The sequence below is a fragment of the Lepidochelys kempii genome, chromosome 5 (assembly GCF_965140265.1).
Source record: "Lepidochelys kempii isolate rLepKem1 chromosome 5, rLepKem1.hap2, whole genome shotgun sequence".
NCBI lineage: Eukaryota > Metazoa > Chordata > Testudines > Cheloniidae > Lepidochelys > Lepidochelys kempii.
The window spans coordinates 30,634,631-30,922,988 of NC_133260.1; the positions used below are offsets into that span (position 1 = coordinate 30,634,631).

Here is a 288,358-nt window from a genome sequence, read left to right on the forward strand (position 1 = left end):
AACTCAACAGGCTACAGCAGCCAGCTGTGGTGGGGGCCTGCAGGAGAACAGGGATAGGAAGAGGCAGAAGGGTGGACACTAAGACACAAGGGTGCCCCAAATTTTCAGGTGCCCTATGCAGCCGCATATGCCTAAGAATGGCCCTGGCTCCAATCTTGACAATTTCAAACAATTAAATTTTCTTTAGAAGTATCTTAACACATGGTTTCCCTCTCCTCAACTGCTTTTTTGTTTCCAGGTAGGAACATGAAGTAGCTTTTTCATAGTCAAACGAAATGTTATTCCAATAACTGGTGAATGCCTTAGCCTGGATAGTTAACAATATACTTAATTCAATTTAACTCAGTATATGAAGACACAGCTTTGGGCAAGGCAATGATCAGTGAACTGTCATAATTTATCACAGATTAATTTAAGGCACAATCAGTATTAAAGTTCTTTAAAGCAAAAACTGTACCAGAACCCATAAAAAATATCAATTGCATTTTAAAATAGAGTAGCAGTGTGATTTTTGTGGGGATGTCTGTCTTATTTTCTAATAAGGCCACTGGACAAGTAAAACAATTTATGTCCTATTTACATAGTTTTTTTGCATTTTTTTTAAAATAGTTGTAAAACTGAATATATATTTAAACAGAAGAGCAAGTTACCAAAATAGAGAAACAGCATATACCCCCCCAAAAACAGTTTATGTGGGGGGAAATAAATGGTTTTGCACTTTAAAAATACAACCAGGAATTTTAGCATTTATGACAACCTGTGATGATTCTTTGTACACTAAAGTAACTGTTAACCTTAGTGGTGAGTATCTCACATTTTAAATTAAGCTATTATTCTGCATTTGCTATACTATTTTCAGTGAATTTAAGACTGGTGCACTCTATACATTTATACTTACTCTTACTGTAAAGAGTGCAGTAAATTTCAAATACATTAATTAAGTCACCCACCACGTGTCTAATATTCTGGGACCAACAAGGCTACAACAACACTGCATTCAAATACATTAAGTTACTTATAGAGTGAAAGACTTTCAAATGAGTTAATGCAGTCAGAAAGGCCTTTGTCACCATGTGGCTGGACTACATCACTGCAATCTACCTGCACATAAAGCAGTCAGCCATCAAGAAACGAGGACAACTAGTACAGAATTGAAGGTGACATCCTGTCTTCTTAGCAGCCTGGCATACCACAAGCACATAACTGTCTTCTTCTCTCTACATTGGCTACCCATAGAATACAATGTCAGATTTAAGGGATTGATCCTTATCTTCAAAGCTTGCAATGGCCTGAGCCCAAGTTACCTAAAAAGTTGCCTAAAGCTTCAGATGAGAAGCATGATTGACAACTCTTTTCCTCAGCAAAAAGGATTTGTCTACCACAAGGGAAAAGCCTGTTTGTGCAGGAGACAGATCTTTCTTGGGAACTGGTCCAAGACTGTGACGCAAACTCCTGCTGGGTCTAAGAACAACTACAATCCCCATCACTTTGTCCAAGTGAAAGGAGTGCTTTTCTGACTTGACCTTTGCTAATACAAAGAGATAGTGATGTGTACATAGGACATATTTAAATTTTTAAAAATTCCTGGGGATAGGGAGACTAGAAAGAGCCACATGTGACAGATGATAGTTATGCTGCTTAATGCACTTTTGCAGCTGTGAAAACAAGTTCACCATTTTTGAAACATTTAAGATGTTCACAGTTTAACTAAAATGACACTGTTAAGTGATTTCTCTATCTAGCAGTTTAACACAGAAGAAGAGGTTACTCACCCCATGCAAGATGGTTCATTGAGATGCTTCCCCCTATGGGTGTTCCACTCTTGGTGAGCGTGCCTTGATTGGAGATTTTCATTAGCAGTGTCCATTCAGCCCATGCATTCACCATTGGTATCCTTTTGCCCTGCTCCAAGGCTGTATGGGAAACCATTCTCTTAGTTCCTTCTGCACTACTGAATCTCGGAGGAAACTCCAAAGAAGAGGGGAAAGAGGGGAGGTACTGGAGCACTTGTAGGAACAAACATACATCTAGAAGAACCACAGTTACTGAACAGGTGAATAACCTTCGAGTAGTGTCCCTGAGTGCGCCACTCTTGGTGACTCCAAAATAGTGTCTCCAGTAGGAGGGGGACTTCGGAATGGAGTCCATCACAGAAGAGAGAACTGCATTGCCAACTGCAGCATCATATCTGGAGGCACTGACCAGGGCAGTGTCTAGAGAAGGTACGTAGCGAAGACCATGTAGTGACTCTGCAGATTTCTGAAATGGGAACATGTCTAAGGGAAGCCATAGATATAGATCATGATCTAGTCGAGTGCACCAAAAAGCTGATGGGGATGAAACATCTACAACCTGGTAGCAAACTATAATACACTCAGAAATCCATTTATAGAGTAGCTGGGTAGAAATGGCAGAGCCTTTTGACCTACCTGCAATCGAAACAAACTGTCTATTGGATTTACAAAATGGTTTAGTTCTCTCCAGGTAGAAGGATAATGCCCTCCTCACATCTAGAGTGTGGAGAACAGTCTCCTGGTTAGAAGTATGCAGTTTTTGGAAGAAAACTGGCAGGTATATGGTCTGATTCAGGTGAAATTCGGAAGTTACTTCAGGGAGAAACCTGGGATGTGGCCATAAGGACACCCTATTCTTGTGGAATATGGTCAACACTTCTCGGTAAGATTGACCCTTGAGTAGCCTATCCTCGAGATAAGGGAATATCACAATAGCCTGACGACATAGATAGGGAGCCACTCCTGATAGAACCTTCAAGAACATTATCGGAGCTGAGCACAGGGAGCAATCAATACTGAAAATGATCCTGGTCTACTCTAATCAGAGGAATCAGTTGTGAGATGGATGCATTGCTATATGGAAGTACTTGTTCTGGGGGTCGAGAGCCAAATAACAATCCCCTGAATCTAGAGAAGGAATTATAGCCTTCAGGTTCAGGGTCACCATCCTGAACTTCTGGGATCTCATGAATTTGTTTAGACATCTAGAATTGGTCGCCACCCTCCATTCCTCTTTGGTATAAGGAAATAGTTTGAATAGAAAACCTTTCCCCTGTATTGAGCAGGTACCAGTTCTATTGTGCCTAACAGAAGATTTTATTTCCTGCCTTAGCAGGGGCTTGTGAAGAGGGTCCCTGAAGCGGGAAGGGGAATGAGAAGGGAGGAAGGAAGGAAAGTAATGTGGATGGTGTAGCCCGATGATATTACTTCCAGCACCCATTTGTCTGGGTGATACTGTCCCAGGCATGCTGGAAACGAGAGAGTCTATTTCCAAATGGGGGAAGATGAGCAAAACAATGAAGCTGGCAGGTTAATGAGGGAGGGAATTCGAACCTTCAACTGTCCCATCAAAACTAATGCTTTGATGATGATACCTGTTACAAAGCAATGTCAGATGGATTAGACTGTCTTTTCCTCTGGAACCTGCCTTTCTTCTGGGGGTTCTGCAGGTCTCTGGAATCCGGAGAATTGTACAGGGTGGGATCTTAGTACCTTTTGTGATCTGCTGAACTTACATTTGTTTGCAGGAGTATAGATGCCTAAGTGTAATGTGACCCTGGAAAGTATGTAACAACTCATCTGTGTTCTCTGAAAACAACTTCCATCCATCAAATGGGAGATCCTTGACTGGGAAGCCAGACAACTGTAGTCAGGAAGCCCTGCTCGTCACCACCACCATAGAAATAGAATGGGCTTTGGTGTCTGCAGTATTGAGTGCTGCCTGCAGCAACGTTCTTCCCAATAACTGTCCCTCAGCCATACTGGCCTCAAATTGTTCCCTTTGATCTAGAGGGAGATGTTCAATAAATGACCATATTTCATGTAGCTGGTGAAGCTGTACTTGGCCATCAATGCTTAGTAATTTGTAATGAGTAATTGCAGCATAGCCAATGAATGGGCCTTCCTTCACAGGAGGTCCAGGGGTTTTTGGTCTCTGTCAGATAGGATGGATTTATGATGGCATTGTTTGCCCCACTCGTTAACCACATCAATGAAAAGAGAATTGGGAGGTGGGTGGGAAAAGAGGAATTCAGAGTTCTTGGTGGGGATATAATATTTCTTGTGGGCCCTTTTAGAAGTGGGTGTTAGGTAGCCAGGGTTTGCCAGATAGCATGTTCCAGTAGTCTCATTAACAGAGAGGGCAACTGTGGAGGGTGTTGGAGTGTAGAATGTTCAACAGCTTGTGCTGGGGTTCTCCAACCTCCTCAAGGGGTATCTGCAGAGAGTCTGCCACCTGCTTAACAAGGTCCTGGATTGGCTATTGAAGGAGGAGGCGGCGGCATCAGGGCCTCATCTGGCAAAGAGGATGAGAAGGTGGTTTGAGGCATGGCTTCTTTGTCCACCCTGGCCTCCTGCTCCTCAAATATTTCCTCCTGTTGCTGTGGGGGAAGAAGCTTCGTTCTCCCTATCATCCCAAGGGGATAAGGTCAGGCCCTAGGAAACAGGTGATAATAGGGGTTCTAGCATGGCCATGCAGGGGAAGAGGTGGCATCCAGGGTTGCTCCCACCAGGAATGATGAGATCCCAGAGCATCTTCCCTGCCCCTTTGGGAGAAGGGGTTAGTGTAAGGGCATACTGGAGAACCCTGTACTGAAATGGAAGCAGCAGAAGGTAGGTCATCATCAACATCCTCTTTTTCTAATGGGGGAATTCCTACAGAAAAGGGGGTCAATGGTACCGGGGACACAAAAAAGATCCAGTGACCAAGAGGTTCTTGGTAGCAAAAGATATTCACTACCTTCTGGAGACTCTGGTTGAGCTGTCACTGCCAAGTCTTTCTAGTATCTGAAGTCCTGTGGTACTGAATGGTGCTGTTTATCCTTGTCCAATGGTACCAGAAGCTTAAGGGGCTTTGAAGCTGGCATTGAAGAGGTTAGAGGCTTACATGATATTGTGACACTTGGTAAGGGCATCGAGACACGAGTCAGAGTTGACAGCATAGATCTTCTATGTTCGGTGCTGTCCCCAGCCAAGGGTGCCAGGGTCTTCCTAGAGCGCTGTTTAGCCTTAGAGCTGTGTTTTCTAACATCCCCCCTCAGAGGGGCCTTTCCCCTATACAGTACCGAGCCTGAAGGAAGACCTTTTTGAGGCTATAGATCTGGCTGGAGACCGAGATCTTTTTGAGGGAGAATCCCTGGGAGGGGAACTAGATCTCCTCTTCTGAGAGGATTTGGGAGGAGGGCTCCAAGCATTTCTTCCTGCTAGGAAAATGCTGCACCAAGGTGGATGGGGCACTAGAAACTCTGGAGACTGATGTTCAGAGGGGTCCTGACCTGGTTCCAAAGGAGGGCAGAGGGCACACTTAATCATGAGGAGCTGAAGTTTGACCTCTTAGTTATTCCAAACCCTAAATTTCAGGGCTTGATGGAAGTTGCACTTCTGTGGCATATACGACTGGCCCAGGCAGTGAATGCCTGTTATCAACTGGGATGGCCTCTTTACACAAGAGGCAGTGTTTAAACTCCAGTGAACCAGGCACATGCCTCACAGGGAGAATTTCCCTGATGAGAACAGAACAAGTCTTCATAACCAAAAGGAAAGGGTTGTTTTATTTTGAACACTAAGCTAACTACAACTAACAAGCCAGTTAACTAAACTAAAGAGAAGCTCCATAAACGCCAAAGTAGGCGAGAAATAAACATGCTAGCTCCGTCTCGAGCTGAGGTGGTTGAGAAGGAACCGAGGGGGAGGTTTGCCCACACAGCCTGATATAACCTCAGTGCAGGGCAAAGGATACCAACAGCACATGCCCAGGCCAAGTGGACACTGCTAATGAAAATCTCCAATCAAGGATGCATTAGGCACATGTGCACCAAGAGTGGAGCACTCATAGGGATACTACTCGAAGAACCAAACTTTTTTATAGTACTAGTCTTAAGGAAAATTGGCAGAAATGTATCTGGTACAAAAATGCTGTGATTACAACCTGAAAATTTAATCATCTTTAAGAATCTTTAGTTCCTCTCCCCCATCAATTTGTGAGAGTTTCATTTTAGTTTTATCATAAGTCTTTAAATAAAAATAAGTTATACAGATAATATTGTACTATGAAGCAAGAACAGAAGAAACTTTCCCATATGGATTGTCTTCATGCATGGGTTTTAATTACTAAACATTTGGTAGCCTATATTTTTAAATAAACTTTAAATAAAATCCCTACCCTATTCGGAGAATAAAAGTTTTTGTTTTCTCCTCTTATTGTTTTAATAAAAAAAAAAAAAGAAGAAAAAGAAAGGATAACTATCCAGTTCCCGAAAAAGGACATTATTCAATTTGAAATTCCTGTGGTGTTGCATTCTGGGCAGCAATCCTGGGTGACGGGTGAACCCTGGGCTCGGTGAGGCTAGCCCCCAGCCACTCCTTCTGCCCGAGGCCCCACCCCCCCACTCCCATCCCCACCCCCGGCACATGGGGTGGAGTCCCTGGCTGCAGGCCAGCCACAGCGGAAGAGCCCCACGAACCAGGAGGGGGGGGCTTGGGCAGGGCCATGCAAGGCTGTTTGCAGAGGCTCAGCCTCCCCCTGCCTTTGATACCCGCCGCCCATTGCAGCATTTGTTGCATGTAAAAGGGAAAGATTCACATGCTGCGCAAAGCACCCCTAAAGAAGCTTCCTCTTTTCATGCCATACTGCTCCCTCAAATTTTCTTTCTAAGGAGGGTACTCACTTTAAGACCTTTAGGTTTCATGCTAAGCAGATTAACTGCATCAACACTCTTCCCATAAGCCTAATTACCATATGATACTCAAGTGGTGCTGAGTCTTCTGCTTCTGAGAGAAAAGACTGGTGGGAAGAAACTCTTTAGAATGGGGTGCAGTAGGCACAGCTGAATAGCACAGGTCTATGCAGCCCCCCATGAGTCAGTAATAGCAGAGGTAAAGTTAGAGAGCTCTAAAATGCACAAAATACAGAAGTTTTTCTTTTCTCTTTGTTCCTATTATTTTAAACAAATCCAACTCTACAGTTTCTCTTCCATAAAAACATCTCCGCAGGCTAGATCTTCAGGTGGTGTAAGTTGGTATAGCTCCACTGAAGTCACTAACTTACACCAGCCAAGAATCTGGATCCTTACTCCTATAAATAAATTGGAATTTGTTGTTTTAAGAGTTTTTAAGAAAGAGGTTGATGCAAATATTTCACAACTTACAATGATATCCACTAAAACCTAACACACACAGTTCTGTTTTGGGGATTTTCTGAGAGATTTCTACAGAATGAAAAAGGTTACTTTGAATAAGCTCATGGTTCACATTCCTGCCATTTTCATGAATTTGCCACACACAAAAAGTTGCGTTTTACCAGCATAAAATAATAACATTTCAGTATAATGAGGTGCTTTTGTTTTTAAGTAGAGGAACAATATATTTAGTAGAAGCTGCTGCAGCTAAAAAAGCTTCACAGTAACAGGTAATAGATACAGGAGTAAACTCTTAGTACAATAGCTATATTTCTGGAGACATTTCAATTTTCTTAGGATTTAACTGAAAATTCTTTAAAGCTCATACTTTCCTGCAGCAAATAAGCCTTTAACACAATTGTTTAAATATTAAATTAATATTTATTAGTATTAAATAATGCAAACCTTGGTTAGTCTCTAAAGTGCCACAAGTACTCCTTTTCTTTTTGCAAACCTTCTGTAATGTCACAGACACAGTACTCCTAAACTAATTGTTTTCTCTTTTCTAACCAAAAATCCCAGATAAGAGTTGTTTGGAAATTGAGTATCAGGCAACTATGCAAGAGCAGTACTTGGAATACATTTTACTAAATAGCAGGTTTCAGAGTAGCAGCCGTGGTAGTCTGTATCTGCAAAAAGAAAAGGAGTACTTGTGGCACCTTAGAGACTAACAAATTTATTTGAGCATAAGCTTTCGTGAGCTACAGCTCACTTCATCGGATGCATTCAGTGGAAAATACAGTGGGGAGATTTATATACACAGAGAACATGAAACAATGGGTATTACCATACACACTATAACGAGAGTGATCAGGTAAGGTGAGCTATTACCAGCAGGACGCTCACCTTACCTGATCACTCTCGTTATAGTGTGTATGGTAATACCCATTGTTTCATGTTCTCTGTGTATATAAATCTCCCCACTGTATTTTCCACTGAATGCATCCGATGAAGTGAGCTGTAGCTCACGAAAGCTTATGCTCAAATAAATTTGTTAGTCTCTAAGGTGCCACAAGTACTCCTTTTCTTTTTACTAAATAGCAGTCACTGTTCAAACTTAAGTGTTCCCAGACAATCAGTAGCACATCCTGAAAAAACAAACAGCACTATTTTTCCAGCCAGCTGAGTACAAGAAGTTAGACTCAACTGGGGTAAACTAACAAGTTACAAAAAACCGCTGTTAGATATTTCTCAGAAGTGATATACAGCACTGAATTCTTACTAATACTTAGCACTTTTGTAGTGCTTTACATCTTCAAAGTGCTGTGCAAATGTTAATTATAGAAAGAAAGTTGGTGCTCAAAGAGACAGCATATTTCCCAAAGTGGAGGGTGACCAGAGGAATGGCACTACTATAGCAGAGATAATGGCAGGAGGAGGAAATTTAAATATTTAGGAATGACTGAATTTTATATATTAATTAGCTATTACAGAACTGACATTGAACACTACAGATGAGGATGTCTGGAAATTACATCAACACCTTTCAGACAACAGATTTCTGTAGCCACAAATAATCAATTCTGGAATTATAAATGGCTCCGTGGCTTCAGATTGCCTAATTTAGAAATCATGAGGAATGCACAGGGATCAGCTTCTCTGTAATCTTTAAAACAAGTGACTTCCAAGGACTATTATCCTTAGACATCAATGCGAATTCCATGTTTTATAGACATTAGTTCTCCAGTACCTGTTAAATACATAACAAATGAACACAGATGAGGTAAAGATGCTGTGATTGCCACATAAAGCCAGTATGGCAAGGGAGCAGTTTTTCCAAATGGACAGATCCAAAGGCCATGACGAATTCCATCACGGACATGGTGAGAAGTCCAGGATATACACAACATCCAGGGAAGAAAGCACCATGAGTCCTTAAGCCTGAAAAGGTGCATAATAAATTTTAATGTCACAGCCACAACAGGAATCACAGTAGAACAATGAAGAAGTGGTCTTTGTGGAAGAGTCAGAGCAGCCTGTGGAAAGGAAAAAATACAGTTGGCAACCAGCACCATCATGACAAGGTAAAAATGCTTCTTGGATGTTTACAGATAAAATATCAAGTGAACAAAAACCATTTGTTTCCCACAGAAGTGCAAATAAAAGCTGTTTTTCCTATTATCTTTATTCATTTCTCCCTCTCAAGATTTGAGATAACTGTTCTTATCCGTGTTAGTCTGTATTCGCAAAAAGAAAAGGAGGACTTGTGGCACCTTAGAGACTAACCAATTTATTTGAGCATGAGCTTTCGTGAGCATAAGCTTTCGTGAGCTACAGCTATGCATGATGCATCCGATGAAGTGAGCTGTAGCTCACGAAAGCTTATGCTCAAATAAATTGGTTAGTCTCTAAGGTGCCACAAGTACTCCTTTTCTTTTTGTTCTTATCCAATATGCTGCTGTGGTGGAATTCAATATACAGCATATAAAACAAACAGGAAATACACAACTGTACAATATACTATTTAAAAAAACCACCCAAACACATCTTGCATTAAATTAAATTTACTGTGCTGAAATCTATTAATTTGTCAATATTAGATATACCTTATTTAATCATAGTAATAATTTCTAACAAAGCAAAATGAATAAAATCCAATTAAAAACACCCACCAGCTCATTTTGGCTGTCTTCTTGTCTCAGTATTCCTTGTTTATGGACAAAGAACATTTTCAAATGCTAAAAATTGTTTACATGTATTGTTAAGGTCAACATGAAATTTTTTAAGATCAATTGTTGGCTAATAACCATCACATTGAATTTGCTTAATATTAACTCAGTTCAGTAACAAGTGGATATTGGCTTCTGTTGAGGTATTTGTCAAGACAGAATAATAAAAGGGTGAGATTTTGCTTAAGGTGAGATCAAGTGGCCTGTTTGTCACAAGAGGATCAATAAATGTTCACCATGTATGTATGTACTGGGGAAGACATTGCAAATGTGCCTATTAGAAATACCTAAAACTTTCTCCGTTATGTGTGCAGCCACACATTTCTTTAGCATAGCAATTTTTTAATATTCTAATATTCTAAAAGGGAAAGAAAAATAGCTGTTCAAAAGAACTACTGATCTCTCATGCAATCCGGAAGCAAGGATTTGCATCTTCACTGACTGGCTGCAACATGAATTCAGGTAGAACTTATTAACAAGGCAGGATGTGTTCACTCTAATGGAATGCCTTGTGTATAACCCCTCCGAATTCCTGAAGAGGATTTTGGAACAACTAAAAAGAAACTACCCACAGAGAATCTTTCCCAAGTTTTACATAGAGCTCACAGTATGCTGGGATAGGAGTTTGGGAGTTAATCATTGCTTTCTGACTATCCATGTAGGTTAAAACATGATCAATAAAGCTAACACAGATGTACACTTCAATACAGAGTCTCCGTACTTTGATTTAAGGAGCTCTCAAAAATCTATTAATTTTTATAATTGCTTTTATAGAATGTAATTGCACACAAAAGTCCAAGACAGGCACTCAACAAATTTAAATAGAAAATAAAAATGATACTATTCAAGACTTCAGAGCAAGTTAAAAAAATAGAAACTTTGTCTTGCCATGTGACTGTCAGCCCTTCAGTAGCAAGACTATTCTTTTTTCTATATAACAAATGGTAGTGGCAAGGTTCCAAAGAACCTTTGTCCACATGCACACAGACCACTAGCAAAAGCTGATCAGTTATCCTAGAATCATAGAAGATTTGGGTTGGAAGAGACCTCAGGAGGTTATCTAGTCCAACACCCTGCTCAAAGCAGGACCAACACCAAATAAATCATCCCAGCCAGGGCCTTGTCAAGCCAGGTCTTAAAAACCTCTAAGGATGGAGATTCTCCTTCCTTAGAGGTTTTTAAGGTCAGGCTTGACAAAGCCCTGGCTGGGATGATTTAACTGGGAATTGGTCCTGCTTCGAGCAGGGGGTTGGACTAGATGACCTTTTGGGGTCCCTTCCAACCCTGATATTCTATGATTCTATGATTCCACCACCTCCCTAGGTAACCCATTCTAGTGCTTCACCACCTTCCTAGTGAAATAGTGTTTCCTAACATTCAACCTAGACCTCCCCCACTGCAACTTGAGACCATTGCTCCTTGTTCTGTCATCTGCCACCACTGAGAATGGCCGAGCTCCATCCTCTTTGGAACCCCCCTTCAGGTAGTTGAAAGCGGATATCAAATCCCCCCTCACTCCTCTCTTGTGCAGACTAAACAAGCCCAGTCTCCTCAGCCTCTCCTCGTAAATCATGTGACCCAGCCCCCTGATCATTTTCGTTGCCCTCCACTGGACTCTCTCCAATTTGTCTACATCCTTTCTGTAGTGGAGGGCTCAAAACTGGACGCAATACTCCAGATGTGGCCTCACCAGTGCCGAATGGAGGGGAATAATCACTTCCCTCGATCTGCTGGCAATGCTCCTATCAAGTTATTTAGTGTTTTGTGGTGATCAAGAAAGAGTAGGCTGCACTGTGTGATCTCATCAACATGACCAGTTTCCTACAGAAGAAGCTTGCATGTGAAGGCATCAGCAGAAGAGGATATAGGGTGGGAAGGGGTGATGAGGAAGGAAACAGCAGGGACCATTGTTGAACAAAGTACCCTTATTACTGCTGATTTTGTTCCCATAAAACCAGACAGAAGCACTAATGGGAACACTAGCAGACATCTTTAGGAAAGAGTGACACAGAGCTGGCAGCAAGCATATTGGGCCTTTCAGGGTGAGGGGGCTTATTTCTTGTTAAGCTAAAGATCCAGAGTAGGTTTGGTGGTTATGGAGAACAAAGCTGCAGGATCCGGATTCATACCGATTTAATCTATAAATGATTATACAATGGAATTAACAGAAAAAATTAGGGCTGTCGATTAATCACACTGTTAAACAATGGAATACCAATTGAAATGTATTAAATATGTTTCTATATTTTCAAAAATATTGGATTTAAATTATAACAGAATATAAAATGTACAGTGCTCAATTTATTATTTTTTGAATACAAATATTTGCACTGTAAAAATGATAAAGAAATAGTATTTTTCTGTTCACCTCATACAAGTACTGTAGTGCAATCTCTCTATCTTGAAAGTGCAACTTACAGATGTAGCGTTTTTTTTTGTTACGTTACTGCACTCAAAAACAAAACAATGCAAAACTTTAGCACCAATAAGTCTACTCAGTCCTAGTGACCGTCTGAACAAGAAGTAAGACAAACAAGTTTGTTTACATTTATGGGAGATAAGCTGCCTGGTTCTTATATACAATGTCACCTGAAAGTGAGAAGTCGTTTGCATGGCACTTCTGTAGCTGGCATTGCAAGGTATTTACGTGCCAGATATGCTAAACATTCGTATGCCCCTTCATGCTTCGGCCACCATTCCAGAGGACATGCTTCTATGCTGATAGGGGGAGAACCGTATGTCTCCTGCTCTGTTTTACATGCATTCTGCTATATATTTCACGTTATAATGGTCTCGGATGATGACCCAGCACATGTTGTTCGTTTTAAGAACACTTTCATTGCAGATTTGACAAAACACAAAGAAGGTACTAATGTGAGATTTCTTAAGATAGCTGCAGCACTCGACCCAAGGTTTAAGAATCTGAAGTGCTTTCCAAAATCTGAGAGAGATGAGGTGTGGAGCATGCTTTCAGAAGTCTTAAAAGAGCAACACTCTGATGTGGAAACTACAGAACCTGAAACACCAAAAAAATAAAATCAACCTTCTGCTGGTGGCATCTGACTCAGATGATGAAAATGAACATGTGTCGGTCCGCACTACTTTCATTATTGAGCAGAACCCATCATGAGCATGGATGCATGTCCTCTGGAATGGTGGTCAAAGCATGAAGGGACATATGAATCTTTAGTGCATCTGGCACGTAAATATATTGCAATGCCAGCTACAACACTGCCATTGAACGCCTGTTCTCACTTTCAGGTGACATTGTAAACAAGAAGCAGGCAGCACTATCTCCTGCAAATGTAAACAAACTTGTTTTTCTGAGCAATTGGCTGAAGAAGAAGTATGACTGAGTGGACATGTAGTTGCTAAAGTTTGACATTGTTTTACTTTAGAATGCAGGTTTTTTGTACATAATTCCACATTTGTAAGTCCAACTTTCATGATAAAGAGATTGCACTACAGTACTTGCAATAGGTGAATTGAAAAATAATATTTCTTTTGTTTAGTACAGTGCAAATATTTGTAATAAAAATAACTATAAAGTGAGTACTGTATTCTGTTTTGTGATTGAAATCAGTATATTTGAAAATGTAGAAAACATCTAAAATATTTAAATAACTGGTATTCTATTATTGTTTAATTGCGATTAATTTTTTTAATCGCTTTACAGCCCTAGAAGAAATAAAAGTTTATTTCATATATAATTGTTATAGGTTGGGCTAAGTCTTGTTGAAACTGATGGTGTAACAGCCACCTTTCATTCATAGATAAGTGTAAAGAACCACTGATCTCATTTATGAAACCAGATAGGTGAAACTACGGGAGCACCACCCAAAACACAGGCACATGGTAAAGTCTGTGTAGAAGCTGAACCGTGTGACCCAAGGGATTTCCCTGGGGACTGATACAGTGAATGCAGGAACTAGGGGATTGACTGGTGGAGCTGGGTGTGAGCATGACAGAAAAATACACAGAAAGACACAGAGAAGGAGCAGACAGCCAAGGAGACATCCAGAACAAGCACTGGGACCATAGCCCTTAGAAAAAGCCTACAGAGAAAACTTTTTGGATACAGTAGAGAACATGCTTTTAGAATACAGTGATGGCGGAAACTAGGCTTGGAACTGTAAGTAGAGAAACTCTTTTCTGATTCCTATTGTGTTCAGTGAAACAGGACTTGGTACATTCTTTGTAAATGAACAGAACTGCATCCAAGAAATATCTGATTCCATCAACAATTTCTCTTCCTAACAAAAATAACTTGAAAGATCCTGAATTTTGGAAACTGCTCTCAAGTCAAAAAGGGGATAACAATGCTACACAGAACTGATCCATTCCTAAATGAAAAAAATCATGTTTGTAATTTTTGTTGATTCAAATCTTTAGTGTAAAAGGATCTCATACCAGAGTGTGGGCTCATTCCAAGTGCTGACATCACAGTGCTAAAAGTAAAGGCTATTCCATTGTAAGAATTCCTGTCCTACATACGAAATGTTAAACTGAGTATCTGTCCATCAATAGGCAACCTGGACTGTCTCAACTATCCAAGGCACATTTTAATAGTAGTAAATGATAAACCTACTGAGCAAAATTCTCCATGACTAATCCATTTATCTACAGTTACTCTATTATTAATACTTAACTCATTACTCTGACTTATCTAGAGAATGAAATGTGCTACTTAAAAGTAAAATTTTGTAACAAGAATGAATAAAAGGATTTCTTAGATACTTTTAAGTACTTCAGGAATGCCCATTTCTAACAGAGAAGAAAATACATTATCATGCTACTGCTGAAGTTAATGGTAAAGTGACCACTGACTTCAAGTGTAGGATTAGGTCCTACAGATTTATGTTGAAGAAAGAAATGAACAATATGACATCTTACTGGTGTCAAAGGATGTTATTCTTTATTCCTTTCTTCATTAGTGCAGGTACTTTTCATTATTCAAATCTTGAGGTGAAAAGTCTTAATATAGTTCCTCTATACTGTAGCTAAAGAAACAATTGTTCTTGTCACAATCCTTTCATAAGCATACTGTTTTTCACTATCTATTGTAATACTGGGTGTTGAATTTTCATAATATATAATGACTGTCAGAGTTGGAATTTGAAAAAAAACATACTATTTTACTAGACTACAAACTAACAGCAAGAAAATTAATGTCCATGTTTAATACAAAATTTCAAACAATAAATGCATTTAAAAAAATAAAGTATAATCATTCACAAAAGTAGGTTCAAGCAGAGTACTGTAGTTGAAAACAGGAATGATAGTACAAGCTGGAGTACTGTACATGCAAATATTATCTTTTTTGCACTGACATACTATTGGTGAAATTTTGCCATCTACTGGAAATAGTTAAGAAAAGGCTTATTTTCAGAATATTCCTGTTGAGAAAAAAAAGCCTCAGGATAGCGAATAGATTTTAAAAAAAGAAAAAATACTAGATTTTAAAAATAATTAGTATTTAGTGACTCACATATACAAAGCAGTTTTTTAAAAATAAGTGGATGAACAGATGACAAGTATTCATTAAAATAAATTCTGGCTAAACTTTTTGGGACATGGACAACCTGAAAACTAGCCAGTTTCAAATAATGAGTTAAGTGCCCTCTGGCAATTTTGTGGTTTTAAAATATTTTTCTATTTAAAATTCAAAAGTGTTCTGCCTTTTCTGTTATATGAAAGTCCCACAGAAACAAAAGGGGAAACTGACTATCCAAAGAGTACAGTCAGATGCACAAAGTACACAAACTGAAAATACTGAGATTTCCCTCTCTAATCTTTCATTTATAGCAATTGTAGGTATATCTTGTAAGAATAAGAGGTACAACATTTTCAATCACAAGTATGATTTTAAAATCTCTGTTACGAATAATAGTGCCTTTTACACAAAAACTTCCTTACAAATTTAATTTAGAAAATTCAATTTTTCCCAAGTTGAAACATTTTTATATTGTTCTTTACTTTTTATTAGCTTTAACTTATGTGTTACACAGAACACTCAAATCTGGTTCTCTCCACGCTGTAGCTCACGAAAGCTTATGCTCAAATAAATTGGTTAGTCTCTAAGGTGCCACTAGTACTCCTTTTCTAACTGCTTCTTGAGTACCTCCTAATGGTAGTTGGCTATGAACATCAAATTGTTAGGAGTGAGATTTTTCAAATGCTGGTCTCCATTTTTCCTCCACAATTTGCAAGCACAAATAATTGCAACACACAAGTGACTTTATATAGCTACAAATAGCTGTGGTCCTAAAATTCGCTTGTAATTATTTACACCTCCCCCCCCCACTTCCTTCTGCAGGTGCAAAACAGAGCCCTAGCTAGGCTTAATTTTCAACCTGTCAATGCCTATTCTTATTTCACAGTCAATCTTATTTAAACTAAATAACAGTTGGACGTTCTGTCATCTGGCTGCTTTTACTACTTATTCTAAAAGAAAAAAAGGAACAATCTCATTTAAATAGACACAAAGTGTATGAAGCTACACACAAAAGTGTAACTTGGCTAATAAAGCGAGTGATATACAAATGTTAGGAGCTACATGTATAGAGTCTCCAGAACTTAAATATCTACATCTGATACTACACTTTTTTTAAAAAGGCAGAAAAAATGCCACATTGGGCCTTTAAACTTAAAAAAAATATGCAGTGAGATGTAAATGAATTTTAACATAAAATATAGCTTTTTATATATGTTTTAAAAACATTTTGTAACCAATTAAACACATCAAGACAATGAGACCTCTGACTTTAAAGTTTAGGCTCCAAGAGCTGACAGTGTTTAGAAGTAGGTGGAAATGCAAAAATAATTAAGAAAACAAAGTGAACTTTGATCTATCTTGCTTACCTGTAATGAAAGGGAGTGAGCAAGAAAAAAATGGTCCACATCAATGACAGAAGAGAGGAAACCAGCTAAAATGACTTCACTAAAGTCACTCTTCTTCCTGAGCCCAATCACTATCACCCAGGACCATACTCCCACCACGCCGTGCACTCCATTATCAGAGAGAGCTCGGAGCCAGTCGTGTTGCTGAATGAAAGGGAACTGCAGAAGTCGGTCTGCTATGAAGCAGAACATTCCCAGTCCTAAACTGGAAATAACTGAAGCTGTGCTGAAAGTTTGGAGAAGAGCATGAGCCTTTTCAGTCTCAGATGCCATAGCAAGTAACATGTCACTGTACACAAGATGCCATCAGGATACACGCAGCCCATTATCCTTTTAATCTTCAGTCATTCTGTAAATTATCAAAGAGAAAAGTCTTAATGAAGAAATGTGGCAACCAGCACTAAATACTTGTTAAACTCAACTATATCTGCAGCTGTAATAAAATCCAGCTGTAATATCCTAATAGCAAACTCATTGCTCAAAATCTAAGATTCTCCAGAAATACTAAGTACAATTAACTTAATTCATTGACCCAAACAGTATGGATCTGAATCAAAAATTGTGTGCTGTTTTAATGAGAACAAACACACACTTTAGTACACTCATGCATTGACTATCTTTTGACATTTCCAATTTCATAAAACAAAATCTGAGAATTATATCCAATCATATCCCAGACTTATTCCGAGATTTCCCCTTCCTTTCATATCAGGATTTTCACCACATTAATGCCTCTACTTTGTAGCCAAGTTGTTTTGATTCTGGGGTTGATTAGATCCTCAAAACCTCAGAGCTTTTTATGCTTTGAATTTCACATCACAACTTGCAGTCTTTCACTACTATGGGAAGTTTTTTATGCAGCCTCTTTCACCTCTAGAAATATTTTTATATAATGCACACACACCTGTTTCCCCCCTGCAATTTGTTAGCATACATACATAACAAAACTGCCTCTCAGAACACAGTCTTAGTTCTAAACATCTGATAGTTATGCTCCTGTATTATTTCAAAAATCTGTGGGAACACATTAGTTTCAAAGCATATTTTCTATTTAAAATGCACTCTTTACATGATGGTTGCTATCTCCTTATAATGCAGTAAAGCTTTGATAAGCACAAAGTCCTTTCTTCTACATTATTTTTTTGGTAAATAATTTTTTTTTAATTGAATAAGACAATTTATTTTCATACTCATGTTAAGTGGTGCCCTTAATTATTTTTGAAAGACATTGTTATGAAATTTTTCATGATTGCAAATAAGTTCTTTATTATAAACCGTACAAAAGTTGAAACTGAAATAAATTTTCTTAACAAATATTTCTTCCATCCTAAGCACATGCAAGTGTATTGTAAGATTGTCCAAAAGTGCTTCATATGCCAGACATTCATTTTAAAGAAAAAAGTTCATTGAAGCATTCATTTGAAAAAAGAATGAATAATACATGAACTTTGCATAGAGATGAGAAAAAGTAGGTCAAGTTTAGAGCCTGTTAACCATGACTGTACCCCTTCAGAGTAATCATGTAACATGAACTATTTTCTGCAGCATGTCTTTGTACTTTTTTAAAGATTCATAATTTAAAACATCACACTTTGAAGAATTAAATTCCATTTTTTTTTCCAGTTTAAGAAACAAGTGACCCCAGCATCTCCCAAACCTTTTCCTAGCCAACCAAGTAGCAGCACTTATTAAAGAAGTGGTTCGCACAGCGTGGAGGGTAGGGGAGAAAAGAGCTGGAAAACTGGAGAAATATAGTTAAAAAGACCACTTCTACTTGATTTCCATGTCAGACTGGATGTTGTCTCAGCTCACAATATACCATGCACAGGACTCCTGTTTAGGAAGAGTTCATTAAGAGACATTAAAAGCTCTTTGTACATACATACATATGCATGCATGCACAGTTGGAGTAAGTGGACATATCTCTAGTTACTTCATTGCAGTTGCGTCAACTTACTTCAATAGCAAATTTGGCTTACAGTCCACAGATTATAGCATTTGCACCTGCTTGCTGTACTCAAATCATTTTGGGATATTCACACTCCCTACTTCTGACTACAGAGGTAAGGAAATACATAAACAGTCAAATCCCAGTAAGCACAGACAGCTGGTCCTGTCTTTGCACAAATCAAACCAAGTAACAGTAAGCACTCACATAGCACAGAAGCTTTACAAATGTTTTACAAAATATATATGAGCACAGAACAGAAAATCAAAATATGGAAGAAACCCCAACATCCCCATTCACCAAACTTTTACCTGATAAGTTCCTAAACAAATATGATCACCAAATGAGAAATGACATAAACTAGACCACAGATGACCTATAAAAGACTCTGGATATCAACAAAACTTAACATTTTTTATAATTGATCGTTAGTTAAAGATAGAAGGCACTCAGGAAAACAGATAACTTGCTACAGAGGAAACCCTCCCATTTAAAACACAAGTGCCTATTTCACACTAATTTGACATTTCATGACATTATATTCAGAACATCCAGAACGGTAAGCTACATTACCTCAGCAGGTGAGAGCTCTGCTGGAGATTAGGCTGTGGGGTAGCCCCACACCAGCAAACTCCAAGATTCTGCTAGTTTAAACCTGGCCTTATAGGTGATAATCAATGAATACCAGTTCCTGAGAGATGTCTTTCTGCAGTGTCCAGGCCCGCTCACTGTGACACACAGAAAAATAATTAAATTCATTCACTCCAAAGAGACAGTGTGTTGGATCATATTAAAGAAGTTCTGTATTAAAATCACAAATGAGTTTGATTCCCCAGAGTTTAAATTCCAGGGTATTACTAATTAAGAGGTCTCTTGGTTTTTGGTACTGTTTCTCTCCCTCTATGTGTGAAACTTGCAAGCTGCTAACTGTGTTAGTACATTCTAAGACAGAGTCTGCTCTCAAAGCAATTCGCACAGAGAGAGACTCAAAGCAATACTCTAACAACAGAAACAGCACCCAGAGACTCCCCACCCTTTTGTTGTATTAACAATTGTGATTAAAATAGAGATAGAGGATGTATGTGGATGGATGCTTGGTGTGGATAATAACTGAATGATCAGGGAGGTGCCAGCCTAAGAATCCAGTGTCCATCGGCTGAAGAAGGCGTCAAGTGGAAATAACCAGAGGACCCCACCCGGAGGGCAGACTGGAATCCACCCAACAGCCTCAAGAATGGGAGAACCAAAGAACAAGATAACATCTTGGAGCCGTCAGGAATGTGCTATCTGCTGATTGATTCAGCAACAGCATGATGAAGCAATTCCCATAGACTGGCATAGGAAGAAATTCCTATAAAAATAGACTCTAAAAAGTGAGAACTTTGGGGTCTGATTCTGCAAACCAACTTCCAGGAGCATCAGATGAGCATCTGACAAGGCCCTGCTCCCTCCTCATGTCCAGGCCACCTGGCCAGTGACTTGGCATGAGCAACTCTAAGGCTGGTAACTATGATAACAACCTTGCAGAACCTGTGTGTGTGTGTGTGTATGTTTGTATGAATGAATGAATGTGAGAATAAATTTGAGATTGAATGGAATGTTATAGCTATAACTAACTAACTGCTTACTATGATTCTTTCTGTATTCACAATAAATGTGGTATTTTACCTTTTTCCCTTTAATAAGATCCTGCTGGTTTTTATTTTATTGGTACAACATTTTGGTGGAGAATTGCGAAAGGGGGAATATTGGTAAAAAACCTCAGTTATTGTAAATATTGGTGTGCACACCGCCAGCTCTAGTGAGCTAGGCATTTCTATTAGGTTAACCAGACCTGCTGGCCTCCGAGAAGGTAGCAGGGGACCTGCTGGCCTCCGAGAAGGTAGCAGGGGACCTGCTGGCCTCCGAGAAGGTAGCAGGAAAAACAGATTAAACCAGAACTGCTGGCCTCCGAGAAGGTAGCAGGGGACCTGCTGGCCTCCGAGAAGGTAGCAGGGGACCTGCTGGCCTCCGAGAAGGTAGCAGGGGACCTGCTGGCCTCCGAGAAGGTAGCAGGGGACCTGCTGGCCTCCGAGAAGGTAGCAGGGGACCTGCTGGCCTCCGAGAAGGTAGCAGGGGACCTGCTGGCCTCCGAGAAGGTAGCAGGGGACCTGCTGGCCTCCGAGAAGGTAGCAGGAAAAACAGATTAAACCAGACCTGCTGGCCTCTGAGAAGGTAGCAGGGGACCTGCTGGCCTCCGAGAAGGTAGTAGGGAAAACAGATTAAAGCAGACCTGCTGGCCTCCGAGAAGGTAGCAGGGAAAACAGATTAAACTAGACCTGCTGGCCTCCGGGAAGGTAGCAGGGGACCTGCTGACCTCCGAGAAGGTAGCAGGGAAGAACAGGTTAACCGGACCTGCTGGCCTCCGAGAAAGTAGCAGGGAGAAACAGGTTAACCAGACCTGCTGGCCTCCGAGAAGGTAGCAGGGAGAAATAGGTTAACTGGACCTGCTGGCCTCTGGGAAGGTAGCAGGGGACCTGCTGGCCTCCGGGAAGGTAGCAGGGGAAAAACGCATAGATTAAGCTATGATTTCAGAATCTAGGCTGTGTCACTTGCTAAGTAATACCAGCAGTGACAAAGAGATTGAAATATCCATGTTAAGATGTTTAAAAGAAAACAGGGTAAGCCAGTACCAGAGGGAGGAATGGAGTCAGAAGGAACTCCAACCTCACCTTTTGTTAAAGAAATTACACCTTTTAAACAAATCCTTCAAAAATTTGGGCACAGTCCTTGGACTAAACAAGCCCTAGCTGATGTCTGCACTATTTCGGACCTAGAGGATAGATTGGCTCAGTATATCCTCATATACAAACCTTCTAGTGCTGCCAAAAGAGATGCAGCAGCAATTTGGTTGTTGTGGGAGGCATGTAAGGATTCTTCCCTCCGCTTGTCTTCATGTAAAGAGGAAAAGGCACAAATGGAAAAGGGAGCAGACAATTGGAAGGTGCTGGCTACAAATACCCAAAGCCAGCTGAAAATAGTGAAAGAGGCACTCCAGGAATACAAAAAGAGTGAAAAAGTTAACTCTGCAGAGGCTGGAGGGAGGCAGGTAAAGGGGGAGAAGGTCCTATGTACGGCACCCCCAGGCATAATTACAAAGAGAAAAGAGAGTAAAAAAAAAAAAAAAAGAAAGTTAACTCTGCAGAGGCTGGAGGGAATTAAGCAGTTAAACTTTGTATTTCACCCAAACAACTTTTAACCGAAAATGTTAAAAAGGAAAAGTGTTAGAGCATTCTTGGTTTCTTTGCAGCCATTCTGAAAGAAAAATGGGCCCTTTTCCAAAGGAATGTCCGTAAATTAGCCAGGCAAAAATAAACTATCTGATTAAAATCATTTGACTGGACAATTTAGTCAAATTTGCTAAAAGAACATAAGAGGGTTCTATTGGAGCTTAACTGCCTCAAATGTATAAAGGGAATGTAAGATGTAAAAAACAGAGCAGTGTGGAAGGGATGTTAAGGAAAAGAAAATGTGTATGTATCTGTCTGTGTGTGTGTAAATATGTAAAGTTCTAAGGACCAGTTAGTTTTGTTTTTGTTAATGCCACTAAAAATCCATTTGACTCTTTAATTCAAAGTTGCAAAACTGACAGACCTTTTTGCTAGACACAGGTAATTAGTGTTGTTTGGCTTTGGGATTTGGCATTTAACCCTTAAAAGGTAACTCAATGCTTTACAAAATTTAAAATGTTTTTAAGTTGTGGCTGCAGCAGGGCAGTCAAAATCAGGAGAATAGAAAAAAAAATATTTTGGATTCTTTTTGTTTGTTTTTTGTTTGTTTGTTTTTGTAACAAAATAGCAGATGAGAGTTGTAGTAAAAAAAAAAAAATTAAAAAAGACAGTGCCTCTCTGAAGCAACAGCAGGGGTGAGGTGCACAAAACAAAAAGGAGCAATGTTAGAAACACTGAGTCTTAAAATGGCTCTGAGTAATCAGACTGTCACTTTGATAAAGGTACATGAAAACTCTGTAAGCAAAAAAAGAAATAGTGACACCTTATGTAAAAATGGATCTGGATAATGTTATAGAAGTTAAACTATGGAAGGAATGTGCATTTGCCCCAGAACATGTGCAGGGTATATTGTAGAAGGGGCAAAAGAAATGCAAACATACCATGCTACTTAATTAAAATGCTATTAGGGCTCCAAAGGGAGCCACAATAGGTTGGGTTTTCTTTTTCAGATTGCTGTGTGTTTTGGAAGCAGAAGTTAAAAGTAATCAAAACTCTGGTGAAAGTTGATTGTGTCCCTTTTAAGATAGAGTCTCTGAGCTGCTGATGGCTTTAAATCCAAAAGCAGGAAGTTTCTGTGAAAATGCAAATTACCTAAATGATAAAGGAAGGAAAGAACTAGCAGCACAAAGGAGCTGCAGATAAAGGACATACCTAGTCAGCAAACAAATTGTCTAAATAAAAGTCATGGGATAACAAGATAATTTTAATAAATTTAATGATAATAAGTATCCCTGTAACAACGTATAGTGTGTATGATTTTTGGAAAAATCCTTTAAGGTCGTATGGTAATGATGCTTCTCAGTTATTACCTGTAAATAAAACTTAAAGCTTAACACAGCAGAAAAAACATTATAAACTTGGTCTGCTGTATAAGAAGGAAAACTCAGGGATTTAATGACTAAACAGTGGGATAATTTCCCCATAACCCTTAAAAGATAAAAGCCTTTGAAACCTGGCCTGCCTATAGAACAAAAACAGGAAAATATGGGGGCAATTTCTCTGTTTTGCCTGCAATCAGCAAGGGTATTTGTAAAAGAAATATTTTAAGCAATAATCTGCCACCCCAAAAGGGGTAGAAACATGTTCTTTTTGTCTTTCAGAAAATCAGGAAAAGCTGCCAGCTGAAAAGCAACCCAATACCATGAATCTACTGTCACAATAGAAATTGTGTTCTGTGTTCTATGTTTTGTCTTGTGTTTTGTGTTGTTGCTAGCACTGTTGTGTGTTAAAAAAAAAATACTGAAGACCTGCAGGAACTTAAAAATAAATTAAGCTTTCTGTCCCAGCTACAGGACAGCCTGATACAAAAACAAGTACATGCCAATGTAGACTTGGTCCAAATTGGTCTGGGTAACCTAAAAGGCCAATGGAATCTTTAGTAATGGCTTAATACTACCACATGGCTTATCCATAAGAAAAAAAATATATTAGAAATAGGAAACTACACAGCCATAGCTATGGGATGCACTGAAATGCAGATACTTGCACTAGCTACTTTGAAACACAAAATGTTCTGGGTCATATTGGGAAATATTAAGGGTTTGGTGCATTTGTTAAAACAAAGAAAGAGATCATTGTTTGACACTTATCAATATGAATGGATGCAATATGTTTCCAGTATTGTAAACCAGACTTGTTAATGGGAGAAATTGTTGTCAAAATTGCACACTAACAGTTCCTGGAGGCAAAGGTATTGAAGGTTAACCCACTCCCCATATTACACATGGGATCCTTCTGGCTACCCTGGACCTTGAGCCAGTGGGCTGGGGAGGGAAGGAAGCTATTGGACACTAGAGGTTGTACCGAATGGACTCCTCAAAAGTGGGTGTGCCTCACCTTGCCTGTTGCCCCAGAACCTTGTAGTAAAGATACATCACTAGGATCATGTATGTGGCATGAATTGGAATCACAAACTCAAATTGCCTCACAGTACTTTCTCTTGAATAGGCTACATAGAAAGTGACACTGACGATTATAAATCTTAGTGTCAAAAGGGGGATTATGTTGGATCATATTAAAGAAGTTCTGTATTAAAATCACAAATGAGTTTGATTCCCCAGAGTTTAAATTCCAGGGTATTACTAATTAAGAGGTCTCTTGGTTTTTGGTACTGTTTCTCTCCCTCTATGTGTGAAACTTGCAAGCTGCTAACTGTGTTAGTACATTCTAAGACAGAGTCTGCTCTCAAAGCAATTCGCACAGAGAGAGACTCAAAGCAATACTCTAACAACAGAAACAGCACCCAGAGGCTCCCCACCCTTTTGTTGTATTAACAATTGTGATTAAAATAGAGATAGAGGATGTATGTGGATGGATGCTTGGTGTGGATAATAACTGAATGATCAGGGAGGTGCCAGCCTAAGAATCCAGTGTCCATCGGCTGAAGAAGGCGTCAAGTGGAAATAACCAGAGGACCCCACCCGGAGGGCAGACTGGAATCCACCCAACAGCCTCAAGAATGGGAGAACCAAAGAACAAGATAACATCTTGGAGCCGTCAGGAATGTGCTATCTGCTGATTGATTCAGCAACAGCATGATGAAGCAATTCCCATAGACTGGCATAGGAAGAAATTCCTATAAAAATAGACTCTAAAAAGTGAGAACTTTGGGGTCTGATTCTGCAAACCAACTTCCAGGAGCATCAGATGAGCATCTGACAAGGCCCTGCTCCCTCCTCATGTCCAGGTCACCTGGCCAGTGACTTGGCATGAGCAACTCTAAGGCTGGTAACTATGATAACAACCTTGCAGAACCTGTGTGTGTGTGTGTATGTTTGTATGAATGAATGAATGTGAGAATAAATTTGAGATTGAATGGAATGTTATAGCTATAACTAACTAACTGCTTACTATGATTCTTTCTGTATTCACAATAAATGTGGTATTTTACCTTTTTTCCTTTAATAAGATCCTGCTGGTTTTTATTTTATTGGTACAACAAGTGTACACAACAGCCTGTTAGGTTAGGTGAAGACTCACACCACACTTTAATACACAGCAATGAGACTGTTTTGTAATGAAACTAGAATAAATTTATTAATGAAGAACAGAATTTAAGTGATACTAACCAAGAACAAAAGAGACAGGTCTGGTTACAAACAAAACATGCTTTCTAGTATACAAAATTTAATAGATTATAATCCTGGTCTCAGGCAATTACTCACCGATAGTCAGTTCCCAGAGACTTCAGCCCACATGGTTGAAGGATCCACCTTTCACAGATTCCAAGAACTTCGGGCCTCTTTTGTCCCATAAGTGTTGTATAACTAGAACATCTTTTTGCTTCTTCTTATATTTTCCAGAGTCCATTATCTCTTTGCTTCTTCTTATATTTTCCAGAGTCCATTATCTCTGTCTCAAGAGCCAGGAAGACTTCCTGGGGGTGCAGACTCGGCCCCCGGTCTCAGTAAACTCCTTCTTCCATTTCTTGATAATTTGATTGCTTTGTTTACCTTGTATGTGTAATCCTTCTGCCAGGTGGAGCCAGCAGCAACAAGGGCTGCGTTCAATATCTAAGGGTTCCTCTTGAACAATACAACACAGAACCGGCTCAAGCCCATACCCAGTAACCTGGGAAAATTACACACCACCCCATGGCACCTCTGAGAGGCAATACTTCCGCACTCACAATCACAGAGTCTGAGTGTGGAAAAGAAACTTTTAATGAAAGGAAGGACATCACCTGACATTAATTAGGGAAAATGCCACAAGCAGAATTCATAATCATAAAACTGTGAGGAGGACACTCACCCCAGAGTGCGTAGGGCAGTGCCTTCTGTCTCATGTTCTTGAGTTCTACAACCAAAAGTTCCTTTTCTGTGCCCCTCTCTGATCCCTCACCACACTCCACTCACAGTTGTTGTCCTTGGTCAGCGAGGATCCAGGGTTCAGAGGTGCACCTGTGTGAGTTCACTTCCCACCTGGGAAGAAGGCACCTTGCTTGCTCTGCCATCCGAACACTTGCTCTGGCCAGCCACCTCGCCAGCCGCTCGTTCACCTACCGACTCGCCAGCCGCTCGTTCATTGGCTGATTGTCAGTTATCTTCTGTTACCTCCTGACTCTCTGCTGTGATCTCTGCATATCAGTTTCTTAGTGATTTTCAGCTCTTTGCAGACTGGACAGAAACACTGCCCCACCAAAAGTGATTTCAGTTCTCATTTGAGCACTTTGACGTAACAAAAGGCTCCTAATGAAGCCTAATTAGCTCTGTCTTTGAACAGTGGGAAAGAACAGACTGGAGGCCCATAGGAGAGGCCATACCTCCTGGCTGGGACACCTATCCCCACCCTTCTTACTCTCACAGGGGTCTGGCATTCGAGCCCCTGATTTACAAGTTCCGTTCAGCTGAGGATGACATCTCAACTGGGACAAGTTCAGCACAGTTCTGCTCCCCTTTAGTCATACAATGAAGTTAACATTGATAACATTTCTCTACCCCTGCATGCCATACTAACGTGATTTGTAACCCAACACCAGCCAAAGCTTGGAGCTACACCACTCCTATCTGCTAGATACCTACACAGAGTAGGTGTGTTTGTGTAAATACAGTTTGCTCCTGAAGTCTCTCCCCTTCCCGAATTAGCTGTCAGGGGAGAGCTCATTCAGCCCCTGCTTACATCTGTAATGTACTTTTATTGTCCTCTGCCTATAATTAAGACAGACAGGTGAATCCGTATTCTTTTGTCTAGGGCAGGATGGGTTAATGCATTGCCTCCCAAATGCATTTAAAGAACATATTTCCAGCACACATGCATAACTCTTTGTACTCAACGTGTACATACATCACACAATCATTTCTGGAACCAGCATGTCACCAGTTTACATATGATACCTCACGATACATTTTAGACACATAATATGATACTTATGTTGGGTGTAGTGAATGTGTCAAGCCTGATATGCATTGCAGTATAGTGGGCCTGTGGGCATTTAGGGGCTCTTTCATCTGCCATTTTGTTGCCTAGTCACCCAGTTCTGAGAGACCCTTTGGAGCTCTTCGCAGCCTGCCTGGGACCGCAAACGTGAAATTGCAGCACTACTAACTGTAGTCTGTAACCTGTCATTTAAATCAGCTTCTGTACCAAATGACTGGAGGATAGCTAATATAGCTGGACCGCTTAGTAACAGTGATCATAATATAATTAAATTTAACATCCCTGTGGCGGGGAAAACACTACAGCAGCCCAACACTGTAGCATTTAATTTCAGAAAGGGGGACTACACAAAAATGAAAGTTAGTTAAAAAGAAATTAAAAGGTACAGTGCAAAAAGTGAAATCCCTGCAAGCTGCATGGAAACTTTTTAAAGATCAACTTAAATGTATACCGCAAATTTAAAAAACATAGTAAGAGAACCAAAGAAGTGCCACTGTGGCTAAACAACAAAGTAAAAGAAGCAGTGAGAGGCAAAAAGGCGTCCTTTAAAAAGTGGAAGTTAAATCCTAGTGAGGAAAATAGAAAGGAGCATAAACTCTGGCAAAAGAAGTGTAAAAATATAATTAGGAAGGCCAAAAAAGAATTTCAAGAACAGCTAGCCAAAGACTCAAAAAGTAATAGCAAAAAAAATGTTTTAAGTAAATCAGAAGCAGGAAGCCTGCTAAACAAACAGTGGGGCTACTGGATGATCAAGATGCTAAGGAGCACTCAAGTATGATAAGGCCATTGAAGAGAAACTAAACAAATTCTTTGCATCGGTCTTCACAACTGAGGATATGAGGAAGACTGCCAAACCTGAGCCATTCTTTTTAGGTGACAAATCTGAGTAACTGGTCCAGATTGAGGTGTCATCAGATGTGGTTTTTGAACAAATTGATAAACTAAATAGTAATATGTCCCCAGGACCAGATGGTATTCACTCCAGAGTTCTGAAGGAACTCAAATGTGAAATTGCAGAACTACTAACTGTAGTCTGTAACCTATCATTTAAATCAGCTTGTGTACCAAATGACTGGAGGATAGCTAATATGACTCCAATTACAGGCCAGTAAGCCTGACTTCAGTACCAGGCAAACTTGTTGAAACTATAGTAAAGAACAAAATTATCAGACGAACATAATTTGTTGGGGAAGAGTCAACATGTTTTTTGTAAAGGGAAATCATGCCTCACCAGTCTACTAGAATTCTTTGAGGCGGTCAACAATCACATCGACAAGGGGGATCCAGTGGATATAGTGTACTTAGATTTTCAGAAAGCCTTTGGCAAGGTCCCTCACCAAAGGCTCTTGCACAAAGTAAGCTGCCACGCAATAAGAGGGAAGGTGGTCTCATGGATTGGTAACTGGTTAAAAGATAGGAAACAAAGGGTAGGAATAAATGGCCAGTTTTCAGAATGGAGAGAGGTAAATAGTGGTTTCCCCCAGGGGTCTGTACGGGGCCCAGTCCTTTTCAACGTATTCATAAATGATCTGGAGAAAGGGGTAAACAGTGAGGTGGCAAAATTTGCAGATGATACAAAACTACTCACGATAGTCAAGTCCCAGGCAGACTGCAAAGAGCTACAAAAGGATCTCTCAAAGCTGGGTGACTGGGCAACAAAATGGCAGATGAAATTCCATGTTGAAAAATGCAAAGTATTGCGCATTGGAAAACATAATCCCAACTATACATATAAAATGATGGGGTCTAAATTAGCTGTTACCACTCAAAGAGATCTTGGAGTCATTGTGGATAGTTCTCTGAAAACGTCCACTCAATGTGCAGTCGAAGTCAAAAAAGCAAACATAACGTTGGGAATTATAAAGAAAGGGATATATAATAAGACAGAGAATATCGTATTGCCGCTATATAAATCCATGGTACGCCCACATCTTGAATACTACGTATAGATGTAATCGCACTGTAACATTACACTCCATATTCTTATGAAAATATGATTGTGGTAGGAATATGACATAACTAAGATATGCTTTATGCAAGATAACTCTTGTAAGCTATCATTGGAAAGGTTATAATTTACTGAATATGATTATCCTATTTGTATGCTTGTATCATTTCTGTATCTGAAATTAGGACTATTGACTATGTATTTGTATTTCAACTATGCTACTCTGGGTAACACTCACTACTAACACTTCAGGTACAACAATGAAAAAGCCCAACAGTGCTGACGGTCCATCAGCAAGAGACAATGGACAGTAAGAGAGCGTAGCCTTCCTGTGATCCTGTGGGTCACCCTGTGAAGAATGGCCACATGGGCCCTATAGGTTTTAGGGTAGCAGCCGTGTTAGTCTGTATCCGCAAAAAGAAAAGGAGTACTTGTGGCACCTTAGAGACGAACAAATTTATTTGAGCATGACCTTTCGTGAGCTACAGCTCACTTCATGAAGTGAACTGTAGCTCACGAAAGGTCATGCTCAAATAAATTTGTTCGTCTCTAAGGTGCCACAAGTACTCCTTTTCTTTTTGCAGGTAAGGTGAGCTATTACCAGCAGGAGAGAAAAAAAAACCCTTTTGTAGTGATAATCAAGGTGCTGGAAATGGCCCAGTTGACAAGAATGTGTGAGGAACAGTAGAGGGGGAAAATAAACATGGGGAAATAGTTTTACTTTGTGTAATGACACATCCACTCCCAGTCTTTATTCAAGCCTAATTTAACGGAGTCCAGTTTGCAAATTAATTCCAATTTAGCAGTCTCTCGTTGGAGTCTGTTTTTGAAGTTTTTGTTGTTGTAATATTGCCACTTTTAGGTCTGTAATCGAGTGACCAGAGAGACTGAAGTGTTCTCCGACCAGTTTTTGAATGTTATAATTCTTGGCGTCTGATTTGTGTCCATTTATTCTTTTACGTAGAGACTGTCCAGTTTGGCCATTGTACATGGCAGAGGGGCATTGCTGGCACATGATGGCATATATCACATTATTAGATGTGCAGGTGAACGAGCCTCTGCTAGTGTGGCTGATGTGATTAGGCCCTATGACTGTGTCCCCTGACTAGATATGTGGACACAGTTGGCAACGGGCTTTGTTGCAAGGATAGGTTCCTGGGTTAGTGGTTTTGTTGTGTGGTTGCTGGTATTTGCTTCCAGTTGGGGGGCTGTCTGTAAGCAAGTACTGGCCTGTCTCCCAAGATCTGTGAGAGTGATGGGTTGTCCTTCAGGATAGGTTGTAGATCCTTGATGATCCTGCTGGTAATAGCTCACCTTACTTGATCACTCTCATTACAGTGTGTATGATAATACCTATTGTTTCATGTTCTCTGTGTATATAAAATCCCCCTCCTGTATTTTCCACTGCATGAATCCGATGAAGTGAGCTGTAGCTCATGAAAGCTTATGCTCAAATAAATTGGTTAGTCTCTAAGGTGCCACAAGTACTCTTTTTCTCTTTAGGGGTCCTACAGAGGCAGGTGATCATGTCACCCGATACTGGAACCCATCTTGAATTCTGTACTTTTCCACGACAAGCCGGGGTGTGTGTGTGTCAAACTAGGAAACAAAGGACTCCCACCTTATGCAAATCCTATTTAAGGGTAGGGAGTGACGTAATCCTGGTGGTCAGTTCTCCCCTGCTACCCCACCCAAGAGGACTGGAAACAACTAAGGCACCCTCTACACTGGCAAGTTTCTGCGCACTGAAGCAGCTTTGAGCGCTGTAACTCCCGAGATGTACAGACTGCCAAGCCACTTAGTGCGCAGAAACTGTGCAGTTGCAGCACTATAAAAAACCACCCTGATGAGAGGCGTAGCGCTTTCTGCGCCGGGGCTACAGCGCTGCGGTGCCAGTGTAGACACCATGGCGATTACAGCGCTGTGGCTGGCCTCCGGGAGGTGTCGCAAAATGCCTGTTCTCACCTCTCTGGTCACTGGTTTGAACTCTACTGCTCTGCCCCTAGGTGACCAACCATCAGCCCCACCCTGTACATTCCTTTGCAAATTTGAAAGTCCCCTTCCTCTTTGCTCGGTGATGCATGCGGTGGTCTCAGCACATCTTCCGAGGTGGCCATGCCTCCTCCACGCACTAGGCAATCCCCTGCTTGGAGCAATGCCGAGCTGCTGGACCTCATCAGCATTTGGGGAGAGGAAGCTGTGCAGTGCCAGCTGCGTTCCAGCAGTAGGAATTATGATACTTACGGAGAGATTTCACGATGCATGATAAAAAGGGGCCATGACTGAGACACATTGCAGTGTAGGGTAAAAGTGAAGGAGCTGTGGAACACCTACCACAGGGCACGGGAGACAAACTACCACTCTGGTGCTGCGCCCACAAGTGGCCAGTTCTACAAAGAGCTGGACAGGATACTTGGTGGCTACCCCACCTCCACTGCGAAGGCCTCTGTGGATACTTTGTTGGCTGACGTGCCAGTCGAGGAGGAAATCTTGGACGAAGAGGGGGACGGGGACACAGAGGATGACTCGGAAGCCAGAGATGCATGCAGTCAGGAGCTCTTTTCTACCCCGGAGGAGCCTAGCCAGTCACAGCAGTTGGAGCTTGGCAAAGTGCAAACAGGAGAGGAGGCCCCTGGTAAGCGGATCTGATTTTGGGAATTGCTGAAGGGAGTTGTTGGGGGCAGGAGGGTTGCAAGAAGCAGGCTTGTCTCCCACCGCATGCCTTGTCTGAGCAGCAGAACAGGCTGTTGATAGACTCCCTCACTTCATGGGAATCTTCCTCAGAGATCTCCAGGAAACTCTCGTGGAGATAGTGGGCAATCTGCTGCTGCTGCTGCAGGTTCCTCAGCAGAGCTGCTTTGTTTCTTGCCCCATTAACAGTAACTTTCTCATGCCACTTTGCCGTGACTGGAGGAGGGGTGGAACCATTGCTGCACACAGGCTAGCCGCATATGCGCCAGGGTGGAAGCCGCAGGTTTGGAGAAGACCCTCCCTTGATTCCCTGCTCACCCTCAGCAGCGAAATATTTTCCATAATGATTACCTCCTGTGGAAAGTGTGGGGACAGAAATTATTACCAGAACCACCCTAGAGTGCTGGCTGTCCCCAAGAGCCACGTGCCAAGCGTACAGCAGGGTCCGGAAAGAGTGATTTACCCTGCCCTTATGGCTACTCACTATTTTGGGGGTCTTGTGGCTCATGTGTGCTTGTTTGGGGTCAGCCAGTTAGTGACAGGTGTGAGAGTACTACCTGTGTTTTAAAGCACTGAATCGCTGTTGCAAACAATACTGCTTCTGTAAAATGTTGCATTTAAAACTTCACAGAGATGACCTTGGGAGGCCAGCCTCCCTTATCAGTGGCAGAACGGCTGCGGAGAAATAGAAAGCGTCCAAGAAGAACTAAGGAGGACTTTCTGCATGAGGTTATGATGCACTCAGCTGCCAAGAAACAGGAACTCAAGGAATGGCGGGACAGCGAGAAGAAGGACCGAAAGGAGAATGCGACACACCAGAAAGAAGCCACGGAGTAGCTCCTAACAGTTATGGAGTGCCAAGTGGACACACTCCAGGTGATACTAGCTCTTCAAACCAAGCAGCTCCGCCCCCGCCCTCTCCTGCAGCCGCTGTCGCAAAATTCTTTCCCATGTGCCCCACACACACTGCCAACACACTGTTATCAACCTCCTGGCTCCACTCTCTACCTGCAGAATTCCACTCCTCCCTCCTCACAGTCCAGCAGTGTGGACTCCCACTACCCACTGCACTCAACACCCATCCTTCAGCAGTTTGGCCCTGCTGAAGTACAGCACCGGGTGCATTGTACTCCAAAGGAGAAGGTTGGGTATGTTCCCCTGAACATACACAAATCTGTAGCTGTCCCGAGAATCCTCCTCCTCTTGAGAGCTTCCCTTCCGATGAATTTTTTAATTTGACTCTCTCCTCCGGTTGTTGTCTTTTAATAAAAGAATTGTGTTTGTTTGAAAGCAATCTTTATTCTATTAAGCGAAAGCAAAAACAGCACTGCAAACAACATAAAATAATGTTAAGGTCCCTTCTTGCATCATGTGCACAGTCACCTCCTAGCATTACAAACACTGCAATCCCGAGCACAGCAACAAATATTAGTGGCTTTCAGCTTCAAATTTCTGCCTCAAGGCATCCCTGATCCTTATGGCCCCGTGCTATGCCCCTCTAATAGCGCTGGTCTCTGGCTGTTCAAACTCAGCCTCCAGGTGCTAAGCCTCTGCGGTCCAGCCCTGAGTGAAGCTTTCACCCTTCCCTTCACAAATATTACGGTGCGTACAGCATGTGACTATAAGCATAGGAATATTGCCATTGGCCATGTCCAGCTTCCCATAGAGGCAGCGCTAGCAGGCTTTTAAATGGCCAAATGCACACTCCACAGTCATTCTGCACTCTCTCAGCCTGTTGTTGAACCGCTCCTTGCTGCTGTCAAGTTGCCCTGTTTATGGCTTCATGAGCCACGGCATTAAGGGTAGGCGAGGTCTCCCAGGATCACAATGGGCATTTCGACTTCCCCTACGGCGATCTTCTGGTCCAGGAAGAAAGTCCCTGCTTGCAGCTTCTTGAACAGGCCAGTGTTCCGAAAGATGCGTGTGTCATGCATCTTTCTGGACCAGCCTGCGTTAATGTCTGTGAAACGCCCACAAGCGCATGGAGAACCATTGAGAAATACCCCTTGCGATTAATGTACTCGGTGGCTAGGTGGTCTGGTGCCAGAATTGGAATGTGCATGCCATCTATTGCCCCTCCACAGTTAGGGAAGCCCATTTGTGCAAAGCCATCCACGTCACACACGTTGCCCAGAGTCACAGTCTGTCGGAGCAGGATGCGATTAACGGCCCTCCACACTTCCATCAACACGACTCCAACGGTCAACTTTCCCACTCCGAACTGGTTAGCGACTGATCAGTAGCAGTCTGGAGTAGCCAGCTTCCAAAGCGCAATCACCACACGCTTCTCCAGTGACAGGGCAGCTCTCATTCTTGTGTCCTTGCGCAGCAGGACTGGGGTGAGCTCATCACACAGTCCCATGAATGTGGCTTTCCTCATGTGAAAGTTCTGCAGCCACTGCTCATCATCCCAGAGGTGCATCATGATTCGATCCCACCACTCAGTGCTTGTCTCCCAAGCTCAAAAGTGGTGTTCCACTGTGGTCAGCACCTCGGTGAATGCCACAAGCAATCGCTACACTACTATGCGTGGTGAGATCAGTCTCGCACTCCTCTTGCCTTTGTAGTTTAAGGAATAACTCCACTGCCACTCGGGACATGTTGGTCAGAGCGACCAGCGTTCTGGTCAGCAGTTTGGGATCTGTTCCTGCAGCCTGAAAGAGGCAGAGCGTGCAGTACACAAACCGTTGAAAGATGGTGCCAAATGCAGACGGAAGCACAGGGATTGATAGGATGCAAAGCAATGCTTCACAGGGCATTGGGACCGGATCCAGAATGTCCCCCAGCCCCCTCCGCCTTCCCACAAGTCTTAGCAACAAAAGAAAAAGAGGTGCTCTCTGGGATAGCTGCCCAGAGTGCACTGCTCTGAATAGCGCTGCAAGTGTGAACACACTATCGCGCAGGCAGCTGTCAGTGTGAACACACAACAACAGTTTCCCTTCTGTGCTCTCTGAGCAGCGCTGTAACTACTGGCGCTGTAATTTTGCGAGTGTAGATGTGCCTTTAGACTAAACTGGAAGAAGAGAACTGAACCCAGGCTGGAAGGGCATCTGGCCTCTGAAGAAGATTATTAGAACCACATTTAGGATCAGAACTTGCATGTAACCAGTTTCTTTAGTGTATTAAGCTGTTTGAGTGCTCATTTTTATTTTCTTAGTAATCTGCCTTGTTCTGTCTGCTACCTCTTTAACTACTTAAAATACACCTGTTATAGTTGTTAAATTTACTTCTGATTTACAATATAACCTAGTTTATGTGATTTCTAAGCTGGGGGGGCCAGAAGCTGTGTATACCCTCCTCCACATTGAAGGAAGAGGCACATTTTATATAATTTTGGGTTTGTACTCCAAACGGGGGGGGTAGACATCTGGGTGCTGTGGCAAGCACCTTAAGCTGAGCCTTCCCAGAACGGATCTCTGTCTCTCTGTGAAGCTGGGCGTGTCCCTGTCTGTGTGCTTGGCTGGAAAAGGCTAGGGAGCCAAGCCCAGCAATACTAGATGAAAGGGTAGAATAGTCTGACTCAGTGGTGTCCCAGCACACCGGATGACACCTTGGGGGTCCAGACCATCACACGCCCCATCTCAAAAAGATATATTGGAATTGAAAAAGTTTCAGAAAAGGGCAACAAAAATCATTAGGGGTATAGAATGGCTGCCACATGAGGAGAGATTAATAAGACTGGGACTTTTCAGCTTGGAAAAGAGACTAAGGGGGGATATGATAGAGGTCTATAAAATCATGACTGGCGTGGAGAAAGTAAATAAGGAAGTGTTATTTACTTCTCATAACACAAGAACTAGGGATTACCAAATGAAGTTAATAGGCAGAAGATTTAAAACAAACAAAAGGAAGTATTTTTTTCACACAACACACAGTTAACCTGTGGAACTCCTTGCCAGAGGATGTTGAAGTCCAAGACTATAACAAGGTTCAAAAAAGAACTAGATAAGTTCATGGAGGATAAGTCCATCAATGGCTATTAGCCAGGATGGACAGGGATGGTGTCCCTAGCCTCTGTTTGGCAGAAGCTGGGAATGGGCAATGGGATGGATCACTTGAAGATTACCTGTTCTGTTCACTCCCTCTGGGGCACCTGGCATTGGGCACTGTCGGAAGACAGGATACTGGGCTAGATGGACTTTTGGTCTGACCCAGTGTGGCCATTCTTTGTTCACAGGAAGATGATACCAGACACTAGACTATAGGGTTCTTTAATTCAGCAAAGGCATAACAAAACCCAATGGCTGGAAGCTGAGGCTTGACAAATTGAAACTGGAAATAAGGTACACATTTTTAATAGCAATGATAATTAACAACAGGAATAGATTATAAAAGATTATAAAAGATGTGGTAAATTCTCCATCACTAACTTTTAAAATCAAGCCTGGATATTTTTCTAAACTATCTGCTCTAGCTCAATGACAAGCTATTGGGCTCAATGCAGGAAGTAATGGGTGAAAACTCCATTGTCCGTGTTATGCAAGAAGTCAGACTTGACTCGTCCCTTCTGGCCTTAAAATCTATTAAGTCTCAAGCCTAAAAAAACAAATTCTACAAGCTACCCCATTCACATACTATTAATATTCAAGACACTGGAGCAAACTCTCAAGAGATTACCTAGTGGGACAAGAGATCAAAACCCAAAACAATCTAATCTGCTATATTTTTCCACATAAACATTCATCATTAAAAGTGTACTTTGCAATCAGAAGTTACAGCAGTAGTCGACTTGGGGTGGGATGTATCAGAAATATGCAAAACATAGGTAGGATCTTAGGGGTGTGATCCACGAAGCAATTTAGGTGCCTAAATTCCCAGTTTGTGGCACCACTGCAATTCACGAAACTCTCCCTTAGCTGCTGCCTAACCCTGTAAGCACCTACACTCACTTAGAGCCTAATTTTCTGCAGTAAAAATTCTTTAGGCACTTCAGTGCCCTGGGACATGCAATCTGCTGTCTCCCTCTAGGCACCCTGGAGCCTATGTCCTGCCTAAGCCCCAGAACAATTCACGAATAGGGGAAGATACATGTTTGTCCACCTAAGTCACATGCAGGGCCTGATCTGGTAGGCAACCACTAAACATGCCTATCAGATCAAGTCCTATTGAAGATCTGGGAGGTGGAGCGGAAGGAGGTGCCTGTCACAGTTCATGGCAACTGCAACTGTATTCTCCCTCCATGGTCCAGCAAGAGTGTCCACTCTTGGGCTTCTGGCTCCCCAGTTGTCATCTCTCTTGGTCAGAGAAGCATGCATCTTTTTGTCTCCTAACCAGGGTATTTCCAGGCTGCACAATTTCCTGCCTATACTGTGAATTTCCCAGCAAAGTCAGACTGACTAAGCAGGCCTGCTCTGATTTTCTCCTCAGAGGCTACAAACAGTATAATTGCCACTGTTGTAAGTTACCACACAGCCCTCTCTAATCAAGTACATTTATTCCTACGGTAAAAGCATTACAGAGAAAATATATTAAAGACAACTAAAGATCCTACATGTGATGCATGCTAATAACCTTACCAGAGATCGCCTCAACTCCAGCAAAGGCTCTGACTGATGAACAGTTGTTCAAACCCCAACAAGGGGTTTTTCTGTGGTCACAAGTTCACAACAGCTGTTAGCTCAGAACAAACACACCCATGAATCTTAGAGTCACTCTTCTATCCAGTATAGCGCTCTGACCTCATCCTCATGCTACAGGTGATCAGCAAACAATGGGTTTCCTCTCAGGTTGCAACTTCAAATGGATGGATCCAGAGCTGGGTAACTTGCATTCCCCTCCTAAATATTTTCTAGGAAACCCACTGAACTGAAAGTTCAGTCTTATCTGGCCCACTGTTTTAAAAGAGTCCACTAGAGAACTCCTTGGCAAGGAGAAGTGGGAGGTGATGGTGTACATCTTGTAATTTTTAGCCCAATGGTTAGAGCACTCACCAGGGATGTGGGAGATCCAGGTCCAATTTACCCCTCTCTCTGTAGTCCAGTAATCTGGACATGCACCTGGGCGGTGAAAAGACCCTGGGTCCAGTCCTCCTGCTCCTATCACTCTTCCATTATTTATCCATATTGGAAGAGCTTCAACAGTAGTGACAGCAAGAACCCCACATTGGATTATCCAAAAGCACAGCGGTTAAAGCTCTCTCCTCAGAGGTGGGAGACCCCTGTTCAAATCCTCTCCACCCCTCTGTCTCCTACATACCAGATGAGTGCTCTAAGTCAAGGCCAAAAGTCAAAACGTGGGCATCACCACCTCCTCCAGCTGTTTTGTGAGGAGTGAGGCAGGTACCTAACTCATTCATGTAAGAAACAGCTTAGGTGCCTAATATGCCTAACTCTAAGCAGGTTTCAGAGTAGCAGCCGTGTTAGTCTGTATTCGGAAAAAGAAAAGGAGTACTTGTGGCACCTTAGAGATGAACCAATTTATTTGAGCGTAAGCTTTCATGAGCTACAGCTCACTTCATCGGATGCATTCAGTGGAAAATACAGTGAGGCGATTTATATACACACAGAACATGAAAAAATGGGTGTTATCATACACACTATAAGGAGACTGATCACTTAAGATGAGCTATTACCAGCAGGAGAGCGGGGGTGGGGTGGGGAGTAAACCTTCTGTAGTGATAATCAAGGTGGGCCATTTCCAGCAGTTAACAAGAACGTCTGAGGAAGGGGGGGGGGGGAAATAAACATGGGGAAATAGAGCTGTAGCTCAGGAAAGCTTATGCTCAAATAAATTGATTAGTCTCTAAGGTGCCACAAGTACTCCTTTTCCTTTTACTTTGTGTAATGACTCATCCACTCCCAGTCTCTATTCAAGCCTCAGTTAATTGTATCCAGTTTGCAAATTAATTCCAATTCACCAGTCTCTCGTTGGAGTCTGTTTTTGAAGACTTTTTGTTGTAATATTGCAACTTTTAGGTCAGAGATCGAGTGACCAGAGAGATTGAAGTGTTCTCTGACTGGTTTATGAATGTTATAATTCTTGACATCTGATTTGCGTCCATTTATTCTTTTACGTAGAGACTGTCCAGCAGCGACTGGTTCTTGTTTGTGGATTGCTAGCAAAGATAAGCACCTAAATCCAGGCTGCAGGGAGGCACCTATCTTGGAGGGAGAAGCAGGGTATAGGACACGCTCCTGTTGTTGGCATCTCTGATTGGCTAGTTTAGGCAAGTCCCCGTTTAGCACCCTAGCTTTTGTGGATCATATTGTTAGATGCTTCTCTAGTTCTCTCCCCCTGCCACCCCCCCTTGTTTCGGGAGCCTAGGTGCTTAACTCAGCTTTATAGATCACAGCGTTGTTCCTATGATTTTTTAGGCACCTAAAGTCAGGTAGCAGAACTATTGCAAGCAGGGGATGGCCAGGTTGGGCGTGCGGGGGAGGACTCCACATGGAAGAGTTTATCAGCCTGACAGAGGCAGTTCTGAAGAGCAGTCAGTAAATCTACTACTACCTGGCTGCACAGAGCAGAGCTAAAGCCCAGCTGTCCCGGGTGCCGCTAGTCTCTAGCGATGACGAAGCAGCAGCTCAGCACTTGCTCTGCCCCAGATCCCTGGACTAGGCGGTCTTGGCTCTCGGCTGCTCCGAGCAAAACCTGAGTAGGCTGTGACCCGCGGGGTCCCAGCTTTTGGTGCCAAGGGAAGGGGCGTGTGTGAACCCTCCCTCACCCTGCGGCAGGGCGCGTGACACTGGAGCCTAATTAAGGCAGCAGAGGAATCCGCGGCAGCGCTGAGTCTCTGAGGCCACGCAGCCAAGAGAGCGTCTGGGGGGGCGAAGCGCCAGCTCCCCCGGCTGCCCCAGCCGGGACCGACACCAGGGCTTCGGCCCAACCTAGGCTGGACCGACGCCAGGGCCCCTCCACTCCCCCCGCCTAACGCCGGGGTGGGCCGGGACGAGGCCCCGCCCGAACTGACCCCAGCCCCGCCCCGCTCACGCCGGGGCAGCAGCGCAGACCTTTCTCGTCCCCGCCGCTCCTGGTGCTGCCGCCTCTTTCCCCAGACGGCGGCTCCCGCTCCGCGCGGCGCCCAGCGTCAAGGGCCGGCTCGGCTCACAGGGAGGCGCTGCCGCCGGCGGGGCCCACGTATCCCTATAGCGACGCAGCGGGCGGCCCCTCCCCCCCGCGAAAAGGCACAGAGCACTCTGGGATAGCGGCTAGCGGACCGGCCTGCAGGAGCCGCCCCACCCGGCGCGGTGCCCGGCCTGCGGGTGGCCCCCCGGAAACCCGCTGGGCGTCGCCCCGGACCCCCGCCCCCAGGGGCCCTGGCCGCGCCTGCGGCTGCTCTCGCCGCAGCAGGGGAGGGGCGGCGCCTGTTGCCGCGGCGCGGGAAAACCTGTGGCCAGCTGCCAAGGTAGACAGGGCCCCCGGCCCTCTGGTGGCAGCGTCCGATGGCCCCAGGCCAGCCCAGATAGCGTTGGGGACACGCCTAGGTCAGGGACTGTAAACGCATCGCCAGCTGCACCCCCGGGCAGCCAACAGTTAAAAGCCCCAGAGATGCTTTTTTCTAGCTGAAAAGCAAGAGCAGCTTGTGACAGGGTTAGACAGGCCCCTAAGGCTCAGACAGTCTAACCCTGGCCCCTGCCAAGGTGGAGCCTGTGTTGTGTCTAAACCATCCAAGGGAGAGGGCTCACCCCAGCCTGCTCCTGAGACCCTCCAGGGAAGGAGATTCCCTAACTGCCCGGTGCAGTTTGTTCCATTGTCCTAGCCTACTTAAGAACAATTTAACTGAGATTTAATCTACATCTGCAAAAACAACAAAGAGGCCGGTGGCACCTTAAAGCCTAACATTTATTTGAGCATAAGCTTTCGTAGGTAAAAACCTCACTTCAGATGCATGGAGAGAAAGTTACCATGCAGACATAAATATACTGACACATGGAGAAGGGAGTTACCTCACAAGTGGACAGTTTGATCAGGGTGGATGTATTCCACTCCCAACAATAGATGAGGTGGTGTCAATTCCAGGAGAGGCAAAGTTGCTTCTGTAAGGAGCCAACCACTCCTAGTCCCTCTTCAAGCCCAAATTAATGGTGTTAAATTTGCAAATGAATTGTAGTTCTGCTGTTTCTCTTTGAAGTCTGTTTCTGAAGTTTTTTTTGTTAGAGTATATAGCTACTTTCAAATCTGTTTTAGAATGTCCAGGAAGATTGAAGTGTTCTCCCACTGGCTTTTGTGCGTTACCATGCCTGATGTCTGATGTGTCCATTTATTATTTTACGTAGGGACTGTCTGGTTTGGGCAACGTACCTGGCAGAGAGGCATTGCTGGCACATGATGGCATTTTTAACATTAGTAGACATGCAGGTGAATGAGCCTCTGATGGCGTGGCTGATGTGGCTGGGTCCTCGGATGGTGTCACTAGAATAGATATGGGGTCAGCGTAGGCAATGAGGTTTGCTACCGGGATGGGTTCCTGGGTTTATGTTTCTGTGGTATGTAGTTGCTGGGGAGTATTTGCTTCAGGTCGGGAGGCTGTCTGTAAGTGAGGACTGGCCTGTCTCCCACAGTCTGAGAGACTCAGGGATCATTTTCCAGGATAGGGTGTAGATCATTGATAATGTGCTGGAGAGGTTTTAGCTGGGGGTTCTACATGATGGCCAGTGGAGTTCTGTTATTTTCCTTATGGGGCCTGTCCTGTAGTAGATGATTTCTAGGTACCTGTCTCGCTCTGTCAGTCTGTTTCCTCACTTCCTCAGGTGGGTAGTGTAGTTTTAAGAAGGCTTGATAAAGATCTTGTAGGTGTTTGTCTCTGTCTGAGGGATTGGAGCAAATTTTGTTGTATCTTAGGGCTTGGCTGTAGACAATGGATCGTGTGATGTGTCCTGGATGGAAGCTGGAGGCATGTAGGTAAGTATAGCGGTAAGTAGGTTTCCGGTATAGGGTGGTGGTTATGTGACCATCTCTTATTTGCACTGTAGTGTCCAGGAAGTGGATCTCTTGTGTGGACTGGTCCAGGCTGAGGTTGATGGTGAGGTGGAAATGGTTGAAATCCAGGTGGAATTCTTCAAGGGCCTCCTTCACATGGGTCCACATGATGAAGATGTCATCAATGTAGCACAAGTAGAGGAGGGGCGCTAGGGAACGAGAGCTGAGGAAGCGTTGCTTTAAGTCAGCCATAAAGATGTTGGCATACTGTGGGGCCATGTGGGTACCCATAGCAATGCCACTGTCTTGAAGATATAAGTTGTCCCCAAATCTGAAATGGCTGTAGGTGAGGACAAAGTCACAAAGCTCAGCCACTAGGTGTGCCGTGGCCTCATCAGGGATAATGTTCTTGACAGCTTGTAGTCCATCCTCATGTGGAATATTGGTATAAAAGAGCTTCTACATCCATGGTGGCCAGGATGGTGTTTTCAGGAAGCTCACCAATGCATTGTACTTTCCTCAGAAAGTTGGTGGTGTCTCAAAGATAGCTAGGAGTGCTAGTAGCGTAGGGTCTGAGGAGAGTCCAAATAGCCAGATAATCCTGCTGTAGGAGTGCCGATGCCGAGATGATGGGGCATCCAGGGTTTCCAGGTTTATGGATCTTGGGTAGCGGATATAATACCCATGGTCGGGGCTCCGGGGTTGTGTCCGTGTAGATTTGTTCCTGTGCCGTAGCAGGGAGTTTCTTGAGCAGATGGTGTAGTTACTTTTGCTACTCCTCAGTGGGGTCAGAGGATAGTGGCCTGTAGAATGTGGTGTTGGAGAGTTGCCTGGCAGCCTCCTGTTCATAATCTGACCTGTTCATTATGACTACAGCACCTCCTTTGTCAGCCCCTTTGATTATAATGTCAGAGTTGTTTCTGAGCCTGTGGATGGCATTGCGTTCTGTACGGCTGAGGTTATGGGGCAAGTGATGCTGTTTGTTCACAATTTCAGCCTGTGCATGTCTGCGGAAGCACTCTATGTAGAAGTCCAGTCTGTCATTTTGACCGTTAGGAGGAGTCCACGCAGAAAATCTAAATCTGCTATGATGCAGTTTGAACCTATTGCCTCTGAGCCTGCATTCTGTAACAAGAGTGAACAATTTTTCTCCATCTTATTTATGGCAGCCTTTTAAGTATTTAAAGACTGATATCTTGTCCCCTCTTCATCTCCTTTTTTTCAAACTCAACATACCCAGTTCCTTCTGCCTTTAGTCATATGGCTTACATTCTCTCTCTTTGAGCTTTGTCACTCACCTCTGGATCTTTTCCAGTTTCTTTACATCATCTACAGATGAGCACTATTAGTTTAAAAAAAAAACAAACTTCAAGCACCAGGTTTAATATTTTGAAGTTAAGGGTTTTTTTTTTTCTTTCTTGAAATTAAACTAATACTAAAGTTGGTTGCAGGTTGATTCATAGGGCATGACAGGGACTCCCAAATGCCTTTTCAGGAAGATTATACACACCTCCACCATTTTGCTCCAAAGTATCAATGCTAAAAAAACAAACAATTTTCAGTATTAAGCAGGTTAAGAGTGTTTTATTAATTATTGGAGTGTTGTGGGTTTTGGAAATAATTGGTAGTACAAGCTTCTTTTCATTAGTAATTTAACACAAGACTAGTTAAAGCAGCGGAGAATATCCTGGAGGGAATAATCCTGTAAAGTATCATAGAATATCAGGGTTGGAAGGGACCTCAGGAGGTCATCTAGTCCAACCCCCTGCTCAAAGCAGGACCAATCCTCAATTAAATCATCCCAGCCAGGGCGTTGTCAAGCCTCACCTTAAAAACTTCTAAGGAAGGAGATTCTACCACCTCCCTAGGTAACGCATTCCAGTGTTTCACCATCCTCTTAGTGAAAAAGTTTTTCCTAATATCCAACCTAAACCTCCCTCACTGCAACCTGAGACCATTACTCCTTGTCCTGTCCTCTTCTACCACTGAGAATAGTCTAGAACCATCCTCTCTGGAACCACCTCTCAGGTAGTTGAAAGCAGCTATCAAATCCCCCCTCATTCTTCTCTTCTGCAGACTAAACAATCCCAGTTCCCTCAGCCTCTCCTCATAAGTCATGTGTTCCAGACCCCTAATCATTTTTGTTGCCCATCGCTGGACTCTTTCCAATTTATCCACATCCTTCTTGTAGTGCGGGGCCCAAAACTGGACACAGTACTCCAGATGAGGTCTCACCAATGTCGAATAGAGGGGGACGATCACGTCCCTCGATCTGCTCGCTATGCCCCTACTTATACATCCCAAAATGCCATTGGCCTTCTTGGCAACAAGGGCACACTGCTGACTCATATCCAGCTTCTCGTCCACTGTCACCCTAGGTCCTTTTCCGCAGAACTGCTGCCTAGCCATTCGGTCCCTAGTCTGTAGCGGTGCATTGGGTCCTTCCGTCCTAAGTGCATGACACTGCACTTATCCTTATTGAACCTTATCAGATTTCTTTTGGCCCAATCCTCCAATTTGTCTAGGTCCCTCTGTATGCCTGCCCTCCAGCGAATCTACCACTTCTCCTAGTTTAGTATCATCTGCAAATTTGCTGAGAGTGCAATCCACACCATCCTCCAGATCATTTATGAAGATATTGAACAAAACCGGCCCCAGGACCGACCCCTGGGGCACTCCACTTGACACCGGCTGCCAACTAGATATGGAGCCATTGATCACTACCCGTTGAGCCCGACAATCTAGCCAACTTTCTACCCACCTTATAGTGCATTCATCCAGCCCATACTTCTTTAACTTGCTGACAAGAATACTGTGGGAGACCGTGTCAAAAGCTTTGCTAAAGTCAAGAAACAATACATCCACTGCTTTCCCTTCATCCACAGAACCAGTAATCTCATCATAGAAGGCGATTAGATTAGTAGTATTGGCTGATAAGGTTAGGAACAGACAAGATGTTCTAGAAGACTTTTTCTTTATCTACAGTATGTATAAGTATGATAACTTAAAACTTATTTTCGTTTTAGGCAAGGCACTATAAGGAAGTATTCATTAAATAAAACACAAAACTGTTTATTTTCAGACGTTCTTAAAATAGTATTTTACAGTAAAAGTATAGAGCAGAAATAGTTCAGGGGCCATCTTAAATATTCCTTTGATCTCTTAAAAAAAAAGATTTTCAAATTTAAAAATTGCTTAACCAGATTACGATAGCCTAGTCAGTTATTTGACCAGTAACAACTGCTAAAAACAATTCTGTATGTATGTTGGAATTTACAAACATGCATTGTCATTTAATTTCTATTAAAGAAGGCACTTTTACTCAAGCCCTACCTGTAAGTAGAACCAGACTACATAAATATACCTTGTTTCTGTTCTATCCTTTGTATGGCATATTAGAATTCTGTTGTTACAGTAGGACAGAGTCAATTATTCAGAACAAAAACTACAGCTCTTAGGGCCTGACCTTTCACTCCTTGAACACCCAGAAATCCCACTTGATGCACAAGACTGCAGGATAGAGCCCATAAACATTTAAATAAAGCTGTCTTTCAAGTGCTTGCTCCAGTGTCACTTCCCAGAAGAAGCTAGGAGAGATTCAATATCTTGGATGACTTTTGAAGTTTTTTCCAAAGCCTCTGAGATGCTCTGTTCACCAATATCCTCAGGTAAACTGTTTTCTGGTTGTCTATCAGTAATATGAGATGGATTATTTTTCATAGACGAAGTCTTGTTTGGAACATTGCTGTTCTGCAGTAAGACTAGCAGTTGCGTTGTTAAGGAAATTTCTGTTTTGTCTTCCCTCTAATAATTAAAGAAATTTTAAATATTTTAACCATGGTTCTCAATTGCCAACGCATACTGCAACCAATAAATAAAACTATGAAATCAAATATGTGAAAGTTCTTTAATATGTCCGCATCTTATTTCAATCAAATATCTATATTAAATTAGTATTTTCCTGTATATATCAAAGCGTATTTAAAAGAAAAACCATCAAGGAAGATATCAGATTGTGCAGTCTAAAGGAATTAACAAGGCATGTTAAAAAGCTAAAGTAAATTTAGGGATAATTACATGATGTTTTGAGTATATGAAGTAACAGGTTTTTTTCAGCTGGCTTAACAATGGAGAAAAGTTGAGGCACTTGATAACTTTGTTATCTAGTCCAAGTCTATGCCCAAAAGGCATACACATCACTCCTCTTTACAATAAAAGGTTAATAAAAAGATACAATATAGAAGTTTGAACAACAGAACTATTCCCTTTTGAGGATTTCTGTGTGTTCTGCCAGTTTTTTGGCGTTTCCAGTGGTGTGACACGGGGGCAGGCCTAGGATAAATAACTGGGCAGAAACTTTAAAAACAATAAAATAGTAACCATTGAAAGCAGAGACCTATACAATAAAAGGAGTAAAGGGACACGGTCATTTAGCACTCAAAATATGCTAAAAGAAATTTTTGTTGAAAGGATACAGTTAAATCTATGTATTTTCTCAAGTTCAGCAACCACAGACCTGTTAAAATAAAATAAAAAACAAACAAACTTATTTTATATAGCAGGATAGATAATGAAAAATTTCTCATGTGTACTTTCGCCCTTATGATTTTATTTCCTTATGCAGTTTTATAGATGACCTGTGCAAGTAAAAGAATGATTTGCTTTTTCCTCCCCCCACTTCATATTTTTGAAGTCAATGGAACTGCTCACGTGAATAAAGTTAAATATGTGCAATTGTTTACAGGATGAGGGCTCTACTTTGAGACTATTCTCCCCCGCCAATTTTAATTCAATCAATCTAGAGCTTTTTAATGCCAAATTATATAGGTGTACCAGTATTCTTAAATGTCAGCACAGTGCTAGGGAATAGCTTACATATTAATCAAAAAGGACACAGCTAGAAGTCTAGTTAATTTAAAAAGTCAGTTGGAAGTACTACACCTGCCCCTAAAGCCCTCTGCCAGTTACTGTGGGGTTGTGATCACATTTCCCTATTTAAAAAAAAATAAAAATGTTTCCTCTATTGTTGTGTAAGACACACACACGGAAAACTGTACATAAACTGCTTATATAAAATCCTGTGACGTGCACAAAGCAAACAATAAAAGATTTTTTCCTTAACTATCTCTGAGGTAGTAATTTTAGATGTTACTTGTAACAGTTAATAAAAATAAAACTAATTCAGACATAAATATGATTAAATAGTCCCTTTCACTAATGTTGCAGATTCTGTAGAAGCACAAGATGTGTTCCTGTGGGGTCAGAATAGTGGTTATTCAAACAAACACTTTAGCAACAGGAAGAGTACAAAGCCAGTACCTATCCTTCAAAGTACATATTTATAATCTGTGTTCTTAGTGCCTATTACCATGCTATCTGAGCACTTCCCAAAATGATCGGAGTGTACACAGAATTTAAATATTCTTCTGATTATAAAATTTTTATAGTAAACTGTCACAAGGAAGCATACATTTTGGGACTAGAATTTTCTGGATTTCCTATGCTATTATGGACGTATTTTATTTTTTAATAAGGATGATTCTCTCATAGCCCAGTTTCTCTGTTTGATCTTGCAACAAAGTCAAAACACTGTTTAATATTTGTCTTCTGCTTTGGCAAGAGCTTCAGCATTATGGCTTCAATACAGAAACTGAAAATAGATATGAGGAAACAAGCCTCTGTTTAAACACAAGCTGCCTGTATAGTTTAAAATATTGTAAGAAAAATTATGTGGAGTCAAAATATAAATGGGTTTAAATTTTTCATCTTTAAAAAAATGCAGTATGTCATATTTAGGGTTTAAAACTTTGGTGGTTTCCTTCTATACTATGAATAGCAAGTTATATGTGATGAGTACCAGTTTCTCTCAGTTGCAGGAAGAGTCTCTCCCTCCTCATCATTCAAACTTCTGCACCATGCTACTACTGTTTCAATGTATCTGTATTCAGAAGACAATTCATAAAAAAGAAAAATAATAATTTAGATCAGACAAATACCCCTTAATTAAATTTGAACAGAAAACTGACAGCATTAAACAATAAATCTGGAGTAGGGAATGGAACAGAATAGAGCTAACCTCCAGGATATTCTTATGTGAATTTGATAAAAGAGGAAAACAAGAAACCTTCCAGAATCAGTAAGCGATTACCCAGTGAAGAAATTTTTCCTTTTATTAATCCTGTATATAAATGAAAAGAACCTTACCGTACAACTGAGTACATTTTATGATGTCTAAAAAAACCACAAGGAACATTACTTTGCATTTAATTTGTTGCTTGTGAAACACTCTTTAGAGTTTCAGGTGATAGAGAGAAGAGGAGATTAGATACTGAAGATAGAAAGAGACAGTTTAGTGGTCTAAAGCATCAGATTTGATATGCCCAAACTCACTGGAACCAAAAACCAGAGTTTTGAATGCTATATGGTCAACTCAGCCCTTAAACTTCATAATATAGGAGTTCCATGAATTAAGTTCCATTCAGTTTGATATGCATGTGATTTGAATGCAACTTTAAAACTGAGGTATTGTCTTCTCTGCATGGATATTAAAAAGTCCACAGGAATTTTTGTAAGAATACAGGTTGCCCTTGACCACAGTTTTCCCACTCCTATATTGCGAAGTGTGCCAGTTGTCCACTTGGTTGCATCTCAGTGATCAAGTAATTTCTGGTGTGCACGGTTTGTCAAGTTACTTGGATAATCTTTATGATGAGAAGAGCTACGTAAATGTAAGATATTACATAGCAGCATCTGAACACCCTAAGCAGCTGTCCAAGAAACAATGGATAAGGACATAGCATGTTGTTTTTCTAAAAGAAAAACTACATGCTGTTATACTGCATCATTAACACAACTGCCTGCCAATGAGCAAACTAAGGGGTTAAGTCCTGCTTCTCTCGTTTGCATATTCACAACAGCAGTCCCACTAACTTCAGTTAGACTATTTGTGTCATCATGGTGAGTAAAATTGGCCGTAACAAATTTATGGAAGTGATACAAGAAAATTAACATTAAAATAATTCAAGAATTGCTGTCTGATCAAATTTGTGTTAATATTTGTATAAAAATAATTCTTAGAGAATTTAAGTTAAGCAACCTTTTTGAACCCTTTAAGTAGCTGTGGATATCAGGTGTACCTCAGCAAAGAAAAAGTGCTCTCCCTAGCCCTTTTGCTTAGGATACATTATTTGAGCCCCCCCCCCAGCAATTAAAAGTAGCATCACAGTTAGACCCCATGGCAGTCCCTCTTGAGTGCATCCCTCAGGTGACAGGCTTTGCTTCCCTCACCTCCTAATAGCTATTATTCAGAATGATGGAAAAATGATTAAATTAATAAGTGAATATCCCATCAAATTAACTGTCTAAAGCCCTAAGCTGTGCAATCTGGATCTTTGCTAGTCAGTCAGGTACAACCTTTTCCACAGTCTGTTTTACAGAAACACATTCAACTATTTACATTTCTTGACACAAAAAACTTTTACTGAATTCCTGAATTTGTTAAATTTGTTCCATGCATCAGCTATACCTTTCATAGAGTCCAGGATGATTTATCTGGATTAGCTGCTGTGCCCCATCAGGACAGATTACTTTACACCATCCTGTGGTAGCACCTTGATTTATCTTGGAAAAAAGACAGACAAAAGAGCATAACTGTTCTGCAGTGGAATCAAAGAGGTATACCTACTTTAAATAACAGCAACAGCATATGCTAGTTCAAAGAGAAATATCTGCAAATGCTTCATTTAAACTTTTGTATCTGGCTATGGATGTAAGGTGTGGTCTGGTGGCATGATCACAGAAACACCACCAACTGGGAGTTCCTGGTTCCAAGAATTGCCCAAACACCGATTTCAATGTGCTGTCTGAGAATAATGGAAAATTCAACCCCTTCTCTTCCAGTCTGACCCCATGTGAAGAAATGTCCAGTCTTTCAGAATTTTTAATTCCTTCTACTCTCATCCGTAGAATGAGGTTATAGATTTGTCTTGATCCTCAAGTTGTTATTGTTAGAGTAGCAACTTCATACAAATGAAACATCATTTCTTAACAAATCTTACTCTGCATGTACTAGTCACATCTGCTAATGCTCCCCCCATCCCCAAGTATTTTTTACTTCAGTTAACATGCTAACGCAACAGAGCTACAGAAGAGTGAGTTGGATTCTTTCCCCAAGCTCAAGCATTATCTGTGGAACTGTTAAACATTCAATGGCAAGTCTTATTACCAGCGATGATGCATGAACTAGAAATCACATAGCAACTCTCAATCTCACCATCAACGCTGAGTTTGCAACTTGACACTCAGGAAAAAAAAAAAAGCAGTAGTATTTTTTACTTGAAAACTGAATTGATTTACAAAATAAATATGGAATCCCATTTCCACATGTCACTTATCACAGAGGAAGCATATATTGCATTATTATAATATTTGCTGATAAAGGACGTATTTAATGCCAAAAAATAATACAAAAAGGAGTGTCAAACTTTTTAGAAGAAATAAAATAAAAGTGTGCTTGGGAAATGTGTTTAATATTTGTTAATTTCTTAGAGGATGCAAAAGAAGGGCAAGAATGATGCTCTCAACTAGAACTAACCAGCTACAGCTCACATGCCTTTAGATACGATCAGTACTGGCCTAGTAAGCTTGCTTAAGTATGGCTTGCTAGAGGAAATTAATATGGTTTCCTTGTCCAGTGTAAACAGGACTTCATGTCAGTCTTGGTGATTTACTCATTTTTGTGAAGTTGGTAATATTACATAATTTGTAAATGTAAGTGAAGTTATACCCCATCCTTTTACTTTAACACTTTTTCTGAGAGGAGATGATCGTCTGAGATAAACTCCATTTCAAATTACAAAAAAAAAAATTGAGCACTCTTATACTATCAAGACTTAGTATATTTTTCAAGGATAAACAGTTCCAGCAAAATTCACATAATAGCAAACAAACTTATAAGTACCAGTGCCTCTCTCCTTAGTTATGGTTTGAGACAAGGGTTGCCATTACAGGCTAAAGGAGAAAAAGTTTCCCCCTTGTTAAAATATTGGCAATATATCAATAGTGGCAAATAAGGAAAGGTCAGATTTTTAACTAGATGAAATATCAATTTACCAGCTCGTGACAGTGAACCAGTGTATAACCAATGTGACTTACAAACTCAGGGCAGATGGAGGCTTCCCAACTGCACAATTTGCTTTTTATGCCTATCAGAACCAAATATAAAACTTTCCCTAGACTTCACATTTATTTACTAACACCACCTTCAGATAGAAAGATTTTAAAAACAGCTATTTTCCCTGTTCCTGAGAATTACCTGTGTTCTTCCACAACAAGAGCTGAAATCCCAAACCATATTCAGGGTCATCCCATCACAAAACAGAGCGTGGACTTTATTATCTGAATATGCAACAAGTCTTCCCACATTGGGAATAACTGTTTCATGCAACGGAACTGGCAGCATTTCTCTTCCATCTGTCCCTGGTATCTAATGTGAACCAAGTGTTAAAGAAAAAATAAAATTTACTATATTTAAAATTATGTTATTACTAATATTAAATTTGTACCAGATTCACAGTGCAGCTTTTTTATTGAGACACCAGTAACCTGCTTCCCTGCCTGGTTGTAGCGGTCAAATTAGTTGAAACAATAGTAAAGAAGAAAATTGTCAGACACACAGAAAAACCAAATTGTTGCGCCAAAGTCAACATGGCTTCTGTAAAGGGAGATCATGTCTTACTAATCTATTACAATTCTTTGAGGGGGTCAAAAACATGTGGACAATGGGGAATCCAGTGGACATAGTGTACTTAGATTTCCAGAAAGCCTTTGACAAGGTCCCTCACCAAAGGCTCTTACATAAAATAAGTAGTCATGGGATAAGAGAGAAAATCCTTTCATGGATTGAGAACTGGTTAAAAGACAGGGAACAAAGAGTAGGAATAAGTGGTAAATTTTCAGAACGTAGAGGGGTAACTAGTGGTGTTCCCCAAGGGTCAGTCCTAGGACCAGTCCTATTCAACTTATTCATAAATGAGAAGGGGAAAAGGGTAAACAATGAAGTGGCAAAGTTTGCAGACGATACTAAACTCCTCAAGATAGTTAAGACCAAAGCAGACTGTGAAGAACTTCAAAAAGATCTCACAAAACTAAGTGATTGGGCAATAAAATGGCAAATGAAATTTCATGTGGATAAATGTAAAGTAATGCACATTGGAAAAAAATAACCCCAACTATACATACAATATGATGGGGGCTAATTTAGCTACAACTAATCAGGAGAAAGATGTTGGAGTCATCAGAGAACTATCCATGAAGATGTCCACGTAGTGTGCAGCGGCAGTCAAAAAAGCAAACAGGATGTTTGTAATCATTAAAAAAGGGACAGAGAATAAGACAAAGAGGACCTTATTGCCCTTATATAAATCCATGGTATGCCCACATCTTGAATACGGCATACAGATGTGGTCCCCTCATCTCAAAAACGTTATACTGGCATTAGAAAAGGTTGAGAAAAGGGCAACTAAAATGATTTGGGGTTTGGAACGGGTCCCTGAAGAGGCTAAACTTTTCAGCTTGGAAAAGAGAAGACTAAGGGTATGTCTTCACTATCCGCTGGATCGGCGGACAGCAATTGTTCCGACGGGGATCGATTTTATCGTGTCTAGTCTAGACACGATAAAATCAATCCACGAGCGCTCTCCTGTCGACTCCTGTACTTCAGTGCCGCGAGAGGCACAGGCAGAGTCGACGGGGGAGTGGCAACAGTTGACTCACCGCGGTAAGTCGATCTAAGTACGTTGACTTCAGCTACGTTATTCACATAGCTGAAGTTGCATAACTTACATCATTCCCCCCCAGTGTAGACCAGGACTAAAGGGGGATATGATAGGGGTATATAAAATCATGAGTGGTGTGGAGAAAGTGAATAAGGAAAAGTTATTTACTTGTTCCCATAATATAAGAACTAGGGGCCACCAAATGAAATTAATGGGCAGCAGGTTTAAAACAAATAAAAGGAAGTTGTTCTTCACTCAGCACACAGTCAACCTGTGGAACTCCTTACCTGAGGAGGTTGTGAAGGCTAGGACTATAACAAGGTTTAAAAGAGAACTGGATAAATTTATGGAGGTGAAGTCCATTAATGGCTATTAGCCAGGATGGGTAAGGAATGGTGTCCCTAACCTCTGTTTGTCAGAGGGTGGAGATAAATGGCAGGAGAGAGATCACTTGATCATAACCTGTTAGGTTCACTCCCTCTGGGGCACCTGGCATTGGCCACTGTCAGTAGACAGGATACTGGGCTGGATGGACCTTTGGTCTGACCCATTTTGGCCATTCTTATGTTGCTCTCTGACTTGCTGACATCCCCTTACATTCAGAGGGTTCAGGCCCCACCAGCTAGTCCTAGGTCTTTGTTCTTAGCTTATACCCACCTGTAGAATACATGTAACACAAAAGAATTGAAGTTATCTTAAGTTTGGTTACAGGTGTGACTTAACCAACAAAGAAAAGAGAAGCAGAGCACCACTTCACAAATTAGCAATCCAGAAGGTAAAAGATTAGTGCTGATCTCAGATCATAGATATAGATATCTGTGTGTGTCTCTTATAAAAAGCCCCCAAACAGCAAGTAAAAGAAGGCCTTGAAAATAATTAGTATTGTAGTGTGGGAAGGCTGTAGGGCAGGAGCGGGCAAACTATGGCCCACGGTCCGCATTCAGCCTGCCAGCTATTTTAATCTGGCCCTCGAGCTCCCGCTGGGTAGTGGGGTCTGGGGCTTGTCCCGCTGCGGCACTCCAGCCGGGGACCAGAGTCATGGGCCACTCTGCGTGGCTCCCAGAAGCAGTGGCATGTCCTCCCTCCGGCTCCTTTGCATAGGGGCAGCCAGGCCCCCTATGCATGCAGCTCCACAAGCTGCCCCGCCCTAAGCGCCGCCCCTACAGCTCCCATTGGCCAGGAACCATGCCCAATGGGAGCTGCAGGGGCAGTGCCTGCAGATGGGGCAATGCACAGCAGAACTGCCTGGCCGTGCCTCCGCGCAGGAGCTGGAGAGGGGACATGCCACTGCTTCCAGGAACTGCTCGAGGTAAGTGTGTTGGATCATATTAAAGAAGTTCTGTATTAAAATCACAAATGAATTTGATTCCCCATAATTAGTAATACCCTGGAATTTAAACTAAGAAGTCTCTTGGTTTTTGGTACTGTTTCTCTCCCTCTATGTGTGAAACTTGCAAGCTGCTAATTGCGTTAGTACATTCTAAGAGAGTCTGTTCTCAAAGCATTTCACATAGAGAGAGACTCAAAGCAATACTCTGTAACAACAGAAACGGCACCCAGAGACTCCCTGCCCTTTTGTTGTATTAACAATTGTGATTAAAATAGAGATAGAGGATGTATGTGGATGCATGCTTGGTGTGGACAATAACTGAATGATCAGGGAGGTGCCAGGCTAAGAATCCAGTGTCCATCGGCTGAAAAAGGCGTCAAGTGGAAATAACTAGAGGACCCCCGGAAGGCAGACTGGAATCCACCCAACAGCCTCAAGAATGGGAGAGCCAAAGAACAAGATAACATCTAGCAGAACGGAGCCGCCAGGAATGTGCTATCTGCTGATTGATTCAGCAACAGCATGATGAAGCAATTCCCATAGATTGGCATAGGAAGAAATTCCTATAAAAATGGACTGTAGAAAGTGAGAACTTTGGGGTCTGATTCTGCAAACCAACTTCCGGGAGCATATCGATGAGCATCTGACAAGCCCCTGCTCCCTCCTCATGTCCAGGCTACCTGGCCAGTGGCTTGGCACGAGCAACTCTAAGGCTGGTAACTATGATAACAACCTTGCAACCTTGATAACAACCTCTGTGTGTGTGTGTGTGTGTATGAATGAATGTGTGAATAAATATGAGATTGAATGGAATGTTATAACTATAACTAACTGCCTACTATGATTCTTTCTGTATTCACAATAAATGTGGTATTTTGCCTTTTCCCCTTTTAATAAGATCCTGCTGGTTTTTAATTTATTGGTATAACAAGTGCCTCCCGGAGCCAGCACCCCTGAGCCACCCCTCTGCCCCAGCCCTGATCCTCTTCCCACCCTCTGAACTCCTTGGTCCCAGCCTGGAGCACCCTTCCTGCACCCCAAACCCTTCATCCCCAGCCCCACCCCTGAGCCTGCACCCCCAGCCCCACCCCTGAGCCTGCACCCCCAGCCGGAGCACTCACCCCCTCCCACACCCCAACCCAAATGTTGTGAGCATTCATGGCCTGCCATATAATTTCTATGCACAGATGTGGCCCTCACGCCAAAATGTTTGCCCACCCCAATGTATGGTTTCAAAAGTAACTAATAAAATAAAGAGCTATAGTAACAAGACAAAGAAAATCTATCTTAAAAGAAACAAGTCCAAATCTTCCCACTGTTCTGCTTGGGGGTGGGAGGGAGAAGGTACGAAAGGAAAGGCCTTGGGAAGAAAGGAGGGTCTAATTCTTATCTGGATTAAGACTAGAAATAAGGGGGAATTGTCTCAACTTGGTTTTTAGCTGAAGTCAGTAACTGGCAATGACATTACTTGTTTGTTATAGGGTATAAAAAGTAAACTCTTACTTCATTGCTAATACCTGCCTGACCACACTGAAGCTGACCAATATGGGTCTAAGCACCCACAAGTTTAGCTCATTTGTAAGTATCTTGATCAAATGCTTATCAATGTTTTGTACTGTTTATAGACATAGTAAGTTGCTTATTAGTTAGGCTTTTTAGGCATGTTTAGAGCAATGGTGTAAATACCATATGGCCTTTGGATTTAATAAAGGAATTTATGGCTAAATTAGTGTTTGGTTGTTAGCCAGATCAATATTATGAATTTCAAATGTTATTACTAATTCCAACACCACCTCTCTTTTACCCAGAAGCTGTCTATAGACCCTACTAAACACATGCTAACAGTTCAAATGTTAACATACTTACAAGTCTACAAGTTACAAGTCTTCAGTTACATACCATTCTCCAGCAGCAGATACTGTAATTATGGGTTAATGAAAGTTTAGTCTTGTAACAGTACTGGAGAATTCTGAGAAGGAAAAAATACATCTCTCATATGCAGAAAACATGCTGCACTGCACAATTACTTACTGTAGCTTCATTTACACACAGTTACTATTAAGGGTCTATTTTGTAACCTAATTTCATTATGTTTATATATTTTTCTGATACTGTTGATATAATTTAATTTCTTTATTTCTTATACTCACAGTTATAGTTGAAGTCTAACTAGAACAACATGGTAATCATTATTTGTCATCTTTGTTACTGAATGTCCTTCCAAAGGGCTAGAGCAATTCATATAACAAAAATAAAACAAAAGGAGTAATTCACCTGGTTGCCTGGGTAATAATGGAACAGATGGAGTATGGACTTTCTGGTGTATCCGGAGGCAGACTGTTTGCTGAATACATGTTTTCTTCTCTCTAGAACATAACAGAAAATAGAGGACTTATTTATAGATACTGCGGTATTTAAGAACTAGCAAGATACCAAGTTTGGGGCGTTTTTTCGCCCAGTGAACTGTTATAGCAGCATGTTTGTGCTGAAGGACAAATAAGAATATCCTTTCAAAGCTACAGGGCAGTCATATTAATTAGACCATATTCTACACTCAGACATAAGTACAAAAATTGCACAGACTAAATAGGAACAGAGTACTTTTATGAGGGCACATTTTGGCCTATCATCTGTAAATGTGATGCTATTCCAAGTAATGAACCAGTTTTGAGACCTGTTGTGTGGAACCTTACCCTGCTTTAAATTCTTAAACTATCCAAAGTGCTTGAAAGATGGCAAGGGAGTCATTTTCCCTTGTCAACATGTTAAATAAAATATTGAGAGAAAGCAGGGAACAGTCAAAGAAAATATAAACGGAATGAATGACTATACCTTGACCTGGTGAGGTTACAAAACTATCATGACAATGCACCGAAATCTTAAAGCAATATTGCCTCTATGGAACATCAGAAACTTATTTTGATTGGATAATTTTGATGGAATAAAAAGATTATGAAGGTTGCCGCCCCTATTTTGAATGGTTCTTTTTGAGGCACACCAGACATCTTATTCAGCATGGGAGGAGGCATCACCACCACCACATCAAACAAGCATCCTGTCATGGTCATCCCCTTGGACCAAGGCCTTTCACCAAGGCCCAACTGTGATGCTAAATTCCTATTATCTGATTTTGAAAGATATTCTGACCAGACCAAGTAAGGAGACAGAACCAAACATAACTATTTCTAGGGTTGTGTTCTTAGCAACTCCTAAGACGTGAACTTAAGGTTCATGTTATCCACACACCGTGTGAGTCAATTTCCATCCCGCCCCCCTTCAAGTGCCTCATTTTAAGAGCCTGGTTTAGACAGCCAGAACAAGTTACACTTTGCAACACTCTGCTGTGACCATCTTATAAACTGATTCACTGTGGAGGTTTTACTGAGTCTGCAGTTGCCAACTCAGTCATTTGCTGTGCCACCTGCGGTCATTTAGCAACTGAACTGCATCCTAGACACACAAGCTGCATTTTCCTGTATTTTCTGTTCTTTTCCACTCACCCCTTTATTATTTATACTATCGCAGCACCAGCAAAAATCAGGATATCCCCAAACCCATTATGCTAGGCACTGTACAAATACTTGAGATAGGCTCTGCCCCAAAGAACATAAAATAAATATAGATAAGAAAGAAAGGGTGAGAGGGAAAACAGAGACAGAGAGGTGAAGTGACTTGTCCAAACATAAGTAGGTCAGTCACAGAACAAGGAGTAGAACCCAGGTCTGCTAGGTCCTGTCCACTGCCCCACACTGCCTCTTTTATTTGTCTTGTTTTAATAAAGGAGATCAGAATTTAGTAAGAGAGCTTAAGAACTGAGAGCTACCACTTAAAATTGACACTCTGGACATTTGATGCTATTTAAAAAAAAATAAATTCAAGATGAAGTTTTTAACGGGAAAAATCTTAACAGAGGAAAAAAAACGGAGAATATGGGATAACAATACCTACTTTTTTGAGTTTGAGATAAATGTTCTAACCAGATTTTTCTCTAATTCACAAGTGATAAAAATACATTATTGAAAAATCTTCAGTGTAACTTTCATGCAAAATACTAAAGTGTGACTTAAACTAGAACAATGTCTTAGTACAAACTGTCCATGCATCCGATGAAGTGAGCTGTAGCTCATGAAAGCTTATGCTCAAATAAATTGGTTAGTCTCTAAGGTGCCACAAGTACTCTTTTTCTTTTTGTGAATACAGACTAACACGGCTGCTACTCTGAAACCTGTCCTGTTATAGCAGTTTCTTAACGTGAAATATGCTGATAACACTGAATGGAAAATTAGGAGTAGTATTCAAGTAGTAAAACAGTTTGATTTTTTTAAGTAGTGCGATTCCCACCTGTCTTGTTTCTTTGTGAACTGAATAATGTGTAAAATAGTTTCCCAAAAATGCTCCTTCTGACTTGAAAACTGATCCATCTCCAGGATAAATTTCTATAAAGTTTTCAATATCATGGATAAGCCTATGAGATCAGAAGACAGAACACAAAAGTCGTTAACTATCAGTATTGCCATTTAAAGGGAATTTTTTTTTTTTAAATTTACTAGATGTGAATACACATCCTTTCACCAAAGCCACCACATGAAAAGTTATTTCCTTGTTTCCCCAAACAGTATTCTTATTGCTACTTTTTATTTTCCCCTTTAAAAAGGAATCTTAGCTTTATGTTTTTACAAAATTGGAGAGAGCCTTTTTTTAGTTTCTTAAATATAAGTAGCTATCCCATAAAAACATAATTCATCCACAGGTATTGGAAATGAAATATAGCAATGATGGAGGAGTGAGGTGTACGTCCACATTAGAGGGAAGTTCTGATTAAACCCTGCAAGAGACAGGAAATTCAGATTTAATGCTAACTTCGCAACCTTACCACCTCTTCGTTGCATATAGTTATTTTGATATGATACAGGATTTTTCATTACATGATCACATAACATTATGTGATCTATGACTAGACCAGGGCCCAATTCTCCAACTTAATCTGGGTGTGCAGTGTGCTCTGTCCACAAAAAGTCCCACTGAAGTCCAAATGGCTTTACATGGGTACAGGGAAACACATGTGGAATGAATTGCAGAACTGGGGCCTTAACAGCCAGTCTGCTCATGTAGGGTAAACATTTGGAAAGTTCAGAAATAATTTCACGCTCACTGTTATTTGGCAAACAGATATTCTAGAGAAAGAATGAATCTTTAAAGTATTTCCTTTCCCACTATACTACTGTGAAGGACAAAATACCAAAGTCTCTCATTTCAGTGTCTTGAGGACAACTGAAACTTTTTCAAATAAAGACAGTTAAACAGCAAATGTGAAAGAAGCATTTAAATAATCTTACTTTAAAATTAGGGCTGTCAAGCGATTAAAAAAATGAATCGCGATTCATCACACTTAATAACAGTATACCATTTATTAAAAAATTTAGATGTTTTCTACATTTTCAAATACATTGATTTCAATTACAACACAGAATACAAAGTGTACAGTGCTCACTTTACATTTATTTTTCATTACAAGTATTTGCATGGTCAAAAAACAAAAGAAATAGGATTTTTCAATTTACCTAATACAAGTACTAAAGTGCAATTTCTTTATTATGAAAGTTGAACTTACAAACGTAGAATTATGTACAAAAAAACCTGCATTCTAAAATAAAACAATGTAAAATTTTAGAGACTGCAAGTCCATTCGGTCCTACTTGTTCAGCCAATTGTTCAAACAAGTTTTTTAAATTTGCAGGAGATAATGCTGCCTTCTTTTTGTTTACGTCACCTGAAAGTGAGAACAGGTGTTCTCATGACACTGTTGTAGCCGGTGTCGCAAGATATTTATGTGCCAGGGATGCTAAAGATTCATATGTCCCTTCATGCTTCAATCACCATTCCAGGGGACATGTGTCCATGCTGAAGATGGGTTCTGCTTCGTAACAATCCAAACCAGTGCAGACCGATGCATGTCCATTTTCATTATCTGAGTCAGAAGATTGATTTTCTTTTTTGATGGTTTGGGTTCTGTAGTTTCCACATCGGAGTGTTGCTCCTTTAAGACTTCTGAAAGCATGCTCCACACCTTGTCCCTCTCAGATTTTGTAAGGCACCTCAGATTCTTAAATCTTGGGTCAAGTGCTGTAGCTATCTTTAGAAATCTCACACTGGTACCTCCTCTGCATTTTGTCAAATCTGCAGTGAGTGTTTTTAAAATGAACAACATGTGCTGCTATAACATGAAACATATGGCATAATAGAGCCGGGGACATACAACTCTCCCCCAAAGAGTTCAGTCACAAATTTAATTAAAAAAATGCATTAATGAGCGTCATCAGCAGGGAAGCATGTCCTGTGGAACGGTGACCAAAGCATGAAGGGGGCATATGAACGTTTAGCATATCTGGCACATAAATACCTTGCAATGCAGGCTACAAAATTGCCACGCAAATGCTTGTTCTCACTTTCTGGTGACATTGTAAATAATAAGAGGGCAACATAATCTCCTGTAAGTGTAAACAAACTTGTTTGTCTTAGCGATTGGCTGAACAAGAAGTAGTGGGACTGAGTGGACTTGTAGGCTCTGAAATTCTACATTGTTTTGTTTTTGAATGCAGTTATGTAATAAAAAAAATCATTTGTAAATTGCACTTTCACGACAAAGATTGCATTACAGTACTTGTATGAGGTGAATTGAAAATTTTTCTTTTATCATTTTACAGTGCAAATATTTATAATCAAATATACAATTTGATTTCAATTACAACACAGAATACAATATATATGAAAATGTAGAAAAACATCCAAAATATTTAATAGATTTCAATTGGTATTCTATTGTTTAACAGTGCGATTAAAACTTTAATTAATTGCAATTAATTTTTTAATCGCGATTAATTTTTTTGAGTTAGTTTATCACATGAGTTAACTGCGATTAATTGACAGCCCTATTTTAAATGATTTGCATATAAATCTATACAATTAGTCCATATTAAAGTTTGGCTGATTGCTAAATCTGGATTCATTTAGAAACTGAGACCAGCATATTAAAACTTGGTTGCCTGAAATTAGCCCTAATCAAGGAGCATGATTTTCAGAGGAGCCAAACTCCAGCAGATGTCCACAGGACCTACAGGAGCGCAATACTCCCCTCCCCCCACCCGACTCCAAAAAAAAATAAAAAAAAAATCCACCAGTCCTCTTATTTAGGGGTTTTAAATGGGTTTAAATTTAGGGGTTTCAGAGTCCTAACTTTATTTGTAAAATACGTACCCAGCCCAGAATTTTCAAGCACAAGAAATTCTGAAGCACCTTTTTAAAAGTTCATATAATTAAAAAATGACTGAATAAAACATTTTTCAATTCAGTGACAAATGTTTACTCCCAAGCTAATACCACAATGGCCACAGTCACAGTCTACAAAGTTTTATTTCAGAGTAATGAACTCTGATAAACACAGCAGAAACATGATCAGAACATTAAATGTAACTCCTCAGTAAGTAAAATAGGGATTTGAATCTGGAAATTTCATCTTTTAAAAGCCTAATTCCCATAGAAGTGCACAAGCTTCCAAAAGTGAACAAATTTGTTTCTTACCTGTAAACAATACCCTGGCACCAAACAATTTTTATTAGTAGAGGGTGTGAATTATGTTCACTGTCTTGCTTCCTCTGTAGAAAGAAGTCACAGAAACTCCATCTGTGCAAAAGTCAAAGACAGAAAAGCTGCAGTAAGTTTGCAGTTTATCAGTATTATTACTAATATTTTGCACTGTTCTAAGAAGCCAGGGAAATCTTTGCTTAACTTGCTTAATTTTTGATAAAAATTATATATATATATAAAATGCAATACTCAACTCACTTAAAGAAGCAGCGCATATTCAGGAACTGCAAATGGATGAATTGAGAAACACCCTACTAGCTAAGAAATTATTCTTCAGGTCAATGAAAGGTCTCAGAGTAAATTGGCGTGAGACAGTGTTCAAACTTTGTGACCCTTAAAAAAATTGTTTCAAGGACACTCAGTCTGCTCAATTACCACCATTTAATCTGACTTTCTAAGTTAGAGCTCTACTTTCCCGCTCATCCTTTATATGGAAAAAGTTACTTATAATCAAATATGAATCATGTTTTTGTGAACAACCAACAACACCCCTCCCATCCTCTTCCTTTTTCTGAAAATAAAGTTTAAAAAAAAAAAAAATAGTCCATGCCGCTGGCAAACTTCCCAAGCATTATTTTCCCAAAACCTAAAGTGGTTGTAATGTATTTTTTCAATATCCTCATTATTAATTGCATATTTGTTTAAGTAGAGCTTCTCTCTCCATAACAAACCAACTATTAAAGCTTAGCATTTTTCTTCAGATTGATATTACAATTTCTTACACCGGTTTAAGTATTGTTGGTCTTATGAATACCACATTTCATGAAGTTTGTAAGAAAAGGGTGTTTGTTACATGTTTTATTTTAAATAGACATTTATGATGGTTAATATTCAACCAGGCTGTTGAAGATCTGCTGTTCAGATCTAGGGAACTGTAATATATTACACAAAATTAAAAAGCAAACATTTCCAGTTACCTGTGTAGATGTGGTGCACTACAGCTGAGTGGCAAAGCTCTAGGCAGATGAGAAACTGCCTTTGTTTTTTCACTTTGCTTTAAAACATCAGATCCCACAGTTCTATCTCTAGTGCATTTATTCTTCACATATGTTTTATGTATGTTATCAGTGTGCAACTGATAGAACATTAATGCCAAGGACAAAGGGTATTTCCATTCTTCTGGATATGAGGAAACAGACCAGTGCTGCATAACCCACATGTATTCAGATGAACAGCATGTAAGAGACAATGGGGCCTCATCTTGTCCCTTTATTTGGTTTAAATAGTCCTTTGATTTGTCCAGTTCCCTGTATTTGTTTACAGTCCAGCAACGTTCCTCTTTCTTATTCTCCATTCTCATCTGTTTAGGAAACATTTCTGAGATAAAACTTCGGCTTGATTTTCCATGCTGACCTTTGTTTTCATTATTGCTGTTTTTTTCAGAGAAAGATGAAGACACTGCATACTTTTGGCTTACTTTGCATAAAAACTGCACTGTAAATTCTTGTTGCAGTTCTGACATGCAGAGATAAGCATGACCATCTAAGGATGAGATTGTTACACTGCCATTATCCATACATTCTGCTGCATCAGTAGCATTGGGGCTCGGCCAATTGATTTCTGAGATATCAGAGAGAAGAATCTAAAAAGAAGAAAATGAACAGAAGGTAGTAAAATCTATTTTAAGTGAATTTAGTTCTTCTGAAAGGTGACAGTGGTGAAGAGTGAAGGTTCCTATTTATCTATAAAATAAGACTTCTCACTTCACTTCTCAAGTGTGCCTCTTCCTGTTGTAGCAGAACTGTACCCAGTTCTAAAGGAGTAATTTAGTTACTATGCTCATGCTCATTTAATCGTTGACCTCTCTGTTGAGACTGCCAGTAAGTAGGCTTCATAGAATTTGAATTTTTTTAAAATAATTTCAGTGGCTAGAGTTAGTTTATTTTTAAGCATTTTTTTATTTTTATCCATTTAAATTTTCACAGTTGTGCAAAATCATGGAGGGAGGTCAGACAATAGTTATTTAATGACAGTAGATGCTGGAACTCAAAAATTAAAGCTTTTTAACTGTTAAAAACACAATTTGTCAACATCACATGTCAAAATATACAAAGTAATTATCCTTTAATCAAAAACTAAGAAGTTCTCAAGTGGCATTTTTTTTTAAAACTTTGCCCATCTGTAAATTTCAATTATGATAGATAGAAATATGTTTATTTCAGTTTGTGTACAGTGAAAACAACGTTTAAAAAATAAATCTAATCCTTCCAAGCCTACCAACAGGGCAGCAGCTGTGGTGATTTAGTGAGGTGGATCTCTTTTGAAGTGCCTAGAATATGTTTCCGAAGGAAATTTTAAAATATAATAATGAATTTAGACCTTTTGTGGTATCACATTTCAGAGGTACCTGAAAATGTACTTGTTAAACCTATTTGCAAAAAAGGTGTCAAAATCTGACGTTAGATCAGTTACACCTCAACTACCTAGCTACATCCACGTACAGATTATTGCTTCAACTTACATTCTTGTATAACTTTTTCTACTGTGCCCATCATTTTAATATTCGGTGCTTTTACCAAACTAAATAACGTTAAATAAAATAGTTTCCAACATCTTACACAAAGTAAACCAAATCCTGTATCTACCTCAAACCCCAGATATACGCCAAAATGAAGATATACTATGTACTGCAACAAGTCTTGGATTTTATTCTTACTGGTAAATTGAACTCAAAAAAAAAAGTTAAGTGATCTCTTTATTATTCAGCAGTAGAGACCATGCATACAATACATCTAAGTTGAAGCTTGAAACATTTTAATCGTTTTTCAAGTTTCAATTAATAATGTAATTCAGCCTGGAAAAAGAGATGACTAAGGGGGAATACGATAGAGGTCTATAAAATTATGACTGGTGTGGAGAAAGTAAATAAGAAAGTGTTCTTTACTTTCTCTCATAACACAAGAACTGGGGGTCACCAAATGACATTAATAGGCAGCAGGTTTAAAACAACCAAAGGTTTCTTCAACGCACAGGCAACCTGTGGAACTCTTTGCCAGAGGATGTTGTGAAGGCCAAGACTATAACAGAATTCAAAAAAGAACTAGATAAATTCATGAAGGATATGTCCATCAATGGCTAATAGCCAGGATGGGTAGGGATGCAAAACCATGCTCTGAAGTGTCACTAGCCTCTGCTTGGAGGAAGCTGGGAATGGGTGACACAGGATGGATTACTTGATGATTACTTGTTCTATTCATTCCCTCTGAAGCACCTGGCATTGGCCACTGTCGGAAGACAGGATATTGGGCTAGATGGACCATTGGTCTGACCCAGTATGGCCATTCTGATGTTCTTCTTATGTAACTTAAAATCAATTTTTTCTAAACCTAATTTACCAAACTTAAAATGAACACATACTATGAAAGTAAAACAAACTAAAAGAAAAAAAAATCACTGAATCAGACTCCCACTGAAGTTTACTTTACAAAAATATTATTAGGTATGCAAAACTTACATTTTTCCTTTCAGAAGGTATGATACTTGAAGGTAAATACAAGGAAGTACAAAACTGGTTCCGGAAATCTAGTGCTCGTAGGAGTTGCTCCTGAGGAAAAAGTATGAGACATGTTATCATGGAACTGGCTATGCAGTGGGAACATTTCAGTGGTTGCTTTATCTCCTCTTTTTGGGAGGAAAATAGTGATTAAGAATTCAGCATTATTTGTACACTGATAACCAACAATGCCATCACAATTTCTCTACAATGCAAAAGCACTGTGTGAACTACCAATCAACATTAAGATATCTACCTAGACTTTCGGAATAGTAAGGGCCAGATATATCATCCACCCACAAGGGGCTTCTATACATTTGAGAAGAACATGTCAGCTGACTGACAATGTTTACTTTGATTGCTAACACTGGCAGTTCATTCAGTATTTCGACTACCTTTTTAAAGAACATTTTTATGTGGTTTGCTGCTATAATGGAAGGAATAAAAATGTGCCATGGTACTACCTTCTTATCCCACTTGCTCTTCTCCTTTATTTTTGCTCTATTTGGAGATAGCATAGAAAAAGAAATTTAACTCACGTACTCGGTAGGTACTAATAACAAACTGAGTCCTTTGGCGAATCCTTTCAGCTGGCTGCAGAGGATGGGCAGAATCAGGAAGTGCCTTTTCAAACAGGAATTCAGAGCCACAGGGGGAAAGAAGCAGTCTGGATCCATCTGTATAGTGCACTTCTACAGAGTCATCCTCATAAAGAGTCATGAGACTTTCAGTCTTCATTGCAGTAAAAGGAAAATGTTTGTCGAAGAGAGTCTACATTAAGAGACGACAGACTTAGACTATAAGGGTAATCTTCCTAATGCACATGTACAAATAATGAAACAGGAGCAGATCTACAAAAAAGGATTACAGTACAGTCCCAGATCCACAAGTAACAAATTTATCATGTCATGGGGTGGTGGAGCAAGTTTTTACTTTACATGGCATGCACGGACCAAACAAATAGCATAAGCTCCTTTTTATATGTATGAATACACATAAACCCACTCCTTATTAAAGCTTCGTTTACAGATTCAGTATGTCCCAGGGCAAATATCAACAGTTCCGGAGGAAAGTAAATATCGAAACTTCTATTAATTCTGCTGACTGTCAAGGCTGAAACGCTCAGTGCAGGCTTAAGTTAAGGGGCCTTTTGCTTCACCACACTGATCATTTGCTTATTAACAATCATCAGGACAACAGAGGAGCACGGACGATGCTCCTGACCTACACTGTGTCTTTTCCGCAGACAGGCACTATACCGGGGCCCTGGGGGGATTATCACCCACCTTTCTACAGGAGCCAGACCTTGCGGGAGGGTAGCTGCGTCGTGCCCCGTGCAGCACACAGAGTCAACGGCAGTTCCGCACAAGCACGGCCCAGGCCAGCCACAACCCCGCCCGCGGCGGGTCAGACACCGCAGCCGGAGCGGAGCGGGAAGCGCCGCCACGTTCCGGCGAGCCTGGCTCAGCGCCTCCCGCTTCAGCGGCGCCGGCTCTGGCGGGCTGTAGCCGGGGCCCAATGAGAAGAGGAGTGGGTGGGGCTTCGTGTGTGTGTGTGTGTGTGTGTGTGTGTGTGTGTGTGTGGTGGGGGGGCGGCGAGATTCTCGCGCGCCGGGAGGCTGTCCCGGCCCGGCGGGCCTGGCGCGCGCAGCATGGCGCGCGCAGGGAGAAGGCCGGCGAGCGCGCCGCGGCGGACCGGCCTCCCGTTGCGGTCTGTTCAGGCGCTGGGGCGTTGCCCATCCCTTCGCCGAGGCGGGGGGGGTCATTTCATTGTGCACTTTCCAGTGTTTGGCACCTGCTCGTTCCCCTGGCGTCTTCTTCCGAGGAGCCGCCGGGAAGGGGCGGCCCTCGCTGCTTGAAAGAGGGGGGCAGAGGGTAATGCTCACCCCTTGGCTTGAGGCGATTTGAGTTCGGTACAGAGTTTACAGGTTGGTTCAGTGGCTTTCAGCACCCCCAGTATAACAATTGTTCCAGCACGCTGGGGAGGGCTCTGCAAAGCAGGGTTGGGCATGCTCGTCACCAGAGAGCTGCCTTGCTTGGTGCAAGGGGCTGAGGCCTGGCCCTGCGGGAGCTGTTCCTAGAGCTGACTGTGAGGGAGCATATATAGCAGGAGCAGGGAATGGGACACAGTCAGGGGTGGCAGGTTTGTAGAAATTTTGGTGGTGCCCAGAACCCACCCTGCCCCAAACTCCATTACCCGTACCCCAAATCTGCCTAAGACTCTGGGATGGAGTTTGAATGGGGGAAGGAGGTCTGGGGTGCAGGCCCTGGGCTGCGGATTGGGGTGCAGGCTCTGGGAGGGAGTTTGGGTGGGGGAGGGGGTGCAGGAGGGAGTGAGGGGTGCAGGCTCTGGGAGATAGTTTGGGGGTGGAGGGGGTGCAGGCTCTGGGAGGGAGTTTGGGGATAGGAGGGGGTAAGTGAGGGCTGAGGATGAGAGGTTTAGGGTGTGGGAGGGGCTCAGGGCTAGGGCAGAGAACTGGGGTGTGGGAGGATGAGGGCTCTGTTTGGGGCTGGGGTTGAGGGGTTTGGGGCATTGGAGAGGCTCAGGGCTAGGGGCATTAGTGAAGGGGGGGGTACTAGGACCCTGCAGCAGCAGTTGATGCGGGGAGCCCGCAGAGCAGGCACCGAAGGCAGGGGAGATGAGTGGGGGTTGGGGGACATTTGGGGAAGGTGTGGGGGAAAAGCAGGCAGGGCCAGGGGAGAGACCCGGCCCCAAACATTGGTGGAGCTGGGCCCCCAGGCCCTGAATATTGCTGGAGCCTGGGCACCATGACTGTATATAACTCGCTGCCCCTGAACCTGGTTGCAGTGGAAATGCAGAGGTTTGAGGGTCCTACATCTCTTTGCTCACCCTACCGCTCTTATACTATCACACCCCGGTCGACAGTGGACACCCCATAAGGCGCTTTACCCATGTAAGAAAACACTGATCTTGAAGACATCAGCATGTGACGTGTGTGTATAATGATACTGTACCTAGTCCACCCATTGGTAGAAATACTATTCCTAAAACTAGTTTTCATGGTCTGGCTGTTTTACATATATGCAATGGATATGGAGATCTGGTGATGGGTTACTGTGAACTAATCAAAATAGTTTTAAAGAGTGCACAATAATAGAAGCTGTCACTGCAGAAATGTCAAAAGAGAAAACTGAAATGGTAGGCTTTCAACCACTGCCTAACCTGTGCGAACAATTGTGCTAAATCTGCATTTTTGAAATAAAATAAATTACTGGGGATACATGAACTGAACCAGTTTCCACATCAGCTTTTCAGTAATGGATGTGACATCACTGCATTATTCTAATATTCAGTGTATTTCTTACAGCCCCAGCTCCTGGAGGCATGTGACTATAGGATTTCATTATTTTATAAAATAATAATCTTCTATCCCTCATGGTTGCACAGGAAAGCTTAAAAATATGATCTGAGTGTTAAAAAACAGAATACCAGTAAAAACTATATATATTTAAAAATCATGATTTTTAAAGCGTATTATTTTGGGCAGCCTGATTTTTGAGCACTCATGGTTGGCAATATTGTCAGTGATCAACATGTTCTCTAGGTCTCTGCTAGGGATTGGATGGTAACTAACCATCACAATCGTTGCAGAACCATCTTTTAGTCATAGATTCTAAGCCCAGAAGGGACCACATTGTGATAATCTAGTCTGACCTGTGTAGCACAGGCCCTAGAACTTTCCCAAAATATTTTCTCGAGCATATTTAAAAAAAAATCCAAGCTTGATTTTAATGTAGTCAGTGATATAAAATCCACCACCACCCTTGATAAATCATTCCAATGGTAAACTAGTCTCACAGTTAAAAATTTACATTTTATTTCCAGTTGAATTTGTCTAGTTTCAAATTCCAGGATCAGGATATCTTCCTCTGCTAGACTTAAGAGCCTACTGTTAAATATTTGTTCCCAATACAGGTACTTATAGATTGTAATCAAGTCTCCACTTAACCTTTGCTTTGTTAAAGTAAATAGACTGAGCTTGAATCTATCACTATAAGACTTGTCTAATCCTTTAATCATTCTTGTGGCTCTTCTCTTAACCCTGTCCAATTTATCAATATCTTTCTTGAATTTCTCTCTATTTCCATGATTTTAAAATGGTGGTTAGATCATAGAATATCAGGGTTGGAAGGGACCTCAGGAGGTCATCTAGTCCAACCCCCTGCTCAAAGCAGGACCAATCGCCAACTAAATCATCCCAGCCAGGGCTTTGTCAAGCCTGACCTTAAAAATATCTAAGGAAGGAGTGACACATCACAGGGGTTGCTAAGGTTGGGAGGGGGAAACCTTAGTTTCTGGATCAGTTACAGACCTGCAAATCAAATCAGCAAATAGGGGGAGTTATTTCTTAAGCACCCGTCTAATGTGTAGAAAGCAAAATTGTGCTATTATGGACAAAACTTCAATTTGGGAGACATACAAGAGGTTTCATGCAACCAGTAGTAAAATATTCTTAGTTTCTAAAACTTATACATACATACACGTATAGATAGATATAGATATATATAGGGACTAATGATCATGACCCGATTACACGGAATATGGCCAAACTGAAGAAGGTCACAAGGAGTAACATATATATCCTGATGCTTCAAAAAGCTAATTTCTCAAAGCTAGGGAAAATGATGAGTCAAATTTAGTGGAAGAAAAAAATGTAGACAGAAAAACTGCGAATGAAAATTGGGAGTTCTTAAAGAAGAGTTTATGAGAGGGCCCCAAACCTACAATTCCATAATCAAGGGCAACTCTGGCTAAAAGCCCATGCTCGTTCAGAAGGCAGCAATTAGAAACAAAAAAGCAATATTGTATATTACAAATGAAAAACAGGAGAATAGAATTAGAATACAATCAATATAAATTGGAAGTTATGACATAAAAAATGATAAGAGAAGGTAAAGACGTTGGGGGGAGAGAATGTCTGGCTGATCTAAGCACAATAAAATAGTGTAAGTACATTAGGAACAAACAGCAAAACCCCCAACCAAACAAAAAAAATTGTATAGGTCCATTACTAAGTGGAGATGGTAAAATTGTTAATAATGATACTGAAAAGGTAAACATGTTCAATACGTTTTTATTAGGGCTGTTGATTAATCGCAGTTAACTCACATGATTACTCAAAAATTAATCGCGATTAATTGCACTGATAAAAACAATAGAATACCAACTGAAATTTATTAAATATTTTTGGATGTTTTTCTACATTTTCAAATATACTGATTTCTATTACAACACAGTATGCAAAGTGTAGCGCTCACTTGATATTTTTTATTACAAATATTTGCACTTTAAAAATGATGAAAGAAATAGTATTTTTCAGTTCACCTCACACAAGTACTGTGGTGCAATCTCTTTATTGTGAAAATGTAACTTACAAATGTAGATATTTTTTGTTACATAACTGCACTCAAAAACAAAACAATGTAAAAGTTTAGAGCCTAAAAGTACACTCAGTCCTACTTCTTGTTCAGCCAATCGCTAAGACAAACAGGTTTGTTATTTATGGCAGATACTACTGCCTGCTTCTTATTTACAATGTCACCAGAAAGTGGGAACAGGCATTTGCATGGCACTTGTGTATCTGGCATTGCAAGAGATTTACATGCCAGATATGCTAAACATTTGTATGCCCCTTCATGCTTTGGTCACCACTCCAGAGGACATGCTGCCATGCTCATGACGCTCGTTAAAAAAAAAAAAAGCATTAATTCAATTTGGGACTGAACTCTTTGGGGGAGAATTATGTTTCTTATTCTGTTTTACCCGCCTTCTGCCATATATTTCATGTTATAGCAGTCTCGGGTGATGACCCAGCACACGTTCGTTTTAAGAACACTTTCACAGCAGATTTGACAAAATGCAAAGAAGGTACCAATGTGAGATTTCTAAAGATATCTACAGCATTTGACCTAAGGTTTAAGAATCTGAAGTGCCATCCAAAATCTGAGAGGGATGAGGTGTGGAATGCTTTCAGAAGTCTTAAAAGAGCAACGCTTTGATGGGGAAACTAAAGAACCCGAACCACCAAAAAAGAAAATTAACCTTCTGCTGGTGGCATCTGTCTCAGATGATGAAAATGAACATTTGTCGGTGCGCTCTGCTTTGGATCGTTATTGAGCAGAACCCGTCATCAGCATGGATGCATGACCTCTGGAATGGTGGTTGAAGCATGAAGAGACATATGAATCTTTAGCGGATCTGGCAAGTAAATATCTTGTGACGCAGGCTACAACAGTGCCATGCAAACACCCTGTGATGTTGCACCCCATAATGCTTTATGGAAATATGCTTATGAATGTATATATGACATAACTGGAATATGTTTTATGCTATATATGCCATGTAACAAATCTCTGTAAAGGTTATGATCTACTGAATATATTCATCCTATTTGTATGCATGCATGTATCATTTTTTATTCAAAGTTATGAATATTGGCTGTGTATTTGTTTGATTTTAAGTAGCCTTAGTAAGGCATTTGGTCAGCTTCTTAAGAAAAGAATTTGTGAGTTAAGTACCCAGTCAAGAAACACTTAACAGACAATGGAACCTTGGAAGACTTCAATACACATAAGAAGTCTACCTGGGGACTTTCAAGGTAGCATGTGAGCAATGGCTGCCGCCTGTAAAGTTCTGAGTCATGCATGGACATGTGACTTGCCCATGTGACTCCAAAACTCCAGCTTGCAGCTGGATTCGGCATAGGAGAGAGGAGGGGGTCTCCACCCACAAGAGAAAGTCTATTTAAGCCCCTGGGAGACCCCTCCATTTGGTCTCACTCAAGAGGTAGCCTCTCCACCCTTAAAGGATACCTGAAAGAAACTGGAACAAAGGACAGTAACCACATGGGTGTGAGTGATTGCTGGACCCAGACTAGAAGGAGACTAGTCTGTAAAAGAAGCTTACTGGAACATCTCTGAGGGTGAGATTTCATCTGTAATCACTTTCTTACAGTATTTGGTTTAGACTTGCATGTTTTATTTTATTTTGCTTGGTAATTCACTTTGTTCTGTCTGTTATTACTTGGAACCACTTAAACCTACTTTTTGTATTTAATAAAATCACTTTTTACTTAATACATACTTTGGGTTACTGAATAATACCAGAGGGAGGGGGAAAACAGCTGTGCATATCACTCTATCAGTGTTATAGAGGGCGAACAATTTATGAGTTTACCCTGTATAAGCTTTATACAGGGTAAAATGGATTTATTTGGGGGTTTGGACCCCATTGGGAGCTGGGCATCTGAGTGTTGAAGACAGGAACACTTCTTAAGCTGTTTTCAGGTAAGCCTGCAGCGTTTGGGGGATGTTGTTCAGACCTGGGTCTGTTTGTAGCGGGCTAGAGTGTCCGGCTCGAACCAGATATGGCACTGAAATCCCAAGCCACCAGTGAAAATGGGCTCAGAGGTAGTCTCAGCACATCAGTTGGCAGTTCCCAAGGGGTTTTCTGTGATCCAACCTGTCACACACCCATTCTCACTTTCAGGTGACACTGTAAACAAGACTCAGGCACCATTATCTCCTGCAAATTGTAACCAAACTTGTTTGTCTGAGCAATTGGATGAAGTAGGACTGAGTGGACTTGTAGGTTTTTCCATTGTTTCATTTTTGAATGCAGTTATTTTTTGTACATAATTCTACATTTGTAAGTTCAACTTTCATAGAATCATAGAATATCAGGGTTGGAAGGGACCTCAGGAGGTCATCTAGTCCAACCCCCTGCTCAAAGCAGGACCAATCCCTAAATGGCCCCCTCAAGGATTGAACTCACAACCCTGGGTTTAGCAGGCCAATGCTCAAACCACTGAGCTACTTTCATGATAAAGAGACCACAGTACAGTACTTGTATTAGGTGAATTGAAAAATACTATTTATTTTGCTTTTTACAATGCAAATCTTTGTAATTAAAAATAAATATAAAGTGAGCACTATACACTTTGTGTTCTGTGTTGTAACTGTAATCAACACATTTGAAAATGTAGAAAACATCCAAACATATTTAAATATATGGTATACTATTATTAACAGCACGATTAATTGTTTTAATCGCTTGACAGTCCTAGTTTTTTTATTCTGTATTTTAAAGTATGTAGGATGATTAACTTGTAGCATATGAAGATGAAGTACTTTCTGGTTCTTTAGTAACTGAAGAGGATGCTAACATCTACCAGGGATAAAGATTTTTAAAGCAGAAGGCCCAGATAACTTGCACCCAAGAGTCCTAAAATAGATGGTTGAGAAGAGCTCTGGACCACTTACGTTATTTTTAATAAATCTTGGAATACCAGGGAAATTCCAGAAGACTGTAAGCATGCTAATATTGTGCCAATATTCTACTAAAGGCAAGTGGGATGATTTGGGTACCTATAAACTGCCTAGCCTGACATCAATCTTGGGCAAAATAATAGAAAAACTGAAAAGAGATTCAACTACTAGAGAAGTAAAGGTCAGGAATATAACTAATGCCGTTCAACCTGGAAAGCAGGTCTTGTCAAAAAACCCAGTTTCATTAGTTGACGAGATTACTTCTCTGCGGTTACCAAACTTGTAATGTACTTAGACATTTGCAAAGCATTTGACTTAGTACCCACACAATATTCTGATTTTTTAAAAAAACAGCTCTATACAATATCAGTAAAGCACATGTTAAAAGGATTAAGAATTGGGTAACAGCTCAAAAATTAGCAGTCAATGGGGAATCATCATCGAATAGGGGGCATTTCTAGTGGATTTCTGCAGGGGCTGGTATGAGGCCGTATGCTATTCAACATTTTCATAAAATGATCTGGAAGTAAATATAAAATCACTGCTGTTAAAATTTGTAGATGAAATAAAAATTAGCTGAATGGTAAATTATGAAGACATGACAGTTGTACAGAGGGATGTGGATTGATTGGTACTCTGAATCTATTCAAACAAAATGCAAAGCCAAATGCAAAGTTCTATATCTAGGAACAAGGAACGAAGGCCATACTTATAGAATGAGGGTCTTTATCCTGGAAAGCAGTGACACTGAAAAAAGAAATAAGGGTTAGAGTGGAGAAGCAACTGAACATAAGCACCTGGTGTGTGCTGTCACAAAAGAAGCTAGTGTATCGTTTGTTGCAGAAACAGGAGTAGTAGAGATGCGATTTTACCTCTGTACAATGCCATGGCAAGACATACAAAATTACTATGTACAGTTCTGGGGTCCACATTTTAAAAAGGATGCTAAAAAAATGGAGAGGGTGCAGAAGAGCCACAAAAATGATTCAAGGGCTGGAGAAAATTCTTTACACTAAGAGACTTAAAGAGCCTGTTTAGTTTATCAAAAAAGATTGAGAGGTGACTTGATTACAGTATATAGGTACCTTCACAGGGAGAAAATACTGGGTACTACAGGGCTTTTTTAATCTAGCAGAGAAAGGCATCACAAGAAATTGGCCTCCAGTGGATGACTGGAAGCTGAAGCTAGACAAATTCAAATTAGAAGTAAGGAACAAATTTTTAAGAATGGGTGTGATTTACCATGGGAATAGACTACCAAGGAAAATAGTGGATACTGCATTTCTTGCTGTCTTCAAATCAAGACTGGATGCTTTTTTTGTAAGGTCTGCTTTATCCAAACAAGTTACTGTGCTCAATAACTGGGTGAAACTGAATGATGCATAATACAGAGGAGATAAAACGGTTACTCACCTTCTCGTAACTGTTGTTCTTCGAGATGTGTTGTTCATGTCCATTCCAATCAGGTGTGTGGGTGCTGCGTGCATGCCAGCCGGAAGATTCTTCCCTTAGCAGCGTCCACAGAGTCGGCCTGGGCGCCCACTGGAGTCACGCCTTCATGGCACCCAATATAGGGCCCTGCTAACCACCCACCCCCTCAGTTTCTTCTTGCCAGCTGCTCCGACAGAGGGGTAGGACAGGTGGGTATTGGAATGGACATGATCACCACATCTTGAAGAACAACAGTCACGAGAAGGTGAGTAATCGATTTTTCTTCTTCGAGGGCTTGTTCATGTCCATTCCAATGAGGTGACTCACAAGCCAAAGCTCAGGAGGTGGGGATGGAGTCATCCACTGATTGGAGCACAGCTCATCTGACGGCTGTGTCATCTCTGGCCTGTTGAGTGATCGCACAGTGCCTGGTGAAAGTGTGTATATCAAGGACCACGTTGCTGCCCTGCAGATTTCCTGTGTGGGGACCTGTGTCCGGAATGCTGCTGAGGAGGCCTGAGCCCTGGTGGAGTGCGCGGTGATCGGCGGAGCGGGCACCTTTGCCAAGTCATAGCACTACCGAATGCATGATATGATCCACAATGAGATACGCTGCAATGAGACAGGGAGGCCTTTCATTCTATTGGCCACCGCTGCGAATAACTGGACGGACTTTCGGAACAGCTTAGTTCTCTCGATATCGAAGGCTAGCGCCCTGCGGACATCTAATGAGTGAAGCCTCTCCTCCCTACCACTGGAATGCGGCTTAGGATAGAATACTGGGAGGAAGATGTCCTGGTTGATGTGAACTGGGAGACAACCTTAGGGAAAAAAGCCAGGTGAGGTCTGAGCTGAACCTTGTCCTTATGGAATACGGTGTAAGGGGGCTCTGATGTAAGGGCCCTGAGCTCCGACATTCTCCTAGCTGAGGTCATTGCCACCAGAAACGCCATCTTCTATGAGAGATAAAGCAGGGAGCACGTCGCCAGTGGCTCAAAGGGTGGGCCCCTAAGTCTGGAAAGGACCAGATTAAGGTCCCAAGCCGGGATAGGCTGTCGTACTTGTGGGTATAGTCTGTAAAGACCTTTAAGGAAATGGCTGATGATTGGATTCGCGAAGATTGAGTAGCCATCTGCACCCAGATGGAAAGCAGAGATGGCAGCCAAGTGAATCCTTATCAACGAGATGGATAGTGCCTGTTGTTTAAGATGGAGGAGGTAGTCCAGTATAAATGGCACCAAAGCAACGTTGGAGACTGATGGTGCTGCTCTGACCAGATGGAGAACCTCTTCCACTTGGCAAGGTACGTTGCCCTTGTGGAGGGTTTCGTACTGCCAGGGAGAACCTGCCTGACTTGATCAGAACAGGACAGCTCCACTGCGTTCAACCATGGAGCTTCCATGCTGTGAGGTGGAGCGACTTGAGGATCGGATGCCGGAGGCAGCCGTGATCCTGCGTGATTAGGTCTGGGATGAGTGGTAGGGTGACCGGAGTTGCAATAGACATTTCCAGGAGCAATGTGTACCAGTGCTGGCACGGCCAGGCTGTAGCTAGCAATACCACTAGAACCAGGGCTTCAGGGCTGAAAGGTCCCTGCATTGCAGCAGCAGCTCTGGGAACCATGCTGGAGCCTGTTAGACTTCCCTGGGCTGTTAGACTTCATTCATTTTCAAGTGCAAGTGCTGAAAATACTGAATATATTTTCCTCAAGTTCCCCTCCACCCCCTGAATGCCATTATCTGCTTCTTCACCACCTTTTGTTTCCCAAGAGACACCATGCCTACAAAAGCACTGCCAGCTGATAGGAGCTAGACAGGTGATCATTTATGACTACTGCATTCTATACAAAATATGCTCATTTTCATTGTTACCTCATGCCCCCTTCCTCCTCTCACACACCTGTTCTGTCCACCTACTGAGATCTGTAAAATAAAGAGTCAAGAGTGTTAGCTCTCTGGGGGTAAGGACTATCTTTTTATTTTATATTTCTACAGTGCCCAGTGCACTGAAGCCTTAATTCCTGATAAGAATTATTTATTTGTAATATAAATTATCACATCATTTATAGTATCAAATCCATAATTCTGGACATGCCTTCCTCACATACAAAGAATCATTCATATAAATCTTGTAAAATATAGTCTTAAAATTTAGATTTGGCATTTAGGAATGAAACCAATTTTTTCCAAGTACTTTTAAATAAAATTATTTACCAATTTCCACTTCCTGCTTGTGTAAGCAGTGGCTGTGGAGGGGCTTAGTGACCTTATCAGCAAAAGAGTGCAGGCAGTGTCCCAGTGAGCAGGACAGGGCACCGTTAAATTAAAATACCCTTTACAGATTGTTAAGTCTCCCAGTTTGACTGCAAGTCACTTGATTTTTGTTACCATCTGTTCGACTCCTGAGTAGCTGTTTCATTCTTTCAGGAATCTTTCTTAGGAAATCTGTGGACCTCAAGGAGAGGCACATTAGGTAGGCTTTCTATAATTGACTTCTTCCAAGTAGGGTCTCTATGGATAGAGCACGGGAGGATTAACCATATAAATACCGACACGGGAAGACACTACCAATAGGCATCTAGATCTCAGCCACCAAGCTACTGCAGTTACACACAAACATGAAAGAAATGCGACATAGAAGAGCCAAACCAGGAGAATAAGCAACATTTGATTGTGGAAGCTAGAGAGAGAAAGTCATACACATATACAGACATTGAGGAGTGGGGAGGAGAGCCAGAAAACAGAGCCAATGTCAGGTGCTCAAGAGTCTTGACCAGCAGCTCTAGAGAATCAGTGACTGTGGCTGGGGTGGCTTTCTTGAGTCAACTCTGTAGTGGCAGTGGCAGCAACAGATTCTTCTCTTACCGTACAGTCACATGCTAGAAGAGCAGCCAGAGACCAAGAAAACATTGTTGCTGGATAAAACAACAACATAGTGAAGAATGTGGTATAAAACTTACATAGAAACAGGCAGCTCAAGATAAAGGCCCTTCCTTCACCACTCATTGTGGTCCTAAAGAAATAAGTCTTCCAAGCAACACTACTGCATAGCTTCCTCCAACCTCTGAAGAAAATAGGTAGGTTTTGAATTCTCCAAAATTAATTGATAGGGCTCTGCTACCCCTTGTTCTCACTCCCCAGCTGGCCTATTTAAAAAGAAAAAAAAAAAAGTAGCAGACAGGAATTTTGACAGACTGGTTAGTGAGTTAGGCTAGCAACTGGAACACTACTCAGCTGCCTGCTGGTTTCTACCAGTGAAGTCATCAGCTTGGAAGCCTCCCGCTTACATCCAGTAGCAGGGACAGGGACAAGAGAAAACAGGAAAATCAGTTTAAAACTTACTTTAACCCTCCCCATGTGAGAGACTATTATTGTGACAGATATAACAAATAAGATAAACACTTGAATTAAGTTTGGGGTTTCCTGTATTAAAAATGTAATTGTGTATACGTTATTGTGGAATTGTACGTAACTTCTCTCGGAGACTGACTAATGCAATCTCTGGAAAGGATCAGGAATGTCAAAGGACTTTTTAGGACAATATGTGTTGAAGTGGATTTCCTAGGAAATACTGGGGGACAGGGGAATGCAATGACCTAGCTCTGAGTCCATCCTTTTGAAGCTTGCGCCTTGAGAAAAACCCATTGTCTATTGATTACCTTTTCCTGGAAAACTCCAGATCAAAGACCCCTGAACTGTATAAAGAATGGACTAAACTTTTCTTGACAGAGAAGCCTGCTTAGGCAGCCGATCTTTAGTTGAGAATAACTCAGTGAAGGCAGGGAACAGTTCAGCCTGGGAATATCCTGGTCAGAAGGGAGAGAGAGACAGGTCTCCATCCAAGAGAGGCAGCAGCCAGGGAAACAGGAAGCCTGAGAGTGGATACCCTTGCTGGACCATTAAGGGGAAAATACAGGTGCAATTTGCCCCAAACTGAGACCATGATAAAGGTCTGATTTAAAAAAATAATTGGGGGAGAGGTGTTAAAACAAATTGGTTTTGGATGAAATGTTCTTTTCAAGAAAACTGCTTTGATGGATCTAGTTATATTATTTCTCTGGTGATGTACTTGTACATGAAAATGTGCAGAATAGATGTGTAAGGGAAATTTAATCTACTCTTACCTACAAATTCCAGATTGTGTATGGACATTTTTAAATGCAAATACTGTACCTGTATATATGTATTTTCCTTTTATGAATTTGCTTTTCAAATCTGTATTACAGAAAAAAATTCTCAGTCCAGTTGTGTAATCAAAAAATGTTAATTTGCTGCTTTCTTGAAAGTATAATTTGATAAATGCTTGAATATGAGATAGTAAGTTGTTTCAGCATTAGGCACTGGGTACACAGATACTGTTAAAATAAACTGGGGAAACAAAAAATTCTAATCAAATTTTTTTTTTGAAACCAGGAAAAGAAAAGCACAATGAAAATATTCCAAAGGAAACAAAGCTAGTTAAATTTTATTTTTCAAAACTTAATCTAAACTAATATGCTAAACAAACAGCAAGAAAATGTAGTCAATGTTAACAGTATTAGCGGACACAAATTATTGTACCAAAGGTATTACAGTGCAATATTAACAGAACTATTTACATGCATATTTACAACATGTGTTTTCTTTACATAAGCTATTTTACTTACTTCTTGGGAAGTTGGAAACATATGCATTTTGAGTTGGTAATGGGTTCTACTTCATCTATCCAATACCAAATAGCATGAACCACTACAACTGAATTATAGGCAATAATAAGAATTGTCTTTGGGTATTTCAGAAAAACTACAAAACAAATTATTAGATTGGAGACAAGCAGCAGTTGACTTCAGAATTTGTTAATATATCTGAAATATAAAAATTGATACAAACCAAACTACAGAATCAACACAATAAATTGTATAAATTAATTAGAGGAATAAGAAGTGTCCTGGGGCTCTCTCAGAAGGGTAGACATGTTAATCATGTTAATCACATTCAAGAATACATAGATTCAAAGCTGCACACGTTGTAGAGCATGGGCTAAAACCTAGTTACATTAATGTATTCTTGTAGAAGAATGCAAAAATATTTAGCAGAAGCTTCTGCTTGTAAAAGTTGAAAATAGGCAAGTGTCCTTAAAGCACCTGGCTTCCAAAGCAGTGCTTGCGTATTAATGATGTCACATATTAAAAATGTTTATTCCAGAAACGAACCCCAAATACCGCCACACACGTTGGGAAAAAAAAAACAACTAGCTTTTTTCATGATTGTGATACACATTTAAAAAAATCTACCCATCTGCAGTTGAGTTTCCTAACCTAAAAATATGTAATATCAGAAAACTCCTGTATGATAAAAAGGGTGAGGCAATCCTAGTGTATACTAAAATAAGTGAGCAATTTATTTTTAACTCAAGGTTTTCATTTCTTCCAAGGTAAATTTAGCATTTTAAATGGGACATTTCCCAGTTAGTAAAATTTTATTTCCATGTGATACTTCTCAAAACAATTTTATTGCAGCCAAAACATTGTTCATTTAACTGTACATAAAATAAACTATGATATATACACAACATTTTAAGTTACAGGGCATAAGTTTACAATTTTTGGCAGATTCAGTTTAACAAAATGGAAATTGCATAACTTTAATACTCAGAGAAACTCAACATCCTTAATTTGGTATACATGTGACAAGTTCTCTTGGTTTTCCCTGTTTACTAATCATACCTAAACTGCTTTATTATGCTAATATTGTGCATAACATCTCATTGTTTTCTCTTACGTTCCGATTCTAAGCAGAATTTTTCATATGCTTCTTCAATTTCTGGATCCATCTCATCATCAATGTCATCAAAGTACCTACAAAAAAATTTTTTTAAAAAATTTGCTGTTAGGCTATATTTGTACTGTTTTCTTTTACGAAAAAGAAAAAGTGAAGGTCACCAGACAATACACTGCCATGTTGGGACTATGTTTGGTAACAAAGTGGATAGTGAATAACCAAAACTATTTCCTGTAGTGCTTAGGAGATCCTTGGAGGTTTGACATATCTGTTCAGTTTATAAGATTCAGTACAGGCACTGCCCCCCCCCCCCCCAACTCCCATTGGCTGGGAACCGGGAACTGTGGCCAATGGGAGCTTCGGGGGAGGTACCCAGAGGCGGGGGCAGCATGTGGAGCCCTCTGCGCCCCTCCCCCAGGGGCTGCAGGGACATGGTGCCGGCTGCTTCCGGGAGCAGCACGGGGCCAGGGCAAGCAGGGAGCCTGTCTGAGCCCCACTGCGTGCTGCTGCCACCCTGGAGCCGCTCCAGGTAAGCGGCGCCGGGCCGGAGCCCGCACCTTGAACCCCTCCTGCACTAACTCCCTGCTGCACTCCTCCTGCACCCCAACCCCCTGCCCTGAGCCTCCTGCTGCACCCCGCACCTCTCCTGCACCCCAACCCCTGCCCTGAGCCCCCTCCCGCACTCCTCCTTGCACCCCTGCCATGAGCCCCTCCTGCACCCCAACCCCCTGCCCCGAGCCCCATCCTGCACTTTGCACCCCCTCCTGCACCCAACCCCCTTCCCTAAGCCCCCTCATACACCCCGCACCCCTCCTCTGCCCCAACCCCTTGCTCTGAGCCCCTTCCTGCTCACCTCATCCCCTTCCACAGCCCACACTCCCTCCTGCACCCTAACCCCCTGCCCCAGCCCTAGCCCTAGATTTATGGCCCTGCATGCATTTCCCCACCCAGACGTGGCCCTTGGGCCAAAAGGTTTGCCCACCCCGATCTATATGCATAACTAACAAAATGACGGGTTACAGAGTAGCAGCCGTGTTAGTCTGTATCCATAAAAAGAAAAGGAGGTCTTGTGGCACCTTAGAGACTAACACATTTATAAGAGCATAAGCTTTTGTGAGTTGCATCCGATGAAGTAAGCTGTAGCTTACAAAAGCTTATGCTCTAATAAATTTGTTAGTCTCTAAGGTAACAAAATGACATGTCAATTTCCCAGCTCAAATACTGTATCTAACTTTTATTCATATATCATGACAAATTAATTTGTCCCATTAGGAGTCTAGAAAGCCGATTATTAGGTCTTGTGTACTCAGATTCCACAGCTTCAAAATTTGCTACTTAAACCAACTACTGATGCAATATTGTTCAGTATAATCTAAGACCCTGGTCCTGCAACACAGACCATGCAGGTGGAGCTGTGTACCCATTAAGGATAGGTCGACCCAGCAAAGAAAACCCTGTGCCTGGCCCCTTCCAGTCAACATGGGCTCACAGGACTAGGACTGCAGGGCTGTTTCATTGCTGTGCAGACTTCGGGGCTCAGGATGGAGACCGAGCTCTAGGATTCTCCCACCCCACAGGTCCGAGAGCCCAAGCTCCAGCCTGAGCCCAGAAGCCTATCCAGCAATGAAGAGCCTGCGGCCCGAGCCCCACGAGCCTGAATCGGGTGGCACAGGCCAGGCACAGGGTTTTCTTTGCTGTGTAGACATACCCTTAGAGCCCCACTGAGGTCAGTGGGCCTCAGGGCAGCCAACAGTTCTCAATGCAGAATCAGCGTTTAAGCTGTCATTTCTAGCCTTTTGGGTTGTGAAAAAACCTTCCAAATGCAAACTGAATTGAAAGGAATTCAGTGTTGTCTCCCCAAGCCTGCAGAGAGTCTGTAACAATGTATTTGAGACACATGAAATTCATTGAAATCAGTGGGTAAAGCCCTGAAACCTGATGACAAAGTCAAGACTTAATTATTTCACTGTTTCTCATTGTAATAAAAACTTCCAGCTAATGGCCATGTCTATCAGTTTCATTCAGTAGTGGTTACTGCTCTGAGGGCAGCGGAGTGGCTGGCTGCTGTTAAGTACTGGATGTATCCCTTTTTTCTAGAAGGAAAGCACGGAGACTAACAACCAAACCCTACTCCCACACACCCCTGTGTTCCGAAAAGCCTCAACTGTTACCTCATGAATGGAAAAAGCCGCCAGCAACAGTGTAGTAATGCACTGTCATTAACGTTTGTAGAAAACTGAAAATGTAGTGATACCATAAAATTCAGGGTTAAACTAAATTCAAGGGATATTGCACTTATTATTCCTTTCCATGTTAAATTCAATAAAAGCTTTTTTTAAAATTTACCTGAAGTTTACCACAGAATGTAGTGTCCAAGTGTTACAGAAATGGAAGCCAGCTGTGCTACAGAGCTGCAGCCCAACTTGTAGCAGAGTACAAGAGGAGTCTGACCATTATCGATTGACATTGTCTTTCTCAAATACACACCATTTCCCCAAACAAATACTAATTAAACAACCTTATTCAGAAAAAAACAGTACCATATCTACTCTATCATAAGCTGGTTCATTTATAAACTGACCCCCCTGCAAGATGGATAAGTAAAAATGGAAAATTTTTATGACCCATTCATAAGCTAACCCTATAATTCAGGGGTCAGCAAACTCTGGCTCCTAGGCCACCAGGATAAGCCACTGGCAGTCCGAGATGGTTTGTTTACCTCAAGTGTCTGCAGGCACGGAGGTAAACCTAAGTAAACAAAGTGTCCTGGAACACCAGCTGCTTACCCCGACGGGCCGGGACAGCAACTGGTGGGGAAATATTTCTGGGGGGAGAAGCTGGGGGTCAGGGGAGTAACCCCTGTGACCACCCCCCCACATGACCCCACCCCTAGTCTGGGACCCCCACCTCTCCTCATCCCATCCCTTCCCACCTTATTGGGGAGAGGGCTACAGGAGGATGTGTCTGGCCTGGCTGGAGCTGCTCTGGCAGGCTGGGCAGTGCGGACACAGCCTGCTCCGGTGGGCCAGACCGGGTGGTGTGGCTGCAGCATGTTCCAGCGGGCTGGGCCGGGCGGCACGGCCACAGTGTGCTCCAGTGGGCCGGGTGGCGCAGCCACAGCCTGCTCTGGTGGGTGGGGTCGAGCAGCACAGCGGCAGCTGCTTCGGAGGTTGGGGGGAGAACAGCGTGGCTAGAAGCGGAGAGACTCTGGCCCCGCCTCTTCCCTTCTGGCTCTGCTGCCTCTCCTTGCCCCCTCTGTTGGGGGGAGGGGCTGTGTCCCACCTCTCCCCCCCTCTATACCCATTCATAAGCCGACCCCCTTCTCTGGTGCTTCCCTTTTATACTAAAAAAATTCAGCTTATGAACGAATATATAAAGTACATAAGTTTGAGATGGACAAACTGGTCTCCAATTTGCTGACATATGAAAGATTGCAACCTTAATTCAGTTGTCTTGTTCGTTTGCATTATGAGTAGTCTAATAATTACATGAAAACATACTCTTTTTTCCACATGACCCATCTCATTCAGTGCACAAGATAGATCTGGGAATGAATCAAGGTTGTCTGATGGGGGCTACTGACTGTAAGTCTGCCACACCTCATTCATTGCAGAAGCTGAAAGGTGTGTACTGACTGAGGCAATGGCCTGCAGGAAGGCAAAGGATGGTCTGTCTCACTATTAAGGCATTTGAATGCTACCTTGGAGAATTAGATTCTCTCTCTGCCTCTACTACAGAGTTCCTATGTGAAGCTGGGCAAGTCCCTTAAACCAGATTTTTCACAGGTGGCCACTAACTGTGTGTTCATCATTTTCTGGGTGTCTGACTTGAGACTGTGGGGTTTGTTTTGTAGAAGTGCCAAGCACTCAAGCTGAAACTGATGTCAACGGGGGCTGTGCTCTGAACAAGTGAAATACTAGAATGCTAAATACTTGAGAGGGTCGGGGGTGGGGGGGGGAGAATCAGGTCTAGGCATCTCATACTAGGCACCCAAAATTGGTTGGTCTTAGTCTTTCCATGCCTCAGTTCTCCATCTCTAAAATGGGGATAATACCCATACAACTCACAGGAGTGTTGTGAAGAGACATACCTTTGTGAAGCGTTCAGATATTATAGTCATAAGCACTATACAAAAGCCAATGAGAAAGTTAGTAATTCTGTATGCAGAGCAGAGTTTGAACAGCATGCAGTTAATAAGGCATGGGGCTATACTGAACAATGAGGATAAAATGAAATACTGAATGGTAGCTCATTCAGTGAATGTCGTTCAGCATGTGCATTGAATGAGGCAGGGGTTCTGTGGGAAAAAACAGTATGGGATGATGTAATTAAAGACTATCATAATGCAGACATAGAAGGAGACCAAATTAAGGTTGAACAGGCAACTTTAATTCTGGCATTTCCTAACTTTGGAGTACTTGACTTTGGATCATTAGTGTTCTGTAGTTTTTTGTGTTTAATTAATTATATGTAGTTTGTACAATGCAGCCAAGGTAACACTGCTGTGGAAATAAATACTGATTTTCCAACTTAAGATGTTCAGAACTCCCCAACTTTAGTCTACCATAACCCTCAATACGATGCTTTGTATTTTGTGTAGGGCCTGTATTCTCAAAACTGCAGTGCTCTATTCTGGGCATAAGACTATACTCTTCCATTTTTTTGTAAAATTAGTTCTTGGATGGCTCTAAGAATGCCAGACCTCCATTCCACCTACCCCTCCTCACCTCATCCTTCTCTCTTCTCCCTATTCATGCATGTTTTCTCATATTTTATTACTGTTACCCCCACCCAAACATGTTATGTCTATGTAGTATTGTCTGGTCTTGCAGCTTTGACAAACTGTCAAATTACATAAATCTTTTATAGATCCCATGAAGCTTGTTATATTTGGAAATATATCCAAGCTATAAGGCATGTACCTTTTTGAACTTTTCACTGTGCTTCTTTATGAAAAAATCAATAAAAACTTAAACAAAAAACTGAAATGCAACTTAGACATTTTTGAGCAAAAGTATCAGACTAAAACAAAACATACGGATCTCCAGCCCCTGATAAGTCTGTTCCATTTTCTTCATAATCTGGAAAGAAATCCTCTCTGTCAAGCAACTCTTGATATTTCTCTTGATAATCTACAAAAGAAAAAAATATTGTAAGTTTATACATAGTCTACTTTTAACATATGAACGTTTCTCAGAGGTCTTGTAAAATTAGAATGTAATTTAAAATAGAGTAAGATTAGTCCAGCACCCAATGATACAGTATGAACATGGCCTTTTTATTAGACTCTATAAACAATGAGATATGTATACTGCAGAAAAGTGATCTTCCTTTCTAATTTCAAATGTTGCATGCAGTGTTATAGCTGTGTAGGTCCCAAGATATTAATGACAAGGTGGATGAGGTAGTATCTTTTACTGGACCAACTTCTGTTGGTGAGACACACAAGCTTCCAAGCTTACACAGAGCTCTTCTTCAGGCCCGGGAAATATACTCAAAATGTCACAGCTAAATACAAAATGGAACACATTTTGTTTAGCATAGTTGACACATATTTCAAGGGACCATTCAAGACAAAGTGGCCCATTAGCACCCTTCTAGTCACAGGGAGGAAAGGAAGAGGGGGAGGGGGAAGCAGCTGAGGGGTTGTTAGTGGGTTATAGATTGTTGTATTAGGCCATAAATTCAGTCTCTCTATACAGTTCCTGATTTTTAGTGTCCAGTGAAGTTATGAATTTAAGCTCCCAAGCTCGTCTTTTGTAAGTGCTCTGCAAGTTTCCTTTGGGGATGAGGATGGATAGAGTGATCCCTTTGTGAAAAGCGTTCACGCACAGGTGATAGGATGTTTTTGTCTTTTATCATTTTCTTGTGTGAATTTATTCAAGACCATAATGACTGTCTGGTTTCACCCACATAGGGGCTATTGGGGCATTTAGTGCGGTGGATGCAGTAGACCACATGTGAAGGACTCATGGATCAAGAAAAGTATGTTGTGGAGGGTGTTGATCATTGTAGCAGTGGTGATATGTCTGCAGGTTTTGCATCTGTTGTTCTGGCAGGGTCAGGTGCTGCTTTGAGTTGATGTGTCCTGGTCTTAGCACCCAGACTCTAAATAGAGACACTGGATTTATAGCTTATTACTACAATCTATAACCCACTAACAACCACCCCCCCCACTGCGGCTTGCCTCATATCTCTTTCAGAGTCGGAGTCATGTCTGCCCAAGCCATAATGGGTTCTTTAGACCTAGTTCAGCTCTTTTCAGGATAAAATTCTCCCAGCAATAACAGATCATGTCACAGGAGAAAGTTGCTGCTAAATTTAGGAGAGGAGAATAAGGAGTGCACATAAAATACAAGATGGCTTTTTTCCTTCTCCATTAGCTAGAAAACAGGAAAAACAACAAAGCAGGATAAGCCAGCTCTCCCCCTTTACAGAGGGAGTGATATAAGAAGAGCTTTGTTTTTTCTCTGGTCCCCATCTGCAGGCACACTGGAAGGATTCAATCACTTGTTTGCTTTACTGTCTTCACGCTACTTGCCATTGAAACTGCACTAATTCCATTATTTAAAAATTGTTTTGTGCCTATTTGGACAGGGCCTCCTCAACTTAGGCCTGGTCTACATTGGGGGGGGGATGAAGGGGGAGATCGACCTAAGGTACGCAGCTTCAGCTACGAGAATAGCATAGCTGAAGTCAACGCATCTTAAGTCAACTTACCTCGCATCCTCACGGCGCAGGGTCGACTGCTGCTGCTTCCCCGTCGACTCTGCTTCCGCCTCTCGCCGCGGTGGAGTACCGGACTCGACGGCAGTGTGATTGGGGATCAATTTATCATGTCTACACTACATGCGATAAATCGATCCCTGATAGATCGAACACTACCCGCCGAACCGGTGAGTAGCGTAGACGTACCCTTAGCTATATTTTTCTTAGGAAAATGACTATGCTAAGCTGGAGACATACCTGGATCTGCTGCAGTGAAAGGAACACCATCAGAAGTGTAAAATGTTGGTTCATTCTAAAATTGAAATGACACAGTCAATTATATACGTATTTAATATAAACAGGATAATTGTTCATTGCCTTTACTACTTCCAGAACATCTATCAAGGTTAACAAAATTTCTATGCATTTCTTTACGAAAATACATCAACTTGAACAATTGATGTTTCTGAGTATATTCATACCATAAAATAGTTGGGGTCATTTTCAGGTGTTGCTTCCCTATATGTTGAGGTTACGTGAACTCTACCCCAGTTACTTGAGCGTAGTTCTACTAGTTTCAGAAGCATCTGTTTTACATCTCTGCAAACAGACAAAAAGCACCAAGAACTGCTTAAGTACTTTGTATTAAAATGTAAAAAAAAACCAAACAAGATTCTTTACAATCCAACATCTCTGTAACACTGCATATGCTACAATTTAAGTCAAAGTCCCTTAAAATAATTAAAAGAGAATGTTTCACACACATTTATAGCTAAAGGTAGGGGGAAGAGAAAGGGTTAAAAAACCAGTAAGATATCAAAACTCTAGCAGTTACTAAACAAATCTACAGTAAAATGGTTTTAGAAAATCTATCTATTTTGCCACCACAATTGATTTTGAATGAACACATATGCGAGCTAGTTTCTTACCACGGATGCAGTGAAGTAATTCTGATTGTATAACGTAATCAATTACAGAAAACAAGTGTGCAAGAGAATCACATTGACATGTTAAATATCGTCCCCCAGGATATTACATTTTCCACTTATGTAGGACTAAACAGTATACATAATATCAATACATTCAAATGATGTTTTACATCTTTACTCGCTTCTTATGCGTTGCAAAATACAATTACAAATGCCAAGTTCCCTCCCTATTTTAGCTAGCACATCCACTTATACGTGCAATATGAAACAAAGAACAAAAAACTATTACATTTATAAGTAAGTAGCTATTTATAAAATTAGAGGATGTACTGTTCTTGGGGAATGAGAAAGTGTGACACGCCCAAACTGTCTTCGTTCCATACAACCTGTCTCAGAAAAATCCTCCGTATCTTTTGGCCCAGAACAATCTCAAACCAAGATCTATTGACACAGTGCAGCCACGAGGATCTGAGCACCATCATTGCCAGGAGGCATTGCAGATGGATCGGTCATGTGCTTCGGATGGAAACTGATTCCATCACCACAGTAGCAAGAAGATGGACACCTGAAGGCAAGCGAAACGAGGCTGCCTGAAAACAACATGGCGAAGCGCTGTGGAAGCCGAGCTGAAAAATCTGGGGCACAGCTGGGGAACAACTGAAAGACTTGCCAGAAACAGACAGGAGTGGAGGAGCTTCATCACTGCCCTAAATGCCATAATAGGAGGCGTAATAGGAACATGATGATAAGAGAATACGAGAACAGTCATCATCATCCTGTTCCCATTACGCTTCTTATGAGTAACATGAAATTTTCCCAGATGTTTACTGTATGACTGTCTAGGCTGGAGGAATCTTTCCCAAAATTTTAGTTGTTTAACTTAATCATCATCATTTTGGACTTATACCTGAAAGTATCGCTTACAGTCCATTTTTCCCCTTACCTATTTTTGTGAAGGAAGATATTGTAAGTCCATCAATGGCAATGAAATATGTGCAATGACAGAAAAAAATTAAATGTCATATTTCAAAGCTCACTTGTTCTAAAAAAAAATTACTGATGAGCATACAGCATGATAAAATCATGAAAAGTAACAACTCACAAATTATTTAAAGTTGAGTGTTAATAGTAAGCAAAATCCAAGATACTACAAAGGCTTTTGATTTGCGTGAAGTGGCTTAACAGCCATAAAGTTCGTGCAACAGAACAAAAAAATCCAATTATGTTCAGGTGGTCACAGTACTGGGTAACTGGAGGACATGTTTGTTTTTTTTTAATATACAGTTGAACCTTGAAGACAATAAATCCTTCAGATTTGTTTTGTTCCGGGATTTATTTCGGATAAATTCTCTTTTCCCGTCAGGATCTGGATGCAGTGAGGTGATTTTATACTTTTCTTTATACTTTCTCTCAACTAGATCTACAGAAGGCACAAGATCAGGGATTTGCTTTTCTCCCTCAGAGTTCAATAGATAATTGAAAAGATGATACACAACAGACAATACTTCCGTTTCCAGTAAAATATCAAACCTGCCGCAAGAGTGAATCAAGCAGAGTCTGTAACATTCTCTTTCATGTCAGCATTGCCGTCAGTGATTTTACATCAACAGGGCAATTTCACTCATTATTACCCCTCCCACCGAAAAGCCTGCATAAGAAAGCTGGGGGGATGAAAACTCAACAACATTCACTTATCTGAATTTACCTTTGACTTTTTCCTCTGGTGAGAGAGGCTTTGGTTACCATGGATTTTTGAGGCTGTAGGTCCTCCCATTCCCAGTGATCTTGGGGTATCTACAAAAATGAATCTCCTTCCATGCAAAGCCAGAAGCTCTCAGGTGTAATACCTGCCACAGATGCTACTGAGCAGCAACAAGGTTCCTGCAAGGACAACTACTGATCCACTGGCCTTCCTCTCTGACAGGACACCTGCTGCAATTGTCTGGGTCCCACCATGGCTGTGTAATAGCAGCCTTGGAAGAACTACCTCCTGAGGTCCCTTCCAACCCTGATATTCTGTGATCTGTGAACTCAGAGGGATGGAATAAACTCCTGTCCAGATTTCTCTGTGGAAGTCCTGAAGCTGAATGTAGTAGAGCAGTGGTTCCCAGACTGGGGTTCGCACACCCCTGGGGGTTCGCACCATATTACAGGGGGTAGCCAGAAAAATTTCTCTAATGGTGGCCAGAGGACGCCGGGCATGGGAGGCAGCAAACGGGACCCAGTTGCAGGGTAGACAGCCCGAGACCCAGGGAGTGAGGGGCTGGGCAGTTGGGGCCAACAGCCCAAGCCCCAGTGGTCAGCAGGGACTGGCAGCCCGAGCTCAGTGGAGCGCTGAGCGGGCAGCCTGAGTCCCAGTCAATGGGGTCCAGCAGCCCAAGCCCCGTGGAGGGCAGAGCCGGCAGCCCAGACCCCCGCGAAGGGCCAGCAGCCTGAGCCCCGTGGTGGGCAGGGCAGCAGCTGGGACCCCAGACGCGCAGGTGGCAGCTCGAATCCTTGGCCAACAGGGGAACTTGGGCAGCATAAAGGGCAGAGTGAGCAGGGGCCATGCTATATGTGAGGGGGTGATCCAGGCTAATTTGTCCCTCATGGGGCACCCCCCTAGGAATGGCCCTAGTGGTGGAAGAAAAGGGGTTTGAGCGCCAAACCAGCTGGAACCACATTGTAGCCAGTGTAGCAGCATTAAGGTGCCTTAGTAATTCGATACTAAGTCATTCTCTCTGGAGAGCTGTTTTGCTTCAGTGAGACATGAGTGAATCTTCTCATTTTCTAGTTTGTTGGTTGTTAGCATTCTATCTGTTATTTTTATTACAACACAATAAATATTTTGTACACAAGTTCAATGGATAAGTGGCTGAAAAAGGAAAGTGTAAAGACACAAGAATCAGCTAGTGTTTCCTCAAGTCCACACTGTGGAAAATCTAAGTCTAATGATCATGATGGTCCTGGAAAGTCACTTACAAAGAAAAGAAAATATGACAATGATTATATAAAATATGACTTTACTTGCATTGGTGATCAAGAATGTCCAAAACCACTGTGTGTAATTTGTGGTGATGTTCAACAAACAGCAGCCTCAAACCTTCTTTACTTCGGAGCCATTTAGAAACTAGGCATCCTGCACAACTCGACAAGCCTATTCATTTTTTCAAGCGAAAATTAGCTGAGAGGAAAAGTGACATTACCAGTTTTATAACCAAAGCAAGTACTGATAATGCAAATGCACTTGAAGCATCATACTGCATGAGCTACTGAGTAGCAAAAGCATCAGAAGCCCATACCATAGCAGACAGCTTGATTGGTCCATGTATAAAAGATGTAGTTCATTGCATGCTCAGAGAAAAGGCTGCAAAAAGGATTGACACCTTTGCCAATAATACATTGTCACGAAGAATTAATGACATCTCAAATAATGTAGAGACTACAATGGTACATAGAGTGAAATATAGTCCATATTATGCTATACAGTTGGATGAATCAACTGATGTAGATAATCTAGCTATTTTGCTGTGGTTTGTACGTTATGTGAATGAAGCTATGGTTGAAGAAAACTTGTTGTTTTGCTGACCATTGGAAGAACGTACAACTGGAAAAGAGATCTTCAATCTGACTTATGCATATTTTCAAGAAAAGGAAATAGATTGGTTTCATTGCCTAGGCATTTACACTGATGGGGCCACATCAGTGACGGGCAAGTATACTAGATTTGTAGATCAAACAAAAAAGGTTGCATCAAAAGTCTCTTGGACTCATTGCAGTAGCCATAGACAAGCCCTTGCAACAAAACACATGCCTGAGGGACTGAAGGAAATGCTGGATAATGCAGTGAAAATGGTGAATTTCATAAAATGATGGCCAACAGATTCCAGAATATTTCACATACTTTGTGAAGAAATGGGTAATATACACAATTGTCCGTTGACCCCCTCCGAAGTTAGATGGCTCTCATGGGGCAAAATCCTTTTGCGCTTGTTTGAGCTTAGAATGGAAATCCTAGTTTTTTTCAACAGCCACCCTTTCCACCTTGCCAGCTGTATGGAAAATAACGTCTGGCTCCAGAACCTAGCTTGTTTCGCAGATATTTTCTCAAGAATTAATTACCTAAATTTATCTCTTCAAGGCCTCAGTATAATGTTTTCAATGTGCAAGAGCGAGTTGAATCCATGATAAAAAAAAAGTTGCAGTTCTGGGAAAGTTGTTTGAAAAACAATCAAACTGAGTGTTTCAGTACTCTTCATGACTTCCTGGCAGAACATAAACTTCAGTTGGATCAGTGCACTAAAACCAATATAACTGCACACCTAAAAGGACTTTGCACAATTTTCCAGCTATGTCAGGCGATAATGACTGGATTCATAACCCTTCTGATGATACCACTTTCTCAACACACATATTGAATACTGAGAAAAAGAGAAATTGTTTGAGATCTCCTGTGATTACGAACTGAAAAGGAGTTTCAGAAATCTGTCATTAATCAACTTTTGGCTGAGTTTAAGAAACTAGTACCCTCTTCTGGCAGAAAAAGCTATTACAGTTTTGTTACCATTTTCAACAACATACTTATGTGAGAAAGCATTTTCCTCATATACACATCTGAAAACCAAATACAGAAACAGACTTGATGCTGAACCAGACCTGAGACTTTATCTTTCTCCAGTGGTTCCAGACTTGCAAGAGCTATGCAGAGCAAAGCAAGCGTATCCATCACACTGAGGAAATTTAAACTTAAATCCCTGGAAATATTAATTTTTAGGAGAGGGTTCACGAGATTTCACAATTTAATGAAAGGGGTTTACGGGTTGTTAAAGTTTGGGAACCCCTGTATTAGAGTGACGTTTACCCAGCCACTCCTCCATTGTTTCTCCAACCTCTAATCAGATCCATAAGAGACAGAGGAGGTACTGTGGAGGCAGAATAATTATTGGGGATGATCAGCGACACTGAATAAAGTCAATAAATCCTCATACTAGCGAAGTCAATCTCCCTCACAATATCTTTAATGAACATGTTCTATGCAAGATACTCTAGCAGGAATAGTTTTGCCACTTATAATTATAGCATCCAAAATGTTCTCTTAGAAAACTAATCTTAACTCTTCTGCACAACAGTACATTTTGGAAGTGCTGTTGGTTCAAATTAATGAATATACTGAAGAGATATATTAGCAGTGAAATATACAATATTCATGATATTCTATAGTAACCAACCATCGCATATGGTATATAAATTACCAAGGTGGTAAACTGTGAACAAAATCAAGAAATATTGTAACTGACAAAGTTACTTCAACAAAAGCAAAAATTATAAAGTCCACTATAGAAGTATAGCACTGAAAAGGTATTTTAATACCCAAGGTTAAAATCTATATTAAATTGCTTAAAATATCTAATTTATACATGTACAAATTTCCCAGTCATTCTTTAGAAACAGGTTTTACTGTATGGGAATGTTCTAGCATAAAGTATATTACCTCATGGCCCATAAGAACAAAGACCCATTAAGGTTACTATAACTCTGCAAAGAATGCATTCTGTACATTGACATAATTTGAATACAGCAGAAATATTAAGTGACATACAGCTCTGAAGAATAAGTAGAAAAACCCCACACGAGTAAAGAAAAGCAGTGAAGAATTAATGATCAACTAATTTTTCCTCCCACCTGCTGCAATTTGCATCCAGGACAACATTTTCAATTCTCTGGACCATTTCATCCATATCAGTCTTTCCTTTTTCTTTCCATGCATCTTCCAAAACTGATCCGGTCAACTAAAAAAAAAAAAAAATAAGGCATATTTTATTAATAAAAAAGCATGTAAGTGCACTACATAAAATAAGTTAAGGTTCATGGAATTCTGTGACAAGTGTAGACACATTATTTGACTACCCTAAAGGAAAAGCTAACCTTGATTTTCTAGATGTCTTTAATTTCATAACATTACAGACCGCGTAAGTTAGGGTGGGCAAACTTTTTGGCCTGAGGGCCACATCGAGGTGCGAAACTGTATGGAGGGCCGGGTAGGAAAGACTGTGCCCCCCAAAGAGCCTGGCCACCGCCCTTGCCCCCCATTCGCCCCCTCCCACTTCCCGCCCTCTGACTGTCCCTCTCAGAACCCCCTACCCATCCAAACCCCCCTGCTCCTTGTCCCCTGACTGCCCCCTCCTGGGGTCCCCTGTCCCAAACTGCCTGCCCCGCCCCCCTCCCCCTGGATCCCACCCCCTATCCAACCCCCCCACTCCCTGTCCCCTGTCCCTCCCCCGCCCCCACCCCCAACAGGCCCCCTGGTACTCCCACGCCCTGTCCAAACCACCCGGTTCCCTGACCGCCCCATCCAACTGCCCCCTGCTCCCTGACTGCCCCGGGGACCTGCTGTCCCTAACCGTCCCCTGCTCCCTGTCCCGACTACCCCCTGGGACCTTCTACCCAACCCCCCCACCGCTGCGCGCACCGCCTCCCCCTTACCATGCCGCTCAGAGCGGCAGGATCTCGTAGCCCTGCTGCTCGCGCAGCAGCGTAACTGTGGCGGAGGGGCCGGGGGTAAGCCTCCTGGGCCAGGCAGGACAGTCCTGCGGGCTGCAGTTTGCCCACCTCCGATATAAGTTAATGAATTCTCATTAAATTGTGTTGGTAGTTCATCAACAGCTGGTCTTTGGTTTTTGTAAACAAAGTGAGTTTGGTCACTGAACCTTCCACTTTGTAATGCTACTTAGAAATTGAATGACCAGCCCTGTTGCCATTTATGTTATCTTCAGGACTTTACACTAACCACAACTTGAAAACAACTCTTCAGTAACCTCACAAGACTTTAAAGCAGCCACGCAAGGTTCACTCTTTAAACATGTGCACAAAACCTGATGGTGTTTTTCCAAGCAATGAAGACTTTTCTATTTTACAATTTTTATGATAATTATTTCCCCTAAAAAGAGAGATATATCACTAGGTTTGCCCAAAAACCCACACATCACTGGGAGATGAGGAGCTCTTCCTAAATTACTTAGTGTAGACATTACCTCATAGGTCTTGCAACTAGGCAAAAATACCATGAGAAGGATAAACTTCAATGTTATTTCAAAACTAAATTCTGAAATAAATGTAGTATTTATTTAGATTTATGACAGAAAGCTAAAAAAACTGGTACTAAGTTCCCAAATTCCATATTTCAAAAAAATGTATTTTTAGGATATCTGAAATTAAAGAAGAGAAAAAGAACACAGTCTGTATGCAAGTTTAGAACTTCTATGAATCACAAAAGACCAATACGACTACAAGTATGAGAGAAGAAAGCAGCAAGATTAGACCTTACCTGAAACTTTGACTTTTGACTCATTTGAAATTCTGTCCCTTATTACTAAAATGTAATATATCTATTTTTTCCTAATGAAGTTATGACTGATGCGTATGGCAATTGCGAATGTTGGTCTATTGAGTAATATATCATGTATAAAGCTAGACTTAATAAACAGACTTCAAACCCAACCAGACTGATTTGGCCCTTCTTCACTCTCAGGAATATAAATTAAGTACTATGCACGTTACTGTTGACAGTATAAAAAAAAAAAAAAAAAATCAAGGCCTTCTTGACTGCTGTGTACAGAGATTAACAATATCTTGGCACTCTCAGAAGAGCCAGGATTTGCTTGTGATCTTTGTCAAAATTTTCCCTGCCTCCACTATTGTGTACTGTACACTAGCTGGTTGCTGACCTCCAGCCTCAGAGCTGCTGTATTTCACTGGTGCAATATATATTTTTAAACTGTTTTGGGATCCATTGAAATTATAAAAAGAAAGGGAGTACTTGTGGCACCTTAGAGACTAACAGTTTTCCACTGAATGCATCCGATGAAGTGAGTTGTAGCTCACGAAAGCTTATGCTCAAATAAATTTGTTAGTCTCTAAGGTGCCACAAGTACTCCTTTTCTTTTTACGAATACAGACTAACATGGCTGCTACTCTGAAATTGAAATTATAGTTACTATATACAAAGTCAAATATTTTTAAAGTTATATTGCTATATTTTCTGTAGTTAGAAAATGCCACTTAATTGTTGCCAAGTTAAATCCCATATAATACCCAATTAACAAAAGATAGTAATGTTTCTTTCAAATGATCAGATGAACACAGAACGATTCTACTGGTACCACTGTCTTAGATGAATGATTTTGAAATGCATGTTTGTCCTGATGACTTCAAAAATAAAAGATAACAAAATACAGTAGATCATTTGATAAGCCAACTACAGTCAAATATTTGATTAGCAGTTTTAACTTGTAACTGAGGGCAGAACTTGTAACCATGGTCACCGTAAGCCAGAGAGTTATTTGTATTACCTTAATGGAAAAGGCCAAACATGTATTTCTACACAGACTTCATGAACTACTCAGGATCTTTCATCAGGTGTAGTAAATATTCAACCACAAATCTATGTAAAACAGATTAAATGCTGTTTGGAAAACAGAATGAATAAAGAAGTGTGAAATACGAAAAAAGCTACAGAAGGAACAGAAGTCTTTGTGCCTATACTCCCTTACTTATTTTTTTTAAATAAGCTGAACTCCCCCAAATCTTAAATGCTGCAGACATAAAACAAACCTTCAAAAAGAGCGCCACGTTTTTAATTTATATAGTTCTACTGTAGATATTTTCAAAAATTCCAAGCTTGGACATTTAATGAAGATATAAAAGCCTAGATTTAGTTCCTAAAGAAATGAGTTTTCAAAGCGCTAAGCATCTGCAGCACCCAGTCAGCTCATAACTAAATCACAGGGAGCTCAGCACCTATGAATATCAGGCTGCTTAATTAAATGCCTAAATATGGTTTCAGAAGCCTAAACTTAAATAAAATTCAAATTTGGATATCTATTTGAAGTAGAGGCTGTTTTTGGCTTATTTTTAGCTGCAAAAACCCTGGATGATATCATAGAAGCAGTTCTCAGAACAACATGATCTCCTGTTCTCCAACACCAATTATACTTGTGATGTCACAACTACTGCTGTAACTAGGTATCATCCCAAGAGAAAAGGTAAATTTTATTTTTCTTAAATTGCAGTAGTTAGAGATGAACTACTTAGACTCTCAATGATTTGCTGAAGTTATGTGCAGACTCAAACAACGCAAATAAATTTTACATTTTAAAACAACCAACCAAAAAACACACAACCAAAACCAACCAACCAATTGCTCCTTTACTTATCTGCCAAAACTTCCAACTGTTCTATGCAGCGTTGTTGTAGCCATGTCAGTCTCAGGATGTTAGAGAGATAAGGTGGGTGAAATAATGTATTTTATGAGACCAACTTCTGTTGATGAGAGAGACAAGCTTTTGAGCTTACAAAGAGCTCTTCATGTCTGGGAAACTTATGCAAGGTCTCCACTACACACTTACTTTGGTATAACTATGTTACTCAGGGGTGTGAAAAATCCAGTGCTACGTTGGCAGGAGAGGGCTTCTCTTGGAGGCGGTGTTATTAAGCCGATGGGAGAGCTCTCTTCTGTCTGCTTAGAGAGTGTCTACGCTGACACTGCATTGACCTAACTACACTGACCTAAGCACTATGCCTCTCATCAAGGTGGAGTTATTAAGTTGGTGTAGTGGGCAAGTTACAGGAGAGGGAGCTACATTTCAGTGTAGTCGCTTACAGAGTTAGCTGTGTGACGTTATTGACTTCAACTGGGACCATATAGAACATTGTTGCAACCAAGGTCCTGCAGTGGCACCAAATCTTGTATAAAGGGGGTCAAATAAGGTGTCTAAGACGAGGTTATGGTTTGCTGGTTATGATTATGCGATCTTTTTGCATGTATCATTTTTGTATTTAAAGATATAAGTATTAGGTCTATACTGTCTGTTTTTCAAACTTATGCTATGCTTCTGGGTGACACCCCAGACCAGTTGGTGTCAGCTCTGCCTAGCCTGCTTGATGACCCATTAAGGACCATCAGCTATACAACTGACCCACTGAGAGAAGGCAGACACACCTTGCGACTCAGCAAGGTATGCAGGGACCTGCCTATGGACAGAACTCTGAGGTTTTTCTAGGCCATGTGAGGGACAGCTTTTCCTTGGGACAAAGAAAGCAGAGACCACATGGCAAAAGAATATAAAAAGCTGCTGCAGCTCCTCCATCTTGTCTTCAATCCTGCTTCTTACCTCTGGAGGGACTTTGCTACACTGAAGCTTTGAACAAATGACTGATGACCCATCCCAGCTGTGGATGTACTCCAGAGACTTAATCTGAACCTGCAGTTTATTCTATCACTGCTGCAAGCCTAAACCAAGAACTTTGCCATTATTGTATGTAATTGATTCCATTTAACCAATTCTAACTCTCATCTATATTTCTTTCCTTTTATGAATAAACCTTTAGATTTTAGATTCTAAAGGATTGGCAACAGCGTGATTTGTGGGTAAGATCTGATTTGTATATTGACCTGGGTCTGGGGCTTGGTCCTTTGGGATCAAGAGAACCTTTTGTCTTTTACTGGGGTATTGGTTTTCATAACCATTTGTCCCCATAACGAGTGGCACTGGTAGTGATACTGGGAAACTGGAGTATCTAAGGGAATTGCCTGTGTGACTTGTGGTTAGCCAGTGGGTCTTCTCTGTTTGGCTGGTTTGGTTTGCCTTAGTGTGCACAGAAACCCCAACGTTGGGCTGCAACTGCCCTGCTTTAAGCAATTTGTCCTGAATTGGCACTCTCAGCTGGGTCCCGCCAGAACCAGCCTCGTTACAAGCTGTAATAAGCTAAAGCTGTAAAATAAGCTGCTTTATATCCAATTAACTCTGTAGTATAGATCAGTCGTCATAGGTAAATACAAGATGGAACAGATTATTTAGCATAAGTAGTTAATGCATATTTAAAAAGGACTATTCAAGGCAAAGTGGCCTGTTAACACCCCTCCAGCCATAGGTAGGAAAGGAAACAGGAGGAGGCAGCAGCAACTGGGCGGGATGAGGTGGGAGGGGATGTTGTTAGTGGGCTATAGATTGTTGTAATAAGCCATAAATCCAGTGTTTCTATTTAGTCCATGATTTTAGTGTATAGCAAAGTTTTGAATGTAAGCTCCGAGTCTCATCTTTTGAAAGTGTTATGTAGGTCTCCTTTGAAGAGGACGATGGGTAGGAGCTTATATTCTTAACTTTGCTAAAAGAAAAGGAGTACTTGTGGCACCTTAGAGACTAAAAAAATGTATTTGAGCACAAAGCTGTAGCTCAGAAAAGCTTATGCTCAAATAAATTTGTTAGTCTCTAAGGTGCCAGAAGTACTCCTTTTCTTTTTGCGAATACAGACTAACATGGCTGCTACTCTGAAACATAACTTTGCTAGACACTGAAAATCATGGACTGAATAGAGACACTGGATTTATGGCTTATTACAACAGTGGTTCTCAACCTTTTTGGGCTCAGGACCCATTTGTAAATGTTTATGTCCTGTCATGACACACTAAATAGTCTGGCGGTAGAGGCCCTGGGGTGGTTTCAGTTGAATTCTGCCCTGCACTCACCCAACAGTGATGGCTTCTGCAGCTCTTGTGCTGTGGGGCTGGCTGGGTGTGGCGCTCTGCTCCAGGCATTTCAACTTCCGGGGATGCAGCACAGCTCACGTTTGGACCTGCCTCCTTGACTGGACCAAATTTGTGAGAGTGGAGTTGTGACCTGGCTCATGGGGTTGCAGTGCCACTCACTCAAATTTGGCATACCCAGACTCCCGTTGTCATGATGACTGGGCCAAACCTGAGGGGCTCTGGGACTCCAGAGGTTGCAGTGCCTGGAATAGGTAGGCAAGCCCAGCCAGCCCCTTGGGACAGGAGCTGCCATGTGATCTTTGGAAACATTCTGGAGACCCAATTTGGGTCCCGACCCGCGGGTTGAGAAACCTGGTCTACACTACCAACTTATGTCAGTATAGCTACATCGCTCAGAAAAATCCACCCCCCCATGCAATGAAGTTATACCAACCTAACCCTCAGTGTAGACAGCACTAGGTTGACAGGAGGGCTTCTCCCTTCAACATAGCTACTGCCGCTGAGGGAGGTGGAGTACCCAGATGGATGGGAGAAAGGCGAAAGCAATGTCTTCACTAAGTGGTGCAGCTGTGCTGCAGCAGCACTGCAAATGTGAACAAACCCTGAGTAAGTTTTCCAGACCTGAAGAAGAGCTCTGTGTGCAAAGGAGGAAATGCTTTTCAATGTTTTGAAACATGAACATATTTGCATTTGTTATGGCTACATATAAAATTCTATTAATGATTTCAGCTCTTAATATACTTTTATAGATCGTCTGCAGTTTACCAGCAGAAACTATAGCAACCGCCATATTGTTAATTCCTTCCACTTTGCATCACTAGCAGGCAATGTTTTCTCTCTCCTTATCTCAGAGGCAACTATCCAAAAATATAGCAATCACTTTAAGGAGCTATTTTAACATGAAAATATTAAACTAGCAATTTTCTTTAATATATCTTGGTGTTAACTGATCTCAACACAGAAGTTATATTTTCATATAAAAAGGTAGTGTTGGTCAAGTACTTACTTTCATACAGCAGGGCAATCTGGTTATATTATGACAAAACCTGCAATATTTCATCAACATTTAAGTTTACAAAAAGTAGCAGTTACAATACACTTTTAAAAGAAAGAAAACACTGAATGCTGAACTCTTCCTACCTTCAGTAACTTTACTGCACAGATTAAATTGTTGTCCACAGGATTAGAAAAAAGCGCGTTCAGTAATTCCCGAAGGCCAGTCTGCAGGATCTCTGCTCGCATTACTTGTCCTTTTGTTCCCTTAATCTACAAATGACCAAAAACCATGTCTGAACACTTAAAATAGATTCAGATTATTTCTAAAGTTTGCTATAAAGGTTTCCCCTCTTCAATTCTGTACAGTTCAATGTGATAATACAGCAGTTGGACTTGACAAGTAGAGGAATATGAAAAAGTTTAATAAAAACTCCCCCCAAAAATTCTAAAGTAGGTTTTCTATAAAATTTGACATACAGCATACTTGCTGGATGGTATTGCATAATGATTGTATTAGCACTTGTTTGGGAAGACCTACATAAATGCTTGTTGTGACTTCCCCATTCATGAGTGACAAAGGTCATCCCAAGCTCTTGAGAATAAAAACCTTTCTACCACACCATTATGTGCCCTGTCTCCCCTCCACCTCACATTTGGAAACTTCTCTTTGTAATTAAATGTTCTAGAAACTGTTTTTTTAAATAAAGGTTAGACTCTGCAAGAGCTGATGGCTGTCATCTGGGAAAACTGTCTGACTGCCATCAGCAAATGAGCAAATGGCTTTTTTGAGGTCTAGTTATAAACAAATTAATGTGCAATACATACATTTATTTTGTGATTAGGTCTCCAAAACAGCAAAGCACATACTTAACTTATTGGAACATTCAAGAAATTTGAAACATGCATCAAATTTAAAAAAATCAATGAAAGGCAATATATACTTTCTAAAAATCATACCACATTTAACCTGTGAAACTCACCAGGGTAAGATTTAAAAAAAACCTCATATATATGGAAAATGAACTGGCATGCTTCAAGGCATAAGACAAATTCTAACTAATAAGAGTTAGGAAGAAACTTCCCCTATCAGCTGGTTCTTGGATTTGGGTACAATAATATATATTGTGGTGGTTTCACCGGGCAAAAATCTCATTTCAAAACAGAGAAAGGAGACACCTCATGCTGATTAGTCTGCCCTAGCTTAAGAAAGAAAGAGAAAGCATCTGTATCAAATACTGACTTTAAGAAAGCTGCTCTTATTATAATTTATTAGAAGCATTTTTATTCTCTAAATGACTTGTTCTTGTGTTGTTTTCTGAGATTCTGATGACAATGAATCAGTTTTGAAGTTCCTAGATGGTTAAAGGTTCAGTAACATAAAAGATTTATAAAATTTGATTTTAATCTGTTTTTTTTTTAAAAAGAAATTTTAAATGAGTAACAAAAAAGGGCCATGATACAGAACTTTTTTCTTACCTCGAGGTTAAGATAAAGTTCAGCTAGGAACAGCACAAAAGCATGAAATTGTTTTCGAGTAGCCTCATCACCTTTTGCTGCTTGATCTCTGTTTTCATACTCCGTTTGACACCTACAAAAACATCCTCAGAATCAAACTACAGTTACTGCTAGAAATTCTAGTGTTCATAAGAGTTAACTGTTTAACACGCTATAATGCTCTGAACTACTAAACTGAATAGAAAATATCTCAAGGACATTGAATACAGTACATCAATAAAAAAGGGACTAATTCATGAAGGAATGTATAGGACTTCATACACACAATAGGAATTTTCTTCTTTTACATTAATTAACTTAATTGTATGATTTAAAAAAAAAAGGCAAGTTTTCTAGTGCTGAAAGAATGGAAGCAGACAGCAAAATGGAACAGAACACAATACTTCTTTAAATATATCACTGATATATATTATTTCCCTACATTGTCCCTATACAAGTTAAATATTGGTAAATGGGTCCAAAAAGATGTAACTTCACACAGTAAGTAGAAGTTGAGTAAGGATACTTTAAATGATAGTTTCTGATATCCTCCTGTTAGTGGCTTTGTGTGCAACACCACAGACTATTTTACACCACTTAACATGTATCACCCCTATAACCTTGGCCCATCAGTTATAAATGATTGATATATATGGTTTAATTGTAAATCAAAATGAGATGGTGGACTACAGTTGAATGGAAATACAGAACATAAAAAAGATGAAAGGGAATAAGGGGCAATTTTGTATAGAACTCTAAGTACCCATACCAAACAAGGTCTTTGGAAATGTGCATACCAGTACACAGCAACAGAGAATCTTATGGACCAATCCTTTTCATTATCAAGCATTGTCAGTGATAATTTGATGGAACAGAAAGGGACTTGGTTGTGAAGCTGAGGAGTATGACTGATTTAGGAATTGGATTGAAGAACATGCAAGTTGAGGTTGGCATAAATATTAATGTTATTTCCTGGATTTTCAGTGTCAACATTGATAAGAAAACCACATGAGCAACCTTAATTAAGTTTTCTAGATGAACTAACAAGGCAAATCTTCCTGAACACACTCATGTTTCTAAGCACAGTTCTAGAGAGCTGACTACGATTGCGGTTTAATGGATTGATTTGGGGACTGGGAACGATAAAATTTTAATCCGAAATACTGAAGTGGACTTGCTATACTGGTCTTGGACAAATCTTAGGGCATGGCTACACTTGCGAGTTAGAGCGCATTAAAGCAGTCCAGTGCGCTCTAACTCATGATGCGTCCACACTGGCAAGGCACGTAGAGCACTCTGACTCCGTGGCTAGAGCGCTCCTGGTACTCCACCTCAGTGAGTGGAATAACATTTGATGAGCCCCCGCTGGAGCGCCGCAGCACCAGTGTGGATGCCCTGGTCTGTTAATGCGCTCTGATCGGCCTCCAGAAGTGTCCCACATTGCCTGTTTTAGCCACTCTCGTCATCACTTTGAACTCTACTGCCCTGCCCTCAGATGACCAAACTGTCAGACCCGCCCTTTAAATTCTCTGGGAATTTTGAAAATCCCCTTCCTGTTTGCTCAGCCAGGCGTGGAGTGCTCTCAGCAAATCTTTCCAGGTGATCATGCCTCCACACGCCAGGCGATCCCCAGTATGGAGCAATGGCAAGGTGCTGGACCTCATCAGTGTTTGGGGGAAGGAAGCTGTCCAGTCCCAGCTGCGCTCCAGCCATAGGAATTATGATACCTTTGGGCAGATATCAAGGGACACGATGGAAAGGGGTCATGACCAGGATGCACTGCACTACAGGATTAAAGTGAAATAGGTGGTGAATGCTTACTGCAAAGCCTGCGAGGCAAGCAGCTGCTCCAGTGCTGCTCCCTCTATCTGCCGTTTTTACAACGAGCTGGACGCGATACTTGGGGGCGACCCCACCTCCACTCCCAGTAGCACCATGGACACTTCAGAGTACAGTCCAACAAGGCCGGAGGAGGAGGAAAAGCAAAGCAGGAGCGAGGGTGCTGAGGAGGAAGATACCCTGGCATCCCTAGATGCATGCAGCCAGGAGCTGTTCTCAAGCCAGGAGGAAGGTGGCCAGCTGCAGAGGCCAATGCTTCGGGAAGGACAAACACCATAGGAGATTCCCGGTAATTGGCTTTTATTTTGGGAAGGAAGTTATTCGGTGAGAGCTCTTGGGGCAAGCAGGGTTAGGGCTGCATGCATGCCTAGATGCGGAATTGGGCATTGATGCACTCTCACACATAGTGGTAATCTGCCTCAGTGATCCCTTCAAAGGTCTCATCCAGAACTTGGGCATTGTGGGAGAGCCATTGTGGTCCTTGTCCCAGGCAAGCTAACATGTACGCGCCACTGTGCCATGAGGGGTGGGGGGACCATTGCTGTACACAGGCAAGCTGCATATGGGCCAGGGCAGAAGCTGCATTGTGGAAGAAGACCCTCTCTTGCTTCCCAGGTCACCCTCAGCATCGAGGTATCTTCCAGGACGAACTCCTGCGGAAAATGTGGGGACAGTGTTCAGTATAGGGGCCTCCTGTAGCTGTTGGCTCTCCCCAAGGCACAGAAACCCAGAGGACAATACAGCCATGAAAGAATCAGTCCCCCTTGACCCTGTGCTTACTCACCATTTTGGGGCTCCTGGGGATTATGTTTGCTTACTTTGGGACAGGCAAATTATGCGATTGTGCAGACTGTGCTTGCCCTCCTTAAGTACGGAGGATCATTGCTCTGTCTGGTGTGAACAATGCTGCCTCTGTTAAGTGTTGCATTTTGCCTTTACAGATCCAACTTTGAGATCTCAGCCGTCCATGTTATCACCGGCTGAGAGGCTGCAAAGAATCAGGAAGAGGCCATGTAGAAGCAAAGAGGACATGCTGCATGAAGTCATGCAGCACTCCCTTAATGAAAATCAAAAAGTGCTGGAGTGATGGGAGAGTGAAAGGAGGGTCCGCCAGCAGAATGTGGACTGCCGGCACCAAAGCACAGAGCGGCTGATAAGCATCATGGAGCACCAAGCGGACTCGATCCAGGAGCTCGTGGCGGAGCACTACCATGCCCACCCCACCCCCCGCAGCTCTTGTCCCAATACTCTTTCCCTTGTGCCCCCATGTCACCTCCAACCCACTTTCCCCAACATCTGGGTTCTTATTGCCACCAGCTGTCTCCAACACTTGTAGCTTCACCACCCAGCCCTGAAAACTACAACCCTTACCCACTGCACTCAACCCCCATCACCATGCAGTATAGACATCCTGAAGTGCAGCACTCATTGCACAGCACTCCAAACAGGAAGGCTGAGTATGATAACAGGACATACGCAAACCTGTGATTGTACCGTTCCTCACCCCATCCCTTTGCCCTTTGTGTTTCCCAGGCAGTTGTGTTTCTTTTCAATAAATGCATTTTCTTTTCATTAAATGGATTTTTTGGCTTTGAAAACTTTCTTTATTATTGTATAAAGTAAAAGATACCTTCGGAAAGATACCTTGCCCAGGAAAGCAACAGGCACTGGAAGTCAGTGTATCATATGTAGCAAAAACAGATTCCTGCTAACATTGGAACCAATGCACTTCACTCCCGTGCAGGGCACCAAACATTACTGGTGGATTTCAGCCTCAAATTGCTCCTTCAAGGCATCCTAATCCTTGTAGCCCCGCACTTGGCCCCTCTAACAGCCCTGCTCTCTGAGTGTTCAAATTCAGCCTCCAGGTGTTGAACCTCCGAGTTTCATGCCTGAGTGAATCATTCACTCTTCCCTTCACAAATGTTATGGAGGGTATAGCAAGCAGCTATAACCGCGGGGATGCTGTTATCAGCCAGGTCCAGCTTCCCATACAGAGAGCGCCAGCGGCCCTTTAAACGGCCAAAAGCACACTCCACAGTCGTTCTGCACCAGCTCAGCCTGTTGTTGAACCGCTCCTTGTTGCTGTCAAGGCTCCCTGTGTAGGGTTTCTTGAGCCATGGCATTAAAGGGTAAGTGGGGTCTGCAAGGATCACAATGGGCATTTCGACTTCCCCTATGGTGATCATCTGATCTGGGAAAGAAGTCCCAGCTTGCAGCTTCCTGAACAGGCCAGTGTTCCAATAGATGCATGAGTCATGCACCTTTCTGGGCCAGCCTGTGTTAATGTCAGTGACACACTCACGGTGATCCACAAGCGCCTGGAGAACCATAGAAAAATACCCCTTCCGATTAACGTACTTGGAGGCTAGGTGGGCTGGAGCCAGAATTGGAATGTGTGTGCCATCTATTGCCGCTCCGCAGTTAGGGAAACCCATTTGTGCAAAGCCATCCACAATGTCAAGCACGCTACCCGGAGTCACAGTTCTTCTGAGCAGGATGCGATTAATGGCCCTGCAAACTTGCATCAACACGATTCCAACGGTCGACTTCCCCATTCCAAACTGGTTAGCGACCGACTGGTAGCTGTCTGGAGTTGCCAGCTTCCAGATTGCAAAAGCCACCCGCTTCTCCACCATCAGGGCAGCTCTCAATCTCGTGTCCATGCGCTGCAGGGTGGGGACGAGCTCCTCACACTGTCCCATGAAAGTGGCTTTTCTCATCTGAAAGTTCTGCAGCCACTGCTCGTCATCCCAGACTTGCATGACGATGTGATCCCACCACTCAGTGCTCATTTCCCGGAGCACAAAAGTGCCATTCCACGGTGGTGAGCATGTCCATGAATGCCACAAGCAATCTTGTGTCGTATGCGTTACTTGCGTCGATATCATTGTCGGAGTCCTCACTGTCACTTTGGATTTTAAGGAGTAACTCGACTGCCAAATGCGATGTGCTGGTGAGACTCGTCAGCATATTCCTCAGCAGTTTGGGCTCCCTTCCCACAGACCGAAAAGGAAGACAGAGCACGCAGTACAAAAAATGTTGAAAGATGGTGCCAATTGTGGACGGAAGCAGAGGGATTGCTTGGATTCAAACTGATGCATCACAGGGCATTGGGACAGCACCCAGAATGCCCCGCACTCCCCACCCCCTTCCCACAGCGCCAGAATGGGAAGAGGTGCTCTGTGGGATAGCTGCCCACAATGCACTGCTCCCAATGCCACTGCAAGTGCCGCAAATGTGGACATGCCAGTGTGCTTGCAGCTGTCAGCGTGGACAGACTGCAGCGTTTTCCCTACTGCACTCTAAGAAGGCTGGTTTAACTCAAAGTGCTCTACATTTGAAAGTATAGCCATGCCCTTATTCTCCCTGCTTCTGCTTTTTTCAAGCCTAAGCTTCTATAGCTTTTCTTCCAAAGTGCCATCTGTGATGCTGGCAGACGAGGTGCCAGCTCATGCCAAGGTCCCTAAGCCTAACTGAACACGGACACATGCATAGCTGGAAACCAATCTGACTCACCTGTGTGTTACTATTGTTAAAATAGATATTAGAGTTCTAAGAATGTATTTAGTCTTTAGACTTTATGAAATGCTTGTATGATGCTGCATGTATTAATCTTACTAATATTATCCGTATTCCGTATCATCGGGTGATATTTAAGTGTTTGCTCTGTAACTATAAAAAGTTTGCTAAGATTGTATACCCCACAGTCAGGAGAGAAGCATTACCAAGTGCGATGTACTAGTTTACCATATCATTTCCTCCCCAACAAAAAAAGGCCCATAAACACCAGACAAACCATCGTGGAACATCAGTGGACAAAAGACTTTGTCGATTGCTTCCCTCGCACCTATGAAGACAGCAGGGGACTGGACTAGATGACCTTTTGAGGTCCCTTCCAGTCCTACGATTTTGATTCTAGGTGCACAAGCACTCATCCCATCACAGTTTGAACGCTGGGGGAAGGGAATAGAAATCCACATTAAGGAGAAATCATCATCACTGTGCTGCTTGGAATTGGGAGAGGGCAATATTTCTAAGCATAAGCCAGGGATCCCCAAGTCGCTTAGTTTGGTTAGCCCTAAAAGACATAATGCTTGCAGACAGAGCAGCTACTATCACCTTTTTGGAATTTCAGACTAACTCATTTGTGTGTATGGTTATCTGCTTTAACCTTGTAAAATAACTAATTTCTTTTTCCTAATTAATAAATCTGTATTCAGTTTATTACAGAATTGGCTACAAGCACGGCCTTTGGCGAGAGAGCTAAAGTGACCTGTGGTAAGTGACTGGCTCGTTGGGATTTGGAGTAACCAGAATATCGTCGTGATTTTTGGTGGAAGGGACCATCTACCACAAAGGCAGGCTTGCATGGGTGGCAAGATAAACTGGAGTGTCCCAGGGGACTGTCTGTTACAGTGCTTGTCAAGTTCACATTTGTTACTTGATTGGTGGAATCTAATACAAAACATTAGGGCTGTTGATTAACTGCAGTTAACTTACATGATTAACTAAAAAAAAAATTAATAGCAATTAAAAAAATTAATCGTGATTAATCGCACTGTTAAACAATAGAATACCAATTGAAATTTATTAAATATTTTTGGAGGTTTCTCTACATTTTCAAATATATTGGATTTAAATTACAAACACAGAATACAAAATGTACAGTTCTCACTTTATATTATTTTTATTACAAATATTTGCATTGTAAAATGATAAGATAGTATTTTTCAATTCACCTCATTCAAGTATTGCAGTGAAATCTCTTTCTAGTGAAAGTGTAACTTACAAATGTAGATTTTTTTTAAAACTTAACTGCACTCAAAAATAAAACAGTGTAAAACTTTAGAGCCTACAAGTCCATGCAGTCGTTGTACTTCTTGTTCAGCCAATTGCTAAGACAAACAAGTTTGTTTACATTTATGAGAGATACTGCTGCCTGCTTCTTATTTACAATGTCACCAGAAAGTGAGAACAGGCATTTGCATGGCACTTTTGCAGACGGTGTTGCAAGGTATTTACGTGCCAGATATGCTAAACACTCGTATGCCCCTTCATGCATGGGCCACCATTCCAGAGGACATGATTCCATGCTGATTATTCTTGTTAAAAAAATACTGCATAAATTAAATGTGTTACTGAATTCCTTGGGGGAGAATTGTATGTTTCCTGTTCTGTTTTACCTGCATTCTGCCATATATTTCATATTATAGTAGTCTCAGACCCAGCACATATTCGTTTTAAAAATACTTTCACAGCAGATTTGACAAAATGCAAAGAAGGTACCAATGTGAGATTTCTAAAAACAGCTACTGCACTTGACCCAAGGTTTAAGAATCTGAAGTGCTGTCCAAAATCTGAGAAGGATGAGGTTTGGAGCATGCTTTCAGTTGTCTTTAAAAGAGCAACACTCTGATGCAGAAACCACAGAATCCGAACCTCCAAAAAAGAAAAATCAACTTTCTGCTGAAGGCATCTATCTCAGATGATGAAAATGAACATGTGTCTGTCCACTCTGCTTTGGACTTTTATCAAACAGAACCCATCATCAGCATGGAATGGTGGTTGAAGCATGAAGGGACACATGAATCTTTAGCGCATCTCGCACGTAAATATCTTGCAACGCTGGCTACAACAGTGGCATGTGAACACCTGTTCTCACTTTCAGGTGACATTGTAAACAAAAAGCGGGCAGCATTATCTCCTGCAAATTGTAACCAAACTTGTTTGTCTGAGCGATTGGCTGAACAAGAAGTAGGAATGAGTGGACTTGTAAGATTTATTGTTTTGTTTTTGAGTGATGTAACCAAAAAAAAAAAATAAAAAAAATCTACATTTGTAAGTTACACTTTCACAATAAAGAGATTGCACCCCAGTACTTGTATGAGGTGAACGGAAAAATACTACTTTTAAATAGTTTTTACAGTGCAAGTATTTGTAACAAAAATAATAACATACGGTGAGCACTGCACACTTTGTATTGTGTTGTAATTTAAATCAATATATTTGGAAATGTAGAAAAACATCGAAAAATATTTAAATAAATAGTATTCTATTATTGTTTAACAACGCAATTAATCTCTATTAATATTTTTAATCACTTGACAGCCCTACAAAACATACAACCAGTTTGGGGCTTGTGCCCTGGTTTGTGGCAATCTGCCCTAAGGTTGGCACTCACGTCCATGAGCCTCTTCAGACAGCTTGACACCATCGTTTCAAAAACTGTATTCCACACACAAAGCCATGCAACTTGAGTTCTAACAACAACTGGAAAATGTGGACTAAGAGTGGAAGAATCATGAGATTCCACCCTGAGACAGGAAAGCACAAGAGACCCAACCCCGAAAGGGGACAGAGGTGTAACTAACCCTGTAATTTTAATAAATATATATTAAATAATGGTTTTCTAAAAGCTATACAAGTTTATTTAACTCACATGGGTGTAACCAAGAGTTTTCCCCAATTTCATTTGTTACAAAATAAAACAGAAACTAACAAATGAATAGAAGAACTAGAAGGGAGGTTGAATAAGTCCTTAATTTGTTTTCTAAGAAAATAATTTGCTTTAAATAGCAACTGAACTTTCCATCTCTATCTCAAATCACTTGTGCACTATACTTAGTTTCACAGAGTTGTGGTCAACCTTGCCTTTCCAGCAGGGAAATAAAGTACTGCTTAGAATAAAATTATCTGACAACTAGCAAAACAAAAAGTAGAATGTAAGGTGTAAGTTTTTAAACAATGAGGGTAATTAACTATTGGGACAATTTACCAAAGGTCACGGTAGACTTTACAAATTAATATTGTCAGTGATAGAAATATAAGTCCTATATTTATTATCTGAGTGTAATATTTAATATTAATAATCTATAATTATGATGCTCACAAATCACTCAGGGAAAGAAGGAAATAAATATTCAACAACATGGTAATGGAACATGCTCCAATGAAGTATTTTATTAATAATGAAATAGAGGAGTGGATCCTTTGGAGAGTTCCTCGGAATCCACAGAAGTCAAAAGTTATTTAAAAGAAAGAACATCTATTCAATGTCTAGTATCTTTCCTGGGCGGTCAAAGGGTTAGAAATTCAGACTCCTAAGAAGGGAAAGAATTAGTGCCTCTTATTGCCCAGCAGCAGATTTCTCCCGATTCACTGATAGGATGATAGTCTCAATGCTGATTAACATGTGTTTAGCTAGAAATCTACTGATTGCAGTATAAGAAAGATTTAAGAGGAAAAGAACAAATCTTTACAGCTCTGACAATGACCCAAAGGACCCTTAGCAAAAGGAAGAATAATTTCTTTTAAAGACTAAATCTTATGAAGAAAAACTGTAAATTTAAGCATATCTTTCAAGTGCACTAATCTGTCAAGCCTGTTGCCATACAGACTAATAAAAAGTGCTCCCCATAATTTATTAGAGGCCAAAAATACTCCTCTTTCAAAAACAGGATTACCTCAACAGAACTCTTGATTCAAAATAAAGTGCTTTGCCAAAAGAACTCTGAAGAGAGAATCCTATTTTTATACTGCATTTAATCTCCCTTAGTCTCATAAGTGTATTTCTCTACAGTTTGAATCAGAAGACATAAAAAACTTGAAAACAAAAAAGTGAAATATCAAAATCCTAAAAATCGTTTTAACACAAACAATTCAGGGAATTTAAGAACTGTTGGTTACAGCAGCAGAGCATATTGACATGCAAGAGAAATTCAGAAGCAATATGATACAGATGCTGCAGAGATATGGCACTCTTGAATTTCAAGGGGAAGGTGCAAGTTACTTCACCGAGGAAGCACATTTTCCTTTTCAAACAAGAGACTAATTCAGGACACTTTAGAAATTATGAAAAATTTGAAAAAGATTGTCGGGGATACTATACTGATTTTTGGAGGAACTAGTTTCCAGTCAGCTTTATTAGTAATTTATTAATTCATAAATTCATCAAAAAATAGTATCTTGGTCTCGAATATGTAGCTTTCATTTAAAATGTCAGTCTGAACCTTGCTTTATATTAAATATGTATTTTGACTCCTTTAACTAAGTTTGGGGGGGAAAATACAAGACGAGGAAAACAAGTCATTTTTAAGCATACTAGTTTTTCCTGATCATAAAAATACAGGTAGATACTGACCTCTGAAGTAACAACTGCCGGAAGTTTCCACTTTGTGGATTAATGGTTAGATGATGAGATAGATAATTACACAGCCGTGCTCCCATGTAGGAAAAATTGGGGACAGATGTGGCCTTCCAAAATAAATTCAGAAAAATAAATTATTATTCACAATAAACGAAAATTAGCTCATTAGGAAATAAAGATTATCTTTCAGTAAAAGCACTTGATCAACACCAATGGATTTCTTAAAAGCTGGCTATATCATAGAGCAGCAGACTAAGCAAAAAGAGAGAACTTCAATAACTTATTTGTAACATGCTTAATTTCAGCAAAGGATTGCTCAGAGTCTAATGGCAATTCAATATCAAACAAGCTTTCCCACACCGTGAAGTTCTGACTTCATAAAAATGCCAACACCCGCCAGCATAAAGGCACTGTAAGAACAGTAAGACAATGGAACAGAGTGCCTAGGGAGGTTGTGAAAGCCCCTTCACTGAAGGTTTTCAAAAGGAGGCTGGACAGCCACGTGTCTTGGATGGATTAGATACAACAAATCCTACATCTTGGCTGGGGGTTAGACAAGATGACCCTTGCTGTCCCTTCTAACCCTATGATTCTGTGTCTCCTAATTCCTCCTCCCCTTCACATCCCAATGCCCAGTTTATTTGCCCACTAGTAATTTATTGTTTACCTAAACAATACCTAAATGTCAATACTTAGATCAAAGTTCAGAAACCTAAGAATGCTGTGAACATAAAAATAGCCAAAACCTCAACTAAAAATGCTTGTGCATCACTCAACAGGCAAAGCACTTAACACGTGAGAAACAGAGTCAAAACCATTATAAACTAGTCAAGGTTGCAAAACTTTTATTTTCTCCCCGTTCTCCTAAAAAAGACAGTACTTAATTTTGGGAGGAAGGGAGGTCTATTTTTTGAACATTTATATCACTCCGAATTAAATGAGCAAAATATTTGAAAAGCTGTGTTTTTTAACAGTAGAAACATTTTGATCTGTGAATGAAAATCTATTCTAAAAATTGAAAAAGGAAGGACATCAAGATTTTTGTTATTCCTATTAAGGAGCAATATGAAAATTAAAGAGCCCTCTAGAAGCCTGTGAAGAATGGTAACGGGTAAATAACATTGGTGATTAGAAAGAGGGTCATGGCTAGCAGTTACAATCAACAGTCAGATGCTGAAGAGATGGGATTGGGTACAATTGTGAACTGTTAGGAGGGCTTGGTTTGCTGGAGTCTAGAAACTAAACGGAGGTGTGCTGGGTATTTGATAATGTTGCTCTCTATGAAGGCAGCTAGTTCATTTTAAGTCTTCAGTGATGAATTCACATAGATGGTTGTTTCTCTTTCTGAAAGGCAAAGCTAAATGGAAAAGCTATTGTTCAGTAAAACAAACTGACTGTTTAGTGATTAGCAAACATTTGCTTATTAATTCCTGACTCAACGTGCCTAAAACTGAATGAAGGAAGTGGTACAAAACAAATGACTGGACTGAAATAATTAAAACAAATGTTATCAAGAGTTATTCAGGAATGAATAATGGATTCATGCTCTTCTAGGAAGCCATTTTCTTCTGATTCTTCAAAATCAAACATGTCATTGAAATTTTTTCTATTGAAATGAAATAGCAGAAAATTGATTAGTTTGATGCTGCTGCAAGCAATACATTCTCAATACAGGCATCATAGTCAGAACTTCTAGCAACTCTTCAATTTCAGTTTCTTTCAGAAGAAGCTTGCTTGACTGCAACATCCCAAAAATGGTAAATTCTGTGATTATGCCAGACTTGAACTTGATAGGGAAGATACAAAGTTCCTTTATGCTAATATCACCTTCAATGTAGCACAAAATGAATAAGTTAAAAGATGATTGAAACACTTTTCCCTCGATATACTCCACCAGACAAATTTATACTTGTGACTCCACTGCTAAAGACTACAAATAAAGAAAGATAGGAAAGAATTAAGAATCCATACTGACAAGGTAAATTGGTTTGTCAAACAGGATAATCGAATAATGGCTATACGCCATAGAAGAAAAATGCATTCCTACTTAATTATTAATTCTACATCTGAAATTAAAACCACACAGCTTTATGTCCAAAATGCAAAAGATACCATTCAAGAAGGATGAGAAAAATACTGACATGGAGATCTTTACCATTTTCTTAATGAAAATAAAATGTATGGGCATTCAGCACACTATTTAAAACCCATTTAGCAAGTAGCACAACTGTGGAAATTACAAAAAACCCAAACCACTAACTGGTGTAATGGTTGGTTGAAAAAGGAGAAATCATGCCTCAACTTCCCTAAGACACTCTAGATCTCTTAGGAAGATTGTGTGTCTATCCAACAGTGATAATATGATTAAATTTGCACTATTCAGGCCATCGAAACAGCACCCATTTGATATAAGAGGGTATTAAAATAACAAACATAATTGAAAGAGGTTTCAGAGGGATTTGAAAGATTACAGGCTGAAGAAAGTGTTGCAGTTTCACTGGAATCTCATCTGATCTAAGTGAAGAACTGGAACCACACAAGAACAAAATTGAAAATTGATTCTATGGAACTTTTTCAATACTTTGCCAACATGACTGATCCAATCAAGGTCAGAAACGGAACCCAAAACAAAACCGCCTCTTCCCATCCTCAGACCCAAAATGTAGTTAATGCAATGTAATCCTAAATTTTGTCATTCTCTGACATTTAAAAATTGAATATTCAGGTTTCAAGCCCAAATTCTATGTTTCCAAAGGACAGTGTGACAACACCATTGCATCAAAATGGTAGAAAGTTGTAGATGTCAAATCATGGAAGACAGAACTGAATTCAGAACTGACAGGTTTTCTGTTGGTTTTTTTTTTTTTTTTTTAAGAAGATCTGTACTTCTGTCTAGTTAGAACAGCTGCAGTTGAGCAAATGCTCATCACACACCGGAATTTATTTATCTGAAATTTTTGTAATAGGTCAGATGCTGAAAAAATTAATTAAGTTGGTAAAAGTATAATTTTATCTAGTATGAGATACAAGAATAATTGTGTGCCTAACTAATTTGTAGATTGGGAAATCAAATATTATATTCTTGTGTTTTACATACAGAACTGCAAGCTTTTCGGTGTGGATACTGTAAGTGCCTTATGTTTAAGATGGAGTCATAACGTATACATTATGCACTGTATCACTTTGGGTGGTTTATCTCCACTGGTTCCTCTACCCCATTTGAGGAAATCACAGCAACTCAAAAACACACACTAAAGCAAAACCTGGTTAATTGTTAAAAAAAAAAAAAAAAAATTAAAATTGTCAGACAATTTTACTCTACGTGAAATCTCCTTGCTACTTCCATATTTATACATGGAAAAAAGTTTTACCTATTTCCTCCCTCCCTCCCTCCCCCACAATAAATTTGAGTTTCATACACTAGTTCTCTATTCATGGTGCTCCATAGAGAATTAAAATTGGAGAAATAATAGTGATGCTGCCAAATGAAGCACTGATAAAGGAAGGTTGGATGAACTGTTTGCTTAATTGGAATCAGTCTTTTTGGAAAAATATGAGAAATTTTATACAGGCTAGTCTCCCATATGACTGATCAACCATTCATTCAGCTCAATATTCTTCAAATTATCTCACACATCAGATACCAAAACCACTTTATAAACTTACACCGTCCTGAAATATTTTAAGATCGTTCTCAAATTCTATTTTAAATCTGGATACAATTTTTGTTTCAATCAACATTTGTTATTTTTCACTTTCTGTAACAAGTAGCAATTACAAATGTTGCATGAAATTAAGCCAAAAGCCCTGAAAGAACAATTGATATTAGCTCATTAGCACAGAAAAATTTTTCTAAACCTCTGAGGATAGGACAAGAAGCAATGGGCTTAAATTGCAGCAAGGGTGGTTTAGGTTGGACATTAGGAAAAACTTCCTAACCAACGGTCAGGGTGGTTAAGCATTAGAATAAGTTACCTAGAGAGGTTGTGGAATCTCCATCATTAGGGATTTTTAAGAGCAAGTTGGACAAACATCTGTCAGGGATGGTCTAGATAATACTTAGTCCTGCCTTGAGTGCAGGGGACTGGACTAGAGGACCTCTCGAGGTCCCTTCCAGTTCTATGATTAGCTTAGCAACACAGCTCTTTCCAATGCCTCCCCAATTAGTACATAGTTCAATTCAAGATCTTCATCCTCATATTCATGGCCATCCATGGAACTGGACCTACCTACCTCAGAGATTAGCTCTTTCTTCAATCATGATCTTCCAAAATAGATACATTCCAATGGAAGCATAGAACCTTCAGCCAGTAGAGAAGCATTTCCCAGTGTCAGGCACACAAAGGGATATAGGCAGATCCCTCAATTGTTTTCCAGTCTCAGCTTTTGTTTTTTAAAAAGTAAATCTCTAACTGTTATTAAGAGGAAAACCTTCAAAAATTGACTCAGTTTTAACTGATGAAGCAACGTCTGTCTGAGTTCACAGAGAATATGCAACAATAGCTCTGGGAAGTGTTAACTTGCTCATTGATTGTGATGAAAGGAGGATTCAAAGGAACCTGATGTCATCTTTCATTAATCTCTATTATATGAACTCCAACATATGCCCCTGGCAGCCCTCAAACGCCAAGAAACTAAAAGTGAGCCTCAGAAGGAGGACTACAAGTATCTTTTTCAGTCCCACATATCAGTGAATCTCAAACTAAAGATATATGTACATGGGGGGGGGGGGGGGGGGAGAGGAGGAAGGAAGGAAAGGAAGACCCGCAGCAATGAGTCTCAGATCCCGGGTCATTGAGCTTGCACTATGAGACTAAAAACAACAGTGAAGACATTTGGGCTCAGGCCAGAACCTGGAGACCCACCCCTTTTGCAGGTTTCAGAACCCGGACTCCAGCCCCAGCCTGTACACTGCTATTTTTAGCCCTGTAGCAGGAACCTTGCAACCTCCATTGACCCAGGCTCTCAGACTCTCTGTTGTGCTTTTTTTTAATTTATTTTTTTTTTGCAGTGTAGAAAAAGTCTATGCCTAAGTTGCAAGACATTATCAGAGAGCAACAGAGAAATGAATACAGCTGGAAATGGCAGTACAAAAACAAACAAGTGATATTTATCCTCCCACTTGCAGCTATGAAAGAGTAACCCACTTCCAGTCACTATTTTCAATTTACAGGGAAAAAGCTTTGCCAGAAACATCAATCTCACGTATGAATGGGAATATACTATAAAAATATTACATGTACACAGAAATGCTAGTTGATATACGGTGACATGCAGCAATCCTAGAAATCCATTTGCTACAGATTAAACAAACAGAATTTGCGTTTTAAAGAGACTCTTTAGTTGTTGCATTTAAAAAAAATAAAAACATACACAGCAGAACCCGGTACCACCAGCGCGTGCACAAGAATATGGGAAATTGATACTGTCAGCCCTGGGCAGTGGGGCTCCCGCTGTCCGATTTCATTTTAATTTTGGAGAAACACTGATTATGTTTTTTTATCTGAGAAAACTAGGATTCCTGGTGATATGTATCTTACACAACTTAATAAATTCATGCTCTGTAGCAAAACCCTACAACAGAACAATGCTATAAACAGAACAATACACAGGCTACCTGTCGATAGATGAGTTCAACAAGCTCTTGTAATGCTTCATCTGTAGTGACCCAACCATTCAGTGTCTCTGCAAAATGCTCTATTTCAGTTTCAAAACAGCCTGGTTGCTCAGTGAGGTGATTTAAGAAATCCTGTACGTATTCTGTCAGAGTTGGATAGCCATCACCTCCATCTTCAAAAGAGGAATCCTAGAGCAATGAAGTAATACACCTATGGTTAGAGGCTACTTAAAAAGCAATCTAAAATAATACGTGCTAGTATCCTCTCTAGCAGTGGCCAGCACCAGATATTTCCAAGGAAAGTGTAAGAACCCTGCCGTGGGCACCTGTGGGATGATTCTCCTCGCACATTAAATCTCATCCTAATCTCTAATAGTTAGACATTGGTTTAAACCAGGAAGCATGAAGGTTAATATCCCCTCCAAAAATTGTTAGTATTAAGTATTATAAGGCTGAATATTCTTATTATCCATATAAATTTCCAAGCCTTTTCTGAATCTTGCTAAGCTCTTGGCCTCAATGACTTCCTATAGCAATGAGTCCCACAAACAACATTTTTTAACAGTCTCCCAAAAACATTTTATGTTTTCCCCTTAACTTGTTTTAAAATTAAATAGAAATATTTATCTGGTTCAATTTTACAGGACTATACATTATCTAAATTAAGTTGACAAATAGTTGATAAGTTATAGACCCTACTGAAGGGACCAAACTGATTCAAGAGTACTTTGGGGAACTGTGACTTTGTAAAGACTCCTTCATACCATATAAGATGACAAATCCCTTCTATAGTGAGTTAACAAAAAATTATTGAAACACAATTGTCAATTTTAAATAATATCTGAGCAACACTAAACTTGACAATGATTTTACACAAATTATTATTATATGTAATGCTTAATTAACAAATCCTTACACTGCTTGCTAGGTATTGTATTTCTACATTAAGAAGTATCGCAGTCTTTAATAATCCAGTAAACTATCATGTGATTATGTGAAAAAAAATTAAGTATTCTAAAATAAAGTAAAATTCTTCTTTCCCATAACTGCTGAGTTACTGCATAGCAACCACTATTCACATTAGGCAGGTACAGAAGAACAGGTGTAGATTCAAACAGCATCCTTGAAATCTGCTTCCACAGTCAGAGGGGAGTGCAGACACACCAACAAGTAAAAGCAACAGCTGACAATCAGAAGCAGCAGCTATTGGGATGTACTGGACACCCTCATTTGGCATAAAGATGAAGGACTTGGAGATGGGAGGAAGGTAACAATTCATCTTGGAGAAGTAGGAGGATAAAACTGAATTCATTTTTTGAGGGTGGCCTCAAGCTTCAGTTAGCTTAGACGTGTCCCTGCATTAATACGCCCCCTCTGTAGTTTAAAGGATAACTTCTGTACCACATCCATCATATACAGCTCTAGTGTACTATAGTTTTGAGGGAATTATGTCTGAGGACACTGGGTACCAAATGGGAGGGAAAAATGCATTATACGTATTACTACTACCAATATAGGACCAGCATGGTGGCACCTGATACACAGAAGGACCAATTGTTTGTTTTAGAGAGAGATAGAGAAACAGATGAAAAGCTGTGTGTCAAATCCTTGGCTGCAAGTCTGTCCCACCCTTAGTAAGCGGGGGGGGGGGGGGGGGGGGGAAGAGAGAGAGAGATAAGGGTTGGGAGGGGAGAGAAAAATGCTTTTGTTCCCTCAGATATAGTGAACACTGTCCCCCACATATTTCATAGAATCATAGGGTTGGAAGGGACCTCAGGAGATCATCTAATCCAACCCCCTGCTCAAAGCAGGACCAATCCCCAATTTTTGCCCCAGATCCCTAAATGGCCCCCTCAAGGATTGAACTCAAAACCCTGGGTTTCGCAGGCCAATGCTCAAACCACTGAACTATATTTCTTTGCTTCCCCGCAGAAAAATGACTTTCTGATGGGGAAGCAAAGGGAAAATGCAAGAGTGGTCATGTGCCCTACCCCAGCAGTGTGGGTTCCTGCTTTTGGGTTCCTGGAGTAGGCAGCGGAGAGATAAATCACCACTGGGGGCGGGGAGCGGGGCTGAGGACGCCCTGGCTGGTGGCTCCTAGCCTGTGTGGGTAGAGCTGGGTTGGGGAAGGACAGAACTTGCTCTTCCCCTGCAAAGAGCAGCTGGGGCTGGGTCAGACCCGCCCCCAGAAACCTCCCCCCGGCTGCAGGAAGCTCTGAACACTCACAAATCTGTTCATCTGGACTCCCCATACAGAAACACCCCACCCACCAAGCTCCCCAAAACCTCCCAACTCCACCGAGCCTCACACCCTCCTGCACCCAGAGCCCCCCTGCACCCAGAAAAAGGCTGTTTCTGATTGTCCCTCTGTAAAACCCATGACCTTTTTTTTTTTTTTTTTAAAAAAGAGGAAGATAATACAGAAGTACTAACAAAAAGAACACAGTCCAAAAATTAACTCTGGAACTTAGCACACTGAAATAGATTTGCCATCAGCAGCTTCTTACATTCACATAGCATCTTATCCTGAAGGACTCCAAATGGCTTTATAAATTTAAATATAAGCGATACAAGAATCACTTCAGTTATCTCTGAACTACAGCAGCTATTTAACAGTGCACAGCAACACTATGCTGCAGATAAGACTATGAAGCTAATACTGTAAGTGAAAGCACTGGGAGACTTTTAGGCACAAAGTAATTATGCAATTTGAATTTGATCTGAATAAGAGTTCAACTGCTTACTTTTGCAAAAAAGTATAAGGGAATCTTTAATGAACTGAAATCAACAATCCTTTGGTTGTAAGTGTCATCTGATCAAATCATTAAACATCTTAAAATTAATTCTCATATGAGAAACACTCACATATATTAAACAGGAGATACACAGTTTTCTATCCTACACCAATTATGCAGTCTGCTTTGAAGTACTGCACCTTTTGATTTACGTATTTCAAATTAATATATCTTTAGAAAGCAAAGTATTCTTGCTTCCATTTATACTTCTGTCCTGGTCCTTATGTCATGCAAAATGGGTACCAGCATTTTAAACAGGAGCATCATATCAAAAAACCATTAACATTAATCAATATGTAGGACATGACAAATTGGAACAAAGAAGGCAACATTTATGTGCCTTCACCATGCTCTGGAGGGACCACTTTTTTCAGGGAAGGTTTAGCTCAATCTCCATCCCTACTCCTTTGTCTTCAGAAACTGACAAACCATACTACTTGCTACCCCTTGTATTCAGCTTACTGGTTATTAGGCGATGGAACGTCTGACAGCAATAGTTGCTCCAAATACAAGCTTCCGATTTAGAGGTGACGGACCCTATACCCATTACAATCAGTTCTCTTTCCCCATATTTTAATATAGCTCGTGTTAAAATTGGAATATGATTAGAAATTGGAAGCTACCAACCACAGATGTCACATAAATTTAGTTTCATCCATGTACAAAAAGTTTTTACCCTGTTAGCCAGTTAAACACATCAGCATTTATATGTTACAAGTGATGTTAAAGGATCATATTTAAAATCCAGTTTTTATTTCTCCACCTATGTTTCTCAAAACATAGTTTCTCAGTATAATATAAAAATAATTGTCCCACCATTTACAAAATAACAGCATTGAAGTTTGAGGGTTGGTTGTTCAGACAATGCCATTGGAATGCTAAATGATCTGAGTGATTATCATGGAATAAATGGAAAGAAAGACTCCAAGAATTCTCACATGCCTCCCCAGGACTGGAATTATTACAGAGGTAACACTCAAGACAATAGCGTAGATGGTCAGAGAGGTTCACCTTGCATTATACTTATAAGCTGGTCATGAAGAAGCATTGCAGTCTCAGGAAGAGACTGCCTGCTGGGATATTGGTCAAATCAATTTGTAGTGTAATCAAGAAGGAATGCAGTTATCTGGGACAGAAAATCAACCCACAACAAAGACTTTTGTGTATTCTGTAATATTCATTCAGATCACCTAACATTCCAATTTACTGCCGCAGGAAGTGGACCTCCGGCATGGCTGAAGTTGGTGGGGGTAATCTAGTGCTTTCAAACCTGTAACATCTCACACCAAAAAATTATGAGAAAAAATAAACAGTTTGAACCCAGTTAGATACCAAAGACAGAATATTAAACACTTACTGTAAAACTAGGATTATATCCCGACGGATAAAACTCAGGTGCATTCACTGACAATTTTGACGTTGCCACTGGTGCCACAACCAACTGAGGTTTAGCCATTGCTGATCCACAATCGTGAGCTGCAATTTTATCTTGTGATACAGGGGGGACTTTTGTCTGTGGCATATGTTCTGTAAAGATTTTAAAAGCCATCATTATACGTTAACACCTCAATCCTAGAATTTATCAAAGTTCTGTAATTTCACACAAGGAAAAAACATACAATGGAATTCATATTCTTGGGGGATGGAAGAGAAAACAAGATGACTTCAGGAGTTACACATAAAGTAACCTGCAGAGAACTTTTTAAAATTTGTATTGTGCTCTTAAGGCCTAAAAGGTTTTTAGTTTTAAGAGATTTTTTGTTTACCTGGTATTTCTAAGAAATGTCAAGTCTGGTCTTCACTGGTTTTGCTAGAAAACTTGTAAGGATCTCAGATTTTTGTGATTTCTTGTACCTTAACTAAAACAGGAGAAGGCTCTGAATCTTTAGCAAACATTATTTTCTCCCAAATGTTTTAACAAGACACTTCTATACAATTTGACTAAAAATCTCTTCTCTTTTCAGTTGCTCAATTTTCAGTTTCTTATGATGTCATAATGTAGGCTTTGATAAAAACACTTATGCACTGGCTTAAGTTTACTACCTTAAGTAGGCTTATTTACTGCAATAGGCCTAGTCATGGTAGTAAAGCATATACATAAGTGTTTGCAGGATCCAAGCCTTAAATAGTTCTCTAATCACCACAAAAATTTCCAGAGTAGACAGGATCTGAATTTCTAACCTTAAAAACAAAAACAAAACAACACAAAAAAACCACTTTGTTTTTAACAAAACACATTTTAGGCCTTTTTTATACTTTGGAAAGAAGCGAAAACCTCTTTTCTTTTTTTGCAGGTCCCCTTTAAGACAATTATACAAAAAATCTGAAACTACAAAAATCATCATTTCTAAATTACAGATGTCTGAAGAAACATTTGGCTAATCTTTTGGATTTCTCAACTTTTTTTAAAGTAATTCTTCTAAGACTGGTTTCAGAGTAACAGCCGTGTTAGTCTGTATTCGCAAAAAGAAAAAAAAAAAGTGAAGTGAGCTGTAGCTCACGAAAGCTTATGCTCAAATAAATTGGTTAGTCTCTAAGGTGCCACAAGTACTCCTTTTCTTCTAAGACTGTCATTTATTGACAAATACTATGAAAATTGCTGAATTTATATTTTAACAGACACCCCCTCCCATTCACCCTGTTGTAAGTCATTGCCTGAACAGATCAAGCGATATTTCTTGTTTTAAAAAGTTATCTGCGTTTTCACATGTATTTTTATATCTTTGTTATCTTTAGCTAGCTGAGCTATGGAAGTAAAAAATTTGATACCTAGTATTGTTTCTTTGTTATCTGCTTCAGTAAACTATTTTTACAGAAAAAAATTTGCTTTAGAAGAGAGCTGAGGAGGGAACCATTTATGAAAGGTTGAGCTACAGACCTCACAATCTGCTGCCAAATAAAAGAGACGTGTGGATGGATAGAAAACACAGACGAGGATGGTCAGGGGAAGCCTGTGGCGATAATATAATGCAACATCACATCTAACAACCTGGGTACAGGCGCCAGCGAGATGGTTACAGCGCCCTGGGGGGACCTGGCTCTGTTCTGTTGGGGGTGGGGGGGCACTCGGCTGTATCATGGGCTGTTAGGTCGCCGCTCGGTCAGGGCCCCTGGGCGAGGGGCGCAGGGCAGCTCGCCACTGGGACGAGACGTGGGTCTCGGGGCCTCTGCTATGGTGCCCCTCGAAGAGCAGGGCGCGCGGCGGGCAGGACGGCGTCCCAGCGAGCAGGAGAAGGAGCGGGCTCCGGTGACCGGTACGGGAGCGGGTTCCCTGGGGTTTCCCCGGGGCTGCGGCGCCCCAGAGCTGGGGGAGGGGAGTCCCGGTGCCCGGTAACTGAGGAGGAGGAAGGGTTTCCCCGGGGCTCCGTTGCCCGGTGGCGGGCAGTACCTGCGTTTCCGGTGCCCGGCGGCGCTGTCTTAGGCGGCCGAAGCGGCTCCTGCTGCTGCAGGAAGCCCGGCTTGTGCTGCGTTTCGGCGGCCCCCGAGCTGTGGAAGCCGCTGCCTGCGAGACGGGCCCCGCTGCTCCCGCTCTCCGCGGCGCCGGATCCGCTCAGCAGGGCGCCGCCACCTCGGCCCCGGCCCCGGCCCTGGCCCTGGCCTCGGCCGGCACCAGGAGCCCGGTCGAAGCAATCCGACATGCTCGAGCCGGGTCGCTCAAGCGCTGAGGGGAGGGAGCGAGGGGCCGGGCCCGAGGCAGCTCCCGCGGGCCGCTTCCCTCCCTCACGGCGGCTTCGGCAGCCCTGAGCCCTTCACTTTCAGTTTCATCCCACACTGGGCGGCGGCTCACAGCGCCCCCGAGCGGCCGGGAGGCCTCCCACCGCTCCGTCACCATAGTAACCCGGACCCCGCCGACGGTCGGGGTGCGCGGCTAGGGCGGGCGGGGCAGGGGGAAGCGAGCCCCGACCCGGTGTCCCTAGGAGGAGCGTCTAACGGGCATTAAATAGCTCAGAATTCTCCCCACCTCACGGCACGGGGAATGGGTTGGGGCAGGGTGGTGGCGTGGGAGTGGGGTCCAGCCATGACCCAACTCTCCTGGGGAGCAGGGGGCAGCTTCAAGGAAGGGCCAGCTCCCTGCCAGCTGAACCCATTCATAAGAACAGGGCTGGATTTAGGGGCATGCCATGCACGCGACCGCCTGTGGTGCAGAGCTTGGGGGTGCCGGGCTTCGGGTGCTGTTTTTGTTGTTAGTGACAAAAGGGAAAATAGACTGAGGTAAAATGTTTCAGATCATAGGCGCCAACTTCTGCTGGCGCCGGTGTGTGCTAGACCCCCCCCCACCCCCTTGGGCCCTGCCCGGACTCCAGCCCTGCCCCACCCCCATTCCAACCCCTTCCCCAAAGTTGTCCCCCCACCCAACCCCGCCCCTATTAGACTCCTTACATCTAATTACATAAAATTACATTTTCCTTGATGTTGTCAGCCATCCCCCTCCTGACCAGTCAGTCAGTGAGAGAGAAGAATGAAGTGATGCGAGAGCCTAGCTATGATATCGTGAACCTTGTTTTATTGGGTAATTGTACTGGTGTTTTAAGACTTGAAGAGTGGAAGTAGTGACTAATAAAGGACATCTTTAATGAGATGCCAGAGGTATCTATTGAACCCTATCTATGCAACAATATAAAAGAAATACTGTTACTTCTTTTGCCATGCTTAACATATGTTTGATGACTTTGTAAGATTGCAGAACATAGACATTTGCTCTCCCTAAGGGTAAGTAAACTTATAGCGCCCTGGGGAGAACGGGCAGGTGCCTGCTGTGGCCTATAATTACTGCAGTTGTGCATGTCCACACTACCTTCTTTGTGTTGGTGGTGCACTTCCCCCCCAGGAGCACTTCCACCAACCTAAGGGGCAGTGTGAGAAGCCGAGAGCCAAAGATCTCTCAGCTCCACTAGCAACTCCCTGCTGGAAGCCTGGCTACTGTGCCCCGTCCCCCTCAGCTCCCTGCTGGGAATAGGGGAAGCCACCTGGAGCTTCTCACCTCCCAGTTCTCCGCTGGGAGTGGGGTCTAAGCTTCTTGCCCTGGCTCCCAGCTGGGAGCAGGGTCCATTCTTCCAACTCTCATGAGGAGCAGGGGGTAGCTGGGCTCTATCTGCCCAGCTTTTGTTGGCTAACAGCCAACGTAAGTAACTGTCTATGTAGACACCGCATTGCCCTAACTACACCAACATAAGCCGTACACCTCTTGGGGAGGTAGAATTATTATGTCGGTGTAGTAGGGCACTTACATCAGCGGGACAAGGCTGTAGTGTAGACACTGACATAATTAAGTGAACATACGCTGCCTTACGTGATTTAACTGTGTAGTGTAAACCAGGCCTACTAGTTTCTGTTTTCCCTTGTAGAAAATAAAAGATGTCTCCAAAGAAGCCTTCAGGAGTTCAGTACAGGAAGTGAAAAGCTCAAGTAAAATCTAGTTTACAGCAAAGGGTAAATTTGATGGGAAAAGATCTGAAACAGAACAACCATGAGTGCCGGGTGAACCCCCTGCCTTTGGGGAGGCTAACCCAACGGCCCCACCCCTTCCACCCAAGGTCCCGCCTGCCAGAGCGCTGAGCCTCCCCACCATGGCCAGAGGAGCCCCAAGCCCCCTTGATCTGTATCTGATCACCAGTAGCAATCCCCCTCCATTCCCCACCCCTTCACCCCCAGATCTGCCAACCAAAGGAAGAGCACTAGGCAATTAATGGGGTGCAAACAATAAGATTTATTAAAATAACTGAGTACAGTAAAAGCTGTTTTATCTGGCACTTTATCAACTGGAAAGCTCTATTAACTGGCATTTCTGATATCTCCCAATACAAATCTTCAGTCTAATAACCAGGACTAGTATACTGCTCAGGAGGTTATGCTATTGTACATTCTGCACTTTACTTTTATGCAAAAGAGGTAGAAGACAAGTAAGCAAGCTATCAGGGATTTATTCAAAAAAGCAGCTTCCAGGGTGAGTCATAAGGTCATTACAGATTCAGCCCAATCTCCTAAACCTTCTACAATAATAAGAATTGATGTTGAGAATGATGACCCTGAGGCACTAGAAGATCCTGAAGTGCCTTCTGAATCATGAAAGATTAAACTATGTTCAGTATAGTTTGTGTATTTTTAATAATCTGGGTGTATGCCATGCGCTGCCCATAGTGATATGTAGTGTCATAAGAACTTACTGTATTGAAAACTTTACCTGTGTACAACTAAGTGCTTCAGAAAACCAACCACTCTCCAGTGAAGTACTACTACTGGATTGGTGAGTACCTGTATACCATTTTATACTTTATTCTTTTTATTGTATTCTAATTCTTTAGAAATTGATATTCTATTGGTAAGTATAACTCTTAGTTAACTGGAATTTTTGACTAACCGGCACCCCCTGTTCCTCCAACATGTTGGATTACAAAGTTTTTACTGTAGTTAACACACAAATTTGACATGAAGCCAGGACCCTACACTAGAAATGGGTTAACAAGATAAACAGGTAAAACCGTACATCACTATTTCAGAGGGATACCAAGAGGGGAACAAGGATGGCACAACAGGATCAGGACCATGACTGGAACAGGAACGGAAGAGGACCACAACCAGGAACACCACAGACTGGATGATGAGGATCAGGAACAACGATACCAGATCAGGAACTCTCAAACAGGTATGTTGATCTTCTTTTTTGATGTTATTCTGCAGACACTGGGCTGCCTCTGGGATGCCCTGTGAAGCATGCCGGCCTTTTATGCTCTCCTGTTACTAGGCAGGCTATTTCCCACTCTTACTAAAAAAGGGTGGCAACTGACGAACAAGAAGGGTGTCAAACATGAAGGGCAAACAAAATGGCAAAAGCCAAAAACAAACCTTATAATCCCCTCCTTGTTGACTGTGATAACTTAGTTATTACAGTGGACAACACTTAGTTTCCTGTTAGACCATTGGCATGACAGTTTACCTGAGCATCCGTAGGTATGGCTGCTCACAGTTCCCAGTGGCCACGGGTTGCCATTCCCAGCCAATGGGAGCTCCGGGAAATGGTACGGGCCAGGCCACCACTTCCTGCAGCTCCCATTGGATGGGAACAGCGAACCACGACCACTGGGAGCTGCGAGCAGCCCTACCTGCGGACGCTCAGGTAAACAAAGCATTTCGCGGCCTGCCAGGGGCTTACCCTGAACAAGCTGCGAACAAAGTTTGGGAACCCCAGTCTACTCCAAATGGTTGGAGGCAGAGTCCAGGCTCAAGCTGACTAAATGCATAGATGCAGAAAACTAGCACACTATTAATGTAGAGAACCAACACTGGAGGAATGTGCTTGATGTCTGATCTCAATTACACTCTTGCAAAGAATAACATGGCTTTCCTGGGCTTGTCAGATAAGTTATTCACAGAACATAATGGTAATTTCCTTGGTTTGGTAGAGCTCCTTGGAAATACGATGTTATGCATGAGCACACACATTGAGTAGTTCATAAAGAAGCTATGAACCATTACTGCAGCAAAACAATTCAAAACAAATTGATTGGTCCCTATGGGAAGGAGGAAGGTGCTTGATAACATATTGATGCGGCTCAGCAAAGCTAATAACTATGCTGTAATAACAGACTACACTCCCGATATTGGTCACAATGAAAAGATGTCATTTACAGTACGATTTGTTGACGACGAGGATGGCCGTATCCAAGTAAAGGAAAACTTTATCGGTTTCCGGTCTATGGACGACTCTACTGGAAAAGGCCTAACACAAATGTTTCTGAACATTTTGAATGAGAACAAAATAAAGCTTCAGGACTGCTGCAGCCAAGGCTATGACAATGGTGCAAACATGAAGGAAAGAAACAGTGGCTTCCAGGCAACAATCCTTGCACTGAATCCAAGAGCTTTCTTCATGCCTTGTGGCTGCCATTCCCTCAACCTGGTTGTGTCAGATGCAGAGTCATCTTCTTTAGATTCAGTCTCTCTTTGGAATACTGCAAAGGATAAATGTCCTGTTTTCAGCATCAACTATCATGTGGAAGATCCTCACGGACAATGTTACAAATCTGACCGTGAAGCCACTAAATGACACTTGCTGGGTGAGCTGCATTGACAGCATAAGCCCAATGAGGTACCAAGTGACTGAGGTTTACAATGCCCTGATGAACCTGGCACTAAAGCTGAAGCTGGAATCCGACATGAGGCATAAAGCCTGGCAAACCAGATCATTGACTTCAAATTTCTGGTCTCAGTTGTGGTTTGGCACAATATCCTGTTACAAGTAAACATTGCAAGCAAGGCATTACAAACTCAGTCGATGGACATTGTGACTACTACTACTTTGATGAGAAGCTGCCTTGATTTTGTAGTGGCCTACAGAGACAGATTTGAAGATGCCATCACTGCTGCCAAAGAAATGGTGGAAAACTTAGGAGTTGAGCCTGTCTTCAAGGATACTCGTATTCCTTGGAAGAAGAGACAGTTTGGTTATAAGGGCAGAGCTAAGGTGATGGGAAGCTTGGAAAAAAAATTCGAGAGGGAGGTTTTTTGCTTGCTCATTGACGCTGCTTGAGTGTCCATCCAATCCAAGAAAAGTTCAGAGAAATGAAGCACCACAAAAACAGCTGGGTTATTTTTAATGAGCTTAGTAGGATGCCGGTGAATAAGAAAACATTCTTGATCTATTGTACAGACCTTCACCGGATGCTGACACCTGGGGGATGTTCAGAAATTGATGAAAAAGATCTTTATATTGAATTGGACAACATCCATCATGTTTTGCAATATGGGAAGCACTCTTCACTCCAAGTTCTCCAATTCATTCATGATGCAGAGCTGAAGGACACTTTTTCTAATGTGTGGATAGCTTTAAAGATTCTGCTCATGCAAAACATATCTTGGTTTGATGATGGCTGATAAGAGACTGACATCACTTGAAAATGCCATTGGCCAGTCTTTGGATCTCTGACACCGTGCTTCAGTTCATGAGGGCAAAGGTGAGAAAAGCAACTATTTGAACTAAACAACTAGGGTTAACATTCTAAGGCTGTCACCTATGCTAACACTATGTAATACTGATCTACCCAATATTGGTGCACAGTTTAATTTCTAGATGTTAGTACACTTCAGTTATTTTTAAAATTAAAAAGTTTCTATAAGCTTAGAGAAAATGATTTATTTGCTTATGTATGGCATGAATAAATAGAAATTTACAGCTACCAACATGCAAATTTATTGTCTTATATGACAAGGATAAATTATGCACACAAATTGTGCATCAGTCATTGAAAATTTTAACTAATGAAGTGGAAGGGAGAGGTGGGCATCAAAGACGCTCCCCGCCTGGGGTACCATTTGGTCTAGGGCCATCCCTGCATAAAATGGGCTCTGCTACCCTGGAAGAAATAAACTTTGCCTGGCTAGTGCAGTGTGATTCACCCCACATGTTCAAAAATCATCAGCCAGGCTCCCAGACACATCTGAGATTTAAAAAACTCATCAAGAATGTGGACTTATTTTACTTGTCACCCAGCTTTGGAGGCATTCGGGTGTGTATCAGTCACATTTTTAAGCTTTTCTCTGCAACTCTGAGGGCCAAAAACATAGTTCTTTTTTTAATAGACTCAGAGTCTCATATCATCATGTGCCCCCAGGAACAAATGCTGCAAGAGTTGGCAGCACTGTAGCTGCACATCCCAGGAAGCTCCTAGCTGTAGACGCCTCACTCCAAAGGTGTGGCTCTGTGTCATCCTCTAGTAGCTGCACTACATAAGACGTTTATAACTGCTGCTAAGGCTTCATCTGCATGGAAAAGTTTTTTCAATATTATCTAAGGTGTGAATTTAACCAGTATAGTTATATTGGTATAACCAACCCATGGTGAAACTATTACTTTAGTATTAGGCCTGGCCTACAAACAGATTTTCATAGACTCACAAAAGCATAGAAATGTAGGGCTGGAAGGCACCTTTAGAGGTCATTTCATCCAGCCTCTTGCACTGAGACAGCACCAAGTAATCCTAGATCATTCTTGACAGGTGTTTATCCAACCTGTTCTTAAACTCTTATGACAAGGATTCCACAACCTCCCTTGAAAGCCTGTTCCAGTACTTACCTATCCATATAGTTAGAAAGTTTTTCCTAATTTCTGACCAAAATCTCCCTTGCTTCAGTGGATATAAAGAACAAGTAATCACAGTCCTCTTTATAAAAGTCCTCTTAATGTATCTGAAGACTGTTGTCAGATGCCTCCTCCCCCTCCAGTCTTTATTTCTCAAAATTAAACATGCCCAGTTTTTTTAAAACTTTTCCTCATAGGTCAGGTTTACTAAACCTTTTATCATTTTGATTGCTCTCCTCTGGACTCTCTTCAATTTGTCCACATTCATATTAAAGTGTGGTGCCCAGAACTGGAATCAGTACTCCTGCTAAGTCCTCCCCAGTACCAAGTATAGCAGGACAATTACTTCTGATGTTTTACATGCAACACTGTTGTTAATACACCAGAGGATTACTTTAGCCTTTTTAGAAACTGCATCACATTGTTGGTTCATATTCCATTTTTGATCCACTGTAACCCCCCAGATCCTTTTCAGCAGTACTGCTGCCTACCCAATTATTCCCCATTTTCTATATGGGTATTTGATTTTTTTTCTTCCTAACTGTAGTATGTTGCACTTCTCTTTATTGAATTTAACCTTGTTGATTTCAGACCAATTCTCCTATTTGTCGTGGTTGTTTAGAATTTTAATCCTGTACTCCAAAGTATTTCCGACCCCTTCCAGTTTGGTGTCATCCACAAATTTGTATACGCCTACTCTTCACTCCATTATCCACGTCATTAATGAAAATACTGACTAGCACAAGATCCAGGACCTCTGCCAGACCCCACTAGATATATCTTTCCAGTTTTACAGCAAACCTTGGACAACTACTTTGAGTACTGTCTTTCAACCAGTTCTACACCCACCTTATAGTAAATTGACTATATTTCCTAGTTTGCTTATAAGAATATCATGTGGGGCTGTGTCAAAAGTCTTAGTAAACTAAAGATGTATCACATCTACAGCTTCCCTCCCCCTAACCGCATCCTGTAGGCCAGTAATCCTGTCCAAAAAGGAAATTAGAGTGGCTTGGCATAATTTCTTTGTGACAAATCCATGTTGGCTGTTTGTTAGCCTATTATCCTTTAGGTACTTACAAACTGATTGCTTAATAATTTGTTCCAGTGTCTTTCGAGGTATTCAAGTTAGGATGATTGTCTATAATTTCCTGAGTCCTCTTTTTTCCCCTGGGTCCTTTTTTGCCCCCTTTTAACTATAAGTACTATATTTGCCCTTCTCAAGATCCCTGGTAATTCACCTGTCCTCCATGAGTTCTCAAAGATAATAGCTAATGGTCATAGGGACCAACTTCTGCTGGTGCCGGTGGGTGCTCGACTCCACTCTGCTCCCGCCCCCATTCCAATCGTTTCCCCAAAGTCCCACCCCAACACCATCCCCTCCCTGCCCCTATTCCAACCCCTTCCCGAAATCCCCGCCCCGCCTCTTCCCCTGAGTGCACCGTGTCCCTGGTTCTCCTCCCAGCGCTTGCCCCTGCAAAGTAGCTGTTTCATGGCATAACAGGAGCGGGAACGCGGTGTGCTCAGGGGAGGAGGTGGAGGTGAGGTGCGGCGGGGAGGGGAGCTTGGCTGCTGGTGGGTGCAGAGCACCCAGTGGAGCACCCACAGAGTCGGCGCCTAGGCTAATGGTTCTAAGATTGTTTCAGCTGGTTCCTTAAGCTCCCTAGGGTGAATTTCATCAGGACCTCTAACTTGAGTACATCTAATTTATCTAAATGTTTTTTAACCTATTCTTTCCCTATTGTGGCTTGCATTCCTTCTCCCCTTTAACATTACTTGTCTTAAGTATCTGATAGCAATTTACCTTTTTAGCAAAGACTGAAGCAAAATAGGCCTTACATACCTCCGTTTTCTTGATGTCATTGAGCATTAGCTCTTTTCCCTGCTAAATAAAGGACCTACGTTTTCCTTCATTGTCCTCTTGCTCCCAATATATTTATAGAACGTCTTCTTTCTGTAATTCATTTTGTGGCTTACCCTTAGCAAAAATATGTACGGACAAATCGCAATTCTTTTGTACTCCTCCTTAGCAATTTGTCATGTTTCCACCATTTGTAGGATTCCTTTTTGATTTTCACTTCATTAAAGAGCTCCTGATGGAGCCATATTGGCTTTTTTAATTCTTCCTATCTTTCTGTCACATTGGGATAGTTATTTCACTTTGAATATTGTCTCTTGGAGATACTGCCTGATCTCCTGAATTTTTCCCCTGAAGATTTTCTTCCCATGTGACCTTTCTTACTATTTCTGAGTTTGTTAATGTCTGCTTTTTTGAATTCCATTGTCCTTATTCTGCTGCTTTCACTTGTTCCTTTCTTTAGGATCATAAAATCTATCATTTCACGATCTCTTTCATCCAAATTGCTTTCCACTTTCAAACTCACAACCAATTTCTCCCTGATCAGACTCAAGTCCGAAATAGCTGTCCCCCTAATTATTTCTTTCACCTTCTGAAACAAGAAGTTGTTCCTAATATATTCCAAAAATTTACTGGAGATTTTGTGTTTTGCTGTATTACTTTTCCAACAGATGTCTGGGCAGTTAACAGCCCGGTGGTGAGGTGGGACTCATCACTCTGGTGACTCCTGCTGGCTGCCATGGGAATTAGCTTTGCTCACCAGGGCACCCTCCTCTGGTGGTGCCTCGCTGCTATCACTTTCGCTCCAGGACCCGCACCAATTCCAGGAATGCGGCATCCTCTTCAGTGACACTGCTATCCAGCTGTGCCACACTGTGTTCTCCCCTTCTGGGGGACTTGCAATCTCCATCCAGCCACTACCTCAGTGGCAATTACAGTCCTTTGTCCTGGGGCCACTTTCTATGTGGCTCCAGCACCCTTTTCTGTCCTTACTTCAGGGCCTCAGCCTGTAGGCCCTAGCAGCCTGCCAGGAGCTCTCTAGATCCCCCGGTACATGCTTGTAGCACTGAAGTGTCCCAGGCACTGGGGGCTTCTTCTTCTAAGAGCCTAATTTTCTCCCCTCAAGCTCCAGTCAGCGACTGAACTCTGCTCTGCAGCCCTTTTTATACGAGCCTGCCTGGCCCAGATTGGGTACTCCTCTCAGCCCCTTTTAAATTGGCTGCCTCTGGCACAACCTCCTTAGGGGAGTTTTTAAACCCTTTTCTGCCAGTGAGGGGCAGCTGCCCCATCACAAGCCCCCATTACTACCAGCTTTTGTGTTTCAGATATTGCTGTTAGTTGTTGTACCTCATCCACCTCCTCCTTCTGATTCAGTGGTCTCTAGTAGACCACTACTATGACCCCTTTGCCCCCCACCCCTCCTCTTTACCTAGAGACTTTCAACTCATTTGCCCCTCAACCCCTTCTAGCCCCATTACTCATCTTCTTGCTCCTAATAGGTTAGCTATCCTGTTGTAAAATGCTAATGGAGAAAAGGCTCTGTAGTTTTTTATCATGAGGTCAACTACACAAGGTCAGCTATAGGACAGGGTATAGTGCTGACCTTGTGTAGTTGACCTCATGGTAAAAAAACTACAGTATCTTGTCTCCATAAAAATTTTACAGCAGGATAGCTAATCCACACTCATTGTCCCATTGTAAAAAAAAAAATAAAAAAGCCCTTTTTGCAGTGAAGACATAGCTGCTGAGAGCAACATGTGAGACTCTGCCTATGTAAGCTCCAAAACTGTCAAAACTTGGTCCCCCCAAAAACAATGAGATTGGCCTAAAAATCATGAGTTTTTTTAAAAGTTGAAGTTTCTCTTTATTTGCCTTCTAGCTTTTGACCCGTTAGGGTACACAGCCAGAAGCCTCATTCTCTCAGGTGTTATGTGGGGATTAGATGACTCAGGGCATTGTTTATGGACTTTAGAGCTTTTCGCCTCTCAGTCACCCATGTGAATCCTGCCCATCATTGCAGGGATTAAAAATTATCCCCATCAAATGGATGTTTGATAGACCCTACTTGAGCTGAGTTGGATCCCAGTTTCAGCTCTCACATCATAAACTCACTGCTACATTTTGCACTAGATTGCAAGTTTTTCAGGGCAGGGACTTTTTCTTATTGTGTCTGTACAGGGTCTAGCACAATGGGCCCCAATCTTTGTTGGGGCCCTACCAAGATTTCTCACAGCAGGACCTAATACCATAGGCGCTGACTCTGTGGGTGCTCTGGGGCTGGAAAACCCACTGGAGAAAACAGCAGCTCCCCCCACCACTCCTAATGTCTCCCGCCCGCTGGCGGACCCTGCAGATCAGCACCTCCCACCCGCTGCAATCAGCTGTTTCATGACAGGCAGGAGCAAGGGCACAGCATGCTCAGGGAAGGGGTGGAACTGGGTAGGAAGGGGGTGGAACAAAGGTGGGGCATGGGTGGGGCCTTGGGGGAAGAGGTGGACTCGGGGCAGAGCTGGCAGTCAAGCACCCCCCCGGCACTTTGAAAACTTGGTGCCTGTGCCCACTATAACCATACAGGCTATAAACGTGAGAATTAGCAACACTGTAATTGTCACACACAATTTAGAGACAGGTGGGAGGGAGGGGTTTCAAAAATGAGACAGGCCAAAACACGATTTAATCCTTTTAAAATAATCTCATGATTTTTTTTTTTTTGGGAGGGGGGGTCTGAACTTTTGAGGTTGCTATTTTCAGTACTGTTACTAGACTTCTGAGTACTACTATTGAGCATGATCCAGTTGTTCTGATTTAGGGTTAGGGCTTCCCTCATTAAAAATCTCCTTACAAATCACATTCACCTTCACTCACATCCACTTTATATTTAACATTTTAAAATTTGAAATTAATGCTATGAATGCATTAATTAATTTGCCCTGACCGGGAAAACCGAGAAGTCTGCTGCTTGCCAGGGGCTAAGATTCGTGATGTGACGGAGAGACTGCCGAGACTCATCAAGCCCTCGGATCGCTACCCCTTCCTGCTTCTCCACGTGGGCACCAATGATACTGCCAAGAATGACCTTGAGCGGATCACTGCGGACTATGTGGCTCTAGGAAGAAGAATAAAGGAGTTGGAGGCGCAAGTGGTGTTCTCGTCCATCCTCCCCGTGGAAGGAAAAGGCCTAGGTAGGGAGCATCGAATCGTGGAAGTCAACGAATGGCTACGCAGATGGTGTCGGAGAGAAGGCTTTGGTTTCTTTGACCATGGGATGGTGTTCCATGAAGGAGGAGTGCTGGGTAGAGACGGGCTCCATCTTACGAAGAGAGGGAAGAGCATCTTTGCCAGCAGGCTGGCTAACCTAGTGAGGAGGGCTTTAAACTAGGTTCACCGGGGGAAGGAGACCAAAGCCCTGAGGTAAGTGGGAAAGCAGGATACCGGGAGGAAGCACAGGCAGGAATGTCTGTGAGGGGAGGGCTCCGGCCTCATACTGGCAATGAGGGGCGATCAACAGGTTATCTCAAGTGCTTATATACAAATGCACAAAGCCTTGGAAACAAGCAGGGAGAACTGGAGGTCCTGGTGATGTCAAGGAACTATGACGTGATCGGAATAACAGAGACTTGGTGGGATAACTCATATGAGTGGAGTACTGTCATGGATGGTTATAAACTGTTCAGGAAGGACAGGCAGGGCAGAAAAGGTGGGGGAGTAGCACTGTATGTAAGGGAGCAGTATGACTGCTCAGAGCTCCGGTACGAAACTGCAGAAAAACCTGAGTGTCTCTGGATTAAGTTTAGAAGTGTGTGCAACAAGAGTGATGTAGTGGTGGGAGTCGGCTATCGACCACCGGACCAGGGGGATGAGGTGGATGAGGCTTTCTTCCGGCAGCTCACGGAAGCTACTAGATCGCATGCCCTGATTCTCATGGGTGACTTTAATTTTCCTGATATCTGCTGGGAGAGCAATACAGCGGTGCATAGACAATCCAGGAAGTTTTTGGAAAGCGTAGGGGACAATTTCCTGGCGCAAGTGCTAGAGGAGCCAACTAGGGGGGGTGCTTTTCTTGACCTGCTGCTCACAAACCGGGTAGAATTAGTGGGGGAAGCAAAAGTGGATGGGAATCTGGGAGGCAGTGACCATGAGTTGGTTGAGTTCAGGATCCTGACGCAGGGAACAAAGGTAAGCAGCAGGATACGGACCCTGGACTTCAGGAAAGCAGACTTCGACTCCCTCAGGGAACGGATGGCCAGGATCCCCTGGGGGACTAACTTGAAGGGGAAAGGAGTCCAGGAGAGCTGGCTGTATTTCAAGGAATCCCTGTTGAGGTTACAGGGACAAACCATCCCGATGAGTCGAAAGAATAGTAAATATGGCAGGCGACCAACTTGGCTTAATGGTGAAATCCTAGCGGATCTTAAACATAAAAAAGAAGCTTACAAGAAGTGGAAGGTTGGACATATGACCAGGGAAGAGTATAAAAATATTGCTCGGGCATGTAGGAATGTTATCAGGAGGGCCAAATCGCACCTGGAGCTGCAGCTAGCCAGAGATGTCAAGAGTAACAAGAAGGGTTTCTTCAGGTATGTTGGCAACAAGAAGAAAGCCAAGGAATGTGTGGGCCCCTTACTGAATGAGGGAGGCAACCTAGTGACAGAGGATGTGGAAAAAGCTAATGTACTCAATGCTTTTTTTGCCTCTGTTTTCACTAACAAGGTCAGCTCCCAGACTGCTGCGCTGGGCATCACAAAATGCGGAAGAGATGGCCAGCCCTCTGTGGAGATAGAGGCGGTTAGGGACTATTTAGAAAAGCTGGACGTGCACAAGTCCATGGGGCCGGACGAGTTGCATCCGAGAGTGCTGAAGGAATTGGCGGCTGTGATTGCAGAGCCACTGGCCATTATCTTTGAAAACTCGTGGCGAACCGGGGAAGTCCCGGATGACTGGAAAAAGGCTAATGTAGTGCCAATCTTTAAAAAAGGGAAGAAGGAAGATCCTGGGAACTACAGGCCAGTCAGCCTCACCTCAGTCCCTGGAAAAATCATGGAGCAGGTCCTCAAAGAATCAATCCTGAAGCACTTGCATGAGAGGAAAGTGATCAGGAACAGCCAGCATGGATTCACCAAGGGAAGGTCATGCCTGACTAATCTAATCGCCTTTTATGATGAGATTACTGGTTCTGTGGATGAAGGGAAAGCAGTGGATGTATTGTTTCTTGACTTTAGCAAAGCTTTTGACACGGTCTCCCATAGTATTCTTGTCAGCAAGTTAAGGAAGTATGGGCTGGATGAATGCACTATAAGGTGGGTAGAAAGCTGGCTAAATTGTCGGGCTCAACGGGTAGTGATCAATGGCTCCATGTCTAGTTGGCAGCCGGTATCAAGTGGAGTGCCCCAAGGGTCGGTCCTGGGGCCGGTTTTATTCAATATCTTCATAAATGATCTGGAGGATGGTGTGGATTGCACTCTCAGCAAATTTGCGGATGATACTAAACTGGGAGGAGTGGTAGATACGCTGGAGGGGAGGGATAGGATACAGAAGGACCTAGACCAATTGGAAGATTGGGCCAAAAGGAATCTGATGAGGTTCAATAAGGATAAGTGCAGGGTCCTGCACTTAGGACGGAAGAACCCAATGCACAGCTACAGACTAGGGACCGAATGGCTAGGCAGCAGTTCTGCAGAAAAGGACCTAGGGGTGACAGTGGACGAGAAGCTGGATATGAGTCAGCAGTGTGCCCTTGTTGCCAAGAAGGCCAATGGCATTTTGGGATGTATAAGTAGGGGCATAGCGAGCAGATCGAGGGACGTGATCGTTCCCCTCTATTCGACATTGGTGAGGCCTCATCTGGAGTACTGTGTCCAGTTTTGGGCCCCACACTTCAAGAAGGATGTGGATAAATTGGAGAGAGTCCAGCGAAGGGCAACAAAAATGATTAGGGGTCTGGAACACATGAGTTATGAGGAGAGGCTGAGGGAGCTGGGATTGTTTAGCCTGCAGAAGAGAAGAATGAGGGGGGATTTGATAGCTGCTTTCAACTACCTGAAAGGGGGTTCCAAAGAGGATGGCTCTAGACTGTTCTCAATGGTAGCAGATGACAGAACGAGGAGTAATGGTCTCAAGTTGCAGTGGGGGAGGTTTAGATTGGATATTAGGAAAAACTTTTTCACTAAGAGGGTGGTGAAACACTGGAATGCGTTACCTAGGGAGGTGGTAGAATCTCCTTCCTTAGAGGTTTTTAAGGTCAGGCTTGACAAAGCCCTGGCTGGGATGATTTAACTGGGAATTGGTCCTGCTTCGAGCAGGGGGTTGGACTAGATGACCTTCTGGGGTCCCTTCCAACCCTGATATTCTATGATTCTATGATTCTAATGCTGTCTTTGGACTTGACATTACTAGGCAGGGGGTTTAAAACAAACAAAAGTAAGTGTGGAACTCATTGCCATAGCACAAAAGGACGCACCACCTCAGGGGCATCTTGCACTCACAGATAGGTTAAAACTTACAAAAATGCCTATTCCACTGTAAAATGCCTAAATTGTACCTGTAAATAATACACTAGAGAGGAATTTTGAGACTACAAAAATGGAAGATAAAATGGGCAAACTGATAAATTGTTCCTTGTGAGCAGTCCTCTGTAAAGCATCATGTTACCTATTTTACTGATATCCTAATAATTAGAATTTATAGTCACTCCTTTTTGTGGTGTATAGGCCACACTAAGATTGTCACACAAAAGAGGATCTTTTGCTACAGCACACACATTTCAAGAACTAATAAAATGTACTATTTATGCAATGCTTTACATGTTCAGACTGCTTCCTGAACAAAACTCAGCTAATTAATTAGTTAAGCAAGATGCCTAAGGCACTTTATACCCCAAACTTTTGCCTTCTTGAATGTGCCTGTCTGCAATCTGCAACACACATATGACAACATATTACACACAGCAAAGGAGATGTAGATACATCTAGCCACCATTAGCCCTAACAATAAGAACAAAGGACACCTCCCCTAGACTCCAGTGGTTTCCAGCTCTGGTGATTTTTAAGACAAATCTCACAATATTTGGAGTTTCTCTTTATGCCTCAGCTGCTGAAATAGGGACACTGCACGAGGCTCTAGCTTTCACTAAAGAAGCGCCTATCCTGCAGGGCTGTCCAGAAAAGCTTGGAAACCAGACCTAGAAACACCACAAGGCAAATAAAAAGACCCCGCCATATCTTAGTTTTAAACACTCTTCCCGGCTTTTGACCTCCCCCCACGCGGCTGGCAGCACCAGGACGCGGCCCGCGCCAGCCAGGAGAGCAGCCGGCAGACACTCGCCCCACGGCACAGTGCAGCGTGGGAGCGAGCTTGGCGGAACAGTTACAGGCGCACGCGCCGGTCCATACTGCAGACGTTCTATGAGCGTCATGTGATGAAATCCGCTATTTAGGTACTCTCTAGATCACGTGACGCGCTTTGCCTGCAGCGCTTGAACTAGATTTCTTCCCAGTACTTCCGGGTTGGAGGACGTTCGCTCCGCCCCTTTGGCTGGGCCCTGGCGCGCGCCGGCTCATGCCCGAAGGTCGGCGCAGTGGGAGCAGGGGTCGGAGGGAGCGCAACGTGGAGGCCGGTGGGTGCTATTGTTTCCTATAAGGGGGCTGGGGAGGCGTCTTATTTATTCTTTAGCAAAAGGATGGGTTAATCAGTTGCGATTGCATGCAGAGCTAGGGGATAATCAGCTGCTTTTTACCCTGTCTTTCCGTTGCAATTGCAGCTGGTTTTATCCTTCTACTATATGTAGCAGATGCTTGGCATGCAATGGAGTAAAGGCTGATTTATTCTCTCTGCTCCCCCCTTCTACTGAAATTGCAGCAAGTGCTTGGGGAGCAGGGGAGGGATGAACCAGTAGGTGCTATTCTCTTCTCTTTGGAACTGCAACGGGGGTAAAACAGCTGCTGCCTACTCTATCCCCATTTCACTCAATCACGAGGTGTGGGGTAATACTAAACAAAAACTAAATGAAAGTAGATCCTGGGGCTGGAGACTCAGTATAATTTGCTGATTCGAGAGAACTTGGATGCAAGAAGGTTTTCAGGGGGAAAAAACTTGAACAAAAGGAAGTTTCTATCTTTTACAATAGCAGGACAGTGCTGAGGTATAAACAATGCATGAGAAAATCCCAGCAGTGGTAGTTCAGTTCTCTATCACATTTCAAGATGGGTTTTTACAGTGCAGGCCGGTAGAGTGAGTTAAACGTGGTGATCAAGAAAAAATTTTGGAAAAATCAAGTCTGAAGAATGAAACTTGCAGGAAGCAAGGATTCAGTTTCTGTTACTTCACTGTCGTAACGAGGGATAATGTATTGAGTTTGAGGCAACAATAGAGGACAGATCTACAGTAGTAATGGGAGAGATGACCTTGTGCTACCTAGACACAATGTGGCTTTCATGGAAACATAGTTTTTGTAAAGGTTTAGGGGCGGGGCTGTAGAACGGAGAAGGAAGCTGTGAGACTAAGTGAAAAGAAGCTTGCTGCGTGGATGTATGCATGTGTTTTATGTGGAGGGAAAGGAAGATGCAGTGAGTCTGCCTGATGTCATGCTTGCACGGCTGTAGCATTTTTAATTCAACGTTGTAGATCACTTCTTTCCTGTAGGTGTTAGCTCTAAGTTATATATAGACAAATGAAGAGCTGATCGTACCAGCAATTCCCAGTGAAGTAATGGAAATTACATGTGCTAAATAGTTCTTCGATTCAAGGCATTTGGCACAGAATGTAAATATAGATGGACAGAATGAGGCTCAAAGAGCTTTAATGACTTGGCCAAGGTCAAAAAGGTCATTTATGGCACGAGAAATAAAACTCTGAACTGCTGACTTCCACTCTTGTGCTCCAGTCATCAGATCATGCTGCTTTCATAATGTGCATGTCTTTTCGATTGGCTGGAAGATAGGCGCAGGCTAGGTAGTTAAACGCGCAGAAGTTCTAGGCGAGGAATTTCAAATTATTTCAGTGCTGTTTCAATGAGTGGACTTGGAGACTCCAAGGAGAGAGTGACTGACGAGGTGACGGGCGGTGGCCAATCAGACAGGCCTTGGGGTAAGGCATGAATAGTATTGCTCAATGCAAGCAGCCAATGAGAGCGGCGTCGGGACGCCGGCTGCTTGTGGAGCTTGCCGACGTGGTAGCGCGTTTTTGTGCATTGTTGGGGTTGGGTGAGGATTGTCCTTTAAAGGGGGACCGTTTCGCAGACAAATGTTGCTTGGTAACCTGAGGTGGCACAATTCATGTTTATTTAACCCTACTACGAATGAAGGGGATAGATTTCTTATCCTAAGTGCCTGTCTGAATACGTGGCATGAGGACTTGTAACTTACTGTGCTACAATGTTTTCTATTTATGGTAATTCCTTTAGAAACCATAGCTGCCTACTGAACGCTGTGTGGTGACTGGGTACTTCGGGCAGGGGAGAGGGGGAAAGGGGCTGGAGTTTTTTCAGCTAGGAGAGCTGTGTGTCTTGCCAAAACAGCGGAATTGTCCTAGCATATCTCAGCCTATTGTTGTGTTTTTTAAAAATTAAAATATTGCATGTGAATCAGTGTACTCCGGTAGTTCATGGCTATTGTTTTATTTTGCCAGTGTTTGGTGTAGGCATTCAGAACTGTACTTGGCGCTAAAGAGGAGACCAACAAATTAGGGTAGTGAACATGACAGATACATCAGAAAGGCACCATTCATGCAAGATGTTGTATGTTACCAGGTTCTCATTGAAGTCATTGGGCCACACAGAGATGCAGAGGTTCATCTGTGTGCAATGCACTGGCCCCAATCCTTCAAAATTAGCAAATGTTTCTGCTAGCTGTGGTTAGAGTCTGACATTGGAACGGCTGATGCCAAAACTTTCAGTAGAAGGAATTGTTATCTTGACTCTCTTAAGACCTATGCCAAAAGTCTACATGCATCTCTATGCAAGTTGGTTTTTCTCTCTATTTTCTCCTTTTTTAATGTTTTTTATAATTGAAGATTTAGACTTCAGTCTTGATTTATCAGATTTCACAATCTATACTTCTATGGAGTGAACTTCATGTACCCCAGATTTCATAAATCCTGACTAATTGTTTAATTTCAGTAAAATTGACTTAATCCTGAAGGACAGCATCCTGATGACAATAGTGACCTACTTGATAGCTATTGTATAGTGGTGTATACCTTCAAGCTGAACCTTAGGTTCACTAACATAGTCTCTACTTTTTGATAAGCAATACAAATGTCTGAATTAAGTAATAATTGCATCTTACATGGCAACAGGAAAAGGTAATGTAAAATATTTTATTACAGTCAATTGACTTTATCAGTCTATAGTTAAAATGGATGTAAAAGCAAGTGTGATTTATTGTTGTTAGATTTCTCTGGAGGTGGGGGTCACTGACATCAGTTCTCACTAGTTGGATCAACATTTGTTTATAACACTTAAAGGTTTAGTTTTAATGGTCAAATATCAATTTATATTGAGGGCTGTAAATGCCTCTTATATTTAAGAGGAAGCATGGCAGTTGATGAAGCATGTGACTGAGTAGGGAAATGGATCTCATACCCACAGTGTCATTGATTTAGTGTGGCTTTTGTCAAGTCACGTACACTTTTTCTGTTTCTCTGTAAAAGGGGACCTGTATCTATCCTGCCTATTTGAGTATTATAACTTTGAACTAGTGCTAATAAAATGCTGTGTACATTGACGGTACTGTTATTCCTGCCATCAATCTGTCTATTTTTGATGGTGGTTCAGACTTTTTAGGAAAAAGTGGCCTTTGTTTTCTACTTGGAGGGGACAGATGGGCATTTTGTGTGGTTTTTGTCAATTGAAATAAGCATCTGACTCTACACAGTTCATCTCTCTAGTACCATTAATTGTTAATGCCTCTGTTTGTGATTTCTGTGCACAGCAAGGCTGCAGCAGGGATTTCACACGTGGCAGTCCTTGCTGTTAGATCCCAGGCAACATGGCGAGCCTCCTGCGTACAGCAGTTATCAGCTGCTCAAATCCTCTCTTCAACAATGTGATGTCACGAAAAGTGCAGACTGTGAAGATGCCATGCTTGCGAATGTTCCAAACCCATCAGGTACTCTGGTGTCAGGCACCTGTAAAACCAGGTAAATTAATTTAATAAAACAATTTTGTAGAGCAACTAGGTTTTCCTTTCTAAACATGGAGATTAAACTTCCTAAGTCAGTATATTTTGAAAAGGTACTGCTTAGATGAAAATGTACAAAACTCGCCCCTGAATCATTTGAGTTAATTCTAGTGCATTAGAAACTGTACAACTTTACATTTGTTTCACAGACCACTGTGTAACAGAGTTTCTCCTTAACCACCTCCTCTCCCAATTCCCAACACCTTGGGGCCAAATTATGCTCCTGAGTATATGTTCAGAGCTCCTACTGAGTATGGCCTTGATTTAGGAAAGTACTTCTGCATATGCTTAGGTTCCATTGCTATCCAAGGCCTAGTTTACACTTAAATTTTGCTTGCATAGCTGTGGGGAAAAAACCTCACCTCTAACAGATGTATGTATCCTATGCCCTAGGATAGATGATGTTATTCCAACAAGTGTTCTTTTGAGAGTATATCTTATTTAATTCAGGGAATAGTATAAAATATGACATCAAAATAACTCTTGCTGACATAAACTGTGTCTGCATTTAGGGGATTTGCTGGTGTAGCTATATAGGCAAACCCGTTCAACTATAGATGAAGTTTAAGAGACTAAAGCACATATTTAAATGCTTCCCCGAATCTGGATGCGTCCCTGGGCCTAATGGGAATTTAGTGTATTAAAATCTGAAGACAGAATTTAGCCTTTGGCCATAAAAAGACTTTGCTGGTAGTCCACAGACGACACAGACTGCAGTTTGACAGCTTCTTTGATAGTCAGTAGTAATTGTTTCTACAGATTAGGATGGACATCTTCATGTGATACTTGATGTTATGCCTTAAAGTATTTACTAACTACACAGTACTTCTGTCTTCAGAACTATCAATCCACGTGAAATATCATGTGTGTGTGACACTTACTGTTATGCCATCCAGTATTTAACACTGAAAGTAACCAAACTTAATAACCCTGCTAGTTGATGATTCAATTGGACCACTTTTTTGTTTTTGATAATCTGAGCATTGGGATTCAATAAACAAAAAAGGCAAATGAAGGGTAAATTTCTGAACAAAATGTCATGTTCTTCTCTGTTATTGACTAGGTATACTTTTATTTCTGTTGAATACTTTCTTTTGGGTTGGGGATTCTATAAATAAATTCATCAGCATATGAACTAAATTACTAAATTTCACTGTAACCTCAGAATCACAATTTCTAAAAATAAAATTAGTAAATTACTGTGATGTAAATCTATATTTGATTAAACATTATTTAGCATTCAGAATCAGCTTGTTATAAAGAAGAAGATAATTTGAAAAATGTTAGTACATTTGTTTAGCTATTTAGGCTTGTAGGTGCTACCTCAGATTATATCCCCATATCTCACTTTGTATTGCAGAAGAGGCTTAGCCTTTATTTAAAAAAAAAATAAAAAGGGAAACTTTGTGCTGATTCCCTTTTTCCATTTGAGATTAAATAGTCCGAGCAAAATGGGGAAGAGATTTACCACTGAGAAATCATTCATTGGAAGATATTTATACTTACATCTATTTAAAGATTGTTTCCACATTGTGTGATGTATAGTGTTTGATGTGTGCTCTGTAAGACTGAGGTTAGTGAAAGGATGTCAGTAGAAAAGTTGAAATTAAAGGTAAAATTGAAGGGTGGATTCTTTCATGTCACTGTTTGTTCTGGTTGCCATTTTCTTCGTCTCTTAGGAACGTAAGAATTGCCATACTGGAGCAGACCAATGGTCCATCTAGTCCAGTATCCTGTCTCCATCTATGGCCATTACCAGATGCTTCAGAGGAAGGTGCAAAAACCCTGCAGTAGGCAGTTATGGAGTAACTTGCTCACAAAGAACGTTTCTTCCTACACCCTCCCTTAGAGATTGGTTTATGCCCTGAAGTGTGATGGTGCATATCCCTCCCTAAACTCCTTTTTTTTTTCTTTAAGCTTTTTAAAAATCTTTCCTTTGTAATATTTCATATTCTTGTAACTGTCAATTATTTCTAAATCTTGCTAAGCTCTTAGTGCCAATGAGTTCCACAGGCCAACTGTTTATTGTGTCTATTAAAAAAGAAAGCCCTGAACATTTCCTTTCATTAGTTAAATTTGCTACCTTTCAGTTTCATTGTCCCCTTGTTCTTGTAATAAGATGTGGAATTAGAAGCATCTGATCTACCTTCTCTACACCATTCATTTGTCTTCATCACATCACTGTTCTTCAGAATGTCTCCTCGTCTTACTTCAGAACTCTGAGAACAGGTGAGCAGCTTCCTCTGAAGCTGATGTTAAAGTTGGTAACTAGCTGAGTTTTGTGCCTTCCTTCCCATCCTAAAGACATAGCACATAATCTGATGGTCTCTTTTCCCCAGCAAACTATGTCTGATTTTCCTCTCTGATAACATTTATTGGTATCACTCTGTATCACGGCACTCTCTGAAGTTAAAGTACTATGAAAAAAAGGGCTTGTATTTTTCTTTTGATTTCTCTACCCAGTTCTTGTTAACTTTTCCTGTTAGTTTAATATAGTGACTTGTTCAGTATTTAATCTTTTAAGTGGAAGTTAAATGGAGAGTAGACTCCTAATAGGCTCAGTTTCAATTGTTAGATACTTTTAAAAGCTTGGGAATCTAATTTGTCTACCTATTTTGTGTTGAGAGGAGATTTGTTTAAGGCCATGTGCACTTTGAAAGTCTCATCAATGAGCAGCTGAGTTCGCTGTTTACTTTTCACAGCATCACAGCAGCAAGTATGTTGCCTTATTAAAAATATTTCTACTTGTTACAGTTTGTGTATACTGTTCTTGAGGTCAATGGGACTATGCAGTTTTGGAATCCCACCTTAGATACCCAGGTGATAAAGTGCCTCTCATTACCTAAGCTAGATAGTTGTGCATCAGCAAGCTTTTATGTATCTATTACTTGAATGGAAAATGAGTGAAAAGTTTAATGGCATCTCAGTGCCTGTGCGAGGTTCCAGGAAATTGAATTCCTTTATCCATGGCATGGGAAGCAGTTCAACCGTCACAACATTTCCCCCCCAAGTTACCTCAATTCTGATATGTAGGGTAAGAGGGCAGGTCAGTCTCCATGCCTATTCAGTCCTTGGCCCCTCTTGAGTACCAACTGGGTTGGTGGGGGGAAGGCAGGGAGAGGCTCTGTGCTGTGAGGTTTGCACATGTCTGATGGGAACAGGATCAAAATAAACCTAATTTCACATAAGCCATCAAAACATCTGCTGTTGCCAGAGGCTGCTCTTGAGCTCGTGACTTACAGTTAAAAGGCTAAGTCTCCACTTGTACTTGAGTACTTACAAACTATGTAGGCTATATGGAATGGGTAGGTTCTGCAGGAAGTGCTGTTGGTATTTCAGTAGGAAATGCTTCACACTCCCCTCCCTGCACAACTTAGGCTACACTTACACTTGGATCTTGGGGTGTGATTTCCAACTTCAGTAAACGTCCTCCAGCTAGTGTGCTAAAATAGAGGAGTAGCTGTGGCAGCATGGGCTAGCAGCCTCAAGTATAAACCTGCCTGGACTCTGTGGGTATGCTCTCAGAGAGGCTAGCCTGTGCTGCTGTCCATACTTCCATGGCTACAGCTGTTTTTAGGGAACTAGTTTGATGAGAGCTACCGCGAGTATGTCCACTCAAGTTGGGAATCACAACCGCAGCTCCAGGTGTAAATGTAGCCTGTTATTTAAACCCATGACTCAGAATGAGAGTGGACAATGCACTCCTGGAGATACTTCTGGGTTTTAAATTTCATTTGAAGAGTGATGATAACCCACAAGTTCCAGCTCAACTATATTTAAATTCTGCTTGTGTAAAATATCACCTGCAGAATATCTCATGTAGTTTCCATTGGATGTAGTGATTGTGGTGTCCTGCCCTAACCCGTTAATATAGTTCTTTGCTCTGCATTGTTAAACAGCTGGTCTTTTTTGTTGGGAAATGAAATGCCTGCAGATTGAGATACAGGGCTTGAAAAGCATACTGGATTACTACCAGCTAGATGCTGATGATTGTGAGTGGGCAGCACTGTACTGAAGTGGAGTCTTATGGCTGGTGGAAAGCGTGTAGTGCATTTGTGGAGTTGGTGGAGAGCAGGAAAATCACTGGGTATTTCTCAGTGACCTGCTTTCCCTGTTTCTAGGTGAAGGGCAAAACTTTCCATATTGGCGATAGATTGTAGTGTCTGTTAGAAAGGACACTAAATCAGATTAAAACATCCAGAGAAATACATCTTTCATGCAAGTAACATCTAACAGAATGAGTGAAAGAAATGAGAAAACTTTGCAACTGTCACACTGTGGATTTTCCCCTGAGCCTTCCACACAGCATCAGGGGAAAATAAATGGAATAAAAAAGAAAACTAATAAAACGATCAATTAGCAATGCAACTTGAACATGTGGTAGCAGAAAATGCTTTAAAGTCGCTTATTGAAATTTACAGTTGTCTAGATTAAGTTTGTGTTCTTTTGTGTTCTCACTCCCTCCAGTGTCAGAATGATATAAGGGATTGATCACGCTCTTCTCCCTTTTATTGTTTGATTTTTCCCTCAGGCTCCCCAGATGCCACTGCACTGTGGAGCTTCCTCTTCCTTCCTTCCTGGCTTTGTAAAAGTGTGTGTGTGTGTGTTTTCTCCACTCTCTCCCTTCCTTTTGCCATTTTGTGTCCGCTTTCCCCAAATCAGCCTCTGCTGTTCAGAACTTCCCTGAGCCACAGAGTGAAATTGACAATAATCTGCTTAATTTCACTTCTAAAAAAGCATGTCATTTTCACTGACCTGAATTAGATAGAGTCAGGACTGGGTCCTCCACTACTTGGGTAGCTGGAAAGGCAGGGGAAGAGGTGCCTCTTCCAAGCAGCAAGAGAATAGAATAGAGTGCTGTTGGCACTCCTATTTGGCTGGCAGAGAAAGCTTCCTACTTGCCTACTGTGGGAGTAGGGGATGTTGTTCCAGTTGTATTGTGATGTCTAGGAGGGCTGTATATTGATGAAGCGGATGTTTGTAAAGTACCTCTCAGGTACTTGTGACTAATTGTTTTAGATACAAATCATGGCTATTACAGTGATGTAGCATTCTTTAAACACTGCTTATTTTGATAATTCTGTTTTGTCTGGTAATGGGGGAGGAGTTATGTAAAGAACTGTAGATGTACTCTGAGTATGTAGACGTTACATACTGATGTTTTCAAACTGTTCTTCACCATTGCAGCAATTAAATTTTGGGTGAAGACAGTCAATATCAAAGGAAAAGCTGAAATAATTAAATGAAATACACCTCTGGCTGTTGGGCTGTTTCCTCCCCTTTAATTTCTACTACCACTCATGGGTAGGTGTGTTCTGGCGTCAGTTCTAAAGGGTGTGGGCGACTGGCTAATCTAATTAGCTCTTCAAATCCAGATTTTTGTAGCAGCAATGCCAGATAATTATCAAGAATTGAAAAGTTGTGACAGCATGAATATTAACCTAAAAAAAGTGTCTGTTTAGATTAAATATAAACACTTTGTGTTTCAGGTTCATAGCTATAAGATAGTTCTGGGCTCAAGGGTGAGTCAAAACATCCCCTTTAAAAAAAAAAAAGTTGTATAAATAAAGGATGGGAGTGGGATAGCAGAGCAAACACCTAAATCCCCCAAACATACACTTTATGTATCAAATGTTTACATTGTATAAAGTCTGTTACAAACTCTGTTTATCACCATCTTGTATCAAAGGATGTAACATTCATGGTCAAATTGAAAACCTTGTAAATTAATTTGCAACAAAAGTTCACTTTTACAAAAACAGATTGAGTATGACTGGCACATCTCTCTCATCCATCTTTATGGATGGAATAGGCTACATAAATTGTAAATCTCCATCTCCTTAATGCAAATGGTATGTAGGACCTTCTGCAAATAGCACGACACACATTCTTATTCCTCTGTGGAAATTCCATAGACTTAAGTGGTAACTGTTTGCAGGACTGGGCTGAGATTCGATAGAGCACACATTTTTTAATGTGCTAGTACCAAAATAGTGAGGGTTGACTGACTGTGTGTGATGTATGTGTTATATAAATAAATCTCTATCAGTCTGGAGGATATTTAGACATTCCCAGTTGGATTAGACGGTTTTAAACTATTTCAGACTTGAGACTCAACAATGGGTCTTTAAATGTGCATAAATCAGAGGTTGATAATTTGAGAACCAAAGTTGTCAGTAATAAACACAACTTCTCAGCTTTTTAGAATACTGAGGTTGGCTTTTTCAGTCCCTTATTTCTCTTGAAAATGACTGTAACTTTCAAACTGAGAAAACTAATAGGCTGTCATCCCAATTTAAAAAAAACAAACAAACATTTAGTCTTTAACAGCTTTTACAGCAACCATCATCCAACATCCCAAAGTGCTTTACAAACCATTATGTTTCACAAGATACCCCTGGAAGGTAAGTAAGTATTATACTCATTTGTAAAAAGAGTAGGCTCAAGCACTGATTAGTATGGGTTCAGATCCAGGCTCTATTGTACTTTCATTAAGCCAGTCAAGCCCATAGTATTTTAGTGTAATTTATACCCATCTGAATCTTTAGAGACTTCTTGCTGCCTGTGAGCTGACTTTCCTACTACATTGAACTGCTACTGTCACCTGTTGGTAATTAAGGAAAAGTGATGCTTGGGAGTAGAACTGCAAGATGTTACATTTCTGGAAAAAAATTGCTTAGCCTCTTATATCTGTTTTGAAAGCAGAAAATTGTTAATGTGGGATGTATCTATAAGTGTCAATACAAAGTACAGGAAAATGCTGTAACAGAACATCAGATAGTTCTTATTACTGCTAAACTAAATGCCATCTTTTCCTATGCATTTACAGGAATCCCATATAAGCAGTTGACTGTAGGTGTTCCTAAGGAGATATTCCAGAACGAGAAGAGGGTGGCATTGTCACCAGCTGGTGTTCAGGCTTTGATTAAACAAGGATTCAATGTTGTAGTCGAATCAGGTGCTGGAGAAGCTTCCAAATTCTCTGATGACCACTACAGGGAGGCAGGAGCAAAGATCCAAGGGACCAAGGAAGTATTGGCTTCTGATTTAGTACTCAAAGTAATTCTTTTTTCCTCAATATACTGTATTTTAAATGTTTTAGGGCTAATATATGACTAATATATGACTTTTCCAAACCATTTCATATAGTTCTGCTGAACTTCAAGCTCCCTCTTTTTTTTAAAAAAAAAAAAAAAAAAAAAAGCTACTGTTTAATTCACATCTTGCACATTTCAGGTTTTACCTGTGTTTTAATTTTCATCACTTGATTATTTGTTGACTCAAATCTGGGCACTAAAAACTCTACTAAGCTGGAAAATAGAACTAAACCTTTGAACAGAAGTTTTGAAATGGTTTGAGGACAACTTCTTGCTGTTCACACACAGAGTAATGGCATTTCCCAGAGCAAAGTAAGGAGAATGCTGTTCAGAGCACTGAGTAGAAAGGATCCCTGCCCCAAGGAACGTGCACTCTTAAGACTAATAATAGAAAAGAAATCAGTTATTTTTTTCCTGTAATAGCTCTACATGTGGTGCTAGCTTAAGAATAAATGCCACACACCATCCTCCAGTTGTCATTCAAAGACCTTATGGCAGCAGTGTGCTCTGAAGTGGCCATCTTAAAAATATGCTCAAGAGAGGGACTGGCTAGCTAACAGATTTGGACATCTAAGCCCTCTGGGTCTAAGGCAGACACCAGCAGTGCAAGCTTCTTTGTGTTTTTCAGCCTTTAGAGGTGGTGATATCTTTAAGAGTAGACTGGTTTCCTGATCTCTTGAGGAGTAGGACTGAGACTGCCAGTGTACATGTTAATTACAGTAATGCAAACATGTCCTTCACAAAAACTATTACCAGCTGAATAACTCATTTCACACAGGACCCTTGAATTCTATTTCTATACTGCAGGGCCGGATTAACGCAGGGGCTTTAGGGGCAGCAGCCCAGGCCCCGGGCTAAAGGAGGCCCCAGTGCAGCAGGGCTGAGACAGTCTGTCTGCATGCTGTGGCCCTATGCCGCTCCCAGAAGTGGCCAGCTGCTGGCACGTCTCTGCAGCCCTGGGCGTGGCAGGGAGGGGGCGGCTCTGCTTTCTGCCTCCGGGCCGGAGCCTATACCTTGCACCCCTCCTGCACCTCAACCCCCTGCCTCAGGTCAGAATCCCATCCTGCGCCAAACTTCCTCCAAGAGCCTGCACCCCTCACCCTCTCTTGCACCCTAAAACTCTGCTCCAGCCTGGAGCCCCCTCTTGCACCCAAACTCCCTCCCAGAGAGAAACTAATATAACAGCTGTTCTAAGGTCAGAAATAGGCTATTTTGAATTAACTATATTCTACATGTTTTAAGACTGAAATGTAACCACAGAATGGTTTTATGTTAATTAAAAGGCAGGTTTATTAGAGCATTAATATCCTCGATGCCATAATTGTGATCATTTTGTTTTAAATTCTGTAAAAAGACTTGTATACAGGGACCCCACAAAATCTAATAGCCCCAGACCATAGGAGAGTTAATCCGGCCCTGCTGTACTGCCACTAAATTACCTAGGTCTGATTTTAATCAGTGACCTACAAGTGAAAGGCACGTTTCATTAGTTTAGTTGTGTAAACAATCCTTAATAAACCTCTTTGCCTGTTCATATTTTTCCATGGGACATGCAGTAATTTGTTTGTATTGATTAATCTAAACCCTTCTTTTTTCCTTCAGGTGAGGGCTCCTATCGTTAACCCTGCACTAGGAGTACATGAGGCAGATCTTTTAAAGACAGCTGCTACCCTGATTAGTTTTATCTACCCAGCTCAAAACCCAGACCTACTGAATAAACTTGTAGAAAGGAAAACTACTGTCTTGGCTATGGATCAGGTTCCACGGGTCACCATTGCTCAGGGATATGATGCTCTTAGCTCCATGGCCAACATTGCAGGGTATGGAACTAACTTTTTTTCACCTTGACTGTAAATTAGCTAGATAAAGGTAACCTAACATTCTGGTATTAATATGTTGTGTCCAAAACAATTCTGCATTGGTTTTCATGCAGCTGTTTCAAGAAGAATCAGTCTATTAGAGTTGTCTAAACTTGTCAGTCTCTTATGGTCAGCCTTGCAGTGTTCAGATTTTTTTTTTTTTTTTTTATTGGAAAGCAATTCTTAATCTGTGAACTTGTTTGTAGTGCCTCACCCAATGAATTAGATCAGAGTGGGCTCAAGCTATAGTTGAGATAGCGAAAGACTAAGATACACAGAGTGACTAATGTCCAACACAGAGGTTGGGGATAAGACAGTATAGAGTGCTCTAAATGAAACCCACAAGCATGGCAGATGGGACTGAAAGCCTAAACTCCCCTAGGATTTGCGTTCTCAGTAGCTTCTGTGGTGACAGCTTAGTTGGTAAACTGGCTGTCAGCAGGTATTATGAACATTTGCTTTTTTGTACAGGCGTGAAAGTGTCACTCTTCAAAGTAAGAAAACATTTTGTGCCCTTCAAAATGTATTTAGCCTCTTGCTCTAGGCAAATTACCAGCTTGTTTGTGGATGTATACAGCTGATGTTATTTTTTAAATTATACTAGAGAAAACCAGGTAATGGCTTGAATAATTATTCTGCATGTCTTCTCATTCATCTTATATAGTTTTAATAGAATGTGACAGGATGTCATAATATAAATTTTATAACTTTAAAATATAAGTTTTGACCCAAAGAATAGGCATTCTTTTGTGTACAGAACTAGAGATAGTCATAAGACCTCCTAAAGAATATACACTTAAAATAATGTTTTGGTGAATCCAGAACAATTAGCATGTTTCTTATTGTGTTAAACACCAATATAGCGCAGATACGGAATTGTCGGTATCCCATATCTTACTGTAAAATGTTTGGACTCCTGGTGAGCAGGAAATAAGTCCCAGTTTATTTCTAACAAAACAGAGACCAAAATAAAAGAATTGGGAAATCAGGCATGAAGCATACACCAGAAGAACTTTACTCCCTTAATGAGGCCCCAAGGCTCCTTTGTTTCCTTCTCCACAAGACTAAGCTGCGTTCTACACTGGAGAAGTTAGTAATAACGTTCCTGCACTTAAAAGGACATTTGCTCCTTTTCTTACAGTTTACGCTTTGCAAAATCACTGGAAAAAAGGGAAGATTGAGCACAGTAGGAAACAAGTACGCTAGTCAACACGTTGCTATTTACGGAAATGCAAGTTGGCCAATGAAAAGACCTAATGGGGCAGCATGAAGTGATAAGCATATTACATTACAATCTGCTGTACTAATATTAACTAAGCCTCCAAACACGCCTTTACGGTCAAGTAGGTTATTATCTGTTTTCAGATGGCGCAACCGAGGCACAAAGGTTAAGCAACTGATCCAAAACCACACAAGGATTCATTAATAAACCTGAGATGAGAAAGTTCTTGACTCCCAGCTGTGTGCTTACTCACCCAGACCGTACTACCTTTAAATCACAGTTACTGTACTCTGCAGTTTCCCTATATGCAGATCCTCACATTATGCATACTTAAGAGAGCTGATGCTGCAGAACTTAACTTCCAGGATTGTAAACTGTTAAAGTTAGTTGCTAAGTGTCAATATATTTATCACATTTTAAAACCCCAGGCAAGGGAATGAGTGGTTAGAGACATCAGAAATCTTCCACTGCCCCACGAATACAGGCTCTTAAGTAGAAAGTGCATTGTAAGGTTTTAAGAAGATTTAAGTACCAATTGTATAGAAAGAAGTAATAAGCATTTTGAGCTACAGGGATGCATACAGACAAACATTTCATTCAGGCTATTTTTTTTTTTTTTAGAGATCTGGAACTTTAACTTTTGCAAAAAGACTCAAACTTTTTTAAAGAACATTTATGTTCAGAATAAATATGGGCAAGTTTCAATCAAAATTAGAGGCTCAAAAATAAGTGTTTAGAGTGGCTTGTTATAAGTGAGTTGCATCCTTAACTGGCTAGCACTTCTCCATGGCATATGACAAATGCTTGTTTTGACTACATTTTCAAGTGTTTTTTTGAGCATAAACGTATAGCTTTTACATCAGTTTGCATGTTTCACTTAAATGCGTGGGTGTTGTTTGGGAGGGGAAAGGAGGGGGGCATTCCCCCCTCCCCCCGCCGACTGCAAGCCGTGGAATTGGTCCCTCCCCACGTGTGGCCCCATTGGCCTTACTGGAGCTGTCATCCCACCCCAAATATAGAAGTCAAACTATGCCTATGCTTAAATGTGTGCCTCTTTGACTGCTGCAATGGCTGGGTGGGAGTTGGACATGGAAAAATAGTGATACTATGTTCTCATCTTTTTCCTTTGACAGTTACAAGGCTGTTGTACTAGCAGCAAATCACTTTGGTCGATTTTTCACTGGTCAGATCACAGCTGCTGGTAAAGTTCCTCCTGCCAAGGTATGTGGACTGAGAAAATTTATTCTGTAGCAGAGGTGATTTCATGAGTAGAGCAAACCCCTGTTGATGGGTGTTAAATATTTTTTGATGGGCTTGGCTTTAGTTTCAGATTTTAGAACCTGTTTATTAATTCTGAGTCACTCCTTATTCAGGCAAAGTTTTCATTGTCTGCAACTCTGCATATAAAGAATGTTGAACTTCAATAAATTTCACTTATGCTTAACTTTTTTCAGTTTAAGCTTCTGATATAAAATCAGTTCATGCATTAGCAGGGTGGGGAGGGTTTTGGAAACTATTTGGGATTGTCAGGCTGGAACTTTGGTGTCTTAGAATCCTGATAGAAGTGGCCATTGGTTGGGTTTAATGGGGGGAATGAAAGAAAATCAGTTGAGAATGGGAAACCAAAGTTTATGTAAAATGGTGGAAACATATATTCCTTACGTCAGTCTATGTAGACTCCATGCTGTATATGGGCTGACTCCCAAATTATTAGACATTAGAAATGAATTTTATTAAATAATGTGATATTATGAACTATACCCTAGTCAATTTGGACCCTGTACTCTAAGGTAAGGTAATCTGTTAAATAGATCTGGTCAATGAGTCACATTCCCTATGGGGAATTCTGTACTATGTCAAACAGAATTGGTGCCGCTTTTCCAGATCACTTTGTATGTAGCTTGATCTCTAATAACAAATGTTATTCTAGGTCCTTATAATTGGAGGGGGAGTTGCAGGGCTAGCTTCTGCAGGAGCAGCTAAATCAATGGGAGCAGTGGTTCGAGGATTTGATACCAGGTAAGTGTGGGTGTTTAAAATGTTAGTGGCAACTCAAGCTTATCTTTAGCTTTTCATGAAATGGTGGAATGTAAACAAATCGTCCTGCCAAGGATTTTATTTCAGTTCACCCCAAAATAGAAAAATCATATCCTCAATCATTCACATTGTTCATAAGAAGTGGCTTAGAACCCACTAAAGCCAGAGGATTATACGAGTAAAATGAATGAAAGAGTGTTTACTTGTTCAAACTTTCAGGAGAAACCCCTCAGCACCTTTCAGGTCTCTGCTTATCTGGAAGCTGCAGGGGAGGAAAGAAAGAGAGGAGGCAAGGTTTATATACTCTTATTTCCCAGCATGCCTTGCCTCAGACCAGGACTACTTGGCTACCACAAGGGACTATGTTTCCCTTAAACCCTGCTATCCTGTATCCCAGAGTGAGGCCATCTGGGAATTCCTGAGCAAGGCTTTTTCCTTGCCATTGAATGGGAAGCAGAGATACAACCCACTCTGCTCCTGGAACTCAAGCATTGAGTTAGAGAAGCAGAGTCAGCAGTATGAGACATTTTAAATGCTACCATCCTAAGACTGCTTCCTCTGCCTCAGAGATCATTCTCCTGTTCCAAAGGCATTTTTAAGAGGCAAGCCAGGAATAATGGGGTAATGGTGGCCCAGAAAAATTTCCCTCATGAGCCTTAAATGTTTGTTTCTCTCATTAAAGGATTTGCTTTTATTGAATTATTGTGTGCATATCCTAGAATCATAGGACAGGAAGGGACCTTGAGAGGTCATACAGTCCACTCCCCTATACCATGGCATGACTAAGAATTATCTAGGCCATCCTGGACACGTGTTTGTCTAACCTGCTCTTAAAAATCTCCAATGATGGAGATTCCACAACCTCCCTAGGCAATTTATTCCAGTGCTTAACCACCCTGACAGTTAGGAAGTTTTTCCTAATGTCCAACCTAAACCTCCCTTACTGCAATTTAAGCCCATTGCTTCTTGTCCTAGCCTCTGAGGGTAAGAAGAACAATTTTTCTCTCTCTTCCTTGTAACAACCTTTTATGTACTTGAAAACTGTTATCATGTCCTCTCTGTCTGGAAAAGAGAAGACTAAACAAATCCAATTTTTTCAATCTTTTTTCATAGGTCATATTTTCTAGCCCTTATACGTTGTATTGGTAGTAATATTGTGTATCTGGTTATGTTTTCAAGCACCAAAGGCTTGGATATACCTTTTGTCAAATTTGAAGAAATAAAAATGAATACATATCAATTTTTTTATGGAGTGAAATGCTGCAAAAATTCTGGCAGAAGCACTCTGATTATGGAAACAGCTTTCAATCCATTACATTTAAAAATAACAATTGATTATATAAAGTGTGTGTGGGATGGGGGAGGAGGAGAAGCAAGCATTCTTCCCAATGGATTGTTTCTCAGATGCAGAAATTAAATTCCACCTTAGACTTTCCAAGTTTTCAAAATACATGTGCTCAGCAAACTGAATATTTTCATCTTGATGTGCAAGGATTTCTGTGCATAATTCCTTGCATGTTAAGATTATATTGAAATTGGAAAGTAGTCTCTGGAAACTTTATATTTTGCACTGTGCTGCCACCTGACGTTAATAAAATCCTGCAATAATAAGATTATGTGAGTGCAGGAACAACTGCAGTCTATCTGGGGTGATTATGTTCTGTATTATTATAGTATGAGTGCCTCACGATTTTTAATGTGTATATATCCTCAAACATCTTTGTCATGTACTAAAATGCTGTTATGCCCATTTTACAGAGGAGTAACTGGTCATTGGACCATACTTTCTCTCTGTGCTCTTCCTCTCTCATTGGTACTATAAGGGTCTCGAATAAAATCCTGGATGGATTGAATTGTCACTACAAAAGCTGACTTGACTTTTTTCTGTGGTCTGTGTTTTGTCTAAACCTTTAGAGCTGCAGCTTTGGAGCAATTCAAATCTCTTGGTGCTGAGCCTTTAGAAGTAGATTTAAAGGAATCTGGAGAGGGGCAAGGCGGGTACGCAAAAGAAATGTCCAAAGAGTTTATTGAAGCTGAAATGCAACTTTTTGCCAAACAATGCCAAGAAGTTGACATCATCATCAGTACAGCTCTTATTCCTGGTACGTCACCAATGCAGCAGACACGTTTTCCTCTTCTGCTCTGAATACTTTTAATATTCAATCTCCACTAACCTCAGGTAAGTTTGTGCATCTTTGGGGCTATCTTGACTCCAGTGCAAGGGAGCAGAAGGCTGTTGGTAATTCAGATTTACATAAATCTGTCCCTCCTCTTCTGTTGGTGGGTTCTAGTTCTTGAAGAGGTTGCCATATTTGTCTTTCCCACAGCTGATGCCTTATGTAAAACAGGTGTTCAGTCTAGAGGGGAGTAACCAGCGAATCATGCTGCACTATTCCTCCCTTATCAAGGACTTTCTTGTTAGAGGGGCCTCCTTTGCTGTTGGGGTTCCTGGTCCTTAGACCTTTCAGGGATGGCTCTCTGTCTTTCACCTTGGTGATTCTAATGTACTATTTTGCCACGCACTCAGCACTCTTCCGCAGCCTCAGGACTCTTGATTTTGTGAAGTTCCGTCAGTCTTGCTAGAAAATAATTAGGTATTGGGAAAATGTACAGTTTCTTTTATCAGTCAAAATTTAAAAAACTCTGTGCAGATTAAATTAATTTAAATATTTCTCCTTTTAACACAATCCTCATATTCTTTGTACATATAACATAACTAAAATTATTTTGATTCATTCTATACTATCCAGCCTAGATGTTGGTGGCCAAATTATGCTCTGTTACACTGGTGTAAACATGAAGTCTGTTGACTTCTATGTGTACTATCTTTATGCTATTGTAAATATAAAAGGAATTTGCACTAAATGAGGTGAGGCTCTGCAGAACTCCTGCCTAATTGACTCTGGAACATGTGCAGTGAATAAGACAAATCGTTCTGCAATAGTAGCTTGTGATCATGTAATTAAAATTTGAATCAAAACCAGGGGGATCAGAGTTTAAGGTTGCATGGACAAGCAATTTCTGAGTGCTTTGTTTTGCAACCTTAATATTCTTTTAACTGTTTGTGTGTGGCATTGGTGATTGTTGGGTGTGACTTCAGCTGTGAGATCTGAAATTTCTCTTCATAGAGCTTCCTTACCTTCATTTCTTGTCAATAGATTATTTTAATATTTGCTTACATAAGAAAAATCCAGAAATAAATGCATTCTCTCACTTAAATAAGCTTGAAGTTGCTCTTTTAAGGCCCCTGTTGCATAAAGAGACTCGCTTGCACAGTTTGACTGGATTCATTGGGATTCCACTGGCTGAATCCCTTTGCAAGATCCAGGCCTAACTTCTGCAGAAACCATACACCTGGAATGAATAGGGATGACAATGCTCCTAGATCCTATTGCTGCTTGTATTTGGAGATCCAGAGGCACTTTAGAAATACTTCTAGTTTATTTTTCAAAGGTAAATTTGCAGGTCATATCCCAAAGATAAATAAAATAAAACAAAATGCAGAATAGCATCTTTTAACATTGTTTTTTACATAACTAAAAATGTGCTTTTGGGAGAACAGCATTTTATTATTTCTTGAGGGGTCATGAGGAGGTTTTACACTTATTTGGGGAAAAAATTATACTATCTTTTCTCTCTGCAAATACACACAAATGTAGGTCACATACGAGTTTGAAAACATTCAAACTAGAGACCAAATTCCCTCCTTAATGTTCACATACAATTTCTGTTGAGTTGTGTGGTAACTATATGCAGATAGGTATATTTCTCTGAGGGGAGAATTTGGCCCATGGATATTAGCCACAGGATGTGACATGTAAGTGTAGCCTGCTATGTTTTCTTGTCTTACCAGGTAAAAAAGCTCCTATCTTGTTTCGTAAAGACATGATTGAATCAATGAAAGAAGGTTCAGTTGTTGTGGATTTAGCTTCAGAAGCAGGAGGAAATTTTGAAACTACTAAACCAGGAGAGCTTTATGTACACAAGGTATGGGCTTTCTTATGCAGCTGTTCTGGATTTATAAGAGTGTGTGTAGTTTGAGGACTCCACAGCTTATAAACTAAACACTAAAAATGTGTAGCTTCCTGGTCTACCATATAGGCTTAAAAAAAAAAAAAAAGATATATGACTAACACTTTGTCACCAGTCATATTTTTAAAAGACAAATGTAATTCAAGGCCTGCTCAAGAAGGATTGCCTTTAAACAGATCATGTTTCTTAGACTTGGTAAAGACTGATCTGCCTCAGCTATGACAAAGGCTATGGCTACACTACAGAGCTTACGGCGGAACTGCTAATGCAGACACTCTATGCCAGTGGGAGAGCGCTCCTGTCAACTTAATTACTTTAGCCCCACAAGTGGCAGTAGCTATGTCGGTAGGAGAAGCCATCCCGCCAACATTACGTTGTCCACACCAGCACTTAAGTTGGTGTAACTTGGGTCGCTCAGGGTGGCTTATTGACATCCCTAAGTGATATAACTTATATCAACATAAGCTGTAAAGTAGCCATAGCCTGATATTTTTTTCTCCTTCTGTATTTAACTCAACTTGTTTTGGGATACCTAATTCAAAAAGACCAAATCTGTCTAATTTGGTAGGTTAAATAATTTGACTATTTCAGTTAAATGTTGTGTTCTGTTGAAAATTGATAGTAACTGTTTTTTCTTTTGCTAATGAATATAATTTACATCTCTTTGGCAGACTTCAGTTTCACAGAACAGAAATACGTCTTCATAGTCTTAGAAGTTAAATTATTTTATTTCTTTAGATTTGAACAATAAAATGATACATATAGAAAGTTTCTAAGCACCCTGAAACTAACTTAAACATTGCAACATTTAGTACCACACTTAGGAAGGAAAAATCAAATACACAAATACAAAATGGGAAATAACTGGCCAGGAAGTAGTACTGCAGAAAAAGATCTGGGAGTTATAGTAGATCACAAATTGAACATGAGCTAACAATGAAATGAAGTTGCAAAAAAAGGCTAATATCATTCGGGAGTGAATTAACAAAGATTGTTGTAGCTAAGACATGGGAGGTAATTGTACTACTTACTAGACATGGTGAGTCTTCTGCTGGAGTATTTTGTCCAGTTTTAGGTGCCACGCTCTAAGAAAAATGTGGACATACTGAAGGCAGTCCAAAGGAAAGCAAAAAAAATTATAAAAGGTTTAGAAAACCTGACCTATGAGGAAAGGTTAAAAAAGAAGGGAGGGGGGCATATTTAGTCTTGAGAAAAGAAGTCTGAAGGGCAACCTTATAATAGTCTAATAGTTTAGTATAATCAGTTATGTTAAATGCTGTCATAAAGACAATGATGATCAATTGTGCTCCATATCAACTGAAAGTAGGTCAAGAAGTAATCTGCTTAGTCCGCAGCAAGCGAGATTTAGGTTAGATGTTAGGAAAAACTTCCTAACTATAGAATAGTTAAGTACTGGAATAGGTTACGAAAGGAGATTGTGGAATCCCCATTACTGGAGATTTTTAAGATCATGTTAGACAAACGCTTGTCAGGGATGGTGTAGTTATAGTTGATCCTGCCTCAGCATGGGGGAATGGATTAGATGACCTCTTAAGGTCCTTTCAGCCCCACAATTTTATGATTGTGATTAAAAAAGCAAATATAGCCAAGGACAAATAACTCGACTCAGCCAGACAACCAACTATAAAAAAGCTCCTTTCCATCCCCTCATCAATCTGGGAACACACCCTTAACGCTCTCCCAAAAGACTGAAAAGATTTAATAGGCTATTCTGTCCACCTCTCATCTGGCTGCTTAAAGTACCTGAAGTTATAACAGAGTATTTTTGAAATTAGAGATGAAAAAATGCTCAGGTAGTGCATCCCTCTTAACATTCAGGCTTAATCCCAATGGTGTGCAAAGTGGATGGATTTACTCATGTTGTGATATAAACACTGTTGGTAAAAAACACAAACAATAAGTGTAAATCTTAATGCAACAGTTTGTTTTGTAACTCATTAAAATCTATACAAACCTGTACTAAAACTAAACTTGCTACTTGATGTGCATATCCAGAAAGGTTTGGGATGTTTAGAAACCCTGTTTCTTTTGAGAATTATACTGGACTTTTAAATATTTCACTTGGTTTTATTTAGGGAGTTACACATATAGGTTACACAGACCTTCCAAGTAGAATGGCTACCCAGGCCAGTACTCTGTACTCCAACAATGTTACCAAACTTCTAAAGGCTATAAGTCCTGATAAGGAAAACTTCTACTTCAATCTGAAGGACCAATTTGACTATGGCACTCTGGACCATGTTGTTAGAGGCACTGTGGTAATGAAGGTAAGTCAGCATACTATGTCTTAATAACGTATTTTTGTTTACTTCCCAGACTTATCATTGAAATCTCCTTAAATCCATCCTAAGGAGGTAAATATTCTCTGTCTTTTATGTGTAGCTTGTGAAACACAGCCTTGTTCCTGTGTTCATGTTAAACATTCCTCTGGTCTGTGCAATGATTGTGTTATCACTACTTTTTTTTATTAAAGGGCCACCATCAATTTGAAAAGCACATTTATCTGAAAATGCTGTGCCTGCTACAGTTAACAGAAAAGCCTAAGATTTCTGTAACTGCAAAAAACAAAAATGTTTTTCTGTATTTTTTGTTTGCTTGCTTTGTGAATTTTGACAATACTTTCTGAGTAAACATTTATGCTGTTCGCATTTATAGTCAGTGTTCCCCTTGCTGAAAAGATCCTTATAAGCATCCTAAAGGGAGCAGAAAAATAAAATAAAACTAAAACTTCTAAAATCTATTTTTAAGGAATTTAAACAAATAAAAATTAGGAGATTCTACTTAAAGGGAGCTCTAGCAGAAATAGAATTTTAACATTACATTTAAAAATAGATCAAGTAGACAGTGTCCTTTCAAGTTGTTTTTTAGTGTAGGTCAAAGCCAAAGGAAACTTGAAGGCCTTAATTTATTCATAGAACAGGTCCAGCATCGGCAATGGTAATGCAAATTTCTCCTCTTTCCATATTAATGTGCCTCGTTTGTGATCTTATGGAACGTTTAAATGAGAGGGATTGTTCATTGTGATATTGGTGTCTGTCCACTAGAACCTGGAATAAGACCTTGAATTAGTTTCCTCATATTCCAACTTTAACTGGGAAGGGAATGAGTTATATATAGATACTGTATTGTGCTTTTTTGTCCTAACGTGTGCTTAACAGTACATGTAATCAAGAGAGACTCCTCTGGGCAGGAAATATGTCTGTCTATATGTTTGAGAGGCAACATGGCTTAGATAAGGCACTGGGCCGATAGTCAGGAGACTGTTACCCACTCTACTACTGACACGCTGTATGACCTTGGGCAGGTTGCTTAACCTTTCTGTACTTCTGTTTGCCCTCCTGGCCCTTGTTTGTCTTGTGTCTTTAGATTGTAAGTTCTTTAGCAAAGAGCAAAGCTCTTACTGTATGTTGTACAGTGCCTAGCATAGTGGGGCCCTGATATTGATTGGAAATTCTAGCTGCTAGTATAATATACTCCCTCAGGTGCCTAGCACAATGTTAATTCTGTGAATAAATAATAATGGGGGTGGGGAGATGCTACTGTCAGTGGGGAACGGGAGGGACAAGAGGGGGAGCGAGGGAAGCTACTGAGACTGGATGTGGCGGGGGAACCAGCTCCAGGCTGGTGAGGGATGACCTGGAAGTTCCTACTTCTGTTTGTATGGCAGTTCCTGGTGCCCTGGCTCCCCACCCCAGTGGCTGGCACACACATTCCTGCCCTCCCCCAAGCTGAGTATCTCTTCCAGGACCTGTAGTAGTTGGAAGATAGGGAGAAGAGAATTGTTCCTACCTGCTTCCTGATGGCCGGCCCAATCTCGCGTACCAGCCCCTCCTCTGGGTCAGAAACCTAGCTGGATCCTGCCCTTGCCTCTGAGATATTTGCAGGGGAGGGGAGGGCAGAAACATACATCCGCCCTTTCAATATTTCCGTTGCGGGGGTTCCAGCCCCTGCCCACCTCTGGTTCCATTGTCCCGTACAATAATCTTTAACTTTGTCTAAAAAGATGTTTGTTATGAAGACCATTCTGTTCATAATGATGGCTCTTATTTGACAAGCCACAAACCCGATTTTCACCCGTCATTCTTTGATTTGGATCTTGACTCTTGTCTAAATAATTTATTGTTTGAACAAGCAGCAATGACCAGCTGGGCAAGCCATCTGTCATTCTAGCAGTAACTGTAACTTTTTGTATTGTCAGGATGGCAAGGTGATTTTTCCAGCACCTCCACCAAACAACATTCCTCAGGGAGTCCCTGTGAAACAGAAGAGTGTGGCTGAGCTGGAAGCCGAGAAGGCAGCCATGATCACACCTTTTAGAAAAACTATGACTACTGCATCAGCATACACTGCAGGTGAGAGAATTTAGTTACCTAACCCTGGATGTAGTTGCAATGTCAGCGTGTTGTGTGCTAAATTCAGCCTCTTGGAACCTTAGGCTTGTCTACATGGGAAAAGTATTCAGAGTAGCAACTGTGTTAGTCTGTATCCACAAAAAGAAAAGGAGTACTTGTGGCACCTTAGAGACTAACCAATTTATTTGAGCATAAGCTTTCGTGAGCTACCGCTCACTTCATCGGATGCATTCAGTGGAAAATACAGTGGGGAGAGTTTTATATACATAGAGAACATGAAACAATGGGTGTTACCATACACACTGTAACGAGAGTGATCAGGTAAGGTGAGCTATTACCAGCAGAAGAGCCGGCGGGGGGGGAAACCTTTTGTAGTGATCACTACAAAAGGTCCCCCCCCCCCCCCCCGCCGGCTCTTCTGCTGGTAATAGCTCACCTTACCTGATCACTCTCGTTACAGTGTGTATGGTAACACCCATTGTTTCATGTTCTCTATGTATATAACTCTCCCCACTGTATTTTCCACTGAATGCATCCGATGAAGTGAGCTGTAGCTCACGAAAGCTTATGCTCAAATAAATTGGTTAGTCTCTAAAGGTGCTACAAGTACTCCTTTTCTTTTTATGGAGAAAGTAGTTTATCTTAATTCACTTTGGAAGTAAATCAAGCTGAACTGAATTAAGATCACTTTAATTCTGAATAAGAGCATCCACACAGGATGCAGTGTAACTAATCCACTTTAAAAGTTAATTCACATGAATTTTCCTGGGCATAACCATGTAGACAAGTTCTTAATGAAAAATAGTAACTTTAATCTTTCCATTAGTAACTAGTTCTAACCTGGTTGACTGCTGACTTAGTGTAAAAACAATGCAATAATTGTTTCTTGGAGAACAAAACGTAAAGAATCTCACCAGAAATGCAGGTATAACAACATCTCAAATAGTCCAGAGTAATTAGGCATGCATGTGTGTATGTTTGGCGTACTTAATTACGAATTTGTGAAATACTTAGTATTCCAGCAAAGTTCTTGGAGTGTATGTGTTTGAGTTCTTTTTTGGAAGTGAATTTTTTTCACGCTTTACTGGACAATAAAAGACACTAATTGCCCACCAACTTTGCTAAGTATTGGGAACAAGTTTGTTTTTGAAGAATAAGCAGCAGGCAATGGAAGTTGCCAGTAGGTTTTCAATTAGCATTTTACGTGCACCAATATTGTACATTAGCCTATTAAGGAATTCAGAATATGTAATTGCTATGTTTGTTTTCTTTTCTTCTTTAAAACTCATGGTTTAAGTATTGCAACGGAATTTCAGCATGATTGTGTTACTCTTATTTAGCTTTTGTATTTAATCAAAACAGGAGAGACACCACATTCAGCACTACCTTTCCTAAGGTAGAAAGCTCTTCTACCAGTGTAGCTTTGTCTGTGTGCATAAGAAAAATCCAGAGAGCATGTTTATTAATAAAGATCAGCACCTGCAGAGCCTCCCTTCAGGTCCACAGATCTGATTAAATTCACACACAAAACTGTACTTGATATTTAGCTCAATGCTGTCACAGTTCAGGGCAGCTGCATCTGTATTCCCCTTCATGGCCCAGCAAGAGCACTTGCTATTGGGTCCCTGCTCCTCAGCTGGTACCTCTCTTGGGCAGAGACCCACGTCTCTCTCTGTCTTGACTGGGGTATTTCCCAACTGCACAGGTCCCTTCCTGAACTGTGACCTCCCCAAGAAACTCCGGCTCCCTACGCTGGTCTGCTTTATTTTTTGCTTCAGAGACAGTAGACTGTATAATTGCCTACAGTTCAGCTATCACACAGTGCTTTCTAAGCAAGCACATGTATTCTTAAGGTAAAAGAGAAAACATTAACAAATAATAAAAGAACATACATGCATGGTAATAAGCTTACCAGAGATCATCTCCCTACTCTAACAAGGGCTCTGTCTGGTGAACAGTCCTTCAGACTCCACCCAGGGATTTTCCTGTGGTCAGAGGTTCATCACAGCTTCACCTCAGAATAAGCCTACTCGTGAGTCAGAGAGTCCCTCCTTTATCCAGTTTGGGTCTCTGAAGACACCATGAATAGGTAGTCAGCCAGACAATGGGTTTCCCCTTCAGGGGGAAACTTCAGAAGGCTGATTTCTTACATAATTGGAGTGAGTGCATTTTCATAACCTCTTAAAAGAAGTTACATACAATCCCTCAATACTACATAAATATTTGCATTTTTAATGTAATGGGCTCCTACAGTACTTAAACCTTATTGAATTAATTTTAATTTAATTCAGTCAGGTTTGTCCAAGATATTGTCATATCTGTCACAAATGCTTTACTCCCATTGTACAGAATTTAAAGCTATAAGTACATTTGCAATCTGGACAGTAGTAGTAACTTGAGATGAACTCCTCCCAACACCTGGGCTGACACAGACAGTTAAAGTCTTATTGGATTTGCCAACTCAAATTTCAAAGTAGCCTTTGAGCTGATAAGCTATAATTAGTCCCCTATAACTATAACTGCTGAGTTAATGATTTACTAATTAAGGAGTCTCCAAGTGGGCATTACTATTTTAGAGAGAGCCTTTACCAGCTATTGGGTAACTTAGTTTAAATAGTGAGCCCAGTGCAGTCTGGTTGAGATAGACTTGTTCCATTGTTTCTGGCTTTCAGTTTGACGAGGATGGCATTTCCCCCTTTCTTTCCTCCTGGGAGTTTGCCATGTCTTTTTTAGCACTGGGAGGGAGCAGATGGGTGAGGGCCCTCTGGACCTTGTTCTCTTGGCTCATGTTTAGGGCTGGATCTGCCAGAAGGAATAATGGGCTTCCATTCACCTTTTACACAGCAAGGCAGCAATCTTCCTTGGTCTTCAGACCTTGGCATTTCCTGTTGTCTTTCATCACAAGAAATAATTTTCAGCAAAACAAGGGGTGCACAGCCAATGCTATTTCGTGCATGGGTCAGCAGGAGTGCATCAAGGGTGACACAGTTGGCTATTCATGGTCTGGTCAGATTGGGAGAGATGCTCCCTTGTCCCTTCTGATTGCGGGTCTCTCGTACTGTCTAGGTCAACATTCTGTCACAGTTCTCTTTGACAACCATCTGATTTTCACATCCCATGTGCCATTTGCTTGGAGTACCCATTACAAAAACCTTTTATTTCTGTAAACTGTGCAGATTTATTCTGGACAACAAACTGGAACCACATGTTTCCATAATTGATCACTTTTCAATGTAGGCCTGCATTTCAAGCCTCTGTTCATTGGCTGAGCCTCAGTCAGGGGGTGGGGCTATGAAGAAGGCCAGAGCTTTATAGAACAGTGAGCAAGCGACCAGGGACCGCTAACGGGGAGTTTCGAGAGGGAGTTTGGAAGGGGAGTGGAAAGGGGGCGAGGTACACTTGCCATTCTTTAAAACCTTTAAACTAGACTATAATCAAAACATCTTGATTTAAACAAAAACCCTATCATTAACCTAGGTAGCTGTAGGAGAGAATGGAGGCAGAAGCCCAGCAGCAGAGTGGGGGCTATCCTGTTTATTGCACTCGGTGTAGCATGTATGATTACCTGTCCTGTGGGCGGCTGGCATATGTGTGCATTCAGTGCAAGGAGCTCCTGGCCCTCTGAGACCGTGTACGGGCTTTGGAGGCCAGGGTGGCGGAACTGGAGGAGCTAAGGGAGGCAGAGAGGTATGTTGATGAGGCTTTCCAGGAGACTGTAGATTTGTCCCGCCTCTGGTCAGACAGCCTCTGCACTGTTAAGGAGGATGAAAGGCCCAGAGAAGGAGAGCAGTCAATGGGAGCAGAGGGAAACCTTCCCAGAGTTGGGGCCCTCTTTCCAGATGATGATGGGATATCCTCTCGCACTGAGGTTACCTATCCGGGGGAGGGAACTCCGGTCATTAGGAAAAGGCAGGTGTTCATAATGGGAGATTTGATAATTAGAAACATAGGTAGCTGGGTTTGTGATGACTGGGAGAACCATATGGTGGCTTGCCTGCCTGGTGTGAAGGTTGAGGATCTCTCAAGGCATCTAGATAGACTTATGTGTAGTGCTGGGGAGGAGCCGGTGGTTGTGGTACATGTAGGTACCAATGACGTAGGGAAGGGTAGGAGAGAAGTCCTGGAGGCCAAATTTAGGCTGCTAGGAAAGAGACTGAAATCCAGGACCTCTACGGTGGCATTCTCAGAAATACTTCCAGTTCCACGGGCAGGGCCAGGTAGGCAGGCAGAGCTTCAGAGTCTCAATGCGTGGATGAGACGATGGTATAGACAGGAGGGGTTTAGATTTACTAGGAACTGGGGACACTTTTTCGTTTAGGTGGAGCCCATCCTTTCTGTATAGGCTCCCCCTATCCCAAAAGTAGATCCAAACTGCTGGCACTTAACATTAAAAAGGTTGCAGAGCAGTTTTTAAACTAAGAGATGGGAGAAAGCCAATTGCTGCAGAGGCACACGTGGATTGGACAGAGACTTCTCTTAGAGGAGAGTCTATTGATAGAGATTCTCTAGGTTTTAGTCAGGAGGAGAGCATGGAAGAGGATAAAGAATCTGACACATCAGAAGAGGGCAGACAAATAAACAGTGACAAGTTTTTAAAGTGCTTGTACACAAATACTAGAAGTCTAAATAATAAGATGGGTGAACTAGAGTGTCTCGTGTTAAAGGAGGATATTGATATAGTAGGGATCACAGAAACCTGGTGGAGTGAGGACAATCAATGGGACACAATTGTTAGGGGGCTTATTCCTTCACCCACTTACTTCCCTGGTCCTTCTCACATGAACAGAGAGCAATAATACCCAAAGTCCAAAGGTGCAAACAATTCAGTGTTTATTGGGGGTGAACTTCCAGCAAGCATGATTCCAGTTTCCTTCCTTAGTGTCCCCCTTCCCAGCTCTGACACCACAGGGCCTTACCTGTGTCCCTGTTCCCATTCCTGCCCTTAGCTAAACATGATTCCAATTTCCCCACCCCATTCCCTGTTCCCATTCCTCCCCCCACACAGTTCCTGATTGACTGCAGACTATACAGTAAAACTTGAGTTTTGCTTAGCTATACCTTAACCAATCATTTTACTGAAATTTAACTAACCAATCCTAACATATTGTAACATGATTATTTAATCAATTATATCCCACCACCTTAATTAGTTTACACCCAGCAAAATTAATTATACAGCAGACAGAAACAATCATAGAACCAGACAGAAATTATACAGACAAACAATAGGGAGATGGGGACTACAGTGATAGAACAACAAAGAAATAAGGATTTCACATCCCAGCTATTGTTAAGTGAGTTCTTGCCAGACAGGATGCTATAAAATGAAGTTTCCTTTTACATCTTCTAGGCACTTCCCTTTCTCTGGAGGCGATAGGCATTATTAGGACAGGATTGTATTCCTAACAGCCCAATAGCATCTTATTTCAATGTGACTAATTTGGAATGTAAGGATCTGACCATTCGCTTCCCAGCTTATGGCTGCCTCTGCTGCTTAGCCAAAGATCTTAGCCTAAGCACAGGGCCTCAGACTGTCACAGTAAGAGAAGGACCTAACACCGGCAGACAGTGATTTTGGTTCTTTCTTTTATTTCTCTAAAACTAGCTAAGTGATAAGAATACACCTAAATTCTTAGCGTATAGTCCTTTACAGACAGGCCTGAATATCTATATCCTAACAACAATCATTCCGGGGTACAAAATATATCGGAAGGACAGAACTGGTCATGCTGGGGGGATGAGTGGCACTATATGTGAAAGAAAATGTAGAATCAAATGAAATAAAAATCTTAAATGAATCCACATGTTCCATAGAATCTCTATGGATAGTAGTTCCATGCTGAAATAAGAATATAACAGTAGGGATCTATTATCGACCACCTGACCAGGACAGTGATAGTGACAATGAAATGCTAAGGGAGATTAGAGAGGCTATCAAAATAAAGAACTAAATAATATTGGGGGATTTCAATTATCCCCATATTGACTAGGTACATGTCACCTCAGGACGAAATGCAGAGTCAAAATTTCTCGATACTTTAAATGACTGCTTCTTGGAGCAGCTGGTACAGAAACCCACAAGGGGAGAGGCAACTCTCGATCTAGTCCTGAGTGGAGCGCAGGATCTGGTCCAAGAGGTAACTATAATAGGACCATAATATAATAACATTTAACATTCCTGTGGTGGGAAGAACACCTCAACAGCCCAACACTGTGGCATTTAATTTCAGAAAGGGGAACTAGGCAAAAATGAAGAGGTTAGTTAAACAGAAATTAAAAGGTGCAGTGACTAGAGTGAAATCCCTGCAAGCCTCATGGACACTTTTCAAAGACACCATAAAAGAGGCTCAACTTAATTGTATACCCCATATTAAAAAACACAGTAAAAAAACTAAAAAAGAGCCACTGTGGCTTAACAACCATGTAAAAGAAGCAGTGAGAGATAAAAAGGCATCTTTTAAAAAGTGGAAGTCAAATCCTGGTGAGGTGAATAGAAAGGAGCATAAAGACTGCCAAAGTAAATGTAAAAATTTAATAAGAAAAGCCAAAAAGGAATTTGAAGAACAACTAGCCAAAAACTTAAAAGGTAATAACAAAATGTTTTTTAAGTACATCAGAAGCAGGAAGCCTGCTAAACAACCAGTGGGGCCCCTGGACTATCGAGATACAAAAGGAGTACTTAAAGATGATAAACATTGTGGAGAAACTAAATGAATTCTTTGCTTCAGTTTTCGTGGCTGAGGATGTTAGGGAGATTCCCAAACCTGAGCCGTCTTTTGTAGGTGACAAATCTGAGGAGGTTTGAATGAAGTGTCACTAGAGGAGGTTTTGGAATTAATTGAGAAACTTAAGAGTAACAGGTCCCCGGGACCAGATGACATTCACCCAAGAGTTTTGAAAGAACTCAAATGTGAAATTGTGGAACTATTAATTATGGTTTGTAACCTGTCCTTTAAATCAGCTTCTGTACCCAATGACTGGAAGATAGCTAATGTAACGCCAATATTTAAGAAGGGCTCTAGAGGTGATCCCGGCAATTACAGACAGGTAAGTCTAATGTCCATACCAGGCAAATTAGTTGGAACAATAGTAAAGAATAAAATTGTCAGACACATAGAAGAACATAAATTGTTGGGCAAAAGTCAACATGGTTTCTGTAAAGGGAGATCATGTCTTACTAAACTAGAAGAGGTCTTTGAGGGGGTCAACAAACATGTGGACAAGGGGGATCCAGTGGCCATAGTGTGCTTAGATTTCCAGAAAGCTTTTGTCAAGGTCCCTCACCAAAGGCTCTTACATAAATTAAGTTGTTATGGGATAAGAGGGAAGATCCTTTCATGGATTGAGAACTGGTTAAAAGACAGGGAACAAAGGGTAAATGGTAAATTTTCAGAACGTAGAGGGGTAACTAGTGGTGTTCCCCAAGGAACTCAATCCTATTCAACTTATTCATAAATGATCTGGAGAAAGGCGTAAACAGTGAGGTGGCAAAGTTTGCAGATGATACTAAACTGCTCAAGATAGTTAAGACCAAAGCAGACTGTGAAGAACTTCAAAAAGATCTCACAAAACTAAGTGATTGGGCAACAAAATGGCAAATGAAATTTAATGTGGATAAATGTACAGTAATGCACATTGGAAAAAATAACCCCAACTATACATACAATATGGTGGGGGCTAATTTAGCTACAACTAATCAGGCGAAAGATCTTGGAGTCATTGTGGGTAGTTCTCCAAAGATGTCCATGTAGTGTGCAGCAGCAGTCAAAAAAGCAAACGGGATGTTAGGAATCATTAAAAAAGGGAGAGAGAATAAGATGGAGAATATCTTATTGCCCTTATATAAATCCATGGTACGCCCACATCTTGAATACTACGTACAGATGTGGTCCCCTCATCTCAAAAAAGATATACTGGCATTAGAAAAGGTTCAGAAAAGGGGCAACTACAATGATTAGGGGTTTGGAACGGGTCCCATATGAGGAGAGATTAAAGAGGCTAGGACTTTTCAGCTTGGAAAAGAGGAGACTAAGGGGGGATATGATAGAGGTATATAAAATCATGAGTGGTGTGGAGAAAGTGAATAAGGAAAAGTTATTTACTTGTTCCCATAATATAAGAACTAGGGGCCACCAAATGAAATTAATGGGCAGCAGGTTTAAAACAAATAAAAGGAAGTTGGTCTTCACTCAGTGTACAGTCAACCTGTGGAACTCCTTACCTGAGGAGGTTGTGAAGGCTAGGACTATAACAGGGTTTCAAAGAGAACTGGATAAATTCATGGAGGTTAAGTCCATTAATGGCTATTAGCCAGGATAGGTAAGGAATGGTGTCCCTAGCCTCTGTTTGTCAGAGGTTGGAGATGGATGGCAGGAGAGAGATCACTTGATCATTACCTGTTAGGTTCACTCCCTCTGGGGCAACTGGTATTGGCTACTGTTGTCAGACAGGATACTGGGCTGGATGGACCTTTGGTCTGACCAGTATGGCCATTCTTATGTTCTTATGTGTGTGTTCTCAGAGTAGTGTAATGTTGGCATCAGGTGTGCACTACTCATTTGTCCAAGATGATAATGAATTATTGTACAATGCTGTGATGGAGGAGGAGGGAGGGTTTTTAATCCAAGCTGTATCTTCACCATAGTATCTGAGCACCAAGAAGTCTCAAGAAGTAAGAGGTGTTCAATAGTGTACAGTTGGGTACATTCGGGAAATGGGGTGGACACCGGGAAATGCACAGTCATCAACTGCTTAATCTGATTTACATATTCAATGTGTCTTAGTTTCAGTGGAGCAATGTAAATAAACCATTCAGAGATCACAATTTTGCATTAACCTTGTCCTCCTTAGGTCTGACTAGTTTGCTGGGACTTGGCATTGCAGCTCCTAATTCTGCATTCCCACAGATGGTGACAACGTTTGGTTTAGCTGGAATAGTAGGGTACCACACGGTCTGGGGTGTGACCCCTGCTCTTCACTCTCCACTCATGTCCGTGACTAATGCCATCTCAGGTAGGTGACTGCCCTGCAGCTATGTGTGTTGTCTAGAGGAAATATTGGGTGCAGCTATGATATTTTATGAGCTTTTAGTAGCAGTTTAATCCTCTGTATTTAAGATGCCACGGAGCCAGTTTTGGTGCTATTCCAACTGAACCTTTTGCCATAAATAGCAAAGATAACAGATTTCATGTGTAGTTCTAACTACTGGTAGCATTCTTCAAAGAGAATTAGTTACAAATCTGTATAGGCAAACATACTGCATATTTTTAAAAGCAATTAGCCATATAACTGGGTTGTCTTTTGCTTGGGACATGGTAACCTCTTTCCTGCATACCATACCTCTCCCTTCCAATCTATCCAAAATCCTGCAACTAAAATCATCTTCGTCTCCTTCCTTTCTGGCAGGCTTGCTGCTCTCTGCTTCCCTCCCCTTCCACATCACATTCAAGTCTCTTAGTCCTCACCTTTCAGGTCCTAAACAATCTGTGTTTACATCTCTGGTTTCACTTCTTCCTACTTCCTCTTTTACTCGCTTCACTCCTCTTAAGCCTCTCTCCTTCTCCTGTTCTCATCTTCATGCCTTCTTCAATGTTACGCTTTTATACTTGGAGTGGCCATCTTTCATGTTCCTTCTCAAAACTCACTTCTGGAAAGTCTCCCACTAATGACCTCCATGAGGTTTAAAACCCGCTCCTTGCCCTTAAAAAATTACACCAGCACTTGAGCTAGTCTGAGTCTGAACAGCTTTGTCTGCTTTTCCTGGACTGTAAGATCTTTCAAACAGGCCATCTCCTCTTAATGTTTATACAGCACCATACAGAGTTGCAATTACTGCCATTTTAATAATGAAATTAGGATTGACAGTAAACTGGCCATCACTTTGGAAATAACGGCTGTTCTCAGCCCTCATGAACAACAAAACAGGTCACATTTGTGGCCTAATAACTCAGCCTTTCATTTATAGATGTACAGCCAGTGCTGCTTAAGTTAACATTTAATGTGTTATATTCCAAAAATATATTGGTCTGTTACTTTTTACTAATGTGTTCTGTAGCACACTGGGATAGTTTTTGCAGTGAAATAAAATTATTGGCAATCTTAATTCAGAGGGATTAAACTACAGTAATGTGTACAGTGTTTGGCAAAACTATAATCAAGTGGTGTCTATTGATTCTTGAACAGAGATCGCTGCTTGGTATATAATCACCTGTTTATATTCAATAACTTACTTGTATCTTTTTCTAATAGGACTGACTGCAGTTGGTGGGCTGGCATTGATGGGAGGAAACTATTTCCCTGAAAGTACTCCTCAGGGTCTTGCTGTGCTTGCCGCTTTTGTGTCATCTGTCAACATTGCCGGTATGAGCATGTTAACTTTCTATGAACATGAATCAAAATGCACTGTGACCACAGTCCATTAATGCCTTCCACTTTTGTAGTGGTATAGATTTAAAGGACTCTAATTTAATTTATGGATTGGAATCACTTAAAAAGCAAACAAGCGAGTATGGTTGTTGACGGTTGCATTCTTGTGTGCCCCTTCTGTGATGTGACTTTCTGTTGGAGAAAGTCTTAGGACACCAGTGGTCCTTTATAGTTTAATCACTTTAGTGATTACATGGAATACATGTATTCCTCTGCATCGTGAGATGGTATTGTATTTGTCCATCTCCCTTCTTTCCAGTTCAAAATTGTGGCCAATCTACAAAAAGACTCATAATAAAAATAGGGAAAATAAGTCTTTCCACTATGTAACATGGAAGGTCACCTGACTCCTTTGAAGACTGTTCCTGGCTTGGACTGGGAGGGAAGGGAGCAAGCATAATCTCCCTTCTGATACCTCTGTTGGTAAAAGTTTTGACATGTGGTTAGGGTGTTGGTGGCATAAACAGAGGACAACCACTGCAGAATTTTCATTGGAAACTCCAGTGTGTGTCAGTGCATTTCTGTCCCACAGTAGAGAGGAGAAGTACGATACAGGCATGGATGATGAGTGGTGTGATCATCAATGAGCTATGCTGCTGAACAGGTCGACAATTGAGAGTAATGGCAGATGGGTAGGCCACCTTGCAAATCCGTGTGGTGTCCTACAGATCTTGGTATCTGTCTGTGGTTTCCAGCCCACCAACCCCTCCCTCCAATTGGATGAATTTCCTGTGTAGTCTAAAGAAAGTAGTTATATATGACTTTAATTCTAGATACCTGTATACTGGCTGGTACACCAGATTCCAAGTTTTCCAAAGCCCTTACTCATGTCCCAGTGGTTACTAGGATTAACGACATTTTTTCCTAGTAGGTTGGCCAAGGCCTAGTTTCAGCTTTTTTTTTTTCTTTTGTACTTTGGCAAGGTGGCTTTCTGGTTACGCAGAGAATGCTGGATATGTTCAAGCGTCCTACTGATCCCCCTGAATACAATTACCTGTACCTGCTCCCTGCTGGTGTCTTTGTAGGGGGATATGCAGCTGCTCTCCAGGGTGGCTATAATATTGAACAGGTAAGAAGATCCTTCATTTTCTGTCATTTGCTGATCCAGCTTTCAGCAGGTCTCTTTCCCATTTGGCAACTGGTCTTAAAGTACACAGTGTTCAAATCACTTTGATCAAACAGGTTTTGAAATAAACCTGCAAAAGGAACTGTATCCCGCTGTCCTTCATCTCCCACCCAACTCTTTCTCAAATTGCCTCTAGTTTTACCTCGTTATTTATACATGTGGTAAGATGACATGGGCAAGGGATCAGAACCAGGCAAGACAAGGTCAAACGACTTTTCTGACATTTTGCAGGTTTGTAAGTAACTTAAATGCCAAAACTATTGTAGCATTAACTTCATTGTGGGAAAGGAAAAAATACACTCTGTCGGTCTTGTTCCCTTTCTCCCCCCACACACTGAATTGCTATTCTTTCAGCATTACTTTCTTCTCTGTGCTTTGCCATGCTTTCCACTTACTGGGAATGCTTCACTCTTCAGTTTACATTATGAATTCCCTCTCCCCTTTACCTGATGGCTGGGATATGGAGCTTGTCTGTACGTCAAGTACAGGCTTTTAGAGCAAGCATCCACTGAGTGCTAGTGACATGTCATACTTTTCTGTTGATAGGCTTTGGAGGGCACAAACTGTTAATGGCTTTTCATCCTCTGTTTATTTCCACACAGGCAGCCAAGTGTTAGCTAACTCCATGAGCTAGCTCCAAACCTGCAAATGAACCCTGGACATTGACTTTAGTTTTGCAAAGTTTCTAAATAACAACCTCTTTAAAATATCTTTATATTTCTAAAATAGCAGCAGGGTTTTTTGCATTATGAACAAATCTCTTAAAAACGAATAGCAGAAATAAAGCTTAAATGCTATTGAAATGAGTGCTCTAGCAATACCTAAGAACGAAATAGAGAGCGAAGAGTTTTTTGAAAATTTAAAACAAAGGTAGGAGTTCTTTTACCTATGTCTTAAAACTTTACCCCACAACAAATGTGGTTTACAAGGGACATGTAGAGGGATGGGATTCTGAGCTAAGGCCATGTCTACAAAGATTCAGCCCAGAAGGAATGATAAGAGAGAAGGTCTTAAAAATAATCCCATTTCTCACAAGGTAGAATATCTTATTATAGTGCTGCTTGTTCAGATTCAGATCATACTACTTAAGAAAATGGAAATAAATTACCTTTTATTTTTTGTGGCAGTAACAATCTAAACTAACTTTGTCACGGGGATTTATAACACAGTATTTTACAAACACCAATTTTATGCTATTTAAATGATTATTTAAATGTATCCATGTAAGCTAATTTTTTTTCTTTTGTAAACAGGAAGCCAAATGTATCATAAGTAAACATCAACAATTGTTTCCATGCCCATTAGGACAGTTGAAGCAAAACTCCTCAAATTTTGATTTAAATACAAGATTTTAAAATGACCACAATCACATTACAGCAACAAATTTGCACACCACAGGAAAATCTCTAACTCCTCCTCAGGAGCGTTGGTTAAGATCAAATCCACCTTTGTGAACCATCAGCACTAAAAAATCTGTCTTTCACATAATGATCAGAAAGATTTTAATATATATATGTGTGTTTCCATTATTTTAAAGATGATCTATCTGGGCTCAGGCTTGTGTTGTGTTGGTGCTCTGGCTGGTCTGTCCACTCAAGGAACTGCTCGCCTGGGTAATGCTTTGGGTATGATAGGTGTTGCCGGAGGTTTGGCGGCTACTCTTGGAGGCCTTAAACCATCACCAGAATTGTTGGCTCAGATGTCAGGTGCAATGACCCTTGGTGGCACCATAGGTGAGTACAGCACCATGTAAAAGTCAGTTTTATAACTTACAAGTGAAATTAATAGCTCATGGTTACATGCCCACTTTTGATATCTTTACTCTAACTTAGCGCCTATAGAGTGCTTTTATCCTTCTATCAAAGCAGTTTACTCTGGTGGGATGAAAATTGTGATCCCCACTTCTCAGATAAGGAGCTGCCTGCTTACAACAAAGTACATTTTACCCACCCACGTCCCCCTGCCATAGTAACAAGTGGGATACCAGTCCTGCTGCAAAGCTCAATACCAAGGTCATTAATGAAGATATTCAATGAGATCAAGTTCAAAGGCTGATCCTTGAGGAACTCCACTAGTAACCTTCCTGCAGCCCGATAATTTACCTTTCAGCACAACCCTTGGTGTCATGTCTTTAGCCACCCACCTCACAATTACTGTACTAATCCCAATTTTCTCCGTTTTAACTAATAATTTCCCATTTATTACTGTATCAAATGCCTTGCTAAAGTCCAAATAGATTAAATTTACTACACTCCCCTTGTCTAAAAAAAAACAGTTATCAAAGAAAGATATTGGGGTAGTCTAGTCTGGCACAATCTACCTTTGTTAAACCTTGTTGCATTTTATCCCTTTTTCCGGTTACCACCAGGTCTTTAATTATTATTTCCGTCAAAATTTGTTCTGAAGGCTTGCATACTATTGAGGTCAGACTAATGGATCTGTAGTTGCCCAGCTCGCTCAGTAAGAAAATTAAGGAACAGAGAGACTAAGTGATTTGCCCAAGCTCACACTGCAGGTTAGTTACTGACTGAGAAACTGAAATCTGGTCTCCTGAGTCTAGTCAGATTTCCTCTCTTTTTAGACTATGCTGCCGCATATAAAAGGAATACTGACTCCAGTGGAAGCTTCTCAGGTGGCTGTTGTCTAATACTAATAAATTTCTGATTTTTTGATTTCCTTATTCGTACAATGTCCCCTAGGTACAAAATTACTGACATTACTCTATTGAACAGAATACACAAGCTCATGATCACATAAAACAGTACCTTATAATATTTTAATTCTTTGTCTCCAACTCTTACCAGGTTTGACAATTGCTAAACGCATCCAGATTTCAGATTTACCTCAGCTAGTGGCTGCTTTCCATAGTTTGGTAGGTTTGGCTGCCGTGCTCACCTGTGTAGCAGAGTACATGATTGAGTATCCTCATTTCGCTACTGATCCAGCTGCAAACCTCACCAAGATTGTGGCGTATCTTGGCACATACATTGGTGGTGTGACTTTCAGTGGCTCCCTCATAGCTTACGGGAAACTGCAAGGTGAGTGTTGTCCATATTGGCTAAAAGCAAATTTTAAAATTTATTTTGTTTTTGTCATTGACTCTCACACTCATTCAATAAACTGTGTGTGTGGAGTTAAAAAAAATTCTGTTTTACAGAAAGTGTATCAGGTGAGTTAATATAGGCTTAACTTGAGGGGTTTTTTAAATGCTGCCTTGCACTTTTTAAATGTGTTGTGTAGTGCTTTATTTGTGGATGATCTGCGTTCAGTCTCCTTATGGACAGTATTTCTCATGTTAATTAACAAATAATGTAAACAATCCCTAGCCCACATTATCCAAAACTTAGTACTGCTTTGGATTTCTTTATTTCATGTACTGTACATGCTTGCTGTCTGGACATAATTTTCTTTTACTGAAATTTATTAAAATTAAAAGTACATTAATCATCTGGCCAAGTAGACAATTTAGGGTGACATCATGGCCCTATTAAAGTCAATAGGGGTTCTGTCACTGACTTCCATGGGATTTCTCACTTAGAGTACAGATTTCTTTTACTAAATCAATTGACTTCGCAAATGTTACATGACCCTATTTTAAACAGTCAAATTCATTAAAGTAATCTTATTTAGATGCATTTCTGCCTACATACCAAATGAAATCTGTCTCTTCTTTTTACATTTATAAACATTCCTGTGATACATAGGATCTTTAAAGATTCACCAACACCTGATGATTGTTCTGTACCTGAAGTACTAATCCTTCATTTGACATAAGTTGATTGCTGTGGAAGTGATTGAGTGAACACTTCAGTGCATAGGTACAAGAAATCGAAGACCATGTCCATACTAGGGCACTCTAGCTAAAAATTCTCACCAGTGCTAACCAATGTTCCCTCTAATTTTTGACAGGCCGTGTGCGCAAAAAATTTCTTATGTGCAAATTTTTGTGTGTGCGATGTTTCGCCCTGTGCACGGGGTTTAGGATCTGTGTGTACACGCACAGCTTAGAGGGAACAGTGGTGCTAACCCTGGTATAGCTTGTAGTAGCACTACTGGGAATTTTTAGCTGAAATTTCTCTGTATAAACAAGGCCTCACACAGAAGGTGGAAATAGAATATACAAACAAGGTGGTTTGCCCAGATAATTTCTCTAGTAGAGTGCTTTAGGAGGGGGCAGCTTTTCCTTGCTACCTCGTGAGCTCAAATCCTGAGTTGCCTGCCCCAATCCACCATCTCCTCTCCCTTTTCACCTTCGTAGTACCATTGATGGGACATCCTTATTTCCATTACTGAGCCAGAGATACCAGAATACTCTTCTTTGTTCCTAGCACTGGAAGACTGCCCTCCCCCGAGATTTCTTGCCCTCCCCCGAGAATGGTCCTCCTTCTGAATAAACAGGCCTTGACCTGTGATAGGAGATGCTCATTGCCCGAGTTCCTCCTGTTTGCTGGGTGAGGTGCTGCAGTTTTTCTTGGTTCTGGCACCCCTTGTGGGTTGTTGCCCTTGCTGGATGGGTCTCCAGTGTCTCAGCCCTCTGGTGAAGTCACAGAGTCAAACTTGGGGTAACAGAAGTTCAACACACAGTCTGCCCTTATTAGGGTCTTCAGCACTGTCTTGGGGCCCTTCAAATCTAGCCCCTTTTTTGGGCCTTAGGTAAAGAGTCCAACTGGAACTGTTGGTCTCCCCTCACCATGGTCTTCACTGCTGGGCCCCTTTGAGTCCTGCTCTTCACTTGGGCCTCTCAACTGAGTCTTGTCTCCTTGTCAGGGCTGAGGCCAATTCGCTAATGGCCGGTGCAGGGACCAACCCACTACTCCAGGTCCCAGCCTAGAGACCCCTACACACAGCAGCCACGTACTGCTTCCTTTGGTTTGCTGCTGCTATTTCATAGTCCTTTCCCCCTGTAGCTCCTTTCTCTTCACCCTGACCCCTGGGCTGAAGTGCTTAAATCCTCTTTCTCCTCACTGAATGCAAGTACCACCAGGACCTTTCTTCTGATTCTGTTCTCGAGCTTCATTGATCAGCAACAAACACCCTTACTTGCTCCTCTGGTCCCAGCCAGGAACTGAACTGCTTAGGCACTGCAGGTCCTTTTAACTGAGCCTCTTGTGTTCTGTCATTAAACATACAGCTAAGGGTAGCATAAAATCCCTCCTTTACCTGTAAGGGGTTAAGAAGCTCAAATAACCTGACTGGCACCTGACCTAAAGGACCAATAAGGGAAGAAGATACTTTCAGATCTGTGGGGGAAGGTTTTGTTTGTGCTTTCCTTGTTCTCTCTCTCGGACAGAGAGGGACCAGGGCAGGAAAAAACATCTCTTAAAACCCTACCTGAAATAAGCATCTAAGATTACAAAAATTGTAAGTAATAGCAAGTAAATGTGTTAGATTATCTTTTGTTTTAGCTTGTGAATTTTCCCTATGCTAAGAGGGACGTTTATTCCTGTTTTTGTAACTTTGAAGTTGAGCCTAGAGGGGAAACCTCTGTTTTAAATCTTTTTTATTACCCTGTAAAATTACCTTCCATCCTGATTTTACAGAGGTGCTGCTTTTCATAGAATATCAGGGTTGGAAGGGACCTCAGGAGATCATCTAGTCCAACCCCCTGCTCAGAGCAGGACCCCAATCCCCAATTTTTGCCCCAGATCCCTAAATGGCCCCCTCAAGGATTGAACTCACAACCCTAGGTTTAGCAGGCCAATGCTCAAACCACTGAGCTATCTGTCCCCCACCATTATTATTTTCTTTATTATAAAGTTCTTCTTTTAAAAACCTGATTGATTTTAGTGTCCTAAAGATAAAGGGTCTTTGCTCACTTTGTTAACCTATTGGTTAGTATATATTGTCAAGCCTCCCCAGGAAAGGGGGTGAAGAGGTTTGGGGGAATATTTTTGGGAAACAGGGACTCCAAGTGGCCCTTTTCCCTGAATGTTTGTCTAAATCACTTAGTGGTGGCAGCAATACCATCCAAGGACAAAGAAAGGATTTGTGCCTTGGGGAAGTTTTAACCTAAGCTGGTAGAAATAAATTTAGGGGGTCTTTTATGCGGGTCCCCACTTCTGTACTCCAGAGTTCAGAGTGGGGAGTGAACGCTGACAGGTTCTGATTGGCTGGCTGCTTCCCTGCAGCCTTTCTAGGTGTGGCGGACCCACCTTCATTGCGCCTTTCCTGGTGTGTGGTAGGACCACAAAGCCTTCAGTAGTCACAGAGCCCTTTTTTGTTACTTTCTGATGAAATATATGTAACCCTTCTGCCCGTCAGAGTTGGCAGCAACAAGGGCCGAGTTCAGTATCTAGGGGTTTCATTCCAATCCAATAACACTATGCAAAACCGGCTCGAGCCCCCACCCAGTGACCTGGGACAAATATATACCTCCCCCACTGGGCGCCTCCAAGAGGCGATACTTCCCCTCTCGCAAGCACAGAGAAGCCTTTTAATAACCGAGAGAAACAATGTGGTATTATGTTGGGGAAACACCACCAACAGGATTCCTAACACAACCCATGAGCAAAAAACCCACCCCAAGCAAATTGGGGCGTGTCCTTTCCCTTTGGTTCTTGAGTCCAGCAACCCAGAATCACCCAAAGTCCCAAAAATCTCTGTCCCTGGTCAGGGCAGCCCCAGAGTTCAAAAGTTTATCTGCAGAGTTTTACCTCCCAACCTCAGTAGAGATGTGTGTGTGTGGGGGGGTGGGCTGGTGGTGGTTAAGGGGCATCTTAACGTGGTCGAAAGCTGATTGCCCCTCCTCTCCACGGGGCTCCACTCTGCCAGCTGCCCCCATTAGCTGCTCCAGGCATCCAACAAACTGCTCTGCTCTGCCAGCTGTCCCGCAAACTGCTCTGCTGTATATCTTCAGGCTCCCGCGCTACTTAACACAACACTCAGTGATTTCAGCTCTTAGTAAGTTTAGCTCTTTTGTGATTTCAGCTTGAAGTAGGGGAGCCTCAGTGCTGGTGCATCATTAGCCCAAAGTGAATTCAGCTCAGCAGCCTGTAACTAGATTCCTAATGGAATCAAAATTAGCTCTGATATTCCACAGTGGAGAGAGGAGGAAGTGCAATTAGCATGTAAGGTCCTCACCAGGGGGCCTATACCACCAAGTATTAATACTTGTTCCCAGCCTCTCTCCGTTTACTGGGTTTTGGAACCCATGACCCTTGCCTAGTGAGTGCTGCTTAGTTGATGGTGAGTCCCTCCATCATAACAAAAGGCCAAGTACAGTTCCACTGTCCTTGATTCATGTAATCAGGATAATAACAGTTTATTCCTGCCCCAATAACAGAGAAACTGGGGCTCCTACAGCAGCCAAAGTGACCATCTAGGCAGGGGGTGTGTGCCTATGCAAATGAGATCAGCCCCTGAAGTTCTTTTCTACAACCCACCATGACTCACCATCAGAAGTCAGGGTAGAGCTCATCCTGATTCTGCTTACATATATATGAATGTAGAATCTGTACCTAATTGGGGATTGGCATTGTGTGGTACTTCTGGTCCTGCTATAGATAGCACAAGTAAGTCTTCACCTCAGAGCTAGAACTGTATATGTAATGCATGTTCCTTTCTGCCTTCACATTCTCTCTCTCTCTCTCTCTAATCCAATCCAATCCAATCTGCTTGTTTTTATCATGAGAAATTCAGGTCAGGTTTACCTTGGAATATTCTGTGGTGACTGGAGAACTTTAGAAATTAATAAACATCATAAGGCACTAAAAACTGGGCAACTGAGAGGGAGGGATTTTTATTCTGACAGTTTAAACTTCGTTTTTGTTAATACTTATATAATGCCAATGCTTAATTAACACTTCAGGGAAAGGATATATTTGTTCCTTCCTCCTGTTAAAGTCAAAATACTCATCTCTAAGGGCGCCCCCTCCCCTCCACCACCCAAAAAAAGAAGTCTCAAGCAAGAATAGATTTGATGTTCCTAGGAGTCCCACTTAACTTTGTCTGTCTAGCACATTGTTTCAACGAGTTCTCTAAAGCTCATAACATTTCCCTGGGTATTCATTAGCTATGTCTCCTCCCTAGAGATGTTATGCACAATCCAACGATACATGCTTGCATTTTTAATACAATGAGCTCCTAAGATACTGAAACTTAGTTCAGTAAAGTTTGTCTAGGAAACTGCCATATCTGCCAGTTTCTGCCTTTAACTTTGAATTTAACTTTGTTTTTGGGAGTTTTACTTTCCTTTAATCTCTTGGGGGGGACGGGGGAGTCAGCTGTCACTCATGCATTTTAGGTTTTAAATGTGATAATGTTTGATTCCAGGTGTCCTGAACTCTGCACCACTCCTTCTGCCAGGCCGGCACTTACTGAATGCAGGTTTGCTGGCCGCTAGCATTGGTGGAATGATTCCATATATGATTGATCCTAGTTATACTACAGGACTTACCTGTTTAGGTTCAGTGTCAGCACTCTCTGCTATTATGGTAAGTCAGTGTGTCGCACAATACACAAAGTGAACAGCAATTACTGACATATAGAATTTATTTTGTTGCAATATCTGTTTTGCTGCAATATATGCTGAATGCCCACATAGCAAGGGAGCCCAGGGGAATCAGCATGTACAGAATTGTCAGGTGTTTTTTTGCCACATACCAAAATTGTCCCATCATCTATTGTGATGCAGTGGTTATCATGCCATAAACCAGAGCTACTGTATCATGGACCCATGTGAGCAGATGAAGCTAATCTGTAAGAACTCAGGTAAGGTGTGGTTTAGCATATAGCTTTACAAGATGTGTAACTTTTGTATCCCTTTAAAATGTAAAATATTACCTTTTTGCTGAAGTATGCTATATCATAAGCTACTTCCTACCACATATATTGGACACCTCTGCTGTGATGCCCTGGTAAAAACTGTGGTACTGGAGTGGAATGGGAGCTAGCGTGGGACTTTAAAGGATCTGAAATTAGGCCTCGGTTCAGCAAAGTACTTACACATATGTTTAGTTTTGCTGAATCTGGGTCTTGGTGAGGACAAAACTAGTTTACTGTGCTGAATTATCCTTCTTGCCTTTGCTATTTTGGGCATTCAGCACCTTACAAATACCTTTTAGTTCACTTTAAAAATAAATTACAGTAAAATTTGAATTCACCTTTTAAACTCAAGTACTGTATCACGAATTAATGGAACTATTCACAAATAGGATAAAATAAAGACGATCAAGAGAGACCTGTTTAACGATGCCACAACATATTTATAGAGCTTCTACAAGTCTCTTTTTTTTTTCTTGGTACATCAGCAGCATGGTTTCTCTTTGAATTGTAAACCTGTTGCTTTTAGGGATATAATCACTTATTTTTAATCAAGGTCAGTGTTAACAAAAGACCTTATTTGTGAAGCTGTGTAATGTGTTTTTTCTGTCTAATCTTTGAAGGCAGAAATTATCAGAAATCCTATATGTTAATCTCTTTTACGTAGAACATACTTGAGTGTGTGGATCAAATCATTTTGGGATCTAATTTAAAGCTTTTTAGTAAATATCTGCAGTAAAACTCACATCTCTGTTGCTTACAATTTGTAAGGTTATGCTGAAATGTATATATATTTTTTTCATCTTCAGGGTGTCACTTTAACAGCGGCTATAGGAGGTGCTGACATGCCTGTAGTTATTACTGTACTGAACAGTTATTCTGGATGGGCTCTGTGTGCTGAAGGCTTCCTGCTTAACAACAACTTGCTGACCATTGTTGGCGCTCTCATTGGTTCCTCTGGTGCCATCCTCTCTTACATCATGTGTGTGGTAAGAATTAAATAGAAATTGTGTTCATACTTGAAGTTGTATTGCAAAATAACTGGGGAGCCATGCTCAGAATCTGCACTGGGCAAGGAAGGGATGTAGGCAAAACTGCTATGACCTGTTAATGCTGTTTAGAGACTGGTAAATTTCTTTATGGTCTTAATTCAAATTGTTGGATTGGACAGACTGAACCTTTTGTGAAAGTAGAAGAAGCAATTCAAAGATCAAACATGCCTGACTTTTCTGCAGTTCTGAAACACTTCTCCTTTATAAGGCCCCATTTCAACAACCCTTCCCTAAGCAGCAAAGTACTGAAGACTCTGTTTTTAATTCCCATTGACTCAGTGCTCAATTCAAAGTTAAGCATGCTCTTAAATGCTTTGCAGATCTGGAGCCTAGGAATCTGATACAAAATCCATTGAAATCAGGGAGAGTCATTTCATTGACTTCAGTGGGCTAAGGATCACACCATGAATACCTAAGTAGTCTGACTCCTCAGACTTGAACATCTTTGTAATCTTTATCCATTAGCAGTATAAATGAGGTTGAGACTTGTCTGTCTGTGTTCACAGGAAAGCCTGTTTTCATGAGTGAACTCAGCTATGAACCTTTACAAAGCCTGTAATGTGTGTGGTTCAATCTGATGATGGCTTTACTTACCATTTGAGTTAGTAATCTACAGTCCTAAGTGATGTTAGATTGGTTTGTTCAGAGTTTGATGAATATGAATCTCCACTGGGTGGCAGCAGATGCACATTAGTCTGTTATTTACAAATCTGGAATAATGTTAAGGGTTTAAGTTTAACCTGTCATGTGTAATCCTATTTTAGTATTAGTAATGGACTGTGCTCCTGGAATGCTTCCACACTAGTCTTTTTTTCTTCTTTTCCTCCAGCCCTTCTCGTTTTCTAAGCGGGATAGATAGCAGAAAACTGTGTCCTTACTGTGCAACAACTGCCATTTTTGTCTGTTTCCACTATATAATTTTCAGACCTTTTGGTTTCTCCTCCAACTCTTGCCTTCTTTCATATCAATGTTGCCATCTGTTCCCCTCCTGATATTTCCCTGTTACTAACTATGACTGTCTTCCATTACTCTGTTCCTGTTAAATTAGAGTTGGTATTGTGCAAAATGTCCTGTATAATTTAATGTGAACTTTTGTTTAAACTGTTGCTCAAGAAAGATAAGTAAAAAGGTATGGTATGCATGGCCTGATCAGGTCTGTACACAGGGAAGTTTGGAGAGTAGGGGCAATCATGTTATATTTGCAAACTTTGGAGAGTTTAGCTTTTAAGATGATATTCAGTGACTCTTGTACTGTTTTAACCCAGTATAGATAACAGTCAATCAGCATAACTGCAACTGAGTTACTGAAGTGCAATAAACACAATAATGTGGTGATATTTTTCAGCAGGTGTCAGTTTTCTACCTTCCCCTAAGTAATGGACTTTGTTCCATGTTATGAACTGCCTTCCAAAATGTCGCTTTAAATGCATTACTATAATCCATGGGACTGAACAGCTTTTATTCTTCAGCAGCTCTATAATGAAAAAGAAACTTTACTCCCATGACCTGGTAGGCAAAGTCAGATTTAAGATGATATAAACTCTTATAATGCAAACATGACTCAAACTGTGCCAGTGAAACAACTTTCACAACCTTAACACAGGCCTATTTTCTTAGAAAGTTTTTGCTTTGTTAGGAGAACCCCCATCCCCTTTGCTTTTGGTTTATACCTATAGATGGACAGGCTGTTCAACCGTTAACTAATATTTAAGCACTATGCAAATTGCCTGTCTGTGGAATGCACGGTGAAGTTTAGACAATAAGAAGACTTAACTATTCTGGTAATATCTTGGGGCACTGTCTCCTTTTCTGATTTCGTGGTGTTCTTGCACAGTGAGGTATCTCTTTCCTTTTAACTTCACTTGTAAAGACCTTCCAAGTAAAGTACAAGCTTTTGGGGTTGGCCTGTGTATCTTTAGGGAGCTGCTGCTTCCCCCTCTCTCCCCCCTCCCCCCAAGCTTCAACAAGACTGGAGGTTGCTCTATATCCTGCAGGATCAGCCCCTGTGTCTTTAAGGCAATTGGGTTTTGTTGGGATCATTCTCCTCTTTCCAGACCACATTACCTGGCAGTTAGCCACTACCGTGCAATTGCCAATAAATTCTATTTTTCTCTTCTTCTTCCCTTGAAACAGGGGGGTATTAAAGCGTCATAGCATACATCCAAAATTGTGTATTACTTATAGGTCTCAGAATGGGTCTGATCCAATGCACATTTAAGTCAAGGGAGGGATTGCCATTGACTCCAGTGGGCTTTGGATCATGCCCAACATCTGTCCTCATGATTTGTGAAGTGCTGTTACCACATCACCTGCGAACAAAGGCCTTCCACTTGTAACATCCTTGTCTCCCTTTCTTTGTTCTTCTGACAGGTGTTTGAATTCTCCAGAGTGGCACATCTTCTAAGGCTGTAGCAGATTTTGTTTAAACACTTAATTTGACACTGTACACTTTCTTGTGGGTTTTCCTCTCATTTGTATGTATGCACATTGACATCCGTTCTTATTAAAAGATTTGGTCTGGGCTATAACCTGGCATGGTGCGCACACTCTTAACCTAAGAGCCAAGTTATTTCCCTTTTATTCCCCTTTAAAGTTTGTCAGACTGTAATTACAATGAATTTTGCCTATTTCCTGGTAGTACCTGAATATTTTGGGACCCTAGCTATTAAAAAAGCATGCATCATAGTAGTTAGTGTCAGCTAGAGGTTCTTGTTGTCAGTCCATGAAACTAAATTCTCAGGAGGAACAGCTTTTTCAGCTAAGAGCTCATGCTTTTAGAACTCTCTTTTTGGTGGTCCACCAATGTCTGGTTTCGGTCCTCTTCAGTTCCCTAATGCATTGTTTGAGTTAGTATTTGGTTAGCTTGGCTTGTGTATTTTGCTTTGTTCTATTTTATTTTTCAGCTTGAAGCTGTGGTGGCAGCGTATCAAGCTACCTATAAGGGCCATTATCATACTATGGTTTAGAGATTCTATGGTGACAGGAAGAACTGGTCAAAAACGAGGAACATCTTTTGCAGAAATTTCATCATTCCCACCCCCAGAGCCCCTTTATTGTTGAAGTGTCCATTTTTGTTGTTGTTGTCGAAATGTTTTAATTTCGGGTAAAAAAAAAAATTTTTTTTTAAACCATAAGAGTATTTTCAGAAAAACATGATACAGAAGAAAGTTTGCTTCACAAAACTATGTTTCTGTTATCCTTAGATTTAGTCATCACCTTGTTTTTCAGGCCATGAATCGTTCCCTTGCTAATGTCATACTTGGTGGCTATGGTACCACTTCAACAGCTGGTGGGAAACCTATGGAAATTACTGGTACTCACACAGAGGTCAACTTGGACAATGCAGTTGAAATGATAAGGGAGGCCAATAACATTATCATTACTCCAGGTAAGAGGCAGTGACAGTGGATATTGTAAGATACTAGAGGGACGTAGTCAGGTTATAAATCTTCATGATTCACAATCGTAAGAGGGGACAATGTGGTTTAGTGGTTAAGGTACTAAACTTGGAGTTGGTAGTCTTTAGTTCTGTTCCCAACTTGGCCACTAGCCAACTGTGCAGCCTCCTTGAGCAAGTCACTTCAGTTTTGTGTGTCTTGGTGTCTCTTCCTACCATTTATCTAGTTTATTTAGTTCGTAAACTCTTAATGTCTGAAGCTGTCTCTTACTCTGTACAGCCAATACCTAGCACAACAGAGTTATAATCTTGGTTGTGGCTTTTAGGCACTATCATAATACAGCTAGTGGTAGTAATTAAATTTCTGTACCGTGGATTATTAGAACTGGAAGATTTTGTGGTTCTTCTCCAGTAACTCAAGGTTCTATTGTTTGGACTGCTGATAAATATCTAAATCCAACCACTGAGATAATAAAAATCCTGAAAACACTTTACATAGGTTTTATAAAACCTTTTTTATGGCCAAAAACATGTAGGTTTTGTATACTTCTGTAACAGAGTATCCTTTTAAAGAGAAGTTGGTCATTAATTATATTTCAAGATTTGTTTTCATTAAACCACATGATGCCAATGGCTGCATTGGACAGTATCTTACTATTAATTTATAAAACTCCACCAGCACTCTTATTATCCTTGTACATATGCCGTTCAGGCAAATACACTGTTTCATAAGAGTTACCTTTGCTTCAAACAGGCACACAGATGTATTTTTTTGGTGTTTGGCATTTGTTGCTATCATTGGTACTTCCAGCACTATATTACTGGAAGAATGCTGCTTACAATTTATGCCCTTGAGCGTTTTAAGGGTGATGCATGTTGCTCCCATACATTATTTCTGTACAAAGTTAATGAAAGTAAAAGAATTATATATCCCTAAAGGCTGCATCTGGATTTGCATTGTAGATATCCAAAATTTGGTGGAAGGTACGAGTTTGAAGGTATGACAGTAGCTTCTTCACCAGTTTTTGGCTATTTTTGTGTGAAGCCTCCTGTTCCAGTACAACAAAACAGGATGTATGTTTCTGTAAAACTGAAGTTTACCATTTGTAGATTATTTGTCCAAACAGATGTATTGATATCACAAATGTAGTTCAGTCTAGAGAGCAAAAAGAAGAAGAAAAAATTAGGTTGTGCTGAAACCCTCATGAGTAGTTGTGATGTTTGAGTGCAGCTTTTTTATGGTTAGAGGTTCTGGTGTCCACAAAAAGTAAATGAAACAACTTTTCCTACTTCAAACTCGAGAAACAATTGTTTAAGTAAGGGGAATATTTCTTTCAGGTTATGGTCTGTGTGCAGCGAAAGCTCAGTACCCCATCGCTGACCTGGTGAAGATGCTGAGAGAACAAGGCAAACATGTCAGGCAAGTACCATTGTGATACTTGTGAGGGGGTGTGTGTGTGTGTGTGTGTGTGTGTGTGTGTGTAGAGGGAGACATAACAAAGGATTTTTGATTGTATGAAAACACCCTAGAAGTCTGTCTTTTTGCTGTCACCAATTATGCTTCTACTGATATCCGAGAACGAGCTAATTAGAGGAACGTTCTAGTCTTATCAACCTACCAAACAGTCTAATAATTTCATGATACTGTTTAATCACACAGGTATTGGTGCCATTTATTGACTTCAGTGGAGTTGCATCCATTTATGCCAGCAGTTAATTTGGTGTTTGGGTACAGCAGTAACCCTTTATCTTTTTAAGCTTAGTACTACTTTGTTTGGTTTCTCATGCTGGGCTCCATCCTTACAAGCAATGGCGACAACACTCTTTAACCATTTACTACTGTTGCTCAATATAAGTGCTCATGACATCTTTGGGAAGTTGAATCTCTTTTTTTATATTCCCCTTCTCTTGGGAGTATCTCTCAAAGAACAGTCATTTGGTTTTCTAAAGACACAACACATGAAGGAGACTTCTGTGCAGGAACGTCTACTTCACTGAAATATAGTACAGAGCCCTGTTCCCTAACTTTTGCTTCACTCATGCTTCCCTATTGCACAGTCACTGTCTTCTGGGGAGGTTTAAAGTAGGAGAGGATATGGCTCTCTTGGAACTCAGGAGTGGCAGGAAGGAAGGGAAGGGAGAAAGAAGGGGAAGGGACTGCTAGGAGAAATCAATCCAATACCAGATGGAAGGATGTTAAGGTACCTCCCCCTGAGGCAGCAGTCTTCACACCATGAGTACAGGCTTTATTTTCCTCAGGAAACTTAAGAATGAAATCCAGAGTAACTGATTTATACTAATGGAATCAATGTTTACAGTCTGAGGAGCCAATAAAACACACGGTAGTGGCCAGTAAAAACACAAAAGGTGGGCAGCTCACCCTGGGTGGCTTTATTTACACTAAAAAGGGTAAAAAGGCTTGCATTTAAAATATTGGGTAAATCTCTCTCTCTCTTATGAAGGCTAATACATATAAAAAAATTCTACATTTCAACTTTTTCTCACAACCCACTGAATGTCGTCCGTCATGTCTCCCCTTCCCCCCCCCAAAAAAAACCCAAAAACCAACATGTTATGAGTTAGCTAAGAATGCAGAGTACTTGATGGCAAATTCATTTTTAAATGCACAAGTGCTAGCAGGCTTTCAGACACTGGGGTCCTTTGGCAACTCTGGTGATGGGGTAGGAGAGGCATACAGAGCAGCAGGAGTGCTTGGAGATCTCTCAGGAGCCCCTTAGTCTATGTCTAACAGTGAAGTGGTATAGCCTGCTCTAAACTGTGGCAAAAGGTTTCCTTCTCAAGGACGTCTAATTCTGAGGAGGGCAGATCAGGCAGTCCCCTCTGTTAAGATTAGCTCTCTGGTCTAGCGTGTTCCTAAAAGTCCTCGCAGGGTCTTTCTGTTGTCCGTGGCAGAGACTAACTTGCAAAGGATACACTGAGAACACTGCATGAGCCTTCTAGTCCCTTTGCAGCTCACCATTGGACTCTCCCAAATGACAGTGCTGCATCATTTAGTCTTTTACACCCCATGCCCTTGGGTGTAAAAGCACCTAGCTTCTGATTTATTTAGAACGTTCCTGGTGTCTGCCCAGCCCACCGTGGCTACTTTCTGAAGAGATGGGCTTTTGTTGCCTTTGTAGCTCCAGTCATAAGAATTTGGAGGCCAGGTTTTTTTCCTGAAGTTACTGTTGCAAGTTGGACTATAGATTTTCACATCCATATTTACATCAACTCCTCTAGCTCTACAGGTAAAGGCTGGAAATCAAAACAAGTGTTACTCTATTGGGGTAAATTCTATGGAGTGTACGTTACAGAAAGGGGAAGTAATTCACAATGAAGCTAACAAACATGAAAACTTTAGTCTTTTCCTCCTTCCTTTCTCATAAGAATTAGCTTTCCCGTGCTTTCAATACCTGCCATGTCTCCATCGCTAATTGTTTTGGAAACTATTTTTTAATTATGGTAATTTAATATCTTAAAAATTAGTCAAGTCTCAGTTGTCATATTGAAAAAAAGATACTCTGACAGATGCTGGTTAACCAAACTCATTCTCTAATTTCTGCATGTTTATTTTAAGTACATGATGACTTTGCTTTGGAGTCAATGTTTTAGCAATTAGTGTGTTTTTTTCTTCAATATTTTCCACATTCATCGAAATGATATTGATAGTACCTGGCAGTGTTTGTAGTATATAATTTGATGGATAAGAGTACCAGTTAGTAAAATTTGTTCATTAGCAATCACCCAAAATAATGCACTTCTGTGTAGCAGTTTAATCTGCATGTAGGAAAGCTGAATGAGGCCCCTGCTGTCTTTCTTTCCCATGGCAATTCTTTTCATCCCTTATTTTCTCACCACTAGTGGAAGCTGGTTGCATAGCCAAATTGTATTAAAGATACTGAAGGCCCATTAGGCATGTAACAAAAGAACCTCATTTTGGGTAATATGATGACAATATCCTGTTCTTTCTTTGATTTTTCCTTTTATGGCTTCTGTGTGGGCTAGCTTCCTTTTTCATAATGATATAAAGTATTATTGATTTCACCTTGTATGTCAGCTTTGTATGGGAGAAATATGAATGAAGCTTTGTGAAGTAACTGGATTATATTTAAAATGAGTCAATTTCAGGAAGAGATTGCTGCAGTGGTTACCTAGTATTTTAATGAAATAAATCTGTATTTACAGTTTGTGGTAATTTAGGCCTTTCATCACTTTGTGGAGCTCCCACAGTGTTCATTGAGTGCAGCTGCTGTCCCTCTGGTTTCAGTAGGTCAGAAGTGCCTCAGGACCCAAGCACGCCCAGCATCCAGATGCAGTGACACACACACACACACACACACATCCGCTGTGGCTGAGTGCCAGCCTGGACATACGATTGTCATCAGTTTGTTATGCCCATGCTGTGCCAAGAAAAATTGCATTTGTCATATGGTCTTTTTTTTTTGCTTCATGGCTCATGATTGATTCAGAGACACTGTTTCCTTAACTTTGCCTGTAGTCATAACACGCTCAGTGAAGAGCATAGATTATGTAACATGATGTATAACATTTTATGACTAAGTCTTAAAGTCGGAAATACAGGAGGGTTTGCAAACTTAAGTCTGCTTTAGTTATTAAAATGCATTGCTAACATCACCACTGACTTGAAATGCTCTTGCAGCATATCACATATTAAATCTATTAGTAGAATCATGTAAGAAAACTGCATGTTATCCAACCTTCCTGCTGTCTTTTCCTTTCTTGTTATTGACTGGTAGAGCTACAAAAAGTGTCATAGACTGGAAGGTTCCCAGAATCCATTCCCAGAGGGAAGACGCTTGGTCTTCAAGCAGTTTTATTCTCTTTACCTTTGTAGTACCACAGAGCTGTCATTGAAGGCTCTCCATTTACCATATATCTTGAATGGTTCACTACAATGCATGTAAAGGCGTGATTCTGAATTATCTTAATGCACTTCAGAAATGGATCAAACTAATTCAGAATAAGGCATTCTTAATCTACAGCAAAAGCATCCACATAGGGAGTTAATCAGGAATAGCTAGTCCACTTTAAATTCATACCCTACCGTAATCTGAATTAAATTCAGTGTAGGCAAACCCTATAAACATCCATCCATAGAATTTTAATCTCTTAAATTATATATTTAATGGTGTGTTTAAAATAAAGAAATTCTCAAATACATAGCATATTGAACACCGTCTGCAGACATTCTAGATTCACTATATTTTGGCCATGATATCAGTTGTGTGACTTTATAGCCATTCTTATAGAATGTATGTATTTAAAATTTCTGCTCAAGGTGCAATAGTAACCAATTACAGTAGTTTAAGGAAGTTCCATACAAGTGCTGAAGTAGTCTAAGAAAGTGCACACACTTAATTTTAAATCTGTTGACTAATGCCACAGGCATGTGGGTTCTTTACTTTTTAGCTGCCATAATCAGTGGAATATGCAGTTGTGAGAGAAAATCTAGATTACTTTCTGAATATTTTTCTCAAACTTCAGTCACTAGATGGCTGGTCTTGCCTAATTTTTATAGGTGAATATCTTGGAAGGACTTGTGTGCCAGTGTCTCATGACCTCAGGACACAAGGCAAAGCCCCTATCTTCTTTCTTAGGCATTTGAAAATGGGGTAAATTTTAAGGTAAGTGGACTTGAGTTTTTAAATTTACTTTGGTTACAGGTGTTGGGATGTAGTCAAATTGTACTGCTGCATGTAGGATACTAGGTGTTGCATTTTAATTATGCTAAGGGTTTCTGGAGCATATGGAGGGATGCCATCTTTAACTTTTCTTTACATTTAAATAAATAAAACTAATTAGTTTGAATTCTTAAATTATTCTTTCAAATTAAATGAATCTTGCCTTAAAGAGTCATAGAGTTTAATACCAGAAGGGACCCCAGATCATGTATTCTGATTTCTTGTATATCACTGGCCACAAACACCAACCAGAGCCCGCACATCAAACCCAACAACAGAAATTAGACCACAGTGTGGTCTCGTGTGGTCTGTAATTCTGTTATGTGCCACAGGGAAAGAATAAGAGGGAACAAGTTGCATCAATGCCTGATACCCTTGCAATGCCCAGGAATTGCTTAGGTGAGATATAACCACAAAATCCTGGCAAATGACCCACACCCCATGTTGCAGGGGGAGGTCTTACTTTACTAAAAGAAAAACTGGAAGTGTTTTCTTGACTGAAAGGTCTATTTTGTAAAAATGGACAGTTTAAAATCTTTTCCAATCAGGCCTTATGCTTTGCGTAACTCAGATTTTCATGAGCAATAAACAAGTGCTAGAGTATCTGCATGCCCTTTGTACTTTCAGTTGTCATTCATGTTATCTCTCCATGAAACTGGAGTGTGTTTTTTAAGAGACTTGGCAGATGTGTATGTACTGGGAACAGAGAAGCTGCATGTGTGGAACAGAGGGCATAGAAAGTTAAAAGGGGAGAAATTGGGCTCTGTTGAGCAAGCTATCCTGTGTGTGTATAACTTCTACAAATGTTCAGAAATTAAAAAAATTTGTTGAGCAAGCTAAAATAGGCACGAAGCAGATGTAACTTACTTAGAGCACCCTATGTCTCATCAACTTTGGCATAGTTACAGAAATCCTATTTTTACATGGATGAAGTGCTCTGGGAGGAAAATTGCCGAACACTGACTCCTGTGTGTTGTGTTTAACGTTAATTCATAATGCATTCTTTTAGTGCAAACACCAGAGTCACATGACAATGAAATGATCTTGAACCACTTCTGCAATGGGTTAAATATAAATAAGCTTATTCAGGATTGAGGAAAATAGTATTGTTTTCTTTTCATCTGTTTTGAGTAAAAAGATTGACTACATTAACCGCAAATAGTAAATCCTACTCTGAAGTTCTTCAGTCCTCAGTAAGCATTAAAAATAGAATACTACTGCATCTGTAATAACATCCTCGGCAACTGAGTTTAAATTCAACACAGACAAAATTGCACAAAAAATTAAAGCTATTTGATCAGTGCAGAAAACTGGTATCCCAGGATTCCTGACATACAGTCCGTTCAGCTGGCGGGGGGTGGGAGGGGTTAATGCATCAGCACTGGTAGTGTCTAGTTTTGTCGTTTGGGAAGGCTTTGTTTCTTCACGATAGGGTGTGTACTGTAGGGGAATGCTTAACATGTGACCGTCTAGATTTATTTATAGGGCTCACATGGCATTTTCAGATTTTACAGAATCTAAACTTTCATTTTTAAAAAGGAAACTTTCTAGCCAATAGGGCTGCGAAGAAGACAGTCCAAATGTGAGCTGATTGTAACAAATTCAGTACCGTCTTCCTGTGTTGGCAGAGAGTCTGAAACAGTAACCCTTTATTCATGTCCCTGAGGTGGTGAGACTGGGTGCGCATTGTACTGTAAATGCTAGGCCATCTCTACAAGTGGGTTTGACTTCTTCAGCCTAGTGTGCCCCCTCATCCCACTGCTTAATTTTACATATATGCAGAGAATATATAGACAAAGAACAGAAGACATCAGCATGTGTAAACAATTCTACCAATCAATTTTCATGAATCCAAATGCTTCTGACTTGCCCACAGAAACTAGCTTTTTCTAAAAGAAACCCATATAAAGGGCTGGATTTCAAACCAGCTCCCCATTTTATTTTATCTTTTGATATAGTTTTGCTAAAATGTATTCATGTTTTTTTGTTTTTTTTTTCCTGGTAACTCATATGGGTACAAAATTTGGGCACAAGGTTATGCCTCTGAAACTAGAGACTTTGAAAATTGGGCCCAGAATTGTACCATCTGACTTATTTGAGGTCCAAAAAGAGAACCTGTGTTTTAGTACAGCACTGAGCCAACCCCTCCGATAAACTAGAGCATGGTCATGAATTTTAGTTCTTTGGGCTGAACTTGTTGTAGCCTACACGTTTTGCCAGACACGTATAAGTTCAGCAGGAGGAGATGCAAACATTTGCATAATAGAAGGTCCTTTAAAATTTCTTATTTTTCAGTCGAACACTAAAAACTTCCTGCAATTTTTTTTTGAGAAAATCTGATGTTCTTGCAGCACTGATATTAAAGACACTCGAAAAAGATACTTCTTAAGCAGTTAAAGATTATTAATAATTCTCCATCTTTTCAATTTTCAATTTCTTCCATAAAGTTTCTCTCCTGTTATATTTTTAGATATTTCCAGAATGGAATGAATGAGTAGGAAAAAAAATGGGTTTATTTTAAAACTTGTTGTGGGAGAATACGTTTGGCAAATATTTTATGCCCGTAAAAAAGCTTGTTGTTTTCAAGAACTGCTGTTGTAATGTGCAGTGAACAGGACATGTCACACCCATTGCACATGATGGCGGTGAAAACAAGAGGTTGAAATCCCCTCTGTTTATGATAAATTGAGTGCAAATCTGTAACTATAAAAATAATTCTGCAAGGTTATACAGTGTTCAGATGGGACATTTTTAAAAGTGTCCTCTTTTTCTGGTGTTTCTAGTGTAATCTCTTCCATGTTTGTGAGGAACTTGGTCTGTATTGCTTCTTCTCAGCCTTGCCATGCTCACCTGAATGGCTGGTAGGAGGATCTTCCTTTTTGAGATGAGGGGACAATTTCTCTAACTATCTGTGTAAATGTTGCCTGTATGAAATCTTTATCAACATGATCATGGTGAGTGTCTGTACACACACTCACACACTCTCTATCTCTAAATGTATATATTTTATTTATTTATATATATATTAAAAAATCTGGTTTGACAATTTTGCATGAATTTTTTCCAAGGGGTACTGGCAAGCCACTGTCATATTTGGTCATCAAGACTTTCAGAAACAAACTCCCTTTGGGAGTCATTTATATGTCTCCTGTCAAATAGATTTTATATAAACAGTTCATAAACCTCCCAAATGTGTAGTGTATGGTTTCTGGCAGTATTTGTCAAAACCTGTGACAGATGATGATCCATACCATAACTCCTCCCATCAAGCAAAAATATTTCTTGCCCCTTCTTTTTCTTCTTCCCCTTGCCTCTGCTGAGGGAAAGTCAAAGGTGAAACTTCATTCACTTGGCAACTTACGTGTTGGTTTGGGGATCAGCCCTGGAAACAAGGTTGTGTTGGAGTATTTAATAAAAACCTCAAGCATATTTTGTTTTTTTTATTTATAAGCCAGCTTTAATCAAAAAGAAGCTCAAATAATTTTATTAGAAACTAAAGAGAATTTTGTTGGGAAATCTTTGTTCCTTGCCAAAATAGTGATGATTTTCTAATATGTTTCAAAATAAGAGTTCTTCTAATGTACTAAAAATCATTGCATTTGGGAGCAGTTTGGAAGCAACTGTGCTGCTGCACATGGTTTACATTACTGAGTGGTTGATGTGAAACTTTAAGCTGTTAATATTTTGTCCTATTTGTTTTGCTGTCCTGTATCTGATTCTAGGTATTTTCCTCTGCACCAGGATCGCAAACATTTGCCAGCTAAATATAATGTATTCTTTTTCCTTCCTGTGCAGCTCTTGTATAAAACTGGCTTCCATTCCACTCTTGAACCAAAGTTTAACGATACTTGCATCTTGTCACAGCATCTAATAGTGCTTAGTGGTGTGATCATTCAATATGTCTGGTTTTGAACTTGGAGTTCAAATTACCTGATATTCAAGTTGCCTTAACTCGACCTTACTACTGGTAGTTGACCAGATTATTCTCATTCTAAATTTATATTTGTACAGCATTAAAATTACTAATCACTATACATCAGTGATTGTAATAACTGGCATGGTATCACACTTTTATCTGTGCCAAGCAAAATATTGTGTAAGATCATAGTCCAGCGTATATCAGAGGCAGTTGATAGTGTTCTCAGAAAAGAGGAAGCTGGTTTTCGGAAGGGGTGTGGATGCACAGACCAGATCTTCACTCTAAGAAACATAATAGTACAGTGCTTAGAATGGCAACAGCAACTCTACATAAATTTTATAGACTTTGAAAAGGCTTTTGATAGCATTCACAGGACTAGCCTATGGCGCATTCTGTGGGTATATGGAATTCATTTCCATATAATCAACATCATCAAAAGCTTCTATTTCAACTTTACATGCAGTGTTGATTACAGCGAGCTCAGTTCTGAATCAAAACAGGAGTACGTCAGGGGTGTGTTATGTCTGCAATCCTCTTCAGCAGTGCCATTGACTGGGTAATGTGGCATACAACAGAAGACATGCCAAGAGGCATTAAATGGACACTCTTCTCATCCCTTGAAGACCTGGACTTCGCAGATGATGTCGCTCTCCTATCGCATACCCAACACCATATACAAGAAAAAACAACTTGGCTCACTGCATTCAGCCAGCAAATTGGACTGAAAATCATCCTCAGTAAGACAGATATCATGACCCTTAATATTGTCTCTTCATCACCAGTACGGATAGAGGATTATGTTCTCACCAATGTAGAAACATTCACATACTTGGGCAGCACCATCAACCAGGACGGTGGAACAAGCTGGGACATCCAGAACAAAATCAGTAAAGCCAGGAACATCTTCAGGAGCTTAAATACAGTCTGGAATCATCAACATACAAAACCAAAACCAAACTCAAGATTTATCAGAGCTGCATACTTTCAACACTACTTTATAGTGCAGAATGCTGGGGAATGAGAAAGTATGACATGTCCAAATTGTCTTCATTCCACACAACCTGCCTTAGAAAAATACTCCTTATCTTTTTGGCTCAGAACAATCTCAAACCAAGATCTATTGACACAGTGCAGCCAAGGGGATCTGAGCACCATCATTGCCAGGAAGCATTGGAGATGGATCGGTCACATGCTTTGGATGGAAACTGATTCTATCACCAGAGTAGCAATAAGATGGACACCTGAAGGCAACCGAAAACTAGGCTGCCAGAAAACAACATGGTGAAGAGCTATGGAAGCCGAGCTGAAAAACATGGGGCACAGCTGGGGAAAGACATGCTAGAAACAGACAGGAATGGAGGAGCTTCGTCACTGCCCTAAACATCAGAGGCATAATAGGAACATGATGATGATACATCAGTGGTTCAAAAACTGTAGTTTGTGGACTTTTGGTGGTGTTTATGTGAACTGATTCCATCATAATGATGAAACATGCACAATTCTCCTGTCCTAGCAAATTTCTATTGCTCAATCATCAGTCTTCAAGCAGAGCTCTTTTATATTTCTTTAAGAGCTCCTTTATCACACCTCTGATTCTTTGGTTTGATGTACAGGAACTGAAGTCACTTAATTATCTCTTTGGCATTTCTTTGTGTAAATTCAGCCATGATCAAAATTGCCAACTCCAAAACTGGAGGATATCAAAGGTATTGGACAACATAACCCACCTGCAAAGTGGCCTGGAGGAGAGACTAGAGAAGTTGGGGCTGCAGACAAGGAGGTGATTTGGGTCTGATAAATGTAAATACCTGTACCTGTTGAGAAGAAATGCATTAAAATAGTGGGAGGAGTTACAGCTAAGTGGTCATACCCATGAGATTAAAGCAAGTTAGCACCTATCTCCTGAATTTTGTCCTAGTACTACTTTCATGTTCTGATCACCGTTGCTTCTTTGGAGAACATGTTGGCTTATGATTAGTAATGTGGGAAGGAAATGACCATGAGAAAATCTTTTGTAGGCTAATGGTCCTCAGTATGGAAATATTTGAGACTCTGCTATATTGGGCTCAAACGTAAGGGTGAAAAGCAGCCTTATAATTAAGACAGTTTTTCAGTTTTACAGAAACAAATCTCTCCATAGTATCTTTGGATTCATAAGCTGGGGAATATCAAGTAGGAGTAGGGAGGTGCTATTAACCTCTGTGTAGCCTTAGTGATGCAGGGAGGAACTGTTCTGTGGAGTTGCCATCATTTAGATGAGATGAAAAAAACAGAGGTCCTGACCATTTGCCTTCACCAAAAATTCTATGGCTAAAACTCCATCTACTATTCATCCAGAGTAGTGGATATTATCTCTGGTGCCCTGGTTAAATTCCATTTTCGGAATAACCTTTTGGCTACCTAAACTTGCTCTGCAATGTCGTTAGGATATATGGTAGAGACTTCATATTCTGGCCTGCATTATTTGTAGTTTTGCTGCACTACTAGATGTAAGGTACTGGAAAACTTTATATACCTATAACTGTATCCTCTGGTGTTCCCTTGCCTCCAACAAATATTCAGGTAAGAGGTGAACTCTTAAGTAAGGCTTTCTTGGGTAGAAAAAATTGCAATGCTAACTTTGTACGTTTTGTCAGTGTTTTGATATGGTAAAGTATTGAGTGGAGAAGAAAAGGAGAACTCTCAACATGTGCACTCTAAGAAAAAAATCAAGCAAAAACTAAATAATCATTAAGGAGAGCAGACTTCTGTTCCTACTGTAAAGACCTTAATTACTTGCATTTTTCTTTTAATGACTACCAGATGAAATGGTCATAATTCTGCCTGACAAAGTTCATTTGTAACAAAGTAGATCTAACTTGTCACCAATCTTATGTTTTTATAGTATCCTGTTTTGTCTGAAAGTTACAGCATAATACATCAAGCAAAGTACAGATGACATTTTACTCTTGCCTTCCTCTCATTGGAATAAAGTTGTTAATAATGTCAGAGTCTGGGGATTAGAGGAATACATGTCATGAGACGGAGTGTCCTCTTTCATTCTAAGGAGATTTCATGTTCTTTGAAAAGATGCAAAGAGCTACCTGCCAACTTCTTAAAAACAGATTTCTAATGCCCCATTTGAGTTCATTGCATGAAGTAAATAAAGTAGAGCACACAGCCTTCTCCCCCTCGCCCCAGTTTAATCTTCCATTTCATGAGAGTAATTTTATGGCAATTACTCTTGTTACCCTGATAAATTCAATGGTTCCCATCTTTCAGAAATTAAAATAATTTTATCCAGAAGCGGCTGAAGTCCTAGATAATTGGGACAAACTTTCATTTAAGGAAACTCTTGTGTTCCAGTCTGAATTCTTGAAAGGATATATTTTATCTGTAACCAACAGAGTAAAGTATTCTCTCTAACTTAGCCTTGAAGATTTTTCTGGAGAAAGTTGGGAGATACCTTTTGGTTGTGGAACACCCCACATCATGTTCCATTTTTCATGGGAGAGTTGTTGATTCTGGTCACACCCCTAACTATATGTAGCATTTGCAGCTCTTGATAACCTAAGGAGCCTTCCCAACATCTGTTTTGGGAGCCAAAGACAAATATGCCATTCATATGTTTTTAATTCTTCTAGTATTGTTTGGGAGATACAAACATTTGGCATATATGTTTCACTTTGGCTGGTGAGAGAAGGATTTGTCAGCCAAAAGGGAGCAGGAAAAAGGCAATTATCTTTAAAATAGTTTTTAAAACCCCACCCTATTGAAGTAGAATATTACCTTGTGGAAACTTTACTTCACTGTTGCTGTGTTGTTCACCAGTGATGTATTTCCTGACACTTCCCATTCACTTATCTTGAAAGCCTCTGCCACTAGTTCCTCTGCTGCTGTAATTGGGAGTGCCTCTGTCATTCTCATTGTTACAGGATCTCCAGAGGCAGCTTCCGTGTGGATCAGCATACTAAAAGGGCTTGCTCCATTAAATAAATGTTAAAATCTACTCAATTTCCAATTAAAATCTGTCAGAATTGGAAACTTTTTCTCTTGTCCTGGATGCGTCAGTGGTTCTTTAACCTTATAAATGGCCATCTTGTCTCAGGGTAAGAGGCAAATTTAGGGGCTTTTCTTGCCTGTGGTTTCCAACACATGAATTTGGTTTTGGCACAGCTTTATGCTGAAGGATTTAATCTGTGGTCCTTGAGGCTGAAGGGTTGAGATATAAAATCGTAATCTAGTGGCTTTATGTGATTTCAAATATCTTCCTCTTCTATAGCTCCTTCCTTCCCACTCTGTCTCCCCAAACTCCCAGGAAATACTGAAAAATACATGTGATTTGTCTTTGGAGATTTAATTTTTTTGTTAGTAATTCTGTATTTGGTATTAGCACATTTAGGAACTAGCATTCCAGCCCACACTTGGCCACATCCTTAAAGTATTAAATGAAACAAGATATATCTGCTAATGAGTATGTTCTTTTTTTTGTTTGTTTGTTTTGTTGCTAGGTTTGGTATTCACCCTGTGGCTGGTCGGATGCCTGGTCAGCTGAATGTGCTCCTAGCAGAAGCAGGTGTGCCATATGATATTGTGCTGGAAATGGATGAGATCAATGAAGATTTCCCAGGTTAGAGAGAGTGATAACTTGAAAACTATGTTATTTGCTAGTATATGAAATGTGCAGTGGTTATGTTTTGTTTATTTTTCAAATGAAAATAGAGGCAGATATAATATACTGTGTGTGTTCGTTTGTCCGCACACGTCTATAACAATAGGCAACTTCAACGGTAAGCTTTGTTTCCAGCTCTGCTTAATGCTTTCTATTAGAAGACTCTCTTATTATATGCTTTATAAATTTACCAACTTTTAACCATTCAGGCTGAATCTTTTGGAAAGTTTCAGCAAAACCAGTTCAGCTGTTTGTGAACATTGTTAGAGAAAAGTGTTTGTTTTGCCAAGGATTAAAACATTCTTACAGATGCTTCATTAACAAGTTTTAACCTTTCATATTCTGGAGCAGAGACTTGAAATGGGGCAGAGGGGTTACCTTGGAGTCAGAAAGGTGCCTCTTACTGTCCTCATGAATGTTTACACAAATTTGGCCAAGGAATAAGCCTCTGAAAATTGCCATGGCACATGTTCAGTAGAGGTTTGCTAGAGGCTGGCAACTAAATTCTGCAAAGTTCCATCTGCACTAAGCATGCTCCAACTCAAGGCTGCAGGGGTTGAGCAGGACTTTCCCTTGGCTGTGGCACCAAGTACGAGACCTGAGGGCAGTGTTCTCCTCCCCTCCCCCGGCCCCTTTCTGTATTCTCACTGCTTCCCCTGCTGATGCTGAGGGAGCATGGACGAGAGGGAAGACTCATGCTGACTCAAAGGTAGAGGATTAAGGAGCAGAGAGGAGATGTAGACAGGCTAAGGATGGGAAGGAACAGGAACAAGAATAGAAGGGAACAGAAACAGATTGGGATGGATAGGAATACAGGTGGGTGGGTGGGGAACAGAAATAGTGTGGGGAACATAAGAGCAGAGGGAACAGGCTGGAAGGGATATGCTAAGGGATCGGCTGGGAATGGGCTAAAAGATCTCTAACCACTAGAGAACACTCCTCTCCAGAACCTGAAATTCAGCATAGGATTTCTGATCTATACATTACTTTGCTGTGAAGGCCTAATAGCTGTGAAACCAATGGTATGTGGTGTGTCTCATCTCCCTGTAGTGGCTGGTCAACAGGAGATAATGGTACTAGATACTGTCCAGTTTAGCCAATGTATCTATTCAGGGGACACCATCATAGGGCCTAATCATATCAGCCACACTAGCAGAGGCTCGTTCACCGGAGCATCTACCAATGTGATATATGCCATCATGTGCCAGCAATGCCCCTCTGCTATGTACATTGGCCAAACCGGACAGTCTCTACGTAAAAGAATAAATGGACACAAATCAGACGTCAAGAATTATAACCTTCAAAAACCAGTCGGAGTACACTTCAATCTCTTTGGTCACTCAATTACAGACCCAAAAGTGGCAATTCTTCAACAAAAAAACTTCAAAAACAGACTCCAACGAGAGACTGCTGAAGTGGAATTAATTTGCAAACTGGATACAGTTAACTTAGGCTTGAATAAAGACTGGGAGTGGATGTGTCATTACACAAAGTAAAACTATTTCCCCTTGTTTATTTCCCCTGCTACTGTCCTTGTAAACTGCTGGAAATCAAGGCCCACCTTGATTATCACTACAAAAGGTTCCCCCTCCACCCCCCGCTCTCCTGCTGGTAATAGCTCACCTTTCTTGATCAGTCTTGTTACAGTTTGTATGGTAACACCCATTGTTTCATGTTCTCTGTGTATATAAAATCTCCCCACTATATTTTCCACTGTATGCATCTGATGAAGTGAGCTGTAGCTCACGAAAGCTTACGCTCTAATAAATTTGTTAGTACCTAAGAGTATGTCTACACTACGAAATTAGGTTGAATTTATAGAAGTCGGTTTTGTAGAAAGCAGTTTGATACAGTCGATTGTGTGTCCCCCCACACAAATGCTCTAAGTGCATGTAGTCGGCGGAGTGTGTCCACAGTACCGAGGTAACCGTCGACTTCTGGAGTATTGCACTGTGGGTAGCTATCCCGCAGTCTCCACCACCCATTTGAATATTGGGTAGAAATCCCAGTGCCTGATGGGGCTAAAACATTGTCGCTGGTGGTTCTGGGTACATATCGTCAGGCCCCCCTCCCTCCCTCCTCCGTGAAAGCAAGGGCAGACAATCATTTTGAGCCTTTTTTTTTTTGAGTTACCTATGCAGACGCCATACCACGGCAAGCATGGAGCCCGCTCAGCTAACTGTCACCATACGTCTCCTGGGTAATGGCAGACGTGGTACTGCATTGCTACACAGCAGCAGTTTATTGCCTTTTGGCAGCAGACAGTGCAGTATGAGTGGTAGCCGTCGTCGAAGTCCTGGGTGCTCTTTTAACCGTCCTCGATGAGGTCAGGGGTGCCTGGGCAAACACGGGAGTGACTCAGCCAGGTCACTTCCCTTTTAAGTTTCGTCTCATGGCGATTGAATTCTACCGGCAGTGCACTGTCTTTTAATCAGCAGCCAGCAAAAGATGATGGCCAGCAGTCATACTGCACCGTGTTCTGCTGAGCACCCAGGAGATGACAATGGCCAGCGATCGTACTGCACAGTCTGTTGCCAGCAAGATGTATAAAGATAGATGAAGTGGCTCAAAACAAGAAATAGACCAGATCTGTTTTGTATTCATTTTCTCCTCCCTTCGTCCATGAAATCAACGGCCTGCTAAACCCAGTTTTGAGTTCTATCCTGGAGGGGGCCATTCAGTTTCTCGCAAAGCCACCCCCTTTGTTGATTTTAATTCCCTGTAAGCCAACCCTGTAAGCCATGTTGTCAGTCGCCCCTCCTTCCATCAGAGCAACAGCAGACAATCGTTCTGTGCCTTTTTTCTGTACAGACGCCATACCATGGCAAGCATGGAGCCCGCTCAGATCACTTTGGCAATTAGGAGCACATTAAACACCCCACGCATTATCCAGCAGTATATGCAGCACCGGAACCTGACAAAGCAAAAACCAGGCAAGTAGGCGACGTCAGCGTGGTGACGAGAGTGATGAGGACATAGACACAGACTTCTCTCAAAGAAGGGCCCTGGCAATGTGGGCATCATGGTGCTAATGGGTCAGGTTCATGCGGTGGAACGCCAGTTTTGGGCTCAGGAAACAAGCACAGACTGGTGGGACCACATAGTGTTGCAGGTCTGGGATGATTCCCAGTGGCTGCGAAACTTTCCATGCATAAGGGCACTTTCATGGAACTTTGACTTGCTTTCCCCTGCCCTGAAGCGCATGAATACCAAGATGAGAGAAGCCCTCACAGTTGAGAAGTGAATGGCAATAGCCGTGTGGAAGCTTGCAACGCCAGACAGCTACCAGCCAGTCGCGAATCAATTTGGACTGGTCAAATCTAGTGTGGGGGCTGCTGTGATGCAAGTAGCCAACGCTGTCAAAGATCTGTTGATATCAAGGGTAGTGATCCTGGGAAATGTGCAGCTCATAGTGGATGGCTTTGCTGCAATGGGATTCCCTAACTGTGGTGGGGCCATAGACGGAACCCATATCCCTATCTTGGTACCGGAGCACCAAGCCAGCAAGTACATAAACCACAAGGGGTACTTTTCAGTAATGCTGCAAGCACTGGTGGATCACAAGGGACGTTTCACCAACATCAACGTGGGATGGCCGGGAAAGGTACATGACGCTCGCATCTTCAGGAACTCTGGTCTGTTTCAAAAGCTGCAGGAAGGGACTTTATTCCCAGACCAGAAAATAACCGTTAGGGATGTTGAAATGCCTATAGTTATCCTTGGGGACCCAGCCTAGCCCTTAATGCCATGGCTCATGAAGCCGTACACAGGCAGCCTGGACAGTAGTCAGGAGCTGTTCAACTACAGGCTAAGCAAGTGCAGAATGGTGGTAGAATGTGTATTTGCATGTTTAAAAGCGCGCTGGCGCAGTTTACTGACTCAGTTAGACCTCAGCGAAACCAATATTCCCACTGTTATTACTGCTTGCTGTGCGCTCCACAATATCTGTGAGAGTAAGGGGGAGACGTTTATTGCGGGGTGGGAGGTGAGGCAAATCGCCTAGCTGCTGGTTACGCACAGCCAGACACCAGGGCAGTTAGAAGAGCACAGGAGGGCGCGGTGCGCATCAGAAAAGCTTTGAAAACCAGTTTCATGACTGGCCAGGCTACGGTGTGAAAGTTCTGTTTGTTTGTTCTTGATGAAAATCCCCGCCCCTTGGTTCACTCTAGTTCCCTGTAAGCTAACCACCCTCCCCTCCTCCCTTCGATCACCGCTTGCAGAGGCAATAAAGTCATTGTTGCTTCACATTCATGCATTCTTTATTCATTCATCACACAAATAGGGGGATAACTATCAAGGTAGCCCAGGAGGGGTGGTGGAGGAGGGAAGGACAAGGCCACACAGCACTATAAAAGTTTAAAACTTATTGAATGCCAGCCTTCTGTTGCTTGGGCTATCCTGTGGGGTGGAGTGGCTGGAGGCCCCACCACTGTGTTCTTGGGCGTCTGGGTGAGGAGGCTATGGAACTTGGGGAGGAGGGCGGTTGGTTCCATAGGGGCTGTAGCGGCAGTCTGTGCTCCTGCTGCCTTTCCTGCAGCTCAACCATACGCTGGAGCATATTAGTTTGATCCTCCAGCAGCCTCAGCATTGAATCCTGCCTCCTCTCATCATGCTGCCGTCACCTTTCAGCTTCAGCCCTCTCTTCAGCCCACCACCTACTCTCTTCAGCCCGCCACCTCTCCTCCTGGTCATTTTGTGCTTTCCTGCACTCTGACATTGTCTGCCTCCACGCATTCGTCTGTTGTCTGTCAGTGTGGGAGGACAGCATGAGCTCAGAGAACATTTTATCGCGAGTGTGGTTTTTTTCCGCGAGTGTGGTTTTTTCTAATCTTCACTAGCCTCTGGGAATGAGAAGATCCTGTGATCCTTGAAACACATGCAGCTGGTGGAGAAAAAAAAAGGGACAGCGGTATTTAAAAAGACACATTTTATAAAACAATGGGTACACTCTTTCACGGTAAACCTTGCTGTTAACATTACATACACAGCACATGTGCTTTCGTTCCAAGGTCGCATTTTGCCTCCCCCCACCACTTGGTTAGTCCCTCCCCCCTCCCCGTGGCTAACAGCGGGGAACATTTCTGTTCAGCCACAGGCAAACAGCCCAGCAGGAACGGGCACCTCTGAATGTCCCCTTAAGAAAAGCACCCTATTTCAACCAGGTGACCATGAATGATATCACTCTCCTGAAGATAACACAAAAGAGATAAAGAACAGATGTTGTTTGAATGCCAGCAAACATACACTGCAATGCTTTGTTCTACAATGATTCCCGAATACGTGCTACTGCCCTGGAGTGGTAAAGTGTCCTACCATGGTGGACGGAATAAGGCTGCCCTCCCCAGAAACCTTTTGCAAAGGCTTTGGGAGTACATCCAGGAGAGCTGCGCATACCAGGGCAAATTAATCATTAAACATGCTTGCTTTTAAACCATGTATAGTATTTTAAAAGGTACACTCACCAGAGGTTCCTTCTCCGCCTGGCAGATCCGGGAGGCAGCCTTGGGTGGGTTCAGGGGTACTGGTTTCAGGTCCAGGATGAGAAACAGTTCCTGGCTGTCGGGAAAACTGGTTTCTCCGCTTGCTTGCTGTGAGCTATCTACAACCTCATCATCATCATCTTCCTCGTCCCCAAAACCTGCTTCCGTGTTGCCTCCCTCTCCATTGAAGGAGTCAAACAACACAGCTGGGGTAATGGTGGCTGAACCCCCTAAAATGGCATGCAGCTCATCATAGAAGTGGCATGTTTGGGGCTCTGACCCGGAGCGGCTGTTCGCCTCTCTGGTTTTCTGGTAGGCTTGCCTCAGCTCCTTAAGTTTCACGCGGCACTGCTTCGGGTCCCTGTTATGGCCTCTGTCCTTCATGCCCTGGGAAATTTTTGACAAATGTTTTGGCCTTTCGAAAACTGGAACGTAGTTCTGATAGCACGGATTCCTCTCCCCATACAGCGATCAGATCCCGTACCTCCCGTTCGGTCCATGCTGGAGCTCTTTTGCAATTCTAGGACTCCATCATGGTCACCTCTGCTGATGAGCTCTGCACTCACCTGCAGCTTGCCATGCTGGCCAAACAGGAAATTGAAATTCAAAAGTTTGCGGGCCTTTACCTGGCCAGTGCATCTGAATTGAAAGTGCTGTCCATAATGGTCACAGTGGAGCACTCTGGGAGGCCAATACCATCTAATTGTGTCCACAGTACCCCAAATTCAACCCAGGAAGGCCGATTTCAGCGCTAATCCCCTTGTCGGGGGTGGAGTAAGGAAATCAATTTTAAGAGCCCTTTAAGTTGAAAAAAAGTGCTTCGTCGTGTGGACGAGTGCAGGGTTAAATCGATTTAACACTGCTAAATTCGACCTCAACTCCTAGTGTAGACCAGGGCTAAGGTGCCACAAGTACTCCTTTTCTTTTTATGGATACAGACTAACACTGCTGCTACTCTGAAACCTGTATTTAAGTTGTAAGCTGTTCAGGGTAGGGACTCTTCCAATGAGTTTGGGGCTCCATTGTGTGAGGCACTGTACACTCTCTGTTGGCACTGTAGGTGCTATCGTAATGCAAATCAATATTCATAGTAACTTCAGTATTGTGGTTCCTGATTTTTCAAGTTCTGTTTTTTCCTTTTTATTTTTTTAATGCAGAAACTGACCTGGTCCTTGTTATTGGTGCTAATGATACAGTTAATTCAGCAGCTCAAGAGGATCCTAACTCGATCATTGCTGGAATGCCAGTTCTAGAAGTTTGGAAGTCAAAACAGGTAAGGCGAACAAATAAAACATAGTAGCAACCTCATTTATCCACCTTTTTTTAAAACAGCTTTTGTTTGGAGATGCTAATAGGATTATCCTACTTTTTCTGTTTGCATACGAAGTTTCCCCATCATGTACTGCACTGTGCACAACAGAATATTCTGTGCTTCAGAAGTGCACTGCAGAGCACTAGACATTAGAAGCTAATGGCATTAGAAGCTAATGGTGGCTACAACTGATGAGGCTAAAGAGTAGAATTAGGTTGGCAAGTATATTTGGCACTGTTGGCCTGGGGAAGGGTGGAGTGGACAGACAGCCATGTCGTTTCCTTATTAGCTGTCATTCCTCAGATAGTGAAACTAATAAAGCAGCCAAAGGAGTTAGTCTGGTTTGAAAAATGATCTAGCATGTAGAAAATTCTTAAATGTAACTCTACCTCTTATCCACACCTCACCCCAACAGTATCTGTATCAGTGCAGCAGTACAAATGTTATCAATTATTCCTTGTCACTAGTGTGAATTCTCAGTATTCAGATTTGCCATCCTGAAACACTCAAGTGCTCAGAGTGATGGGGTTATTATTAGTGTTCTCTCAATAGCCCTTTATCATGATTGGAGGAATACATATAAGCATGTTTTATCCATGCAGAATGCTTTGTTATGGCCTCATTTCACATTATGCTCCAGTAACTTCCCTACCTCCAAGTCCACTGATTAATCTCCTTAATTGGCTCTAGCATTAATTATCCCAAACGTATTTGTTTCTTCTAAACAGTTTCTTCAGAACTGACAACCCATTATTTCACAACGGGTTATCTTGGAAAATAGTTACCAAGAATGTGATCTTATCAACTATTGGTGCAGGACCTTCCCGCAAATATTTCTTTTGGTTGTTGTTACCGAGAGGCTGGGTTCTAATAGAAAGCAGTTGCTTTATTTGTATAATATTCTTGAGTGCCAAAGTCTTGCTTCGGTTCCTTTGTGATACATAAGGTGTAAAAATAATGTAGAGCTATCCTACATCAGATGAAAAGATTGTGGCGAACAAGAGACTTCACTGAAGGTTGGAAAAACCTGTGCTCCTGAAGCTGGCATAGTCTTAAATTGCTCAACTTCTAGAGGATGAAAATCTGTTAAGCTGTAGTGACTAAGAAGGCACCATTTTGCCAAGCTATGCCTGCTTCTCGGAGCTCCACAGCCTGAAACAGTTAACTGTGGATTAGAACTAAGCACCTTTGAGAGCACAGAAGACTCTTGAGGAGAATTGAATCAACTCAATATTACAGCCAACAATGGACTTTAGGTAACTCACATTTAAAAGATGATCATTCACTTTATCCACTTCCCAGTCATTGCAATCAAACATTAGGGAGTGATGTCAGGGGATTCTTTAATCATGCTTTAAGGGCCTTCCTGACATCTTTCTGCAGTCAGCTTTTTCTGCCCAGTTAATTAAATGTGTTGTTTCCCGCGCAGTAAACTGTAAATGCAGTGGTCAAGAGTAGAGTTTCCATAGGTAACTTGTGTGTGCAATAAGACTTTTTAACCAGATCATTATTACCCAGTCTCAAGTGCTGTGGATCTGAGATGCTACATGCGCTTGCAATTAAGGTGTCACATCCTGCATTTTGTTACATCCATTTTCATTGTATTTTTAACTTCTTTAGTATTTTGTACAGCGTCCAGTGCACCCTTGGGAGTGTTTTAGTATAATAATTCTTCACGCTCCTAGCCGTCGTCAGGGTAAGTCTAGACTGCAGCTCGGCGTGAGACTCTCAGCCTGGGTAGACTGACTTGTGCTAGCTTCATGTGAGCTAACATCCTAAAACTAGTAGTGTGGACCCAGCAGAGGCTTGGGCTAGCTAGTCATGCTCGGACCCAGAGCCTGAGCTGCCACCCAAGTCACAACATTCATATTGCTATTCTTAGCATGCTAGCTCGAGCCGAGCTGGGGTAAGTCTGTCTACCCAGGCTGGGAGGCGCTCTCTCCCAGCTGTAGTGTAGTCATACCCTCAGTGGCTGGAGAGCATTGGGTTAGGGCTTGTGGGTGCCAGTACAGTCCCTAGTCAGCCATTGGTCTTGCTTTTGATTAAAGCAAGCCATTCCTTCCCTGGGTCTAGGAACACACCTTACCTATGCCGGGGGTGAGGTGGAGACTGAGAATCAAACCTATGTTTCCTGCATGGAAATGTGGAACATTACTTGGAGGCCACCTGTCTACCCTGTTCATGTGACAGAGTGACATTGACTTGCAAGTAGTATATTCTGTATATTGGCACCCATAAAGTCATCTATTGCAAGACATAATATCAAATCACTTATTTTTTTATTTTGTGTATTGAGATTATTTTCAAATCTCCTGCACTGAGGGAGAAGGTTGATATGTGCTATGTCGAATATAAACTCTTCCCTTTGCAGATCATTGTTATGAAGAGATCTCTGGGTGTCGGTTACGCAGCTGTGGACAATCCTATCTTTTACAAACCCAACACCGCTATGCTTTTAGGAGATGCCAAGAAGACCTGTGATGCCCTGCAGGCCAAAGTCAGAGAATCCTACCAGATGTAAATACTGATAATCACTTATCAAAGTTAATATTTGGCCAGTATGAAAAACAAAAAGACCATTATTTTGTACATCAGAATGTAAGGCAAAGTTATGAGAAAAAAACACGAGTGCATAAATTGGCTTATATAATTTTGACATCTGAAAAAAATCAATACTACGTTAAGTGTCTAGAAAAACCTGAATTGTGTTTCTGTTGTGGGTTTTATGGATGCTATGAATCAGGAACACTTCAGCAGAATGAGTTCATCTTTAGATGAATCCAGTTGGACTGAATTTTTTTCCTCTCCCCTAGTAGTCACCTAGGTAATATAAATTGAAATGTAGGATTTCATGGACCTGTTTCATTAGTTTCCAAGTATGACATGATATAAACATATGCACCTAAAGTGCTGAAATATTTTTCAGCAAATGCAACTAATTCAAATCTTTATCCCCTCCTACAGTTGTTGCCATTTCAACTGTTCTGAGAAAACAATGGCCCCAATCCCGCAATCAATTCTGTTTGGGCACCAGCAGTTGCTACACTAACCTGATTGCAAAATCTTGTCCACTGCAGGATATTTCAGTTTCGGTTCACTTTTGACTTTTAATTATATTTTGCTACTTTCAAATGTATTTTGATGCATTCTTAATCAACATTTTTGTAATGCTGGAAAAAGGCACTTTCTTAACATATTTAAGATGCTGGAGAAAATGCAAATCAAGAGTTTCTTTATTACCATTTTTTAAAATTAATCAGCTGTCGTTTGGGGACTGTAAAAGCATACCAATCTTACAATCAATGTTTTCAATATTTGACTTTCCCTTAATCTAATTAAGTGCACTATTTAAATTTTCATAATAAGTACGGCTAAGCGGTAAATCAGTTTATGGCATATAGTGCTAATTTATTTTTATTATGTTAAGAGTACTTGAATGGAACTCAAATATTTGCCTAATAAAATGAATTAATCATGTTTGCACAATGATGTAGCAGTTGTCCTCAGTGACAAAAGCTAAATACAAATAGTTATATTTGTGTTAGAAAGCATTAACATCTGGGGAAAACAAACTACTATGAAGCAAGTTTAAAATTGATCCATCCTAACTGTTTATAAAACTGATTTTTTTAATCACATCATGTATTGGGACCTTGCATAACTCAATAGCATTTGAGAAATATTACCACTTAGCTACCTCTGTTTTTATGTAAGGATAACTTAAAACCCATTTTTTGAACAGGTAGTATATCAAGAAATGTAATAATGTATGAAAGTAACAGCCTTTTTAAAAATCTGTCTTTTCTATAAGCTCAAAAATAAAATTAGCATATAAGCATAAATATGTTGTTACACAGCATAGGAATACTTGAGTCATTAAATTCTAACTTAACACACTGGGGCAGCTATGTTTGAATGCAGTATGTATGGCCTCGTAATATAATTGTATTAATAGCTATATTTCTGTTGGGTCTGTGCAAAAAGAAAAAGAGAGAGAGGGGAGAAAAGGGACTTAAATAGAGGGCAATTTTGTAATCATGGAATATTAATTTTTTTGCTTGACCAAGTCTGATTTGAGTATTATTGGCTGCAGTGTCCAACTTATTTCTGCTTGCATGTAGCTAACTAAAAGTTAGTCTTTTCTTAAAATGCCTTTTCCTTTGTATTTGAAATGAAAAATGTAATTTGTTATGGATCAGAGGTGCCAGGATTAACTTTAGAACTGTGTTTTATCATAAAACATCAGAGAATTATTAAAAAAGTTTAAAGAATGTGGTTTTTGTTCATAATCATTGGTCATCTCCTCTTCAGTATAGCGTAGCCTAAAAAGGTAACTAGCCTGACACTCCACTTTGGGAGTCACAGCATCAACATTATACTGAAGGCAGGGCAGGTTTGTTTTATGCCCTTTGTAGCAAAATCTCTTTGGATGCTTCTATTTTTCACCAATAGTTACCAGTCCTGCGCTGACAAGCTCTTGATTAAAATTTGAATAAAAGTTTGTTTGTTTTTTTAAATCATCTTGATCTTAAGAGGTAAAATTCTTATATTTTTAGTATGTAGTTCACTATTAGTCCTTTCAGCTGGGGGTCGTAGATTGTTGTAATGGTACCAATAATCTAAGTTAGACATTTCTACACTTGATGACATTTAAAATAAAAGTGGATGATGATCTCCCTATATTTGCTTACTTAAGTACACAATCTAACTTCAGGCAATCTTGCAGACAGGTTTCCCAGGGTAAAAAGGAAGCTGTTCTCTTCAAGTTTGGATCTGGTCAGAACTTAGCTCTTTCTTGTAGGTATCCTATCCAGGAGCAGCAGTCAGAGGCCTTGATTCAATAGGTAGCTTTCTCTTCCTCTTGATTGATTACAACTTGGAGCCAGGACCCTTTGTGGTACCAAAATTTGGTTAAATTGTAAGAGTTCCTGCACCTGGATAGTGAATAAAATGTCCATGATTTATTTTTTTAAACTATGTTAATACCATGTCCCAGCCACATTCCAAGTTCAGTAACTAAATTCTGCCTTCATACATTTCTCCTGCACTTTCTGCTATCGAGTATCCCATTCACTTTCTGCCCTAAACTGTGTGTCGTTTTGCACTCTACTGTTACTATCTGTTTTGACTTCAGATGTGGCTTGCATTTCAGTGAGGGGTGAAGTGATCCCAGTATATAACTTGAATGAATAAATCGGTAAAGTAATCTGCAATCCTCTGGAATGAAAGCACTTTGCAACACAATAACTTGCATTTCATATTCAACCTTACAAAGTGATGGCATAGTGTAAATTGTATTAACATGGCTCTTAAAAAGGAGTACTTAATGAAACGTTAGCCTGTGACTCCAGGGGTCAAACTTGTGTTTTGTTCTGGTATTTTTAAAATGAGATGATGATGCAATGAATAACTCATTTCCTGCTGTATCAACTGTTAGTTTTTTTTACCTGGAAAGTATAGTGGGACTCCAATTTCTTCAGAGATGGAAAGTGATGGAAACTCAAGCATCAGAAGAGGCACCATAGGCTGCAATTCCTTTCTTCCAGTCCTGCAGATTTACTTTGTAATGACTTAATCATAAACTTTATGCTCCACTGCTGTGTGTGGAGCTTTGCTTTGAGCAAACTTTCCAATCCCACAGGAGAACTTTTTACATTCAAGAGTTTGAATATTGGGAAAGTTGGGCCGCCTTGTTCGTATATCTAGGCAGAGTGGTTCAAATATTAAATTTATGAAATTTGCCAATTTACTGGGTATTGTTCCAGCAACTGTGATTGGTGTAGGATGGTGAAAAAATTCCTCTGCTAAAATGGCAGTGACTTGCATAATCCAGTTGCTCTGTAGTCACTCATAGAAAATAAATATTACATTAATTAGGTTACAGACTATTCTCATGTGATCCTTAGTGTTGTATAAAAGAAACAGAACATGCTATTGTAGCTGGTTTAAAACTTTCAAAGATGCAAGTTCCTAAAAATGTCTAATTAGATATTTTGCTGTAGCCACCTATCCTAAAATCTTGTTGTGAAAAACTCTGCTTGGAATTAAATGGTTTTAAAATGGAAGAATGGTTGCTCCCAGGACATTGATCTCAGTGGCCTTTTTGGATGCGGGACCTTTATCTCCATAAGCATGGATATGAAACATTTGGATAACAAGAAGTCCGTGAAGAAAAATGTTAAAATGAAACTTTAAATCATTTGGTCTATTAATCTGTCTTTACCTCCCTCTGAACTTTGGAACCTCCAGTCCAGTTTTGCACACAACCTTGATTTAGGACACTGGCATTTTTGGGTCCAACTTATTACCTAATTTAAAGAAACTGTTATGTAAAATCCCCTATCTAATTTTTAAATCCACCCCTCTTGAAATTTTCAAATGGTCCTTTTTATATAGGTTGTATTTTAATCCTTGCATGGCAACTGTAGAAAGAGCAAAGGAAGCAGAATCACTAATAAACCATATTTAACTGCTGTGCTCGTATCAATATTCTTAGTATGCGAACAAGGAGAAAATTAGAACCATGTTGGCTTTGGCTGTATGATTACGTGATGGCTCACATAATAAAGCCAATGTTCTCTCATGAAGGGAACAAGTTGTGTACAAACAAGGTTATTAAAGTAATAAAGTAAACATTGAAGAATGAATGACAGTGGGGCTCTGAGATAGCTTTGTGCCTTATACATCTCAGTTTTGTTTATGAAGAGCAGAGGTGTTACATATAGGACAAAAGTCTGTTCTTTGCAGCATATGTACTTTTATTGAATACGCTGATGTGTGAATTAGCTAGCACTGTGGATATTTTGCAATCAGGCTTTAGATCTGTGCTCGTAAAGGTCCTACAAGGTCTCTCTGCTTCTTGAACCTCTTCTCCATCTCCCCAGTTCTATGCTGATTAGACCCGGAGAGCTGGTTTTTGTCCAACCCCATCTCCCTTGTGGGAAGGAAGTCACAGAAGGACAAAAGGGCTGAGAGGGCTTCACAGTCAAAAAGAGATGACTACAAAAAAGATTGTGGTTGTTCTCTAGTTCAGTATAAAATTGTTATTCTGTTAAATAGTGTAACTGATAGTTTCTATGCTCCTGGGAATTTTTTTTAATTAACAGCTAGCACACATTTTGAAAAGCTCTAGCAGATGTTAAAGTTGTCCCATGCAATAATAGCAGTTTCCTGTTTTCTTTATTAAAATATTACAGATGTGGATAGGAAGAACTGTTTGAGAAATGTTAAATCAGAAAATCACAGTTTTATCGTCATTATAGCCTGTGAGACAATTAACGTAAATGTTTGGGTTTTTTCTTTTAGGAGGGATTTACTAACATGCAGACACCACAGGAAGATGACTTTTGCCTTTGATTTATAGGCACACCAACTCTTTATTTTAACATCACCGTTCTCTTTTTGAAGTGTCAGTTTAGAACTGGTTTGGTACTACATGCAATTTTAAAAGCTATAATTAATGTATTTACAGTACATGTAAGTGCTAAGTATTGCTAAAATCACCCTTGTATTGCACAGCGTGGCCCACAGTGGTCATCAGCAGGAATCTCTCTCTACCCCCTGCTCCCATTTCTTGGCCTTGGGATTTTATGAGGGTTCCAGGGCCATCTCATCCTAATGGACAGGTAGTATGACATGCTGACAACAGTATTAGGTCCATGGTTGAGATTCTGCTAGTCTCCCTGGCTCAGAGGGGCCTCCTAGAAGTACAGGAAGAGCCGTAGGCCACAACTACAAGACAAACTTGTGCCTTTTGTGGTTAGTGCAAGCAAACAGCAAGAGAGGGAGCATTGTGACCATTACGGGCATACTTTAGGGGAGGACAAGGTGCCAGCTTCCCTCAATAAGCACACTCTGTCTCTGGATAGTGACAGCTTTACCACGCACCAGTTATGCCGTGTCTCTAGCATTTCCTAATCCTGAGAAATTGCTGGTTTTGTAGTCATTTGAGTTCCTAGACCTCTTTCAATCTGGTTTTTGGCTTGACTTTGGTATTGACACTTTGCTGATTCATTGGTCAATGAATTCCTTGCCAGTAAATGAAGGTTAAGCATCTGTGTTTAGATCTGTGAACAATCATCCATGTGGGTGACCCTGAAGCGGTTGAACTTACCTGCAGACCATGAGAGTGGATGGAGTTCTGTTTCCCTAGACGATGCTATTGCACAGTTGCCCATCTGCCTGTTGAACCCAGCCTGTTCAATGGGTATTGGAGACCACTATGGAAGATCACATTGCAGCCCAATCTCACTATCATCTGAGACTGAGGGAAAAGAGACTGTTGTGTCTGTGTTCCTAGTGCTTGCCCACAGAGGCATAGATGAGAGTGGGGGTTTGAACCACAAAACAGACAATGACAGTATTGTTGGTACATATAGAGCAGGGGTCAGCACCCTTTCAGAAGTGCCGAGTCTTCATTTATTCACTTTAATTCAAGGTTTTGCGTGCCAGTAATACATTTTAACGTTTTTTAGAAGGTCTCTATAAGTCTATATATTATATAACTAAACCATTGTCATTTGTAAAGTAAACAAGGTTTTCAAAATATTTAAGAAGCTTCATTTAAAATTAAATTAAAATGCTGATCTTACGCTGCTAGCCCGCTGCCAGCCTGGGGTTCCGTTCACCTAGGCCGGCAGCAGGCTGAGCGGGTCCTGTGGCCGGGACCCCGGCTGGCAAGGGGCCGGCAGCCAGAACTCCAGACTGGCAGTGGGCTGAGCGGCTCAGCCCGCTGCCACTCAGCCCACTGCCAGTCTGGATCCTGGCGCTGCCCACATAGAGTGGGTACCTACCTTCTCCCTGGTTCTAGCCCATTCTCTTCCTCTCTCTCTGCACTGAGCTGAGGGTGGGAGTGCACTGAGCACAGGGCTGGGGGTGAAGGAGCAGGTTGGGGTGTAGGGTCTGGCCAAGAGCTAGAATGAGGGAGGGGGCTTAGGGTTGGGGCAGGAGGTTTGGGTGTGGAGTGCTTACCTGGGCAGCTTCCATTTGGTGCGAGTGTGCAGGTGCTCCCGTTTGGTGCTCAGGGTGGGGGGTGCAAGAGTCAGGGCACAGGGTGTGGGGGGCTGGGTATGTGTGGGGGTGCAGGAGTCAGGGCTGGGGTCATGGGGGGATACGGTGATCAGGGCAAAGGGCTGAGGGGGTGCAGGGGTCAGGGCATGGGGTGTGTGAGGAGGGTGCAGGGGTCAGGGCAGAGGGCTGGGGTTGTGGGGGGGTGCAGAAGTCAGGGCAGAGGGCTGAGGGGGGTGCAGGGGTCAGGGCAGAGGGCTTAGGGTGTGGGCTGGGGTCGTGGGGGTGCGCCCAGCCCCTTGCCCTGAGCGGCTCACGGCAGGGGGCTGGAGGGGATATGCCCTGATTCCACCCCCACTTCCCCAAGGCCCCATCCCCACCTCTTCTCCGCCTCCTCCCCGGAGCAGCGAGCGCGTGGCTCCGCTTCTCCCCCTCCCTAGCAAGGGCCATCAGCTGACCGGTGACAGAGAGGGAGAGGAGAGGGGGCAGGAACCCAGCACGCTGGTGGAAGAGGCAGGGGAGCTTGCCTGCCCTGAGCAGTAGCCGGCAGGAACAAGCTTCTTCACCCTGCCCCCACTGGGTGGGGGGTGGGGGGCAGAGAAGAGCAGGCTGGGGCAGGCAGGACTTTTAATGGCACGCTGCTGCCTGGGCGGCTGGGACCCTGGCAGGCAGCAGCGTGCCATCTTTGGCATGCGTGCCATTGGTTGCCAACCCCTGATATAGAGGAAGCACTTAGAGTGTAGTGGGGTAGTATCTGTCCCCTCTGAGTGTGTATCCCATGGGTAGCTCGAGAAGAGTGGAAGGATTTAGTCTCTTGCAGACTGGTGGACCTGTGTTATTGTTGAACACTCTTCTCTCGAATTAGCTTCCACAGTCAGTCTGGATGAGACAATCTGTTGCCTTTCATGACATGTTGTGTCACTGTATCACCATAGTACATAAGCCAGTTTGAGGTGATGCTATAAACTTTTCTGTTTACTTTCAGGTCTTTGGCTGAAGAGTGAGCATGGGCTGAATGGAGATCATGAGCAAGGGAACTCTGGCTTCTAGGTGTGTTGGGTTGAAGTAGCTGTATGTGCATTTTATAATGGCTACATCTTTTTAATTAAAAAGTAAATGAGCATCTTGATAAGGAGTCTGAAACCAAACACCCCTTCACCCAATGTGGAAAGCAAAGAGGTTTTTCCCATGGCAATGTGTTCAACAAATTCATTGTTAAGCTGCAAAAGATGGCATTTAAAACATGGGGCTAGATTCACAAAGGGGACTTACACATTGCAATGTCTAACTTTTAGGTGATCTCCTGCCTTGTGGAATTCACAACCCTGAATTAGGCTCCCAGGCTTCCCATACAATGCACGGGGAGACTTAGGAGTCTAAAAAGGGGATTCACAGAAGCCAGCAAGCAGAGTGGGGTGCTGCCTAGGATAGCCAGTAGGAAATGCGAGGGAAGAGAGTGGCGCTTGGGCTACATCACTCATAATGAGCACCTGTTTCCACTCAGGATTCACAGCCAGGAATTCTCTCCTGATTTAGGTGTCTAAGTCAGTCCTTTCTCAAGAAAAACTGAAAGATGGTGATACCCCTCCCTTTATATTCTATATCCCAATGTTTGGAGCCCTCGGGATGAGGGACACTCGGGTTGACATTGCTGCTGTGCCTGATTAGAAGCAGAGACTCGAACTCACACACACCCTCAGATCTCCTGCCACCCAAATGCGTGCTCTAACCACTGGGCTATAGCGTATTATGGGGTGGGGTGTTCTCTCCTATTTGAAGCTGTTACACTTTGTATAAATTCTTAAACATTGGAGCAGGGACTGGAACCGGGGTCTCCTAGGTGAGTGTGCTAAACACTAGGCTAGAGTCTCACTCACAATGGCCCATTGAAGCATTTATACGAAATGGAACAACTTCCACCGGGGAGCTCGAGAGAGTCCTACCTCAGCATAGTCATAGCCCAGTGGTAAGGATATTTACTTGGGATGTGGGAGACTAGGAGTCAAGTCCCTGCTCTGAATCAGGCAGAGGAGGGATTTGAATCTGGTTCTTCCACATCTTGGATGAGGGTGCTAACTATTGGGCATAAGGGGGGCATGGGTACCATGACAACAATGTACAAGATCTGGTAAGTGTGCTCTTAGGAAGCCTCTGAGTGTGCCTACTGCATTGGGCCCTGCAGTGAGATAGTTGGGAGAATGCCTGGCTTGTGAATCTTGCTGGGGCTTAGGCGTGAGGTTGGCACCAAACTGCTCAGTGATGTCAGTTAGGTGGTTGTGCACACGCTCACTGGCAGAAATGTAGGTGCTCTGGGGACTTTCAGTGCCTACAGGGTTAGGCAGCAGCTGAGCAGTGGCTTTGTGAACGCCACTGGCATCTAAATGTTGGACTTAGGTGCTTAACTGCCTCTTTAGGTGTTTAAGTCCCCCTTGTGCATCTGGCCTTTGTTGTTTTTTAGGCCTATGATTTTCTAGTCTTCCAAAACTTGTTTGTTTGGGTCACAGCAAAAACTTAAGTAATACTTGGGGAGCAATTTGGGTTTTGATCAGTGTGGCTTGAAGTTAAACAACTCCGGAGCATTATGCTCTTTGCAATGAATATTTGCCAGTGTTTTAAAGTTAATTAGTATTTTTCATTTCCAGACAGAAGTCATCCTATCCCTCTTTGGTCCACTTATTTTCAGGATTTGCTTCCCATGTGGCATGTATTTTTAAGAAAAACTTTAGTATTTGGCTTGGAAAAAATTGGTACAGTTTACTTGGTGGGTGAAAATGGCTTTCAAATGTTTTCTTAATCATCTATACTTTGCTTTGGAAAAAGTGGACATAGATGATGGAATTGATATTATAATGGAGCCAGGGAAACATTAACTTTTTCATGATAACATTTTATGGACATTAAACTGTGAAGAAAACTAAATTAGTATAGTACAGGGGAGACTTTCAAAGGCACAAATAAGAGTCAACTTTTATTAGAAATTGGACACTTAAGTGCACCTTTTTGTCTTTGAAAATCTTTCACTCTGTACCTTAACATTGCATAGGCATTAAGATGACAGACACTGCAAGTTACTTAGTCCAATCTGTATTCTATATGTTCATAATTTACATTGCTACTAATGGGAATTGTGTGTCTGTTTTGATGGGAGAACAGAACCTTTAAATGTACCTCACAAGCTGCTGAAGTTGAAATGAGGAACACAGGATGCAAAGTAAGAAAAGGCAGGATTCTCTGTGAGAATTAATCAACTTTAAACATTTTACTTTGAACTTGAAATTTAAGATCTATAATTTAAAATAAATCAATCTTCTCCTTTCTTGATAGTATTCTTGTGGGTGACAGATACATTTGGACTAAAAGAAGGGACAGGTGATATATATATCTGGAGATTGTTTTCACCGAAAGGTGTAACTCAAGATAATGTGACACAGGAGGTAGAGCATTTTGAAGAGGAGACTCCTAGCTTGGATCTTGGCTGCCCTGAAGGAACTGCCTATGCTCACAGAAGGGACAGACTCTAAAAGATTGTCACCCCAAATAGTATACACACCTAGACTCTCACAATAGAGGGTGCACGATGTGAGTTATCACAAGATAATTGCCCAGCTTGGCAATGTTAACACTTTACCTTCAGTCATCAGAAAGCATAGTAACAAATGCCACCAAGGCCCAAATGATGCTGTATAGCTTGCGTAAGAGCAGTTACAAACATGTATTTTTTTTATGCCATTTCCTCTTTGCATTTTCACATTTTGCAGTTAATCACGTAGGTGCCATTCTTTGAAAATTTGGTCCAAAATGTCCTCCCGCAATTAAAGTATATCCTTGTTTTAGCCATAAAAAAGTGTACATCAAATAGTTTGTTATAAAAATAACATTTAATGGGAGGATACATTATCTTCAGAATGTGAAATGGGATTGTTACAGCATAGTTCTTTTGTAAAGGATCTTTCCTTCTCAGGAAAGATTGGCCTGCTCTCCCCAGGTACTGAGGGCTTTCAGTAACATGTCAGCCAAGCCCATGATGGCTTTTAACTTTTTTTCTATTGAGAAACCTTACTCATTGGTAGTGGTGGGGATCCTAAAATTCTTCTGTTACTGAATCTCATAGCTGGCATTAGGCTTGCTCATGTTTTTCCTGGAATTGGCATGTTTCTGGCTTCTATAGCTATTTCCCTCTATGGCAACAATGATTTTAACTTTATTTTAAACCCTAAAGTGTTGAAAACCATCATTTGAAAACGTATAATAAAGCGTGAATGTTAACAGTAATACAGCCAAGAGTAAAGCACTATGTTGAAAGCAAGAGGTATAGCAAGAATAAGGAGACTGTATGTGGTGTAAAGTGGAAAAAAGCTATTTAAAAAAAGAATAAAACAGAAATTAATTTTACAAGAAGGTCTTTAAAATACTTTCACTTAGTTAGGATTTGATGTCTCAGAATTAGAGAGCACTTGTTAGCTCTAGCTCATTGGACTGAATCCACCCCATGTCTGTAGTAGGTAAAAGTCTACCACATAATGAATGCCTACGTCAAATGATTCGTAGTTCTCAGTTAATATGTGCCATCAAACTGGAGACGTTTGCTGGCAGTCATAATGAAAATGGCTAAGTCTGCTTGTTTGTAGCATTTTGGCAGGTCAGGACAGGCAACCACGTTCTTTACCTGTCTATGCTTGAACATAATGATTCAGCTTGCAGAGTTTTGACTCCAGGATTTTTCACAAGCACTAAATTCACAACATGTACGTTAGAAGATGTACCTTAAAAAACAGTTTGAGTTAGAACAATGCTTTTATAAACTGATTTAGACAAGGTACTCATAAACCGCAGCGATAGGCAGGGTATAAGAACCTGAACAGAATAGAAACTAAAGAAACTGATTCAGTTTATTCAATGACGTGAAACGTGAACACGTATACTGTTCTCAACCAGGGAGATCACAGGATTCATTGACAAAGCAGATTGCTCCCATTTATCCAAGACATTTTATAAGTAAGCAGAAGTATATAAAAGAGTGTGTCATGTGCCCATATGTTCATATTAGACACCCAAGAAATTACTGAAAGTGTTTTGTGACATTTGTTTTAAATATTATTGGTTAATGAGTTTTAATCTGTAACATAATTACACAGTGTGGAATGCTCATCCATTACCTAATTGGATTGTTTGTTAAAAATCTAAGCCATTTAATAAATTTCCTTACCAACATTTGTTGATAAGGAACATCCTGTTTTTGGAGATGTTCCTGTTATGTCTCTACCACATAGGCCACGTTAATCTATTTTTCCAGGTACTCACTCTTTACCTCACTCTTTCAGCCACAGAATTTGTCTTGGATTTCTGGAGTGGTTTGGTAATTGTATGTTTGCATATTTGTTCTGTCAGTGTTTAAATGGCATAGGATTTGCTAGGGCTGCTATGAAGAGTCTCAACTACCTGTGTTCTTTCTAAGAAATCTGAGTATCAGACATATCTCAAAAGGAACAACATAAAGATGATAAATTCAGCTCATGCTGTATGAAAATGTTGTCCTATTCCTGAGTCTGCTCTAGGAGATCTACCTTTTGGAATCATTCCAGAATGGCCATGTAGGGAGCCAGGGTGGCTTCCTGCCGAACCAGAGGGTAAAGAGCCACTCGCTCAGCCTGTGTGGGCGGGGCCAGACCAAGCTTACTCCAACCCCCGGAAGGGAAGGGGTGGAACAGGAAGTACAAAGGGTGGGGCCCTTAGCCCAGTCAGGGCAGCACCAGAGAGGGAGATAGACACAGATTGCTGGCTTTTCCCTTCAGACCCTTCTGCCGAGCCAGGGGAGGCCCTGGACGAGAAGAAACCTGACCTGGAGGAAGGACTGGGGCTACCAGGACTGCCAGCTGCCGAGTACTCGGAGGAACTAGAGGAGCCAGGCAATAACCTGGACCAGCGTGAGCCTGACGCAGAGGAGGAGCTGGAGCTGCCAGCAGCTGAATACCCTGACGAGCTGGAGGGACCAGAGGGACCCGCTTGAGAGACCAGGTAGGAAGTAGCCCAGGGGCAGAACTGCACAGCGTGGTGGGTCTATTTGGTCAGCGTGTTGCGGATGGCTCCCTGCTGACCCAGTGGCGGGACTGTCAGGGCCCTGGGCTGGAACGCAGTGGAGTTGGGTGGGCCTGCGTTCCCCTACCCCGGCCAACCCGCCTCGGGTAGCAGAATCCTGACAATACCGCAGACTCTGGCCGGCGCTCCCCCCGCCTGAGGGGCGTGCCGCAGACTCTGGCCGGCGCTCCCCCCGCCTGAGGGGCGTGCCGCAGACTCTGGCCGGCGCTCCCCCCGCCTGAGGGGCGTGCCGCAGACTCTGGCCGGCGCTCCCCCCGCCTGAGGGGCGTGCCGCAGACTCTGGCCGGCGCTCCCCCCGCCTGAGGGGCGTGCCGCAGACTCTGGCCGGCGCTCCCCCCGCCTGAGGGGCGTGCCGCAGACTCTGGCCGGCGCTCCCCCCGCCTGAGGGGCGTGCCGCAGACTCTGGCCGGCGCTCCCCCCGCCTCAGGGGCGCGCCGCAGGCTCTGGCCGGCGCTCCCCCCGCCTCAGGGGCGCGCCGCAGGCTCTGGCCGGCGCTCCGCCCGCCTGAGGGGCGTGCCGCAGACTCTGGCCGGCGCTCCCCCCGCCTGAGGGGCGTGCCGCAGACTCTGGCCGGCGCTCCCCCCGCCTCAGGGGCGTGCCGCAGACTCTGGCCGGTGCACCTCCCGCCGCTAATTCCCCAGTGACAAAGAGGTGTGACCCAGGCCTGCCAGTGAGGCAGTAGCTCCCTACCACCCCCCAGTGGCTCGGTGGACCAATTGAAACCTGTCACAGGCCAAATTAGAGATCTGCCAAACACTGTTCAAACAACTCCTTCCAAATCATGTGATTCTCAGAGGTACCCTGTTAAATTTTTTCTCTCCAACTGAGAAAACAGAGATGGTTTCCCTACCTCTGTAGGCGGCATCCTCGACAGAACTGTCTATTACAGAAATGACTGAGCTCTGGAACCCACAAAAATGTCCTTGAATTTGGTTGCACTTAATTTCAAGTGTTTACAAATATTCCTTGGATGCTTACAGCCCCCTCCACAAGGTCTCACCCCTTAACCCCACTTGAGATTACATAGGCTGTTGCTATGCTATGCTATCAATATACATGTATATTTTTCAGGAGCAAAATATAAATGCTCACAGTCAAGTGCAGCTTTAGATTTTTGCCAAGTGCAGTTATCTCCTTCCTTTCCTTATGACCCAAAGTGCCACGCAGCTCCCTTGGATTTGTGGTTTCATATGAGTACAATGAAACCCCTTTTAAAAAACATTGTTAGTGTTGCTTTAAGATTCAAACAGCATTTGTTGTGACTGACCTGGTGGTCAAATGGTGGTACAAAATTTGGGATTCCAGTTTGTGATAAAGTGAGGTCGTTGCTCCTTTATCTGCCCCCTTAATCCTGGGGTATGTCTTCACTACCCATCGGATTGGCAGGCAGCGATCGATCCAGTGGGGATCGATTTATCACGTCTAGTCTAGACACGATAAATTGACCCCCAAGCGCTCTCCTTTCTACTCCTGTACTCCAGCACTATGAGAGGCACAGGCAGAGTGGATGGGGGAGCGGCCGCAGTCGACTCACCGCGGTGAAGACACCATGGTATGTCGATTTAAGTACGTCGACTTCAGCTACGTTATTCACATAGCTGAAGTTGCTTAACTTAGATCAATTTACCCCCCTCCACCTCACAGTGTAGACCAGGGCCTGGAGTCCCTCTTCAGCATGCCCTCATGGAGCAGTTCTTGAAGGAGCTGTCTAGCTATCTTCAGCCAGAAGGATAGGTTAATATGCTACAGGCCCTTAGCCTAGGCGGGAAGCAGATAAAAGAAGAGAGCAAGGGAAGGATCATCAGACTACCTGGCTCAAAAAGTGAAGGCTTAAATACAAATAGTAATTAACTGAACCAGCCACTGGGTGTCACTTGTTTCACACAAATATACCTGAGAAATTAATAGTCTGGCAGCAGAGAATTTGTGAGTCTATTCAAGATAATACGATACAGATAGCTTCAGAGTGAATATCCTCTTTCTTTCCCTCCTGTAGCTGTCAAAGTGGGATACCTTGTATCTAAGCGTCAGCTCAAAGTGTGAGATATCTACAGCAAATAGTCACCTGTGTGACCCAATTATGAACCCACCACTTCTTGAACGGCATGCCAGACTAGCAGCTGCAGGAGGACTCTAAACCTGCCACGCAACTAAGCTAGCTTTTGCCTTGCTGCATGAATATGACTCAGTACATAGACATGGTCACACCAAAGCGTCTGAGTTTTTGTGCAGCTGCAGACCTGGCTGAAACAGAAGGCAGAGACTGAAAGATGTGCAAATAGAGAGAGAGAGAGAGAGAGAGAATTCACCCCAAAAGTAAAAACAGGCAGAAAGCCATGAAGAAAAATTAAGACTAAGAGGAGAGATGCAACAAAGAGGATAAACAAGGGAGAAAAAAAGGAAGGAGAAATGAGTGTCTTCAACCGGCCAGTAACTACATCAGACTTAATTAACTAAACTCCCCATCTTGGAGGGCTGCATGGATGCATTAGATTGAATTGTAATCTCACAGTGGTTTTAAGTGCATTGACATCCATAAAGTTACTCTTGATCTACACCATGGGAAGAGAGAGTGGAATCAAAGCCACTGTTTGTAGCCTGCTTGTTACCACGGTTAAGATGGAACTTTATGCCAGCAGCTCTACCAGATGATCTAAAAGGGGAGAGTCTCGGTTAAGCACTCAGGAGCTGGGTTGAGTTTCTCTTGGGCAGAAGTCAGTATGTGCATATGTAACTCAATTTGTGGTGTGTTTCATTCCCTCTTCTACAGTTTCAAGCTATAGATGTTCATCTTTTTTATCTCAAATTGTATAGGCCCATGCTTTTAGCTCTGGAGATTCCCAGTTCAATCTCCCAGTCATGACCAAGATGATGATTATCTCACACATTTTACGAGAGGACAAAACAGTTCATAACCAAATAGCTTGACTAATGGTGGAAAATGACTTTCAATTATAACGTTACAGAAGAGAATTAATGTATTCCTGAATTTTCTCTCCATGAATTCTAGGAGCTATAGTTGCTCTGGCTCCCTTACAAGCACTAGAGTAAATGGAACTGGAAGTCCTATGTCACGAGTTGATAAGTGAAAATATCTTCTTCTTGAGCAATATTACTGACCGTTTTATTTTGATAGAATAGCAAGATTATAAATAGCAGGGAAACCTATTTAAGGGGTTTCTAGGGGTTAGCCAGCTTTTTAAAATGGCCATTGGCACTTAGGTACATAAGCTCTGGGGTGAAATCCTGGCATTGATAAAGTCAATGGCCGTATTTCCATTGACTCCAATAACAGCAGGATTTCACCCTTTTCAGTTGTTCTTGAATTTTACAACATTTGATTCATACAAAAATCTAGAAACATTTAGGAAACGAAATCAAAGTTCACTTTTTTCATGCATCTAAAACATATTAGCCCTCATTTTATTCTGAATCAAACTGTACATGCAAAAATTAGTTATTGCTATATATAGAAGCATGAATCAAATGCATTGGAATTAATTATTATTAAACAGACCCATATTCTGAAAAATCTTTCCTGAACCCCCTCTTCTGGCCTTCAGACAATTCACTGCCTTGCCAAGCTCGTCATCAGAAGGAAGCTCCCTGCAGACCAGGATACACCAACTCAAAGCGGCACCAGGCCTTGCAGAACAACAAATGCAAAACCTGCAGACATATCTTGACTGCTATGATGATCAATACCCGTCACAACACACTGTCAAGATCCATTGGTCCTATGCATGCCTGTCACAACATGTGGGGAACCTCATCCGATGTATCAAATGCCCTAGCAACAATGGAGTGGGAGAAACCCGACAATCACTATGCTCTTGAATGAACTCTCACAGAAAAATAGTAAAAGACAAAAATGCCATATCACTCATGGACAAACACTTTTTACGAAATGATCACTGCATATCTGACCTGTCAGTCCACATCCTCAAAGGAAACCTGCACAACACTTTTAAAAGATGAGCCTGAGAACTAAAATTCATAACTCCACAAGACACCAAATAGTATGGACTTAATAAAGACACTGGATTTAGGACTCCTTTATCTCCTGACTGTAGAGGTATAAACTGCTGATTTAATATATGTTGCAAAAGATAATGTAAGTTGAATGCTGTATCTATTCCACCCTTGTATTCAGCTGTGATACTCTGAGTACCTTTCCCAGATCTGAAAAACAGTTGTGTTTAAGCTTGAAAGCTTGTGGAGTCTTTGACCAATAGAAGTTGGTCTAATAAAAGATATTACCTCACCCACCTTTTTCTCTCTAATATCCTGGGACTAACACAGCTATAATAACACTGCAAACAACTATTAAATGAGTCATTCTTAATTTAAAGCTATTATTAGTAATTTTTCCCTCTGTTTGCCTTTCATCATCTTGACTCTTTCACAGTATACTAAGGGTATGTCTACACTACAAAATTAGGTTGATTTTATAGAAATTGATTTTTAGAAATTGATTTTACAGAGTCGTTTGTGTATGTCCCCACTAAGCACATTAAGTCGGTGGAGTGTGTCCTCAATATCTTGGCTAGCGTTGACTTACGGAGCGGTGCACTGTGGGTAGCTATCCCACAGTTCCCACAGTCTCTGTTGACTATTGGAATTCTGGGCTAAGCTCCCAATGCCTGATGGGGCAAAAACATTGTTGAGGGTGGTTTTGGGTACATGTCGTCAGTCGCCTCTCTCTCCCTCCCTCTCTCTGTGAAAGCAACTGCAGACAATCATTTTGCACCTTTTTTCCTGGGTTACCCATGCAGACACCATACCATGGCAAGCATGGAGCCCGCTCAGCTCACCGCGGCTGTTGTGAGCATCGTAAACACTTTGCACATTATCCTGGAGTATGTGCGGACCCGGGCTAAGAGACTCCAGCATGAGGATGATTGTGATGAAGACATGGACACAGATGTTCCTGAAACCATGGGCTGTGGCAATTGGGACATCATGGCGACAGTGGGGCTGGTTGATACAGTGGAATGCCGATTCTGGGCCTGGCAAACAAGCACAGACTGGTGGGACTGCATAGTGTTGCAGGTATGGGATGATTCACAGTGGCTGTGAAACTTTCGCATGTGTAAGGCCACTTTCCTTGAACTTTGTGAGTTGCTTTCCCCTGCCCTGAAGCTCAGGAATACCAAGATGAGAGCTGCCCTGACGGTTGAGAAGCAAGTGGCGATAGCCCTGTAGAAGCTTGCAATGCCTGACTGCTACCGGTCAGTTGGGAATCAGTTTGGAGTGGGCAAGTCTACTGTGGGGACTGCTGTGATCCAAATAGCCACTGCAATCATGGACATTCTGCTATCAAGGGTAGTGACTCTGGGAAATGTGCAGGTCATACTGGATGGCTTTGCTGCAATGGGTTTCCCTAACTGTGGTGGGGTGATAGATGGAACACGTATCCCTATTTTGGCACCGGACCACCTTGCTAACCAGTACGTGAACCACAAGGGGTACTTCTCAATGGTGCTGCATCACACAATTGGTGGTGGATCACAAGGGACGTTTCACTGACATCAACGTGGGATGGCCAGGAAAAGTGCACGACGCTTGTATCTTTAGGAACTCAGGGCTGTTTGAGCAGTTGCAAGAAGGGACTTACTTCCTAGACCAGAAAATTACCGTTGGGGATGTTGAAATGCCAATAGTTATCCTTGGGGACCCAGCCTACCCTTGCTACCATGGCTCATGAAACTGTGCACAGGCAGCCTGGACAGTAGAAAGGAGCAGTTCAACTATAGGCTGAGCAAGTGCAGAATGGTGGTAGAATGTGCCTTTGGACGTTTAAAAGCGCACTGGCGCTGTTTGCTGACTAAGTTAGACCTCTGCGCAACCAACATTCCCATTGTTATTGCTGCTTGCTGTGTGCTTCATAATATCTGTGAGAGTAAGGGGGAGATGTTTATGGTGGGGTGGGAGGTTGAGGCAAAACGCCTGGTGGCCAATTTTGAGCAGCCAGACACCAGGGCGATTAGAAGAGCACAGCTAGGTGCTCTGTGCATCTGAGAGGCTTTGAAAACCAGTTTCATGACTGGCCAGGCTACAGTGTGACAGCTGTGTGTGTTTCTCCTTGCTGCAAACCTGCTCTCTTTGTTGATTTTAATTTTCTGTAAGCCAACCACCCTCCCCACTTCGATCACAGCTGGCAAAGGAAATAAAGTAACTATTGTTTTGAAACCATGCATTCTTTCTTTATTAATTAAAAAAAAAAGTGAGATAACTGACAAGGTAGCCCGGGTGGGGTGGGGTGCGGAAGGAGGGAAGGACAAGGACACATTGCTTACGTCGCCACATAACAATTCAAAACTGTTTGAATGACAGCCTTCTGTTGCTTGGGCCATCCTCTGGAGTGGACTGGCTGGGTGCCCAGAGCCTCCCCCCACCACATTCTTGGGTGTCTGAGGGAGGAGGATATGGAACTTGGGGAGGAGGGCAGGCGGTTATACAATGGATGCAGCGGGGGTCTGTGCTCTTGTTGGCTTTCCTGCAGCTCCACCAGATGCCTGAGCATGTCCGTTTGCTCCTCCATTAGCCTCAACATCTCCTCCTGCCTCTGCTCTTCATGCTCACTTAATGCTTTCCTGGTATCTGCCACTGAATGCCTCCATGCATTAAGCTGTGCACTATCAGTGTGGGAGGACTGCATGAGATCGGAAAACATGTCATCGTGAGTGCGGTTTTTTTTGCCTTCTAATCTACGATAACCTCACAGATGGAGATGATAGGAGGAGCATATAAACATTTGCACCTGGGGGAGATAAAAAGGGAGAGTAAAATTTAAGAGGATACATTTCTGAGAACAAAAGGGAGACTCTTTAACAGTGAATCAAGCAATTCACAGCACACAGAACATGTTGCTTTAGGTACAAGGTCTCATTTTGCCTTTTATATTGAGTGCCTGCTGTATGGTGAGACATCACACACGGTTGGGCAACAGAATTCGGTTTCCAGGCAGCCATAGTAAGCCTTTTGATATGCGGGGTTGGCTTCTTCTGCCTTCATAACATGTGGGAATGGTTTCAAACTGCAGCACCATCCTTTCCCATAGCAAGCAATGCCAGTTGGGTTTCACATTTAAAAGGAGGGGGTGCGGTTTTTTGGGTGGATATGTAGCATACACCTCCCCTCACCCAACACATGGCTATTCTCCGGGATGATCCCTTTTAGTCAAGCACAAACAACCCAGCATGGATGGGGTCCTTTTACTGTTTCCTTACAAAAATTCCCCTATTTCCACCAGGTGACCATGAATGATATCATTTTCCTGAGGCCAACACAGAAAGATAAAGACCGAATGTTGCTTGAATGCGACCAAAACCCAGGACCTTTCGCTGCCATGCTTTGTGCTGCAATGATTCCAGACTGCTTGCTACTGGCTTGGCATGGTAAAGTGTCCTACCATGGAGGATGAAATAAGGCAGCCCTCCCCAGAAACCTTCTGCAAAGGCTTTCAGAGTACCTCCAGGAGAGCATCATGGAGATGTCCCTGGAGGATTCCTGCTCCATCCCCAGACACGTTAACAGACTTTTCCAGTAGCTGTACTGGCCACGAATGCATCCCAATTCTTCAGGGCAAATAAAACATTAAACATTATTGCTTTTTAAACCCTGTACTGTAGTTACAAATGTGCACTCACCAGAGGTGCCTTCTCTGGCTTCAGGGTCGGGGATCCCATCTTGGGAGGGTATTGGCTCCAGGGTGATGAAAAGGTCCTGGCTGCTGGGGAGAACGGATTCACTGCTTGTCTACTGCGCATTCTCCTTCTCTTCCTCATCCACAAAATCCTCCTCACTGTTGTGTGAGACTCACCCCTTGCAGGTGTCCATGGACAGTGGTGGGGTAGTGGTAGGGTCCCCCCCTAGAATGGCATGCAGCTGATCATAGAAGCAGCATGAATGGGGCTCTGACCCAGAGCGACTGTTTGCCTCCTTTGTCTTTTGGTAGGCTTGCATGAGCTCCTTCACTTTCATGCGGCACTGCAGTGTGTCCCTGTTGTAGCCTCTCTCCACCATGCCCTGTGCAATTTTGGCATATATATTAGCATTTCTTCTTTTTGATCGGAGTTTGGCCTGCACAGACTCTTCTCCCCATACAGCAATCAGATCCAGTGTCTCCCTTTCGGTCCATGCTGAAGTTCTTTTGATTCTGGGGGGGACTGCATGGTCACCTGTGCTGCTGAGCTCGCCATGCTGACCAAACAGAAAATGAAATTCAAAATTTCCTGGGGCTTCTACTGTGTAGCTGGCTAGTGCATCAGCTAGTACCTGGCTAGTGGAGTTCAAAGTGCTGTCCAGAATGGTCACATTGGAGCACTCTGGGATAGCTCCCGGAGGCCAATACTGTCAAATCGCGTCTGCAGTACCCCAAATTCGACCCAGCAAGGTTGATTTTAGCGCTACTCCCCTTGCTGAGGAAGAGCACAGAAGTCGATTTTAAGAGCCCTTTAGGTTGACGGAATGGGGTTGGTTGTGTAGACACATTCATTTTAAAATCGACCTAATGCGGCTAAATTCAACCTAACCCTGTAGTGTAGACCAGGGTTAGTATGCTCAGAAGACTAAGTAAGAAATACTTTACATGGTCAGGTGGTTATCCACTTCTCTAGCTTTAGCCAAATACTACTCTCTTTCCAAAGACCCTGTAATCATTCCAAGCATTTCAGATCTGCTGCTTTATCACATGCTGTTCACAAAAGATGTGAACCTCTTTTGACTCTCCAGTTTTGTTGTATCTTATAACCCAGAGGTGGGCAAACTACAGCCCATGGGACCGTCCTACCTGGTCCCTGAGCTCCCGGCCAGGGAGGCTAGCCCCCGGCCCCTCCCCTACTTCCCCCCTCCCCCGCAGCCTCAGTTCACCACGCTGCCAGCGCTCTGGCCCGCCGCTCCTGCTGGGCAGGGCAGTGGCGTGGCTGGCTTTGGCCGGGCAGGCGGGCGGGCGGGCTGCGAGCTCCTGCTGCTCTGAGCGGCAGCTGACATGGTAAGAGAGCAGGGCATTGAATAAGGGACAGGGGGCGGTTGGATGGGGCAGAGGTTCCAGCAGGGGGGGCAGTCAGGGGAGAAGGAACAGCGGGGATTGGATGGGTTGGGGTTGGGGGGGTGGTCAGGTGACAGGGAACAGGGGGGTTGGATCGGCGTGGGAGTTCCGGGGGCCTGTCAAGGGGTGTGGGTGTGGATAGGAGTCGGGGCAGTCTGGGGACAAGGAACAGCGGGGGTTGGATAGGGGGTGGAGTCCCAGGGGGGCAGTTAAGGTTGGGGGCGGTCAGGGGACAAGGAGTAGGGGGGGTTGGATGGGTCGGGGGTTCTGAGGGGCGCAGTCAGGGGCCGGAAGTGGGAGGGAGTGGATGGGGTTGGGGGCCAGGCTGTTTGGGGAGGCACAGACTTCCTTACCCAGCCCTCCATACAGTTTTGCAACCCCAATGTGGCCCTCGGGCCAAAAAGTTTGCCCACCCGTTATAACCCCACAGCCAGACTCTTGCCCCTGCTCCTCATTACTTTATACAATATTAATTACCCCAGGGTGACGTTTGCCTCTCCATGTTAACTATAAAACCAAACTAAATGCTAAGGGGAAAACTGAGCTCATGCACTCTTAATTACGTGCAATCCAAGTACTGTACAACACAAACCTATGCTAATTTTGTTTTAACAGTTAAGCATATTGGTCAAATTTGGGTAAATGATGCCCTAAAGGAATTAGCAACAGATTACAAGGATTATAAACAGTTTTTCTTGTGAAATGTAGTCACTTTATGCACTGAATGTTTTAATTAGCAAATGTAAGTGGAAATATGTTAGCGTTTTCACTGACCACAAGTGTGTGCCTAAGCAATTAAGGATTCATATTTTACTTTTTTTCCACTACCACTGTGCACTTTTCTTCCTCAGCACCATATTTGTCTTCTAACAAAAGGCCACTGTGAAATTTCAGATTGAACTCTCTCTTCCCCAGATACGTTCCTGGAAACAGGGGAGGGGAGGGGAAGGTCATTCCCACCATGACTGTTCATGGAGGGGGCCTTCTATGTGCCAGCCTCTGTCCTTCTTTACAGAGGAAGCCACCCTTAAAAGTCCTGTCCTACTTTGGATGCTGGGTCTGGACATGGACCTCCATCGATCCTGGGCTCCACATGTGAGGGGAAGTGTGTGGGGGCATGTATCATTCCTTCATCTCCAACCCACGTCCAGCAGGTAGAGTAAATTCTACCATAAAGAAAGCCCCAAGTAATATTCCCTTTTCTGCAGTGCCCTTTGTGTGGAATCCCCTTCCACGCTTCATGGACAGGGATTGTGAGGGCAGCAGTAGAGGGAAGGAGCTGGGAATCCTAGAGTCAGTGTGGAGCAAACCTCACCCTCCACAGATCCCTGCCTGAAAGAATTATGATAATGTTGTATGAGAGAACCTCACTGAATATTCCTCCCTCCAGGCTCCCAGCATGTTGGTGAGGGGGTTAATCTGTCTAATCCTTAGGAAATACATGGAAATATAGACATGTAGGATTGGAAGGGACCCTGAGAAGTCATCAAATCCAGCCCCCTGCAATGTAGCTGGACCAAATAATCCTAGACAATCCCCGATATGTGTTTGTCCACCCTGTTCTTAAAGTCTGCCAATGATAGGGATTCCACAACCTCCCTTGGAAGCCTATTCCAGTGCTTAACTACCCTTATGGTCAGAAAGTTTTGCTTAATATCTACCCTAATTCTCCCTTGCTGCAGAATAAGCCCATTACTTCTGGTCTTACCTTAGTGGACATGGAGAACAATTGATCACTATCCTGTTTATAACAGCCCTTAACATATTTGAAGACTTATCAGGTCCCCCCCCTCTGTTTTTTTTTCTCAAGACTAAACGTGCCCAGTTTTTGTAACCTTTCCTCACAGGACAGGTTTTCTAAACCTTTTATGGTTTTTGTTGCTCTTGTCTGGACTCTTTCCAGTTTGCCCACATCTTTCCTAAAGTTTGGCACCCAGATTGGACATGGTATCCTGTTGAGTCCTCACCAGTGTTTAGTAGAGCAGGACTTTTACTCCCATGTCTTACATATGACACTCCTATTAATACACCCCTATTTGCCTTTTTTGCAGCTGCATCACATTTTTGATTCATATTCAATTTGTGATCTACTGTAACACCCAGACCCTTTTCAGCAGTACTAGCATCTAGCCACTCATTCCCCATTTTGTACTTGTGCATTTGATTTTTTCCTTCCTAAGTGAAGTACTTTTAAATTTATCGTTATCGCATTTCATCCTGTTGATTTCAGACCAATTCTCCAATTTGTCAAGGTCATTTTGAATCCTCTCATTCAAAGTGATAGCAACCCCTCCCAGCTTGTATCTTCCACAAATTTTATAAGTATACTCTCCACTCCATTGTCCAAGTCATTAATGAAAATACTGAATAGTACTGAACCAAAGACTGACCCCACTAGATAATGTCCTCCCAATTAGACAGCAAGCCATTGATAACTGCTCTTTGAATACAATATTTCAACCAGTTATGCACCCACCTTATAGTAATAGATTCATAGAGTTTAAGGCCAGAAAAAAACATTAGATTATCAAGCCTGACCTGTATAGCACATGCCACTAAATTTCATCTGGTGATTCCTGTATTGAGCCCAACGACTTGTGTCTGGTTAAAGCAGAATCTTCCAGAAAATTGTTGTTACAAGGAGGAGGGAGAAAAATTGTTCTGTAACTTCATCTAGACCATTTTCCCCTAGTTTACTTATATGAATATCATGTGGGACTGTATCAAATGCCTTACTAAAAGATCTATCTCAACTACCCTCCATCCCCCACTAGGCCAGTAATTCAGTCAAAGAAGGAAATTAGGGTGTTTTGGTATGATTTGTTCTTGACCAATCTATTCTGGACTATTCCTTGTAATCCTTTGTGACCGTGGCTCAGTGGGAGCCAGCTGTGGTCACTCACTTAGGCTGTGGTCACTCACTGCAAAGAACGGGGCAGACAATCCCCATAAAGCTAGTGGATATTCCAATTTTTATATTTACCAAGCCAGCATAAAAAAAAAAACTTCTTTATTACCTTACTGGTTACTCAGAAGTCCAAAACCATAGTTCCCTTAAAGTGATCCAGCCTCAGGCCTCCATCCGGTACCTAAGTCAAATATGATGACTTCTGAAAATCTTATTTCATCATATAAAATAAAAGGTTCTACCAATCCCAAAGGATCGGACACATTACCTCCAAGGTTAATGAATGTTTCAGATCTTACCCAAATACACGCTACAGCCAATTCTTATTAACTAAACTAAATTTTATTAAAAAACAAGAGAGAAAGTATGTTAAAAGATCAATATCTATATAGACATGAGTTCAGTTCTAAAGATTCAGATTCATAGCAGAGATGGTGAGCTTTGTAGATGCTAGGAGTTCTTTCAGAAATAGTCCAATGTTTATATGTCAGGGTGGTTCAGTTAGAACTGGGATCTCAGTCTTTATGGCGTAGGCCTCCCCTGCATGAAACCTTAAGCAGATCAAGACCCAACTATCTTTTATACAATTTCATGTCCTTTTTGACAAGTTGGAGTTCCTTGGGGGAAAAAACGGTAATTAGGATGACTTTGAAGGAGGTCCATCACCTGGTACTTAGCTATAGAATTAACATAAGGCAATTTGCTTGTTCCTCCACCATTCACACATTACATGTCAAAGAGAGATGAATACAGAGATATCCCATGTTTACAATTCATTTAAATGCTAGGATGTTCTTTTGATCTCTGAATTATCAGAATACAGCATAGACAGGGACTGTTGATTACATTGTTGACCCTATTCATACATATGTAAATACACAAAAACACAACCATTACCTTACCACAAGTCTTTAAGGGTTGAATTTGAGTCATTTATTTTGCAGGATGTTTAACCCTTTCTAGACATGCATCACACTCTTGTTATCCTCCAAATTGGTTAGCAATTTGTTTCAGTATTTTTCCAGGTATTAAAGTTCACTGGTGACTGGTCTATAATTCTCTTGATCCTCTTTGTTCCCCTTTTTAAAGACAGATACTATGTTTGCCATTCTCAAATCTTTTGGAACCTCACCTGTCCTCCAGGAGTTCTGAAACATAATTGCGAAGGGTTCCAAGATTGCTTTAGCTAGTTCTTTTAGTACCCTAGGATGAACTTCATCAGGCCTTGCCAACTTGAATACTTCCATCTTATCTAAATAGTCTTTAAAAACCAGAGGAAAGGAATGCAATCCAAAATAGTGAAAGAACAAGTTAATGTTAATTGTGTTGAGTAGCTGGTCAGCAATAACCTTTAAGCCCTGGTCTACACTAGAACTTTAGGTCGAATTTAGCTGCATTAAATCGATGTAAACCTGCACCTGTCCACATGATGAAGCCCTTTATTTCTACTTAAAGGGCTCTTAAAATTGATTTCCTTACTTTACCCCTGACAAGTGGATTAGCGCTTAAATTGGCCTTGCCGGGTCAAATTTGGGGTACTGTGGACACAATTCAACAGTATTGGCCTCCTGGAGCTATCCCAAAGTGCTCCATTGTGACCGCTCTGGACAGCACTCTCAACTCAGATGCACTGGCCAGGAAGATAGGAAAAGAACTGCGAACTTTTGAATCTCATTTCCTGTTTGGCCAGCGTGGCAAGCTGCAGGTGACCATGCACAGCTCATCAGCAGAGGTGACCATGATGGAGTCCCAGAATTGCAAAAGAGCTCCAGCATGGACCGAACGGGAGGTACAGGATCTGATCGCTGTATGGGGAGAGGAATCCGTGCTATCAGAACTCCGTTCCAGTTTTTGAAATGCCAAAACCTTTGTCAAAATCTCCCAGGGCATGAAGGACAGAGGCCATAACAGGGACCTGAAGCAGTGCCGCGTGAAACTTAAGGAGCTGAGGCAAGCCTACCAGAAAACCAGAGAGGTGAACGGCCGCTCCGGGTCAGAGCCCCAAACATGCCGCTTCTATAATGAGCTGCATGCCATTTTAGGGGGTTCAGCCACCACTACCCCAGCCGTGTTGTTTGACTCCTTCAATGGAGAGGGAGGCAACATGGTAGCAGGTTTTGGGGATGATGATGATGATGAGGTTGTAGATAGCTCACAGCAAGCAAGCAGAGAAACCGGTTTTCCCGACAGCCAGGAACTGTTTCTCACCCTGGACCTGGAGCCAGTACCCCCCGAACCCACCTAAGGCTGCTTCCTGGACCTGGCAGGTGGAGAAGGGACCTCCGATGAGTGTACCTTTTAAAATACTATACATGGTTTAAAAGCAAGCATCTGAAAGGATTAATTAGCCCTGGCATTCGCGGCTCTCCTGGATGTACTCCCAAAGCCTTTGCAAAAGGTTTCTGGGGAGGGCAGCCTTATTGCGTCCTCCATGGTAGGACACTTTACCACTCCAGGCCAGTAACACATACTCGGGAATCATTGTACAACAGAGCATTGCAGTGTATGTTTGCTGGCATTCAACCAAAATCCGTTCTTTATCTCTCTGTGTTATCCTCAGGAGAGTGAGATCTAATTCATGGTCACCTGATTGAAATAGGGTGCTTTTCTTCAGGGGACACTCAGAGGTGCCCGTTCCTGCTGGGCTGTTTGCCTGTGGCTGAACAGAAATGTTCCCTGCTGTTAGCCACGGGGAGGGTTGAGCGGGTAACCACATGGTGAGGGGAGGCAAAATGCGACCTTGTAATGAAAGCACATGTGCTATGTATGTAATGTTAGCAGCAAGGTTTACCCTGAAAGAGTGTAGCCACTGTTTTATAAAATGTGTCTTTTTAAATACCGCTGTCCCTTTTTTTTTCTCCACCAGCTGCATGTGTTTCAATGATCACAGGATCTTCTCCTTCCCAGAGGCTAGTGAAGATTAGAAAGAAAAAAAAATGCACTCGTGATGAAATGTTCTCTGAGCTCATGCTGTCCTCCCACACTGGCAGAGCACAGACAAATGTGTGGAGGCAAATAATGTCAGAGTGCAGGAAAGCACAAAATGACCGGGAGGAGAAGTGGTGGGGTGAAGAGAGTAAGTGGCGGGCTGAAGACAGGGCTGAAGCTCAAATGTGGCGGCAGCGTGATGAGAGGAAGCAGGATTCAATGCTGAGGCTGCTGGAGGATCAAACCAGTATGCTCCAGTGTATGGTTGAGCTGCAGCAAAGGCAACTGGAGCACAGACTGCCACTACAGCCCCTGTGTAACCAACCGCCCTCCTCCCCAAGTTCCATAGCCTCCACACCCAGATGCCCAAGAACACGGTGCGGGGGCCTCCGGCCAACCAGCCACTCCACCACAGAGGATTGCCCAAAAAACAGAAGGCTGGCATTCAATAAATTTTAAAGTTGTAAACTTTTGAAGTGCTGTGTGGCATTTTCCTTCCCTCCTCCACCACCCCTCCTGGGCTACTTTGGTAGTCATCCCCCTATTTGTGTGATGAATGAATAACGAATGCATGAATGTGAAGCAACAATGACTTTATTGCCTCTGCAAGTGATGATCAAAGGGAGGAGGGGAGGGTGGTTAGCTTACAGCGAAGTAGAGTGAACCAAGGGGCGGGGAGGGTTTCATCATGGAGAAACAAACAGAACTTTCACACCGTAGCCTGGCCAGTCATGAAACTGGTTTTCAAAGCTTCTCTGATGCGTACCGCGCTCTCCTGTGCTCTTCTAACTGCCCTGATGTCTGGCTGCGCGTAACCAGCAGCCAGGTGATTTGCCTCAACCTCCCACCCCACCATAAACATCTCCCCCTTACTCTCACATATATTGTGGAGCGCACAGCAAGCAGTAATAACAGTGGGAATATTGGTTTTGCTGAGGTCTAACCGAGTCAGTAAACTGCGCCAGCGCGCCTTTAAACATCCAAATGCACATTCTACCACCATTCTGCACTTGCTCAGCCTGTAGTTGAGCAGCTCCTGACTACTGTCCAGGCTGCCTGTGTACGGCTTCATGAGCCATGGCATTAAGGGGTAGGCTGGGTCCCCAAGGATAACTATAGGCATTTCAACATCCCCAACAGTTATTTTCTGGTCTGGGAATAAAGTCCCTTCCTGCAGCTTTTGAAACAGACCAGAGTTCCTGAAGATGCGAGCGTCATGTACCTTTCCCGGCCATCCCACGTTGATGTTGGTGAAACGTCCCTTGTGATCTACCAGAGCTTGCAGCACTATTGAAAAGTACCCCTTGCGGTTTATGTACTTGCTGGCTTGGTGATCCGGTACCAAAATAGGGATATGGGTTCCGTCTATGGCCCAACCACAGTTAGGGAATCCCATTGCAGCAAAGCCATCCACTATGAGCTGCACATTTCCCAGGGTCACTACCCTTGATATCAGCAGATCTTTGATTGTGTGGGCTGCTTGCATCACAGCAGCCCCCACAGTAGATTTGCCCACTCCAAATTGATTCCCAACTGACCGGTAGCTGACTGGCGTTGCAAGCTTCCACAGGGCTATCGCCACTCGCTTCTCAACTGTGAGGGCTGCTCTCATCTTGGTATTCATGTGTCTCAGGGCAGGGGAAAGCAAGTCACAAAGTTCCATGAAAGTGCTCTTACGCATGCGAAAGTTTTGCAGCCACTGGGAATCGTCCCAGACCTGCAACACTATGTGGTCCCACCAGTCTGTGCTCGTTTCCTGAGCCCAGAATCGGCGTTCCACCGCATGAACCTGCCCCATTAGCACCATGATGCATGCATTGGCAGGGCCCATGCTTTCAGAGAAATCTGTGTCCATGTCCTGATCACTCATGTGACCGTGCTGACGTCGCCTCCTCGCCCGGTATCGCTCTGCCAGGTTCTGGTGCTGCATATACTGCTGGATAATGCGTGTGGTGTTTAATGTGCTCCTAATTGCCAAAGTGAGCTGAGCGGCCTCCATCCTTGCTTTGGTATGGTGTCCGCACAGAAAAAAGGCGCAGAACAATTGTCTGCTGTTGCTCTGACGGAGGGAGGGGCGACTGACGACATGGCTTACAGGGTTGGCTTACAGGGAATTAAAATCAACAAAGGGGGTGGCTTTACATCAAGGAGTATTTCAGGCAGGACTTCACGGAGGGTTCCAATAAGAAATGGTACACCTAAGTAATTGTTCTTATTGGAACAAGCAGGTTGGTCTGGCCTCTGATTGATACATGGCTAGATTTACCTCGCTGTACCTTCTCTGTGAGTGACTGCAGTGTGACCTAGAGGAAAGAGTCCCCTAGACGGGGGAGGGCGGGGAAAGCAAATGAGTACAAAACAAAGCTGGTCTATTTCTTGTTTTGATCCACTCCATCTATCTTTTACATCTTTGGCTGGCAGCAGATGGTGCAGAAGGACTGCAAGCCATCCACATCTCATGGCTGCTTGGCAGAAGATGGTATAATAGGACTGCTAGCCATCCTCATCTCTTGCCTGCCCGGCAGAAGATGGTACACTAGGACTGCTAGCAATCCGTATCACCTGCCTGCTCACCATAAGATGGTTCAATAGGACTGACTGCAGGACTAAAGAGAATGACCTGGTCAAGTCACTTCTAATGTAGTCCCTGCATCCATGTCTGCCCAGGCGCTCCTGGCCGACGTGGCCAGGAGCACCTCGGACATGACGATGATGGCTACCAGTCCTATTGTACCATCTGCTGCCACAAGGCAATGGGTTGCTGCTGCTGTGTAGCAATGCAGTACCACATCTGCCAGCACCCAGGAGACATACGGTGATGGTTAATTGAGCAGGCTCTATGCTTGCCATGGTATGGCGTCTGCACAGGTAACTCAAGAAAAAAGGCGCAAAACGATTGTCTGCTGCTGCTTTCATGGAGGGAGGGAGGGAACGGGGGCCTGACAATATGTTCCCAGAACCACCCGCGACAATGTTTTAGCCCCATCAGGCATTGGGATCTCAACCCAGAATTCCAATGGGCAGCGGAGACTGCAGGAACTGTGGGATAGCTACCCACAGTGCAACACTCAGAAGTCGACGCTTGCCTCGGTACTGTGGAAGCACTCTGCCGAGTTAATGCACTTAATGCACTTAGAGCATTTTCTGTGGGGACACACACACTCGAATATATAAAACCGATTTCTGAAAAAAGGACTTCTATAAATTCAACCTAATTTTGTAGTGTAGACTTGACTTAAGCAAAATAGGCAGTAAACACCTCAGCTTTTTTAATGCCATCAGTTATTAGCTCTCCTTCCCTGCTAAGTAGAGGTCCTACACTTTCCTTCATCTTTCTCTTGCTCTTAATACATTTATAGAACCTCCTTTTATTGCTTTTTATGGCCCGTGATAGGTGTAACTTATTTTATGCCTTAGCTTTTCTGATTTTGTTCCTACATGTCCTTTTGTGCTCCTCCTTAGATATTTGTCCATGATTCCATTTTTTGTTGGATTCCTTTTTGATTTTCAGATCATTAAAGAATGCTTAATGGCGCTACATTGGCCTTTTGCTGTTCTTCCTCTCTTTCCTTCACATCACAGTAATTTTCAGTTTTGCCTTTGTTGTCTCCTTGAGAAACTGCCATCTTTCCTGAACTCATTTTTCCCCTTAGATTTTTTCTATTGGGACTTTACCTACCAGTTTTCTGAGTTTGTTAAAGTCTTCTTTTTTGAAGTCCATTGTCCTTATTCTGCTGCTCTCACTCCTTCCTTTGAATCATGAAATCTCTCATTTCATGCTCACTCTCACCCAAATTGCCTTCCACCTTCAGATTTGCTACCAATTCATTCCTATTGGTCAGAATCAAGTCTAAAATGGCCTGATTACTTCCTCCGTTTCCTGGAACAAAAAGTTGTCCCCAATACATTCAAGAACTTATTGGACATATTGTTTTGTCCTATTACTTTTCCAACTGATGTCTGGGCCATTAAAATCCCTCATTACTAGTAGGTATCTACTTTCATAGATAAAGCAAGCAAAGATGAATCAGCTTTACCTATACCAGTATCTTCTAATGAGCTCCTCTGCTAATTCTATAAGATGTCCAACTTTCCCACTCCTTGAACATAATAATGCCTTACTAAATGTTACTCTAATTCAAGTTTATTATTCATGATGCCACAAAGGGTGGTGTCCAACAGAAAATCATGTTACTGTAAAAAAATCCTCTTAGATTCTTAGGGCAGTTATACGATAATCATGGGATAGCCAGCTGTCATAGTAAAATTCCATGTTTAATCCCCATTGAGCTTACACACAGGATTTATGAACAGTAAGTGCTAACAAAAAACACTAGGCATGCCAGGGTTTTCTTTTTCTCAGCATTGCAAACAAATCAGAATAGGGTGAATGGAGAGCTATTTAGTATTATACAACATGATATACATAGATGTTTTTAAATGCTATACATAAGGGACCTACTGGCAAGACCTGAGAAAAGAACAGTGTGTCACAACCTAGTCAATATCACTAACTATGCATACTGTGACACCCATAAAATACTTGACAATGGTTAGGCTGCAGATTTGTGGACACCACTACTTATCATGGTGATCAATATCATCTCATTGTTTACTTGTACTCCACTGTCTATATCCATCTCTTGTCTCTTGGCTTATAGTTAGATTCCAGGTTCTCTGGGGCAAAGGGCTGTCTCTTTGTTCTGTATTTGTGTAGGGCCTAGCATAATGGGGTCCTAGATCGGGGTGGGCAAACTTTTTGGCCCAAGGGCCACACTGGGGTTGCGAAACTGTATGGAGGGCTGGGTAGGGAAGGCTGTGTTTTCCCAAACAGCCTGGTCCCCGCCCCTATCTGCCCCCAACTGCCCCCCTCAGAACCTCCGACCCATCCAACCCCCCCTGCTTCTTGTCCCCTGACTGCCCCCTCCTGGCACTCCCTGCCCCTAACCACCACCCTGGGACCCCACCCCCTATCTAACCCCTGCTGCTTCCTGTCCCTGGACTGCCCTGCCCCCTGACAGGCCTCCCGGGACTCCCACACCTATCAAACCACCCCCGTGTTCCCCGTCTCCTGACTGCCCCTCCAGAACCTCCACCCCATCCAACTGCTCCCTGTCCCCTGGACATCCTGCCCCTTATCCACCCCTCCCCCCCCCGCTCCCTGCCCCCTTACCATGCCACTCAGAGCGGCAGGACTGGTTTATCAGAAAGCCTGAGAGGTGGGCAGGCACAAGCCATGCTGCCTGCATGGTGGCATAGCTGAGGGGGAGGAGGGACAGCAGAGGAAGGGCAGGGGGCGAGCCACCCTGGCCGGGAGCTCAAGGGCCAGGCAGGACGGTCCCGTGGGCTGGATGTGGCCCGGGGTCCATAGTTTGCCCACCTCTGTCCTAGATGCTATGGTAAGACAAATAGTAAATAATAATGCAATTGATAATGGCAGGGTCTTATTCATTTGTTTTTAGTTCTTGTTTTAGAATTCTGTACCCTTTGTTCATAGCAACTCTTTGGAAGCTAGACATTCAAATGTTTTCTCTTACTGAAGATATTTCCTTTGTTATGTAAGCAGAGTCAGGATGAGCTCCACCCTGACATCTGGTGGTAAGGTGTGGCAAGTTGGGGAAAAGAACTTCAGGGCCTGATCTCATTTGCATAGGCACACCTACCCCGCCTAGAATGAGGCCATAGCTGCCCAAATGGTCACTTTGGCTGCTGTGGGGTCCCCAGTGTCTCTGTTATTGGGGCAGGAAGAATAAATTGTTATTACCCTGATTATGGGAATCAAGGACAGTGGAACTGTACTTGGCCTTTTGTTATGATGGAGGGACTCGCCAGGCAAGGGACATGGGTTCCAAAACTCTGTGAATTGAGAGAGGCTGGGGACAGGTATTAATACTTGGTGGCATGCGACTCCTGGTGAGGGCCTTACATGCTAATTGCACTTCCTCCTCTCTCCACTGTGGAATATCAGAGCTAATTTTGATTCCATTAGGAGTCTAGTTACAGGCTGCTGAGCTGAATTCACTTTGGGCTAATGGTGCACCAGCACTGAGGCTCCCCTACTTCAAGCTGAAATCACAAAAGAGCTAAACTTACTAAGAGCTGAAATCACTGAGTGTTGTGTTAAGTAGTGGGGGAGTTTGCGGGATGGCGAGCAGAGCAGTTTGAGGGACGGTGAGCAGAGCAGAGTGGCTGGTGGAGCAGAGCAGTTTGTTGGATGCCTAGAGCAGCTCATGGGGCGGCTGGCAGAGCGGAGCCCCATGGAGAGGTGGGGCCATCAGCTTTGGACCACGTAAGGTGCCCCTTACTCCCCCTCTCCCCCCCCCAATCTCCACCCAGGTTGGGAGGTAAAACTCTGCAGATAAACTTTTGAACTCTGGGGCTGCCCTGACCAGGGACAGAGACTTTTGGGTTGTTGGACTTTTGGGACTTTGGGTGATTTGGGTTGCTGGACTCAAGAACCAAAGGGAAAGGACATGCCCCAATTTGTTTGGGGTGGGTTTTTTGCTCATGGGTTGTGTTAGGAATCCTGTTGGTGGTGTTTCCCCAACATAATGCCACATTGTTTCTCTCTGTTATTAAAAGGCTTTTTGCTACACTCAGACTCTGTGCTTGCGAGAGGGAAAGTATTGCCTCTTGGAGGCGCCCAGTGGGGGTGGTATATGTTTGTCCCAGGTCACTGGGTGGGGGCTCGAGCCAGTTTTGCATTGTGTTATTGGATTGGAATGGAACCCCTAGATACTGAACCTGGCCCTTGTTGCTGCCAACTCTGACAGGCAGAAGGGTTACAGTTAGATTCATTCATTTTGTTATCAAAGGGTTGCTCATGAATATTTTTTGCAAACTTCCATTAAAAAAAACACACCCATGCACCCGACAATTTACAAATAAATATTTGGAAGAAAGGGGTAAAATATTGGGCACCCTAGTGTTGATAGACTTACTGTAGATAATTATTAGAGCTGGTCAAAAAACTGAATTATTTTGTCAACATTTCAAATTTTAGCCAAAAATGGAGGACAAAACTTGGACAATAAATTTGCATTTTTTTGCCAGTTCTAATAACCAGGGTATATGTGTGACACTATAATAAATGTGTTGCTGATAATAGATATGGTCAACAGCTAAACTGCGCTTGTGCGGACATGGGGCCAGATCCTCAAAGGTGTTTAGGTGCTGAACTACAGTGTGATTTAGCTACCTAAATACTTTTGAAGATTTGGGCCTAAACGTGCCGCTGTCTGCTCAAAAAGTACAGGCCTTCTATGACTTGAGCTTAAGAAGAATTTCTGAAACTAGTCTTAAGATGCAGTAATTTTAAAGAATTTACACTCCTCTGTGTGTCAATCAATAGAGATGAACTTAGTTGCCTACAATTTAAAAAGGGCAGGCATTCCATCGAGTAGATGAAACCAATACATTACAATAGGGAAAGTCATGAGTGCAGTGCTTTTTGTAATTAAAAAAATGTTCATATGAATAATCTCTTAGGAAATGGGGGAAGACAAGCAATTTCCCCACACTATGAATCCTAGAATGTGGTTTTCGTAGGGAGAGTTATCTGTGCCAATATGTTTTTGCATGAATGATTTTCTTCAGCTTGACATTTGACACCTTTTCTACCCATCAGTAAATCAAACCAAACAACTGAGGTCTAAAGTGTCAACAAAAGTCAACTGATTTTAAAGGGAAGGTGTGTGGCTGTGAGTGTGTGTAAGGTAATGAGAGGGTGCATTTTTTTCCTTTTAAAAGAGGCTGCTCGTTTGCTTAAAGTTTTACAGAATAAAACATTGTTTACACATTTTCCTGTGTTCTGTTTATCTGCCAAGATAATTCTTGCACCATACTAATTCCTGTTTGAGAAACAAATGGCCCCTTTCACATTACAGCTATGCACAGTTTACATGAAATTTTCCAGGACTCCACTTCAGAAGAACTGCAGGAACACATATGCTTCACTCTTCCCTTGGGTTCAAACGATGACCTCTTTATCGAGGACCCCATTATTGTACAAGCCAAATAACTAGTGTGATAACCTATAGGTGTTACGCAAAGTACTCTGGTAAACAGGGGCACTGCAAGCTTCTTTAGAGAAAATGCCATCGGTTCTACTATCTCAAAATTTGAGATAGGCAGGCCAGAAATGGGAATGAGGAAAAAGTTTGATGTGAGACTAGGATTAACTGCTTTATGGAACAGATACATCCAGGGCACTTTCTACCTTTGTTCTGAGTGCAGATATTTCATTAATATTGAGGGGCACACTATGCTTGAAACCAATCACATAAAGTTTGCTAAATTGATAATTCCACTGTGGCAAATGTGATTACAGTAACAACATGTAGCTCAAATAAAACTCTGCTTTCCTTTAACAAAGGAAGCAAAATGACCAAAATGGCAGAAACTTTTTCCAGGGTAGGGTCTTTTATAACATTGGCTTAGTTTGGTAACAGAGTCTCCAAAGCTTATCAGGGCTATTGGGAGCTATGGCCAAACAGATCCATTCCAGTGTGATGCAAGAAGCTTCCTCTCTCTCTTAGGGGCTGAGGTTAGTGCTGCCCCTTTTTATCCCAGCAAAGTCATTTCAATTATGTTTAAAAAATATACACATTAATGACAGGCAAAGGTGGACTCTACTGTACAAATATGTTAATACATATCTTCATCCCTCTTAGTGGTGGTGCTATAATTTGTAAATATTACCATCTCTTCTTTCTTTGGAGTCGAACCCAGGGGCGTTCACTCAGTGCTCTATTCCTCCTGCTAAAAGGACAAGAACAAATCTTGTAAGCTCAACTTTTTCCCAGAGTCTCCTCACACATCCCCAGAAACACTATTACTTGATTTGATGCCAGTTCTAGACATATAAAAATATATTTATATGCTACACATAAAGGACCCAAGAGATCCCAGGATCATGGAAATGCTGTAGATGAGGGTGCTGCCATCTAGCCCATGAGATGGAGGAGGAGAAAGAGGGTACAGACAGAGTGGTCACGAGTGGGAACACCAGGTGGTCTTTGCCCCATAGTAGCTGAGTAGGAGGAATGTGCAGTACCCCCATGTTCCAGTTCATATGACTCTAACTACAAAGTACTTGTGTCATTCAAAGGAGGAGAAGGGATAATGTGACTGAACAGGCAGCAGAAAGGACACAGGACATGGTAAGGAGGGTGGTGATGAGCCTGATGCTCCATACAAGAAATGAGAATCAGCAGCACTGAATATGTTTGAGTTTCTTACATATGATGAATCAAAATGTGGCATGTTCCCCTTCCCCCAAAACACAGTGACACTCCTGATGTAACGTGTCCCCTTTGTTCGCTGTAATGGTGGAAGGTTTACCAGCATATCAATAGAAAATGGCTCTCATAAGCCATCTGCAGAGATGTGGTGTTATGTTCAGGTGCCCACCTAGAGAGGTTAGATAAAAACTTGACACCCCAGGTCCATATTTGGGTGGCTAGCTTGTGTTGCCACTCATACTGCAACGTCCACACTGATATTTTTAGCGTGCTACCTTGAGTAGAGCTAGGGAGTTATTGCTATGGGAGTTTAGTAAGCTTTTTCCCATCTCACATGTAGCGAGAGAGGGCTTCTACAGAGCAATGGGTAAACCAATTATTATATTGCCAAAGAGCCAAATGGGTCCATGCTATAACAGTTCATAGAATCATAGAATATCAGGGTTGGAAGGGACCTCAGGAGGTCATCTAGTCCAACCCCCTGCTCAAAAGCAGGACCCATCCCCAATTAAATCATCCCAGCCAGGGCTTTGTCAAGCCTGACCTTAAAAACTTTTAAGGAAGGAGATTCCACCACCTCCCTAGGCAACGCATTCCAGTGTTTCACCACCCTCCTAGTGAAAAAGTTTTTCCTAATATCCAACCTAAACCTCCCCCACTGCAACTTGAGACCATTACTCCTTGTCCTGTCCTCTTCCACCACTGAGAATAGTCTAGAACCGTCCTCTCTGGAACTACCTCTCAGGTAGTTGAAAGCAGCTATCAAATCCCCCCTCATTCTTCTCTTCCGCAGACTAAACAATCCCAGTTCCCTCAGCCTCTCCTCATAACTCATGTGTTCCAGACCCCTAATCATTTTTGTTGCCCTTCGCTGGACTCTCTCCAATTTATCCACATCCTTCTTGTAGTGTGGGGCCCAAAACTGGACACAGTACTCCAGATGAGGTCTCACCAATGTCGAATAGAGGGGGACGATCACGTCCCTCGATCTGCTCGCTATGCCCCTACTTATACATCCCAAAATGCCATTGGCCTTCTTGGCAACAAGGGCACACTGCTGACTCATATCCAGCTTCTCGTTCACTGTCACCCCTAGGTCCTTTTCCGCAGAACTGCTGCCTAGCCTTTCGGTCCCTAGTCGGTAGCTGTGCATTGGGTTCTTCCGTCCTAAGTGCAGGACCCTGCACTTATCCTTATTGAACCTCATCAGATTTCTTTTGGCCCAATCCTCCAATTTGTCTAGGTCCCTCTGTATCTTATCCTTGCCCTCCAGCGTATCTACCACTCCTCCCAGTTTAGTATCATCCGCAAATTTGCTGAGAGTGCAATCCACACCATCCTCCAGATCATTTATGAAGATATTGAACAAAACCAGCCCCAGGACCGACCCCTGGGGCACTCCACTTGACACCGGCTGCCAACTAGACATGGAGCCATTGATCACTACCCGTTGAGCCCGACAATCTAGCCAGCTTTCTACCCACCTTATAGTGCATTCATCCAGCCCATACTTCTTTAACTTGCTGACAAGAATACTGTGGGAGACTGTGTCAAAAGCTTTGCTAAAGTCAAGATACAATACATCCACTGCTTTCCCTTCATCCACAGAACCAGTAATCTCATCATAGAAGGCGATTAGATTAGTCAGGCATGACCTTCCCTTGGTGAATCTATGCTGACTGTTCCTGATCACTTTCCTCTCATGTAAGTGCTTCAGGATTGATTCTTTGAGGACCTGCTCCATGATTTTTCCGGGGACTGAAGTGGGACTCACTGGCCTGTAGTTCCCAGGATCCTCCTTCTTCCCTTTTTTAAAGATTGGCACTACATTAGCCTTTTTCCAGTCATCCGGGACTTCCCCTGTTCGCCACGAGTTTTCAAAGATAATGGCCAATGGCTCTGCAATCACAGCCGCCAGTTCCTTTAGCACGCTCGGATGCAACTCGTCTGCCCCATGGACTTGTGCACGTCCAGCTTTTCTAAATAGTCCCTAACCACCTCTTTCTCCACAGAGGGCTGGCCATCTATTCCTCCTGTTGTGATGCCCAGCACAGCAGTCTGGGAGCTGACCTTGTTCGTGAAGACAGAGACAAAAAAAGCATTGAGTACATTAGCTTTTTCCACATCCTCTGTCACTAGGTTGCCTCCCTCATTCATTAAGGGGCCCACACTTTCCTTGGTTTTCTTCTTGTTGCCAACATACCTGAAGAAACCCTTCTTGTTACTCTTAACATCTCTCGCTAGCTGCAGCTCCAGGTGCGATTTGGCCCTCCTAATTTAATTCCTACATGCCCGAGCAATATTTTTATACTCTTCCCTGGTCATATGTCCAACTTTCCACTTCTTGTAAGCTTCTTTTTTATGCTTAAGATCCGCTAGGATTTCACCGTTAAGCCAAGCTGGTCGCCTGCCATATTTACTATTCTTTCGACACATCGGGATGGTTTGTCCCTGTAACCTCAACAGGGATTCCTTGAAATACAGCCAGCTCTCCTGGACTCCTTTCCCCTTCATGTTAGTCCCCCAGGGGATCCTACCCATCTGTTCCCTGAGGGAGTCGAAGTCTGCTTTCCTGAAGTCCAGGGTCTGTATCCTACTGCTTACCTTTCTTCCCTGTGTCATGCCATGGATATGACTGCTGTGCAAAATAGAATTCTCTTAGCAGGACACTCCATTGGATAGTATCAGACCTTCCTGACAGAGAAAAAGACCATTAAAAGCAAAATAGAAAAAGGTTTGTCAAGAAATACTGCAGCACCAAACTGAATGAAAGTAGGGTGAGAGGGCATCCTATGGAGCTTGTACCCAAAAGTGAAGGTACCTGTGAGTGGTTTACCTTTTTTCACTTTCTGCTGCCAATGTTGATCCCTACCACCATGGATCTGATTTATCATGTCATTAGGGTTTTTTTTCCTTTATGGAGAATCAAAGGCAGCAGTACAGAAACTGTGCAGGTTATTCCATTACCTGGTTCTCACTCTGGTCTGAAAAATCAGTGTGTCTACTCTGCCCAGGTTGGGCTGATAGCCCCAGCCTTGGCTATAAATACAAGCAGCTGACCATACATGATGAGTACATTTTAACCCAAAGATGATACCCTGTATCTGTGAGCCATCACTTGGGTAGAAGTGATGAAGTGAATGCAACACCTGGAAGCATATTTATCTATGAGAATGGATTCGATGTAGGTGTCTCTGAGCAAAATAGAATTGTACATTTCAAATGCAGGGAGGACCATCCTGGACATCTTGGTAAGACTGCTGAATCACAGAAGAGTGATTATTTACAAACACATGCTCAGACCCTAGTAAATAATTTATCACCTTTTACCAAGGAAATGAGAACCTTCAGAACTTGGCCAAGGACGACAACAGGCATATACCACCATTCCTCACTCACATGAGCATCAATCTCCAAATAACATTTAAAAGATACCTGATAAATGTGGCCAGCTGCCATAAAGGGAAACTTGCTACTTTTGGCTAAGACTTATTTTGTGTGTGCATTTTTGGGAGCAATTTTGTGTATGGATGCCAGCTGTGTCACAGACATTGCTCGCAGTGGCTGGTTTACATACAAGTAAAGTGGGTGGACATAAGCAGGCAAAAGGAAGTCTAAAGCTAAGGGGCTCTCACCATAGTCACCCTACCCTGAATTTGGCACGAAGCTATTATTTAAATGAAACAATCGTCATTCTGATGTGTTTTAAAACTGAGTGAAACATTTTAAAGCATTCAGTGTTAACTTAGCCTCAACCAACATGCTTTTATCATGGAAAACCAAGTGCACAGCCTTCATATTAACCCATCATCTGAGGGTGTAGTACAAGTGATGCTTCTATCTCAGGCAAAAGCAAGAATCTGGGTGGTCCCTTTTGCCCCAGTATCTGAGCACTTCATAACCTTTAATGCTTTTATCCTCACAGCACACCTGTGGGATAGGAAATTGCTGTTATTCCCATTTAGCAGATGGGGAACTGAGAACAAGCAGCTTTTCCAACATCATAGAGGAAGCTTGTGCAGAACAGGGATTTGAACCTAGATCTTCTAAATCCCAGGCTAATACTTTAGCCACTAGGCTATCCTTTCTCAGTACAGTTTCAGATGGGCTGTTTCTGTATTGTTAGTTGCATAAAGGGCTTATGTTCATTTCCTGTTAAAGGAACTGAGAACATCCATGCAAATTTGAATAGACAATCTCTAGATATCTGGTAGTTTTCTGACGATTTAGTGTATGACTAAGAAATAGTCTTCCAGAATCAGGAAGCAGCAGGGAGGGGGACACCCCTCCACAACAACTGATCATAATTAGTGTTTATAGCTGACCAACATCAGCTGGGTGCGCTTCCTCCATCAAGAATGCTCCATAACATTCAAGAAACATATTTTGTAAAATTCATAACTGCTCAGATATTCCCAATCAAAGAAAAACAATCTTTAAAATACCTCTCATATCACTGGGATTAAGCATTATTTGCTTTCAGTGTTCCATGCTTTTGAAGTTATCAGTTGCAGATTTGCTTTTAACCCTAAGCACTACCACTATTTTATTGAATATTATTTGGCAACCATGTTTCCCTGCCAGCAGGTTTCTCATCAGTTGAAACTATTTGCTGCAAGATCTGATGATATTTACCAGCAGAGCAATATTTTCTTAACACGGCTGCATTTTCTGTCCCGTTGTGATAACATTTTGTTCTTTTTCACTTTACTGCTTTTTTCTCATACATGAGCTCACACAGGCACAATAAAGCAACATATATAGAACCTATGTTCCATAAAACAAATTTCAAATTGAGATATTTATTGTAACAAATATAGATTTCCTCATTAACATATATCCTTGTACTGACTTGAGAAAAATTTGGTCATTGCTTCTTGTGTTTTAATGATCATGAGTATGCCAACAACAGCAACCAGATAAATGGTAGGCCATACATTTGAAAAACAGGTCCTATATTACTACCTTCATTAATAGTTGAAACTCAAGCACTAGGAAAAATACGCTTTCTTTGAAAGGGATACTATCAGGTTATAAATGTCATATTTAAAATTAAGTTTTTGTATGTGTCATTAATAGAACCTTAAATTATTAAAAATTAAAAATCTAAAAATATAATGTACTGTTCACCATTACGTTACTTCGTAGGAAAAATAGGAAGTATAGCAAAAGACCATCTTGGCTTAACCAGGAGATCTTCAATGATCTGAAACTCAAGAAAGAGTCCTACAAAAAGTAGAAACTAGGTCAAATTACAAAGGATCAATATAAACAAATAACATAAGTGTGCAGGGACAAAATTAGAAAGGCCAAGGCAGAAAACAAAATTAAACTATCTAGAGACATAAAGGGTAACAAAAAAACATTCTACAAATGCATTAGAAGCAACAGGAAGACCAAGTACAGGGTAGGCTTATTACTCAATGAGGGAGGAAAAACAACAGAAAATGTGGAAGTGGCAGAAGTGCTAAATGACTCTTTTGTTTTAGTTTTACCAAAAAGTTCAGTAGCGATTGGACGTTTAACATAGTGAATGTCAGTGAAAATGAGGTAGGATCAGAGGCCAAAATAGGGAATGAACAAGTTAAAAATTATTTAGACAAGTTAGATGTATTCAAGTCACCAGAGCCTGATGAAATACATTCTAGAATACTCAAGGAGTTGACTGAGGAGATAGCTGAATCATTAGTGATTATTTTCGAAACATCATGGAAGGTCGGAGAGATTTCAGAGGACTGGAAAAGGGCAAATATAGTGCCATCTATAAAAACGGGAAATAAGAACAACCTGGGGTTTTATAGACCAGTCAGCTTAACTTCAGTACCTGGAAAGATAATGGAGCAAATAATGATGCAATCAATTTACAAACACTTAGAAGACAATAAGGTGATAAGTAACAGTCAGTATGGATTTGTCAAGACAAAATCATGTCAAACCAACCTAATAGCTTTCTTTGACAGAGTAACAAGCATTGTGGAGGGTTGGGTGGAAAGCGATAGATGTGGTATATCTTGACTTTAGTAAGGCTTTTGATACCGTCTCCCATGACCTTCTCATACACAAACTAGGGAAATCCAATCTAGATGGAGGTACTCTAAGGTGAGTGCATAACAGGTTGGAAAGCCATTCCCCGAGAGTAGTTATCAGTGGTTCACAGTCAAGCTGGAAGGGTATATCAAGTGGGGTCCTGCAGGGATCAATTCTGGTTCTGGTTCTGTTCAATATCTTTATCAGTGATTTTGATAATGGCATAGAGAGTACACTTATAAAGTTTGCGGACAATACTAAGCTGGGAGGGGTTGCAAATGCTTTGGAGGATAGGATTAAAATTCAAACCAGTCTGGACAAACTGTCTGAAGTAAACAGATGAAATTCAATAAAGACAAATGCAAAGTACTCCACTTAGGAAGGAACAATCAGTTGCACACATACAAAATGGGAAATGACTGCTTAGGAAGGAGTACTAAAGAGAGGGATCGGGGGTCATAGTGGATCACAAGTTAAATATGAGTCAACAGTGTAACACTGTTGCAAAAAAAGCAAACATCATTCTGGGATATATTAGCAGGAGTGTTGCAAGCAAGACACAAGAAGTAATTCTTCCACTCTACTCTGTGCTGATTAGGCCTCAACTGGAATATTGTGTCCAGTTCTGGGAGCCACATTTCAGGAAAGATGTGGACAAATTGGAGAAAGTCTAGAGAAGAGCAACAAAAGTGATTAAGGGTCTAGAAAACATGACCTATAAGGGAAGATTGAAAAAATTGGGTTTGTTTAGTCTGGAGATGAAAAGTCTGAAAGGGGACACGATAACACTTTTCAAGTACATAAAAGGTTGTTACAAGGAGGAGGGAGAAAATTTGTTCTCTTTAACATCTGAGGATAGGACAAGAAACAGTGGTCTTAAATTGCAGCAAGGGTGGTTTAGGTTGGACATTAGGAAAAACTTTCTTACCGTCAGAGTGGTTAAGCACTGGAATATATTGCCTAGGGAGGTTATGGAATCTCCATCATTGGAGATTTTTAAGAGCAGGCTAGGCAAACACCTGTCAGGGATGATTTAGATAATACTTAGTCCTGCCATGAGTGCAATGGACAGGACTAGATAACCTCTTGAGGTCCCATCCAGTCCTATGATTCTATGATTAAAGCTGTTTATTAGTTGCATTTCTCCCTGCTTGGACAATGAAAGTAGACTAATCTGTTTCAGTTTTGTTTCTAGTCAGTTTCATTTCCTGGTTCTTATGTAGTAGTAAAATGAGACATCACATGGAGTTATGAATACTGCAGGGGCCCCTTTAAATACAAACAGCTATTTTCAGCGGAATATTTTTAAAAAATCATGATATATTTTCTATTCATTTTATACTTTGTAAAAGCCTAGCTTTACAAAACCTAAATTTTAGGCATAAATTGATCTGAGACTGTCCATTTAAAGAAATGATTATGTAAAGAAAGCTCTTTGGGTATGCTTTACATTTTATTACTTTAGAGTTGGGGACGAGGGCATTGGACAACTCACACGAGAGGAAAAAAACCTGACAAATTCTTGGGTTGTATCCAATTCCTTAGCTAAGCCACCAACTCCATATTTGGCTTGAAATGAGGAATTTTCTCCCCAACAGCTGCCTCTGGAGTCAATATAAACTGTTCTAGAATATTTAGTAACCAACAGAATGATACTATAGAAAAGCTTTAAAAAGGTTGTGTAGCATTGAACTTCATAGGGAAGTCAAGATTCATGTGCTGTATGTTAGAGAACATTACATAATATTATGGAAATCCATATTCATATTTTCATGTTGTAGTACATTACCTAACAAGAGTATCCTCAGAGTGCTGCAACCCAAAGACATGTGAATAGTTTTTTCATGAGTAAATCACACTGAGATCAATAAAACTACTTCTGTGAGTAAAGACCAGGCATTTTGTTATATAATAAAATCTCTTTCATTTATTCCTTGTGAGATTTTTAAAATATCCTTGCACATCCTTTTTCTCTAACTATGTTTTTTTAAGATCCATTTCCTGAAGGAAGGATGCTTTCTGGAACAGTATTTGATGATGGCAGCATTCACCACCTTACACCTCAAACAAAGCCCCCTTCTTCCCCACAACTCTGCAAGGAAAGATTTTCCTTGAGTAGAGTTTTACTATTTTAAATCAACTGAACATTCAATCACATTCCCCAGCCACAATTTAGAGAACACCTTCTGAAGTGGATGCTTCTTTTTGTTCTTTCATTTTATGCACCATTATAAAAAAATGAGGCAAATAATTTTTTTTAAAACTTTGATCACATCCCCAGTTGAGCTGAAATTCTGAACTGGTCCAGAGTAGGAAACCTGGTAATGGAACAGAGCTGTGGTCACCTACTCTAGGTGTCTGATATTTATACCACTGCACAAGCAGCAGCATTACTGTATATTTAAACAGTGTATTAAAAAGATTGCACACAAATAAAGAATGACAGCTAGATATAAACCAGAACCAGCTGGAGTAAGGGGGCTGTGGTACTGTATCTTCTCTCATGGAACATTTTGCCATCTGCTAAAATCACTGTATATTTTATAATTATCATAGAAGATGAGCACTGTTGAACTCTGAAGTATTGACTTAGAAGATTTGGATGATCTCTAGAAAGAAAATATTACAAAAATGTGTCACAGAAAAAAAGGGGAGATCAAAAGAATACAATAAAAATCCGTTTACTTTGTACAAAAATGCAATAGGATTTTAGCACCATTTTACAAATAAAAAGAAAGAATGGACCCACTTTGGGGACTGATGTGGTGCAATGTTAGGACATTTAATTTGAAGTTTTAAACTCACGTGGTATTATGTTTATGTTTTAAGAAAGATCTGTTCTAAAGGTAACACGCATTTGGACCCAAGCTGTTCTAAATCTGTTTAACTAAATCCAATTAATGAAACTGTAGGAGTCTAAAAAGTACAAAAAAGCTTAAAGCTTATGCTTATTATATTGATAGTATAAAATTTATGACATCCTTAACAGTTCACCTCCTTGCCTTTTAATAAATCAGGATGAGTAAATGACTTGTTAGAAAAATACATTGTTTTAATTTAACTACTTTAAATGCTTTCAGAAAAAAAGTGTGTGTGTGTGTGTGTGTGTGTGGAGTTTGGATTGTATTACCACCTTGGTAAAGGCTTTTAGAGTAAGGGGATCCAATTCTGCAATCCTAAATCACATGAGTAACCCTGTTAAAGTCAATGGGACTGCTTGTATGAGTATAAGGATTACAGTTTTGGGTCCATAATTTTAGTGGCCTAAATAAGTCTGGGTCAGATTCTCTGGTCTGCTTAGCCCAGCTAGCACTGAATGGTCATCAGGTGGTGACTGAAGAACCGCCACTCTGCAGGGGAATACGCCATTGGCAGAGGCAGAAACTCTTCTTGCTTCCACCCCACCCTTGGCAAAAGGGGAGGGAGGGAGATGTGTCTAGAGAGTGCTAAGGACATACCGTTTCCTTTTTATCAGGAACCTCACGTTAATGGAGAGATGAGCTTAGTGGAATTCTGCTCTTCCACACCCCATTGTCTTCCCTGTCAGGCTCATTTCCCTCTCCCAGAATGCCCATCATGGAAGTCCCATTTTCCCCTTGTGGACATTAGTACATCAGAGGTGTAAATCAGAGCTGCTCCTGTGTATCTCTAACTTGCACTGTGGCTAGGTGACTGAAAATCCAGGAGCCACAATAAGCTCCCTTCAGTGTTCCCTCTTCACTGTGAGGGGGACAATCTGCCTCATCTGTTTCCAGCAGCTGTATCCATCCTTGAATGTCCCATCTGATCAAAATTTTTCATTACTTTTCATCTCTTTTTCTGCAGGTGGAACAATACCTTTCCCAAACCCTACAACAGCAGCAGCAGCATAGCCAGGGTAATATTTTATAACCAAGAATTCATTCTATAACATTATACAAGACAAATCCTTGGATTCCTTTCCCAAGGTTTGATTTGCATATTAACTGATGCCAGATTAAGGCTCAAGAGGACTGCCTATTGACAAATACACAAGGGGTCAGTCCCAGAGCACCCGTTATTAGTGTTAATGCAATTGACATCAACACTTCCCTCTGAAATCCATAACCTCTATGACCAATCAGTCAAGGAAACTTTTGGAAACAATGGACATGGGCCTATTTTTGTTGTTATTGTTTCCAGGATTAACATGGAGACATTTGTTTTATTGCAGACATTAGTCTGAGTGTTCAGAGATTAACTTCTGAGTCCAAAACTTCTTATGAAGCAACTAATATCACATGATTACAACTTAAAATGGAGGCTACTTTTGGCAATACAACCTTTTCCTGGGATCTCCTCAGATCTCACAGGCTAAATAGGGCCCGGCTTGGACGGGAGTTAGCATGGGTGTCATTAGGTGCCATACTGCCTTTTGATTCAATATTGAATCACTGTCACATAGTAGGGTTAGTATAGTTTACATCTTCCCTGGCCTCATCCTTCAAGGTGACCTTTCATGTCCCAGTGTGAAAGAGGGAATGGGATTCAGGTCATGCGGGGAACACAGGCCAAGTTAAGGAGAGAGGTTGTTAAGGAGAGAGGTTCTGGCTGAGGAGAGTGATCCTATCATGGCCTCCCATTGTAGAACCTGCAGGACCTGTAGCAGAGCCAGAACTCTCTCCAAGACAGAGTTGCCAGTGGCTGCAGTGCTATGCTAGAACTTAAAAGACCTTGGTTCAATTCCCGGGTCTACTACAGACTTCCTGTGTGAGCTTGTGTAAGACAATTAGCCTCTCTATGCCTCAGATGAGCCACATCAGCAAAATGGGGATATAGAGTTGCTCTGCCTCACAGGGGTATTAGAGATGGGCAGGAATTTCTGTTAGGAATGATTCCCCCCTTCCCTCCAAAAAACCCCTTTTTTCAAAACCAAAATTTTCCAGAGGCATGCTAGGCAGGCAGCTGAAACATTCTATTTGGCTCTCCCAAAAGGCAGTTTTTCCTGAGATCCCTTCCTGTGAAAAACTTCATATCTTTGATATTTTCTCACACCTTGGGGGAGAATTTGTTTAAAAAAAGAAGTTTTTGAGGGGATTTTGATTCTCTGGCCAGCTTTAATAAATACATTAAAGATTGTAAAGCTCTCAGATACTATGGTAACAGGCGTTATATAAGTACAATAGATAATGTATTTCTCTTTACTATGTGGTCTGCGTAATATTTAAGATGTCCTTAAATATTCATTACCTAGATTTTAAATATTTAGGTTTTCTAAATGATGCAATAAGTAAATACATTGTTGTCATTTAGCTAACTTCACTGGTTTTTCATATAGATCTCATTGGGTTTTCATGTCATACAGATAACAGTTGGAACTCTCAGTACAACAAGAGGACACTGCTAATCACTACATGCTTGATGTCCATTAGCAAACAAACAAAAAATAACTGGGAGGGCTTGACTGCTGGAAAGTTATTTTCTCTCTTGAATTAAAAAAAAAAAACAAATAAATTGCAAAGTACTTTTCCATTTTTTTTAATTTTTGCATTTGTCCATCATCAGTATTTCCCAACTTTTTTTCAGTCAAATGCACTCTTTGTATCTGTATAATTGTGTTTGTATTTACATTTTCCCAGGCTCTTGTAGCGCCTCAAGGAGTAATTTATGGGGCTGTAATAATGTGTTATATTATCATGGCCCCGTAAATGACTTCCCAAGGCACTAAGAGAGCCTGGGAAAATGTAAACACAAATATAAACAAGAAACAAATACCTGTGAAACAAAGAAAGCACAAAGAAGGATAATATATGACCCTATGCTCACCTCCGTTTAAAAGGCTCAACCCAGCTCCTATTGAGGTCAGTAGGAGTTTTACCTTTGATTTCAGTGGAAGCAAAACTGTGTCTTAAAACCTCAACTGTAATATTGCAGTTGCTTAGCTTTTATATTTAATGACACTAATTGTATCTATTTAGTGATATAGGGCTATAATTAGTCACTACTAAATTAAAAAAATGTAATTTAGTACTGAATATTTGGAAATACTCCTGTATCTTTATTTTTGATTCATTAGAAAGTTATCTAGGGATTTTTATTCCTTCAGGAAGGAATATAGTCCAGTGGACTGGGAATCAGGGGATCTGGATTCTATCCTCAGCATTACAAATTGCTATGTGACCTTAAGGAAGTCATTTAGGGCCAGACCTCTAATTCCAAGTGTCCAACTTTAGTCACGTTGCACTGACTGACTCTTGCTCTGAGGCTGCAAAGCAGCAGAAAGCTGGCTTAAGTTGGGGCCTGAGGATACCCCTGTGAAAGGGCAATTCTTGGGTGGCAAATAGTTGCCATAGCACCATTTTGCCATCCCTCCTTCATAGGTTCTTGATTCATGGGATGTTTCCAGGAGGCAAGGAGCATGGCATAGATACGTTGCTTTGCTATTCCCAGCTGCTGGAACAACTTCTTGATTCTGTGGGCAGCTGGGTGTAAGTCAGAGCAGAGATCAGGGTACACTAACATATCCTGGGGTATGGACTGGCACATGGACAACCCCAGGATCCAGGGCATAAAGCCATTTTGGCCCTAGGCATAGGGGGGATTTGTGCTTTCCTGATCAGATAGGCAGTGCAGAAATTAAGGCATGTGATAACCCTCCTTACTTGTCAGGAATTGAAATATAATGAAAAAAACCCAATTTATCTGATAGACACTTCCTTCAGAACAAGGCATGTGCATATGGTACTGGGTTGCCATTCTCTTGTGTCTGAGGTGCATTTAAATAATTACCTCTTTCTTTAGATTGAAAACACTTTTTCATACATGAAATGAATTGCTACTTAAATGCTCACTAAGGGTCTAAGTTCATGGAAGCAAAAAGTCATGGGAGTTGGAGAACAATGAAGAGTTGATTAAAATACTCAGACCTGAAAAACAAAATCAAATTGTTATTTTCCAAATGATAAGCAGCATACATATAAGATGTTGGGGGACAATGCACAACTTGAAGTCCACTTTGCTTAGGTGTGCATAGGGATATCTGTAATGATCGTGAAGGACTAAGTTAAGGAGCTGAATATATTTCAGCCATGCAGAAGAGGGGTGAAGTCAAGTGGTGAAATCATGTAAGCATCACACAGCTGCAGTCCTGTCAGAGTTTAAGAGGAAGGTTGTATGATAAATCTCTTCAGGAATCTTCAGGCCTTGATCGTGTATTCGTATCTTACTGACTTCTATTAGATCTTGGTCCAAGTTGCTGAGGAAGACCCTTTTCAGCCAATGTAATCAGAGGCCAGGTTGGAGATCCCTTACTCACCCTGGTGAGCATTTACTCACTAGCTTGAATGGCTCTGCTTGTGGGGAGTAAATGCTCCACCATATGAGCAAGGGGTGCACAAGCTAGTCCTATATGGTTTGATGATTTAGGCCCAATCTTGTTCCCCTTAGATTCAATAGGAGTTTTGCCAATAATTCCATGGGAATAGGATCAGATCCTGTGTGAGAATATTTAATGCAGTTGAGGCAACCTCCACCTACCTTTTGTCATCATGAGGAAGTATATACCAAATGAAAAATAAATGAAGTAGGGTGAGGTAATGAGGTGGACTTTGTCTACAACACTGATGGTTTGTAGAAGTGGGGGTGTTATCCAATGAATGTCCAATCAACACGGTATGAGCCTCTAATCCCCCCCTCCCCCGGCAGTGAAGTCAGTTCTGAATGACAGATCTTGGCCAAATGCAGCCTGTTATGTTTTCCATCAGTAGAGCTGGATATCTGTGTATCATTCCTGTGGGATTTGAGGATGGTAATGTATACACATAGAAAAAGTTCAATTTCAAGTAGCTGCTAACATCCAATAAACAATGTGTTCCAAAATTCCTTTCAAGGCTCATAGCACACAATGAGTTTTGTTCTAAACACTGCCGTTCTTTGCAATGTCCAAGACTTCTGGTGAGAAGACTTCATACTCTGAAAAGAAAAGAATGAGAGAAAATATGTGACACTGAAACTACTATCAGCAGAAGGCCCTTTTCCTAGCCATAATTCAGGTATTCCTAGTGTGCCCATCATTTAGGCATTTAAGCATTTCAGTTCAGCATGTAGAGTCATTTTTAAAGCTGTCTCTTTGTGTGGAGATTATTAAGGGCAATATAAGTTAGGCACGTTTTGTGTAAAAATAATAAAGTTATTTGAATAACTTTAATAAGAAAAATTGGAAGGCGGAAGTGGACACTCACACAGACCCTCATAGTATCATGACCACCCCCAGGGTCCTTCCCCAGCAGTATGTTTCCTTCTTCCCTCCTACCTCAATAAGATCATAAACTCCTCACTCTCCCAACCACCCTTCCCTCACTCCTCCTCCTTGCCTGTGTACGCAAGCCCAATTTCTGCACAAGGCTCTGCCTTGATCCTCTGTTGCCTCCAGCAAATATCTCCTCCATGATGAGTCTGTCCCACCCAGATCCCCTCCCGAGCCTGTATCCTCTCCCCCCAAGATCCAACAGCTGCCTTCCTCACGGGTTCTCTCCATGAAGTTATGTGCCCCCAGCTACTACGTGTGGTGACCATTGTAACTGGACAGGCAGTGTGCATGTCAAAGCTGTCTTATTTACAATTTATTTTTTGAAGTTACTGTACATTCAATTCAGTTGAGAAGAAGATCTCAGAATAGTCTGTGCTGCCCGTGTGAGCTCAATGGTCACTGAAATTCTACAGAATTTCTAAAGAAAATGTCTTTTCAATATATTTTCCAAAAAAGCGTATTTATGTGTTTGTGTATACACACCCACACCCACGCATAACCAGAACAGAACCTTTGCTCAGCCACATGGCAATTTGACAACAGCCTATAAAATCAACGTTGATGCTACAGCAGAAAATTCCTTCATGTTTAACCCACAGTTTGCTTCTTCACACAGCACAAACCACAGACGTCAACCACTGCAGTTTATCCAAGCGCCACTGAGTTCCACCCCAGCTTCTAGGCCAGAAGTGCACGCGCACACGGACACAGCTGCATACATGTACACACAAACGCCTCCCTCTTCCCCCAAATCACCTCACCACAGAAGGTGTGAGTACGGAAGTCAAGCTACTTGAGAGGAAGTCACTTACCTCAGCTTCCCTAAAAGCTACAGGGTCTGTTTTTCTTCGAGGACATGACATCTCATGATTTCAAGAATTGAGTGAGCCCTAAAAATAATCTGTGAGCTTGGCTTTGAAATCATGAAGTTAAAAAAAAAGAAATGTTGGGTTCTTTACCTCCTGGTTTTGGGCCTTCACAGGGCTCTGAGGTCACATTTTCAAGCTTTACTTTGCTTGAATCTTACATTGAAAAAAAAACCCGGAAAGCTGAGGTTCTCATTTAATCACTTGACTCCAAAAGCTGGGGCTTTCTGGAACTTGCCAAATATTGCCAGACTCATGATAAAATCTCAAGAGTTGACAACGCTACTCATGAACACATAACCGTAACACAGAGTGATGGGGCGTCTGCCCATACTGGCAGAAAAGGGGTAAAAGCAGCCCTCGGGAGGCTGCGCAGGAGGCAGCCAATCACAGAAGGGCTTATAGGAGCAGCCAGTCAGGGCCTGGCTAACCAATATAAGAAGGGCTGCAGAACAGAGCAGAGTCAGTCACTCCCTAGAGCTTGAGAAGGGAGTAGGACTGGCTGCCTTGCACAACGACGGCGACAGCAGCAAGCACCCTGGGCAGAGCAGTTCTGCAAGCAGAGACCATAGGGAGCTAAAGACAGATCCTGGAAGGTTGCAGGGGTCTGCAGACTGAGACCCTGACACAAGGGCAAGGAGGGTGCTGGAGCCACTAAAGGGAGTGGCTGGACCATGGACTGCAGTTTGCCACTGAAGGGAGTGGACAGTAGATTGCAGGTCACCCTGGAATGGGGGGACAGAGTTTGGCACAGCTGGAGGGCAGTGTCACTGAAGCGGATGCTGCAGTTCTGGGAGTGACATGGGTCCAGAAACAGAAGTGACAGTGGATGAAACATCACCAGAAGAGGGTCCAGTGTTAATTCCCTGGACAGCCAGCAGGAGGCGCTGCAGTGGTGAGGCACGCCCCGTCTCACACAGACCAAGTGATTTTGGTTGGGGTCACGTTAGGGCCATGAATTCCACACAACTGCCATTTTAAGGCCCTCTGCCCCTCAGCCTGCCCTCAGTGCAGTGCCTCTGGTGCGTGCAATGGGTACAGAGAATGCCCTGTGTGGCTGATCCTTTGTCTCCACTGCTCATGCAACACTGCCATAGGTCCTGAATAATGCAGATGGCCCTTCTCACCAGGGTGATTTTGAATCATGTGGCATTAGAGGATCAAACCGATCACCTTAATTTCACTATGGCAGGACACCGCTTGCATTGTCCATACCCCAAAGAAAAATGACTACCTATTCTAATTCTGTAATATAAAGCTGGTTTCACATTCATGCGTTGCTCACTAACATTCAGAAAGTACCTATAAAAATACTGAAGCCGATTCTGTACTGAATTTCCAGGGATAGTCCGATCAAAAAGGCATAGCTCAGAGGCAGGGTGGGAGTGCAGCAAATGTATTTTTATACCACCTAGATTCTGCCTGAACTGGGTGGGGATCATTGTGGCCCCAGGGCTGGTCTAATTTATGGCATCATTATCATGGTTGCCTGTGGGCTGCTTTAAAGCCCAGAACCCCTTGTGATGCAGATCACTGTATACGTGCCCCCTCCTAAAACCAGGGCACGCCCAATACTTAGGGCTGTAAACGAGGCAATGTCAGACTACTCCTGTAAATCCTACATTGCTCCTGCACCAGAGGAATTATCCCCAAGTGGTAGTGTCTCCTTTACATCACTGGAACAGCATGTAGGAGCCTGAGTGGAGGCCATACTAGTCCCCCTTTTTTTTTATTGGATTGGAAACTACTAATTTTATGAATTGTTATCTGGTAATGTAATTGTATAATTCATGTATTACTTCCACAAGGAAATTTCTGTGGAAAATCAACACATTGGAAAAAAGTCAAAAGTTTCACAAAATCCATCTTAGCATTCTTGCAAATTTGATGGGTTGGACGTGAAGTTATAATTTCTGCATTGTGATGTTGATGAAAAGGCTGATGATTTTGTTGTACAGGAGCCAACAGTGTTCTGAGTTCCCATTTTATTTGCAAAAGGGCATGGTATGCTTTTGTGATATTGAAACAACTGGATTATAAATTCCCAGATCAGCCAAGATTTCCAAATGCTTCACAAAAGCGTGACTCTCCCCGCAGAGAGATTTGTATGGGCACAGGCCCATCTATATGCAATTAACCCATCACATCTTTCTAGCTAAACAGTGACAAGTTCTACATCAGTAACTCTGTGCTTATCAGTTTGTGCTTTGAGATCTTATTAGTGAATGGGATTATAAACACAGCAAAATGTGGGGTGAGGTATGTTCCTTTCTCACTGAAATGTCTCTATGACTGCACAAAGTCAAACTGAGATGCCTTCAGTTGGAGGCAGACTCCACATAGGAAAGGGTTTAGCGATGATGAAACTCTCTCTCTCATGTAATGTAATGCTAGGGAAAGATTGCATAAGTGACAGCACCATCTAGGGTGACCAGATGTCCCGATTTTATAATACAGTTTTATTATACAGTTCTGATATTTGAGGCTTTTTCCTTATATAAAAGCTTATTACGCCTTCACCCCCATCCCAATTTTTCACACTAGCTGTCTGGTCACCCTAGCACCATCTAGCCATAGAACAGTTACGGCACAGATAGTAGTGGAAGCTTCCCCACATTGCCATATCAATATCTGAATCCTAACTAGAGGTTGGAGCATAGATCATTCTCCATACCCATTAATTCTTTTGCACACTCTTGGTAATCCTAGCAAAGGAGCAAATTGGTCATTTCCATTGTGATGTGGACATCTGAGACCACTACCAAACAACCATCAGACAGGAGCAGCTTTCAGTCTCCGTCTACCTGATTTAGCCAAGGGCCTAGGTTCTGTTAAATAGTAGTTCTCAGACTTTAGAATAGGAAATGATACTACAACACAGTGTCTGAGATAGTGGAAACTGCCAGAAAGTGGTAAGTTACTTTTAAAATGGTAACTGCTGTATTATTACCAACTTCCTGAGCCATCCAGTCCTGTATTTTGCCCTCTTCTGATGAGCACAAAATTCATAATTCTGTCTAACTGCGAGTGTTGAGTGAGTTACTATACTCAAGAGAGAGCCAACTTACGCTGATCAATAGCTGAAATTTGAGTATCAAGCAGCCAAAAGCTTCATCTCTGGAACTTGCCCAGGACTTCAATATAGTAGCACACAGCAGTTCCACTGGGCAGCAAGACAGGTTCTATACCCTTATTTCTGAAAAAGAATGTGTTGATCCACTTTACAATTTTAGGTTGAATTTTTAGAAGACACTCCCAATGTTGAAGGGAATTTCCATGCCACTTGCTTAGCCATGAACTGGAAGACAAATAAAGGAGACAAGTTTTCACCCTTTCAAAAACTGTGGATACAACCATTCTGATCGTTGAGCCTAAGCCTCTCCACACTGACACGGTTTTATTTGATGTGCTTTATGTTAGCCTTATTGACAAGTTTAAAAAAATGTGCCTAAAGTGTTCTCAGTTCAGCTAGTGTCATTTGGAATTTTCTTTAAATGATGACTTTGAAGAGAAGCTCAGAAAACACTGCATAAGACAGATGGAAGCAACATTAACACATCTGATAACACTTTGCACTTCAACAGAGCCTGTCATCTGAACATCCCAAAACACTTTACCAACAATAATTAAGCCTGCCCAAATCCCTGTAAGGTAGGTATATCAACTACAAATATACCAATGTTAAAAGAGAGATCACTGAACTACTAAGTGACTTGTCAAAAGTCATATAGTAAGTCATTGCCTGAGCTGAGAATAAAACCTAGTAGGCCCATCTGTCAGGCCACTGCTTTAAATCATTAGACTGCCCATCATTAGAACTCTAAATAAACTCTCAGCAGTCCTAACACAAATTCCAATGGTGCCTTACTACCTTTGTCAGTATGTTAAGAGCAGGCAATGTTAACCGTGTTGAAACTTACTAGAGAATCTGATGTTGGAGCAGTTAGACTTATCACAAAGGCAACTCATTACACCTGATGAGGCTTTATAGGAGAGGGCTCTCCAGTTGGTTGATTCCCACAGAGACATAAATGACACAAATGTTTTGAGAGTGGGGAAATCCCTTTTTGGGAAAGTCAGGTGAGTATTCAGGCTTTATTTACTTATTATTTATATTCAGACTTTATTTACTTATTTATATTTCATGCCTCTGATGAAAGCTGCATGTCTGGTCTAATCTCAGTGTGACAGGGTTCATAAATGTACACACTACAGTTGATACATTAATGGCCATATTTATGCTCTGCTGTTTGACCTGTTAATTTCTTCAGACACCCAGAGATGAGAGAGAAATGTGCACACTGTACATTGCATATACCAAAAATGTTACCATTTGCAGGCCACTGAATCATAGTTACTGAGGATGCACAGCAGCATATGCAACATAAAAGAAGTCAGGTAGCATGAAAGACCAGCCATTTAGATGAAAATCAGCAAACTTCTGGGAGAAGTAAATGCAGAATAGCAAAAATACCCTACACCGTCCTTACTCACACTGTTGATGCTTTCCATTGAAATCAGTGGACCCAGTTCTGGACCCCATTCCCGTTTGATGCCATCCACATATGGTGCAAATAGGAGAAAAATTGGCAAAACTGCCTCACTGGGAATTCCTCTAGAGCTGGAGGAATCTCTGGGTAGCATAGGGGCAGCACATCAGCATAGTGGGGTGGTTGCCAATACTTCATGATTCTGATGGAAGTGCCACCATGCTTTCATTGTTCTTGCCTGCCACATCAGGACCCTGGGGCCATGGGCAGCTTGGACAAAGTCAGAGCAGTTCATGGGCTGCTCAAGTTTGCACAAGGGAGTGCATTGTGTCTGTTGGCTCCATTGAATGCAATTGTATTTATCTATCTATATAGCACCAAGAGTATGGAAACACTTTACAGACATATCCTCTAGCAGTATTGTGAATTATAGAACACTACAACATTCAGTATTTTAACGGGTGTAATTTGTTTATTGCTCCTCAAGATGAGAATTTCATATGGAAGGGCCAGCATTAACACTTGGTATCTGTGAAATTCATCTCTCTTAGCTTCAGAGTTAAAAAGTTTAATTTCTATTTCATTATTCTTTTATTTAAAAAAATAAAACATTGTTCAAAATTTTACTCTACATTTGTAGACAAAATGGTCACATCAGTATTAAAACATATGGCATTCCGTTCACCTTTAACTGATCTGCCTCAACCATACCATAGTATAGGAAAATTATGCAGCCTTTTTTAGATTTAATGAGCTCTCTTCTGTCAAAGGTTTAACACCATGAGTCTTAAAAGGCACAGTGTGGTCTGGAACTCAGAAGAGCTGGGTTCTATTCTTGGTTGTGCTGCTGGCCTGCTCTGTGACTTTGCCATTTTGTGCCTCTATTTCCCCGGGCCAGAGATTGTCCATTCCTGTATGTACATATAGTGACCTGTACAATCGAGCTCGGACCTTGACAGGGGCCTCTACGCACTACTGTAATACAAATAATATGAGTGATTACTATGTCTTGATAAATTAAATAGAAATCAATGGGCTGGGTTCTGCTGCACACTGCAGCTTGCTTACACTGTTCTGGTGGTATAAAGGTTGGCGAGGGGGTGTAAAATGGCTTTCTATAAAATTCCACTCTCTCCATTGTCCTCAACAGGCGTAGCTGGGTGCCCAGAATGTTTGAAAACCAGGCAGTCAACTGAGTGTGGATTTGTGAACCTATCTTTGGACTCCTATCATTGAAAATATTGGGTTTTTTCCTAGCTTTGACTTCCCAAGGGAGCAGAATTCTCTTTGATTTAAACGTATGGCAAGTCTTCACCTTTTTTATGTTGTTGTTAGATGCCAAGGTTTGTATCCTGTTCTTTTTATATGTTGTGATGTACCTATTGCTCATACAATATTTGTATGTTGTTGTCCCTTGTGGCTGCCCCGCAATAGTTCAGGCTGGTACAATAGCCAGGGTTATGAATTTAAACAAAGCTCACCTATGTTTAACAGTGAAGGGATTACAATGGCACCATAAGATTACCTTCAGCTGAATAGGTTACAGCAGTAGATAAGTCATGATGATCTTTACATACACTTCCTACTAGACAAAAATACTCTTTGCATTCTTGTAGCATGCAACAGAGTCCAGGAACCAGCTGGAAAAAATGCTGTCTTCATATGGATTAGTTAATATTCCTGTGATCCCTTTGTGTTGTTTCATCCACCTATTTAGGCACCTACACGCATGGTCTGGTCCTAATGATGTGTAAGCTACTGCATTCTTTGATACAGATTGTCCTCATATGCACTCTATACATCTGGATGTTCTGTCTCGAGATCTATCATATTAGCAAGGTATTTGTGCCGCTTCCTCATGTTTTTAGGAAGTCAGCTGGAAAAAAACAGCTTACAGCACTTGTTTTCCATTGCTCATGCTTCTACCCCACTGGTGACCCTGAGGTCTTAGTCAGGAGTAAGATGTTTAGCTTTTCTTTTCTAGTGTACAGTCAAACATGTACTTCTGGAGACAGCTCAGCACCCCAGGGATAATGTTATTTGTCACATGGCACAGTGCAATTTACTACTTGTCCTTAGACTCTCGTTGCTCCCTAGGGAAGCATTCATTTGGAATGCAGTGAAAGCATCACAGTTAGCTTGTGGTGGAATAGGGTGTCTCATAGCCATTTCCAGCCACCTAAGGAGTGAATGTTACCCAGTGGGCTTTGAAGACCTATCTAGTCATTCTTGAAATGAATGTGATGCATCCTCTTGCAGATGGAATGGGAGAAAATGGAGGAGGATCCTCAGAGATCTCTGTAGCATGTGCAATTTTTCTTCAAGCTTTTATCAGTGATAATATGGAGCACTTTGGCCACAGCTAATTATAATTTGCATTTGATACTGCCTTGCATGACCTTCTCGTAAACAAACTAGGGAAATACAACCTAGATGGAGCTATAATAAGGTGGGTGCATAACCAGGTTGGAAAACCATTCTGAGAGAGAAGTTATCAGTGGTTCACTGTCAAGATGGAAGCGCATAACAAATGGGGTCCCTCTGGGATCAATTCTTGGTCTGGTTCTCATCAATATCTTGAAAGGTTTAGATAATGGCACAGAGTACACTTTTAAAGTTTGCAGATGATAACCAAGAGGGGTTGCAAGTGCTTTGGACAATAGGATTAAAATTCAAAATGATCTGGACTAACTGGAGAAATTCTGTGAAGTAAATAGGATGAAATTCAATAAAGACAAATGCAAAGTACTCCACTGAGGAAGGAACATCAGTTGCAGACATACAAATTGGGAAATGACTGCCTAGGAAAAAGAGTATGGTGGAAAGGGATCTGGGGGTCATCATGGAACACAGGCTAAATAGGAGTGAACAGTGTAACACTGTTGCAAAAAAAAAAAAAAAAAAAAGCAAACATTCTGGGATATATTAGCAGGCGTGTTGTAAGCAAGACATGAGAAGTAATTTTCCACACTACTCCCTGCTGATTAGGCCTTAGCTACAGTATTGTATCCAGTTCTGGGTGCCACATTTCAGGAAACATGTGGACAAGCTGGAGAAAATCCAGAGAAGAGCAAGAAAAATGATTAAAAGTCTAGAAAACATGACCTATAAAAGAAGATTGAAAGAATTGGGTTTGTTTAGTCTGGAGAAGAGAAGACAGAGGGGACATGATAACACTTTTCAAGTATAAAAGTTTGTTGTATGGAAGGTGGAGAAAATTGTTCTACATATCCTCTGAGGATAGGACAAGAAACAATGGGCTTAAATTGCAGCAAGGGTGGTTTAGATTGGACATTAGGAAAAATTTCCTTACTGTCAGGGTATTTAAGCACTGCAATAAATTGCCTAGGGAGGTGGTGGAATCTTCATCATCGGAGATTTTTAAGAGCAGGTTAAACAAACATCTGTCAGACAGCTGAAGAAGTGGGGTTTTTTACCCACGAAAGTTTATGCCCAAATAAATCTGTTAATCTTTAAGGTGCCACTGGACTCCTTGTTTGTTGTTTTACCTGTCAGCGATGGTCTAGGTAATACTTAGTCCTGCCATGAATGCAGGGGACTGGACTAGATGACCTTTCGAGGTCCCTTCCAGTTCTATGATTCTATAATATCCATAAACTGTAGTTACAAAACAGAATAAGACACCTTCCTCCCCCAAAGGGGTTATATTACATAAGAATGGCCATATTGGACCAAACGTCCATCTTCCCCAGTACCCTGACTTCTGACAGTGGCCAACGCCAGGTGTATCAAAGGGAATGAACAGAACAGGTAATTATCAAGTGATCCTCCCCATTGCCCATTCCCAGCTTCTGGCAAAACCAAGGCTAGGGACACCGCCCCTGCCCATCCTGGTTAGTAGCCATTGATGGACCTATCCTCCATGAACTTATGTAGTTCTTTTTTGAACCCTGTTATAGTCTTGGCCTTCACAACGTCCTCTGGCAAAGAGTTCCACAGGTTGACTGTGCATTGTGGGAAGAAATACTTCCTTTTGTTTGTTTTAAACCTGCTGCCTATTAATTTTGTTTCGCGACCCCTAGTTCTTGTGTTCATGAGAAGGACTAAATAACACTTCCTTATTTACTTTCTCCACACCAGTTATGATTTTATAGATCTCTATTATATCCCCCTTTAGTTGTCTCTTTTCCAAGTTGAAAAGTCCGTCTTATTAATCTTTCCCCATATGGAAGCTGTTCCATACCTCTATTCCAATATCTTTTTTTGAGATGGGGCGATCACATCTGCATGTGGGCATACCATGGATTTATATAGAATATGATATTCTCTTTCTTATCTATCATCCATTCTTGATGATTCAAGATGAGACGAGACAGGCTTTACTCCTTTGAGCACTTGCCCTTTTGTTTTCAATGGTACAGCTAAAATCACAAATTAAAACTTCTATGTTACAAAATTTACAAAGAAAACATGGAAAAAAATTCACAATGCGAACAACTTTGTGGTTTGGAAGTAACTGAGATAGAGACCTTGAAATTAAAATTAGCAACATATTGGGTAGAATTTGTTACAAACTTCCCAGTGAAGGGAAGCAACATGTACAGTATTTGTGAAAAGGAGAAACTGGCAGCATTAGGCTGGTACTGAGGGCAGGATGGGGATCAGGGCTGGGGTAGGGGGTTGGGGTGTAGGGGGGTGGCGCTTACCTCAAGCGGCTCCCAGAAGCAGTGGCATGTCCCCCCTCTGGCTCCTATCCGAGGCGCAGCCAGGCAGCTCTGCTGAGTGCTGCCCTGTCTGCAGGTGCCGCCCCTGCAGCTCCCATTGGCCATGGTTTCCGGCCAATGGGAGATGGGGGGGCAGGGCTTGGGGTGCGGGAAGCATGTGGAGCTGAGCCTCCTGGCTGCCCCTACACATAGGAGCTGGAGGGGGGACATGCTGCTGCTTCCAGGAGCTGTGTGGAGTGGCCCCCGACCCTGCTCCCCAGTTGGAGTGCTGGAGCAGGGCAAGCCTCAGATCTTGCTCCCCAGTGGGAGCTTGAGGGCCAGATCAAAACAATTGGCAGGCCAGATGTGGCCCACAGGCCGTAGTTTCTCTCTATTCCATAGAACAGGGGTGAGCAGAGATATGGTTTTCTACAGGAAACACTTTGGTTACAGGAGGGTGTAGTAGGCTAGGAGCCAGAAAACCACAGATTCTAACCATTTGGCTTCTCCAATGACTGCTGTGTGTATTTCTATGCGCTTCAAAACCCTTATGAATATTGAACATGGCCTACCTCAGGTGTGAGGCAAATATTTCCCTATTTTACAAGTAAGTTATGGGAGAAGGTGAATAAGGTCACTGCTTTATACTTGATAAGATGAATGTGTTTGTGTATAAGATAGGTGTTGTGAGTTTCATGATGTCCTCAGCTGTTCAGTTGAAAAACAAAGCACATGAAAGCAAGGAAATGATGTGCTTGGTATGTACCTTAGTATCAGTTAGAACGTTTAACTCATTTACGAATTTAGTCTGTTTGTAATTGTCTGAAGTATGACAAAAGAGGGAAACAAGGATATTGCATCTGAGGGAGGTTTGGAAGCATGAAAGATGTGACAGAATGGGATAAAGCATTTTGAAAGAAAAGAGAAGAAATGGAATGAAAGAGTAATCAATATCAAGAGGATATGCAAAATTGTGTAGGAATACTCTACACCAAATCCTTGATGTGCCACTTGATGTGCACCCTCAATCCGCAGTGACATTAATGGGAGCTCAGCATTTCTAGGTATATGGCTGTCTACAAGCTGTGCCCGTGGACGAAGAACCACAAAGAATAATCCAAGGCAAGGAAGTAATATATATGTGGAATCAAACATTAAATGCTGAGGAGAAACAGAAAAATTAAACAGTGAAGCTGAGAGTGCAAAAAAGATAAGAAAAGCAATGTGAGATTACGACAATTCGAAAGTTTTCATGTACAGTGCGTGAGGGACAAGAGGTAAGTGAAGGAAAGAGCAGAACTTCTAACAGTAAATCACCCATGCTGCTCTTAGAAGAGATGGAAATTGCTAACATCTATATTATTTTCTAGTTATCCTCTGAGACAAAGAGCTATAAAGCTGCACATTTGAATTCAGCATAGGGAGCCTGGAAATACTTAAGCAATAGATTTGGCACGACATTAAATGTGGGGGAAAAATTACCTGTATTTTGAACAGGATCTCACAAATTCACCAAGAAAGGGAGTTAACTACCTTAGCAAATAGAGATGCCTGGATATTGAATTTTATAAATGGCTCTGTCTTCCCTCTGGCCAGACACCAGTCTGTTGTAAATTGACCCAGATCCTGGGCCCCACCTGCTTCTAAGCCCCTGGGTCAATATTTCTAGCTCTTGGTCTCTCAGGCTCACTCCTATGTCTGACACCCTTCTTGGTCATTGGGACCCTGCTATCTTGTCACCCGAAACCCCCAAACAAATGCCTCAGTCCTCCTGAGCCACTCAATTGCATAGACATATTTCCCCAGAGCCCCCTTGGCTGTGGAAGTGTTGGTTATTAATCAAATCCTTCAATGTGTCTGGAGAGGAAGAAACACAGGCTTAGCAAAAGAAGTTCTTAACAACCGTCAATTTTACTTTGGAAAGCACCAGAGAAACACAGATCTTTGAAAGACAACAAAATCCTGAATGCAACCCGCCCTCAACCTTTGGTTTGAGCTAACTCCTCCCTGGAGTCCTGGGGTTAGTCAGTCTCTTTAGGCTACGCAGCTGTTCCTGCCTTCTCTCTTCTTATCCTGGCCTTCTTGTATGTGGCAGTAATCTGGCCTCGTTACTCAGAAGAGCACGCACCTTTAAAATGTCTCTGTTCCTCTTCTGCCCATGTCCTTTAGATGGGGGAATTCCAGGCTCCAATCCCTCTCCCTCCCATTGGCTTCTGTGTCAAAGTCCATGGTGATACCCCTACTAGTAAAAAAACAAACAAAAAAAACCCCATTGTTCCAGTAGGGAAGAGTCATGCTTATAACCCTCTCATTGTTAGCCCTCTCCGAGGTGTCCCATGCCCCAGCATGAGCAGGGCAGTCTCTAGAATAGACTGGCCTCATCAAAATTAGACTGTTTTTTCTAAACAACCCGAAAGTCTTAGGCCATGTCTACACTATAGAGCCTATGTCAGCATAGCCCCTAATGTAGATACAGTGTATGTCAACAGAAGGAGGAGTTCTGTCAGTATAGAAACATCACCTCCTTGATGATGTTAGCTGTGCCAACAGAAGCACTCTTCTGTTGGCATTGCTGCATCTATGCTGGTAGTTGTCTGTGTGGGTGTGATTTTTTTCACACTCCTAGCCAACACAGCTATACCAGTGTTCAGTGTAGACTAGGCCTTAGTCCATTATAGAGGTTATAATACAAAGTGAAGGCTACAATGAGTGTTACAATCAAAATGGCATGCACAAAACAAAATGGAGTTCACCGTTTGACACAATCCTCCCACCTGCCTCTCCGCCCAATCTGTCACACTGAAGATAATATTTATCTTCATATTTATCAGAATTACTAGGCTAAATTAATTTCTAGTGTAACAGACTGACACCAGCAGGAGAGTGAATTTGTGTGGGGGGGTGGAGGGTGAGAAAACCTGGATTTGTGCTGGAAATGGCCCACCTGATGATCACTTTAGATAAGCTATTACCAGCAGGACAGTGGGGTGGGAGGAGGTATTGGTTCATATTCTCTCTGTATATATAAAGTCTGCTGCAGTTTCCACGATATGCATCTGATGAAGTGAGCTGTAGCTCACGAAAGCTTATGCTCTAATAAATTGGTTAGTCTCTAAGGTGCCACAAGTACTCCTTTTCTTTTTGCGAATACAGACTAACACGGCTGTTACTCTGAAACCTGAATTAGTTCAGTGAGAGATGAATTAGGTCCAGTGAGTGGAACCTACAGACCAAGCAGAGGTCAGTCATCGGACATTGGGGAAGAATACGCTACAGATGTCCACTTTATCTAATCTGCACATTAAATAAAGAGGAATTTAGGTTTTATTGCTGCAAATAATAATTTTTACCAGCACAAACTTTCACCCACACAACCCATCTGCTCCACCTTCTGCAACCCCCAAAAAGGAAGTTCACAAAAATCACAGCTTGCTAATGTATTTGCAAGTTGTTTTGTGTTAGTTAGCTATGAACCTCTTCCCCAGGACACTGGCTCTTTCTGAGAAAGCAGAATGCCTGAGAAGTGCTCCCATTCTTCAGAACTTTACCTATCACACCCAGACTGTGCATTGCAGTCCTTGCCCCATTTTATTTCTTGCTTCCCACTGTGAGGAGATAAAGTTGCAGAACAGAGATATTAATTCTGTGGCTGATGTGAAATCAGTTTGGTTGTTTCAGTTCAGATGTGTTCACCTCACACGAACCACTGCTACCAGGTTTGGCTTTGGTTTGGACCGTTGTTGGCAGACTGAGGAGAGAGGATTAACTGGGCCTGGAGACTGAACTATCCTCTTACCTCCCCCTAGATTTGGTCTTTATTTAGCAGATAGAGGACTTTATCCAAGGCTATCTATCTGGTACCATTTACAAGCAGCAGATTAACTATATTTTTTAAAAAATCAGTTAAAACAGTCTCTCAATTTTCTTATAAAAATACCACTACAATATTTTACTGGTTGGTCCCAAATGCTACATTTTGCAATAGTGGTTTGGACCAATGGTGTAATTTTCTCCTAGGGGTCATTTCCTAAAATCTCTTTACAGGTAATAATTCATGTTTCTATTTATTATCTATTCTAGTTCCTGATGTTAATCCTGCTAAATTAAAACACAGTCACCAAACTCTGTCACTGTCTGAGATAAAGGAAGAGTGTGATCAAATGTCACTGTTGACCATGGTCCATATGAAATGAAGGAAGTCTGATGTGTGAACATGTGGCTTTGCATGAAAAATGCTGCATTTATTGTGAGAGTTTGTGTGTGGGCTATTTTATGCTTTACTGCTGCAGTTTTATAAAGAAAATCTGGGAAAGAAACTTGAGACTGATTGCATCCCATTTAAAAAAAAACAAAACCCAAAATATTTTGCCAGATTTAGTTATCAATTTTGGTGAGTGGCGCCTGTTGGAATGAATGTAGGAATCATCTGAATGTTATTGTTTCAACACTCAAAAAACACTGCTGTTTCATATGGAGTTGATGAAAATGCCCCAGTATTCTGTCATGCCTGGTAGAAAAATTAGTTACTGCATTTTGGGGAAGTTTCCATATTTTTCAAACAATTGAGTTTTTTCCTGTTTCCATACATGCTGCAGAGTTTAATTTTAGCAGCATGTCCCATCATAAAATATTTTAGATCAAAATGTCTGGTGAATGCAGGAGATGTGTCTATGAGTGGGGTGAGGGGGACAGCATATTTTGGAAAACAGCATATATTGTAAATTCTTTTTCAAAGTTATTTCATGTACCTATTAAAATGATTCTCATTCATGACTAGCCCCTGAACTTGTTAATTTTCTGTGATGACATCTAAAATGGATAACTTTTTAATAGCAGCAGTATCAACAAAGATGATCACATTACTCACATCAGAATTATCTGAAATTCAGATTTCCACACTATCCATTCTGTCTATTATTATTTTGAGAATAGCCACCCTGTCTTATTAAGAATTACTTTAAATACTTTGGGTGTTTTTTACAGGAAATATTCTGTCCTGATTTACGTCTCCTGCAACCCTTGACTTATGTGGAGGGTAAGACAGTGTCAAACTTGTACAATGGTATATGATGGTCTAGATAATACTTAGTCCTGCCATGAGTGCAGGGGACTGGACCAGATGGCCTCTTGAGGTCTGTTCCAGTCCTATGATTCTATGATATGCAAAGGGCAACTTTCAGCCAAGATAGGCCTAGCATACCCCTTTACTGGATTAGTTGAGGTGAATGATTCCTTTGGTAGCTGTGTTGTCTGTAGCTCAACAAGGCCCCAGTGCTGCTATCTGTAGTAGCATGAACTCTGCCAGTTCACCTATTGGCTAGAAGACTCCACTAAGTACCTGAGATGATGTTTCTAAAGATCTAATCAAAAGCCCATAAATGCTGACAAACAGAGTAGTCTCTGTTGGAGCATGGCAGGGCTGCAAAGGTGATTGATCCAGGATTATATTTTATTAGTCTTCTGAGTACTACCTAACCCCAGGAGTAATCTAATTTAAATTAATGGAAATACTCTGTGAAATAAGGTAGTACTCAGCATGGGTAAAGTGACAAAATCTGGGCTTTAATAATGTGTGCATTATAAAATGAGGAGAGTTGATAAGAAAGTTCAGTGTGTTGGTAACCAGAGGACAGTTGGCTGTAGTGGGGCTTTATTGTATTAATGTAATGGATTCAAGCTTTGGGTAGCAGATTTAACTGGATTATTTGATGAAAAATTGTTGAGAAGTTTCAGCGCAGTGACCTCCAGTCCCTCTTGTAGATCAGATTTCAAAGCTGACCCGAGTCCTTTATTTCTCCTAGTCTGACAGGAGCTGGGAGCATGGTATAAGCGAGGTGCTTAATACTGTGTACAAGCCCTTCTTAGTTGATATGGGTGGGCAGTGATATTCCATAAAGAGAGAAAAGGAGTACTTGTGGCACCTTAGAGACTAACCAATTTATTTGAGCATGAGCTTTCGTGAGCTACAGCTCACTTCATCGGATGCATGCCGTGGAAACTGCAGCAGACTTTATTTATACACAGAGAATATGAAAAAATACCTCCTCCCACCCCACTGTCCTGCTGGTAATAGCTTATCTAAAGTGATCATCAGGTGGGCCATTTCCAGCACAAATCCAGGTTTTCTCACCCTCCACCCCCCCACACAAATTCACTCTCCTGCTGGTGATAGCCCATCCAAAGTGACAACTCTTTACACAATGTGCATGATAATAAAGTTGGGCCATTTCCTGCACAAATCCAGGTTCTCTCACCCCCCTCCCAAAAACCACACACACAAACTCACTATCCTGCTGGTAATAGCTCATCCAAAGTGACTATTCTCCCTACAATGTGCATAATTAAGGTGGGCCTTCTCACATCCCCCCCACCCCCATACACACACAAACTCACTCTCCTGCTGGTAATAGCTCATCCAAACTGACCACTCTCCAAGTTTAAATCCAAGTAAAACCAGAACATCTGTGGGGGGGGGGGGGGGAGGAAAAAACAAGAGGAAATAGGCTACCTTGCATAATGACTTAGCCACTCCCAGTCTCTATTTAAGCCTAAATTAATAGTATCCAATTTGCAAATGAATTCCAATTCAGCAGTTTCTCGCTGGAGTCTGGATTTGAAGTTTTTTTGTTTTAAGATAGCGACCTTCATGTCTGTGATTGCGTGACCAGAGAGATTGAAGTGTTCTCCGACTGGTTTATGAATGTTATAATTCTTGACATCTGATTTGTGTCCATTTATTCTTGGTCACTTCAATCTCTCTGGTCACGCAATCACAGACATGAAGGTCGCTATCTTAAAACAAAAAAACTTCAAATCCAGACTCCAGCGAGAAACTGCTGAATTGGAATTCATTTGCAAATTGGATACTATTAATTTAGGCTTAAATAGAGACTGGGAGTGGCTAAGTCATTATGCAAGGTAGCCTATTTCCTCTTGTTTTTTCCTCCCCCCCAGATGTTCTGGTTTTACTTGGATTTAAACTTGGAGAGTGGTCAGTTTGGATGAGCTATTACCAGCAGGAGAGTGAGTTTGTGTGTGTATGGGGGTGGGGGGGATGTGAGAAGGCCCACCTTAATTATGCACATTGTAGGGAGAATGGTCACTTTGGATGAGCTATTACCAGCAGGATAGTGAGTTTGTGTGTGTGGTTTTTGGGAGGGAGGTGAGGGGGTGAGAGAACCTGGATTTGTGCAGGAAATGGCCCAACTTTATTATCATGCACATTGTGTAAAGAGTTGTCACTTTGGATGGGCTATCACCAGCAGGAGAGTGAATTTGTGTGGGGGGGTGGAGGGTGAGAAAACCTGGATTTGTGCTGGAAATGGCCCACCTGATGATCACTTTAGATAAGCTATTACCAGCAGGACAGTGGGGTGGGAGGAGGTATTTTTTCATATTCTCTGTGTATAAATAAAGTCTGCTGCAGTTTCCACGGCATGCATCCGATGAAGTGAGCTGTAGCTCACGAAAGCTCATGCTCAAATAAATTGGTTAGTCTCTAAGGTGCCACAAGTACTCCTTTTCTTTTTGCGAATACAGACTAACACAGCTGTTACTCTGAAATCCATAAAGAGAGGTGGCTATGAAGCGACTCCAATTGAGGGACAAAGGAAGGAGGCTGCTTCTCAGGTGTGTGTGTGTGGGAGTTAGGGTTTGTTTGTAACTGCATCTTATTAGGCAGAAGTATTCCTGTCAGGCACAGCACAAAGTTGTAAGGGTTAAAAAGCAGTGGCAACCCACTGAAAAGAGGTATGCTAGAAATTGTCTAAGTGAATCTTCAGAGAAGACTGACAAACCCGGGGGGAAGAATAAAAGCTAACAAGCTTCCTTCTCTGAAAAAGAAAAAAAAACCCACAATTAATAAAGCTGAGGCCTTGCATTATCCACTGTGTCCCAGAGATCTCTTGGTGCCAACTGGCAGAGGACACCAGGACTCATAAGGATTAAAGCAATTCCCTGGGTCTGGAGTGATGGCAGGAGACTCATCTTTATTTCCTGTTCCCAGCCACATGATCTGGATCAGGTTACAAAAGGTTGTAACCTTCATCTCCACTCTCAAAAGGCAGGAGTAAGTATCCAAGAGAGAGTGACAACCTTTCCAGAATTCATTCCAAATCTGTGTGTGATATCAAAAGGTACAGTGCTTCTAGTCTCTTAATTTCCTCTTTATACTGCCAGGATTTTTGTCTCTGTTCCAATGCTGTCCTCTTGGCTCAGTCTTCTGTTGTTATTTGGGTATGGCACTTCCTTCTGATTGCTGCCACCAGCACTTGCCGGTGCTACTTACTTAGGCTTGTTGCAATTTCTAGCTCTGTTGTCCACTAGCTACTGTTAGATTAACTCAGTGGCAAAGGGATGAGAGAAAAAGAAAATCTCCCTTTAAGAAAAGGCATTTGTAGCAGAAACCAGAAGAAAAAAACCAGTTCAAACCTGATACACTCTGAACTGGACAAAGATTCCCCAGAGTAGTCTGTCTTTGCTATTGCTAGCTCTAAAAGATGCTGTGCAACATTTTAAAGTCAACAAGGTGTCAACTAAAAATATGAAGCGGAAAAAAAGGGATTTTGCTGAATTCTTCCATTTTTGGAATCTCTCTAAAAACAAATTTGTTCCAAGTCTCTCATTTATTTTATGCCATTTACAAATCCCAACCCTTCTCATCACTGATTTATTTGTTAAGGGAATGAAGCCAGTGAACTTTCTCCTCACTTCTATTCTCTGGCTCTAAACACTCAATAATTTCCAAGCCAGGGAATGTATTTTCCATTCCACTGTATATTTTTCTCTGTTTTCAGTATCATTTACTCAACACATTACAACATGTTATACATATGGGAACCCTAAACGAGTCCTGGCCCAAGTCTTGTGAATCTGTCTCATGCCCTTCCTGGCTTGTGAAGGAGGGTCATGAACAACTGGTGGTACTCCTGACTGAAATAGCCAATGCCTCATTCAGAGAAGGAATCTTCCCTTCCTCTTTCAAACATGGAATAGTCTGAGGAAACCCACCCTAGGTACTTCATTCCTAGCCAACTCACCTGTTATATCAAACCTGTTATTTCTGAGCAAGCTTATTCAGAAGCTAGCAAAAGGCTAACTAAAAGCTCATCTAACTGTAGCCAACATTCTAGACCCAGCACACTCTGGATTCAGGCCAGGACATTGGAACTAAAACTGCTTTAGTGGGACTGATGGATGATCTCCTTCTGTCAATGGGCAGAGGACAAACATCCCTTCTCAAACCTCCTGACCTCTCCGTAACTTTCAACGCTGTTAACCATGAGAGTCTGCTGTCTCACCTGAGACAGGTCGCAGGAGCCCAAGGTAAAGCTCTAAAATGGTTTGAGTCCATCCTGGAGGGATGCACCAAACAAGCAGTGATGGGAAAACTACACCTGTACCACTAGACCCTACACTTGTGGGTTCCACAAGAATCAATTCTCTCCCCAGTGCTTTTCAACATCTACATGCTACCATTAGATGAACTAGTCAGATGAGATGGACTCATGTGCCAGCAATATGTAGATGACACACAGCTCTACCTGTCCTTTACCACACACAAATACACCACTACCACCAAGATGGCTTAGATGAGATCAGTTCATGGGGTGAGGAACAGCTAGCTAAAGCTGAGCCTGAGCAAAACAAAGCTGATGCTGGTGGACAGAGGAAAGTATTCTGAGGAATTTGCAGCCATGGTGCAATCCCTTGTGACTGAAGGCACATACCCACAACTGTTTAGTTCAGAGGCCTCTTGGCTTCCTTGCTGATTCTGAGCTCTCACATCACAATGAGCATGAGCAATGCTTTCTGTCATCACTGGCTGGCTAAGAGACTCCATCCCATCCTGGCAGACAAAGACCCAGCCTCAGTTATTCATGCCTTCATCACCTCTCAGCTGGACTACAGCCATATGATATACCTGGGCAGAAACCTTCAGCACTTAGGAAACTCCAAGTAGTACAAAACACTGCAGCTCTTTTCCTTGGCAACACAGGCTACTGTGAGTACACCACCCCGGTCCTCCATTCTTTACTCTGGTTTCCCACAGAATATCTAATGAAATTTAAGGTCTGGGTCCTTAGCTTTCAAGTACTTTATGGCATGGGCCCAGGACACCTAAAAGCCCTTCTACTGTTCCAGGATGAAGACCATGGTTAACAATTACACTCTGCCACAACGAAACCCTTAACAATAAGTGTAGCTCATCTGTGCAGGAGACAGAACTCTCTCTTGGGATGGTCTGAGACTATGGAATGAACTCCCACAGGAAGTAATGACCATCACAAACCTTACCACTTTCTGCTCCACGTGCATGGCACATTTCTTTGACCTTACCTTCTCCAACACACACATAACAGGTATATTTAACAACAAAACAAAACAAGACACTCCTCTGCACATGTTTCTCCCTCTGGGGAGAGAAAGAATGAATAAGTGATAGCTGTGTAGTCATGTCACTTAATGCACTGCTGGAAGGCACTCAGACACTACAGCGATGAGGGCAGTATAAAAACCTATAGAATATAGACTAGAATGCCAATAACAACATTTCTATTGACTTCAATGGGAGCAGAATTGGACCCTAGTAGGGAAAAAAAATAGCAGTGGGGAAGGGAGACAGACTCATAACAGCCACCATGCTGGGTTAGACCAATGGCCCATCTCGCCCAGTAGCACAGCTTCTGACAGCAGCCAGTGCCAGATGCTTCAGAGGGAATGAACAGCACAGGGCAATTATTGAGTTATCCATCCTGTCATCCAGTCCCAGCTTCTGGCTCATGTCTTCATAGGTAGTTTCCTAACCTTGCTGGTTTCCAGCCTTGCTGGTTTTAGGTCATTGAGAGAGTGGTGTGAATAATGCATATTTTGGTTTGTGGGCAATTCCACAAAATTAAAAAAAAAATTTAGGTCAACCCCAAAATGTTGTTTTTTATTGGCAATTTTTGGCTAATTGTAATGAAATATTTTGTTGAAGTTGTATAAGTTGAAATGTTTCATTTACAAAATATTGAAATAAAGCATTTTGACTTCCGGAATTTTAATTTCTTTCGGAGTGGAACCATTTGGAGACATGGATGTGAATTCACAAAATGTTTTGGTGTTGCTGAATCAGCTTTTCTTTTTGGCCATAAAGTTTTATCTGAAAAATTTTACCCAGTTTTACCCATGATTCCATGGCAGGCTATTGTCTGGCATTTTTTTCAGCTATAGGACTGCTGGAACAAACTTGTAGTTCATGGATAACACAGTAATAATCCAGTTTATGCTCATTAGCCTTTTAGCGCTTCTCTTAAGAACCTTCTTATCCAATTATCAACATGAAGCGCCATAAGCAATTTACCTCTAACAGTCTAATGCAATTATATTCTTAGCAATTTAACAGAACAAAAAACACATGGGGTGATGGTAATTAAACCCTAATCACTGCATCTCAGTCATGCTGTGAACCAGATTGCACATGATCATGCATAACTGAAGGACAAGAAGGAAAGGAAGTTTACGATTTTAGGTCCTGATCCTGATCCTGAGAGATGTTGAACTCCTACAGGTGCCATAGACTTTAGTGAAATCTATAGATTAGCAAACAAGTTTACATGTATCTCAGCCAAAGGTAGGTTTGCCTCTCAAGTTGGGTCACAGCTGAGGAAGTTGGCAAGACAGTGAAAGGGAACTCGCCTTGAGGCTGCCTGTGCTGTACCTATTCTCGTGTAGATTAACAAGAGATTCCCACCCGCATAACTGTCAAGACAGCACCCTTAACACACATGAGTTATAAATGTTCTAAAATATTTTTTAAAAATGAATAGTATCTTACTCTTTACTGCACAATACTACCCTTTGTCCTTTACAAACTTAACTCATCTTCCTCTCTGGTGGGATCACTTCATTCACCACTGAAATGGTGCCTCTACCAGTCAGGATGAGACCAGACTAGTTCCACATTTTGATCTCTCTGCCAAGACTACCAACCAGCGTGCAAATTCGTGCCAGCTGTAATAGTGGTTTCTGGACTTAGTCCACCAAACTCATTAGGCCAGGAAGTGACTTATTGCAGAATGTAATTAATTGAGCTGGAATTTGATCAGAATACCAGAATTAGCAACCCAACTTCTAGGAGAAGTACCATGAGATATAGTCCTTGTCTGCACTACACAGTTTTATTAACAAAAGTCAGGTTTCGTCGACAAAAGAGTGGAGGTGTACATACAACAATGCTCCTCCTGCTGATCTAACTCTCCTGATGTGCTGATATAATAAAACCACTTCGACAAGCAGCACAGAGCTTCTTGAGACAAACTTAGAGTGATGCAGTGTCAGTGTAGACACTGCGCTTGCTTATGTCACCCTAAGTGGCCTCCAAGAGGTGTCCCACAATGCCCATCATGACTGCTCTGGTAAGCAGTTTCTACTCAGCTGCCCTGCAGCCAGGTACACAGGCATACACTCCTCCCCTTTTAAAGCCCCAGAAATTTTTGAAATTTCACTTCCTGTTTTCTGGGCATGGACAGCTCATATCAAATCCCAGCTGACCACGCAGACTTTCCGCAGCAAACACACTCCCTCCTGGAGTACACTGGAGTGGCTGGATCTGTTGGGACTGTGGGGAAAGCAGGCTGTGCAGTCGCAGCTCTGATCCAGCCATAGGAACCTTGACACCTAAGAGCAGATTGCTCGTGGCATGGATGAGAAGGGGCACAAAAGGGACATGCAGCAGTGCCGTGCTAAGATCAGGGAGCTGAGGCAGGTGCACCAGAAGGCAAGGGAGGCCAAACATTGCTCTGCTGTGGTGCTGATACAAGGATCTACACGCTTTCTGGTACACCTGCCTCAGCTCCTTGAGTAGAGCTGCCCCTTATTTTGTTACATGGTGCACATGGGAGAAGGGATTGAAATTAACAACACTAGGTACTGTTTGTATCTGCTTTGCATTCCCCTGTGCAGCTACACAGTGAGAGCCTTGCAGAGAAGTTTCTTATTGCCCAGTGAGATCTCCTGGGAATCCTCCATAGAGCTCTCTAGGAAACTTTCTTGCAGATATTCTGCAATCCTCTGCCAAAGTTTCCTTGGCAGAGTTGCTTTGTTTCTTCCCCCATTGTAGGAAACTTTTCCATGCCAATCGTCAATTACTTCTGCAGGAACCAAAGCAACACACAGGCGAGCAGCATGTGGACCGGATCTGAAGCTGCACACATGCAGGAGATGTACTCTTGCGTCTTCGGTTACCCTTGGTAGTGTGATTTCAGCTTCAAATCGCCCCCACTTCTGGAAAACGGGGCCAGTATTCAGAATAGTGTCCCTAGGTATATGTATTGATCCCCTTCTGAACCCACCCAGACCCTTTGTCCCATTTCACACCACCCACTCCTGGGACAAACTCACTATGTTTAGTGCTCTGGCCATGTTGTGTGCTTGTCAAGGGACAGTGAGAAGGAGATGTATGTAACTTTTATGATTCAAGACTGCGAGTGCACACACAATACTCACTCTGTATACGGTTTCTTTTGTTTCTGCAGATGTGTCTTTCTAGGGCCAGTTCCTACACACCAGTGAAGCACCTCTGTCAGATAAGGAGGCAAATGAGGAGGAGTAAGGAGGACATGTTTCATGAAGTGCTACAATAATCAAATCAGGCTGATAGTGAGCACAGAATGTGAAGAGAGATAAATGAAAAATTAGAAATGGATAGTGAGGAGAGGAGCCAGAGCCAGAAATGGATAATACAGGGTCAGGAGTGGATAATAAAGCTCATGGGAGGATCAAATAGAGGTGTTGAAGTCCCTGATTGCACTGCAGGGGGAAGACATGCGTACTTAATTCCCCATGCAGCCCATACAGAACTGCCTTCTTTGCCCTCCCCAAACTCCCCACACACATTCCTCTCACATTCCTGGCCTGTCACAATACCCCTTGTGCTCCATCCCTAAGGACATTTTCCATAATGACAGCTGGACTTACACACAGCTGTGAGAACCTCACTTTAGAGGGTGCTACTCACCGTCATCCCTTGTAAGAAATGTTAATCTGTGTATTGCTGTTTAATAAAAATTTAGTCTTACAAAGATAGTGATTCTTTAGAACATAAGAATGGCCATACTGGATCAGACCAAAGGTCCATCTAGTCCAGTATCCTGTCTTCCGACAGTGGCCAATGCAAGGTGCCCCAGGGGGAATGAACAGAACAGGTAATCATCAAGTGATCCATCCATGTGCCCCATTCCCAGCTTCTGGGAAACAGAGGCTAGGGACACCATCCCTGCCCATCCTGGCTAATAGCCATTGATGGACCTATCCTCCATGAATTTATCTAGTTCTTTTTTGAACCCTGTTATAGTCTTGGCCTTCACAACATCCTCTGGCAAAAAGTTCCACGGGTTCACTGTGCGTCATGTGAAGAAATATTTTCTTTTGTTTGTTTTAAACCTGCGGCCCATTAATTTCATTTGGTAACCCCTTGTTCTTGTGTTATGAGGAGTAAACAATACTTCCTTATTTACTTTCTCCACACCAGTCATGATTTTATAGACCCCTATCATATCCCCCCTTAGTTGTTTCTTTTCCAAGCTGAAAAGTCCCAATCTTATTAATCTTTCCTCATATGGAAGCTGTTCCATACCATTAATAGTTTTTGTTGCCCTTTTC

General features: G+C 41.8%; 4 protein-coding genes and 2 long non-coding RNA genes across 21 annotated transcripts; 3 read left to right on the top strand and 3 right to left on the bottom strand.

Annotated features, from left to right (window-relative positions):
* Positions 1 to 797: 797 nt before the first annotated feature.
* Positions 798 to 40,244, bottom strand: TMEM267 (transmembrane protein 267). Of its 4 annotated transcripts, XM_073343897.1 has the most exons (6): positions 39,940 to 40,244; positions 25,641 to 26,396; positions 19,280 to 19,434; positions 16,720 to 17,107; positions 8,880 to 9,165; positions 798 to 7,086 (listed from the first exon to the last, which is right to left on the bottom strand). In XM_073343897.1, exons 4-6 carry the CDS (start codon positions 17,041 to 17,043, stop codon positions 6,971 to 6,973), a joined length of 726 nt encoding a protein of 241 aa, XP_073199998.1. In that variant the 5' UTR covers positions 17,044 to 17,107; positions 19,280 to 19,434; positions 25,641 to 26,396; positions 39,940 to 40,244; the 3' UTR covers positions 798 to 6,970. The 4 variants fall into 4 exon arrangements, with proteins under 4 accessions (XP_073199998.1, XP_073199997.1, XP_073199995.1 ...); XM_073343896.1 differs by lacking the exon at positions 25,641 to 26,396; XM_073343894.1 differs by lacking the exon at positions 39,940 to 40,244 and having other exon boundaries at positions 25,641 to 29,692.
* Positions 40,245 to 44,902: 4,658 nt separating this feature from the next.
* Positions 44,903 to 66,964, bottom strand: C5H5orf34 (chromosome 5 C5orf34 homolog). Of its 5 annotated transcripts, XM_073343887.1 has the most exons (13): positions 66,377 to 66,963; positions 65,634 to 65,861; positions 65,052 to 65,141; positions 62,515 to 63,179; positions 61,532 to 61,633; positions 58,295 to 58,418; positions 56,228 to 56,319; positions 55,853 to 55,922; positions 51,162 to 51,332; positions 49,374 to 49,468; positions 47,706 to 47,786; positions 46,324 to 46,364; positions 44,904 to 45,609 (listed from the first exon to the last, which is right to left on the bottom strand). In XM_073343887.1, exons 2-13 carry the CDS (start codon positions 65,826 to 65,828, stop codon positions 45,419 to 45,421), a joined length of 1,917 nt encoding a protein of 638 aa, XP_073199988.1. In that variant the 5' UTR covers positions 65,829 to 65,861; positions 66,377 to 66,963; the 3' UTR covers positions 44,904 to 45,418. The 5 variants fall into 5 exon arrangements, with proteins under 5 accessions (XP_073199991.1, XP_073199989.1, XP_073199990.1 ...); XM_073343890.1 differs by lacking the exon at positions 51,162 to 51,332 and having other exon boundaries at positions 44,903 to 45,609; positions 66,377 to 66,964; XM_073343888.1 differs by lacking the exon at positions 66,377 to 66,963 and having other exon boundaries at positions 44,903 to 45,609; positions 65,630 to 65,850.
* On the top strand, positions 66,679 to 72,189 carry LOC140911252 (uncharacterized). Its single transcript, XR_012158874.1, has 2 exons — positions 66,679 to 67,017; positions 70,905 to 72,189. It is a non-coding gene; the product is annotated as an uncharacterized lncRNA (long non-coding RNA).
* Positions 72,190 to 79,245: 7,056 nt separating this feature from the next.
* PAIP1 (poly(A) binding protein interacting protein 1) lies at positions 79,246 to 124,380 on the bottom strand. 2 transcript variants are annotated; one of them, XM_073343892.1, is made up of 11 exons: positions 124,008 to 124,380; positions 121,977 to 122,146; positions 117,825 to 118,013; positions 112,202 to 112,314; positions 102,202 to 102,313; positions 100,870 to 100,995; positions 93,867 to 93,973; positions 87,759 to 87,876; positions 87,535 to 87,589; positions 85,607 to 85,700; positions 79,246 to 80,645 (listed from the first exon to the last, which is right to left on the bottom strand). In XM_073343892.1, the coding sequence occupies exons 1-11, from the start codon at positions 124,255 to 124,257 to the stop codon at positions 80,552 to 80,554; spliced, it is 1,428 nt and encodes a 475-aa protein (XP_073199993.1). In that variant the 5' UTR covers positions 124,258 to 124,380; the 3' UTR covers positions 79,246 to 80,551. The 2 variants fall into 2 exon arrangements, with proteins under 2 accessions (XP_073199993.1, XP_073199994.1); XM_073343893.1 differs by lacking the exon at positions 124,008 to 124,380 and adding an exon at positions 122,386 to 122,478.
* NNT (nicotinamide nucleotide transhydrogenase) lies at positions 123,753 to 216,646 on the top strand. 8 transcript variants are annotated; one of them, XM_073343880.1, is made up of 24 exons: positions 123,753 to 123,873; positions 127,117 to 127,262; positions 143,478 to 143,685; positions 145,406 to 145,500; positions 150,556 to 150,785; positions 152,426 to 152,643; positions 155,038 to 155,125; positions 155,835 to 155,923; positions 157,856 to 158,043; positions 159,795 to 159,928; positions 162,070 to 162,261; positions 164,193 to 164,346; positions 173,197 to 173,358; positions 174,595 to 174,705; positions 175,695 to 175,840; positions 177,435 to 177,630; positions 178,702 to 178,935; positions 184,169 to 184,329; positions 185,467 to 185,646; positions 188,938 to 189,097; positions 190,445 to 190,526; positions 203,218 to 203,336; positions 210,016 to 210,131; positions 212,542 to 216,645. In XM_073343880.1, the coding sequence occupies exons 2-24, from the start codon at positions 127,163 to 127,165 to the stop codon at positions 212,689 to 212,691; spliced, it is 3,513 nt and encodes a 1,170-aa protein (XP_073199981.1). In that variant the 5' UTR covers positions 123,753 to 123,873; positions 127,117 to 127,162; the 3' UTR covers positions 212,692 to 216,645. The 8 variants fall into 8 exon arrangements, with proteins under 8 accessions (XP_073199981.1, XP_073199979.1, XP_073199980.1 ...); XM_073343878.1 differs by lacking the exon at positions 123,753 to 123,873 and adding an exon at positions 124,631 to 125,206 and having other exon boundaries at positions 212,542 to 216,646; XM_073343879.1 differs by lacking the exon at positions 123,753 to 123,873 and adding an exon at positions 125,232 to 126,863.
* A 3,321-nt stretch (positions 216,647 to 219,967) lies between these two features.
* On the top strand, positions 219,968 to 231,445 carry LOC140911253 (uncharacterized). Its single transcript, XR_012158875.1, has 3 exons — positions 219,968 to 220,226; positions 224,969 to 225,191; positions 227,269 to 231,445. It is a non-coding gene; the product is annotated as an uncharacterized lncRNA (long non-coding RNA).
* The last annotated feature ends 56,913 nt before the right edge of the window (positions 231,446 to 288,358 follow it).

Bases quoted from the DNA above. Each gene is read 5' to 3' on its own strand.
- TMEM267 (XM_073343896.1), bottom strand. From the start codon at position 17,043: ATGTTACTTGCTATGGCATCTGAGACTGAAAAGGCTCATGCTCTTCTC. The intron at 9,166-16,719 runs GTAAGCAAGATA...TCCTTTCCACAG, and splicing joins CTCACTCCCTTTCATTACAG to GCTGCTCTGACTCTTCCACA. The intron at 7,087-8,879 runs GTACTGGAGAAC...ATTTATTTATAG, and splicing joins ATTTGTTATGTATTTAACAG to GAGTAAGGATCCAGATTCTT.
- PAIP1 (XM_073343892.1), bottom strand. From the start codon at position 124,257: ATGTCGGATTGCTTCGACCGGGCTCCTGGTGCCGGCCGAGGCCAGGGC. The intron at 85,701-87,534 runs GTATGTCTCCAG...TTTCTTTTGTAG, and splicing joins TTTCACTGCAGCAGATCCAG to ATTATCAAGAGAAATATCAA. The intron at 80,646-85,606 runs GTATGTTTTGTT...ATTTTTTTGTAG, and splicing joins TTATCAGGGGCTGGAGATCC to GTACTTTGATGACATTGATG.
- C5H5orf34 (XM_073343887.1), bottom strand. From the start codon at position 65,828: ATGAAGACTGAAAGTCTCATGACTCTTTATGAGGATGACTCTGTAGAA. The intron at 55,923-56,227 runs GTGAATTACTCC...TTTCCTTCTCAG, and splicing joins ATTATTACCCAGGCAACCAG to AATTCTCCAGTACTGTTACA. The intron at 45,610-46,323 runs GTATCCTTTCAA...CGCAACTGCTAG, and splicing joins GAAAATACATAGATTTAACT to TCTTACTGCAGAACAGCAAT.
- NNT (XM_073343878.1), top strand. The intron at 150,786-152,425 runs GTAATTCTTTTT...TTTTTCCTTCAG, and splicing joins CTTCTGATTTAGTACTCAAA to GTGAGGGCTCCTATCGTTAA. The intron at 159,929-162,069 runs GTATGGGCTTTC...GGTTTTATTTAG, and splicing joins GAGAGCTTTATGTACACAAG to GGAGTTACACATATAGGTTA.